Source organism: Gobius niger, assembly GCF_951799975.1.
Source record: "Gobius niger genome assembly, chromosome: 13".
NCBI lineage: Eukaryota > Metazoa > Chordata > Actinopteri > Gobiiformes > Gobiidae > Gobius > Gobius niger.
This window is the reverse complement of record NC_136864.1, coordinates 2,372,008-2,659,780: the sequence shown is the minus strand read 5'-3', so window position 1 is coordinate 2,659,780 and position 287,773 is coordinate 2,372,008. Positions and strand designations below refer to the sequence as shown.

Sequence of the window (287,773 nt, the reverse complement as noted above, 5' to 3'; positions counted from 1 at the left end):
CTGGTCGTCCGTTTTGCTCAAATAGAAATAAAGGCCTGTCTCTAATTGTGGCCTGGTCCGAGATGCCCTTGAGTAAATAAAGGCCCCGGACTATATTAGAGCATTTACGGTAATACCCCCCCTTTAACATATTTAACATTACTCTCCCACCATTTCTTCTTCCCTGATGGCACAGGCATATTCCATGATGACAATGCCAGGATTCTTCAGGCTCACGTTGAGAAAGAGTGGATCAGGGAGCGTGAGATGGATCGGCTGCTACAGAGGCCAGATCTGAACCTCATTGAGACTCTTTGAGCTGGAGAAGGATTTCCTCAGGCAGTTTTATGACACAACCCTCAGAAGGGGTGAGTCACCTCTGTAAATAATAAAAGCAGAAAGGCTCAAAACAATGAGAGCGAAAGTGAAACGATCTGAGCCAAGTTTACAAAAACATATGCAGTTACGAAAACACGGACGTGAAGAGACTTGTTACTCTGAGGTTACAGGAGACTTCGCTGTCGTCTCTGACCCATCCTTCAGCAAACTGCGCAGAACTACAAACTGGCTGCTCTCCCGGTTAATGCTCTGTTTTTAACCAGTTAAAACATGTACATTAGGATCCCGTCTGCAGCCAGGACTCCCCTCTTGGGCCTAAGCCGGGACTAAACCAGGTCTAAGCCAGACCCACTTGTGCACACACCATCTGTCTGAGGACAAAGCGGCGTTTGGCCCAGAGCCCAAAGCGCCCCGGAGGATTGTGGGAAACAGTGGGAAACAGTGCTTAACGTGCGTGACCTTTGACCCATGAGACGGCGCGGTAAATCTGAGGTTCAGGGCGCACTCTGAAAAGGAAACTGAACTGTTTCTTACTCACATACAAGATCAATGCCAGAGAGTGAGAGGACCTGCAGCTGCTCAGAGACGACTTCCTGTCCCTGTGTTATTCCTCTGGGGGGTGAGCCCAGTGTTAGAGAGTGAGAGGACCTGCAGCTGCTCAGAGACGACTTCCTGTCTCTGTGTTATTCCTCTGGGGGGTGAGCCCAGTGTTAGAGAGTGAGAGGACCTGCAGCTGCTCAGAGACGACTTCCTGTCTCTGTGTTATTCCTCTGGGGGGTGAGCCCAGTGTTAGAGAGTGAGAGGACCTGCAGCTGTTCAGAGACGACTTCCTGTCCCTGTGTTATTCCTCTGGGGGGTGAGCCCAGTGTTAGAGAGTGAGAGGACCTGCAGCTGCTCAGAGACGACTTCCTGTCCCTGTGTTATTCCTCTGGGGGGTGAGCCCAGTGTTAGAGAGTGAGAGGACCTGCAGCTGCTCAGAGACGACTTCCTGTCCCTGTGTTATTCCTCTGGGGGGGTGAGCCCAGTGTTAGAGAGTGAGAGGACCTGCAGCTGTTCAGAGACGACTTCCTGTCCCTGTGTTAGAGAGTGAGAGGACCTGCAGCTGTTCAGAGACGACTTCCTGTCCCTGTGTATTCCTCTGGGGGGTGAGCCCAGTGTTAGAGAGTGAGAGGACCTGCAGCTGCTCAGAGACGACTTCCTGTCCCTGTGTTATTCCTCTGGGGAGTGAGCCCAGTGTTAGAGAGTGAGAGGACCTGCAGCTGTCCAGAGACGACTTCCTGTCCCTGTGTTATTCCTCTGGGGAGTGAGCACACTGTTAGAGAGTGAGAGGACCTGCAGCTGCTCAGAGACGACTTCCTGTCTCTGTGTTGTTCCTCTGGGGGGTGAGCCCAGTGTTAGAGTGAGAGGACCTGCAGCTGTTCGAAGACGACTTCCTGTCTCTGTGTTATTCCTCTGGGGGGTGAGCCCAGTGTTAGAGTGAGAGGACCTGCACGCTTATATTTGGTCCATAGCGGTGCACTGTTAGCATGAATGCAAAGACAAGGCAATGATGTTTGAGTCCTTCATCTGGGAAATACTTTTGAACTAGAGACGACCTGCGACTGATCTCCTCTGCTCAAACATGTGACTAAACCAGGACCTTTTCATCAGGAGCGAGAAGGACAGAAACATGGAGTCACAGAGATGTTCTCTGGTAAAATCTTCAGAGGAACGTCGTCATCATCATCATATGTGATTAAATATGGATTCAGTCCCTCAGTGAAAGACTCTGTGAATGTTTCTGTGAGGAGCTGTGTGTTTTGGGGTCAGTGAAGGTCAACGCTTTTGTGCCAAAGTCCAACTTCACTCGGACTCTCTGCAGCTTCTCCACTGAGAGAGGTTTATGTGAGTCTGAGGGAGAAAAGGCTGAGTATTCATTATCTAAGAAGCGTGTGCACCAGCCTCTCTGCACAGTCTGCTCTCCGCTCTGAACAAACCCACTCACTCCCACAGCCCAGTCCTGATTCTCCCCGACCTCCACGTCCCAGCTGTGAGTCCCGGAGACAAACCTCTCAGGTCCATCTGCACAATAACATCCCAGTCTCTCAGAGTTCTGTGGGACCTCCTGTCTCTCTCCGAGTCTCACTGAGCTCAGATCTTCAGACAGGACCAGTCGAGCTCCCACAGTGTTTGGATCCAGAAGGGCAGAACTGCACCAGGCTCTTCATGTTCCTCCAGATGTTGAAGCCCAGGTTGCCAAGACGTTTGGCCTGGTCTATCAGAGCTCCTGGTCCCATCTCCTCCATCTTTCGTCAAAGATGCCAATGATCTAGACCAGGAATACGGTGGCCCAGCGGTTAGCGCTCGTGCCTCATAGCTAAAAGAACTTGGGTTCGATTCCCACCTGGACGCAGCCTTTCTGTGTGGAGTTTGCATGTTCTCCCCGTGTCTGCGTAGGTTTGTGGTAAAAACATGTAGGTGAATCCTCCAGCCAGGTGTTTCTGACCTCACTGTTCTGAGCTCACTGCTCCTACAGGTCACTCAGATGGTCACTCAGAGGATGGGTCAAATGCAGAGAACGCATTTCTCTACAGAGATGAATAAAGAATAACTTTACTTAATGAATTTATTTTGTTGATGATGAACTTCATCCCCTCCTGGAACCGCCACCTTAACGTGGTGGAGGGTTTGAGCGCCCGAATGATCCTGGCTCTGTTGTCGGGGCTTCGTGCCCATGGTAGGGTCTCCCATAGCAAACAGGTCCGAGGTGACGGGTCAGACAAAGAGCGGGTCAGAAGCCCCTTATGAGAGACCAACAGGCCCGGTTAATCGTGAGGCCGTCCTTCTGTGGACCCACCACCTGCAGGAGGAGCCATAGGGGCTGGTGCAATGAGATTTGGGCAGCTCCAACAGCTGCCCCCACGACCCGGAAACGGACAAGTGGAAGAAGATGGATGGATGGATGGGCTTCATGATAACGAGACGAGACGAGCTAAACTAAAACAGGACGACGTGATGCTGGACAAAAATGTTTGTAAATGGTCTTTCAGATGTTTGATGGTGGCTCAGTGGTTAGTGTCGGCCTGGCTCCACAACCCGTCCCCGGTGCAGCTCTATCTAAACTTTAAGTCACTTTTTGAATGTAAAATTGTCTCATGACCATGTTTGTGAAAAGCCTTATACAAATAAAGCTCTCCTTCTCCTTCTCCTTCTCCTTCTCCTTCTTCTTCTTCTTCTTCTTCTTCTTCTTCTTCTTCTTCTTCTTCTTCTTCTTCTTCTTCTCCTTCTTCTTCTCCTTCTTCTTCTTCTTCTTCTCCTTCTCCTTCTTCTCCTTCTTCTTCTTCTTCTTCTCCTTCTTCTCCTTCTTCTTCTTCTTCTTCTTCTCCTTCTTCTTCTTCTTCTTCTTCTTCTACTTCTTCTTCTCCTTCTCCTTCTTCTTCTTCTCCTTCTTCTCCTTCTTCTCCTCCTCCTCCTCCTCCTCCTCCTCCTCCTCCTCCTCCTCCTCCTCCTCATACCAGCAGTACCGAAACCTTAAACACCCAGGAGCTCCCAGCCTCGTCTGAAGTTCTGAAGTGTAAGTTTATCCTGTGATTTGACAGTTTATGCTGTGATTCTCGTATCTCATCCCACTCACCAGAGGAAGTCATTTCGGAGTCATTTCCCCGACACCCCCGGGCCTGAGTCGGCAGTTCTGCGCAGTTCTTCATCTGTGTATCATTGTCTCTGAGGACTTACATCTCCAGCACTTTAGAAAAGCACTCAGGCCGTGACCAATGGGGAGAGAGCGATCACTACGTTTGCATCGATCGCTCTGAGGCTCGGAGCCAGTGGAGCCAGAGGAACCAGAGGAACCAGCGCCTCACGCACCTCACGGACACGGTCAGAGGAACCTCTTTAATGCTGTGCTCCACGGTGATCATTCACTCATTATACGGATTCCTGTGTTTGCTTTGGGGAGTGATTGAAGTGCACTGAGAGGAAGCATCATGTGTGTGGTGAGTAAACATCAGGGCTGGGCTACTTTGTTTTCTCGATGCCAGGACTTTAACGATGCTCTTTCTGATGCCGACTCTGAAATATGTGTCGACTCGAACCAGAAATAGAACAATAATATGTGGAAGATCTGCAAATGGCGAGGAATGAGAGAAAAATGGGGGAAAATTGGGAGAAATTGTGTAAAAGGGTCAAACGTTTGGGAAAATCTTCATTAAAAAGGAGGGAAACAACTGGGAAAACCTAAAAAATCTGGATCTAAAGATTTTTCGATGTCTGCTTTCGAGTACCTAAACTTTTTTCCGATGCCAAATTGGTGTTGTTTACCCAGCCCGAGCAAACATTAAACCACTAAAATATGTTAATACTACTATTTCTACTGCGACTACTAATTATGTCTTGTATTTTCTTTAGGAGGAAATGAAAACCATTGGGGTGAGTCCAGTGAATTCCACATCTTCAGTCCGCCGCGAGCAACAGAGGTTAAAGGGACTGTACGGAGTTTAAAAATGTTAAAATGAAGTATTTTCCTCCCCGTACATGTCCCGGCCATGTCTGTGTAGGGTGAGCTCAGGCCTGTTCACCACAACTGCCTCTAAAATCCTCCACTGTCACTCAGAAAGTTGTTACTTAGGGTCTGAAGAGCCGTCATGCACGAGCTTAAAGGAATAGGCCACCGTTTTTACACACTGAGATATGTTTTTACCTTAGCTTTGACGAGTTCTTTAGGACCTGTCTGATCTTCCCCCGTGCCTTCAGTCACGTAAACACAGCGCAGACGGCGTTAGCATTTAGCCTCTCCCTCTCTCCTCTATAGCTCCAAAACTGGTCAAGATAGAAGCTACCGAGCTCTTCCACGTGTTCCCTATTTAAATATGGTTACGTGAACTGTGGCATCCGCACAGTAAAGTGAAGATTACTGCGCGGATTTCAAACTACTCCTGGTATTATTACGCCTTACAATATAGTCCCCCTTTTATTCACTTAGAAAATCCACATTGTTTAATTTTGTGTAATTATACTTATACTATACTAATTATACTATACTGTAGTGTAACACTTCACGTAACCATATTTAAATAGGGAAAACGTGGAAGAGCTTGGTAGCTTCTATCCTGACCTGTTTTGGAGCTATAGAGGAGAGAGGGAGAGGCTAAATGCTAACACCGTCTGCGCTGTGTTTACGTGACTGAAGGCACGGGTGAAGATCAGACAGGTCCTAAAGAACTCGTCAAAGCTCAGGTAAGAACATATCTCAGTATGTAAAAACGGTGGCCTATTCCTTTAATATAGAAGCTGCAGTTACACGTATGACCTGAGGTGGCAGTAGTGAGCCAAACGTTTTTTTTAGTAGTCCTGGTCATCTGAAAGACTTGCAAACGACGACAAAGAAGGTGATTTAATTTGACATAACATGACATGAAAACAGCTTCTAAAATCCACAGTACAGACGAGATGTTGAGGTGTAACGTCATTTTATTAACGTTAGACCTCGACATCTCGGTCTCTTTTCCCACCTCTGTCAAATCTAGAATATTTGAAGTCAATTCCAGCACAAACTAAAGTCTCCTTTGCTCTCTGATGAGACTCCTCCCCTCCTCCTCCGTGTTGACCTCTGACCCTGTGACCTCCTGCAGGCGGTGGAGATGACTCTGGGGCTCCTGGACCTTTCCCTGGCTCTGATCCTGCAGCGGGTCCCCATTCCGTTCTGGAAGGTCATGCCGATCGTCATCATCACCGCGGTGCCGGTCAGAATCACACCTGTGCATTCACTTTAGGAGACTCTGCAGCCGAACCAGCCCCTTCGCCCCCGCCCCTGGTGCCCCCCCCCCCCGGTGGCGCCCCGGCCTAATTATTGCACTGACTTAATGTTTTTCCATAGATTTATTTGTGTTTTCCTCACGTGGCGTTGTGTTGCAGACGGCGTGTGTGGGACTGTTCCTGATCATCGGCGGCCGGAGCCCTGGATACACCTGTGTGAGTCATGACCCAGTCCTTTTATAGCGACTTCGTCAAGGTCACGCCATTTTGTCGTGCCAGTTGTGCACTCAGATTTTCCCGCAATGCATTATCCAATCCAATTTAACAGGTGAGTACACCGTGTGGGATTTCCTAAATTTCTGCCTAAATTTGTCACTAAATGGGGTCTGATCTTCATTAAAGTCACAGGAATGAATAAACAGTGTCTGTTTAACCCTTTAGCTCCCGCCTGAAGCGAGCACATTTTCTCCAGTTTGGCTTTACCCCCAATCCAAAAGCTTCTGGAAAAAAGCTGTGAAAATAGCGACGGAACGGAGACGAAAACAATGATGGAAATGTGACAAAAAATGCAGGAAAAAATGACAAAAATGTGACAAAAAAAGTGGCAAAAATGTCACAAGAAATTGACAAAAAAAGAGAAAAAAATGAAAAAAAATGTGACAAAAAAATGAAAAAAAAATGTGACAAAAATGTGATAAAAAATTGACAAAAAACGAAAAAAAAATGAAAAAAAAATGAAAAAAATGTGACAAAAAAATTACAAAAATGTGACAAAAAATGACAAAAAGTTGATTAAAAAATGGACGAAAAATGACAGAAATTTGACAAAAAAATGACAAAAATGTGATATTTTTTTTTTTTTTATTTAATTTTTTTTTTTAATGTGACAAAAAAATTACAAAAAATTGACAAAAATGTGACAAAAAAATGACAAAAAAGTTGATAAAAAATGGACGAAAAATGACAGAAATTTGACAAAAAAAATACAAAAATGTGATTAAAAAAAATTTAAATGAAAAAAAAAAGAAAAAATTTGACAAAAAAATGACAAAAATGTGATAAAAATTTGACACAACATGACAAAAATGTGACAAAAAAATGACAAAAAGTTGATAATAAATGGACGAAAAATGACAGAAATGTGACAAAAAAATTACAAAACTGTGATAAAAATTGGACAAAAAAATGACAAAAATTGGACAAAAAATGACTAAAAAAAAGACAAAAATGGGATGAAAAAATTTACGAAAAAATGACAAAATGTGACAAAATGTGACAGCAAAGTTACAAAAATGAGTTGAATACCCAACAAAAAAATTATGCAAAAAAAATCTGAGTTCTTCTCTTGCTGACATCCCATTGTCCAGGCCCTGAGGAAACACCGTGATGCTCCTGCTCCAGACTTCACCCTGAGGGTTTAGATGCTGTAACATTTGTCCTCCACACGTGACGTTGTGTGTTCCACGCTCTCCTGTGAACGTTTACGTGTTATGGCCAATTAAAATATGATCAAATGTAAGTGTGTGGGTGGTTTTAGTTTAAGCAGACACTGTTTAATCATCCTTATGAATTCAATCAAGATCAGACCACATTTTATGACCCATTTAGGCAGAAATGTGAGAAATTCCCCCCGGCGCACTCAGGGTGAAGAGTGAGCAGTGACGGCCATTAGATGGGTCGATATTAGGGATGGGCCGAGATCTCGCAAGATCAAATTGCCACAAGTGGAAAGTAATGTGGTGATATTTTTTTTCTTCTTTTGCTTTTTTATAGGCTGCAATTTAGATTTCGTTTATTTGGTTTATTTGGCTGGGACAGCGGCCAAATAATTTCCATCTGTCGTCCCCCATGCGCACTCTGAAACTCACTCTCATTCATCCTGGCCTATTGTACAAGGCAATTCAAAGTGCTTCACAGTTAAAGCAGCATGAAATATAAGACAAACAAATACAATGAATAAAAACATCAACATAAAAATGTATCAAGTACAGTAAAAGGCAAGAGTGTAGATAAAACACTTTCAGTCATACGCACGGGCAAAAAGAACCGTTTTCAGCCTGGATTCGAACATTGTCAGAGTTGAGGCCTGTCTCACATCCTCGTGAAGACTGTTCCGGATTTTAGCTGCATTTTAGTGATAGGAGAAACCGGAGTGCCCGGAGGAAACCTAGGCAGACACAGGGAGAACGTGCAAACTCCACAGAAAGGCCCCGTCCAGGTGGGAATCGAACCCGGACCTTCCAGCTGTGAAGGACGAGTGCTAACCACTGTGCCACCGCGCCGCCCATAGATATCGATCTGCTTCCTGTAAACTGCTTATAGGACTCAAGGGAATGTTTAGGCAGTAGTTCTTCAACAAATCAATGTGCACAATATACTGATGGCACTTAAAAAAGAATTCACGTGATGATCCACATGAACTAAAGTCTGAAGCTGCGTTTTACCGAGTCCGGGAGGATCTGTCGTCTATTTTACGACTGTACACGAGCTTCGACCGCCCCGGAAGGAACAAAACAACACATATGGCACTCACGCCCACACGGACAGAGAGGAAAGGCCTCTCCCTCTGGAGGATGACCGCGGTCAGACTAAGATCTCACTGTTTAATGAGCGTCACTGCTTATACTAAACCCCATCCTTATTACTTTGTAGATTCTGTTATGAACAAAACAATACAATGGCTCCAAACAAAGGAAACATGAGAACAAAATATTATTTCTTTTTGCAAATGGTGTCAGAATCTGAACCCCGAGCCCCCTGTACCCCTGCTGTGGGCCACGCTCGGGCCTGTGACGCCGCTCTCTCGTAGGTGCGGCTCAACACGGTGCTCCATTTGGCGGTGGTGCTGCTGAACGTGGCGGCCTTCGGGTTCCTGGTCCAGTTCGTTCCCTTCAGACTGACCGAGTTCCAGGTTCAGGACGGGTCCACGGTCTACATCGAGCACTACTCCATGGTAACGCTCCAGAGGCCTTTCCATCAAGCAGCAGACACTAGACACTGCACCTACATTTACAAACGTGTAGGGCTTTCAAATGATGTAGAGACAGACAGTAGCACAAGGGGGCGTGGCCTAGCCGAGGGGGAAGAACACCCCCTCGTGGGAATCACAATTTTTTACTGTCTTTTGCTGCTTAACCTCTTATCTCCCGCCTGAACCGAGAGGATCTTTTTCCTCACGTCATCAGATTTTTTGGGTATTCAACTCTTTTTTTTTTTTTTTACTTTTTGGTCTTTTTTTGGTCGTTTTTTGTCACATTTGTGTAATTTTTTTGTAATTTTTTGTCATATTTATGTCATTTTTTCATCCATTTTGTATCAAATTTTGGTCTTTTTTTGTCATTTTTTGTCACATTTTTGTCATTTTTTTTGTCAAATTTTTATCACATTTTTGTAATTTTTTTGTCACATTTGTGTAATTTTTTTGTCACATTTGTGTCATCTTTTGTCACATTTTTTATCAAATTTTGGTCCTTTTTTTGGTCCTTTTTGTCACATTTTTGTAATTTTTTTGGTCACATTTTTTTATTTTTTTGTCATTTTTTTATTTTTTTCGTCAATTCTTTTGTCAATTTCTTGTGACATTTTTGTGACATTTTTGCCACTTTTTCATCAATTTTTCGTCACTTTTTTGTCACATTTGTGTGATTTTTTTGTAATTTTTTGTCATATTTGTGTCATTTTTTCATCCATTTTTTTAAATTAAATTTTGGTCTTTTTTTTGTCATTTTTTGTCACATTTTTGTCACATTTTTGTCATTTTTTGTCACATTTGTGTAATTTTTTTGTCCAATTTTTATCACATTTTTGTCATTTTTTTGTCACATTTGTGTCATCTTTTGTCACATTTTTTATCAAATTTTGGTCCTTTTTTTGGTCCTTTTTGTCACATTTTTGTAATTTTTTTGGTCACATTTTTTTATTTTTTTGTCATTTTTTTATTTTTTTCGTCAATTCTTTTGTCAATTTCTTGTGACATTTTTGTGACATTTTTGTGACATTTTAGCCACTTTTTCATCAATTTTTCGTCACTTTTTTGTCACATTTGTGTGATTTTTTTGTAATTTTTTGTCATATTTGTGTCATTTTTTCATCCATTTTTTTAAATTAAATTTTGGTCTTTTTTTTGTCATTTTTTGTCACATTTTTGTCACATTTTTGTCATTTTTTGTCACATTTGTGTAATTTTTTTGTCCAATTTTTATCACATTTTTGTCATTTTTTTGTCACATTTGTGTCATCTTTTGTCACATTTTTTATCAAATTTTGGTCCTTTTTTTGGTCCTTTTTTGTCACATTTTTGTAATTTTTTTGGTCACATTTTTGTATTTTTTTGTCACATTTTTTTTATTTTTTTCGTCAATTCTTTTGTCAATTTCTTGTGACATTTTTGTGACATTTTTGCCACTTTTTCATCAATTTTTCGTCACTTTTTTGTCAATGTTTTCTCACTTTTTTGTCACATTTCCATCATTGTTTTCGTCTCAGTTTTGTTGCTATTTTCACAGCTTTTTTTCCAGAAGCTTTTGGACTGGGGTAAAGCCAAACTGGATAAAATGTGCTCGGTTCAGGTGTGAGTTAAGGGGTTAACAGACCATAATAAATAACGGAGGATGCTAGCATGATGGCGCTAACATTCGCTTCATGCTACATACGCTAACGCTAGCTACGAGTAGAGGTGGGTAGTCAAAGATCTTTAATAAAACTCTAGATATTAGGCCTGGGACGATACACTTTAGTCACGATCCGATCCCAATACTTCGGTGATACAGTCATTGTGATCAGTGATATGTTTATAATGTTAATATTAGCATTAGTTTCCTACTTTAAAACAATACGTACATTTTTAAAAGTATATATATATACAGTTCTGTTACAGCTATACATATATACTGTATACAGTTCTGTTTGTTTCGTGGCTCCTGATTGGTTCTTCTGTTTGTTTTGCGGCTCCTGATTGGTCCTTCTGTTTGTTTCGCAGCTCCTGATTGGTTCTTCTGTTTGTTTCGCAGCTCCTGATTGGTTCTTCTGTTTGTTTCGCAGCTCCTGATTGGTTCTTCTGTTTGTTTCGTGGCTCCTGATTGGTCCCTCTGTTTGTTTTCGCAGCTCCTGATTGGTTCTTCTGCTTGTTTTGCGGCTCCTGATTGTTCCTTCTGCTTGTTTCGTGGCTCCTGATTGGTCCTTCTGTTTGTTTCGCAGCTCCTGATTGGTTCTTCTGTTTGTTTCGCGGCTCCTGATTGGTTCCTCTGTTTGTTTCGTGGCTCCTGATTGGTCCCTCTGTTTGTTTCGTGGCTCCTGATTGGTTCCTCTGTTTGTTTCGTGGCTCCTGATTGGTCCTTCTGTTTGTTTCGCAGATCCTGATTGGTCCTTCTGTTTGTTTTGCAGCTCCTGATTGGTCCCTCTGTTTGTTTCGCGGCTCCTGATTGGTTCTTATTTTTTTCGTGGCTCCTGATTGGTCCCTCTGTTTGTTTCGTGGCTCCTGATTGGTTCCTCTGTTTGTTTCGTGGCTCCTGATTGGTCCTTCTGTTTGTTTCGCAGATCCTGATTGGTCCTTCTGTTTGTTTTGCAGCTCCTGATTGGAGCGGCTCCTGATTGGTCCCTCTGTTTGTTTCGTGGCTCCTGATTGGTTCCTCTGTTTGTTTCGTGGCTCCTGATTGGTCCTTCTGTTTGTTTCGCAGATCCTGATTGGTCCTTCTGTTTGTTTCGCAGCTCCTGATTGGTCCTTCTGTTTGTTTCGCGGCTCCTGATTGGTCCCTCTGTTTGTTTCGCGGCTCCTGATTGGTCCCTCTGTTTGTTTCGCGGCTCCTGATTGGTTCTTATTTTTTTCGTGGCTCCTGATTGGTCCTTCTGTTTGTTTCGCGGCTCCTGATTGGTCCCTCTGTTTGTTTCGCAGCTCCTGATTGGTCCTTCTGTTTGTTTCGCAGCTCCTGATTGGTCCTTCTGTTTGTTTCGTGGCTCCTGATTGGTCCTTCTGTTTGTTTCGCAGCCCCTGATTGGTCCTTCTGTTTGTTTCGCGGCTCCTGATTGGTCCCTCTGTTTGTTTCGTGGCTCCTGATTGGTCCCTCTGTTTGTTTCGTGGCTCCTGATTGGTTCTTCTGTTTGTTTCGTGGCTCCTGATTGGTCCCTCTGTTTGTTTCGCAGCTCCTGATTGGTTCTTCTGTTTGTTTCGCGGCTCCTGATTGGTTCTTTTGTTTGTTTTGCGGCTCCTGATTGGTCCTTCTGTTTGTTTCGCAGCTCCTGATTGGTCCTTCTGTTTGTTTCGCGGCTCCTGATTGGTCCCTCTGTTTGTTTCGTGGCTCCTGATTGGTCCCTCTGTTTGTTTCGCGGCTCCTGATTGGTCCTTCTGTTTGTTTCGCAGCTCCTGATTGGTCCTTCTGTTTGTTTCGCGGCTCCTGATTGGTTCTTCTGTTTCTTTCGCAGCTCCTGATTGGTCCCTCTGTTTGTTTCGTGGTTCCTGATTGGTCCTTCTGTTTGTTTTGCGGCTCCTGATTGGTCCTTCTGTTTGTTTCACGGCTCCTGATTGGTTCTTGTTTGTTTCGCGGCTCCTGATTGGTCCTTCTGATTGTTTCGCGGCTCCTGATTGGTTCTTCTGTTTGTTTCACGGCTCCTGATTGGTCCTTCTGTTTGTTTCGCGGCTCCTGATTGGTCCTTTTGTTTGTTTCGTGGCTCCTGATTGTTTTTTTTTTTTTTGTTTCGCGGCTCCTGATTGGTCCTTCTGTTTGTTTCGTGGCTCCTGATTGGTTCTTATTTGTTTTGCGGCTCCTGATTGGTTCTTCTGTTTGTTTCGTGGCTCCTGATTGGTCCCTCTGTTTGTTTCGCAGCTCCTGATTGGTCCTTATTTGTTTTGCTGCTCCTGATTGGTCCCTCTGTTTGTTTCGCAGCTCCTGATTGGTCCTCCTGTTTGTTTCGCGGCTCCTGATTGGTCCTTCTGTTTGTTTCGTGGCTCCTGATTGGTCCCTCTGTTTGTTTCGTGGCTCCTGATTGGTCCTTCTGTTTGTTTCGCGGCTCCTGATTGGTCCTTCTGTTTGTTTTGCAGCTCCTGATTGGTCCCTCTGTTTGTTTCGTGGCTCCTGATTGGTCCCTCTGTTTGTTTCGTGGCTCCTGATTGGTTCTTCTGTTTGTTTCGCGGCTCCTGATTGGTTCTTTTGTTTGTTTTGCGGCTCCTGATTGGTCCTTCTGTTTGTTTCGCAGCTCCTGATTGGTCCTTCTGTTTGTTTCGCGGCTCCTGATTGGTCCCTCTGTTTGTTTCGTGGCTCCTGATTGGTTCTTCTGTTTCTTTCGCAGCTCCTGATTGGTCCCTCTGTTTGTTTCGTGGTTCCTGATTGGTCCTTCTGTTTGTTTTGCGGCTCCTGATTGGTCCTTCTGTTTGTTTCGCAGCTCCTGATTGGTCCTTCTGTTTGTTTCGCGGCTCCTGATTGGTCCCTCTGTTTGTTTCGTGGCTCCTGATTGGTCCTTCTGTTTCTTTCGCAGCTCCTGATTGGTCCTTCTGCTTGTTTCGCGGCTCCTGATTGGTCCTTCAGTTTGTTTCGTGGCTCCTGATTGGTCCTTCTGTTTGTTTCGCGGCTCCTGATTGGTCCTTCTGTTTGTTTCGCGGCTCCTGATTGGTTCTTCTGTTTGTTTCGTGGCTCCTGATTGGTCCTTCTGCTTGTTTCGCGGCTCCTGATTGGTTCTTCTGTTTCTTTCGCAGCTCCTGATTGGTCCTTCTGTTTGTTTCGCGGCTCCTGATTGGTCCTTCTGTTTGTTTTGCGGCTCCTGATTGGTTCTTCTGTTTCTTTCGCAGCTCCTGATTGGTCCTTCTGTTTCTTTCGCAGCTCCTGATTGGTTCTTCTGTTTGTTTCGTGGCTCCTGATTGGTCCTTCTGTTTGTTTCGCGGCTCCTGATTGGTTCTTCTGTTTGTTTCGTGGCTCCTGATTGGTTCTTATTTTTTTTCCGCGGCTCCTGATTGGTCCTTCTGTTTGTTTCGCGGCTCCTGATTGGTTGTTATTTTTTTTCCGCGGCTCCTGATTGGTCCTTCTGTTTGTTTCGCAGCTCCTGATTGGCGGACTCCTGATTGTGCTCATTGTGTCGCTGCTCTTGGAGGTGGTCCTAAGCTTGCTCCTCCTTCTGATTGGCTCGTGCGTGATGCTTGACGACGCCCCACACGTAAGAAGAAATTTGGCTGCTAGAAATTGGTTCTCAGATGGTCTCACAGATCGAGCCCAGGCGGCCGTTGCTGAGGGCGACCAGTCTGAACTTGCATGGCTTAGCAAGGGTGTGACCCAAGGGTCAGTTTTAGGACCACTTTTATTCACAATTTACATTAACTCGATTGGTGATAACCTAAAGCAAAGCTCATTTATATGCAGACCATTCTGCACTGTCGCCCTCTGCTGCACATGCAACTCAGAATATACGACATGACTTCAATTTGGTTCAACAAAATTTTACTGAGTTGAAAATGTTGTTCTCGAGAAAACATTCGGTTCCGTCACAGAATGTATCAATCTCTGTTTTCCACTCAGCAATTCGATTCATCACAGGAGACAGGACCCACCACTGTGATCTTTAAGCTAAAGTGGGATGACAGTTTTTAGCAGCACTGTCTGCTGTTTAATTACAAAGCTCTTTGTGTCCTGCCTGATGTTAAATTTAAAGGATCTGTATCTGCTATTTTAGCCATTCCAAAGTAACATATAGGTATTTATATGATATATTGTACCTCTACCACTATGGAGCACTCATTATTGTGATAAATATAATTATTTTATGGAGGTATTTTTCAAACCCGGAAGACACAACGCTTGGATTCAGTTAACTCCGCCCCCTCTCTCTGAGTTGCTGCAGACGATGCAACTTTAGCAGTAAAAGAAATATAAATATCACAGCAATAAGTGAAGTTACTTCACAATGCAGTTATAAGGAGTTGACATCTGCTACACAGCTTCATAAATGGCTAACACACACGCTAACACACACGCTAACACACACGCTAACACACACGCTAACACACACGCTAATACACACACTAACACACATGCTAACACACACGCTAACACACACGCTAACACACTTGCTAACACACGCGCTAACAAACGCTATCACACATGCTAACACACACGCTAACACACGCGCTAACACACACGCTAACACACATGCTAACACACAAGCTAGTACACACGCTAACACACATGCTAACACACAAGCTAGTACACACGCTAGCACACGAGTTAGTACACACACTAACACACATGCTAACACACAAGCTAGTACACACGCTAACACACATGCTACACGTGTTTTGATTGACTCACCACCGCTCTGGCCGCTCCAGCATCGTTGGTCATAAAAGTGAATCCACTTTGGTTCTGGTGAAACAAACATCCATCAGAGACGTCACAGAAAAACATTATTTTGGTGAAAGTCGCCGAATCCCAGAGAGAAAAAAACCCTCTGGCGAGTGGCCTCTTCTTTAGGAAGGTTCAATAAAGTACTCGTAGCCAAACACGCTTTTTTGCTACAATATCGTTAAGGTAAGAAAAAGTAGGTTAGAAAGAGCTCCTTCTTCACAACTTTCAGGTCAAACATGAATCTGTTCAGACGCTCAGGGGTGCGTTTGTTTTCTCCACAGGGGCAGCGCGCTGGTTGTCCATGTGGTGCGGTTCACTAAACTAAGGTCTAGCTGTTATATCATTGACGGTATAACAGAAATAATGAAAAAGCTGTTTTACAAATTTAAATCAGGCCGTCAGACATTACATTACAGACGTGGAGCTCTTCAGTTCCTTTCTGACGTCAGAAGGGAACAACTCAGTGTTTTTCCAGGAGAGCAGGATTCAGGAGGATTGCTGAGAACTTTGTGAATGAAGCCAAAAAACACTTGGGGGTGTTTTTGATAAGGAAATAGCAAAACAACATGGTTAAAAGCTTCTGCCTGTTTTTTGATTTGACCAGTGTAATAAGACATGATCGTTTAAAATGCACCAGATTGCACTAAATTATTTATCTTCAATTAAAATGTCCTCCTCCGTTATTTTCCATTTTTAGAAAGAGAGGAAGCTTCTGAACCATAACTTCATAATCTAAACATCTACACAATCTCAGTCTGTGACATTAAATTGAGAAGTTGATTGTTTTTTTTCTGCACAGACTCAAGTGCCTGAATGCAGCGCGACCACTGAACCTCTGTGTGTGGAAATGACGCAGGACTCTGCTCCGGACCAGACCAAACCAGGACTAAACCAGGACTTTGCTCTGGACATAAAGAGCTCACAGACGTCCGTGCAGATAAACCATGACTAAACGAAAGCCTAGACCAGGACCAAACCGGGACCAAACCAGGACCAAACCAGGACTTAAACCAGGACTAAATCCGGATCAGAAAAGGGAAGAGAAGCCAAAGCTCACTGCCTGACCCAAAAGAAATAAAGGTCACACTTTCTAAGCCTATACATGAGTAAAGTCGCATGCGTTTGGACAATTTACTTGAATGAAGGAGCAACTTCTGTTTATGATGCAGATCATTATTTAACTTGAATAAACATTTCTCAAAACGGACCTTGTTGTCTATTATTCCATCAATGTATAACTTATTGAACCTCCAGCTTTAACCCCTTAACTCCCACGTGAACCGAGCACGTTCTAGTCCCCCAGATTTAAAGGCTTCTTAAAAAAAACTACAACATAGCAACAAAAACAAGACTATGCAACAAAACAACATAAAAAAGTGACAAAAAGCAACAGAAGAGCGAGAAAAATGGGGCAAAAAAGTGATGAAAAAAGTGGCGAAAATTGGACAAAAACACAATAAAAAAGCCACAAAACAGTAACAAAAAAGCGATGGAAAAAAATGTCAAAAAAGTTACACTGGCCTTTTAGATTTGGCTAAAGCTGAACTGGAGATGTGAATGTGCTTGGTTAAAGTGGTTCAGAGGTTGACACTGAACAGATGCTGTAGATGATGCGATACCCCGATGTGACCGGCAGAGGGCATGAGCACGCTTATAATGGGACTAAAGGGAATATGCTTAGACGTAAAAAAGAAAGAAAAAAAAGAAGGAAAAAAAGGGATAATATTGTTTTATTTTATTTTTTACTAAAGTTTATAATTATATCTGCATGCCATTGTCTCAATAAAGCCATTCACAATAATGAATATCTGTAGAAATATATCGATATCTACAAAAAATTAAAATAAAAGGCAGTTCAAAGTGCTTCACAGTTGCATAAAATGACAAGAAAACAGAGAAATAATAAAACATCAACATAAAAATCAATCAATTACAGTAAAATATACTTTCAGTGTCATAATCACAAGTAAAATAACTGTTTTCAGCCTGGATTTAAACACTGTCAGAGTTCAGGCCTGTATCACATCCTCATGAAACTGTTCCAGATTTTAGCCTTAGCCTCAGCATGTTTAGTCCTGACTCTGGGTACCACCAGGAAACCCCTCCCTAGAAAAAAATGGTTAGCTGTAAGTATTGTTAGCTGTTAGCTTGGATTTGTTGACGAAAGCATTTATTAATTTATTTATCGTTTTTATATCTTAGTCATATTTTTTTTTTTTTTTTGTATGTAGCCATGTGTATGTTTAATTATCATTTCTTTAAAAAACTAAAAAAAAAAACTTTTTTCTCTCAGACCCACGAAGAAGAGCAGATGCGGAAGTAAACAAAGCCCGTCGGGGACAGCAGGTGCCGCGTGTGTTTTAAGCTTGATATTTGCTTATTTTAGCCCGTGTTATTAAAAGTTGGAAAGTGTCGAGCATTTGGCAAGTTTTAGTTTATTAATCCCTTTCTATTAAGATGTGTTTTGTGTGTAGAAAGTAAAATATAATGTAGATTCTGCCAAGGACATAGCACTGGTCGAGGTATTTTTTTCTTAATGGTTACAATAAAGTTACATGACAGGGGTATTATTACAGGGGGTAAAAGACAAAAACAGCACTTATATTAATTTAAAGCATCAAGAGTCTTACAGCTTTGGGGCTTGATGAGTGATGAAGCAAAATGTACATTTATTAATATGAAAGAAAGAAATGATCGCTCTAATCGTGGAAGGTTATTTATCATCACTGCATCCGTCCTTGGTCTTTGGTGCTCGTTTCTAATACAGATTTTTCTTTGTTTTTTAGATCCTCAAAGTTAAAAACGATGATCCAGGTCTAAACCAAGATCAGAGTCGGACCGAGGATGGATAAACTGCGCAGAGTCCTGGTCTACGTGGCCAAAGACCGGTCCAGTCCTCAGAAAGTCCCCTTCCTCCAGGTCAGAAAGCAGAGGGACCATGAGGGTTTGGGTATTTCACAATCCGCTGATAAAAGGCTGATGTCTCCGGAACCGAAAGTGATAGAGACGAGGCTAAAAGGGAAGTAATGACAAAAATATAAAGTAAAAGTATATATCTATGTTCTCCGTGTTGCAGAGTGTCCTGGGGCTGCTGGAGGCGGCAGACGACGAGCTGAAAGTGAACTTCAAGTTGGAGCAAAACCGCTTCGTTCTGTTCAGAGACTCGACGAACCAAGTCCCACTGAGGGTAAGAACCGGGGCTGCACCGGGACCGGCCCAGGTCTAAACCCCGTCTGTGTCGTCCCCAGAGGCCGTCCTTCTGTCCCATCAAGCACCTGTCCGCTCCGGAGGCTGCTGCCATCCCACTGGACGTCAGAGAGAGGGGGGTGGACGTGGGCGTGGCCATCCTTCTGCAGACGTCCAATCAGAGGCTGCTCCTGACGCGGCGAGCCAAACACCTGAGGATCTTCCCCAACGTCTGGGTCCCGCCAGGTCCGAGTCCAGGGTTTAGATTTCGATCTGGTTCAGACCTGGTTTAATCTTTGTTTTCTCTTTGAACAGGCGGCCATATTGAACCCGATGAGACGGTGAGTTCTGCTCTGTCTAACAAATAACAGGTGAAAACATAGACTTTGTTTTTAGGTTTTAACCAAACTCTCCCTTTACTTTTCGCGCCGGGTTTCCCACACATGTCAATGCACAAATGTTGTCTTGTTTGGTATCTGTGTCACACACGGAATCACCACGACAACACTCTGCACATCTGTAATCCAAATACGGTAATTTCCTCTGTGGAAGATGCAGAGTGGGCGCTCACACCATGTAAGGATCTTTGACAGGTGGAGCTTTCGCTTCATCAAAGTGCAGTGAGTTTAGAAAAGTTTAGCTGAAAGAAACCGTGTCGTGATGTGGATCTGACTCTGCAGCTCAGGAGGTAAAAACGTCCTTTCTCTCTTTTATCTCTGCTTAAGTGGAAATTCTGCTCAAAACACGAAGTTACAGGCGACGCTGCTGCTCCTGTGGAGCCTCTGCTGTTTTCGGTCTTTTTCCTGAATGATACTTTTAATACACGTTACTTTTATTGAATTAAAATAACATAGGTATCGAAAAAAGTACCGTTAAGGCACCGGAACCGAAAAGCAGGTATCGTAAAAGTACTTGGTATCGAAAAAAAAACGAACGGTGCCCATCCCTACTCCAGAGTATAAGTCGCACCTGCCTGGTCACGGAGGCGTAACTGCACCGTTGACGAGCCTCTCCCGGCGGCGCGTTGTTCAAGCTCCCATGACAAAACTCAGTCCTCCAGCTGTGGCTCACTCTAAACTGTACAGTTTTTGAAATGTTCAGTGGTACAGGAAGTAAAGTTAGAGCTTTATTTGTCATTGTCCAAATGGAGAGATTACATTTGGAGCAGCAGACACTGGTGCACAAGCCTAGAGCGCCCTCTAGTGACTGTCAGTGTGAAAATAACTAACATGTGAAGTTACAGTATATACTTTTGATAAATAAGTTGGGATTTTTCAATAATTCCTTGTTTTTATTGCGTTTTTGTTGCTCTTTCTCTTCTCTCTTTTTTATCGCCTGTTTTGTTGCTTTTTTTGTCACTTTTTTAATGTGTTTTCATCCTCATTTACATCTCACTTCTGTGGCTATTTGGACACTTTTTTCCAAGAGGCTAATTGTCGTGTGAATAGACAATTAGCCTCTCCCCCTGGACTAACTCTGGACTAATCCTGGTATGCTTCTGCTGCAGGTGCTGGAGGCTGGACTCCGCGAGCTGAAGGAGGAAACTGGACTCTCTCTGGACCCAGACCGTGTTGACACCAGGGTCCTGGGACTGTGGGAGGTACGGGATCCATAGGTCCTCGTTTGGGCTCCGTAGATCCTCGTTTTGGGCTCCGTAGATCCTCATTTGGGCTCCGTTTCAGTGTTTTTAAGTCATGGTTTGTCGTGTTGCAGTCGGTGTTTCCCGCCAGGCTGAGCAGAGGACTTCCACAGAGACATCACATCGTGGTCTACGTCCTCCTGAAGACCGGCCTCAGCCACAGCCAGCTCCAGGTACCAGAGAGAGGAATCCAGACCCAGAGCGCGGAGTCCGGACCCAGGGCGCGGGGTCCGGACCCAGAGCGCGGAGTCCGGACCTAGGGCTCGGAGTCCGGACCCAGAGCGCGGAGTCCGGACCCAGGGCTCGGAGTCCGGACCCAGAGCGCGGAGTCCGGACCCAGGGCGCGGAGTCCGGACCCAGAGCGAGGAGTCCGGACCCAGAGCGAGGAGTCCGGACCCAGGGCGCGGAGTCCGGACCCAGGGCGCGGAGTCCGGACCCAGAGCGCGGAGTCCGGACCCAGGGCGCGGAGTCCGGACCCAGGGCGCGGAGTCCGGACCCAGGGCGCGGAGTCCGGACCCAGAGCGCGGAGTCCGGACCCAGGGCGCGGAGTCCGGACCGGGCCCAGACCAGTTCTGATCCGTGTGTCCTTCTCTCCTGCAGAACGACCTGAGACCTTCTGCTCTGGAGGTCAGTGCCTGTTTGTGGGCGGAGCCACGTCTGGTCCAAGCCGCTCTGTCCCGAGAGGAGGACGAGCTCTCGGAGTCAGTCAGGTACGACTTATTCAGTCCGGGTTATGAATTATTACTTCTTTCCGCTCCTCATTCATGTGTTTCATGCTGTTTAAGTCACGGTAACAGAATTTGAAGTTCGATATACATATTACGATGTATATTATTGAAAACCTCTAAAGGTTAAAAATAACAGAAACGCTTTGAAGCTTAAAATATCCCACTTTATGTCCACCTGAAATCCTCGATGAAGCCTTTGTTATCACATGGTTAAAGCTGATGAACGCAGTGATTCCTTTTGGTTTAATTCCCGTCCTCCTGCAGAGCGTTCGAGGTCTCACCGGACGGTTCTCTGAGCGACGTCACGATCCCGGTCTCCGTCTTTACCAACTCGGCTCCGGAGTCTGGGCCAGATCTGGAGCGGATCAGCACCGGGACCAAGTGGGCCCTGGGACTGTGGCTCCAGACCCTGCAGGACCCGCTGAGCCAGGACTGAACCAGGACTGAGCCAGGACTGACCCAGGACTGAGCCAGGACTGAGCCAGGACTGGGCCAGGACTGAACCAGGACTGAGCCAGGACTGAGCCAGGACTGAACCAGGAGTCTCATCAGTGAGAGCGTTTACATTCGCTCGAGTTTCTCGGTTATTATCAGGATTTGTTCATATTCCGGTTTTGTCTTTGATTATACAAGTGCAGTTTCCTGATTATAGAAACCTGAAAAAAGACGTTTTCTGGTAATAGTGACTGAGATTCAACAGCATTTACGTGGATGTTATTCCTGGTTATAAACAACTTCCAACTCTTGAGCAAAGTAAAGGCTCTTAGAGTCGGTGCTTCTGCTGCCCCCTACTGTGGACACACGATATCGCTCTCACTCTGAGACTGAAGTGGAATTATGCTGCACTACAACAGACATACTACAATCATTGTGTGTCTCCTTAGGACGACAATAAAGGAACTCTGACGAACTGTAGTGTTTGTTTGTGATCGTAATCGATGAAGATAACTGAGAAGTAATAAAGAGTAAATACGTTTTACTTCTACTCCCTTTCGAGCAAATCTGTATCTGTCAATCTAATCTGTCAAGGGCTGCAACTAACGATTATTTTGTAATCGATTAATCGACTATTTTTACGAATAATCGATTAGTCGCTTGGCTATGAATGGTGTAGGAAAATTTTATTTTTTCTATTTTTTCATCACATAAAGCTAAAGTGGATCCGCTTGAGGACGTGTTGATGGAGTAAATGTAAAGTAAATGTTTGTTGGAGGCTCTTGGTGCTATTTCTGCTTCTGATCGGATGAGACACAAACAGATATTCATGAAAATTACAATGCACAAAGTGAACTACATACACAAAACAAAACAAAGTAGGTTTTCATCAAAAATACTACAGTTTCATGTAATTTTTGCTCTATTTGAGTCTTTGTGAACCAGAAAACGATTAATCGATTACTTAAATAGTTGTCAACTATTTCAATAATCGATTAGCCGTAGATTAATTAGTTGTTTCAGGCCTACTGTCAATCAAGAAGAGCTTAAAGAACTCCATGTGACCTCAGACGAGGGAAAGTCCGGGTTTAAGATCCCGCTGGATCATTTGACTAACAAACTCCGGCCTTCACGCCGTTTTCCCCTGAGTGACTGCGGAGCCGCACATTTACCATGTTCTCCACTTACAAGTTTCATAAAACACAAACATTTATTTGATTCTGGGTGTTTCTATTGGGAACCTGTGTTGTAGATTTCAACTCCTTATAACTGCATCATAAAGTAACATCACTTTTTACTGTGTATTCAAATTTGTACTACTGCAAAAGTTGTATGAGCGGAGAGAGGGGGCGGAGTTAACTGAATCTCAGCGTTGTGGTTTGAAAAATACTTATATTTATCACAAAAATGAGTGCTCCATAGTGGTAGAGGTACAATATATCCAATATATCATGAATACCTATAGTTTACTTTTGGCTAAATAGCAGATACAGATCCTTTAAATCCAGCTCCAGTTTCACATCGTTAGAAATAAATCAGTCGTGGGTACATTTTGGACAGGTTTTATTGACATCAGCACAAACACAGATGAATGTACAGTTTTTTACACGTTCAGACCCATTACATTGTTATTATTCTGACTGTATTTACATCGGCGCGGCACGGTTCGGCTTCGTTACATGAGGGGTTAGCGGGATTTGAGTTTCGGCTTTTTTTTTCTTCTTTTTTTTTCTTTTTTTCCCGACACAACATGCGACAAACACGACTTCTTTACAGCTCCGGAAAGTTCAGGAAGTCCGAGTAAAAACTAAAAAAACAAACAAACAAGCCCCTGGAATGAAAACTCTTTAAATATTCTGCTATAGTTTTTTGCGTTGATACATTAGCGATCGTTTTTTACGTGACTATGTGGTGAAGCTTTGCCAGTGAAACATGGAGATTATATTATTTTAAGTTTGGGTTAAAGCTGCAAAAAAGGGGGATTTTCTAAAAGTGACTTTGATTAGAGATTTTAAAAGTCGCGTGACCTAACGTTTTCTAAAAAGCTTTCACTGGTTCAAAAAGGCGGCGGCAAATAGTTACAGAGCTCAGGATTGTGTCGTCAAAACCGCCAAGATCTCATGTCACGATACGTCGCGATATCGGGTGATGCGATATTGATTTCACCAGGAAGGGGGAACCTATTGTACATGTTTTTAGTGGTAGGAGTACCCGTGGGAGACTTACGCAGACACGGGGAGAACATGCAAACTCCGCACAGAAAAGCCCCGTCCGGGTGGGAATCGAACCCGGGAGTCTTGTTTTGCTGAAAAACAAATTACCGTGATTTCCGGACTATTGAGTTCACCTGAATATAAGTCGCACCCACATAGTTTATGTAGAAAATAAAAGTACATATCTATATGGGCCGAGAGAACGGTTTGGAGTGATATGGAGAGTTTGGTCTGTTCTTTATGCTATAGTTATTTCACTGTTTAGTCCATTGTTTATGCTCCGTGTAGCTAAACCATCATTGTGCTACGTTAGCATTACATTAGCATTACCGTACGCCACGGTGGGCAATTCATTTTCATACGGGGCCACAAGTCGCAGAGCCAGACCAACAATAACTCAAACTTATATCGGGATATAAGTTTAATATATGGGGAGTGTCACGCCGGGTCCATAAACAAACGCTCCAAAATAAAAAATGTTTTGATTGACTCCAATAAATGAATAATAATGAGCCCGACAGGACGGTTGCCTCATAAAAACGACTCACACTTATTGCACTTTACAAGCCTGTGTCACAAGTCACATTGTAGTCACTATTTACTCACTCCACACTCCATGGTAGTAAGCTATTGTAGCCACAACTGCCCAGGGGCAGACTGTCCATTTCACACTTGCAAGTCACATAATGTGTTGTTTATATCCTGATTTCTTATTGTCAGTGCCCTCTGCTGGACGCCTGTGGAATTCTTTCCTTTTATTCTTATTCAATCTGCCCCCTAGTGGCTGGAGTGAGCATTCTGGTAATTTAAAAAATAAAATCATAACGCCGCACAGGAATGGGCTAGAGCAGTGGTTCTCAACCTGTGGGTCGGGACCCCCATAGGGGTTGCGAGACAAATTTGGGGGGTCGCCAGATCATTTAGATAAAATATACATATTTTCATTAGCATATAATCTAATGTTTTATTGTAGCATGTGTTTGCTATTGTACCAGAGGGCCATTATTTGTTCGTAGTTTCATAAATTTTATTTCAGCCATTTGTTTTTTTTCCTTGTTTTTTAAGAAGTATGTAGGCAAATGTTCCTATTTCTCACGGTGTGACCCGGGCGGGGGTCACGAACCCCTTTACCTGTTATAATGGGGGCCACGGCTCCAAAAGGTTGAGAACCATTGGGCTAGAGACGTACTTTTTTTTTACATACTTATGTATTTATGCCTTACAAGTTGTGAATCATCTCGCGGGCCAGATGTGACCCGCATTAGGCATTTTTTGGCTGGTGCGTCTTATACTCCGGAGCGACGTATAGTCTGGAAACTACGGTGTAAAAATATCTTCATTTTACCTGGAGAAATGGTGAGATTTATTAGATGTAAAACCGTTTTTGTGGCCTTTTACCTGTTGTTGTTTCAGCAGGAGATTCAGATAAACTTGTGTTTTTGCTGTTTTATCAGTGGAACTCTCAACTGTGTGAACGTAGTGCGAGTAAAGGAGGGAAATATATCGTCTGCTAGAAAATATCGGAATCATTTACACACAATTTGACGACTTCAGTTCTACATTATGTAACTTTTCTAACATTTTCGCTGTTGAATTCTCCTGATCTTTCTTCACGGAGAGACAGATCAGTGTAAAAGGTCTAGTTATTCTAAAATCAAAGTGCACACAGTCACAGTGTCGCCCTGTCCCATTAACGCCGTTCCTCTCATGCGTAGCTCACGCGGGGCCGTCCGACACACAGAGGGCAAAAGTGCACTGGTTTAAAAGCGGGAATATTACGCTGAATTGATCTAAATCGGCTCGTTGGAAGTTTCTCGTGGGGGGATTTTTGAAGGATCGGTCGAGCGAACATCGTATCATGGCGGAAAGTCTTTTCTGTTTAAAGCGTAATACTCCCACTTCGAGGAAAATAAGGTGTCAAAGTAAAAAAGTGTGCGTCCCGGGTGATTTCATGCATCACGTCTCGTCATTCGAACATTGCAACTTTTTTTTTTCTTTTCTTTTTTTTAACCGAGACCGAACTCCACGAGAAAACGGCCACGCGTCACGAGTTTTACAGCGTTTACACTCAAAAAGAGATGACCACGTCCACAAGAAAACCCGACAGTTTTTAGGTCAGGGAGGGGCCGGGGGGGGGGTATGTGTGTCCTCTGCGTTTGGGTTTTTCCATCGATGAAAGGGAAACCAGACGAAAGGGGAACCGGAGACACGCGGAGAACATGCAAAGGCCCCCCCGCGCACGCACACACGGCCCGGGGGAATCGAACCAGAGACCGATCCAAAAACGAGGGACAAGCGAACGGGGGGGGGAGGTGCAAGCCTTTGGAATGATGTAAAAGTCTGAGTTTCGCCTGAAGTTTTGTTGTGGGCGGAGCAGAGGCCTCTACAGCTTATGTACAACAGGGCTAATTATATTTTCATACTTTAACACATCTTTCCCCGTTTACCTGCTGAGATTTAACCATTTTTTTTGGACCTTGGGCTAAAAACTTGTACGATTTCTGAATCATTCCCAAATGTTTTATGGGTGGGACGTTTCATTTTCACACCCAACTCACAGAAAGCACCCGGGAACAGGTCAATCCAGGGAGTAGCAGTTTGCCGTAAGTCAAATTTAATGTAATTCTAGTGTGCAGATATTGTTAAATCCCCAAACGCTATATTTATTCATGAGAAAGATTTGTAACTGTTCCATTAACTAGAGGAATGAGGGGAAAGTTTGATATTTCATTTCTCCTTATGTGCTTTGGGATGTTGGGTGTTCTTCCCCTGGGATGTTTGGTGCTGTACCCCGGGATATTGGGCAAAGCATCCCTGGGATATTGTGTGTAATATCCGGAGATGTTGGGCGTGATACCCCTGGGATATTGGCTGTAGTACCCCTGGGATATTGGCTGTAGGGGTACTACAGCCCTGGGATATTAGTGTACTATCCCGGGATGGTGGTGAAGTATCCTGGGGTGTTGGACGTGATAACTCCGGGGATATTGACATAGTACCCTGGGGATATTTACCATAGTACCCTTGGGTATTGGCCATTATTCCCCTGGGGTGTTGACCATAGTACCCCAAGGATCTTGACCATAGTACCCCGGGGATATTAACATAGTACCCTGAGGATATTTACCATAGTACCCTTGGGTATTGGCCATTATTCCCCTGGGGTGTTGACCATTGTACCCCAAGGATATTGACCATAGTACCCCGGGGATATTAACATAGTACCCTGAGGATATTTACCATAGTACCCTTGGGTATTGGCCATTATTCCCCTGGGGTGTTGACCATAGTACCCCAAGGATCTTGACCATAGTACCCCAGGCATATTCAACATAGCACCCCGGGGATATTGGCCATAGTACCCCAGGATGCTATGATATTAGCCATAGTATCCTTGGATGTTGGCCATTATTCCCTTGGGGTGTTGACCATAGTACCCCAAGGATATTGACATAGTACTCCGGGGATATTTACCATAGTACCCTTGGATATTGGCCATTATTCCCCTGGGGTGTTGACCATAGTACTCCAAGGATATTGACCACAGTACCCCAGGCATATTCAACACAGCACCCCGGGGGTATTGGCCATAGTACCCCAGGACACAATGATATTGGCCATAGTATCCTTGGATGTCGGCCATTATTCCCTTGGGGGTGTTGACCATAGTATCCCTGGGAAATTGGGCGAAGTATCTCAGGGATCTTGGGCATGATAACCCTGGGGTGTTGGATCGTAGTGCTTCAGGGATATTTAGTGAAGTATCCCGGGGATATTGACCATAGAATCTGGGATGTGGGGCGTTATTATCCTGGGATGTTGGTGTAGTATCCCGGGATGTTGGGCAAAGTATCCCGGGGACATTAAGTGTAGTATCCCAGGGTGTTGACCATAGTACTCCAAGGATATTAGGCGAAGTATCTTGGGTATGTTGGGCGAAGTATCCCGGGGATATTGACCGATGTTGGGCATAGTTTCTGGGATGTGGGGTTAAATATCCTGGGGCGTTGGCTGTCGTACCCCGGGGATGTTGGGCATAGTTTCTGGGATGTGGGGTTAACTATCCTGGGGCGTTGGCTGTCGTACCCCGGGGATGTTGGGCGAAGAATCCCGGGATGTTGGGCATAGTTTCTGGGATGTGGGGTTAACTATCCTGGGGCGTTGGCTGTCGTACCCCGGGGATGTTGGGCGAAGTATCCCGGGGATGTTGGCCGATGTTGGGCATAGTTTCTGGGATGTGGGGTTAACTATCCTGGGGCGTTGGCTGTCGTACCCTGGGGATGTTGGGCGAAGTATCCCGGGGATGTTGGCCGATGTTGGGCATAGTTTCTGGGATGTGGGGTTAGATATCCTGGGGCGTTGGCTGTCGTACCCCGGGGATGTTGGGCGAAGTATCCCGGGGATGCTGACCGATGTAGGGCATAGTTTCTGGGATGTTAGCCGTATGAACCCCGGGGATGTTGGGCGCAGAACCCCGGGGTGTCGGTGCTCAGAAGTGGCTGAGGCCGTGCCACTTGGAGATCTGGCGGCGCGGGTTCCGGCAGACCTCGCTCCAGTGCTCCGCGGCCGACGCGCAGGGGCTCGACAGGCCCAGCTCCAGCCGCCCCAGGACCTGGTTCTTGGTGGTGCGGTCGAAATCCAGGACCAGCAGCTCCAGGCGGATCTCGGGCAGCAGGTCCGGGGGGATGTCGTAGATGAAGGACTCGTTGAACACGGGGTTCAGGGTGCTCTTCTTCACGTGGGTCTTCTTCTTGGCGATGCGTTTGCGGCCGTAGTACACGTTCACTTTCACGTACGGGTCTGAAACGGACACAATCATACGTGAGCTGATTTACACCGGGTTTAGTCGTGCATTTAGAACTAAATTTACAAGTTATTTCCCCCCGCAGCCTTTGTAATCATGAGGAGGAAAAAAAGGACATTTCATGAGGATTTCAGCAGAATCAGAGCAGGTCAGTTCACGATCTTTTCCAAACTTCTGTCATAATGCTAAACTCTGTGTTAGCCGCTAATGCAAAAGTTTGACTGTGCTAGCCGCTAACTGTTGCTGCGTCTGCTGCTTCGATCCCTACACGTGTTTGTGGTGAGGCGTGTGTCGGAGGTGAGGCGTGTGCTGGAGGTGAGGCGTGTGTCGGAGGTGAGGCGTGTGTCGCAGGTGAGGCGTGTGTCGGAGGTGAGGCGTGTGTCGCAGGTGAGGCGTTACAGTCCTAGCATTACGTTTACTCACTGGCTGTGAGACTGGGGTCCATGTTGGGCAGATGTCGGGCCTTCAGGACGACCACGCTGAGGCGATGAGAGACAGGCTGGTAACACAGGGAGGCCAGCAGCTCCCCACACGAGTCGCTCTGAGGAGAACACACAAAAACACTCTCAAGGCCAGACTCGAGTTCAGATACTGTTCCATGATCAAATTAGTGACCGCCTCCATTTTTATATCCTCACCACAAACTGATGTAATTTCAGCAATAATGTGACCACTTGTTCCTGGCGGTTGTTTTCCACAGGTTTAATGTGAGTGGAATGTGAACCACAGGGACTGCAGTGTTTACAGCAGAGTGAGACCTCACTGTGACAATAGAGCGTCTCTGCTCCTGTTTACTGCTGCAGACTCAGAGCTCACACCAACTGCTCACAAGTCACTGAAGGAGTCATTAAAGGAGTCATTAAAGGAGTCACGGAGTCGTCTGGACCAGTTTAGGACTGTTTACCTCATCAGCTCATTATTCATTTGTGCCAAAACATTTATGACGAGTTTAAGTAGGGTTGTGCCGATGGACGATATCATCGTCCATCGTGATGGATGAGCAACATCACGATGGAGAGCCACCATCGTGATGCCACGCCCCCTCCTGTACTTGCACTGTAAATTAAATTAAATCACGAATATAACTAATATGCGCGCTAGTTTCAGTGGCCTGCCAGAAGCCATGATGTGTTAGCCGCAATTATTAAAGTAAAGACGCAGCGCTGCTCTGTTTCTGACGCGCGGAGCTCTCTCTCTCTCTCTCTCTCTGCACCTCAGAGTTTAACAGCGCGTGGTTTTGCTTCGCTTCGTACGGAAACTTAAACCGTTTTAAAATGATGAGATGGCTCAGACATCGGAGCTAGCATGGGCACGCATGGGTTTGGATTATTCTCACGAAGGACTAAGAGAGGAGAGAGAGAGGAGAAAAAGAGGCGGTGCAGGAGGTATGAGGTTACGAGCTCACGGACCGGGCGGCGCGTGGAGCGGCTTCAAAAACGTGAGCTACGACGCAAACGTGTAAATATTGTCCCGTTCACCCACTGTTTCTTAAACATTAAAATTGAGCAAATGCAAATAATAAGCTCTGATTTACATTTGTATTAGTGTGATAAGAGCCTTGGTATTGAGGAGGAGTTGACGCTCTGAATAAGTCGTTCTCCTCTCAGACTTTACGCACGAGTTTTAACACATTTCTGTTGCAAAATTCGTGTTCCATGACTGTGTTCAGATCAGGTTTAGTTTAGATCCATTTATCCTGCATTCTCACATTATCTTAACATACATAGTAATATGCAGCATATATAGGCTATGTAAATGTCTTTAAAAAATGCTTATAATGAGAAATGGACGATATCATCGTCCATCACGATGGTTCACTGTAAACATCGTCAACGGCCAATTAAGGGAACATCGCCCAACCCTAGTTTAAAGGTGTTATAAAGGTCATGAGTCGGATATGTGTATTTAAAGCCACACTACTGGACATTCCAATTTATATTACTCAATAAAAAGTAACCAAAACGTGACAACAACACATGGAAACACAACCAGGAAAGGTCTTTGATCAGTGATGTCGGTCTTTCAGATGAGGCGTTACTCTGGCCTGCAGGCTGGAAGAACTTTTCAGATTTGGGGGTTAAGAGGTTAACGTGTGCCCTGCTCTCACCTGTGGGCTCCTCTTGGTGATGTCCTGGGTCAAATGCACGCGCCCGGTGCTGGGGTCCACCCCCCGCAGCGGCACCAGCGCCTCGCCGATGACGTCGTCGCGGGCGAAGCGGTCGAAGCTGAGCACCAGGAAGTGCAGCGTGAGCTCGGGCAGCGCGCTGTAGGCCACGCCGTAGAAGCTGAAGGTCTCGTCGAACACCGGGTCCAGCGTGCGGCGCATGACCCGGGTCTTCACGCGGTGCTTCTTCTCCGGGAGGATGGTCATCTTCACGTACGGGTCGGCGCTGTCCTGGTTGAGCGCCGGAAGCCCCCGCGCCCCCACCACCGTCACCACCAGAGCCTTCTTGGGGAAGTTGTAGTCCACCGTGAGACTGAGGGTCCCCAGGGCCACGTCCTGGTCCGAGCCCGGGTCCGAGCTGCTCTCTGGGCTGGACTCGGACGAGTACTCGGCCCGGACCGGGAGAGAGCTGGGGGCGGGGCCTGAGGGCTGGGCCAGGTGACCCATCTGCAGCTGTCCGTCAACTGCAGGAGACAGAGCGGAGTTATGTTCAGTTCAATAACAATAACATACCTGTAGCCCTGAGTCATGATCCCTGTCATGTTGTGCTGAATGTGTGAGTGGCGCCTCGTACCGTCCAGCAGGCTGTGGTCGGCGTCCCGCACCAGCCCCCTGCGCTCAGTCTCTCGCCTCACGCTGCGGACGATGCGTTTGCTGCCTCCTCCGGACTCCGGGAAAACACTGACGCGTTTGCTGCCGCTCAGAGACTCGGGGTAAATGCTGATCCCCTTCAGCATGTGGATGAACCTGCAGGAGCCGCACCACAGGGGGCAGCGGTGAGTCAGAGGTCAGGGGTTCATATTCATATTCAGTCATGCATGTTGAAGTAATCCTGCTTATTCAGACTGTTGATTCCACATGATGATGTCATGACTGGGGCTGGGCACCGTTAAATGATACCAGTCTAAAAAAGGGACAGGTACTACTGGTATAATAAAAGTATCGAAAGCAGAATCTTTACATTCAAGTTTTGATGCTGTTGGTTATCAGAATTTTAAAGAAAAAAAAATGAAACACAAGTTGAAAAGAATAGGGGGGATTTTTTATCTTATTTTTGAAGTGGGAAAAATAAGGGGAACAAATGGGAAAAAATATTAAAAAAATAAATAGGGTAAAACACACAGAAAAAGCGGGAAGAAGTGAACAATTTGGGGAAAATTTGGAACATTTTGGGGAAAAAAAAGTGTTGAAATAGATTTTTAAAATATTATTAACCTCTGAACCGAGAGGATATTTTTCCTCACGTCATCAGACTTTTTTTTCATAATTTTTTTGTTGGATATTCATCTAATTTTTGTAACTTTTTTGTCATTTTTCATCACATTTTTGTAATATTTTTGTCACATTTTTGTCATTTTTTTGTCACTTTTTGGTCCCATTTTTGTAATTTTTTTGTCAATTTTTTGTCATATTTTTGTCATTTTTCTGTCATTGTTTTCGTCTCAGTTTTGTTGCTATTTTCACAGCTTTGTTCCAGAAGCTTTTGGACTGGTGTAAAGCCAAACTGGAGAAAACGTGCTCGGTTCAGGTGGGAGTTAATTATTGTTCAATTATTGTTAAAATGTTTCAAAATTTTGGGAAAAGGAATAAATATGGAAAATGTCGGGGGGGAAAAAAACCTAGAAGAATTTGGAAAATGTTTTTTCTGCCCTTTTTGTCATTGAAGGAAGTTTCTTCACCTCAAATTAAAAAAAAATGCAAAAGAAACTAAATGGAAAAATGTATAATGAATGAATTATTTTTCTGTTTTCTGGTTTTATATGACAAATATTTCAGCATAGGTATCGGAAAAAGTATCATTCAGGTATCGTTATCGAAATACCGGTAACAGTACCCAGCCCTAGTCATGACGTGACTTTCCTCAGTGGTTTCACATTTCAAACAGCTTCATTTTGGCGCTCAAATTGCCTTCAAAACAACCCATTTTTGTAGCTTTCAACTATTCCTGTTAGCCTTACGCTTAAGCTTTAATGAGACGCCCCCTGCTGGTGACAAAAGTGTTTTGTATGGACAGAAATTAGCTTTCCTACATGTACATTATTTTAACCTCTTTTTCTCCAGTTCGCTTTACCCAAATCTTAAAGCTTCTTGACCTGAGTTTACAGCACACTGCAGTACTGGCACTCACCTGTAGGGCGGGTCCTCTGCGTCGCAGTATCGATCTGCGTGAAGTTTGTACCTCGACGAACAGTATCTGCGCTGGCAGAACGACCAGAGCAAAACCAGGACTAGAACCACCAGGACCAGGAGACCAGCGCCCAGGAACCCGGCCAGGACCGGAGACATACCTGAGGACAGAGACCAGAGAGAGACCGGGTCAGAACCTAAACCAGGACCTAAACCAGGACCGGAGTCACACCTGAGGACAGAGACCAGAGAGAGACCGGGTCAGAACCTAAACCAGGACCTAAACCAGGACCTAAACCAGGACCGGCGACATGCCTGAGGACAGAGACCAGAGAGAGACCGGGTCAGAACCTAAACCAGGACCTAAACTAGGACCAGAGTCACACCTGAGGACAGAGACCAGAGAGAGACCGGGTCAGAACCTAAACCAGGACCGGCGACATGCCTGAGGACAGAGACCAGAGAGAGACCGGGTCAGAACCTAAACCAGGACCTAAACCAGGACCGGGGTCACACCTGAGGACAGAGACCAGAGAGAGACCGGGTCAGACCCTAAACCAGGACCTAAACCAGGACCGGCGACATGCCTGAGGACAGAGACCAGAGAGAGACCGAGTCAGAACCTAAACCAGGACCGTCGACATGCCTGAGGACAGAGACCAGAGAGAGACCGGGTCAGAACCTAAACCAGGACCGGAGACATGCCTGAGGACAGAGACCAGAGAGAGACCGAGTCAGAACCTAAACCAGGACCGGCGACATGCCTGAGGACAGAGACCAGAGAGAGACCGAGTCAGAACCTAAACCAGGACCGGCGACATGCCTGAGGACAGAGACCAGAGAGAGACCGGGTCAGAACCTAAACCAGGACCGGCGACATGCCTGAGGACAGAGACCAGAGAGAGACCGAGTCAGAACCTAAACCAGGACCGTCGACATGCCTGAGGACAGAGACCAGAGAGAGACCGAGTCAGAACCTAAACCAGGACCGGCGACATGCCTGAGGACAGAGACCAGAGAGAGACCGAGTCAGAACCTAAACCAGGACCGGCGACATGCCTGAGGACAGAGACCAGAGAGAGACCGGGTCAGAACCTAAACCAGGACCGGCGACATGCCTGAGGACAGAGACCAGAGAGAGACCGGGTCAGAACCTAAACCAGGACCTAAACCAGGACCAGGGTCACACCTGAGGACAGAGACCAGAGAGAGACCGGGTCAGAACCTAAACCAGGACCTAAACCAGGACCAGGGTCACACCTGAGGACAGAGACCAGAGAGAGACCGGGTCAGAACCTAAACCAGGACTGGGACATGCCTGAGGACAGAGACCAGAGAGAGACCGAGTCAGAACCTAAACCAGGACCGGGGTCACACCTGAGGACAGAGACCAGAGAGAGATTGGATCAGAACCTAAACTAGAACCTAAACCAGAGCCTAAACCAGAACCTAAACCAGACCCTAAATCAGGAACATGCCTGATTTAGGGTCAGAGACAGAGATCAGCAATAGCTTTAAATAATTAAAAATAGTTATTTAGTCCCATTTCAATTTAACCACATTTCTCTTTTATATCGTAAATTTCAGGCCATACTGTCCTGTTGAATTGTCTCCACCCAATTTTTCATCGAGCGATAGAAAATAGAAGTAGAATCCAAATTAGTGCAATTTATTTTGGGCGTGGTCCCTCTTTCACTTGGACATCAAACGTGCATACTGCTAATACTGATTAATTAGAACAATCCGGGTGTGTGAGAGTGATTGTGACAGTTTTCATTTTGTTTAAAAGGAAAAATCAGCTGTAATTTGAGCATTTTTCCACACAGTACTTTCTTCTTGAAGCATGAATGAGACCCTGACGCCGGGCTCATAAACCCCTCCCTCCTGTGGCCGCAGCAAACCAAATGACACCATTCTGCCGGCGTGCATCTTTTGTTTGACTCATTGTTTCTCGCAGACGAACTCGAGCAGAATCATCAGCGGAGACGGATGAACGGGGGCTTTGTGCGGGACATGACGTCAGCCCTTCCCCGCCCTGAGACCTCCTCATCCCCGGGCTCGGACAGCGACGTTCCCCTCTGTCTGCACTTTTATTCTCGCACGCAGGATGAGAGAGGAAGCGGCCGGTGTTCAGCGAGGACGCTCTGGCGCTCAGGAGGCCGCAGAGATCCGCCCAGCCGGTAAAGCCGGGCAGATGGAACGGCAGCTGCGAGGAGCCGATCAATACGACTCAAATGCAGAGAAGCAGCGTCACAGAAATATATTTAGATCCATTTCAAAACATCTCTGGCTGGAAGGTGGATTAACAAAGCTAGAGTTTGGCCTGTTTGGACAGTTACTCAATCTTAGCCAAAATAAATATAATAAGGTTAGGGTTTTAGATCAGTATTGGAAATAATATGGGACTTCTTTAATGTAAGGCATTTCGTCCAGGGCGGGGCTAAGTCAAACACTACTGCCTCAATAAAACAGAAGTAGAATAAACAGGGTCCAGATTCTCCTGGTATACTGAACATTGCAATTACAGTAAAATGCTGTCATTCATAAAGAATTCTGTGAAATGTTTGTGTGTTACAGTAAGTTACTGTAAGAAATGCAGTAGCGACTTTAGCTACTGTGAATTGTACAATACTGTCTCGGTGGTAAACAGTTTGCCAGACAGTTTTGTAAAAAGTTACTGTAAAAATGACAGAACTGGGAGACACTGCAGCAGGGGTAGGTAACGGGGTAGCGGGGGCCAAATCCGGCCCTCCAGCACAGAACCTCTGGCCCTCAAGATGATTTTGAGAAACATTATTGCACAAATCAGAGAGTACTTTTAACATTATTAGAGTTAAATGGGAGAAAAAAAGGTAGAAATACTGTCAATACTGCTGATCAGCTGCTTTTAGAGGTTCCTCGCTCCAAATATGTGACTAAAGGGGACAGGGCTTTCTCTGTTGCAGCTCCAAAACTGTGGAATGAACTGCCTCTCCACATCAGAGCTGCACAGACACTTGAATATTTTACATCGTTGCTTAAGACACATTTTTATGCAAAAGCTTTTAACACTGTCTAGCAAATACCTGGCCAAATCTAAGCTGTTAGTGCTTTGCTGTTTTGTATATTGTGTTTTGTTTCTTATTAATATGTATATATATTTTTTTTCTGTACTGTAGACCTTTTGTGAAGCACTTTGGTCAACAGCAGTTGTTTTAAATGTCCTATATAAATAAATTTGATTTGATTTTGATACACCCAGTTAGGTCATATATTATGTACAACACTGGCATTTGAAAGAAGTGCACTGGAAAAAGAATAATCGTTTTAAGGAAGAAATGACATAAATCTACTTGAATTAAGAGATTAAATCTAAGGTTTGAGTAGATTTGGTCTGGTTTTAGATGAGATAAAACCTCTAGTAGTCGTTATTCTCTTCATTCAGATAATTGTGTGTCATTTCACGTGTTCCATTGCTGCTATAGCATTTGTATCTTGGATTAGTTCAAGCTGACTCAAATTCAACATAGCAGCCATTTCAAGTCATTTATCTCATTTAAGATGGTCATGTTTCCAGTGTTGTGCTTTACTTTGGGCTAATAATCAGCAGCTTTGGCCCTCGGTCTATTTAAAATAAAGAAATCGGTCCTCCCCCAGGAAAACTTGCCTACCCCTGTATTATAGTATTTTACTGTAAGAATTACAGTGACAAATGGACAGTAAACAAATGCAGTAAATTACAGTATACGTTTGTTAAGTGGTGACATCACAGCTCTACTTCCGGGTTTGCAGATGTGCGAAAAACAACAAAAAACTCTTTAAAACCACAGTCAATATTTCTGAAACTCAACAGGGAGTTACTGAACAGACTTATTTATCAGGCCCATGAGCCAAACATGCTGAACCTACTGCTGTAAAAGTCATATTTACCAAAATCACTACATCCGGGATAGCGGAGATTAATGCTAACGGCGCAGCAGCTAAGCTAACCCCAGAAGTAGTGAATTAGTCAATAATTTTTTTGCAGTAGGTGCGGCTTTTTTGGCTAATCAGTCTGAGAAATAAGTAGGTCCAGTAACTCTCTGCTGAGTTTCAGAAATATTGATGGTTGTTTCTAAGAGTTTTTAGTTATTTTCTCGCATATTTGCCGGTCTGCTCGGACCCGGAAGTCGTGACGTCACACTTAAAAAATTTATTAGTGTAATTCATATTATAATAGTAATACTTTAACAGTAACTTACTGTAGTTCACATTACAGCATCACTAATGTAGAAAAACTTTACAGTGTTACTTTAATAGATACAGATAGAAGCGGGCGTGGCCTCACCGAGGGGGAAGGAAGAATGTTTTGGGAAACACAATTTTTCACTCTGTTTAGCCATTTTCTGGCGGAATATAAACTTATTTATCACACATTAATGAAGCCAAGTCTAAATCGGGTCCATGTGGATGTTTATTCACACAGATTGTTCAGTAGTTTGTGTTTAATCTGCATAATGAGGCATGTGCTTTAGGTTTGGCCATATTTTTACAGGCGTCGTCGTTTTTATTGACTTGCTGTGGTATCGGACGGGTACTCGGTATCACGACTCACACAAAACCTCCAAACCCAAAAATCAGATAGAAAAAAACACTAAATAAAACTAGCCCACATTCAGAATCCATATTTTACATTTTGTCACAACAAACTTACAAAAAAACCTGTAAACTGTAGCATGTAATATGGTAAATGTTACATAGTCTCAATTTATATAGCACCTTTCCAACCAAGGAGGGTGAAGTGTCTTGCCCAAGGACACAGCGGAGCTTCTGATGATGAGACGAGCCGCTCTACCACATTTAAACTCCTAAAATGTGTTTGGGTTTGTTTTTAATCCCAAAGAAAAAAAGCTTTGGGAAAGTAAATTTACTTGACGACTTTAAACGTCACCGTCAATGCAAATCTCGCTTTTTGTACGATTAACTTGGCAACACTGGAATAAGGGGGACATTATCCAAAGAGGCGGAACGGGATCCTGAATGTCTGTGCTCAGCAGTTGCTACGACGAAGAGAGGAACTGTTTGACTCTGTGAAACCAAAACATTCTTTCCCTGAGCCTCACTTTAACCACTTGGACAAGTAAACTGTTTTTTTTAGTTTAGTTTATTTTTGAGCAGTTTATATCCTTTATATCCTAACATTCACATTCAGAGAGCAAAGATTTAGGCGACAAAAGCTTCATCTGTTTGTCTCCTGCACCTTGTTCTTTAGAATTATTTTTGCTTTTCTGTATTTTCTGCCACTTTATTTGAAAACAATTTTCACATGATTTCTTGTTCTGTTTCACACAATTCATGATTGAGAATAAATTCAACTTTTTCGCTCAAACAGCTCTTCACAGTCGACTGAAGTGCATGTCAATTTAGTCGACTTAACATTCATAAAACTTATTATAATCATATTTAATCGCGAGCTTCTCCCACATGAACAAAGCTCAGACCTGTCTCTCGGAGAATTTAAATGATCTTTCACACTGTCAGTGGAAGTTCGGATGATTTTAGTCTCTGCTTTTTACTTTAATTTAGTCGTATTTTAGTCTATGAAAATATCTGTACATTTTAGTCACAGTTTTAGTCTCATAAAAAACTTTGAATTTAGTTTTAGTCACAAAAATATTACTTGGACTAAAATTATGACTAAATATTTTAGTTGACGAAATTAACACTGCTCACAGTACTCACAGTATTCACAGTACTCACAGTAGAATCAGAATAGTTTTTACTGCCATTGTTTGAGAACAGGTCCACAAACTAGGATTTTTTCTCGGTGAAGACGTGCAACGTTAAACATAAAAACATATAACACAGCGTTAAGATAATAATAAGCAACAGTAGGGCTATAGGGCCATGAAAAAAAGAATATTAAAATAAATAAAATAAAAAAGTAAGAAGCAAAATATGGTAAGCCGACAACAATGGACATAGAACAACAACGGGAAAGCACTCACAGTATTCACAGTATTCAAGCAACATTTTCTTCGTCTTCAAGTATTTTTTTTAATTGTCCGGGTCACCGCCTTCCACTCAAAGCAACTCCAGCCTGAGCAAACATCCTGGCTACTCTGGTTCGACTCTGAGGAAAAGCTTCAAAACAGCTTTTCTGGATTACAACGACAAATCTACTTTTTGACATTTAATAGACATCAGGCAAAATGTCATCCTCAGTTTCCCATTCACAAAATATCACTGAAAGAAAAGAAAACACTCGTGATCACCTTCTATGATCGAGCAACATAATAATCTCCATAACCAGGTGCCGCCTCTGCATCAGGCACCTGTTATATAGGAGGATATGAAGTGAATTTTCCATAGGCACACACACAACACTAGGATACCTGTCGATGAATCATCTTCATCAGCACAAAAATAACAAACCTCACCTCTATAGTGATGATAATGGCAGTCAATGGTAAGTATAAAAAACATCTCCACTTGGACAGAATGCAGCGAATTCAGTCACAGCATCTTTAAATGTCTTGAAAGCACCTGGAATAAATATCATCATTAATCATAACAGCCAGTTTTACCATTAAACCCGAAAATGGCCAAACCACCAAGGTACAAACGACATTTTGTTGCTAAATTGCTAAAGGGTGTCATGTTGTTTAGCTGTTTAACCACCCTCTGTTGGACAAAATGCCAAGAACGTCACCCCTAACCTTAAATCTAACCTTAGCCAGTCCAAGAATATATTAAACTCGTGTCAAATAACACCGTCAACCCAAAAATCACAAAGCTGACTAAGACAGCAGCAATGATGTCAACGTCCCTACATCATCATTCCCACACGGACGAAATGCCGAGAATTTAACGAGTGTCCTCTTTCTAAAGCAAACCTCAGCCCTTTTCACCGAGACAAAACACATTAATATCAGTTAAATGACCACAAATCACCGATATACGCCAACAAATCCGCGTGAAGCGTCCCGGTAAATGAGCAAATCCCCCCCGGTACGAAACGCCGAGTATTTACTCAGCGGTGTCTCTCACCGTACGAGGCCCTGCTCAGCTCCGTCATGTCCGCCATTTTGTGGGTGAGACGGCGACACGGACGACGGGACGAAAATCACACGTTACTTCACTTCCATAAAGAGCGAGGGCTGTCCGGGGGGGAGAGTCCGCCGAAAGGAGCGAGGCCACGGGGCGGTGTGGAGCGTGCGGACAGGGGAGGGGGGCACGGTGTCGGCGCGGCTCTCCGGGGCTCGGTCGGTGTGAGCGGTGTCGGTGATGGAGAATGGGAGGATACAGGGAGCATGCGCAGAGAGGCCCAGGACAAAGGCGAGCACAGATGGGGGAGTGCGGAGAGAGGGATCACTCTGAGGGGGCACGCGGAGACTGACGGGGAGGGGCCTATTTCTGCGGAGCGTAACGTAAACTTTAACCGCTACGCCCCCGCCTTAACCGAGGAAAATAGCACCAAAAATGAGAAGGAAAAGCGATGAAAACAAGTGACGAAAACGTGACAAAAAAGCGATGAAAAAGTGACGTAAACGTGACAAAAAAGCGATGAAAAGTGACGTAAACGTGACAAAAAAGCGATGAAAAAGTGACGTAAACGTGACAAAAAAGCGATGAAAAAGTGACGTAAACGTGACAAAAAAGCGATGAAAAAGTGACGTAAACGTGACAAAAAAGCGATGAAAAAGTGACGTAAACATGACAAATGAGCGATGAAAAAGTGACGTAAACGTGACAAAAAAAACGATTAAAAAGTGACGTAAACGTGACAAAAAGCGATGAAAAGTGACGAAAACATGACAAAAAAGCGATGAAAAAGTGACGTAAACGTGACAAAAAAAACGATTAAAAAAGTGACGTAAACGTGACAAACAAAAGTGATGAAAAAGTGACGTAAACGTGACAAAAAAGCGTTGAAAAAGTGACGTAAACGTGACAAAAAAAGCGATGAAATGTGGCGTAAACGTGACAAAAAAAGCGATGAAAAAGTGACGTAAACGTGACAAAAAAACCATGAAAAGTGACGTAAACGTGACAAAAAAACGATGAAAAGTAACGTAAACGTGACAAAAAAGCGATGAAAAGTGACGTAAACGTGACAAAAAAGCGATGAAAAGTGACGTAAACGTGACACACAAAAGCGATAAAACCTAACAAAAAAGGGAAAAAAATGTGCAGAAAAAGTGATGACAATGCAAGGAAAAAAGTTACACTTGGATGAGTTTTGAAGGTCTTAGCTTTGAAATTAGGCATTACACGAAGATGTTTCCTTGCATTGTCGCTGTGTTGTCGCTACTTTTTTTTTCTTGCCACATTTTTCTTGCGTTTTTGTTTTGTTTTTGCTTTTTCATCACTTTTTGTTGTCTATTGATGCTTTTTTTTGCTGCATTTCTATAATTTCCTCTTTTATATAATGTTTGTTGTCACCATTTTTTGCTTCTAGATTTGGGTAAAGTCGAACTGCAGAAAATGCACTTGGTTAAGGCGGTGGTTAAGAGGTTAAAACATGTCGTTCTTTGTAAACTTTGTCAGAGTGAGACATCTCTGTGAGAGCGCAGGCAACAATTACGTCACGCCAAAACAACGCCAAACCAGCGCACACACACACAGACAACCTTGTACTGCTATCTTAGTGAGGACACTCAAAGACATAATGTATTTCCCAGGCCCTAACCCTGAACCCTAAGCCCTAACCCTTACCATAATCCTAACCCTGACCCTAAAACCACATCTTGACCCTCAAACAGTCCTTCAAAGAAGTGAGGACCACCAAAAATGTCCTCACTTTCCAAAAATGTAATTCCTGCTTGGGGCCCCTGGTACCCTTGCTAAGCCACTGGGTCTTTTATCTCCCCCTGTCTCTGTCTCTGGCCAGTAAACTACTGTTGCAACTTCGCTGCCTCCGGGTCAGAGTCACCAATACTCACTAATGGAATCACAAAGAAGAAGCTAACAAGCTAGCTGCGGACTAGCGCCGCTTAAACAGTATTTACAGCCAAGTCTGCGTGACAAAAATGTCTTTTCTGTCAGTGTAGTATTTACTGTTACTCTGTACATGATATTTTGTGTATTCCAGGCTGAGACATAACCGCACCCTGAGAGGCAGACTTTCTTTTTATGTAAATCTGGTTTGAATTTCAAATGACTTTCCAAATGAAGACCCAAACCTGAGACCAGACCGAGCACTTGGATCAAGCCAGAGCCGCAGGTAAGAGCTGACCCTTGAGTCCTGGTTTAGACCTGGTTTAGACCCGGTCCAGTCTGGTTTGGACCCGGTTCAGTCTGGTTTAGACCCGGTTTAGTCTGGTTTAGACCCGGTCCAGTCTGGTTTAGACCCGGTTCAGTCTGTTTAGACCTGATTCAGTGTGGTTTAGACCTGGTTCAGTCTGGTTTAGACCTGATTCAGTCTGGTTTAGACCCGGTCCAGTCTGGTTTAGACCCGGTTCAGTCTGGTTTAGACCTGATTCAGTCTGGTTTAGACCTGATTCAGTCTGGTTTAGACCTGGTCTAGTCTGGTTTAGACCTGGTTCAGTCTGGTTTAGACCTGATTCAGTGTGGTTTAGACCTGGTTCAGTCTGGTTTAGACCTGATTCAGTCTGGTTTAGACCTGGTCTAGTCTGGTTTAGACCCGGTTCAGTCTGGTTTAGACCTGATTCAGTCTGGTTTAGACCTGGTCTAGTCTGGTTTAGACCTGGTTCAGTCTGGTTTAGACATAGTTTTTATGGGGGAATAAGTTACTGTTAATGCATATTTGACTTTCTGGTGAGCCAGAGCTTGTCTAATTAACATGGCCCCTTCAAAGCCAATACAAACATCAATACAAATGTTTACATTTCTTCATGAAAACCCTGAGAATGTTTGTGAAATCCTGTGAAGAGGCAAGATTTTAAAAAACACAACATAAAGTCCTCTACATTTGGACAGAATTTCTTCTCTGTCAGAGCTGCAGGATGTGGAGCTCTTCAAACTTAACAAAACTGGGGAAAAATTCACAAAATCTTAAATATAATTGTGTTAACTATGTTTTGTCTCATATGTACTTTGCATAATTGTTTGGAAATGTAATGGAGTAAAAATAAAGTGCTCAACACAAGCTCAAGTGCCTTGGAACGAACTTGTACATAGTGTTTCAGAGAATTATAAGAACAAATCCATCACTCAGTATCTTGAATTATTTGTGTAGCATTGATCGCTATTCATGTATTCATTATTTGATCTACTCACAGGTTTAATGAATATTCAAAGTGTGAAAAAAGTGTTTTCCTGTTGCTTTGCAGACTTGTGCGTGACATGTCCGCTCCTCTGCTGCTGCTGCTGCTCGCGGTCAGATCAGGTAAAGTCGCGCTCCACAACATCCTGACAAGAAAAACACGACTTTAACGACAAAAGATGTTCACATACACTTCATAAAAAGACACATTTGCATTTTTTCTCTCACTGTCTGACATGAAACCAGAATGAACTTTTACTTTTTTGGGTCAATTAGAATTTTACTAATAATTTCTATTTGCTAAATACCAGAAGAATGAGAGAGAACATTTTCTACACAGTTTTATATTAGTGTTTTACAAAACCAAAATATTTCATTAATATTTGGTGGCATTGCCTTTAAACTGTATATTTTGGGTCAAACGTTTTGGATTTCCTTCCACAAACATCTCACAAGAGTCGGATGAGTTTTGGTCCATCCCTCCAAACAGAACTGGTGTAACTGAGACACATTTGAAGGCCGCCTTGTGTGCCTATCCTTTTTCAGCTCTGCCCACACATTTAAACTGGACTGAGATCAGGACTTTGTGACGACCATCAGTCACTTTGTAACAGTTTGGCTTTGGGTCATTGCCCATTTGAAGAAACATCTGGACCGAGCTTTAACTTCCTGCTCTTGAGATGTTGCTCCAAAATGTTCACATATTGTTCTTTCTTTATGATGTCGTCTATTTAAACTGGAAAGCGCATATTCAATATATACATTAAAAAGTAGCAAAAAGTGTATCTGTATTAAGCAAGGCAAAGCATTTACAAACGCTTTATTTTTCTCTTCTCTCGCCTTACTTGACATATTGTGCTGAAATTTGGGGTAATAATTATAAAACCACTTTACAACCAATATTCATCCTTCAAAAAAGACCAATAAGAACAATTTATAACGCTGGTTACCGAGACTTCAAGACATGATAACTTTTAAAACTGCTCAATTAATGTACAAAGCTAAAAACAAGCAACTACCTCTAAAAATTCAGCAGTTGATTTCTGAAAGAGAAGGAAAATATAATTGAAGGGGCTTGGATCACTTTAAAATTGCCCATGCCCGGACATCCAGAAAAAGTTACTGTGTGTCCGTTTGTGGTCCTAAAATATGGAAATATCAATACAAAGAATGGATATTCTCTAAGTATGTATCGGAAGAAAATCTCTGACTTTTCATGTTCAGCTGTTGTGTTGTAAACCTGATGTTGATTGGTAATATTCACACTGTATATGACAACTTGATTTAGATCACAGTGCTCAAATTATTGTTTTAAGGAAGCCTAAAAAGTAAATAGAACAAGAGACTTGCAGTACTTAATAGGGGTGGGACTAAATAAGTGTTTAATTCCCCCCACTCCTTTTCGGACAGCCTCATTTAAAATGTGCAAAAGGTAAAACAAAATTTTGTAAGTTTGTACTAAGACGTAAATGTATTGAGCTGCACATCTGAAATTGAGCTCACAACTGCCACAATCATGGCAGGTTGTATTTTGAGTTTGTATGAGTTTATGTTTTTATTTAGTGAAGTGCACCAGCCCCTCCCACAGTAAAAACAGCCCCACAGCACGATGCTGCCCCCCTGTATTTCACAGTGGTGGTGATGATGTTCTCATGGTCATTATGGACAAGCAGACACAGGATCTGTCTCCAAACATTAGAGTCTTTCTCCTTGTGTTTGTTTTGGAGTCAGAGCTTCTTCCTGGCAGAGTTCCCTCTCAGGACTTGTTTCACTCTGGAAAATGACAAACTCTTACCAGGTTCAGCATCTTCTCCAGGTCTTTTGCATTTGTTCTTGGGTTGATCTTCACATTTCAGACACAGAACCCGCCTTCTTTCTGATCTGTGTGATGGCTGGACTTTAACCAATGAACCTGAACCTTCAAGTGTCTGGAAATCACTCCTTCCAAAGACATGACATCATCATCTCAGGGCTTTCCCAAATTATTTAAAGGTATCTAAGTGTATGTAAAGTTCTTACTTTAAAGTAAGAAAAACATCTCTCATTCTGCTGGCATTTAACAAATAGAAATATTATTTATGAAATGAAAATGGACCAAAAAAGGGAAAAGTTTATTCTGGTTTCATGTCAGACACTGAGAAAAAAAATGCAAATGTGTCTTTTTTTAAAGTGCAGCCATGTAAACGTCTGGTTCCCGCTGTATTTACATGTCCGTACATTCAAATAAAGTGCGTCGGGTGAGGTTTAGTGACAGGCTCCACAAGCTTTTAATAAATAAACAATGTCTCCACCTCGGATCCTTGATTTGATCAGTGAATAATTAATTATTCTATGTTTGATCCTGTTTTACAATTTGTGAAACGTGTTATAGTGTTTTTAGCTGCTTATAATGTCTTGCTCCTTGTGATTAACATCGCAACCGGAAGTTATTTATGGACTCAGTGGAATGTGGAACGAAGTCGCATAAACCCCTGTTATCTGAAGCAACAGGTCACTTCCATGGCTTCCTTTAACCCTCATTTTGACCCGCTGGTATGGTCCGGGCATTTGGATGCAAGGTGACACAAGGGGGCGCCCTTCCAACTTTCTCAGAGTGAGACTTTAGGTCAGACACCATGAGTGACAATAACATGACGCTAAATACAGTGAGCTCTTTGTTTCCAGTAAAAAGGCTGAGGCCTCATTGCTCTTCAGTCACAGACTGAGAAGTGAAGAAGGAAGTCATGGAGCTTCAGAACTTCAGACTTCTGCTGCCTTTAAGAGTCATATCATATTCTCAAACTCAAATCTGTTGTAAAAACATAATATATGGAAAATTATTATTACAATTACAAAAAGAAAAATATTTGAAAATCATGTATCTAATAAAAAATAAAAAATAAAAAAATGTACTCTCATTCTAAAAAAGAAAACCCAAACAAACCCTAACCATTTGTATCTGCTGTAAAGTCATGTTTGTCGTGTGAGTCATGGTGGGTCATGGTGGACCATGACAGATGTGGACCATGACAGATGTGGACAGGACTGTGGAAGATCTACTTTCACTTTGGAGAAAATAGTTACTATAGAAACTGTTGAAGAAATGAACCTCATGAGCTTCTTCTGTAACATCTGTCCACATCAGTCCTGCTGCACCACAACTCAGAGGAACCAGGACAAACATGACCAACAGCCGATACAAATGACCTGTTTTTTTTTTTTTGAATGAGAGTAAATAAAAAAACTTTTTTTTTGATTAGATACATGATTTTCAACTATTTTTCTTTTTGTAATTGTAATAATAATTGTCCATATATTATGTTTTTACTACATATTTCAGTTTTAGAATATGATATGACTCTTACCTGCAGCAGAAGTCTGAAGTTCTGTCTAAAGCAGAAGCTCCATGACTTCCTTCTTCACTTCTCAGTCTGTGCCTGAAGAGCAATGAGGCCTCAGCCTTTTTACTGCAAACAAAGAGCTCACTGTATTTAGCCTCATGTTACTGTCACTCATGTGTCTGACCTAAAGTCTCACTCTGAAGAAAGTCAACTCACATTTACACTGAGAAGGTTGGAAGGGCGCCCCCTTGTGTCACCTTGCATCAATGCCCGGAACATGACAATGGGTCAAAATGACCTAACCTCAGTGTGGTAGATGTTACTTCCATCTATACTTTAGTATGGGGCCTGGCTCCTTTCACTTGTGTGGTGATGGAGCGTTTAATTCAGGTCCAGGATTCGACATCATTTGTAGGAACAGGCTCTGAGCTAAATGCATTTCTATGATTCCTATGTTCAATAAGTGAAACACCTTATGTCCAGCAGAATGTCTGACCGTGGGCAAAAAGGTCATCGCGGTTTTCCCGGAGAACATCGCGTATTACCACCCCGAGCCGCCGCAGAACAAGCTGCGCATCACCGCCCTGCACGCTGTCACTGTGGTCACCCTGGATCCGGCACCGAAGGACATCAATTCTAAGCACCAGCTGGAGGCCGGACAGGTCTGGGAGGTCGACGTCGACTCCGTCATGGAGCTGGACAAGACCAACGAGACCGGGAAGATCACGACGGTCACCAGCGACAAGGACATCGCCGTGGAGATCCTCAGCCTCAGAAACCACAGCCTCCAAACCGCGGTGCTCCTCCCCGAGCTGAGCCTGAAGTACCAGGTCCCGCAGATCCCCAACACAGGAGGACCCGCGCTTTACGGTTTGGAATGGGAATTTTTTGGTACAATATTGGGTTCATCTACAATGGGGATTAATCTGGGGGGAAATCTGGAGAAAAAGAAGAGGAGCCAAATGGGGCAAAAACTTGGGAATGATTTGGGGGGAAATGTAGCCTGAGAATCCCCAGGCTGCTGTGTGCGCTCGAATCATTTCCAACTGCACAACAGCCTGGACACAAATCACAGAACGAGGAGGGGCGGAAAGACGATGACGCGCTATTCGACTTACGGAAGCTTGTAGTTTGTTTACGGATAGAAAAAAATAAAAGTTTATTTATGGATCCAACATGACAGCAGCAGAGGCGACGCCATCTTTTGTCTCTTTTTCATACAGTCCTTAAATTTGAAGAGTTTAGCGGTGCTACGCTAGTGCTAGGCTAGTGCATGTCTATGGTAACTAGTAGCCTGCATTAAAAACAGTCTGACCCAAACAGTGCACCTGAGGCACATCACTTACAACCCCAGACTACCCATAGAAATGTAATTTTTTGAAATATATCCATTTTAAAAGAACTTACATTTGAGCAGCATCAGCTTCCTGGTTGTAGCTACGCCACGGCGGAGTGATCTGCTCAGTTACCGGATCTACATTAGTTTGTTTACCTGCGGCCGCATCACTACACGTGGAATTCACAAAGGAGCTTTCCACAAATCAGATATGGCAACGTTTGGAGGACGAGCCCATGATTTTGAAGAGGGTTTTAACCCCTTAACTCCCACCTGAACCGAGCACATTTTCTCCAGTTTGGCTTTACCCCAATCCAAAAGCTTCTGGAAAAAAGCTGTGAAAATAGCAACAAAACTGAGACGAAAACAATGATGGAAATGTGACAAAAAAGTGAGAAAACATCGACAAAAAGTGATGAAAAATTTATGAAAAATGGCAAAAATGTCACAAAAAATGGACCCAAAAAATGACCAAAAAAATGACAAATATGTGACAAGAAATGATAAAAATGTGATAAAAAATTGACGGAAAAAAATGACAAAAATGTGGGGGGAAAAATGGACAAAAAAATGACAAAAAAGTTACAAAAATTAGTTGAATACCCAACAAAAAAAAGGATGGAAAAAAAATCTGATGACGTGAGGAAAAAGATCCTCTCGGTTCAGGCGGGAGTTCAGAGGTTAATGCAGGCTACTAGTTACCATAGACATGCACTAGCCTAGCACTAGCCTAGCACTAGCCTAAACTCTTCAAACATAAGGACATGCATGAATTAAAAAAAATAATAGTCTTCAGAAATCAACAACACTCGTTTGTAATCTAAGACGATCAGTGTGTGCTTTCAATAATCTTTATTTCGCCTACTCAAACTCACCAACCAGGAGTTACTTTCTCCACCACAGGTACCACCATGACGACCGCCGTGACGGAGCGGAGCCCCTTCAAACTCATCATCGCCAGCGCTGAGAACAACACCATCACTCTGCCCGACGGCGGCTCCGTGGATCTCGATGCTAACCAGGTGATACAGCACTGGGTCTACCAAAACATGGTTGGGGGTATGGTGACCGGGACCAGGCCGTTCCTGGTGCTCTTCGCTCACTCCTGCGCCATGCTGTCGGACTGCACGTGTGGGGCGCTGTACACGCCGCTGCGCCCGTACAACGACACCCAACTAACGTTCATCGCCCCGCCGGCGTTAAGCAGCAGCGCCGCGGCACAAACCCACCTCCTGAAGCTCTCGGGCAGCGATCCGCTTACAGGTTTGTTTTCGTTTACATACATTATTTTTGTCTATTCCATGAAGCATTAATCCAGAATCCATGTTAGGGTAACACTTTACTACTACTACATTACGGGCCGGTAAGTCTGTGGTAATTGCAGTGGTACACCTCTCAGAGACCTCTTGGAGACCTCTCAGAGACCTCTCGGAGACCTCTCGGAGACCTCTCAGAGACCTCTCACAGACCTCTCACAGACCTCTCAGAGACCTCTCGGAGACCTCTCACAGACCTCTCAGAGACCTCTCAGAGACCTCTCACAGATCTCTCGGAGACCTCTTCCCAAACAGTACCTAGAGGAAGCGCTCTTTTCTTGGGCATTATTGTTTCAGTGTGTGTCTGCGATAATACTGGTTTGATATTTGAGGCTGCGTCTGTTTTGATTTGAGTAGAGCAGTAACAGCGACACCTCTGGATTCAAACAGCAGATTAATCGTGAGTTGCTTTTCTTCTTCTACGGAGCATAAACCCTGATTCTTCTGGACAGGCGGGAGTTTTGAGGAGAGCGGGCCTGTGATGCTGCACCGGCCTGGGCTGCTCATGAACCTGATTCCCGAGGAAGACTTCGGTTCGTGTTTCGCTGTTAACGCAGTGCCGGGCGCCGCGGAGAACTGGGCGGTCGTCGTAGCGCCGGCGGATTCGACTGACGACGTGCAGAACGGGGACGGTCCTGCAGGGGGCACCTGGGACCTCGTACCGGGAACTGACAACAAGTACAAATACGCCCAAATTCCACTCATTAACTCAACAAACATCTTCTGGCACAAGTCTGCGCTGATGGCCGTGTATTCCCTGGGGAAGAACGTCCAGGACAGAGACATTTGGTTTGGAAACCCAGCCCCTCGCCTCAGCAAACACCCAGGTAAAACCAGGACTGAACCAGGACTGAGCCAGGACTAAACCAGGACTGAACCAGGACTGAACCGGGTAAAACCAGGACTGAACCAGGACTGAACCAGGACTGAACCCGGACTGAACCAGGTAAAACCAGGACTGAACCAGGACTGAACCAAGTAAAACCAGGACTGAACCATGACTGAACCAGGACTGAACCAGGACTAAACCAGGACTAAACCAGGACTGAACCAGGACTGAACCAAGTAAAGCCAGGACTGAACCAGGACTGAACCGGGTAAAACCAGGACTGAACCAGGACTAAACCAAGTAAAGCCAGGACTGAACCGAGTAAAAACTAGGACTGAATCAGGTAAAACCAGGACTGAACCAGGACTGAAGCAGGACTGAACCAGGACTAAACCAGGACTAAACCAGGACTGAACTGGGTAAAACCAGGACTGACTCAGGTAAAACCAGGACTAAACCAAGTAAAACCAGGACTGAACCGAGTAAAACTAGGACTGAACCTCGACTGAACCGGGCAAAACCAGGACTGAACCTGGACTGAACCAGGTAAAACCAGGACTGAACCAAGCAAAATCAGGACTGAAGTAAGTCTGAACCAGGTATAACCAGGACTGAACCGAGTAAAACCAGGAGTGAACTGAGTAAAACCAGGACTGAATCAGGTAAAACCAGGACTGAAGCAGGTAAAACCAGGACTGAACTAAGACTGAACCAGGTAAAACCAGGACTGAATCAGGTAAAACCAGGACTGAACCAAGTAAAACCAGGACTGAATCAGGTAAAACCAGGACTGAACCAAGTAAAACCAGGACTGAATCAGGTAAAACCAGGACTGAACCAAGTAAAACCAGGACTGAATCAGGTAAAACCATGACTGAACCGGGAAAAAACAGGACTGAAGCAGGTAAAACCAGGACTGAACTAAGTAAAACCAGGACTGAACTAAGACTGAACCAGGTAAAACCAGGACTAAACCAGGACTGAACCAGGACTGAACCGGGTAAAACCAGGACTGAATCAGGACTAAACCAGGACTAAACCAGGACTAAACTGGGTAAAACCAGGACTGAACCAAGTAAAACCAGGACAGAACCGGGTAAAACCAGGACTAAACCAAGTAAAACCAGGACTGAACCGAGTATAACCAGGACTGAACCAGGTAAAACCAGGACTGAACCAAGTAAAACCAGGACTGAACCAAGTAAAACCAGGACAGAACCGGGTAAAACCAGGACTGAACCAAGTAAAACCAGGACTGAACCGAGTATAACCAGGACTGAACCAGGTAAAACCAGGACTGAACCAAGTAAAACCAGGACTGAAACAGGTAAAACCAGGACTGAACCGAGTAAAACCAGGACTGAAACAGGTAAAACCAGGACTGAATCAGGTAAAACCAGGACTGAATCAGGACTGAACCAGGTAAAACCAGGACTGAACCAAGTAAAACTAGGACTAAACCAGGTAAAACCAGGACTGAATCAGGTAAAACCAGGACTGAATCAGGTAAAACCAGGACTGAACCAAGTAAAACCAGGACTGAAACAGGTAAAACCAGGACTGAACCGAGTAAAACCAGGACAGAAACAGGTAAAACCAGGACTGAACCAAGTAAAACCAGGACTGAACCGAGTAAAACCAGGACTGAACCAGGTAAAACCAGGACTGAACTGAGTAAAACCATGACTGAACCTGGACTGAACCAGGTAAAACCAGGACTGAACTGAGTAAAACCATGACTGAACCTGGACTGAACCAGGTAAAACCAGGACTGAACCAAGTAAAATCAGGACGGAAGCAGGTAAAACCAGGACTGAAGTAAGACTGAACCAGGTAAAACCAGGACTGAACTGGGTATAACCAGGACTGAACCGGGTAAAACCAGGACTGAACCGAGTAAAACCAAAACTGAACCAGGTGAAACCAGGACTGAACCGAGTAAAACCAGGACTGAACCAGGTAAAACCATGACTGAACCGGGAAAAACCAGGACTGAAGCAGGTAAAACCAGGACTGAACTAAGACTGAACCAGATAAAAACAGGACTAAACCAGGGCTAAACCAGGACTAAACCAGGGCTAAACCAGGACTAAACCAGGACTAAACCAGGACTGAACCAGGATTAAACTAGGAGTAAACCAGGGCTAAACCATGACTGAACCAGGTAAAACCAGGACAGAACAGGGACTGAACCGGGATTGAACTAGGTAAAACCAGGACTAAACCAGGACTGAACCAGGGCTGAACTGTGCGCAGACCGCCGCGGCTGTCTGCTGGAGCCGGAGATCACCAAGTTGCTTCCTGAGGAGAGGTCCTGGCAGGAGTCCATCCAGGCCTGCCGGAGCCAGAACATGGACCTCGTCAGCCTCTCGGACCAGATCCTCCAAGAGCAGATCTACAACTGGACCCTGAGCCTCAACCTGAACCTGACGGAGCTGTGGATGGGGCTGCGCAAGAGCTCCTACTCCGGCCACTGGTAGGCGCTGTTTCATATTGCGTCTTTTATGAAGCTTTGCAGTAACTCCGACATTTCCCACACTTATCCATTCACAAATACTGGCATGTTTGGTATCCACGTGTAACAAGAAAGACGACAGAGATGACGCAATACTAAGTAACTTTTTTTACCTTAATAAATCCTTTCCGTCGTCCCTCTCGAGGTAATACAAGTGTTTATGGGATGATTGGGGGGTGTTTCATCTCCCCCTGGTGTCTCTGGCCAGAAAACCGCAACTTGCAGCTTCTCTACCTCCGGATCGGTCAAAGTGATATTTTTGCCGACTAAAATTGGACTAAAACTAAATTAAAAGTTTCTCATGAGACTAAAACTATGACTAAAATGTCCAGATATTTTAGTCGACTAAAATAAGACTAAATAAAAATGAAAAGGAGAGACTAAAATCATCCAAACTTCTATTGAGCGTCTGAAAAAGCCTCATATCATGTAAATTCACTGTCACATGAACAGGTCTGAGCTTTATTCATATTTATTTGTGGAAACAGCTCCATGAAGTCGAGGACCACGATTAAATATGATTATAATGAATATTATAAATATAAGTCGAAGTTTTTTTTGACTAAATCTTGACTAAAATTAAATTACATTTTAGTCAAAAGACGAAGACTAAAACTAAAATAAAACATGTTGTCAAAATGAACACTGGTCACCAATAAACACTAATGGAATCACGAAGAGGAAGCTAACAGGCTAACGAGCAAAGCTAACTGCGGGCTAACGTCACTTTAAACAGTACTTACAGCCAGTTTGAGTGTAAAAAATGATCTTCATTGTGTAACTGGATGAACAATATCCCTCTGTCCCTTTGTCTTTTCTGTCAGCGTAGTATTTACTCTCACGGACAATGAATGAGTAAAAAAAGCAACATGCTACGATTACTTAGTTACTTAGTTCTGCTTTAACTCAATCGTCCAGCTCTACTGACAACAACATATTCCAGGAGTACAGCTGAGGGTCGCTTTAATGACAGAGTGGCTGTCCTCGACTGCAGCTCCCATAAAGCTCCTCCTGAGGTCCTACATACACAGAAAATACTTTCTCGATCTCTTGCTAAGCTTTATCCTTTCATCACGGAGTAAAAACACTCTTGAGCTTCACCACAGCCACATGAGCTGCACTGACTTTTATATCCCACCATTCAGGACAAAACAACAACGTGCAGCTCTGATGATGATGCTTTGTCGTGTTTGGGCAGGTACTGGATCAGCGAGGCGCCTCTGCTCCACGTGGACTGGTCCCAGGGCTCTCCGGGAGGACGGGACCAGGGGGAGTGCGGCCGGATCAACCTGAAGGACCACAACGACCCGGGCTGGATCCACCACCACTGCTGCACAACGGCCAAGGCTGTGTGCTACAAGCCCCCCAAACTACTGACCCTCTGAACCAGGCCAGGACCAGGCCAGAGCCAGGTCTAAACCAGGCCAGGACCAGGTCTAAACCAGGCCAGGACCAGGCCAGAGCCAGGTCTAAACCAGGCCAGAGCCAGGTCTAAACCAGGCCAGGACCAGGTCTAAACCAGGTCAGGCCAGGTCTAAACCAGGTCAGGCCAGGTCTTAACCAGGCCAGGACCAGGTCTAAACCAGGCCAGGGCCAGGTCTAAACCAGGCCAGGGCCAGGTCTAAACCGGGCCAGGTCTAAACCAGGCCAGGGCCAGGTCTAAACCAGGTCAGAGCCAGGTCTAAACCAGGCCAGAGCAAGGTCTAAACCAGGCCAGGGCCAGGTCTAAACCAGGCCAGAACCAGGTCTAAACTAGTATTTAGTATTTATTAATTTAGTAGTATAAACAATAATTTGACTGTAGTTCGTTTGTGCTGACAGAGAAGATGCAGAACTTTGTCCAGTTTTTGTTTCATGTGGATATAATAATAACGATAATAATTATAATAATAATAGGTCCAGTAATACCACAGATATTAACCATAAACCAAGACTTTATTATGAAATGGAGACGTAATCCACAAATGTAATAATAACTGTGTGCTGTGACAATAAAACATTCCAAACTAAGTGATCGTCTCTGTCGTCTGTTAAAGGTTCCTCAGAGGAAACAGAAAGTCCCTCCGGAGCCTACAGTACTTTCTAGCATTATACAGTACTTTGGGGTGCAGTGCCATGCTGTATGTCCAAAATAAAAGTATAGTCCAACCTTAGCTCATAAATGGCCGTAACTAAAACATTTGCAAAGATGTATAATTAAAAAAACATGGGATTTCTTTACAATTTAAGCTTGGATTTAATCAATAATATTAAATTGGGCGACCTCTGAGCAAATTAACCGCTGAATCTTCCTCAGACTGACTTTGACAACAATAATGATTATTGTTTGACTTTTATTGCATGATTACAATTTTGAGGAGCATCCATCCCATTCTAAGGAGTTTTAACACACTGGAAGCCCTTTGTTTGTAGCTCATCTGTCTGTGTCTCAGTTAATGAGTCACGTTTTCCATCTTAAGTTTTTGCAAAACAAATGAGACCAAGCCCTGTTCAAACTCAGGCTTAAGACAAAAAAAATACATGTCCCAAGTTCATTCAGACAGGCAAAGACAGGCAAATGTCTTTATCCACCAAGTCATGCACAACAAAACTGCAAACTTTAGCTTTACAAAGACAGGTGAAAAATGTATATCGTTCAAAAGTTCATTTATTTCTGTAATTCAACTTAAAATGTGAAACTAATATATGACATAGACTCATTACATGCAAAGTGACATTTTAATGTGGGTTTTACAAGCTGAGCCAGAATCAAATAGAGGCTACACACATGTCAATCTGCATGTAATGAGTCTTCGATCAGTTTTGTAGGTCTTAGCTTTCAAATTAGGCGTTACTCTGACCATAGGCTGTAACCTCTCAGATTTGGGTACAGCTGAACTGGAAAAATGCCTTTGGTTAAAGCAGTACCAAGTAACTCTTCCCCCTAGAGGCCATAAGCGCAATTGCAGGTGTCGTAGCAAGTTACGATTTTTTAACTTATTAATTGTCTTGGAGAGTAAATACTACGCTGACAGAAAAGGCGAAGGGACAGAGGGATACTGTGCATCCAATTATACAATAGAAATTTTTTTTTTCACTCAAACTTGGCTGTAAATACTGTTTAAAGTGACGTTAGCCCGCAGTTAGCTTTGCCCGTTAGCATGTTAGCTTCTTCTTCGTGATTCCATTAGTGTGTATTGCTTTCTCCGCACCGGTGGCAGTCAAGTTGCAAACATGGTTTTCTGGCCAGAGACACCAGGGGGAGATGAAAGACCCTCCAATCATCCCATAAACACTTGTATGACCCCCACAGGGACTACGGAAAGGATTTATTAAGGTAAATAAGTTACTTAGTACTGCTTTAAGGCGGGGGTTAAGAGGGTAAAACACTTTTCTTTCTTTTTTTCACTTTAAAATATTGTTTGAACGATTTGTATTCATTTATTTACTTCCGGGAATGATTAATTTAGCTTATAATAGTGATTACATTAGAAAAATTAAACATATCTAGACTCCCGACACTTTGCGACTAACATGAACGACGTACGGCAGCGTAAAGCGTCCCCGCAGAGCTGTCATGTGTTGAACCTAAACTGATAAAAACTACAGCGGTAAGAACATTTAATCACCGTAAAATATAAACTTATGACGTAATACCGGAGCGGACCTTACGTTTTAGCCGCTGACTGAGTGTAGCAGAAAAAGGTTGTTCCTAAACCGAGTTAGAGCGATGTTTGTACCCGTTAGCTTAGCCGCGATGCTAACCCAGCTCCAGGTCTAACGTTAGCTTAATGCGAATGTTCAACTTTCAATGTACATTGACTACTTTACGAAACTTCTGCTGTAAATTAATATAATAATGAATATGAAGGTAAATGTATTACATGGTCGCTGTCATTTCATGTTTTCATATTAACCTCTTACCACCCGCCTAAACCAAATGCATTCTGTCCTCTTAGGTTATTATATAGGCCTGTGTAGCACCTCATTTGAAAGCTAAGACCCACAAAACCGATCTTTTTCTTCGCGTTGTTGCTGTGTTGTGTCACCTTTTTCTATGTTTTATTTTATTTTTTTACTTTTGGTCACATTTTTGATGAATTTTTGTCGAATTTTTGTCACATTTTTGTTGAATTTTTGTCACATTTTGGTTGAGTTTTTGTCACATTTTTGATGAATTTTTGTTGAATTTTTGTGACTTTTTGGTTGAGTTTTTGTCACATTTTTGATGAATTTTTGTTGAATTTTTGTCACATTTTTGTCGAATTTTTGTCACATTTTTGTTGAATTTTTGTCACATTTTTGTTGAATTTTTGTCGAATTTTTGTCACATTTTTGTTGAATTTTTGTCACATTTTGGTTGAGTTTTTGTCACATTTTTGATGAATTTTTGTTGAATTTTTGTGACTTTTTGGTTGAGTTTTTGTCACATTTTTGATGAATTTTTGTTGAATTTTTGTCACATTTTTGTCGAATTTTTGTCACATTTTTGTTGAATTTTTGTCACATTTTTGTTGAATTTTTGTCACTTTTTTGATGAATTTTTGTTGAATTTTTGTCACATTTTGGTTGAGTTTTTGTCACATTTTGGTTGAGTTTTTGTCACATTTTTGATGAATTTTTGTTGAATTTTTGTGACTTTTTGGTTGAGTTTTTGTCACATTTTTGATGAATTGTTGTTGAATTTTTGTCACATTTTTGTCGAATTTTTGTCACATTTTTGTTGAATTTTTGTCACATTTTTGTTGCGTTTACATCCATGTTTTCTTCTCATTTTTGTGGCTGTTTTGGTGCTTTTTTCCCAAGAAGCTTTTCGATTAGGGTAAAGCAAAACTGGAGAAAATGGGATCCGTTCAGGTGAAGGTTAAGAGGTTTTAACCTCTTTCACATTTTATGTGAAAAAATGTCGAAATTTTTAGCAACAAAATCTAGGAATGAGACACCTTTGAATTCATGATTTTACTTCCAGTTGCACACATTTGTTTTTGGATCCTGTTTAGTTTAGGAATGAAGTAGTTATTAACGCAAACATTTGTTATAAAATAATCAGAATTTTAGAAAAATGGTCCTTGAAGTTACAATTTCCCATAGAATGAACTGTGATTCAGTGCAATAATTAACTCCTTAACTCCCACCTGAACCGAGCACATTTTCTCCAGTTTGGCTTTACCCAAATCTAAAAGCGTCTTGAAAAAAGTGGCAAAAATGTGACAAAAGAGCGTCTAAAACGTGATGGAAAAGCGACAAAAACAACATGACAAAACGTGACCGAAAAACAAAAAAATATATAAATAGAAACAAAAAAAACGACAACAACGTGACAAAAAGTTTCCATCAGTTTTCTTTCAAATGAGGAATTGCACTGTTGCTCTCCAGTCGAGAAGCTTTTAGATTTGAGTAAAGCTGAACTGGAGTTGCACTGGGTTAAAGTGGGGGTGAATGAGTTAACCCCTTAACTCCCACCTGAACCGAGCACATTTTCTCCAGTTTGGCTTTACCCCAGTCCAAAAGCTTCTGGAAAAAAGGTGTGAATATAGTGACAAAACTGAGACGAAAACAATGATGAAGATGTCACAAAAAAGTCACAAGAAATTGACAAATGTGACAAAGAAATGACAAAAATGTGATAAAAAATTTGACAAGAAAATTACAAAAAAAATGACAAAAAATGACAAAAAAAATGACAAAAAAAGTTACAAAAATGTGACAAAAAAGACAAAAATGTGATACAAATTTGACAAGAAAATTACAAAAATTTGACGAAAAAATGACAAAAAATTGATACAAATTTGACAAGAAAATTACAAAAAATTGACGAAAAAATGACAAAAGTTACAAAAATGAGTTGAATCCCAACAAAAAAATTATGGAAAAAAAAATCTGATGACGTGAGGAAAAAGATCTCTGTTCAGGCGGGAGTTAAGTGGTTAAAAACATGATCTTCCTAAATGTTATTTGATTTGTTTTCATGGTCACTGGTCCCGGTCTCTCTGTCGCAGATGGAGAAATACACTCTGTCTCGCTCCGAGGAGCAGCCGAGCGTTTGTCCGTTCACGTCTCTGCCCAAAGACACGCCCCAGATCCGGGTCAAAGACGGGAGCAAGATCCGGAACCTTCTGCGCTTCGCCCTGAGCCGCATGGACCCCAAGACCGAGTCCAAGACCGGGTCGAGACCTGGTCCGGGATCTCAACGAGGACCTGAGTAAGTCTCATGTCCTGGTCTTCAGCGACTGGGGCTGCACGGTTTATCTCCAAAGTACAGATATTTGCAATATTAGGGGAGTTATATTGATCAGAGGTGGTTGATGATGTGAACACAAGGGGGGGGCTGTTGCATATTCTTTCAGTTATTAAACCAAAAAGATGAGAAGCTAAATTTATGGAGAATATCATCAGAAGAAGCTCAACATTAATGAAGCACGAAAGGGATGAAGAGCTTTTGGAAAACCCTATATTTGACGATGAAATGAAAGAATGAAGCTTGTTATTTAAAATGTTAAAGCTGATTATTGATGATCTCCGCAGAGAACAAGGACCGGACCAGAACAGTCCGGACCAGACGGAGTCCCGGGTCGGTCCAGAGGCCGGGGCTGGTCCCGAGAGCCGCTGTGTGGTGTTCACTGCCCTGGGAAAAGCCGCCTCTAAAGCCATCACCTGCGCAGAGATCGTCAAGAGGAGAGTCCCGGGACTGCACCAGGTACTGGGCTCAGGACCGGGTCTACACCTGGTTTAGGACCTGGATCAGGACCAGGGCAGGGCTTAATTCGATCCCTCGTTTTGGGGAGCAACAAAAATGTGCTGGAAAAGCGACAACAACAACAAAAATCAACAAAAAAAACACTTTATTCCTCCTTTATGTCTGTTCTAACCCTCGTTTTGCCCCGGCTTATTCCACATTTATTCCTGTTTTATCTTGTTTTCTTCTTCCTTCCTCCTTTATCTTCTTCTTCCCTCCGTTATCTTCTTCTTCTCTCCGTTGCAGGTGACCCAGTTGTCCCACAGCTCGATCCTGGACTCCTGGGACCCTCTGGACCCGGGTCTCGGTCTGGACTCTCTCACCGTGACCCGGAAGTCGCCGTGTATCTGGATCCTTCTCTCCGCCGCGCCGCTGGACAGGTGCGCGCTGGGATACCAGACCCCCGGGCGCCACGACGACCTGTGGGCCAATCAGGAGCTGGGGGGCGTGGCCACGGCGGCGCACAAACCGGGAAGCAGAAAGCGGAGAGGGGGCGGGGCCAGGCCACACAGAGATTCCAGAGCTCAGGCGAAATGACGGCCGGACTGAGGTCTGGACCGGACTCTGCAGCGCGAACGATATATCGATCTTTTGATGTATCGTGATATCTGTGAGGTCCTGCATATTAATGAGGCTGCTGTGTCACTGTGCTTCTGTCTGTGTGTTATTCCTATGGAGAGTTAGCCGTGTCTCTGAACCGACAAAAAACATGACGTCAACAAGGACAAAAAGCAGCAACAAAAACTTAAAAGGGTCAAAAATACGACTAAAAAGTGACAAAGCTAGAAAAAATCTTAGCTTTCAAATGAGGCGTCACACTGGCCTATGGGCTGCAAGAAGCTTTCAGATTTTGGGTAAATCTGAAATGAAGAAGTTTGGTTAAAGTTTGGGTTTAGAGGTTAAAATAAATATAGATTCAAACTGTGGCAGAAACTAGCAGCGGTTGGATAAAAACAACTTTAAAAGTTTGACTCAGAATGTAAATATTTCACTGGAGGAGACTTTGTTTTTTTGTTTGTTTCCAAAGTTTATTTAGATCAATTTTCAAAATAAACAGTTGAATTTAACTTTGACAAAAAAGTTGTTTATTTTTTGCTGTTACAGGCGAAAGATTTGTTTGCTCAACTTCGAAAGTTCTGCACTCAAATAAGATAAGATAAGATGATACTTTATTGATCTCACAGATGGAGAAATTGCATTCGATGAGAGAGCATCCGGCAGCAGCACCCATTCAGTGCGCACCACTCTTTTTCCACTCTTTTTTTTTTCTTTGGTGAAAGGTCGTTGTGTCGCGGCCGCCATCTTCACTGTTTTGGTCACAGGAGGAGCACTGGTTGATGATCAGGTTGTGTCCACGGTGATGTAGAAGTTCCTGTCCTCGGCCGGGTCCATGATCTCGTTGTCCTTCAGCCACTCCACCCGCATGACCTTGGAGGATGGAGAAACTGTAGCTCTGTCTCCTCTGATCATCTGAAACGGTGCACCGCCTCCTGGGCTTGTCCCCGTCTCAGAGCGTGGTGTCCTGCACTGGTCAGCTCCACCTCCTCCTTCCCTCCTTAGGGCGGCACGGTAGTGCAGCGGTTAGTGCTCTCGCTTCACAGCTAGAAGGTCCGGGTTCCCACCTGGACGGGCCTTTCTGTGTGGAGTTTGCATGTTCTCCCCGTGTCTGCGTAGGTTTCCCCTACCACTAAAAACATGCACAATAGGCCAGGATGAATGATGTGTGTGAGTGAAGGTGGTGGTCAGAGGGTCCGTTGGCGCAGACGTGTGTAGTCGCGAAAGCGCCTCTGACAGTCTCCCCCAGGGGAAACTGAAGCTACAAACGTAGTTTACACCACCGAGTGTGGAGTGAATGTACAATTGTCTCATGCAAAGCGCTTTGTGACTATATGTCTGTGAAAGGCGCTGTATAAATAAAGATCTTCTTCTTCTTCTTCTTCTTCTTCTTCTTCTTCCTCTTCCTCTTCCTCTTCCTCTTCCTCTTCCTCTTCCTCTTCCTCCTCCTCCTCCTGCACAGCTCCCTCCACAGTCTATCACCACCTCCTCGTTGGTCCCTTTTGTTGTTTCCTGTAGCTCCTCTTGTGACGCCTCCTCCGTGCTGCAGGTGTGGGGGCTCTTGGTGCCTCTTCACTGTTCAATATATATAAATATAAACCAAGATATTTTAATCCTTTTTTGGTTACATTAACCGGCGATAGCTTGATGAGCTTATGAGTAACTTTCTTATCTATTAAAAAAAAAAAACTGGCAGTTTTTGGTTCCCTCCTCAGGTAACTGTGGGCCTTTCCGAAACCATTCCCTCCTTCCTCCCCCTACACCCTTCCACTCAGGCCTCAGTGAGGGACCTCCAGAGGTTCACTCAACAGAGAAATTTGAGCTGTGACTTTCAGACTCACTCGCCCTCACGAACTGCACAGCCCATAATGTGGCAAAAATCACAAGTTCAACTGATCATACTTTTAAATAAACAAAAGGTTCTTATGAGTTTACAAAGTAATTCGTATCCAAATATGTCGTATTTACATGATATAATTTAGCTTCTTCAAACTCACAAGTGAGAACTTTTCCTCTCCCAATAAAATATTAAGTCTCACTGTCACTTTCTTTGTCATTAATAAATGTCTATATGACGATAAAGTTTTTAAAATGAACACTGAGATGCTCCTAAGTAAACGCGGAACTGAAGTTGTTTGGTGTGTTGCTCGTGGGACGGCTCTCAGTGTAACACACACCTGTTAAGTGTGGTGTCGATGCAGACTCACTGAGAAGGAGCTTTCCCCCCCCTCACTGAGGGGTCCGTTTCAGACAGAACTCCACTCCGCGGGCACGAGCAGACTGAGTGTTAGGGAGGAGGGAGCGGTTTCGGTAAGGCCCAGTGTCTTTTGTGCCTCCTCATCCACAGAGCACCACCACAGCACCCCCTGGTGGCGACACGTGGCTCCAACACAAACTGATCATTTGAATCGCTCTCTGGTGTGAGTCCTCATGTGTATTTTCAGAACACCATTTCGTGGAAAACTCTTTCCACAAACGTCACACCTGAACGGTTTCTCTCCCGTGTGAGTCGCCATGTGTGCTTTGAGGATATTACTGCGAGAAAAACTTATTGCACAGACAGAACACCTGAATGGTTTCTCTCCTGTGTGAGACCTTGTGTGTCTCTTCAGGTCACTCCTCAGTGCAAATGCACTGGCACAGTCTGAACACCTGAATGGTTTCTCTCCAGTGTGACACCGTATGTGTCTCGTGAGGTCACTCCTCAGTGCAAACGCACTCGAACAATCGGAACATCCAAAGGGCTTCTCTCCTGTGTGAGTCTGTACGTGCCTCTTTAAATTGAAACGAGTTGAAAATCCTTTCCCACAGTGAGAGCATCTGTGTGGTTTCTCTGAACCTCCATCTTCACTCTCATCGTTCCCATGAGCCGCCTCCTGCAGCTGCTCAGTGTGTGTTTGTGGAGTGAGACTTTCAGCTGAAGGAGTCCAGTCTGCAGAGTCGTCAGTGTCAGAGGAATTCTCTGCTTCTGCTCCGTCCTCTCTGTTCTCCTCTTTCACTGGTTCATGAAGCAGAGACTCGTCTTCCTCACTCTTACCAATGACAATGACTTGGATCGACTCCTGTTTGATTTGAATCTCCTTTGGTTCCTCTTTAATCTGGACCGGACTGGGAGCAGGACTCTGAACACCTGCAGAGACACACACACATAAACCTGTGATCACCAAACAGCAAGTCTTTAAAGCAAAAAAAAAAAACTGAGAAAGACAAAGATAAAACACATGTCTTTTCTTACCTCCACAGTCTGGGTCCTCTTTGATCCTTCTGTAAAAGAACTAGAAGTTCAATGACTCCGCCCAGGAAATCAAAACATTATAGTTTGTATATTGATGACAACAAATTCGTGTAATAATAATAATAATGGGGGAAAACAAATCAGGGAAAAGTTATCATTACGACATACCGTAAAGCAAGGAAGAGGAGTGAAGTGCGCATGCGCCATGTACGAACTAAACAAAATGAAACGTTAAAAGAAAAACAGCTCGAGATGATGAGATGAAACAGTTCGTCAGCGGTTCAGACGGAGCTGGTCCCGGTCTGTGCGGAGTCCGTGTGTGATAAAGTCCCTGATAAAGACCCAAAGGCCTCGTGTTGTTGTGGACAGTCCTCTGTATCTGAGAGAGTCCTGTCCTGGCTCTAAACTCACCTGTTTTCCTCCTCCTCGGGCTCCCACAGCTCCTGCTCCTCCTTCAGCTTCACTTCTGACATGTTTCACTGCGCTCTGTCCGCTTTAAGGCGAAAAGAGTGTCTCACTTCTGTTCAGAGCTAACGCTAACACAGCAGCACAACACAGCGCTCACTTCCGGGTCTGGGGACGTTGTTTTTATTTTATTGCAATGAACAAATACAATAAGTCAGTAGCAAAATATATATATTTAAAAAGCAAAAACAGTTAGGGGCATTTTAAAAATCATTAAAGTAAATCTGAGCGAAAACTTTGAAGAATATTTTATAATTTTTTGTTTTGTTTAACCTCTGAACGGATCCCATTTTCTTCAGTTTGGCTTTACCCTAATCAAAAAGCTTCTTGGGGAAAAAAGCACCAAAACAGCCACAAAAATGAGAAGAAAACAAGGATGAAAACGCAACAAAAATGTGACAAAAACTCAACCAAAAAGTGACAAAAATTCAACAAAAATGTGACAAAAATTCAACAAAAATTAATCAAAAATTCAACAAAAATGTGACACAAATTAATCAAAAATTCAACAAAAATGTGACAAAAATTCAACAAAAATTCAACCAAAAAGTGACAAAAACTCAACCAAAAAGTGACAAAAATTCAACAAAAATGTGACAAAAATTCAACAAAAATTAATCAAAAATTCAACAAAAATGTGACAAAAATTCAACAAAAATTCAACCAAAAAGTGACAAAAACTCAACCAAAAAGTGACAAAAATTCAACAAAAATGTGACAAAAATTCAACAAAAATTACTCAAAAATTCAATAAAAATGTGACAAAAATTCAACCAAAGAGTGACAAAAATTAATCAAAAATTCTACAAAAATGTGACAAAAATTAATCAAAAATTCAACAAAAATGTGACAAAAATTAATCAAAAATTCAATAAAAATGTGACAAAAATTCAACCAAAGAGTGACAAAAATTAATCAAAAATTAAACCAAAAAGTGACAAAAATTTAACAAAAATGTGACAAAAACTCAACAAATAATAAATAAAAACTCAACAAAAATGTGACCAAAATTGAACAAAAAAAAACATTAAAAAAAGGTGACACAACACAGCAAACAGATCAGTTTTGTGGGTCTTAGCTTTCAAATGAGGTGTTACGCAGGCCTATATAATAGCCTAAGAGGACAGACGGCATTTGGTTTAGGCGGGTGGTAAGAGGTTAAGCTCATTCTTCCAGTGGGTTACAGTGGGCTTAGTTTTAAAGACGCGTCATTTGTGGGGAAAAAATTCCCCAATATTAATCATTATTCTTCAATATTAATACTCTTCACATTTATCCCAAATTTGACTTTATTTCTTGTTAAAGTAGCAAATTTCATCCTCTTGGACTGAAGCCTCTCTGAAAGTCTGAATAGGTCTCGGTCAAGAGGATTTTGAGAAATATAGTTATTATGCAAAATAGAGATCAAATACCTGATCATGATCCCCTACTTCAGCCTCCTGGGCAATCACTCAGCGTTTCCCGGCCGTGCTACGACCCTCCTCCACCCCTTTCTCCGTCCAGCCTCTCCCCCGGGTCTCCTCTTCTCCCACCACCAGTGTCCAGGCTCCGGGCAGAGGCGTAGCTTGCCACTAGGCAAGGTTGCTTGTCCTGCCAAACTACATGCTTTTCATAGATATTTCAAAGACATAAAGTCTGGGAGCCGAATGATCTCAACGATTTCCCAGTGGGCATGATTGACAGACGACATCAACCAATCAGAGCAATGCTAGATACGTCGCAGCAACAAGCGGCAGGAAGCCTTTCCAAAAACGTCCTTATTTACGGGGAACGCTTCCGACGCTGTTTCTTGCTCCGGTTTTAGGGATTGCAATTTTTTTTTATGATTTAAAACAGAGAAAAGAGCAGAAGAAAACATTGTATCACTCGCCGCGCCGCCATCTCTATTGTTTTGGTAGAGTGTGGTGACGGCTTCCGCGTCTTGGGGGAATGAAGTCCCGCCTCTCGGTGCGTGATTGGACCGATGTGGGTGAAATCGTGAAATGATCGGCTGTCTGGCAGGCCAGGCAATAGGCAAGGCAGGCAGCTGCCTGGGGCCCCCAAGCCAGCAGGGGCCCCCAGAGGGCCAACAGATTTGACAGAAACGACCAAGAGAATACAGTCACTGCAGCAACAGAACGGCGACAAAAAAAACACGACAGAAAAGTTGGATGAAGCTGAACTGGAGAAAATGCGCTCGGTTGAGGCGAGGTTAGAGATTAAAGATGTGTTGTTATATTTGGGATTATTATTTGGTTTCAGTTTGGGGGAAATAACAAATATCCTGTTTTCCCATAATGGAATAGAGGTTAATGAGCTCCTGTGTTGGTGGTGACAGGAGCAGCTGGTGCCGCCCTGATCCTCTGATCCTCAACAGATTAGCCTCAACTTTCCTCCCTCTGTGTCTCCTCAGCGTCTCCTCAGCGTCTCCTCAGCGTCTCCATGGCCGCTCACTCGCTGCTCCTCCTCCTCCTCCTCCTGGTCGTGGCCTCGGTCCGGTCGCAGGTTCGCGTCCCGGTGCCCGTGGTGTGGATGGTGCCTGACAGCGCGGACTCGGGGCGGGACGACTGGACTCTGGCCCTGGTCCCGGCTCTGACTCTGGCCCTGGAGGATCTGAAGGAGCAGCCGGAGCTCCTGAGGAACCACGAGCTGCAGCTGCACAGCGTGAACACCCGGGTAACTGTGCCAGATGCCCTCCCGGCCTCCTGTGGGGGGGGTTTATCACTTTCATCTTCAGCTCAAACTATATCTGCTTTATCTATAGCAGCAGTTTTAACCTCTTACCCCGCCTTAACCGAGCACATTCTCTCCAGCTTTACCCAAATCCATCAAGTTTACAGCCTATAGGCCAGTGCAACGCCTCCTCATTTGAAAGCTAAGACCTACAAAACTCATTCATGTCGGGGTTAAGAGGTCAATAATAATATAAAATAACCAGTTTTACAAATGTATATTGATTGAAATGCTTGACCAGTATCGATATAACCCCAAAAGTATCGGTATCGCATCGATTCCAAAAAATGAAGTATCGCTCATCACAAGCTTCTGGAACACAAGCCTCTAACTTTTTACTGCAGTAAAACGTTTATCAGCTGATTTTCATATCTGGATTATTCCAGAAGGACATTTAACCTCTTAACTCCCGCCTGAACCGAGAGGACCTTTTTCCTCATGTCATCAGATTATTTTTTCCATCATTTTTTTTTGTTGGGTATTCAACTCATTTTTGTAACATTTTTTTGTCATTTTTTGTCAAATTTTCGTCATTTTTTTGTCAATTTTTTATCACATTTTTGTCATTATTTTGTCATTTTTTGTCAATTTTTAGTTTTTTTTTGGTCAAATTTTTTATCACATTTTGTCATTTTTTTGTGACATTTTAGTCTTTTTTTTGACATTTTTGTCATTTTTTTTGACATTTTTGTCATTTTTTTGACATTTTTTGTCAATTTCTTGTGATATTTTTGTGACATTGTTGCCACTTTTTCATCAATTTTTTATCACATTTTTTTTCATTATTTTGTCATCTTTGGTCAATTTTTTGTCTTTTTTTTTTCGTCAATTTTTTGATCAAATTTTTGTCATTTTAATGTCACATTTTGTCACATTTTATCACATTTTTGTCATTTTTTTGTCACATTTTTGTTATTTTTCCGTCAATTTTTTGTCAATTTCTTGTGACATTTTTGTGACATTTTTGCCTCTTTTTCATCCATTTTTCATCACATTTTTGTCACATTTTTGCCAATGTTTTCTCACTTTTTTGTCACATTTCCATCATGGTTTTCTTCTCAGTTTTGTTGCTATTTTCACAGCTTTTTTCCAGAAGCTTTTGGATTGGGGTAAAGCCAAACTGGAGAAAATGTGCTCGGTTCAGGTGGGAGTTAAGGGGTTAAGTAACTTGTTTACCTTAATAAATCCTTCCCGTAGTCCCTGTGGGGGTGATACAAGTGTTAATGGGAGGATTGGAGGGTCTTTTATATCCCCCTGGTGTCTCTGGACAGAAAACCACAATTGCAACTTGACTGACACAATACACACTAATAGTATCACGAAGAAGAAGAAGCTAACAGGCTAACGGGCAAAGCTAACTGTGGGCTAGCACCACTTACACAGTATTTACAGCCAAGTTTGAGTGAAGAAATGATCTCCATTGTGATGAACAACATCCCTCTAGTATTTACTCTCACGGACGATTAATGAGTAAAAAACACAACATGCTACGACACCTGCTGTGGCGCTTACGGCCTCTAGTAGTAGTAGTAGTAGTAGTAGTAGTAGTAGTAGTAGTAGTAGTATTAGTAGTAGTAGTAGTAGTAGTAGTAGCAGTTTAAAAAAGGTTTAATCTGCGTTTTAGATCCTTTTCCTTCTGATGTTTCAGTGTGACGTGTCTCGGACGCTGCAGTCTCTGTTTGAGCTGAAGTGGGCGGGGCCTGGGCCTGCGCTGATCCTGGGAGGGGCGTGTCCTTCGGTGACATCACTCCTCTCCCCCGCGCTGCCGGCTCTAGACCTGGTCCAGGTACGAACCGGGCTTAGACTGAACCCAGGTAAGAGGTTTTAACTCGCTCCGCTCTGACTCGTCACAGGTGTCGTTCTTGGCCCCGCCCTCTCCGCGCTCTCACAGGAAGTGGTCCGGTCACACGGTCAGCACGGTGCCGCCTGATTGGGCGTTGACCCGGGCGCTGGTGACGCTGCTGCAGACCCTGGACTGGAGCAGGGTCGGGCTGGTCTCGGAGCGGACCTTCGGGATCTCTCAGGTCTGGACTGGGTTACTCTGAGTTTACAAACCCCCGTGTCAGGGCAGTGTTCTCCCACCCTCCATTACATGATGCTTGTTATAGAGAAGCTGTAAAAAAAAAAAGTTTTAGCTGAAAATATTGATATTTAGGACTCGCTCAACTCTATTGACGTTTTTTCCTCTCAAAAGTCACATGGCGCCAATAAAAGATTCAGACATTTTTATTACTTTCAATTAAATCAAAACAAGCTCAACTATATATGGTCTAAAAGTACTACAGTTTTGGTGTCAGGTGGTAAAACCGATGTAAATATTGGAAAATATGATTTTAGTATAAAAGTCTTCATTTGTTTTAAAAGAAAATGTTTACCCATGCTAACAAATGCTAACGCTAATGCAAGGGTCCACATAAAAGCCAATTTAATTTGAAATGAGTTGCTAATGTCAGGTGGTGAAACTGCAAAAAATACCAAATAACCATCTAAAAACTATAGGGATGCACCGATCCAACACTGGTATTAGTTATCAGAGTCAAAACTAGAAAGAAAAAAATCAGATATTGGTTTAAATCATCCGATACTGAACCGATAACCGATAATTTTGGGCTGACACCGAGCGCTCCGTCCCTGGTCCTCCATTACATGATGCTTGTTATAGAGAAGCTGTAAAAAAAAAGGTTTTAGCTGAAAATATTGATATTTAGGATTATATATATATGGACTAAAAAAAAATTCTTGTAACAAGAAAGAAAAACTTTTTGAATCTTCTTCAGTTTTAGACAAAGAATATTTTTTCTTATTTTAAGAAAAACTAAGATCAAAACAACTCTTAATGTAAGAACTGATTCTCACAGAGAGAAAATACATTCCATTCTTTATAGTGGGCGGCTCGGTGGCACAGCGGTTAGAGCCTCAACTTCACAGCTAGAAGGTCCCGGGTTCGATTCCCACCAGGACGGGGCCTTTCTGTGTGGAGCATGTTCTCCCTGTGTCTACCACTAAAAACATGTACAATAGGTGAATCCTCCAGCAGGTGATTCTGACCATCAGCCTGGCTCCACATCATGGAGACGGGTCTCCGGGCAATACTTTCCTTAAATATTAGTATTTATTAAGAACATTTTGCTTAAATGTTCTAAATTTAATCCACAAATTTTTCACTAAATAAGAATGTTTTCCTTAAATTATTCAATTTTCTGAGGACATTTTGCTTAATTCTAGTTATTTATTTGCTTAAGTTTAGTGTTTCTTTCTTGTTTTATGATGAGAAAAATATTCTAGAAATAAGAATTCTTAGCAAGAAAAAAAAGCTGTTTCCTTAAAACAAAACAAAATGTCTTATTTTAAGATTTTTTCCCTTGTTTTTAGGAGGGCACTTTTTGCAGTGCAGGATCATTCGATTATTTATATTTATTATATTTATTATAACAATAAATGGCATTGAGCAAGTTCTAAATATTCTTTAAATTAGCTAGTGTTTTGGCTACTGCATCTTTATATGACCCATCATCAAATGCAGGGTTGGAGGAACTTGTTTTTTTTACATAGTACGCTCCTGTCCTCAGACCCTCCGAGACCTCTCACTGCAGCTGGACCAGGCGCAGGTCCAGGTCCTGTCCTCTGTCAGGTTCTCAGACGACGCCTGCCCCGCCCTGCGACAGCTCAAGGTACTCAAGGTTTCCTCCGTTAACTTCGTAAACTTCAAACCCGCACAACAAGTCCTGAGCAGGATCTAGACCTGAACCTGAGCTGATCTTCTGCTCCAGGACAAGGACGTTCGGATCTTCATCGCTCTGTTTGAGGAAGACTCTGCCTCCGAGCTCTTCTGCTGCGTGAGTTCCTCAAACACCTTCAGCTAAAAATCACAGCTACACTTTGAGCTCAGTTTCCTGTGGTTTCCTGTGGCAGGCCTACAGACTGAACCTGTTCGGGCCCCGGGTCCAGTGGCTGCTGCTTGGGGCCCGCGGCGGCTGGACTCTGGGCTGGACTCAGTCTCACTGCTCCACTCAGAGTCTCCTGACCGCGGCCGAGGGGTCCATCCGCCTCCAGGTCCAGGGTCTGAGGCTGAACCAGGGGCCGGGAGTCTCCGGGAGGGTCAGTCCCAGCGTTTGTTCATCCGTTCTTCAGTGTCTGTTTATTTTAGGTCACGGTTTGACTTAACCTCTTACCACCCGGCTAAACCGAACGCATGCTGCCCTCTTTGGCTACAGGCCTGTGTAACACTTCATTTGAAAGCTAAGACCAACTAAATTGATGTTTCTCCTCGTGTTGTTGCTGTGTTGTCTCACCTTTTTATGTTTTTTTAAATTTTTGTCACATTTTTGTTGAGTTTTTCTCACATTTTTTTATAAATTTTTAGTCACTTGTTGATTGACTTTTTGTCACATCTTTGTCACATTTTTTTTTCAAATTTTAATCGCATTTTTGTTGAGTTTTTGTAACTTTTTTCGTTGACTTTTTGTCACATTATTTTCAAATTTTTGTCATATTTTTGTTGAATTTTTGACACTTTTTGGTTTAATTTTTGTCACATTTTTGTCACATTATTTTCACATTTTTGCCACATTTTTGTTGAGTTTTTCTCACTTGTTTTTAATTTTTACTTTTGGTCACTTGTTGATTGACTTTTTGTCACATCTTTGTCACATTTTTTTTTCAAATCTTTGTCGCATTTTGGTTGATTTTTTGTCATATTTTGTTGATTTTTTGTCATATTTTGTTGATTTTTTGTCATATTTTGTTGATTTTTTGTCATTTTTTTGTTGAATTTTTGTCACTTTTTTGTTAAGTTTTTGTCACATTTTTTTCAAGTTTTTGTCACATTTTTTTCAAATTTTTGTTGCATTTTTGTTGAGTTTTTGTCACATTTTTTTCAAATTTTTGTCGCATTTTTGTTGAGTTTTGGTCAAATATTTGTTCCGTTTTTGTCCTTTTTTTGATGCGTTTACATCCTTGTTTTCGTTCAGGTGGGAGTTAAGAGGTTAACCACCCCCAAAATTCCCCCCCAAAAAACACACATATTTTTCAATTTTTTGTCACATTTTTGTTGAGTTTTTCTCACATTTTTTTTTTACATTTTTGGTCACTTGTTGGTTGAGTTTTTCTCACATTTTTGTTGAATATTTGTCAAATATTTGTTCAGTTTTTGTCATTTTTTGTTGTGTTTACATCCTTGTTTTCTTCTCACTTTTTGTGGCTGTTTTGGTGCTTTTTCCCCAAGAATCTTTTTGATTAGGGTAAAGCCAAACTGGAGAAAATGGGATCCGTTCAGGTGGGAGTTAAGAGGTTAACCACCCCCAAAACCCCCCAAAGAGTCACAGAAATGCTAAAAAAAAAACTCACCTGCAAGTTCATGAAATTGACACCAATGCTTTATTATTCGGTGCACAAAAAATGTTTACAACTGCTAGAAAAAAACCCGGTATAGTCGTATCCCACTAATAAAACTTGCTTTGTCTTTTCCTTTACGTCAGACAGATGCTCAACAGAAAGTTCCTGGTGTTCCTGAGTTTCTCCTGACGTGTCTCTTGTGTCCAGACTGCAGAGGAGTACGAGCAGCTGTACCTCCGCCGTCTCTCCCCCTCCGGCCCGAAGGGGGCGCCGCTGCACGGGTTCGTGTACGACGCCGTGTGGCTCGCGGCCCTCGCCCTCGGCCGAGTCCTGGAGGAGGAGCCTCGTGAAGTCCCTCAGAGTCCAGACCTCAGCTCGGACGGACTCCTGCAGGCGCTGAAGGCCACGCGCTTCACCGGCGTCACCGTGAGCAAAACCAGGACCAGACCAGGACCAGACCAGGACTGAAACAGGACCAGACCAGGACCAGACCAGGACTGAACCAGGACCAGACCAGGACTGAACCAGGACCAGACCAGGACCAGACCAGGACTGAAACAGGATCAGACCAGACCTCAGCTCTGACGGACTCCTGCAGGCGCTGAAGGCCACGCGCTTCACCGGCGTCACGGTGAGGAAAACCAGGACCAGACCAGGACCAGACCAGGACCAGACCAAGACCAGGACCAGACCAGGACCAGACCAGGACCAGACCAGGACTAGACCAAGACCAGACCAGGACTAGACCAAGACCAGGACCAGACCAGGACCAGACCAGGACCAGACCAGGACTAGACCAAGACCAGGACCAGACCAGGACCAGACCAGGACAAGACCAGGACTGAAACAGGACCAGACCAGGACCAGACCAGGACCAGACCAGGACTGAACCAGGACCAGACCAGGACCAGACCAGGACTAGACCAAGACCAGGACCAGACCAGGACCAGACCAGGACCAGACCAGGACCAGACCAGGACCAGACCAGGACTGAACCAGGACCAGACCAGGGCCAGACCAGGACCAGACCAGGACCAGACCAGGGCTGAACCAGGACTGAACCAGGACCAGACCAGGACCAGACCAGGACCAGACCAGGACCAGACCAGGACCAGACCAGGACCAGACCAGGACCAGACCAGGACTGAACCAGGACCAGACCAGGGCCAGACCAGGACCAGACCAGGACCAGACCAGGACTGAACCAGGACTGAACCAGGACCAGACCAGGACCAGACCAGGACCAGACCAGGACCAGACCAGGACCAGACCAGGACCAGACCAGGACTGAACCAGGACCAGACCAGGACTAGACCAAGACCAGGACCAGACCAGGACCAGACCAGGACCAGACCAGGACTGAACCAGGACCAGACCAGGGCCAGACCAGGACCAGACCAGGACCAGACCAGGACTGAACCAGGACTGAACCAGGACCAGACCAGGACCAGACCAGGACCAGACCAGGACCAGACCAGGACCAGACCAGGACCAGACCAGGACCAGACCAGGACTGAACCAGGACTGAACCAGGACCAGACCAGGACCAGACCAGGACCAGACCAGGACTGAACCAGGACCAGACCAGGACCAGACCAGGACCAGACCAGGACTGAACCAGGACTGAACCAGGGCCAGACCAGGACTGAACTAGGACCAGACCAGGACTGAACCAGGACCAGATCTTTCATTGTTTGCAATAACAGGGCCTTTAACATGACCAGGACTAAAGCCGGTCTGTGTCTCAGGGCCCGGTGAGGTTCCGCGGGGCCGAGCGAGCGGCCACGCTCGAGCTGATCCAGTTACAAGGTTCTCTCTGCAGTTTTAACTCTGAAAATGTCTGTTTCTTCTTCTTCTTATTGATTATAATCCCTCAGGCAGCAGCAGAGTGTTGGTCGGGGAGTTCCACACCGGTGATGGGAATCTGACCCTCGACCTGCACCTGCTCAAGTTCAAAGGTCAGACTTTACCTCACTTAACCTCAGCACAGCCCCGTTATTACAAAGCTCTGTCTGCAGGAGGCCGTCCCCCCCGAGACCGGACCGCGGTGAGGTCGCAGCTGCGTCACGTGACTCTGACGCTGTACGTCGTCACGGCAACCGCATCCTGCCTCACCGCCGTCTCCAGCCTCAGCCTGCTCGGCCTCAGCCTCGTCGCTCGCGCTCGAAGGTACCAGAGAGTGCCGGAAATTCTGAAAAATGTGACAAAAATGACAAAAAATGGACAAAAAATGAACAAAAAAACAAAAAAAAATTGACAAAAAAATTAAAAAAAATTACAAAAAATTACCAAAGATTTGACAAAAATGTGACAACAAATTGACAAAAAATTGACAAAAAATTACAAAAAAGACAAAAAATTGACAAAAAATTACCAAAAAATTGACAAAAAATCACCAAAAAATCACCCAAAAATTGACTAAAAATTGACAAAAAATTGACAAAAAATTGACAAAAAAGTACAAAAAATTGACAAAAAATGACAGAAAATTGACAAAAAAAGACAAAAAATTACCAAAATATTACCAAAAAATGACAATAAAATTGACTAAAATGTGACAAAAAATTGACAAAAAATTACAAAAAAATTACTAAAAATGTGACAAAAAAATTACCAAAAAATGGACTAAAATATGACAAAAAATAGACAAAAAATTACAAAAAAATTACTAAAAAAATTGACTAAAATGTGACAAAAAATTACAAAAAATAAACAAAAATGGACAAAAAATGACAAAAAATACAAAAAGTTGACAAAAAATTACTTACATTTACCTTTGTCTATCTCTGAACCCTCCCGCCCCCCTAAACCGGGCGGCGTTTTGGTCATGTGACTCACAATAAAAGGTTTCTTCTCCCGTTCGATTATGGCGTATGAGTGTTTTACTCTGGTGCTTGTGGGGTTCAGGCGGAGGCTCTGGAGGTGTGTGTCCCAGGAGGAGCTGCTCTCCGTGGGGGTGCTCCTCTGCTGCGCCTCGGTCCTGGTTTCCGGTCTAGACCAGGTCTCTGTCCCGGACCAGACTCGGACCGCGCTCTGCTCCGTAAGTTCACCACATCCCGATAAAGAAACAGTATCGAAAACCAAGTATTGTTAAACCCCGTAACTCCCACCTGAACCGAGCACATTTTCTCCAGTTTGGCTTTACCCCAATCCAAAAGCTTCTGGAAAAAAGGTGTGAAAATAACGAAAGAACTGAGACGAAAACAATGATGAAGATGTGACAAAAAAATTACGAAAAAATGTGACAAAAAATGACAAAAAAATTTACACAAAATGACAAAAAAAATGACAAAAAAATACGAACAAATTGACAAAACAATAATCAAAAAATGACAAAATATTTGACAAAATATTTGACAAAAATTGACAAAAAAATGACAAAAAAATATAAAAAATTGACAAAAAATGACAAAAAACTGACATAAAAATTACAAAAAACAAAAACAAAAAAAATGACAAAAAAATTACCAAAAAAATTACCAAAAAATGACAAAAGATTGATAAAAAATTGATAAAAAATGACAAAATATTGACAAAAAATTGACAAAAAAATTATCAAAAATGACAAAAATTGACAAAAAATTAATTTAAAAAAATGACAAAAATTGACAAAAAATTAATTAAAAAAAATGACAAAAAATTGACAAAGAAATGACACAAAATTTAACAACATTTAACAAGATTTAACAAAAAAAGGACAAAAAAGGACAAAAAATTGACAAAAAAATTAACAAAAAATGATTAAAAAGAATTGACAAAAACGTGACAAAAAATTACAAAATTGACAAAAAAGTTACAAAAAGATGGAATAAAATCTGATGACGTGAGGGAAAAAGATCCATTTAGATGAGTTTTGTAGATCTCAGCTTTCAAATGAGGTGTTACACTGGCCTACAGGATTTGGGTAAAGCTGAACTGGAGAAAATGCTCTCGGTTCAGGTGGGAGTTAAGAGGTTAAAGGGGGGAAATGAACGGCACCCAGCCCCACAGTGTCCTGGTTTATTCCTGTGTTCTGTTCCAGGTCCAGGTCTGGACTCTGAGTGTCGGTCACTCTCTGCTGTTCTCGGGGTTCTTCACTGAGGCCTGGACCCTCTACTCCCACATCCACCGCCTCCCCAAGGTGCTCCCTCTACTCCCACATCCACCGCCTCCCCAAGGTGCTCCCTCTACTCCCGCATCCACCGCCTCCCCAAGGTGCTCCCTCTACTCCCACATCCACCGCCTCCCCAAGGTGCTCCCTCTACTCCCACATCCACCGCCTCCCCAAGGTGCTCCCTCTACTCCCGCATCCACCGCCTCCCCAAGGTGCTCCCTCTACTCCCACATCCACCGCCTCCCCAAGGTGCTCCCTCTGCTCCCACATCCACCGCCTCCCCAAGGTGCTCCGTCTACTCCCACATCCACCGCCTCCCCAAGGTGCTCCCTCTACTCCCACATCCACCGCCTCCCCAAGGTGCTCCCTCTACTCCCACATCCACCGCCTCCCCAAGGTGCTCCCTCTACTCCCACATCCACCGCCTCCCCATGGTGCTCCCTCTACTCCCACATCCACCGCCTCCCCATGGTGCTCCCTCTACTCCCACATCCACCGCCTCCCCAAGGTGCTCCCTCTACTCCCACATCCACCGCCTCCCCAAGGTGCTCCCTCTACTCCCACATCCACCGCCTCCCCAAGGTGCTCCCTCTACTCCCGTATCCACCGCCTCCCCAAGGTGCCCCCTCTACTCCCACATCCACCGCCTCCCCAAGGTGCTCCCTCTACTCCCACATCCACCGCCTCCCCATGGTGCTCCCTCTACTCCCACATCCACTGCCTCCCAGGGTGCTCCCTCTACTCCCACATCCACCGCCTCCCCAAGGTGCTCCCTCTACTCCCACATCCACCGCCTCCCCAAGGTGCTCCCTCTACTCCCGTATCCACCGCCTCCCCAAGGTGCCCCCTCTACTCCCACATCCACCGCCTCCCCGAGGTGCTCCCTCTACTCCAGGGGCGGACTGGCCATATGTCCATTCTGGAAGAGCACAGAAGGGCCACTGGCTCGGGGGTCACCAGTCCGGCCTCAACCGAGCTTTACCCAAATCTAAAAGCTAAAAAGAAAAGCATCAAAAAGCGAGAAACAGAGGATGAAAACATGAGAAAAACACGGACAAAAAAACACGACAAAAAATGAAAATGAATGAAATGAAAAATTCAACAAAAATTAGACAAAAAGCTCAACCAAAGAGTGACAAAAACTCAACAAAAATTTAGCAAAAACTCAACTAAAATGTGACTAAAATTCAACAAAAATTCAACCAAAATGTGACAAAAATGTGATAAAAATGTGACAAAAATGTGATAAAAATGTAACAAAAACTCAACAACAAAAAAATTACAAAAACTCAACAAAAAAGTGACAAAAATGTGACAAAAATGTGATAAAAAAATTACAAAAACTCAACCAAAGAGTGACAAAAATTCAACAAAAATGTGACAAAAACTCAACAAAAATTTAGCAAAAATTCAACTAAAATGTGACTAAAATGTGACAAAAACTCAACAAAAAAATTACAAAAACTCAACCAAAGAGTGACAAAAACCCAACAAAAATTTAGCAAAAACTCAACTAAAATGTGACAAAAATGTGACAAAAACTCAACAAAAATGTGACAAAAACTCAACAAAAATTTAGCAAAAACTCAACTAAAATGTGACAAAAATGTGACAAAAACTCAACAAAAATGTGACAAAAATTCAACAAAAATGTGACAAAAATGTGACAAAAATGTGACAAAAATTCAACAAAAAAATTACAAAAACTCAACTAAAATGTGACAAAAATGTGACAAAAACTCAACAAAAATGTGACAAAAATTCAACAAAAATGTGACAAAAAACAAAACAAAAAAACATACAAACGGTGACACAACGCAGCAACAGCGCGAGGAAAAAGGTCAGTTTTGTGGGTCTTAGCTTTCAATGAGCCAAAAGAGGACAGAATGCATTTGGTTGAGGCGGGTGGTTACAGGTTAAAATATATATTTGTGGAAGTGTCACAATTACGCTAATTTGGGCCAGGCTGGTCCGAGTCCAGGGCTGTTTTTCAGTCCCAGTCCGTCCCTGCTCGACTCCCACATCCACCGCCTCCCCCATGTGCCCGTGAATGAGTGTTGACGGTGGTGTTTCTCTCCCTCAGAGTCACCTGCAGACGCCCGGCCGTCTGCTCCTCTGGCTCTTGGCTCTGGATGTGTTCGTTTTATCCTCCTGGACGGCGCTGGACCCTCTCGTGCGGGTGGAGGCTGTGGACCCGCCGCAGGTCAGTGTTTCCTCTGGATCTGTGATAAACCTGGTCTCGGATCCAGGACGTTTCGATGTGTGGCGTTGACGGACATTTGGTGTTTCCAGCCCGATCGCTCTGGTGAGGACGTGTTGGTGCAGTGGGTCACTCCTCGCTGCAGCTGTGGGTACTCGGAGCTCTGGGTCACTGCGGTCTGTGGGTACAAGGGCCCTCTGCTGGTGAGACACACACACTACAGCCTGATCGTATCCAGGACTCACCCTCTGTCCCGTCTGAGGCCTGGGTCTGATCCAGGACTCACCCTCTGTCCACTCTTAGGGCCTGGGTCTGATCCAGGACTCACCCTCTGTCCACTCTTAGGGCCTGGGTCTGATCCAGGACTCACCCTTTGTCCACTCTTAGGGCCTGGGTCTGATCCAGGACTCACCCTCTGTCCACTCTTAGGGCCTGGGTCTGATCCAGGACTCACCCTCTGTCCACTCTGAGGCCTGGGTCTGATCCAGGACTGACCCTCTGTCGACTCTTAGGGCCTGGGTCTGATCCAGGACTCACCCTCTGTCCACTCTTAGGGCCTGGGTCTGATCCAGGACTCACCCTCTGTCCCGTCTGAGGCCTGGGTCTGATCCAGGACTGACCCTCTGTCCACTCTTAGGGCCTGGGTCTGATCCAGGACTCACCCTCTGTCCCGTCTGAGGCCTGGGTCTGATCCAGGACTGACCCTCTGTCCCGTCTCAGGTCTGGGTCTGATCCAGGACTCACCCTCTGTCCACTCTTAGGGCCTGGGTCTGATCCAGGACTGACCCTCTGTCCCGTCTGAGGCCTGGGTCTGATCCCGGACTCACCCTCTGTCCGCTCTTAGGGTCTGGGTCTGATCCAGGACTCACCTCTGTCCGCTCTTAGGGCCTGGGTCTGATCCAGGACTCACCCTCTGTCCGCTCTTAGGGTCTGGGTCTGATCCAGGACTGACCCTCTGTCCGCTCTCAGGGCCTGGGTCTGATCCAGGACTGACCCTCTGTCCCATCTGAGGCCTGGGTCTGATCCAGGACTGACCCTCTGTCCGCTCTTAGGGCCTGGTCTGATCCAGGACTGACCCTCTGTCCGCTCTTAGGACCTGGGTCTGATCCAGGACTGACCCTCTGTCCCGTCTGAGGCCTGGGTCTGATCCAGGACTGACCCTCTGTCCGCTCTCAGGGCCTGGGTCTGATCCAGGACTGACCCTCTGTCCGCTCTTAGGGCCTGGGTCTGATCCAGGACTCACCCTCTGTCCGCTCTTAGGGCCTGGGTCTGATCCAGGACTCACCCTCTGTCCTCTCTTAGGGCCTGGGTCTGATCCAGGACTGACCCTCTGTCCTCTCTTAGGGCCTGGGTCTGATCCAGGACTCACCCTCTGTCCGCTCTCAGGGTCTGGGTCTGATCCAGGACTCACCCTCTGTCCGCTCTTAGGGCCTGGGTCTGATCCAGGACTCACCCTCTGTCCACTCTTAGGGCCTGGGTCTGATCCAGGACTCACCCTCTGTCCCGTCTGAGCCCTGGGTCTGATCCAGGACTCACCCTCTGTCCACTCTTAGAGCCTGGGTCTGATCCAGGACTCACCCTCTGTCCACTCTTAGGGCCTGGTCTGATCCAGGACTCACCCTCTGTCCACTCTTAGGGCCTGGGTCTGATCCAGGACTCACCCTCTGTCCCGTCTGAGGTCTGGGTCTGATCCAGGACTGACCCTCTGTCCGCTCTTAGGGCCTGGGTCTGATCCAGGACTCACCCTCTGTCCCGTCTGAGGCCTGGGTCTGATCCAGGACTCACCCTCTGTCCGCTCTCAGGGCCTGGGTCTGTTCGTGGTCTGGAGTCTCGGTCCGAGCGCCGGTCTGGTCGGGGTCTGTCTGAAGTCCGGACTCTCGGCCCTGAGTGTGTTCAGCGCTCTCGGGGTCCTGGCCTACACTTCCCATGATGCTTTGCTGCGCTTCAGCCTGATCAGCGGCTTCGTTCTGAGCGGAGGCCTCGCGGTGCTGGCCTCGGCGTTCGGACCCAAGGTGAGATAAATGCCGGTTAGCTCTCACTAAAAAACATGTACAATAGGTTCCCCTCAGTGGGACGTTTAACCTCTTAACTCCCACCTGAACGGATCCCATTTTCTCCAGTTTGGCTTTACCCCAATCAAAAAGCTTCATGGGACAAAAGCACCAAAACAGCCACAAAAAATTAGAAGAAAACAAGGATGTAAACGCAACAAAAATGTGAGAAAAAATCAACAAAAAAATGTGACAAAAAATCGTCAAAAATGTGACAAAAAATCGTCAAAAATGTGAAAAAAATTTCAACAAAAATTCAACAAAAATTCAACAAAAACTCAACAAAAATGTGGCAAAAATTCAACAAAAAAGTGACAAAAAATGTAAAAAAAAATGTGACAAAAATTCAACAAAAATGTGACAAAAAATCAACAAAAAAGTGACAAAAAATGTAAAAAAAAAAATGTGACAAAAATTCAACAAAAATGTGACAAAAATTCAACAAAAAAGTGACAAAAAAATTTAAAAAAAAATGTGACAAAAATGTGAAAAAAAATTCAACAAAAATTCAACAAAAATTCAACAAAAATTCAACAAAAATTCAACAAAAATGTGACAAAAATTCAACAAAAATGTGACAAAAACTCAACAAAAATGTGACAAAAATTCAACAAAAATGTGACAAAAAATCAACAAAAAAGTGACAAAAAATGTAAAAAAAAAATGTGACAAAAATTCAACAAAAATGTGACAAAAATTCAACAAAAAAGTGACAAAAAAATTTAAAAAAAAATGTGACAAAAATGTGAAAAAAAATTCAACAAAAATTCAACAAAAATTCAACAAAAATTTAACAAAAATTCAACAAAAATTCAACAAAAATTCAACAAAAATGTGACAAAAATTCAACAAAAATGTGACAAAAACTCAACAAAAAATGACAAAAATTCAACAAAAAAAATGACAAAAATTCAACAAAAAATGACAAAAACTCAACACAAAAATGTGACAAAAATTCAACAAAAATGTGACAAAAATTCAACAAAAAAGTGACAAAAAATCAACAAAAAAGTGACAAAAAATTCAACAAAAATTCAACAAAAATTCAACAAAAATGTGACAAAAATTCAACAAAAATGTGACAAAAACTCAACAAAAAATGACAAAAATTCAACAAAAAAAATGACAAAAATTCAACAAAAAAATGACAAAAATTCAACAAATATGTGACAAAAATTCAACAAAAATGTGACAAAAACTCAACAAAAAATGACAAAAATTCAACAAATATGTGACAAAAATTCAACAAAAATGTGGCAAAAATTCAACAAAAAAATGACAAAAAGTCAACAAAAAGTGACAAAAACTCAACACAAAAATGTGACAAAAACTCAACAAAAATGTGACAAAAACTCAACAAAAATGTGACAAAAACTCAAAAAAATGTGACAAAAATTCAACAAAAAATGACAAAAATTCAACAAAAAAATGACAAAAACTCAACACAAAAATGTGACAAAAACTCAACAAAAAATGACAAAAATTCAACAAAAATGTGACAAAAAATGTAAAAAAAAATGTGACAAAAATTCAACAAAAATGTGACAAAAAATCAACAAAAAAGTGACAAAAAATGTAAAAAAAAAAATGTGACAAAAATTCAACAAAAATGTGACAAAAATTCAACAAAAAAGTGACAAAAAAATTTAAAAAAAAATGTGACAAAAATGTGAAAAAAAATTCAACAAAAATTCAACAAAAATTCAACAAAAATTCAACAAAAATTCAACAAAAATGTGACAAAAATTCAACAAAAATGTGACAAAAACTCAACAAAAATGTGACAAAAATTCAACAAAAATGTGACAAAAAATCAACAAAAAAGTGACAAAAAATGTAAAAAAAAAATGTGACAAAAATTCAACAAAAATGTGACAAAAATTCAACAAAAAAGTGACAAAAAAATTTAAAAAAATATGTGACAAAAATGTGAAAAAAAATTCAACAAAAATTCAACAAAAATTCAACAAAAATTCAACAAAAATTCAACAAAAATTCAACAAAAATGTGACAAAAATTCAACAAAAATGTGACAAAAACTCAACAAAAATGTGACAAAAATTCAACAAAAATGTGACAAAAAATCAACAAAAAAGTGACAAAAAATGTAAAAAAAAAATGTGACAAAAATTCAACAAAAATGTGACAAAAATTCAACAAAAAAGTGACAAAAAAATTTAAAAAAAAATGTGACAAAAATGTGAAAAAAAATTCAACAAAAATTCAACAAAAATTCAACAAAAATTCAACAAAAATTTAACAAAAATTCAACAAAAATTCAACAAAAATTCAACAAAAATGTGACAAAAATTCAACAAAAATGTGACAAAAACTCAACAAAAAATGACAAAAATTCAACAAAAAAAATGACAAAAATTCAACAAAAAATGACAAAAACTCAACACAAAAATGTGACAAAAATTCAACAAAAATGTGACAAAAATTCAACAAAAAAGTGACAAAAAATCAACAAAAAAGTGACAAAAAATTCAACAAAAATTCAACAAAAATTCAACAAAAATGTGACAAAAATTCAACAAAAATGTGACAAAAACTCAACAAAAAATGACAAAAATTCAACAAAAAAAATGACAAAAATTCAACAAAAAAATGACAAAAATTCAACAAAAAAATGACAAAAATTCAACAAAAATGTGACAAAAACTCAACAAAAAATGACAAAAATTCAACAAATATGTGACAAAAATTCAACAAAAATGTGGCAAAAATTCAACAAAAAAATGACAAAAAGTCAACAAAAAGTGACAAAAACTCAACACAAAAATGTGACAAAAACTCAACAAAAATGTGACAAAAACTCAACAAAAATGTGACAAAAACTCAAAAAAATGTGACAAAAATTCAACAAAAAATGACAAAAATTCAACAAAAAAATGACAAAAACTCAACACAAAAATGTGACAAAAACTCAACAAAAAATGACAAAAATTCAACAAAAATGTGACAAAAACTCAACAAAAATTCAACAAAAATTCAACAAAAATTCAACGAAAATGGAAAACTGTTTTATTCATATTTATTGTTTTACACTCATATATCGGTTGAGGTCATTTGTATTGTTTTGGTGTTATTAATTTTATTGTGTGTGCAGCACTTTGGAAACGTTTTGTTGTTTAAATGGAATATAAATAAAGTGGATTGGATTGAAAAAAAAAAAGAAAGAAAGAAAAAACATACAAAAGGTGACACAACACAGCAACAACTCGAGGAAAAAGATCCGTTTTGTGGGTCTTAGCTTTCAAATGAGGTGTTTTACAGGCCTATATAATGGCCAAAGAGGACAGAATGCATTTGGTTCAGGCGGGTGGTACGAGGTTAAGGATCAGGAGCTAGTGTTAGGACATAGACGCAGCCTGTGTTTGTAGTTTCACTAACGCCGCCGTGTTTGTAGTTCTTTGTGCCGCAGACAGAGGGCGTCGACCTGAAGTGGCCCGTACAGACTGAGGAGGAGGAGGAGGAGGAGCAGGAGCAGAGGCGTCTGAACCGACAGCTCAGAATGAGGAGTCTGCACCTGGAGCAGGAGCTGGACCACCTCCGCAGAGAGCTCTTCACCCCCCCGACGCCACGCGGAGGACGACCAGTGTGGACTCACGAGGCCCAGGTCTACAGCGAGGAGGGCGGAGCAGAGGAGGAGGAGGACGTCAACGACCCCGAGCAGTGAGTCTGACGAGGAGGAGCTGAGGAGCAGACGAGGAGCAGAGGAACCACTCTAACCCCCCTGCGCTCTGTTTGCAGCGTCCACCGGAGAGTCTCGATGCAGCTGCCGATCCTCCATCACTCGTACCTGCCGGCGGTGGGAGGAGTCAGCCCCAGCTCCACCCACTCCTCCCTCCACTGACCCCGCCCACAGCCGCCCCGGGGCAGAGCGACGAGCCGTGGCTGTTCTTCTGCCTCGGCTGAACAGACTCTCGGAGAAATGGACTTTTGTTATGTTTACATTCTTTGTTTAACCCCTTAACTCCCGCCTGAACCGAGCACATTTTCCCCAGTTTGGCTTTACCCCAATCCAAAAGCTTCTGGGAAAAAGCTGTGAAAATAGCAACAAAACTGAGACGAAAACAAGGATGGAAATGTGACAAAAAAGTGAGAAAACATTGGCAAAAAAGTGACGAAAAAGTGACAAAAATTTGATGAAAAAATTACGAAAAAATAACAAAAAACAGACAAAAAATTACAAAAAAAATTACAAAAATGTGATAAAAAATTGACGAAAAAAATACAAAAATATGACAAAAAATGTCAAAAATGTGAAAAAAAATGACAAAAAAATGACAAAAATGTGACAAAAAAAATTACAAAAAATGACAAAAAATTGACGAAAAATTGACGAAAAAATTACAAAAAATTGACAAAAAATGACAAAAAAATGTCAAAAAATGACCAAAAAAATGACACAAAATGACAAAAAAAATTACAAAAATGTGACAAAAATGTGATGAAAATGAGTTGAATACCCCAAAAAAAAATGTGATGACGTGAGGAAAAAGATCCTCTCGGTTCAGGCGGGAGTTAAGAGGTTCAGAAGAGGCAAAAATGAGGAAGGCAGAGAAGCAAGAGACAAGAATCTGCAAAAAAAATATAGAAAGGTACAGTTTCTGAAGCCGTGGCCAAATCCAGCCTGAATCATTGAATTTTGAACCTCACAAATCAAGGTGAAATTTGACCAATGTTCTCACTAATAAATATCTTGTGCAAAAACAAATCAATCAACAAAATAAAACCCTAAGTTTAACCTCTTAACTCCCGCCTGAACCGAGAGGATCTTTTTCCTCACGTCATCCGATTTTTTTTTTTCCATCATTTTTTTTGTTGGGTATTCAACTAATTTTTGTCACTTTTTAGTCATTTTTTTGTCAATTTTTTATCAAATTTTTGTCTTTTTTTTGTCATTTTTTGGTCACATTTCTGTCATTTTTTTGTCAAATTTGTATCACATTTTTGTCGAATTTTGTCGAATTTTTGTAATTTTTTTGTGTCATTTTTTGTCACATTTTTGTCATTTTTTGGTCAATATTTTGTCGATTTCTTGTGACATTTTTGCCACTTTTTCATCAATTTTTCGTCACTTTTTTGTCAATGTTTTCTCACTTTTTTGTCACATTTCCATCATTGTTTTCGTCTCAGTTTTGTCACTATTTCCACAGCTTTTTTCCAGAAGCTTTTGGATTGGGGTAAAGCCAAACTGGAGAAAATGTGCTCGGTTCAGGTGGGAGTTAAGGGGTTAAACCCTGGCCTGATGCAAAATTCAAAATCAGAACCAAAACTAAAACGTCCTGAGCTTTGAACAGGAAAAAATGTTTTATTCAAAAACCAAACGCAATGTTGAAAATAAACCCTTTGTAACAAAACAAAACCTACATTTAAACTTGATCTGATCCATTTTTTAGACTTTTTCTGTCAAGCATAAATTGACAGAAAACGTGCAAAACATTTTTTTCTCATATTTCCATCAGTAATTTTCCACTTGATATTTCTATATTTATCTTTTTCCATTTTCACTGCAGAGTCTCGCCTTAAAACACTCCTCGTGTCAAAGCCAAATGTACAAATGTAACACTGTGAAGCAATGAACTGTTTTGTTATTATTATTTTTTATTACTTTTTGTGGTTAAAGTTGCACGTTTTAAGTTAATATTTGTGCATATTTGGCCTTGTAGTTTTTTGTAGTAGAGGCTCCATCAGTGAAAACCTTCCAAACAGTTTTTTTTTTTGCATAAAAAGTTGCATAATGTTCCTTTAATGGACACATTGACCACAAACAGTTGATTGTTAAAAGACTGTAAGAGTAAAGACGATGATCCATGAGCTTTGTCTTTTTATAAGAAATAAATATTTCATTTCATTTCATTTTATTTATTTATTTCATTCAAAAGTGATGTTCACAATCACAATAAAACCGCCAAGCCAACACAGTATGAATGAAACGGAGCAGAGGAGAAGAACAAGTCTTATAATATCTGCCCCTTTTGTTACTTCACACTTTACACTTCACATTGTTGTGGTATGTCTACATACATATATTTACAGTCTTATGTATATACATATGTATATTCACAGTATTAACAGATGTTTTATATTCTATATTCAGTTTTTCAATATATAAAATACAGAACCTTCGTATTCTTGAATGTTTACAAATGGTCAAAAAGAAACAAACCGTCATATTCATGTTTGTTCAAATCAAATATCCCACATTATTCATGTCCAAGTACTTCATACTTTTTTAACATTGTGGCTTTTATGTGTTTTTTAAACTCCAGGAGAGTTTCTGACTTTTTCACTTCTTTCTGGAGTTTATTCCATAAACTGATTCCTGTCACTGTAACAGTTCGTTCCATTGCTTTAGAGTTGAACCTGGGCTTGTTAAAGATATCTGTTCCTTTCAGATTATACTGACTTTCTCTTTTCTCAAACATTTCTTGGATGTTCACTGGCAATATATAAATATCCAAAAGGAAAATCCACAATATTGTTTCCGTTCAATATTAGTGACAAATAGAGCATTACACATAGAGAAGGTTTTCACAGTCATCATCTGGACTGGGCTGGAGTTGAGGATGTACAACAGGCCAATTTTTTTAATTGTAGAAAAACCGAGGGCCGAAGCCGCCCGTTTTAGGCCAAAGTAAAGCACTACACTGGATAAAAATACCATCTTAAATGAGATAAATGACTTAAAATTGCTTGAATAAAGAAAGGTTCTTTATGTTGAATTTGAGTCTGTTTGGACTAATCTAAGATAAAGATACAAATGCTGATGCCAATGGAACAAGCATAAAACCCTTTGAAATAAGACAAATTAACTTTTACTTTTAAAAAGATTTGTTTTTCACTTGAAATTATACAATATAATCTGTTAAGAGAATAATGACTTGTTCCATTGGTGATAAGATGTTTTATCTGATCTAAGGCCAGACCAAATCTACTCAAACTTTAGATTCAATCTCTTAATTCAAGTAGGTTTCTGTCATTTCTTTCCAGTGCACTTTCTACAAATGCCAGAGTTCTGCATGATATGACCATATTGGGTGTATTGACAGTATTTCTCCCATTTAACCTTAAAAATGTTAAAGTACTTTCTGATTTGTGCCATAATGTTTCTCAAAATCACCTTGAGGGCCAGAGCTTCTGTGCTGGAGGGCCGGATTTGGCCCCCGGGCCTGACGTTGCCTACCCCTGATGTACAAGCTTTAATCCTACCTTGTTTTTGGTAATAATTAAACATCCTTCAAATGATCTGATATAGTGAGTACAGTTCAAGTTCATCATCATTTTGGGGTTCACTTTGGTGTAAAGCGTTCCCTCTAACCTTGACTTCTGAGATTCCAGACGTCCAGAAGAAGAAGAAGAAGTCCTGGTGATGACACGGTTTAAAGGTCCTGAGTGCAGACCCTGTGTCCCGCGGTGGGATCCTGTGAGGGACCAGGTCAGGGTTCAGAGGCCCCAGAATGAGCCTGACGTGTGAGTTGTGTAACCCGGGTCCCGTGCGTCACAGTTCACTGTCCTCTGTCCAGCAGAACAACAGAGGCCTCAGGTCTGCGGGAGCGTGAGGCGTCGCTGAGGCGTCACTGAGGCGTCACTGAGGCGTCACTGAGGCGTCACTGAGGCGCGAGGAGGGGACGGGTTCACACGGGCCCCACAGGCACCGACCAGAGCCCCATCAGGTCTGAACCGGGACTCAGATACCTCTGAACTCCCGCCTGAACCGAGAGCATTTTCTCCAGTTCAGCTTTACCCAAATCCTGTAGGCCAGAGTAACGCCTCATTTGAAAGCTAAGACCTACAAAACTAAATTGATCTTTTTCCTCACATTATCAGATTATTTTTCATTACTTTTTTGTTGGGCAGTCATCTCATTATTGTCAAATTTTCCTGACTTTTGTGTCAGTTTTTAGTCAATTTTTTCGATTTTGTTTGGTCATTTTTTGGTCAAATTCTCATCACTTTTTTGTCAATTTTTTCTTAATTTTTTGTCAATTTTTTGTCAAATTTTTGTCACTTTTTCGTCACTTTTTTTGACTTTTTTGGTCATTTTTTCGTCAAATTATTCTCACTTTTTTGTCCATTTTTTCGTCAATTTTTCGTCAATTTTTCTTACTTTTTGTCAAATTTTTGTCCATTTTTTATCACTTTTCCGTCAAATTATAAAAAAAATTTGGTCAAATTCTCATCACTTTTTTGTCAATTTTTTCTTAATTTTTTGTCAATTTTTTGTCAAATTTTTGTCAAATTTTTGTCACTTTTTCGTCACTTTTTTTTGACTTTTTTGGTCATTTTGTCGTCAAATTATTCACATTTTTTCGTCAAATTTTTCTCACTTTTTTGTCCATTTTTTCTCCATTTTTTGTCACTTTTCCGTCAAATTATTCGAATTTTTTCGTCAAATTCTCAACACTTTTTTGTCATTTTTTTCTTAATTTTTCGTCAATTTTTTGTCAATTTTTTGTCACTTTTTCGTCAATTTTTTTTTACTTTTTGGGTCATTTTTTCGTCAAATTATTCTCACTTTTTTGTCCATTTTTTATCACTTTTCCGTCAAATTATTCACATTTTTTTGTCAAATTCTCATCACTTTTTTGTCAATTTTTTCCTCCATTTTTCATCCAAATTTTTCTCACTTTTTTGTCAAATTTTTGTCCATTTTTTGTCACTTTTTCGTCAGTTTTTTCTCACTTTTTCCACATTTTCATCCTTGTTTTCGTCTCAGTTTTGTCGCTATTTTCACACCTTTTTTCCAGAAGCTTTTGGATTGGGGTAAAGCTGGAGAAAAAGTGCTCGGTTCAGGGCTCCAAGAAACGAGCAGAAAAGTCTTTAAAAATACATTTATTTCAACATTCAGGAAACATTCTCACATTTAGACCGAGCGAACACAGAGCGGCTCTAACCAAATCTAAATGTAGAACTGGATCATCTTCAGTCGACAGATGATGAAAGCGGTTTGAGAAGTGTCTCTGAGTGAAACTCCTCAGATCCTGCTTCACTTCCCGTCAGACATCATTCAAACAGAATTAACTCTGTGCTTTCCCTCCGTCTGACCCGACACACCTGCGGAGAAAAGCCTCTCGGTTTGCCGACCCGACCCCGCACACTTTAAAAAAAACAGCTGCTTTCACTCTATCGGGAGCACGTCATGAGACCACGAGTTCACTTTTGAGATCACTCATGGAAACGAGGAGCAGAAACTTTACTTTTCATTTCATTTTATTTATTCTTTTTTCAAGGTAATGCAACCTAAAATAAAGCAACAATCCAACAAAAAACAAACAAACAATACATTCCATGAAAAGAAGAACAGGAGTTGGATGAAGAAAAAAAATCTTATTAACTCCAACCCCATTCTTGAAGAAAAACTTACAAACTAGATGGCCTAACCGATGTAAAAAACAACAACAACAAAAAACAACAACAATTACATATACACATACATACACATACACATATACACACATATACATACATATACATACATTTACACACATATACACACAATACACACATATACATACATTTACACACGCAAAAACCAGATGTAATCAACTTTCGATTTCAACTTTTTATTTTTTTATTTTTCTATTTTTATTATTATTATTACTATTATTATTAATGATTGTTTGCTAAAACAACAGTGATGCAATGGTGACAACAGCGGCAATGGAAACAACGACAAGGCCACCAGACCACACAACGCACACCCACACACGCACACAGGCAGGCATGCACGGGCACACACAGCACACACACAGCACACACACACACACAGCACACACACAGCACACACACAAAAGGAAGAAGAGGAGGATGTATGGATGTATATGTGATGAGCCCTATGCTGTGTATTGCATTAAAAAAACAAGGTTTAAGTGGGCATCTGTCGAAAGATGTTTACCCTCTCACAGCTGCCCAGCACCTGCTTGTCCTACATTTGTGATTGACTGTGTGATGCCCTAAAATAGGTGGTGTGTTTAAAAAAAGAGACAGGAGTTAGCAGAAGTCCAGAGGTGCTACGCCCCAGACATTCCCCCACTCCTGCTTACCCTATACTGAGGAGGATGTGTATATTCGTGATGAGCCCTATGCTGTATGGTGTGTTAAAAAAGCGAGGTTTGTGTGGGCAGATGTTGAGAGATGTATGACCTCCCACAGCTGCCCAGCGCCTGCTTACCCTGCACTAAATAATCTTTAATGATTTTATTATTATTGTTTTTTTTCCTCTTTATTACTTTTTTAAAAATTATACTTTTGTTTCATATACTGTAAGCATACCCGTATGCACCCATACACACACACCCATACGCATGCATAGGTACACGCCACACAACCAGACAGTCCCGCCACCGCCCCCATCACCACATAAAGAGGGGGTATTCTGCTTAGCACCAGTCTATATCACACTACAATGATGCCGAAACCTTCTGTTGGTCTGTAAATGCAGTAAAATAGAATAACTGCCTTGTATAGAGTTCGGGAATGTCCACAGTTACCATGGAGATCCGCCATCTTTGCAGCTGTTAGCATACATTTCGATAGACTAACATTAGCTAAAAACACTATAAAAAGTGGAGAAAAAACCAGTGGAACAGCTCCGTTAGCTGCTGAGATACCGCTGGTAAAAACATCTAACTCACTGTGGTGTCCAAGTGTTTTAACGTGAACAATAACTCCAGTATTTTAACTTCTAAAATCTACATTAGTTTACAATTGCTGCTAATCCCATAATGCTTAGCGATATGACGTCACATTCCCGAACTCTATGAAACTTCTCTCTCAAAATGGCTGTAGTGAATGTCTTGAAATAGGCCTCTGTCTCTTTAACCTCTTAACTCCCGCCTGAACCGAGAGGATCTTTTTCCTCACGTCATCCGATTTTTTTTCCATCATTTTTTTGTTGGGTATTCAACTCTTTTTTGTAACTTTTGTCATTTTTTTGGTCATTTTTTCATCCATTTATCACATTTTTGTCATTTTTTTGTTGCCGTCAATTTTTTATAAAATTTTTGTCATTTTTTGTCGAATTTTTTATCACATTTTTGTCATTTTTTTGTCACATTTTGTCACATTTTTGTCATTTTTTTTGGTCACATTTTTGTCATTTTTGCCACTTTTTCATCAAATTTCCATCACTTTTTTGTCACATTTCCATCATTGTTTTCGTCTCAGTTTTGTTGCTATTTTCACACCTTTTTTTCCAGAAGCTTTTGGATTGGGGTAAAGCCAAACTGGAGAAAATGTGCTCGGTTCAGGCGGGAGTTAAGAGGTTAAGAACCTCTGAGCCTTTCCGACACGCCCCCTCCACACGCTGTCTGTGGCATCAGTGGGGAGGGGGTTCTGCTGAGGGGCAGTGGTTGGTTACTCGGCTGGTGACGAAAGCTCGGAGGCGTCTCCAGGAGGTGGGGGCGTTCCTAGGAGGACTCAGGCAAAGCTATCCCTAAAATGGCCGCCATCAGAGTTTTTACAGATTACTCAAAAATACGTGAATGTGCCAAGGCAACACTTCAGGCATGTTTTTAATGAGGGAATGACATAATAACATGATGGAAAGCTTGAAAAAGTCCATTTAAGTGGAGCAGCTTCACCTGACGCTGAGAAGCCGCTCTTTTATTTTAGTTTGACGCTCCTTCATGTTCACGACTTTCATCACGTGTGCATGGATGAACGATCATATCTCGATATTCATGCCAGATGTATCGATATTAATACGATATGACTATAGGTCAGGTGAAAAGCAAGCATTTTTCAGAAAAATAAAAACATAATAATAATAAAGAGTGCAGTTTTATTGATAAAAATCTACCGTAAATGCTCTAATATAGGCCGGGGCCTTTATTTACTCAAGGGCATCTGGGACCAGGCCTTTATTGGAACCAGGCCACAATTAGAGACAGGCCTTTATTTCTATTTGAGCAAAACGGACGACCAGGAAAATGAAGAAAAACGAGATTTGTGTCCATTTGCACCTAAAATATCAGGTTCATTTATTAATGAACATTTCAAACCCTCTCCCAGACGCCTTTTATTTTGTCGGGACAACAGGAAGTGTTTCGTTGCTGTTAGCGGAGCTTTGACATCAGTGTCACTGCAGGTTTCTGTTTCGTTTTTACCGCGGACCGGATTATTTGTTGTTATCTTGTGTAAAGGCGAGTTTAGACGGAGCGTTTGTGTTTGTGATCGATCATGAGACCGACCCGAGAGAAGACGAGACGCTCGCGCTGATGGGAGGAGTTATTTTGAGGCGTGGGACTGACCTGCACACGGAGCAGCTGGACGTGCTTTGAAGACGCGATGGAGACTTTATTAAAACCCTGGAGGGTCACACAACAGTTACCCTGTTTCCAAATATCGTCACTGGAGGTTTGAAAAGTGGCTAAATCTGTGTCAAAGTTACGCTGGGATCAGCTCCTCCGCAGCGTCTCCATCGGCCCGGGTTCAGTTTGTTACTTCCAGCACGTGAGTTTTCATTTACACCAGTATGAGACAAATTCCTAACATGGGGAATATTTCTACTGCTATAGTTTCTAATAAAAGCCCCGGCCTGTTTTAGAGACCGGCTTTAATTTGCCTCCGCCAGCCGCAAACCGGCCTCTGTCAGAAACCCGGCCTCTGTCGGAGACCCGGCCCCTGTCAGAGACCCGGCCTCTGTCAGAGACCCGGCCTCTGTCAGAGACCCGGCCCCTAATGGAATACAGGCCAGTATTAGAGAATTTACGTATATTGTTTATGTGTTGAATGTTCATATTTCGATATCGATGTGATACGATATATCTTTCGTAGCGGTGATTAAAGTCATACAGAAGCGATGGACCAGGTGACGTCTAAACAAAACACGCTAATGACACATTTACCGAACCCGTGGGTTTCGGGTCGACCCGCGCATCACTAACAGACACTGGAGGTCAGGAGGGTGGAGCGTCTTGCCCAAGGACACAAAGACCGAGTGCATCTTCAGGAGCCGGGATTCGAACCCACGACCTTCAGATCATGAGATTTTACAGTTATGGATCGGCCTTAGAACCTTCGATCTCAAACCCCCACGAAGCAAAAAGCCCGGTGATGCTGAGGTGCTCTCTCCAGAAGAGCCTAAAGTCTGTGAAGGACCTCCACAAGGGGCTGATGGGGACGGGCTGTGGTTCCCCCGGTGTCTCTGGGTCCTCAGGGGTACCTAGCCGGTGGTGCGCAGGCTGTGGTTCCCCCGGTGTCTCCGGGTCCTCAGGAGTACCTAGCCGGTGGTGCGCAGGCTGTGGTACCCCCGGTGTTTCTGGGCTCTCAGGAGGGGGGTCTGGGTGTGCGCCTCCCGGTGGAAGACTCTGGACCTGCTGCAGCCGTAAACCACACAGTTGAGGAGGCCCTGAGAGCCGGCGGTGAGAACCTGGAGGGAAACACCGGCTTAGAACCAAAACTGGACCCGGGCAGTGTCTGAACGTCCACAATACTCCATATACTAATACTTATACTTATACTTATACTTATACTATACTATACTATACTAAATCCTTCATCTGTGCAGCCACCACACTTTTCCAATTCTTTCCACAGACGTGTATCTGGGATCAGGGCTGATTCTTAATTTCAGATGAAAAAACCAAAGTCACTTCCTTTAATGCTGGCCCTGGACCAACAGCATCAAAACTTTTTTCCTGCACCTACTTTCAATTAAAGTAAAGGAACTAAAGGAACAAGGCGTCATTAACTGGAGGAGAATCTAAAGAGCAACGGCTGCTTGAATCAGGTTTGAAGAAAATCCTTGATGAAACAGGAACATTTAAGCATATAAATATATTAAGATATCAAACTTTCCAGATTTGATTGGCTGTGAGCAAAGACTGTCCTGCTTTTGAAGAGAATACAAAAAGCAGAATGAGTGACTACAATCTAATATAGGTTTGTTAAACTTCTGTAATAATGTATTTCTGCGAAAAACACCGACCATGAGACAGTTTAATATTTATGGGTAAATATCAGTCAGATCAGTTTTGTTTAACATGGATTTGACATGAACATCGATCAACCAGCTCAAGCTAAAGGTCCGAGATAACGGCTTTTCATCATAAAAACTTATATTTAAGTGTTTTATTCATGAAAAATATGTAGCAGCTGATAGAGTCAGAGTCAGTACCTGTGCGATGAGGAGGGCGGCTCCGGTCGGGCCCTGAGCGGCCGAGGGCAGGAAGAGTCTGAGCGAGGCCAGGAGCGCCGCTGCAGAGACAGACACATCATGGTTTTAAGTCACGGGAAACAGGTGGAGACATTTACCTTTTATAGTGAAATGAAGTTGGTTTTGTTCTTCAGTACATTTGTGAAAAGAGACATTTGTACATGATTAGATTCAGACAAACATGCTCCAAGTAAAGAGAAGAAGAAAAGGCCGAAGCTCTTTTTATTCTTTGGCGGTTCAGACGAACAGACGAACTGGGTCTACGGTATTTTATTTTGAATGGAAACAATAAAGCTGCTTTTCCACATACAGGCACATGTCGGCCGAGTGGCTCTTTCACTCGCTTTGTGGAGCTTTTCCATAACAAAGGCCAAAACCAAACCGGTCTAACCAGATATAGGTTTTGGGACCGACCTCTGATTGGCAACGAGAGAGTGGACAGTCCTCACTATTGACACCAGGTCATAGGATTTAATATTTTACATCATACCGCTGAGCTAAAAGGCCAATATTAGCATTTAGCCGCTGTTAGCGCAGCTTTAGCTGATGTTAGCATAACATGTGCATAGATACAGACGGCATCTCGTCATAGAAGGGGGCGTGGCTTCGCCGAGGGGGAAAATAGAATCTTTAGAGAAACACAATTTTTCCCTCTTTTAGGCCTTTTTCTGATGGAATATGAACTTATTTATCACATACAAATAAAGTCAAGTGTAAATCGGGTCCTTATGGATATTTTCTCACAGCAGATTGTTGAGTAGAAGCGAAAAAACGGCAGTTGTAGCTCGCGCTAGCTAACCGTTAGCATTAGCCCGATAGATACAGACGGCATCTCTGGAATCGCCCATATATGGTCATGTTTGAAAACAGTTAAGGGGGAAAACAATTTGGAGAAAAATCTAAACTTTCTCTAATTATTCAAAAACTACTTTAACAGACGCTGAATTATAAATATAGTTTCTACTAAATAAAGATACAAAGACATGGGGAGGAGCAAAGTGGTTCAACAGCCCATAAATACATAAATAACAGAGAATGCTAACTTGATGCTACATGTTAGCATCGGGCTAATGCTAACGGTTAGCTAGCGCTTGCTACAACTTCCGTTTTTTCACTTCTGCTGTGAGAAAATATCCATATGGGCCCGATTTACACCTGACTTTATTTGTATGTGATAAATAAGTTCATATTCCACCAGAAAATGGCTAAAAAGAGGGAAAATTGTGTTTCTCTAAAGATTCTATTTTCCCCCTTGGCGAAGCCACGCCCCCTTCTATGACGAGATGCCGTCTGTATCTATGCCAGAATGTAGCATCAAGCTAGCATTCTCCGTTTTTTATGTATTTATGGGCTGTTGAACCACTTTGTTCCTCCCCATGTCTTTTTATCTTTATTTAGTAGAAACTATATTCATAATTCAGCTTTTGTTAAAGTAGTTTTGAGTAATTAGAGAAAGTTTAGATTTTTCTCCAAATTGTTTTCCCCCTTAACTCTTTTCAAACATGACCATATATGGGCGATTCCAGAGATGCCGTCTGTATCTATGTAGCTTATCTTCAAAGTTGTATTCAGCCGTTTGTTTTCTGTTTTAATACAGCTTGGCTCCTCTGAATGATTCCATAATCTGGAATATATGTTTATATCGTCGCGTCTCGACTATTGTAACTCGCTCTATTGTGGGCGGGACAAATCCTCACTCAACCGCCTACAATAAGTCCAGAACGCTGCTGCACGTTTACTGACAGGGACGAGGCGGCGGGAACATATCACTCCTGTGCTGGCCTCCCTCCACTGGCTGCCCGTCAGCTATAGAATTGACTTTAAGATCTTGTTGCTTGTGTTGAAATGTCTTCATGGATCTGCTCCTGAGTCTCTCTCTGAGCTCTTGTCTGTTTATGCCCCAGTCAGATCAGTAAGGTCTGCGAACCGGCTGTCTTTGAACGTGCCCAGATCCCGTTTAAAGACGCGAGGAGATCGGGCGTTTAGTGTGGCTGCTCCCAAACTCTGGAACAGTCTCCCCCTAAACGTCAGAGCTGCTCCAACCATAGAAACCTTTAAGACTGCCCTTAAAACACATCTGTTTGCGTTGGCGTTCAATTCAAGCTGAGCTGTATTATAACTCTATTGTGTGTGCTTCTCTTGTTGTTTCGTACTGTTATTTTATATTGTGTACCTGTATGTGAAGCACTTTGGGCACCTGGTGTTGTTGTAAACGTGCTATACAAATAAAGTTGACATTGACATAACTCCCACCAGAGGGCAGTGTGTCCACATTTGTTCTCATCGCGGCTCTAGAAACCTTTAATGGGTGAGTGCGCGGGGTCGAGTCTATACATGCACGTAGATAATGGCGTGCGCGGTCGGGTAAAAGCCAGTTTATCGATGGCTCCTCTCTGTCATTATTGGGGAACAGCGCCCCCTGGTGGCCGTGTATCAGCCTCATATATGATTCAGCGAGTCTAGAACCCACGTTAGCGTTAGCGACAGCAGCAGTGGATTCGCTGCTGAAAGAACCGTGGACACTTGGCTCACAGTTCCTCGTGACCCACCTGGGCCCCAGCAGAAGCAGAAGACGGCGGGGTACAGCACCATCCTGCGGTCCATGTCCCTGAGGAGCGCCCTCTGCTGGCTGCCCACGTACCCTCCGCAGGACACGGCGCGCCGGAGCATTCTGCGGGATCCGCCCAGCAGCCCCTGACAGAGACAGCGGGTCAGTCCTGGGCCGGACGAGGCTCCGGGTCAGTGCGGGTCCTTACCGTCATGGCGGTCAGCGTGATCAGGAAGCCGCAGAGGAACGCGGAGCTGCAGAAACCGTGGAGCAGACGGCAGGTTCTGAGCGGCGGCGTCACGAACACGGCGCCGGCGTCCAGCAGCAGACACCTGGCCCACAGATACACATGTTTACACCTGACCCACAGATACACGTTTACACCTGACCCACAGTTACACATGTTTACACCTGACCCACAGATACACACGTTTACACCTGACCCACAGATACACATGTTTACACCTGACCCACAGATACACATGTTTACACCTGACCCACAGATACATGTTTACACCTGACCCACAGATACACATGTTCACACCTGACCCACAGATACACATGTTTACACCTGACCCACAGATACACATGTTTACACCTGACCCACAGTTACACATGTTCACACCTGACCCACAGATACACATGTTTAAACCTGGCCCACAGATACAAATGTTTACACCTGACCCACAAATGCACATGTTTACACCTGACCCACAGTTACACATGTTTACACCTGACCCACAGTTACACATGTTTACACCTGACCCACAGATACACACGTTTACACCTGACCCACAGATACACATGTTTACACCTGACCCACAGATACACATGTTTACACCTGACCCACAGATACACATGTTTACACCTGACCCACAGATACACATGTTTACACCTGACCCACAGATACACATGTTTACACCTGACCCACAGATACACACGTTTACACCTGACCCACGTTTACACCTGACCCACAGATACACATGTTTACACCTGACCCACAGATACACACGTTTACACCTGACCCATGTTTCCACCTGACCCACAGATACACATGTTTACACCTGACCCACAGATACACATGTTTACACCTGACCCACAGATACACATGTTTACACCTGACCCACAGACACACGTTTACACCTGACCCACAGATACACATGTTTACACCTGACCCACAGATACACATGTTTACACCTGACCCACAGATACACATGTTTACACCTGACCCACAGTTACACACGTTTACACCTGACCCACACATACACATGTTTACACCTGACCCACAGATACACATGTTTACACCTGACCCACAGATACACATGTTTACACCTGACCCACAGATACACATGTTTACACCTGACCCACAGATACACATGTTTACACCTGACCCACAGATACACATGTTTACACCTGACCCACAGATACACATGTTCACACCTGACCCACAGATACACATGTTTACACCTGACCCACAGATACACATGTTTACACCTGACCCACAGATACACATGTTTACACCTGACCCACAGATACACATGTTAACACCTGACCCACAGATACACATGTTTACACCTGACCCACAGATACACATGTTTACACCTGACCCACAGATACACATGTTTACACCTGACCCACAGATACACATGTTTACACCTGACCCACAGATACACATGTTTACACCTGACCCACAGATACACATGTTTACACCTGACCCACAGTTACACATGTTCACACCTGACCCACAGATACACCTGACCCACAGATACACATGTTTACACCTGACCCACAGATACACATGTTTACACCTGACCCACAGTTACACACGTTTACACCTGACCCACAGATACACACGTTTACACCTGACCCACAGACACATGTTTACACCTGACCCACAGATACACATGTTTACACCTGACCCACAGATACACATGTTTACACCTGACCCACAGACACATGTTTACACCTGACCCACAGATACACACGTTTACACCTGACCCACAGATACACACGTTTACACCTGACCCACAGACACATGTTTACACCTGACCCACAGATACACATGTTTACACCTGACCCACAGACACACATGTTTACACCTGACCCACAGATACACATGTTTACACCTGACCCAACGAGTTACACACGTTTACACCTGACACACAGATACACATGTTTACACCTGACCCACAGATACACATGTTTACACCTGACCCACAGATACACATGTTTACACCTGACCCACAGATACACATGTTTACACCTGACCCACAGATACACATGTTTACACCTGACCCACAGTTACACATGTTCACACCTGACCCACAGATACACCTGACCCACAGATACACATGTTTACACCTGACCCACAGATACACATGTTTACACCTGACCCACAGATACACGTTTACACCTGACCCACAGATACACACGTTTACACCTGACCCACAGATACACATGTTTACACCTGACCCACAGTTACACATGTTTACACCTGACCCACAGATACATGTTTACACCTGACCCACAGATACACATGTTTACACCTGACCCACAGATACACATGTTAACATCTGTATCTGACCCAGCGCCCTCGGGGGTCTCACCTGTACGGCTGAGTGGAGTTGTCCTGACAGTGTCCCAGCTCTGACAGGACGAACACGGGGGTCATCAGGAGGACCGGCAGTGCCCTGTGAACGTGGTGTTCAGTTTTATATCAGCCTGAGGGGGCGTGGTGTTAGTCTGAGGGGCGTGGTGTTAGTCTGAGGGGGCGTGGTGTTAGTCTGAGGGGCGTGGTGTTAGTCTGAGGGGGCGTGTGTCTGTCTGAGGGGGCGTGGTGTTAGTCTGAGGGTGCGGGGTGTCAGCCTGAGGGGGCGTGGTGTTAGTCTGAGGGGGCGTGGTGTTAGTCTGAGGGGCGTGGTGTTAGTCTGAGGGGGCGTGGTGTTAGTCTGAGGGGCGTGGTGTTAGTCTGAGGGGGCGTGTGTCTGTCTGAGGGGGCGTGGTGTTAGTCTGAGGGTGCGGGGTGTCAGCCTGAGGAGGCGTGGTGTTAGTCTGAGGGGGCGTGGTGTTAGCCTGAGGGGGCGTGGTGTTAGTCTGAGGGGGCGTGGTGTTAGTCTGAGGGGGCGTGGTGTTAGTCTGAGGGGGCGTGGTGTTAGCCTGAGGGGGCGTGGTGTTAGTCTGAGGGGGCGTGGTGTTAGTCTGAGGGGGCGTGGTGTCAGCCTGAGGGGGCGTGGTGTTAGCCTGAGGGGGCGTGGTGTTTGTCTGAGGGGGCGTGGTGTTAGTCTGAGGGGGCGTGGTGTTAGTCTGAGGGGGCGTGGTGTTAGTCTGAGGGGGCGTGGTGTTAGCCTGAGGGGGCGTTGTGTTAGTCTGAGGGGGCGTGGTGTTAGTCTGAGGGGGCGTGGTGTTTGTCTGAGGGGGCGGGGTGTTAGTCTGAGGGGGCGTGGTGTTAGTCTGAGGGGGCGTGGTGTTAGTCTGAGGGGGCGTGGTGTTAGTCTGAGGGGGCGTGGTGTTAGTCTGAGGGGGCGTGGTGTTAGTCTGAGGGGCGTGGTGTTAGTCTGAGGGGGCGTGGTGTTAGTCTGAGGGGGCGTGGTGTTAGCCTGAGGGGGCGTGTGTTAGTCTGAGGGGGCGTGGTGTTAGTCTGAGGGGCGTGGTGTTAGTCTGAGGGGGCGTGGTGTCAGTTTGAGGGGGCGTTGTGTTAGTCTGAGGGGCGTGGTGTTTGTCTGAGGGGGCGTGGTGTTAGTTTAAGGGGGCGTGGTGTTAGCCTGAGGGGCGTGGTGTCAGTCTGAGGGGCGTGGTGTTAGTCTGAGGGGGCGTGGTGTTAGTCTGAGGGGCGTGGTGTTAGTCTGAGGAGGCGTGGTGTTAGTCTGAGGGGCGTGGTGTTAGTCTGAGGGGCGTGGTGTTAGTCTGAGGGGGCGTGGTGTTAGTCTGAGGGGCGTGGTGTTAGTCTGAGGAGGCGTGGTGTTAGTCTGAGGGGCGTGGTGTTAGCCTGAGGGGCGTGGTGTTAGTCTGAGGGGGCGTGGTGTTAGTCTGAGGGGCGTGGTGTTAGCCTGAGGGGCGTGGTGTCAGTCTGAGGGGCGTGGTGTTAGTCTGAGGGGGCGTGGTGTTAGTCTGAGGGGCGTGGTGTTAGTCTGAGGAGGCGTGGTGTTAGTCTGAGGGGGCGTGGTGTTAGTCTGAGGGGCGTGGTGTTAGCCTGAGGGGCGTGGTGTCAGTCTGAGGGGCGTGGTGTTAGTCTGAGGGGGCGTGGTGTTAGTCTGAGGGGCGTGGTGTTAGTCTGAGGAGGCGTGGTGTTAGTCTGAGGGGGCGTGGTGTTAGTCTGAGGGGCGTGGTGTTAGTCTGAGGGGGCGTGGTGTTAGTCTGAGGGGCGTGGTGTTAGTATGAGGGGGCGTGGTGTCAGCCTGAGGGGGTGGTGTTAGTCTGAGGGGGCGTGGTGTTAGTCTGAGGGGCGTGGTGTTAGCCTGAGGGGGCGGGGTGTTAGCCTGAGGGGGCGTGGTGTTAGTATGAGGGGGCGTGGTGTCAGTCTGAGGGGCGTGGTGTTAGTCTGAGGAGGCGTGGTGTTAGTCTGAGGGGGCGTGGTGTTAGTCTGAGGGGGCGTGGTGTCAGTCTGAGGGGCGTGGTGTTAGTCTGAGGGGGCGTGGTGTTAGTCTGAGGGGGCGTGGTGTCAGTCTGAGGGGCGTGGTGTTAGTCTGAGGAGGCGTGGTGTTAGTCTGAGGAGGCGTGGTGTTAGTCTGAGGGGGCGTGGTGTTAGTCTGAGGGGCGTGGTGTTAGCCTGAGGGGGCGTGGTGTTAGCCTGAGGGGGCGTGGTGTTAGTCTGAGGAGGCGTGGTGATAGTCTGAGGGGGCGTGGTGTTAGTCTGAGGGGCGTGGTGTTAGTCTGAGGGGGCGTGGTGGTAGTCTGAGGGGGCATGGTGTTAGTCTGAGGGGCGTGGTGTTAGTCTGAGGGGGCGTGGTGTTAGTCTGAGGGGGCGTGGTGTCAGCCTGAGGGGGCGTGGTGTCAGTCTAAGGGGGGGGCGTGGTGTCAGTCCGAGGGGGCGTGGTGTTAGTCTGAGGGGCGTGGTGTTAGCCTGAGGGGTGTGGTGTTAGCCTGAGGGGCGTGGTGTCAGTCTGAGGGGGCGTGGTGTCAGTCTGAGGGGGCGTGGTGTTAGTCTGAGGGGGCGGGGTGTCAGCCTGAGGGGGCGGGGTGTTTGTGTTCACTCACCCGGAGAGAAAAGCCGTCATCTTCCCCGCGGTGCTCACTCTGTTGGAGAACTGCACACACACATCACACACATTATACAGCACCTACCGAAGCCACAGCCGCCCCGATGTTACTACATCCCGAGTTTCCGTCAGAATTACAGAGTTCCAGTTGAAACTTCCAGGTCGGAGCTCGGAAATTGAAAGTGTGCGTTTTTTCACTGGTTTGCAACAAGGCTGTGCGCTTTCTCCTATTGTATTCATTCATTAACCCCTTAACTCCCACCTGAACCGAGCACATTTTCTCCAGTTTGGCTTTACCCCAATCCAAAAGCTTCTGGAAAAAAGCTGTGAAAATAGCAACAAAACTGAGACGGAAAAAAAATATGGAAATGTGACAAAAAAGTGAGAAAATATTGACAAAAAAGTGACGGAAAATTGATGAAAAAGTGGCAAAAATGTCACAAGAAATTGACAAAAAATGTACGAAAAATGACAAAAATGTGACAAAATGTTACAAAAAAAATAAAAATGATAAAAATTTGACAAAAAATTACAAAAAACTGACAAAAAGACGAAAAGATGACAAAAATGTGATAATAAAAAATGACAAAAATTTGATTAAAAAAACTACAAAAACATGACAAATTTGTGACAAAAAATGACAAAAATGTGAAAAAAATATTGACGAAAAAATTACGAAATTTGACAAAAATGTGACAAAAAAATTACAAAAAATTGACGAAAAAATGACAAATTTGTGACAAAAAAATATGAAAAAAATGGACAAAAAAAAGACAAAAAATGACAAAAAAAAGAGAAAAATGTGATAAAAATGACAAAATTTGACAAAATGTAAAAAAATAAATAAAATAAATAAATATATGATAAAATATATATGACAAAAAAATTACAAAAAAATGACTAAAAAAGACCAAAAAAATGACAAAAATTTGATTAAAAAATGGACCAAAAAATGACAAAATTGACAAAACAAAAAACTAAAATATGATAAAAATCTGACAAGAAAATGACAAAAAAATGACAAAAATTTGATTAAAAAAAAAAGACATAAAAATTACGAAAAAGTTACAAAAATGAGTTGAATACCCAACAAAAAAAATCTAAATGACGTGAGGAAAAAGATCCTCTCGGTTCAGGCGGGAGTTGAGAGGTTAAACAAATGTTTGTCAGAGTTCTTTTTATCTTTAACTCTGCAGACGACACGGTGATAGTTTCGGTCATACCTGTCCCGTGTACCCCGTGTGTTTGGTCATACCTGTCCCGTGTACCCCGTGTGTTTGGTCATACCTGTCCCGTGTACCCCGTGATGCAGCAGGTGAAAGTTTCTCTGATGGAGCTGAACAGATTCCAGACAAAGTTCAGCGTGAACAGGAACGACCACAAGTACAAGACCTGCAACGAGACAGAACCAGGACTAAACCAGGACTGAACCAGGACTAAACCAGGACTAAACCAGGACTAAACCAGGACTAAACCAGGACTAAACCAGGACTAAACCAGGACTAAACAAGGACTAAACCAGGACTGAACCAGGACTAAACCAGGACTAAACCAGGACTAAACCAGGACTAAACCAGGACTAAACCAGGACTAAACCAGGACTAAACCAGGACTGAACCAGGACTAAACCAGGACTGAACCAGGACTAAACCAGGACTAAACCAGGACTAAACCAGGACTAAACCAGGACTAAACCAGGACTAAACCAGGACTAAACAAGGACTAAACCAGGACTGAACCAGGACTAAACCAGGACTAAACCAGGTCTAACCCAGGACTAAACCAGGACTAAACCAGGACTAAACCAGGACTAAACAAGGACTAAACCAGGACTGAACCAGGACTAAACCAGGACTAAACCAGGTCTAACCCAGGACTAAACCAGGACTAAACCAGGGCTAAACCAGGGCTAAACCAGGACTAAACCAGGGCTAAACCAGGACTAAACCAGGGCTAAACCAGGACTAAACCAGGACTAAACCAGGACTAAACCAGGACTAAACCAGGACTAAACCAGGACTAAACCAGGACTAAACCAGGACTAAACCAGGACTGAACCAGGACTAAACCAGGACTAAACCAGGACTGAACCAGGACTAAACCAGGACTAAACCAGGGCCAAACCAGGGCCGAACCAGGGCTGAACCAGGACTAAACCAGGGCTAAACCAGGGCTGAACCAGGGCTAAACCAGGGCTAAACCAGGACTAAACCAGGACTAAACCAGGACTAAACCAGGACTAAACCAGGGCTAAACCAGGGCTGAACCAGGGCTAAACCAGGACTAAACCAGGGCTAAACCAGGGCTACACCAGGACTAAACCAGGACTAAACCAGGACTAAACCAGGGCTAAACCAGGGCTAAACCAGGACTAAACCAGGGCTGAACCAGGACTAAATCAGGGCTAAACCAGGGCTAAACCAGGGCTGAACCAGGACTAAACCAGGGCTAAACCAGGGCTAAACCAGGCCTAAACCAGGGCTGAACCAGGACTAAACCAGGACTAAACCAGGGCTGAACCAGGACTAAACCAGGGTTAAACCAGGACTAAACCAGGGCTGAACCAGGGCTGAACCAGGACTAAACCAGGGCTAAACCAGGGCTGAACCAGGACTAAACCAGGGCTAAACCAGGACTAAACCAGGGCTAAACCAGGACTAAACCAGGGCTAAACCAGGACTAAACCAGGGCTAAACCAGGTCTAAACCAGGACTGAACCAGGACAGAACCAGGGCTAAACCAGGACTAAACCAGGGTTAAACCAGGACTAAACCAGGACTGAACCAGGACTAAACCAGGGCTAAACCAGGGCTAAACCAGGACTAAACCAGGGTTAAACCAGGACTAAACCAGGGCTAAACCAGGGCTAAACCAGGGCTGAACCAGGACTGAACCAGGGCTGAACCAGGGCTAAACCAGGGCTGAACCAGGGCTAAACCAGGGTTAAACCAGGACTAAACCAGGGCTAAACCTGGGCTAAACCAGGGCTGAACCAGGGCTAAACCAGGGTTAAACCAGGACTAAACCAGGACTAAACCAGGACTAAACCAGGGCTAAACCAGGGCTGAACCAGGGCTAAACCAGGACTAAACCAGGGCAGAACCAGGGTTAAACCAGGGCTGAACCAGGACTAAATCAGGGCTAAACCAGGGCTAAACCAGGGCTGAACCAGGACTAAACCAGGGCTAAACCAGGGCTAAACCAGGCCTAAACCAGGGCTGAACCAGGACTAAACCAGGACTAAACCAGGGCTGAACCAGGACTAAACCAGGGTTAAACCAGGACTAAACCAGGGCTGAACCAGGGCTGAACCAGGACTAAACCAGGGCTAAACCAGGGCTGAACCAGGACTAAACCAGGGCTAAACCAGGACTAAACCAGGGCTAAACCAGGACTAAACCAGGGCTAAACCAGGACTAAACCAGGGCTAAACCAGGTCTAAACCAGGACTGAACCAGGACAGAACCAGGGCTAAACCAGGACTAAACCAGGGTTAAACCAGGACTAAACCAGGACTGAACCAGGACTAAACCAGGGCTAAACCAGGGCTAAACCAGGACTAAACCAGGACTAAACCAGGGTTAAACCAGGACTAAACCAGGACTAAACCAGGACTGAACCAGGACTAAACCAGGGTTAAACCAGGACTAAACCAGGGCTAAACCAGGGCTAAACCAGGGCTGAACCAGGACTGAACCAGGGCTGAACCAGGGCTAAACCAGGGCTGAACCAGGGCTAAACCAGGGTTAAACCAGGACTAAACCAGGGCTAAACCTGGGCTAAACCAGGGCTGAACCAGGGCTAAACCAGGGCTAAACCAGGACTAAACCAGGGCTAAACCAGGACTAAACCAGGACTAAACCAGGGCTAAACCTGGGCTAAACCAGGACTAAACCAGGACTAAACCAGGACTAAACCAGGGCTAAACCAGGGCTGAACCAGGGCTAAACCAGGACTAAACCAGGGCAGAACCAGGGTTAAACCAGGGCTGAACCAGGACTAAACCAGGGCTAAACCAGGACTGAACCAGGACTGAACCAGGACTGAACCAGGACTAAACCAGGGTTGAACCAGGGTTAAACCAGGGCTGAACCAGGACTAAACCAGGGCTAAACCAGGACTGAACCAGGACTGAACCAGGACTAAACCAGGACTAAACCAGGGTTGAACCAGGGTTAAACCAGGGCTGAACCAGGACTAAACCAGGGCTAAACCAGGACTGAACCAGGACTAAACCAGGACTAAACCAGGACTAAACCAGGGCAGAACCAGGGTTAAACCAGGGCTGAACCAGGACTAAACCAGGGCTAAACCAGGACTGAACCAGGACTGAACCAGGACTGAACCAGGACTAAACCAGGGTTGAACCAGGGCTGAACCAGGGCTGAACCAGGGCTAAACCAGGACTGAACCAGGACTAAACCAGGGCTAAACCAGGGCTAAACCAGGACTAAACCAGGGTTAAACCAGGACTAAACCAGGACTAAACCAGGGCTGAACCAGGGCTAAACCAGGGCAGAACCAGGGAAGAACCAGGGCTGAACCAGGGCAGAACCAGGACTAAACCAGGGTTAAACCAGGACTAAACCAGGGCTAAACCAGGGCTGAACCAGGGCTAAACCAGGGCTAAACCAGGGCTAAACCAGGGCTGAACCAGGGCAGAACCAGGGAAGAACCAGGGCTGAACCAGGGCTAAACCAGGGCAGAACCAGGGCAGAACCAGGGAAGAACCAGGGCTGAACCAGGGTTAAACCAGGGCTAAACCAGGGCTGAACCAGGACTAAACCAGGGCTAAACCAGGACTAAACCAGGGTTAAACCAGGGCTGAACCAGGACTAAACCAGCACTAAACCAGGGCTAAACCAGGGCTAAACCAGGGCTAAACCAGGACTAAACCAGGGCTAAACCAGGGCTGAACCAGGGAAGAACCAGGGAAGAACCAGGGCTGAACCAGGACTAAACCAGGACTAAACCAGGGCTAAACCAGGGCTGAACCAGGGAAGAACCAGGGCTAAACCAGGGCTGAACCAGGACTAAACCAGGACTAAACCAGGGCTAAACCAGGACTAAACCAGGGTTAAACCAGGGCTGAACCAGGACTAAACCAGGGCTGAACCAGGACTAAACCAGCACTAAACCAGGACTAAACCAGAACTAAACCAGCACTAAACCAGGACTAAACCAGGACTAAACCAGGGTTAAACCAGGGCTGAACCAGGACTAAACCAGGGTTGAACCAGGACTAAACCAGCACTAAACCAGGACTAAACCAGGGCTAAACCAGGGCTAAACCAGGGCTAAACCAGGGCTAAACCAGGACTAAACCAGGGCTAAACCAGGGCTAAACCAGGACTAAACCAGGGCTAAACCAGGACTAAACCAGGGTTAAACCAGGACTAAACCAGGACTAAACCAGGGCTAATCCAGGGTTAAACCAGGACTAAACCAGGGCTGAACCAGGACTAAACCAGGGCTGAACCAGGACTAAACCAGGGTTAAACCAGGACTAAACCAGGACTAAACCAGGGTTAAACCAGGACTAAACCAGGGCTGAACCAGGACTAAACCAGGGCTGAACCAGGACTAAACCAGCACTAAACCAGGACTAAACCAGGGCTAAACCAGGGCTAAACCAGGGCTAAACCAGGGCTAAACCAGGGCTGAACCAGGGCTGAACCAGGGCTGAACCAGGGCTGAACCAGGGCTGAACCAGGGCTAAACCAGGACTAAACCAGGGCTAAACCAGGACTAAACCAGGGCTAAACCAGGGCTAAACCAGGGTTAAACCAGGACTAAACCAGGGCTAAACCAGGGCTAAACCAGGGCTAAACCAGGGCTGAACCAGGGCTAAACCAGGGCTGAACCAGGGCTGAACCAGGGCTGAACCAGGACTGAACCAGGGCTGAACCAGGGCTAAACCAGGGCTAAACCAGGGCTGAACCAGGGCTAAACCAGGCTAAACCAGGGCTGAACCAGGGCTGAACCAGGGCTGAACCAGGGCTAAACCAGGGCTGAACCAGGGCTGAACCAGGGCTGAACCAGGGCTAAACCAGGGCTGAACCAGGGCTGAACCAGGACTAAACCAGGACTAAACCAGGACTAAACCAGGACTGAACCAGGACTAAACCAGGGCTAAACCAGGGCTGAACCAGGACTAAACCAGGACTAAACCAGGACTAAACCAGGACTAAACCAGGGCTGAACCAGGACTAAACCAGGACTAAACCAGGGCTAAACCAGGGCTGAACCAGGGCTGAACCAGGGCTGAACCAGGGCTGAACCAGGGCTGAACCAGGGCTGAACCAGGGCTGAACCAGGACTAAACCAGGGCTGAACCAGGACTAAACCAGGGCTGAACCAGGACTAAACCAGGGCTAAACCAGGGCTGAACCAGGACTAAACCAGGACTAAACCAGGACTAAACCAGGACTAAACCAGGGCTGAACCAGGACTAAACCAGGACTAAACCAGGACTAAACCAGGGCTGAACCAGGACTAAACCAGGGCTAAACCAGGACTAAACCAGGACTAAACCAGGGTTAAACCAGGGCTGAACCAGGACTAAACCAGGGCTAAACCAGGGCTGAACCAGGGCTGAACCAGGACTAAACCAGGACTAAACCAGGACTAAACCAGGGTTAAACCAGGGCTGAACCAGGGCTGAACCAGGACTAAACCAGGACTAAACCAGGACTAAACCAGGGTTAAACCAGGGCTGAACCAGGACTAAACCAGGGCTAAACCAGGGCTGAACCAGGGCTAAACCAGGACTAAACCAGGACTAAACCAGGACTAAACCAGGGCTAAACCAGGGCTAAACCAGGGCTAAACCAGGGCTGAACCAGGGCTAAACCAGGGCTAAACCAGGGCTGAACCAGGGCTAAACCAGGGCTAAACCAGGGCTGAACCAGGGCTAAACCAGGGCTAAACCAGGACTGAACCAGGGCAAAACCAGGGCTGAACCAGGACTAAACCAGGGCTAAACCAGGGCTAAACCAGGGCTAAACCAGGGTTAAACCAGGGCTGAACCAGGGTTAAACCAGGACTAAACCAGGGCTGAACCAGGGCTAAACCAGGGCTGAACCAGGGCAAAACCAGGGCTGAACCAGGGTTAAACCAGGGCTGAACCAGGGCTGAACCAGGGCTGAACCAGGGCTGAACCAGGACTAAACCAGGACTAAACCAGGACTGAACCAGGGCTAAACCAGGACTAAACCAGGACTAAACCAGGACTGAACCAGGTCTACAGGTCTGACCTTTGTCCTGTTTCCTGTCGTCACGTTCCGGAGCGAGTTAAAGACGCTTCGTTGGGTCAGAACAAAACAAGTGGGTCAGGACTGTCTCCTCTCGTTTAGTCCGACCCCAGACCCACATGGTCCTGGTTTAGACCCGGCTTAGACCTGGTTTTGCAGCATTTCTTCTGAATGAGGAACAGCGCGCGGTGGAAAAACCAGCAGAAGTAACTTTTATTGTGGAAAAACTTCTGTAAAAGCCCAACTTCCTGTTAACACGTTTTAGAGCTACAGAATATTTATCCGTCATTTATAAACGGTAAACTTTACTGAGCTTCTTTTTCCAAGACGTTTATTAAAGGGACTATACAGAGTTTAAACATGTAAAAATCAAGACCTGTTCACCACAACAGCCTCTAAAATCCTGCACTGTCCCTCAAGAAGGTGTTACTTTGGGTCAGAAATGGCGTCATGCACCAGCTTAATATAGAAGCTGCAGTTACACGTATGACCTGAGGTGGCAGCAGTGAGTATAAAATGGCGAACTTGCATCTAGCCCCTTTAAAAACTATTATTGTTCATTAACCCCTTAACTCCCACCTGAACCGAGCACATTTTCTCCAGTTTGGCTTTACCCCAGTCCAAAAGCTTCTGGAAAAAAGGTGGGCAAAGAGCAACAGAACTGAGACGAAAATGTGACAAAAATGTGACAAAAAAGTGAGAAATATTTGCCTAAAAATTGAGAAGAATTTGACAAAAAAATGTGAATAATTTTTGACGAAAAAGTGATGAAAAAGTGGCAAAAAATTGACCAAAAAAAAAAAAAAAAAAGGACTAAAAAGTGACAAAAAAAGTCACGAAAATTTGACAAAAATGAGACGACTGCCCAACAAAAAAAGTCTTAGCTTTCAAATGAGGTTTTACACTGGCCTTTAGGATTTGGGTAAAGCTGAACTGGGGAAAATGCTCTCGGTTTAGGCGGCAGCTAACCTCTTAACTCCCACCTGAACCGAGCACATTTTCTCCAGCTTTACCCCAGTCCAAAAGCTTCTGGAAAAAAGGTGGGCAAAGAGCAACAGAACTGAGACGAAAATGTGACAAAAATGTGACAAAAAAGTGAGAAATATTTGCCTAAAAATTGAGAAGAATTTGACAAAAAAATGTGAATAATTTTTGACGAAAAAGTGATGAAAAAGTGGCAAAAAATTGACCCAAAAAAAAAAAAAAAAAGGACTAAAAAGTGACAAAAAAAGTCACGAAAATTTGACAAAAATGAGACGACTGCCCAACAAAAAAAGTCTTAGCTTTCAAATGAGGTTTTACACTGGCCTTTAGGATTTGGGTAAAGCTGAACTGGGGAAAATGCTCTCGGTTTAGGCGGCAGCTAACCTCTTAACTCCCACCTGAACCGAGCACATTTTCTCCAGCTTTACCCCAATCCAAAAGCTTCTGGAAAAAAGGTGGGCAAAGAGCAACAAAACTGAGACGAAAACAATGACGAAAATTTGACAAAAAAGTGAGAAAAATTTGCCTAAAAATTGAGAAGAAATTGACAAAAAAGTGATAAGAATTTGACAAAAAAAATTGAATAATTTTTGACCAAAAAGTGACGAAAAAAATCTAAAAAAAATGGACTAAAAAGTGACAAAAAAAGTCACGAAAATTTGACAAAAATGAGACGACTGCCCAACAAAAAAAGTCTTAGCTTTCAAATGAGGTTTTACACTGGCCTACAGGATTTGGGTAAAGCTGAACTGGAGAAAATGCTCTCGGTTCAGGCGGGAGTTAAGAGGTTAAAACGCTGGAAGGGCAGCCTAGAATCTCACATCATCGATACAAGATGGCGCCGAAGCACCGGTTACCTGTTCGACGGAGCTGAGGCGAGAGCAGAGGTCGTTGAAGAGGGCGGCCCCCAGGAGCCAGCACAGGGACAGGAGCAGGTCCGAGGAGCTGAGCCACAGCAGAGGGTACAGCTGAGGAGAGACCGGGTTAAGTCTAAGTCTAGGTTCATAAGAGTCGTGAAGGTCCAGGAACCGACCTCTGGAGCCGTGCGGAGTCTCTGGGACATCACGCTGACGATGACGGAGCTGGATCCCAGGAAACTGCAAACAAGCAAACAAACAAACAAACAAACAAACAAACAAACACAGGGGGGTCAACAGCAAACACCAGGGCTTGTGAGCAGAGCCGTGGGAAGATGTTTTAGTTAGGGGGCGCTGAGGGACAAAATTTACCCCCAAAATACTTTTTCTGTGCATAAATCCTATTGATTAACCTCTTAACTCCCGCCTGAACCGAGAGCATTTTCTCCAGTTCAGCTTTACCCAAATCCTGTAGGCCAGTGAAACGCCTCATTTGAAAGACCTACAAAACTAAACTGATCTTTTTCCTCACATCAGATTTTTTTCCATCACTTTTTTTGTTGGGCAGTCGTCTCATTTTTGTCAAATTTTCGTGACTTTTTTGTCACTTTTTCGCCAAATTATTCACATTTTTTGGTCAATTTCTTATCACTTTTTCATCATTTTTTTTCGTCAATTTTTCGTCAATTTTTTTTCACTTTTTTCTCAAATCTTTGTCCATTTTTTGTAAATTTTTCGTCACTTTTTCGTCAATGTTTTCTCACTTTTCACATTTTCATCCTTGTTTTCGTCTCAGTTTTGTTGCTATTATTGGAGAAAATGTGCTCGGTTCAGGCGGGAGTTAAGGGGTTAAATATTGCCTGCAGTTCACAAACTATCCACCAGGGGGTGCTGCAGCGCCCTCAGCACCCTGGGTTCCCACGGCCTTGCTTGTTAGATACGATAAGTGATAAATAAAGTTCAGACCTGAGAGACGCCGTGACGAGCTGGATCCACCGCACCGTCACAAACACCTGGAGGTGAAACACAAACAAACAGGACTGAAGTTAAACAGAGCCAGACTTAAAGGGAAGTTTCAGGAGGTTTGACAAAGTGCCCTTTATCAATTTATGCAGTTCTTATATTTGAAGAGTTAAGTCGTGCTAGGCTAGTAAAGGAACGAAAATGAAAAGAGAGAGAGAGAGAGAGAAATAAAGGAGGGAAGATAAAGGAAGGGAGAAAGGGAGAGGGAGGGAGGAAGGAAAGAAAGGAGTAAAGAAGGAAAGAATTAAAGAAAGAAAGAAAGAAAGGAAAAAAGGAAGGAGAAAGAAGGAAGGAAAGAAAGAAAGAAGGAAGAAAAGAAAGCAAGGAAATAAAGAAAGGAAAGAAGGAAAGAAAGATGGAAAGAAAGAAAGAAAGAAAGGGAAAGAAGGAAGGACAAAGAAAGAAGGAAAAAAAGATGGAAGGAAAGAAGGAAAGAAAGCGAGGAAATAAAGAAAGAAAGAAGGAAGGAAAGAAGGAAAGAATTAAAGAAAGATGGATGGAAGGAAGGAAGGAAGAAGGAAGGAAATAAAGATGGAAGCAAGGAAATAAAGAAAGGAAAGAAGGAAAGAAAGATGGAAAGAAAGAAAGAAGGAAGTAAAGAAAGATGGAAGCAAGGAAGGAAAGAAGGAAAGAATTAAAGAAAGAAGGAAAGAAAGAAAGAAAGAAAGAAAGAAAGAAAGAAAGAAAGAAAGAAAGAAAGAAAGAAAGAAAGAAAGAAAGAAAGAAAGAAAGAAAGAAAGAAAGAAAGAAAGAAAGAAAGAAAGAAAGAAAGAAAGAAAGAAAGAAAGAAAGAAAAGAAGGAAGGAGAAAGAAGGAAAGAATTAAAGAAAGAAAGAAGGAAAGAAGGATGCAAGGAAGGAAGGAAGGAGGAAGGAAAGAAGGAGGGAAAGAAAGAAGGAAGGAAGGAAAGCAAGGAAATAAAGACAGGAAAGAAGGAAGGAGAAAGAAATAAAGAAAGAAGGAAATAAAGATGGAAGCAAGGAAGGAAAGAATTAAAGAAAGAAAAGAAAGAAAAGAAAGAAAAGAAAGAAAGGAGGAAAGAAAGAAAGAAAGAAAGAAAGAAGTAAAGAAGGAAAGAATTAAAGAAAGAAGGAAGGAAGGCAAGAAAGATGGATGGAAGCAAGGAAGGAAGGAAGGAAGGAGGGAGGGAAAGCAAGAAAGAAAGAAAGAAAGAAAGAAGGGGAAAGGGAAAGAAGGACGGAAGGAAGAAAGGGAAAGAAGGAAGGAGAAAGAAGGAAGGAAGGAAAGACGGAAGCAAGGAAGGAAGGAAGGAGGAAGATGGAAAGAAAGACAAAAAGAAAGAAAGAAAGAAGGAAGGAAGGAAAGAAAGAAATAAAGAAAGGGAAAGAAGGAAGGAGAAAGAAGGAAGGAGGAAGATGGAAAGAAAGACAGAAAGAAAGAAAGAAAGAAAGAAAGTTAGAAAGAAAGAAAGGAAGGAAGGGAAGGAAGGGAGGAAAGAAAGAAAGACAGAAAAGGGAAAGAAGGAAGGAGAAAGAAAGAAGGAAATAAAGATGGAAGCAAGGAAGAAAGGGAGAGAAGGAAGGAAAGGAAAGAAAGACACAAAGAGGGAAAGGTTAACACAGACATTTCTATGGTTAGTCCGGTGCTGTAAGTGATTTGCCTCAGATGCACTGGGCTCGGGTCAGACTGTTTTCAATGCAGGCTACTAGTTACCATAGACATGCACTAGCCTAGCACTAGCCTAGCACTAGCCTAGCACCGCAAAAGACTGCATGAAGTAAAAAAGGAAAATATCTCCAGAAATCAACAACACTCTGGACATCTGGGGAACGAGGCCTGTGTCTAAATCCTGAAATATCCCTTTAATGTCTGTTCTCGATAAGGCTGTGAAAAGTAAAAGTCGGTGAGTATCACTTTAAGAAGTTTCTGGACACCTGCTGCATGAAACTTCCCTTCGGGACGGTGATAAAGTGAACTATCACGGCATTTGCATCATATTGAAGGTTCCGCACTTGAGTTACCTCAGAACAATGGAAGAGTCCGTTCACATCGGCCCGAACAAAAGACTCGGGACAGAAAAGAAGATGTGAAATGATGAACTGAAAAAAGCTCCAAATTTCCCCCAAAAAACAGATGCCTTTTTCAAACGATATCCCTGACGAATAAACCCGAGCTCGAGCCAGGGCTAAAGCAGAACTAAAGCAGGTTCACGGCAGGTTCTCACTTCCCCAAAACTCAGGTTCCCCCCCCAAACACCAAACACCACCTTTTTTTTATAAATTAACTTGCGAATTATGAGACTAAGGTGGGATGATGTTGGACAAAAATGGATGTCTCAATATTATATCTCGATAACGATGAGGAAGCGATATTTTTGCAAAACATCAGAAATATGCAAATGTGCTGCAAACATCTTAACCCCTTAACTCCCGCCTGAACCGAGCACATTTTCTCCAGTTTGGCTTTACCCCCAGTCCAAAAGCTTCTGGGAAAAAGGTGTGAAAATAGAGACAGAGCTGAGATGAAAACAATGATGAAGATGTGACAAAAAAGTGAGAAAACATTGGCAAAAAAGTGACGAAAAATTGGCAAAAATGTCACAAGAAATTGACAAAAAATTGACACAAACATTTCAAAAATGTGACAAAAAATGACCAAAAAAATAATTTAAAAAAAATTGATAAAAAATTGACAAAAAATTTGACAAAAAATTTGACAAAAAATTACGAAAATGTGACAAAAATTTGATAAAAAATTGACGAAAAAATTACAAAAATTTTACAAAAAGTTTGACAAAAAATTTGACAAAAAATTACAAAAAAATTACAAAAATGTGACAAAAAATTACAAAAATTTGAAAAAAAATTTCAAAAATGAGTTGAATATCCAACAAAAAAATGATGAAAAAAAAATCTGATGACGTGAGGAAAAAGATCCTCTCGGTTCAGGCGGGAGTTAAGAGGTTAAAGCAATTTTTTTCCCTCTCTTTTCTTTTTTTTTTCCTTATTAGTTTGCAATTTATCCCACGTATTTTTCCATATTTTTCCTCGATTTTTATTTCATTTCATTTGTTTGCCATTTATTATCCCCTAGGGAGGCTAATAAAGGAAGAACATTAAAAAAGAGAGAGTGAGAGAGAGAGAGGGAGGGGAGGGGGGGGGGGAATAAAGAGAAAAAGAGAAAAGGAAGGAAATAAAGAAAGAGTGAAATAAGGAAAGAAAGAAAGTAAAAAAAAGACAGGAAATAAGGAAGGAAAAAGAGAAATAAATATTAATATTATCATTTTCCCCGCATTTTGTCCCATTTGTTTCCCATTTGTTCCCCACAATTTTCTCAATTTTTATGCATTTTCCCCCCATTTCTTCCAATGTTTTCATTTTCTTCCCTTATTGTTTCCACTCATTTCTTGACATTCGAGATAAACTCGATGATGTAAATTTGCATCTGTTCCAAACAGCGATTTCGATATTATCTTGTAGACGATAAACCACCTGTAACTCAAAAGAAACATATACATTCTCTTCATTCAAGCACTTTTTAAGCCTTTTATCAAAGTTAAGAAATACTTGTTTTCCCCTTTTATGTTTGGGCTAAAAGAGCAAAACACTTCAACGTTGTGCCTTTTTAGATTCGCAGACTTATTACACACTTATTTACACATAATGCAAAAAACATCACTTTCCTTTAGCGTCAGTTTGCGTAAACTTAAACCCACCTGTGTCCAGTCTTGCGCTGCGCTCGTGTTACGCATCGAGCTGCTGTTGCTGATGATGACGTCGTCCCACATTGTATCCTGCACGTGCACAAAACACAAAAACTGACTTAGATGAACAAAATGAACAAAAAAGTGTCAAATATTCGTCTCGATGATTGAATCCCGGCCAAAGCGCACTGCAGAAGTGATGCTGCACGCGCCGGGTTTTGTTTGTGCCGCAGCTCCGCCCCCTGAGGACCGAACCAGAGAAACAAACTTAGACTGTAAAAAATAATCTATCCACTAAACATAAACTACTTTTGTTGTATGTATTTATTTTTAAGGAAGACTAAGAACATACACATTTATTATTATTGTTATTATTTATTATTATTATTTTTATTATTAGGCTCGGGACTCGGATATTATTATTATTATTTTTTATTAGAAATATACACAACATTGATGTAATGCCAATAAAAAAGTATAAATAAAGTATAAATATAATAAATAAATAAAATCTGCAGCGGGCGTTATCATTGTGGCGCCGGTGCAGCAGGTGGCGGTGATGAGCGGAGTCTCCTCGTGCACTTCCGCCGAAACAGAAGCACTTCCGGCCCGTGTCCTCATGAATGACAGTCCTTCACACTCACGTTCTGACTCTGTTTTACGGACTTTAAACGCCGGTTTATGACTGAAATGCGGGAATAGACGCACCGGAGACCGAATTCTGCTTTTGTGAAGAAGATCCGCGCCTTTACCGCGGAAATAGTCAGGTAAAGTGTTGAATATGTAGCATGTTAGCGGTTAGCATCGTTAGCACAGAGCGGCTAACAGGGAAGTTAGAGTGTTATGAGCTCGTGCAGGTGTTGTTGTGAAAGCGCATTTGCCTAAAGATACACATGAATAAACCACACATTATTATTTAACGCGTTGCTGTAAAACCTGTGTCTCCACTGATAAAAAGCATGTCAAGAAAACATGTCAACACTCTAAAATACAGTTTTTAAACATGTTAGGAATACACAGACTCATGATGCTGCAAAAATGTACTTGGAGGCAATGGTGATTCCTCAGATTAATAATTACTGTATTTCTTGTTGGTCACAGACGAGTGAGACAACAATAAAACCTCTAAAATCTCTATATAATCAAGCAGTTCAAGTACTAGACAAAAAGCCACTGAGATCCATCATTGTCTGATCCAGCATGTTAAACTTTGATCATTTAATTGTGTACTCCAATATGCGATTAGTTTTTAAAATGAATAATTCTGCGCCTCCACCACTGAATACATTTGTCCAGCTCTGCTCTGAACAGACGACCAGGAGCTCCAGGTATACGAGTCGCAATGACTGCAGAGTAAGGCCTAAACGTAGCTCAGCCTTTGCACAGACGTCCTTCATCAAAGAATGGAAAAAACTCCCACAGAGTCTGAAGTTTTTCTTAGACCTGAAGGATTTCACTCGCAAAACAAAGCTGTTGGAAAACCAGTCGTGTCAGCACCGATCACTGTGAATGTAAATATGAACTTTAGTGATGTTTTATTGTAGTCATTTTAGCAGGATTTTATGTGAAATACATTTTTCATATTGTACATTTTGGAACTCGCCTGCTCAGGGACTACTATCAGACTATTGACTATGTTTTTTGCACATTGTCCCTGTTTAAATAAAAATAAATAAATAAATAAGGAGTGCGTTAGTTATTAGTGTTGTGTTTCATGTTAACAAACAAACACCTGTGCCTTTGTTGTTCTGCAGAGACTGTTTGGAGACTCCTGTTTCAGACTCTGGTTAAACTGTTAAATACTTGTTTGTTGCAGGATGTTGTCGCTGCTGAAGCTTCGGCCCACGGTGACGTCACTGTTCACAGGTTTGTGCAGAGCCTCTGTTTACGTGTTAAAAAGGTCTTCAAAAGTCTTAAACTTGACTTGTCCAACTCTGCAGATACCCTGATTATATATAAGTAATAGTTAACCTCTTAACCTCCACCTGAACCGTGCGCATTTTCTCCAGTGTGGCTTTACCCAAATCTAAAAAACAAAAACCAGGAAGAAAACACACAAAAGACACAAAAACAACAATCAAAAAAGTGACTAAAACACGACTTCAAAGTGACACAAAAGGGAGGAAGAAAGCAGCTAAAAGGGACAAAGTTTAGGGTCGTTCACGGTTACAGGCTGTGAGCTCCAGTCGAGAAGCTGTTAGGTTTGGGTAAAGCCGAACTGGAGATAATGCGCTTGGTTAAAGGCGGGAGGTTAAGAGGTTAACCTCTTTAACCGAGCGCATTTTGTCCAGTTCGGCTTTACCCAAATTTAAAAGCTGTGACTGGAGCTCACAGCCGGCAGGCCAGAGTAGCGGCTCATTTGAAAGCTAAGGCCTAACGGATTGTAACTTTTTGACACGATGTCGCTGCTGTTTTGTCGCATATTTTGAGTGTTTCAGTTTGGGATGCACCGATACGAGTACAAGGCATTTTCTTCAACACACTTTTTGAAGTGAATAGATTAAAGACTGACTTTTTCAGGTTTGTAATTAGTTAATTTAATCATTGACATTTCCTTGAGTAAAGTCAATTCAATATTATTTTATATTTTTTTTATGCAGTGCTAAATTTGTAAATGAGTATTTTCAGGAACACTTTTGGTCTGATGTGATGGATTGGGGGAACAGGCCAAAACATTTGCAGGAACACTCTCATTAGACGCCATTATATCAGATTTTTCATCAGATTTTTTTTTTTTTTCATCAGATCCTTTACCCTGAAAAAAATTGAATTGGGGGAATGTGTTCACTGTTTTTATGTCCCTGTCCATCACAGACACAACAGCTCATGTCCTAGAGCTCCTCAATGCTTGTGCTTTATTCATTTATATATTTGTATTTAACAATAGTATTGAGATGTTACTTATTACTGCAGATAAATGGTCTATTTTCTGCTTTACTTCAGCTCCGTGTGGATTTTCTCCTGTGTTTATAGTAACTTATCCAGTAGCTTTAGCATTTTTATTGTTTTGCTGCAGCTCATTTTGTCTCAAAACATGCTGTATCTCTAAATTTTGGATTTTCGGAGGGCCTTTTAGTCGCTGGGTTTGTTTTACAGATGAATAAGCCCCTGGGCAGAAAACGGCGTCAGAATCGCCAGAAGTGTTAGCCGCGAGTTAGCGTCTAGTTTAGCAACATTAGCAACATTAGCCTGCATCTTGTAAACACTGCAGACACTGCAGCACTAACAACATTTAGCTCTGGTTAAATCCAGCTCAGACTCTGGTTTAGGGAGTGTCGTCTGTAATAAAGTCAGCTCTATGTGGATTATTGGATTTACACTAAACTATTCTCCAGTTTGTTGATATTTTCTCTCCTCAGTGGAGCTGCTCCTGTAGGAGCGCCGGACACACGTCAGGTGGTATCGGTTTCTGGTATCAGGGTCTCATGAGTACAAGCATGTGGTACAAGTATCGGTGCATCCCTGGCTCTTTTGCGACTTTGTTGCTTTTAGACTTCGCAACGTTCATTGTGTCTACTTGTGTTCTAGTATCACTTTTTAGGTTTGTTTTGTCAGACACTAAGGTTAGAGATGTTAAAGATCTTTTACCTTTACATGTTTCAGCGCCATCTGCAGGCCGTCATCAGAATACTTCTGATACTTCTGATGTGCCCAGTTATGGTGGAGGTTAAGGAGTTTCATGGTTATGGAAGCAGCCATTACATCAGTGTTTAAGTCTTTACCCTCCTCTCTCTCTCTCTCTCTCTCTCTCTGCCTCAGTTTGCCGCCAGGCCTTGGTCCCGCCTCCCGTCTCCCGGACGATGGCGACGCTGAACCAGATGCACCGCGCGGGGAAGCCCAAAAAGGCCCCCCCCTCTCTGGGCCCCACCTTCGGGCGCCCGCAGCTCAAAGCCGTGGTGCTCAAGACCATGATCCGCAAACCCAAGAAGCCCAACTCCGCCAACCGCAAGTGCGCGCGGGTGCGTCTGTCCACCGGGAAGGAGGCGGTGGCGTTCATCCCGGGCGAGGGCCACAACCTGCAGGAGCACAACGTGGTGCTGGTGCAGGGCGGGCGCACGCAGGACCTGCCCGGGGTGTGGCTCACCGTGGTGCGCGGGAAGTACGACTGCGCTCACGTGGTCAAGAAGAAGCAGTAGAGGCTCTGGAACCTGTGGAACCGAGGCCAGGCTGGTTCAGGCTCCGAGATGAAATCAGGACTCATTTACACCGAGGATGTCGTGTCCACGCTCTGTTTCATTTACCTTCTAGTTCATGCTGTGACCCGAGCACACGTCCAGTTTGGCTTTACCCAAATCTTAAAGCTTCTTGAATAATTAGACGAGAACAAGGATGAAAATATAATAAAAGAGTGAAAAAAGCGCAATGAAAAGGTTGCTACAACACGGAGAAGGATTAGTTTAGATGAGTTTTATTGGTCTTAGCTTTCAAATTAGGGGTTACACTGGCCTATAGGCAGTTGGCTTTTAAATTTGGGTAAAGCTAAACTGGAGAACGTGAGCTCGGTCCAGGTTAACATCTTGAACCAGCACATTTTCCCCAAATCTACTTTTCTGTCGCCTGTTTTGTTGTGTTTTTGTTGTGTTTTTGTTGCTTTTATAGAGAATTAAAATCATCGACTGGACTGGGTTTTGGTAAAGTTGAGGACGTTTCGCTCATAGTCACAGAAGCTTCTTCTTAGCTCTTCAGGTCAGAAAAGACACTATTACCGTATTTTCCGGACTATAAGCTGCACTTTTTTTCATAGTTTGACGGTGGGTGTGACTTAAACTCAGGTATATCAAAATATATCATTTCACATTTGTTATTTTCATACTGAGAGCCGCTAGAGGGCGCTCTAGGCTTTTGTACCAGTATCTGCTGCTCCTGCACCACTGAAGATTTAAAATAAAAAAAAAATCAAGCAGCAGAAAAAAAGTGTGGGGTGAGAGAGAAACTTGTGAGGGTGAAAAGCAGAGGCTGATCTTTCTGCAGTGAAGAAAAGAATGAAAGCTCTGACCACAGCAGAGGAACAAGTTCACATGTGGGAGCTTGAACAACGTGCTGCCGGGAGAGGCTCGTCAATGATGCAGTTTCACCTCCAGGTCCAGGGAGTTGTCAAGGCTGGTGCGACTTAGACTCCGGAGCGACGTGTAGTCTGGAAAATTTTGTAAATTACTTTATTGATTTATTTGACAGGGACATTGCAAGTCAACATAGTACAAAACAAGCTTGTTACTGATGAGATGCAAAAAGAGTTTATAGCTTGTGCTAATTTTCAACTCCAGTCCCTGGTTGGGCCTTTTACACAAAATTAACATTTTCAATTTTATCTTAAACACTTGCCTATATACACTGTATAAATCATTTACACACACAAACTCAGTGCTATTTACAAATGGGTACAATTCTGTTTCGATTTCAGCCAAGACTTAACTGGAGCAGTGAATATTTAAACTCAGTCATGGTTTTAAGTTCAGTGGGTCATGAGTTCCATAACTTTGCACTTTTATAATAAATAAAATACATATTATGTAAAGGCTCTGACCAAATGCAGTCTTGCGCTGAGCAGTGTTAATTTCGTCGACTAAAATATTTAGTCTTAATTTTAGTCAAAGTGATATTATTGACGACTAAAACTAAATTAAAAGTTTCTCATGAGACTAAAACTGTGACTAAAATGTCCAGATATTTTCGTCGACTAAAATAAGACTAAATAAAAATGAAAAGGAGAGACTAAAATCATCCAAACTTCTATTGAGCGTCTGAAAGAGCCTCAGATCATGTAAATCCTCTGTTAAAGGATCAGCTCTGAGCTTTGTTCATGTGGAGCAGCTCCATGAAGCAGAGGAACAACATTAAATATGATTATAATGAATATTATCAACGCAAAGTCGACTAAATTAGTCTGAAATTTAGTCGACTAAATTTACTTGCAATTTTAGTCGACTAAAACTAGACTAAAATTGAAAAGATTTTTTTGACTAAATTAAATTACATTTTAGTCAAAAGACTAAAACTAAAATAAAATATGTTGTCAAAATTAACACTGGTTGCTGTTTTGTCTCTGTACAAATGAGTGGCTCAGGTGCAAGATTCTTGAGACATTTGAAAGTTAAATACGGTGTACGGTGCCCAAAGTGGAGCAGATCATAGTAATGGTGTATTTTCTGACTTCTAGAGCTAAGAAGAAGCTTCTGTGACACGAGCGAAGCGTCCTCCACTTTACCAAAACCCAGTCCAGTCGATGATTTAGCTTTTCTACGATGGATACTCCCTGGATGAATGAGAGCCTTCACAAACTTGCGTTTTTGCTGATTTTTGTTGCTTTTTCATCCTCGTTTTCACTATTTTGACTCTTATTTTCTAGAAGCTTTCAGATTTGGTTAAATGACTTAATCTGTCTCCTGTTAACCAGAAAAACACTCGACTTTAAGGCATCAATGACATGATCTCGAAGCTGAATAAACTGTTGACCCTGAGGATCACCTGAAGAAGCCAAAGTGGGACACGAACCACAGTTTGAGAACCACTGCTCTAGTGAATCCCTGTACATGTGTTTAATAAAATATTTATAATTATAGACCTGGCAGTGATGACCTTTTTGTAAGTATTGACCTTATTCCACTAATGGGAAACTGGGAACACAAAATTGTTGAAGAAAATTTCTAAAATGAGAAGTAAGATGTGTTTATGATATTTCAGTGTCATAAAGGTAAAAATATATATTTGGATGAAACTGCACGCACGTGCACAGATAGAGCCCAGGTGGTGCTCAAGCACCTGCCCCTCTGCCCTGTGCCCTGTAAGTGCCCTTCTCAAGACCGGTTTTTTCTCCCCAATATTAACTATTATTTATTTTATTGTTCTTAGATATTTGCCCTATTAAGCCAACATGTGCTGAAAATACAGTTATAATGTTCAACAACATTCCTCCTTTGCCTCTGAGCCGCGGCGGCGCTGACGCTCCTGATCAATAAAGAGCAGCTGTGCTGTCCCCGCGTTTCCCCCTGTTTGAGAAGATGGTACAGCCCAGCTCTGTGAGACCCGGGAGTAAAGTAAACTGAGTAAATTCGGTAACTTTCTGAACGAGCCAGCGCGACATGACTGGATTATTAAGGGGAAAGGAAACGAAAGGGCCGTCAGGGCGAGACTGTCAGCGCTGCGCGTGTTGAGACCGTCCGGATAAAGTCAGCGGTAAGAAGTCAGTAACCTTTGCGTTTCTGTTTTGTCGCTATAAAATGTTCTGAAAATGAGCTGTATTATTCAGACTAAGTCAGGGCTGAGCGTAGACCAGGGTCAGAGCAGTGTGAGCTGAGGAGAGAGAAGGTGAGGAGGCGCCTGCGTTCTGGACACTGTGCCTCTGTGTGAGGAGCACAGGCACATGAACAGCCCAGGATTATTGTTATTTAACATATTTTTGACATGGACAAAAATATCCATGTCATGATATTGACAACCAGATGTTTTAAGGGTAGGCTATAGTACCTTTGCATCATTAATTTGTATTTGTGCTGCTAGACTTAAAGCCACACCGTGTATTATGTCAGTGCCCTCTGCTGGACACGTGTGGAACTCTATCCTTTTTTTTGAATGTAATGCCCCCTAGTGGCTAGAATGAGCATTCTGGTTATTCTTTAAACATTCATAACTCCGCACAGGAATGGGCTAGAGACTTACTGGAATTTATGCTCTACATGGCAGGGGCCGGATTAAATCATCTCGCGGGCCGGATCAGGTCCGCGGGCCGTATGTTTGACACCCCTGGTCTATGTAGTTTACTATTAGGTCCACATAGTTGGACATTTTATGTTGCTGTGTTAATCAATGGTCTGTTAGTTGAAAAACAAAAATCACTTTTTTGTCTTTTTTTTTTTTTGGGGGGGGGGGTGCCCTTTTGTCTTGGTTGAGCACCTGCCCCTCAAAATGTCTGTGCACGCCACTGCACACTGTCTTCATTCATCCAGCCAATAAAATACCCATCGAAGAGGAACAACGGTGTGGTCATTCTGTTGAAATCTGTCATTTGAGTTGACAATTTAGAAAATCTGAGAAAAATATCATTTGCATAACAATTTGGAACATACTTTTTAGATTCACTTCCTTATTGGACCGGATGTGACATGCGCCGCGTTCCAGTTGGAGTCGGAAAATCTCACGTCTCAGTTGTCCAGGTCAGAAACGTCCACAGATGTTTCAACTCACAGCGTCATAACAGAGCCAAACGACATGAACACATGACTCCTGTTCTGTCTTCACATGGACTGGCACCACCTTATTTATCTGTACTGTTGTCCTGCTGAGCTGCAGAGCCTCGGGCCAGTGTTTGCTCGTCCGTCAAAGAATGAAAACGGAAGAGAAGTTGTCTGGGATTAAGCAGGTTTATTTGACGTGCACAGATACAGAAGGTACAACAGGACAAGGATATCTTCATAGATTAGATGACCTCTTATCTAGAAGGAACAACTCACTGAATATAGGTCACTGTATGCAATGGTCAAATGTCCATGAAGCAGACTGACATGAGAGGAATAGACAGTTAATGGTCCAGATTTCTAAAACAGGCCCAAACTGTGGAACTCCCTCACAGGCTACTTCAACTGAGAGCTTCAAAACTGTTAAAGACATTAGGCTTTTAACACAAGATGAGCTTATATTGTTTTTTTATATTTTTACTGTTCACTGTTTTAATCTTGTTTTATATATTGTTGTGTTTATGCTGGTTTTCTTCAACGAAAACCAGTATTTATTGTTTCCTGCTCACCCCAGCGCTTTGGGGCAGTTATGACTAGTCTTTTTTTTTTGCTTTATAAATAACTTGGGGCCCAAATTCATGGATTCTGTGTTGCATCTGGAAGCTCTGGCTCCAGTGGTAACAAATTTTGGGGATAAGTTCGATGATCAACTGAAATTCGACAAACAGGTGGATACTGTTTTGAAGGCGAGCATTTTCCAGCTCCGTCTTCTGGCCAAAGTGAAACCTTTCCTTGGCTAAAATGACTTAGAGAAGCTTTATTATCTCCCTCGCTCAAACCGTTGGTGCACACGAACAATTGTACCAGAAACGAAGTGACCGGATGAACGGCGTACAGGCTGATGTTTGGGTGATCTCCTCGGCTGCCTGTGGATCTGGCCTTTGGATATCAGCTGCACGACAACAAACCTCAGCCTTATTCTCAGTACATACAGGATCTGAAGCAAAGATTTGAAGAAAACTATCAAATTGCTTCCAGAAATGCTGCTAAAATGCAGACAGGAACAAGGTTTGTTTTGACTTGAAGTTGGGGATAGAGTCCTAGCATGTAACGAGTGCATTCTGTGCAGTCTGTTCAGTGACGCCCGAGAACAAAGATGGATCCACACTCTGCACAGGGTGGTTTCCTTCCAGTGGCAGAACCATCTGTGGAGGCCATTCCTGTGCCCGAACCCCGGTTAACTCACAGCAATGCCAAACAAAGCACTACTCAGCTGATGAATCCGTTGGGGAAGATCATCTGATGGTTGAACATTCTGTTAATGATAATTCGAACTCTGCGTGTGTTGCCCTCCAGTGACACAGATATAGTTCCAGTTCTAGGCCACTTGCCTGTCATTGAACTAGCAAACTTACCTGATCCCGTGGAAGAAAACTTACCTGCTCCCGTGGAAGAAAACTTACCTGCTCCTGTGGACGAAAACTTACCTGCTCCCGTGGAAGAAAACTTACCTGATCCTGTGGAAGGAAACTTACCTGATCCTGTGGAAGAAAACTATTCTGATCCTGTGAAAGAAAACTTACCTGCTCCTGTGGAAGAAAACTTACCTGCTCCTGTGGAAGGAAACTTACCTGATCCTGTGAAGGAAACTTACCTGATCCTGTAGAAGAAAAATTACCTGCTCCTGTGGAAGAAAACTTATCTGCTCCTGTGGAAGAAAACTTACCTGCTCCCATCGACGAAAACTTACCTGCTCCTGTGGAAGCAAACTTACCTGCTCCCATCGACGAAAACTTACCTGATCATGTGAAAGAAAACTTACCTGCTCCTGTGGAAGAAAACTTACCTGCTCCTGTGGAAGAAAACCTACCTGATCCTGTGGTAGAAAACTTACCTGATCCTGTGGAAGAAAATTTACCTGATCCTGTGGTAGAAAACTTACCTGATCCTGTGGAAGAAAATTTACCTGATCCTGTGGAAGAAAACTTACCTGATCCTGTGGAAGGAAACTTACCTGATCATGTGAAAGAAAACTTACCTGATCATGTGAAAGAAAACTTACCTGCTCCTGTGGAAGGAAACTTACCTGATCCTGTGGAAGAAAACTTACCTGCTCCTGTGGAAGAAAACTTACCTGATCCTGTGGAAGAAAACGTACCTGCTCCTGTGGAAGGAAACTTACCTGATCCTGTGGAAGAAAACTTACCTGCTCCTGTGGAAGAAAACTTACCTGATCCTGTGGAAGAAAACTTACCTGCTCCTGTGGAAGGAAACTTACCTGATCCTGTGGAAGAAAACTTACCTGCTCCTGTGGAAGAAAACTTACCTGATCCTGTGGAAGAAAACGTACCTGCTCCTGTGGAAGGAAACTTACCTGATCCTGTGGAAGAAAACTTACCTGCTCCTGTGGAAGAAAACTTACCTGATCCTGTGGAAGAAAACGTACCTGATCCTGTGGAAGGAAACTTACCTGATCCTGTGGAAGAAAACTTATCTGCTCCTGTGGAAGAAAACTTACCTGCTCCTGTGGAAGAAAACTTACCTGCTCCTGTGGAAGAAAACTTATCTGCTCCCGTGGACGAAAACTTACCTGCTCCCGTGGAAGAAAACTTACCTGCTCCTGTGGAAGGAAACTTACCTGCTCCTGTGGAAGAAAACTTACCTGCTCATGTGGAAGAAAATGTATCTGCTCCTGTGGAAGGAAACTTACCTGATCCTGTAGAAGGAATCTTACCTGCTCCTGTGGAAGGAAACTTACCTGCTCCTGTGGAAGAAAACGTATCTGCTCCTGTGGAAGAAAACTTACCTGCTCCTGTGGAAGAAAACTTACCTGATCCTGTGGAAGGAAACTTACCTGCTCCTGTGGAAGAAAACGTATCTGCTCCTGTGGAAGAAAACTTACCTGCTCCTGTGGAAGAAAACTTACCTGATCCTGTGGAAGAAAACTTACCTGATCCTGTGGAAGAAAACTTACCTGCTCCTGTGGAAGAAAACTTACCTGATCCTGTGGAAGGAAACTTACCTGATCCTGTTAAAGGAAACTTACCTGATCCTGTGGAAGAAAACTTACCTGCTCCTGTGGAAGAAAACTTACCTGCTCCTGTGGAAGAAAACTTACCTGCTCCCATCGACGAAAACTTACCTGCTCCTGTGGAAGCAAACTTACCTGCTCCCATCGACGAAAACTTACCTGATCCTGTGGAAGAAAACTTACCTGATCCTGTGGAAGAAAACTTACCTGCTCCTGTGGATGGAAACTTACCTGATCCTGTGGAAGAAAACTTACCTGATCCTGTGGTAGAAAACTTACCTGATCCTGTGGAAGGAAACTTACCTGCTCCTGTAGAAGGAAACTTACCTGCTCCTGTGGAAGGAAACTTACCTGATCCTGTGGAAGAAAACTTACCTGATCCTGTGAAGGAAACTTATCTGATCCTGTGAAGGAAACTTACCTGATCCTGTGGAAGGAAACTTACCTGATCCTGTGGAAGGAAACTTACCTGATCCTGTGGAAGAAAACTTACCTGCTCCTGTGGAAGAAAACTTACCTGCTCCTGTGGAAGAAAACTTACCTGATCCTGTGAAGGAAACTTACCTGATCCTGTGAAGGAAACTTACCTGATCCTGTGGAAGGAAACTTACCTGCTTCTGTGGAAGGAAACTTACCTGATCCTGTGGAAGAAAACTTACCTGATCCTGTGGAAGAAAACTTACCTGATCCTGTGGTAGAAAACTTACCTGATCCTGTGGAAGGTAACTTACCTGCTCCTGTGGAAGAAAACTTACCTGATCCTGTGGAAGGAAACTTACCTGCTCCTGTGGTAGAAAACTTACCTGATCCTGTGGAAGGAAACTTACCTGATCCTGTAGAAGAAAACTTGTCTGATCCTGTGGAAGGAAACTTACCTGATCCTGTGGTAGAAAACTTACCTGATCCTGTGGAAGAAATCTTACCTGATCCTGTGGAAGAAAACTTACCTGATCCTGTGGAAGAAAACTTACCTGACAACTTACCTGAACACTCACCCGTTCCTGCGAGTCCTTTGCTCCTCGAAGTTGCTCTCGATTATTACATTCCTGGAGAAAATTAAGATCCTGAAAAAATCTAGCTGAACCACTAAATCTTGAATGTTTACCTAACTTACCTGAAGCGGATCCCACTATATAACGTTCAACTCATCACCGATCACCTTCCAAAAGATTTGGGTACGCTTCTTTGGGAATCCTTTAAAATCCATCATGCAAAGATTAAAGGGGGGGAGGGTCTAACCAGGGTTAAAATCCCCAAATATGGCCCAGTATTGTTATTGTTCTTAATTATATAAGCTGCCTTGACTCCACCCTCCTCAGTTGTGTGGGAGAGGAGCAAAGGCACAGGAGCTGCAGGTCAGTCTCCAAACAGATAGTTGCCACCACTTGTGGGAACTTGAACCAGACCATTGATCTGTTGCTGGGGACCTGATATTCTGTGTGTGCTTGACATTCTCGTGAACTGGTGAGTTTGTTGTTTTTATTCACAAGGCTGCCCTCTTATTTATCTTGTCTTTTAAAAGTGAAGTAGAGTCTGCGTAGTCTTCGTTCTAACGACACCTCGCCAGATGTTGTGGCTAAAGTGCGACTGAACTGGGAAAGACTGTTTTCAGTTATTTGGCCTCATTTACATGGAACCTCCTGCAGAAGGACTTCAAAATCACGGAGCATATTTCTTTGGACAGTTTCAAGTCTCTTGTGATGTCAGTCCAGTCCAGATCATCTGTGTGTGAATGTTTTAACTAATTTTGTGTATGTTTTTAAATGTATGGAAACCAAGTGTTGCTGCCCATCTTGGTCAGGCCTCTGTTGTCAAAGAGATCTAAGCTCTCAATGGGACTAACATGGTTAAATAAAGGCTCAATTAAAAAAAATATAAAGTTGGAATATGAAGCTTTTCATTTTATGTTGCTCTGTTAGCCTCAATGCTAAATGTGGAGCTAGTGCTAACAAGGGGTTTTATGTATTCCTCAATGTCTACTGACATGTTTTTTTGTGTATTTTTAAGAATGCTAACATGCTAATGATTAGCATCCTAACATGCTAAATGCTAACATGGGTTAAAATGACAAGAAATTCATCATGATGGATTTCGTAGCCTTATAGGACGTCCCCTTTGTGTCAACTTCAATGCCCATGGTCTGGTAGGAGGCTTCCCAGCCTGTCCGTCTTTTCCTCCCACCTCCTCAACCTGAGCGTTCCCAAAACTCACGTCGAACAATTCGGACCATTGACACATTTGGACGTTTCCTTCTGCTTCCACAACCCAAAAGGACAATTCGCGCTCCCACATTGTTGCCCATGAACGTTGGTTGGGATGGACTATTGTTTTTTTTTTCTTTTGGAATTTTCTTTTTCTTCAACCAAATAATCAGTTCAACCCATTAGACTGATGTTGACTTGAATTGTGCACTTTATTGAATACCGGTACTTTGTATTACTGCAGTTTTGTTAATATTGCGTTTATTTTCATTTTTCACTTACTTATTATTCAATATATTTTCACTTTAAATGTATATCATTGTTCCCTTGTCTTTATTTACTGCCCTGCCCTCCAGCAGCCAATGTTAGTTTTATGATATTTGTCCACTAGTCTCTATATTTCCTTTAGTTATAACAACTCTATACCCTTGTATTAATCAAATATAATTGTAAAACAGGTGTGGGGGTTTTACAACCTCTATCGTAAAACTAATCTGACACAATGATTGGATGGGAGGTTAGATAAGGACAGTTCCTGTCAAACATTCACCTGGCTCCGCCCGTCTTGCCTTTGTATAGCATCAAATCTTTCAGCTGATGGGCTCGGGTCGAGTCTCAGCGCCTCAGACCCTGTGCAGAGACAGAACGTTGTGCAGAAGGAAGACTCTTCTCTCCACAGCCTCACTTCTTCTTCTCTCCGGGACCAGTCGCCATCATGGAGAAGGGGGAGAGACCGAACTGGGACAACCCTTTGCAGTTCTTCATGGCCTGCGTGTCGTTCGTGGTGGGAGTGGGAAACGTGTGGCGCTTCCCGTACCTGTGCCAGATGCACGGAGGAGGTGAGTGCTGCGTCTGCAACATCAGAACAACAGAACTGAGGCCTCTCTGACCGTCGTCTGTGCAGGGGCCTTCCTGATCCCCTACCTGCTGATGCTGTTCCTGGAGGGGATGCCTCTCTTCTACCTGGAGCTGGCCATCGGGCAGAAGATGCGCCTGGGCTGCATCGGAGCCTGGTCCTCCATCAGCCCGTACCTGGGGGGAGTGGGTGAGTCAGCTCCTCCATACAATAAGAAAATGAAGCTAATCGTGCTGTAATGAGACTCATGAAAATACTGATCACATTGTAGATCATACAGGTTAATACTGAACTGTTTTAAACCTGCCTGACCACCTTTAAATGGATGTAACTCACTGTTCTGATCTGGGGCTGTACTCGGTCAGGTCTAGGTTCCTGAATGACCTGGTGGGTTTCTTTTCTGGGTGGAAACTGCAGTTTTGCGTAAGACCTGAGGTGGCAGTAGTGAGTATAACAATGACAACTTGCATCTAGTCCCTTTTTAAAAGGGCAAAAAGGTGTTAAACCCCGCCCTTGTGGGGCGAGCGGACCGGCTCCGATCCTCCACAGAGCCTGTCAATCATAGGTCACTTTTTATTTCTAATATACAAAAACCAGCGTGGTTAAAAATATGACCCAGCCCTGCTTTGTCACACGGTCATAGTGATTTTTATTTAAAAAAGAAACTCTTTGGAGCCAGACTTTTAAGCAGTTTAAACGTTTCTTAGCTTTTTAGAAAACAGCTAAGAATGCTGTTTGTCTCTTGGGGTCGCCCTTGGCCACCAGGGGGTGGTATTACAGCAATGTCCGCTCCATGAAGACCAAAGAGAAGCAATTTCAAATGGATCCTTCAGTTATAGGTTGGTGAAACGCTAACTCTCCTGTCCCTGATGCCAGGCATTGCCAGTGTGCTCATCTCCCTCTACTTCTGCCTCTACTACAACATCCTCAACAGCTGGAGCTTCTGGTACCTCTTCCACTCGTTTCAGGTGAGCAGCCCCAGTGTGCACACTCCGGGCCGAGGGGACATTTTCCTCCTGGAAATGATCCAGAAGGTCCAGATTCTTAATGGGCTCTATGCAAATGAGCGTCACATGACGCAGAGTGGATCCTCATGAGTTCCTTCCTTTATTTCCCAATGTTAGCAAGATCTCGTCAGAATAAATAAACAGCTCAAGATTACAGGCAGGGAGGTTCTGGTGGACAGTCACAGCCGCTCAAAAAGTAGTCTGTCTGTCTTTAGTATAAATACCTTTTCGTTGTTTAGTTTATGTTTGGTTGTTTTGATAACCGCTGTTAGCTCTGAGATAAAAAATAAAATAAAAAAAAGAGCAGACATTGCCAGCCATCAGTATCTCTCTGTCCGTGATATTTTCTCGAACTATTCATTGATTTGTGCCAGACATCGCTGATCCTTACTGGGAAAACAGCGGGAGAAGAAGGCGATCGCACAGAGGCACTTGTGACTCACCTGCACAGAGCCCATCCCCAACTCCAAGTGTATAAGTAAAAACATAAGTGTCTTTCACCCCGTGCTGTGTCCAGGCGGTCCTGCCCTGGTCCACCTGTCCGCTCTCAGCCAATGGGACGCAGCCGCTGGAGGAGTGCACCGTGGCCACGCCCACGCAGTACTTCTTCTACAGGGAGACTCTGAACATCTCCCCCAACATCGAGTACAACGGGGGGGTGCACACGGGACTAGCGCTGTGCCTGACGCTGGCCTGGTGCATGACCTTCCTGTTCATCGTCAAAGGAATCAAGTCGAGCGGCAAAGTACGTTTATCTCCCAGCGTCACATTCATCTCCTGAACACAACGCACAGTAAATAAAAACAATAAGATGAGTCAGCAGAAACTCTGAGGGCAGAATGTGCTCTTGCCTTCTTAACCGATCAGGTCCTATAGATCAGAACCTGCTGATCTGTTTGTCTGTTGCAGGTCATGTACGTCACAGCGACCTTCCCTTACGTCGTGCTGATCATCTACCTGATCCGTGGCCTGACTCTGCACGGAGCCACCAACGGCATCATCTACTTGTTTACACCAAAGGTACGGGTGAAGCTGGTCGACCTGATTGTTCCTCTGTGCTCTCCTGGCTTAGATAGAGGAGCTGGATAAGTTCTCCTCTCTGTGCTCTCCTGGATTAGATGGAGGAGCTGCATAACTTCTCCTCTCTGTGCTCTCCTGGTTTAGATGGAGGAGCTGGCTAACTTCTCCTCTCTGTGCTCTCCTGGATTAGATGGAGGAGCTGGATAACCTTTCTGTGCTCTCCTGGTTTAGATGGAGGAGCTGGCTAACTTCTCCTCTCTGTGCTCTCCTGGTTTAGATGGAGGAGCTGGCTAACCCTATCACTTGGGTAAACGCGGCCACACAGATCTTCATGTCGTTGGCCGTGGGCTTCGGTCCCCTCATCGCCTTCGGCTCTTACAACCAACCCAACTACAACGTGGAGCGGCACGCCGTCGTGGTGCCACTAATCAACAGCTTCACATCCATCTTCGCCAGCGCCGTGACCTTCGCCATCTACGGCTTCAAGGCCACCCTCCAGTACGAGAACTGCCTGGACAGGTCAGATCATAGTAAAACGGTTTGTCCACAGTCCTCTTCCTATAGGTGACCCCATCTCCAACACCGCCCCTCCTCCCCCATGCACAGCTCACCTCCTTATTCAAGGCAGGCCCTCCCTCCACCAGTTGGGGTCGTGGGGCGTCTCACCGCGAACTCCAACATGGGGCGCCTCATCACGGGGAACGGGGCATCCTCCAGCACAGGTGTTTCGACTCGTGTCACGCCAACCGCCTCCTCTGCTTCAACAGCGATACGCCTTCTCGACTGACAGTCACGGCCGTTGCAGCCATGGTGGTTGACAGCGGGTCTTGTCCTCCTGCCTCAGGCACCCCTGATCTCCGTCTCTTCCCTCGTTCCAATGCCGTGGACCAGAACCCCGCCTCTCACTTTCAACTGTGAGGAACAGTTCTAGTTAAGGCCCCAAGTGACAGACCAAGAAAAATCTGAGATACGCAGAGGCTCAAAATGGTGAGAACTCTTCCCTAACATATTTGTATCTTCCTCAATGTTTTTAGGGTGCGTCTTCTGCTCATCAACGCCTTCAGTCTGGCTGAAGACCTCGTCTCCCTGGAGAACGTGCTTGAGTGGGTGGAGAAGCTGAACTCCTCGTTTCCTTTGGAGTTTGCAGAGATCGCTGACAAAGTGGAGACCTGTGATCTCAACAAAGAGCTGGACACGGTGAGCTGTGGGTGAACACTCATGAGGAGACCAGGATGAAAGAACGTCAGGGAAGAGCGCGTGTGCTTTGCTGTTGAAAGTGTCTGACCTGGTGCTGTTGTGTCCAGGCGGTGGAGGGCACAGGTCTGGCCTACATCGTTTACAGCGAGGCCATCACCAACATGCCCCTGCCACAGCTCTGGTCTGTGCTCTACTTCTTCATGCTGCTGTTGATGGGCATGGGCACCATGATCGGCAACGTGACGGCCATCACCACCCCCCTGAGGGACTTCAAGGTCTTCTCCAACGTGAGAGAAGAGCTGCTCAACGGTACAGACGCGACTGCCCATGGGACACAAAGTTTGTGAGCGGCTGGCGGAGGGTCCGTTGGTGCAGATTTGTGCAGCCGCCCTGCCCGGGGCCTTTATGTGGAGGTTGCATGTTTTTCTGTGTCTGTAGGTTTCCTCCGGATGTTCCGGTTTCCCCGACCACAAAAACAGGATGGAAGTAGCAGATTATCCACTTGCTGGTAGGACTGCTCCTGATTGGTGAACCCTAACCCTGCCGTGTGTGTTCCAGGGCTTGTGTGCGTCTTCTGCCTCCTGCTCGGGCTGGGCTTCACCACTCCGTCAGGAAACTACTGGTTCTCCATATTCAACGACTACGGCTGCACCTTCTCCGTGTTCTTCGTGGTGCTTTTTGAGCTCATCGCTGTCAATTACATCTACGGCCTCAAGAGGTGCGTCCTGCTCAAAGGCATCAGTCCATTCTGTTTCTCACAGAACACTTAACACAAGGACGTGTTTAGGGCATTACATGACAATAATGCACTTCTAAAAAAACCAATAGAAAAGATACAGGAGGATTTGCAGACCTAAAATTGATCCTTGAGGGACACCTTGCGTTTAGTGAAGATAGGTTGACTTACTGTTGTTTATTTGCATGCATTGTTTTCTATCTGATAGGTCAAAATGTATCCATTCAACGGTTTGATTGCTCTCACAAAAACACAGACAGCCGTTTCAGTGGAGTGAAAAGATCGAAATCCGAATTGCATAGGGAGCAGTCTCGGATTAGAATCAATAAGCGAATAGAGTTAGCGACCAACTTTTTTGCTATTTTTGAGAAGATAGGTGTGGACTAACTGTCCACCGGTGATTTTAATCTTCGCTCTGAACGCAGGTTTTTGGTCCAGACAGCAAGACTTACATTAACCAATGTGCCCTCATACCCCTTGTGTTGCCTTCGCGGGTCATTTTGACCCGCTGTCATGTTCCAGGCATTTGGATGCAAGGTGACACTAGGGGGCGCCTTCCAACCTTCTCAGTGTAAATGTGAGTTGACTTTCTTCAGAGTGAGACTTAATATTTGAAAATCATGTATCATGTGATGTGTCGCCATGGCGACGTGAAAACAAGAAGTGACCTCCCTCTCTCCTGGTGCAGCTGAATTGTTTGCTTTTTTCAGTGAATTGTTTGCCTTTTTCTGCTAACCACGTTGTTTTTCTGGATACTTTTGTACGTCTTTATCGTGTTTTTGTGGAGGTTTGGTGGATTTGTTTACTTTGAGAGTCCAAAATGGTCCTGAAGAAAGCAGCTTTTTGAAGGTAAACAAACTGCTAGCTTATCAGCTAAACCCATTTGAGATCTACAAACATCTTCTTCTGAGACACTGAACAGTGAAGAGGCACCAAGAGCCCCCACACCTGCAGCACGGAGGAGGCGTCACAAGAGGAGCTACAGGAAACAACAAAAGGGACCAACGAGGAGATGGTGAAAGACTGTGGAGGGAGCTGTGCAGGAGGAAGAGGAAGGACGAGGTGGAGCTGACCAGTGCAGGACACCACGCTCTGAGACGGGGACAAGCCCAGGAGGCGGTGCACCGTTTCAGATGATCAGAGGAGACAGAGGGCAGCTACAGTTTCTCCATCCTCCAAGGTCATGCGGGGGGAGTGGCTGAAGGACAACGAGATCATGGACCCGGCCGAGGACAGGAACTTCTACATCACCGTGGACACAACCTGATCATCAAGCAGGCGCGTCTGTCCCACACGGCCAAATACACCTGTGTGGCCAAGAACATCGTGGCCAAGCGCAAGAGCTCCACCGCCGTGGTCATCGTCTACGGATTTCCCATCAACCAGTGCTCCTCCTGTGACCAAAACAGTGAAGATGGCGGCCGCGACACAACCATCTTTCACCAAAGAAAAAAAAAAAGAGTGGGAAAAGAGTGGTGCCACTGAATGGTGCTGCTGCCGGATGCTCTCTCATCGAATGCAATTTCTCCATCTGTGAGATCAATAAAGTGTCATCTTATCTTATCTTAATCAAATTGTTTTTTATTTACTCTCATTCAAAAAACAAAAAAACAAACAAAAAAACTAACCATTTGTATCTGCTGTAAAGTCATGTTTGTCCCAGTTCCTCTGAGTCGTGGTGGGTCCTGGTGGACCATGACAGATGTGGACAGGACTGTGGTAGATCTACTTTTACTTTGGAGAAAATAGTTACTATAGTAACTGTTGAAGAAATGAACCTCATGAGCTCCTTCTGTAACATCTGTCCACATCAGTCCTGCTGCACCACGACTCAGAGGAACTGGGTCAAACATGACCTACAGCAGAAACAAATGACCTGGGTTTGTTTGGATTTTTTGATTAGATACATTTTCAAATATTTTTCTTTTTGTAATTGTAATAATAATTTTCCATATATTATGTTTTTACAACATATTTGAGTTTCAGAATATGATATGACTCTTACCTGCAGCAGAAGTGTGAAGTTCTGTCTAAAGCAGAAGCTCCATGACTTCCTTCTTCACTTCTCCGTCTGTGACTGAAGAGCAATGAGGCCTCAGCCTTTTTACTGCAAACAAAGAGCTCACTGTATTTAGCCTCATGTTACTGTCACTCATGGTGTCTGACCTAAAGTCTAGCTCTGAAGAAAGTCAACTCACATTTACGCTGAGAAGGTTGGAAGGGCGCCCCCTTGTGTCACCTTGCATCCAAATGCCCGGGACATGACAGCAGGTCAAAATGACCCACGAAGGCAACACAAGGGATATTATAGTTACTTTACATGAAGGCGTAGGATGAGAAGGGCTTTGGTTAAGTTTTCTGAGGTGTTGGTTTATGAGCTGCTTTTCCAAATGACAGGTTTTGTAAAGACGTTGAGGACATGCTGGGCCATGAGCCGAACTGGTACTGGAAGATCATGTGGGGAGGAGTCAGCCCCCTCCTCCTGTTGGCTGTGCTCATATTCTACATCGTCAACTACATCCAGGGCGGCACCCCCACCTACCAGGCCTGGAGCAAGGAGCTGGTGAGGCTGGCACACAGCGGGGCATCTACAGCGGCTCTGGACATGTTTGTAACGGTGCTGTGCTTTTCCTCAGGGTCGGTCGGTGATCACAGAGTATCCCGTCTTTGGACAAGCCATGATCGGACTGTTGATAGTGTCGTCTGTCATGTGTGTACCAGTGACTGCTCTGTACGTTTACTGTACGAGGAGACGGCCTGGAGGCACAAGGAGAACATAGACCCACCACCAACCCCACCAGAGGGGCCCTTTGGGGCAGGAGGACTCGCTCAGAGACATTATAAATGTATCCTACACCTTCATGTTCGGGAGACTCCAGAGGCACCAGCAGCTTCAAATACCTGTATGCTGCTTTGTAGCAGCTGTTCTCTTAATCTGATGTGTTTGTCTGGCTGAAACCGTCCTCATTGTGCCTTTATCTGCACAAACCCGTGTGTGTCTGAATCATCCACAAATCTCTTAACAGAACCATGATTACGCTTAATCATCGTACTGTTAAGAGCGGACAGCACGGTAGCACAGCGGTTAGCGCTCTCGCTTCACAGCTAGAAGGTCCAGGGTTCGATTCCCACCTGGACGGGGCCTTTCTGTGTGGAGTTTGCATGTTCTCCCTGTGTCTGCGTAGGTTTCCTCCGGGTACTCCGGTTTCCCCTACCACTAAAAACATGTACAATAGGCCAGGATGAATGATGTTTGTGAGTGAATGTATGGTGGCAGACGTGTGCAGTCGTGACAGCGCTTCTGTCAGTCGCCCCCGGGGGAAACTGAAGCTACAAACGTAGTTTACCACCATCAAGTATGGAGTGAATTGTCTCATGTAAAGCACTTTGTGACTATGTCTGTGAAAGGCGCTGTATAAATAAAGATCTCCTTCTTTTTAATCTGTCATGAAATATCAAACTATATTCAACTATTTCACGCTTTTCATCAGCAGAGAGATCCTTTTTCTTTCCCATATTGCTTGAAAATGACGTTCACAGATGTTTAACCATTTCAGGGAAAAGGACCTTATGAAGCTCATGGAGGAAATGCCAAGAGCCTTTTTGTTAGAAATAGAAATTTAGTGTTGAAAAGAAAGAAAAACCGATACATTAAAAACATTTCCAAACTTTGGACCTGTTTTGTAGATGCGCATTTCTGACCTCATCATCTGAACGTCCCAAGGGCCTGGGTGGGATTCTCTGGAAAGGCTCTCGAGTGGTTCAGATCCTACCTTGAGGACCAAATTTACTCTGTTGCCGTGGAAAACCGTGTCTCAGACCAAACAGCCTTGGGGTTCCGCAGGGGTCGATTCTGGGGCCCCTCTTGTTCAATCTGTACATGCTTCCATTAAGTCAATTAATATGCAGCAGCAACATGTCCCATCACAAATACGCAGATGATACTCAGGTCTACTGTATGTTTCACTGACAGCGGGGGAACATGGGCCTGTAGATTCACTCTGTCACTGCATCGAACAGATTGTTGTGTGGATGCAAAATAACATCCTGCAAGTATGTAAGGGATAATGTATAGATATTGTATATTGTATATGGGGAAAATAAGCACCGACAGGGCGAACCGGAGGGTCTTGTTTCGCCCTGAAGCTTAATAAACGGCCATTTGCCAACTGAACACACACAACATAAACTTCATACACTTTTGTGAAGGCCCAAAGGTTTTTTTTAATGATTTCCGCAGCAAATAGTTCCCAAAAGTTTGCGTTGAAAGTCGGACTCCTGTTAACTTCACAAGCGATTCCCCCGACTTCTCTCTTATGCACGAGGACAGAGACAGTGTCCTCGACTACGATATGAAAGACCTGCATTACAAGCACCAACTCCGTTGCCATTGGCAGAGGTCATTATTTTTTTCAGAGGTCCTTTATCAGAAAATAATGACCGGTAGAATGTTGGAAAACCCTTTTCAAGTCAATGGAGCTTCTACTTTGTGAAGAGCCGTATAATAAATACAGATAAAACTGAGATCATTGTCTTTGGCCCACAAAAACACAGAGAGGTTGTCATTGGTCATCTTGAAATCGAGGGGTATCATGGACTCAGACCTGATTTTTAACAGTCATGCGAACGCTGCTGCTCGAGTCCTGACAAGAACCAGGAAACACAACCATATTAGTCGAGTGCTCCGGTCTCTGCACTGGCTTCCTGTTGCTCAGAGAATAGACTTTAAAACAGCTCTGCTTGTTACAAGTCTCTTCATGTTCGGGCACCAAAGTACATCTTTGACATGTCACAGCCGTAAGAACCACCTCGGGCCCTGAGAACTTCAGGGAGGGGTCTCCTGGTGGGTCCCAGAGTCACCACTAAACACAGTGAGGCTGCGTTTCAGTTTCATGCAGCAAAAGTCTGGAACAGCCTCGTGAGGACATGAGACAGGCCTCAACTTATTTACCTCTGCCTATGGGAATTGATTGCATGTTTACTCATTTGACCATAAATGTATATACAGTATATACTGTATATATATATATACCGGTATATATATTTTATATGTAATAATCTTGATTGTTTTGTTTTTATTGTGTGTTTGGTGTTGCTGTGAGGCACATTGAGTTATTTATATGAAATGTGCCGCATAGATAAACTTGCCTGAACCTGTAGTGAACTGAGAGGAGGTTCGATCAGGATCAGGACATTCACCTGGCCCCGCCCGTCTCACTCTTATACAGCATTATATATTTCCCCTGAACTCCAGTGCCTCAGACCCTGTGCACAGACTTGGGAACGTTGTGCAGGAGGAAGACTCTTCTCTCCACATCCTCACTTCTTCTTCTCTCCGGGACCAGCCGCCATCATGGAGAAGGGGGAGAGACCGAACTGGGACAACCCTGTGCAGTTCTTCATGGCCTGCGTGACGTACGTGGTGGGACTGGGAAACGTGTGGCGCTTCCCGTACCTGTGCCAGATGCACGGAGGAGGTGAGTGCTGCGTCTGCAACATCAGAACAGCAGAACTGAGGCCTCTCTGACCATCGTCTGTGCAGGGGCCTTCCTGATCCCCTACCTGCTGATGCTGTTCCTGGAGGGGATGCCTCTCTTCTACCTGGAGCTGGCCATCGGGCAGAAGATGCGCCTGGGCTGCATCGGAGCCTGGTCCTCCATCAGCCCGTACCTGGGGGGAGTGGGTGAGTCACCTCCTCCATAAAATAAGAAAATGAAGCTAATCGTGCTGTAATGAGACTTATGGAAATACTGATCACATTGTAGATCATACAGGTTAATACTGAACCGTTTTAAACCTGCCTGACCACCTTTAAATGGATGTAACTCACTGTTCTGATCTGGGGCTGTACTCGGTCAGGTCTAGGTTCCTGAATGACCTGGTGGGTTTCTTTTCTGGGTGGAAACTGCAGTTTTGCGTCAGACCTGAGGTGGCAGTAGTGAGTATAACAATGACAACTTGCATCTAGTCCCTTTTTAAAAGGGCAAAAAGGTGTTAAACCCCGCCCTCGTGGGGCGAGCGGACCGGCTCCGAGCCTCCACAGAGCTGTCAATCATAAATCACTTTTTATTTCTAATATACAAACACCATACAAACATCTAATATACAAACACCATACAAACACCAGTGTGGTTAAAAATATGACCCAGCCCTGGGCCGCTCCATGAAGACCAAAGAGAAGCAATTTCAAATGGATCCTTCAGTTATAGGTCGGTGAAACGCTAACTCTCCTGTCCCTGATGCCAGGCATTGCCAGTGTGCTCATCTCCCTCTACTTCTGCCTCTACTACAACATCCTCAACAGCTGGAGCTTCTGGTACCTCTACTCCTCTTTTCAGGTGAGCAGTCCCAGTGTGTACACTCCGGGCCGAGGGGACATTTTCCTCCTGGAAATGATCCAGAAAGTCCAGATTCTTAATGGGCTCTGTGCAAACGAGTGTCACATGACGCAGAGTGGATCCTCATGACGTCCTCCCTTTATTTCCTAATGTTAGCAGGATCTCGTCAGAATAAATAAACAGCTCAAGATTACAGGCAGGGAGGTTCTGGTGGACAGTCACAGCCGCTCAAAAAGTAGTCGGTCTGTCTTTAGTATAAATACTTTTTAGTTGTTTAGTTTATGTGGGGTTGTTTTGATAACCGCTGTTAGCTCTGAGATAAAAAAAAAAAAAAAGAGCAGACATTGCCAGCCATCAGTATCTCTCTGTCCGTGGTATTTTCTCGAACTATTCGTTGATTTGTGCCAGACATTGTTTTGGATTTTAAAGTTTAACTAACAACGCTATCTGCAAAAATTATATCCCAATAGTTGAGATAATCAGAAGAAATAAGTCCACAACTTTATAAAAATGATTCAAAAAACAAAAAACTCCCAGTCAGGAATATCCAAATGTGAGAAAGGATCCTTCATTTGCGATCTCCAGTTAATTTATTAATTTATTTAAGTTTATTTGAATAGGGACAAGTATGTCACATAAACTCATGTTACTACATTTGAGCCAAAGCTAATTCTCAATGTCCGTCCCCAGTTGGGCCTTTACAAAAAAATTAAACAACACATAGTTAAAACACATATAATAATACAGCACAACACTATGTAAACACAGCAGACGGTCAGTGGTCACATTTCTGACCTCTGATTAAAAAGGCTTTGAGTTTGTGTTTGAAAAGAACCCAGTTTGACGCCCCCTTCAGGTCAGTGGGTAAACAGTTCCAGGCTTTAGTGCCTTGTGCAGAGAAAGCTGATTGTCCAAATGAAGTGTTACGTTTCGGGATCTGATAGTTCCCGTTCTGAGCTCCTCTAGTCCTTGAACCCACAGCCCTGAGTGGAACTATACACTCACTCAAGACCTGTGGGGCTCGCTGGTTCGAACATTTATGCATCAGCTTCCATTCCATTTCTTCCATTCCATTCACACCAATACAGACAGTGGCAAATCCAGAACAGAAGTTTATATACCCCGTATGATGACCAACAAGTGTGCAAATCTGTCACATCAATCGGCACAAGTTAAATCATTTTGACACATTTCTGACCCACGTGCAGCACTCTAACAACACCAACTTTTAATTAATGTTCTTTCTGCTGTCAATATATCAGCTTAATGAGCCATGAGAGTTACGCTTCTGTGTGCCCTCTTCGGGATCTCAGTGCCCTTTCCCCCTCCCCACCTGTGTGCTGTCAAATTGACAAATGAAATGTGATTCCCCTCCGTTAACATACATGGTGAGAACATGGCGCAGGCTTGTTATACTTGGCCTGATGCCCACTACGGCGCACTTCTTGTGTCAGACTACTTCAGATTTAGGCTCCTTCCGAAACCATCAGATTGCTAAGAGCTCTTACGCCAAACCGGATGTGCGTCAGTGTCCGCCATGACAAGAAGCTTCCGAATTGGTCTTTCAGTTTGGAAGTAGTTAGGAAAAGGAGCCTTGATGCTAACTATCATAGCCACTTTAGCATAGAGACCTCTGATGCTAACTATCATAGCCACTTTAGCATAGGGACCTCTGATGCTAACTATCATAGCCACTTTAGCATAGGGACCTCTGGTGCTAACTATCATAGCCACTTTAGCATAGGGACCTCTGATGCTAACTATCATAGCCACTTTAGCATGGGGACCTCTGATGCTAACTATCATGGCCACTTTAGCATAGGGACCTCTGATGCTAACTATCATAGCCACTTTAGCATAGGGACCTCTGATGCTAACTATCATAGCCACTTTAGCATGGGGACCTCTGATGCTAACTATCATAGCCACTTTAGCATAGGGACCTCTGATGCTAACTATCATGGCCACTTTAGCATAGGGACGTTTGGTGCTAACTATCATAGCCACTTTAGCATAGGGACCTCTGATGCTAACTGTCATGGCCACTTTAGCATAGGGACGTTTGGTGCTAACTATCATAGCCACTTTAGCATAGGGACCTCTGATGCTAACTATCATAGCCACTTTAGCATAGGGACCTCTGATGCTAACTATCATAGCCACTTTAGCATAGGGACCTCTGGTGCTAACTATCATGGCCACTTTAGCATAGGGACCTCTGGTGCTAACTATCATAGCCACTTTAGCATAGGGACCTCTGATGCTAACTATCATAGCCACTTTAGCATAGGGACCTCTGGTGTAACTAACCGGTGATTAGGAGCTATGTGCCATCCCACAAGCCACTGCGCCAAACCCCCCCACCCCCCTTGCCCCCACCCTCGAGTGATTCATGCGCAACCACTGTTGATTGACAGGAGCACATTTAATAATAAAAATAATAATAATTAAAAAGTAAGATTCTGCACAAGCAAAACTTTATAAAAGTGATAAATCCATGTTGTCGTCCCCACAGCTCAGTCACATGTCAGTGTTAAAGAGGAAACTCAGGAAACAGATTAAATTCTTTGTTTGGACACTATGTTGTTGTTGGACACTAGGGGGCGACATGCACTTTTGTTTGGCCTGCACTCCACCAATAACTTTAAAGAAGAAGAAAAACAGCTGTAGGTGATGTCACTTCCCTTTCCCCTGTTTAAGGACGGACGGATTGTGCAAATGCTGCTGAAGCTCTAGTTCCCTAACTGCACAGATCTAACAGTCGACCCATGAAAGGTTAAGGAGTTAGTTGCTCGTGTTAGTGCTTAGAGGCTACGATTTGATGGTTTCAGACGCAGCCGTAGTGTTTTCTGTTGGCGCCTACTGCCCAGCTGCACTGCTCCTCCTCTCGGACCCACCCCTCTACTTTACAATTGGTCCAAGTAAGCACACCCAGATTTCATCCCCACATGCTTTTTTAGCAGCCAGCTCTCTCTCTCTCTCCCTTCAGGATCCTTATGCATTTAGACGTTATTTTATGATTGGGTTATAGATTTATAATTGATTATCATACGTGATCATATAATATTGATCTCTTGAACGTTAGTTAGATCATACTTTTTACATGATAATTCCTTTATTGCCTAACCCCATTATTTCATACCAGATGTTTTCAACTACATCAAATAATTACTAATCAGGAAGGCCAATTATTCCCCTACAACATCGCTGATCCTTACTGGGAAAACAGCGGGAGAAGAAGGCGATCGCACAAAGTCACGTGTCGCTCACCTGCACAGAGCCCATCCCCAACTCCAAGTGTATAAGTAAAAACATAAGTGTCTTTCACCCCGTGCTGTGTCCAGGCGGTCCTGCCCTGGTCCACCTGTCCGCTCTCAGCCAATGGGACGCAGCCGCTGGAGGAGTGCACCCTGGCCACGCCCACGCAGTACTTCTTCTACAGGGAGACTCTGAACATCTCCCCCAACATCGAGTACAACGGGGGGGTGCACACGGGACTAGCCCTGTGCCTGACGCTGGCCTGGTGCATGACCTTTCTGTTCATCGTCAAAGGAATCAAGTCGAGCGGCAAAGTACGTTTATCTCCCGGCGTCACATTCATCTCCTGAACACAACACACAGTAAATAATAACTGCAAATAACATGAGTCAGCAGAAAACTCTGAGGACAGAATGTGCTCTTGGCTCATGGGAATGGAACTACACCATACGTGCTCTGTCCCTTCTTACCTCCGTTGGTCTTTACGGCCAACTGTAAGAAAACTGCACAGGAGCTTGAGGTTTTTTTTAGTTTAACCCATAGACATAATAAATAATAGACTCCGTCTCCTCACTCCTCCCCGTTCACCCTAATGACTAGGGGTGTAACGGGACGCTAAAATTGTGTTCGGTTTGGTTCACAGTTTTGGAGGGCTCGGTTCGGTTAATTTTCGGTACAAATAAATGAGAACTAACAAAAATTTTCTTTTGCATTGCAAATTCTTGCATAAAATAAATAAAAGCGACCTATTTGGGTGATATTTTAAATAAATTGTAAATACTGTAAGTAAGTGATACAGTAAGCCACTCATAGCTTGTTGACCACATCAGTTTGAGCTTTTTCATAAAGTGCTGGTATAACTTTTTGGCTGAAGTGCGGACGTGATGGGATATTGTAGCGAGGCTCAAGACTTTTAATCAAATACTTAAAGCCAGCGCCTTCAACAACTGAATATGGGCGCAAATCCATAGCGATGAATAGACCTATACCATGCGTGATGGCTTTTGCCTGATCCGAACTACTCGACAGGGGTTGTTTGATGCCGACGTAAGCAGTGTTTGCACAAGGCTGCTTTTCTTCAGTAGACGTGGTTTTCACACTCGGATGATGCCGTTTTAAGTGCGTTAACATGTTTGATGTGTTGCTGCTGCAAACCCGATCTCCGTGGAACAATGTCGGCAACAACTTTGGATTTATCCACTCGTCTGTCCCCGTCATGAGTTTTAACCGGAAAGTGTTCCCAAACAGGAGATGTAGTGATGTGGAGGGTCTTCAAGCTCTGGCTTCTCTTTCGCTGTTGCCATGATGCCGTTTCTCTCGGCTACTCATCCATGTACTCGTGCAGCTTCAATGTACGTCACTCAATAGCGTCCGTGCGGAAACTCGCGTAGGAACTTTGTTCCGCGGCGCTTAATATGACGCTAATAATAAATTTACATTATTTAATGAAAATAATACACCGAAACGGTACGCAAGTGGACCGAACCGAACAGGCCGAACCGAAACGGTTCAATACATCCCCGTGAACCGTTACACCCCTACTAATGAGCATGTTCGAAAGGGAATAGACTCCTCCCACTCTGCTCTGACCGAGCATGTTCCTGAAAGTTTACCTAACTTTGCAAGGGAAGTGCAGATGTTGCTGACACTTCTTGAAGGTCAGTGTTGCTTTTGAAGTTCAGTTCATGGTCAACAGTTGTCCCTAAGTATTTGTATTCCTCCACTCTCTCAATCATCTGGCCATCTAAATGCAATGGCAGATGGTCATCGGCGGAACAGCTGAAGTAGATGACCTTCTCTTTGGTCTTGGACAGGTTCTATGTCCATGATGATCAGCTAATGGAGTTATCTGTTACTTCAGTGTGAGTGTAAAGTAAAAATGGACAAATGGTTCAGTAACGTAAAGCTGCTGAATCTTAAGTTGAGTCCAATGAGACCGATATAACGTAAACAAACTGTAGACATAAACCATTCATGTAAGTGAATCACGTCTCCGTCCTTCATCCTGTGTTGATTTCTCTTTCTTAAGACTTCAGATTGGTGCAAACCTTTTATATTTCAGGTCCCAGTGAATCCCTGCTGCTCTGTTTGTCTGTTGCAGGTCATGTACGTCACAGCGACCTTCCCTTACGTCGTGCTGATCATCTACCTGATCCGTGGCCTGACTCTGCACGGAGCCACCAACGGCATCATCTACTTGTTTACACCAAAGGTACGGGTGAAGCTGGTCGACCTGATTGTTCCTCTCTGCTCTCCTGGCTTAGATAGCGGAGCTGCATAACTTCTCTCTGTGCTCTCCTGGTTTAGATGGAGGAGCTGGATAACTTCTCCTCTCTGTGCTCTCCTGGTTTAGATGGAGGAGCTGGATAACTTCTCCTCTCTGTGCTCTCCTGGTTTAGATGGAGGAGCTGGATAACTTCTCCTCTCTGTGCTCTCCTGGTTTAGATGGAGGAGCTGGATAACTTCTCCTCTCTCTGCTCTCCTGGTTTAGATGGAGGAGCTGGCTAACCCTATCACTTGGGTAAACGCGGCCACACAGATCTTCATGTCGTTGGCCGTGGGCTTCGGTCCCCTCATCGCCTTCGGCTCTTACAACCAACCCAACTACAACGTGGAGCGGCACGCCGTCGTGGTGCCACTAATCAACAGCTTCACATCCATCTTCGCCAGTGCCGTGACCTTCGCCATCTACGGCTTCAAGGCCACCCTCCACTACGAGAACTGCCTGGACAGGTCAGATCATAGTAAAACGGTTTGTCCACAGTCCTCTTCCTATAGGTGACCCCATCTCCAACACCGCCCCTCCTCCCCCATGCACAGCTCACCTCCTTATTCAAGGCAGGCCCTCCCTCCACCAGCTGGGGTCGTGGGGCGTCTCACCGCGAACTCCAACATGGGGCGCCTCATCACGGGGAACGGGGCATCTCACTGCTCCTTCCAGCATGGGTGTTTCGACTCGTGTCACGCCAACCGCCTCCTCTGCTTCAACGGCGATATGCCTTCTAGACTGACAGTCACGACTGTTGCAGCCGTGGTGGTTGACAGCGGGTCTTGTCCTGATCTCACCCCTGATTTCCGTCTCTTCCCTCGTTCCAATGCCGTGGACCAGAACCCCGCCTCTCACTTTCAACTGTGAGGAACAGTTAGTTAAGGCCCAAAGTGACAGACCAAGAAAAATCTGAGATACGCAGAGGCTCAAGATGGTGAGAACTCTTTCCTAACATATTTGTATCTTCCTCAATGTTTTTAGGGTGCGTCTTCTGCTCATCAACACCTTCAGTCTGGCTGAAGACCTCGTGTCCCAGGAGAACGTGCTTGAGTGGGTGGAGAAGCTGAACTCCTCGTTTCCTTTGGAGTTTGCAGAGATCGCTGACAAAGTGGAGACCTGTGATCTCAACAAAGAGCTCGACACGGTGAGGTGTGGGTGAACTCATAAGCAGGCGTGAGGAGACCGGGGGGGCTAATCTGGTGAAAGTGTCTGACCTGGTGCTGTTGTGTCCAGGCGGTGGAGGGCACAGGTCTGGCCTACATCGTGTACAGCGAGGCCATCACCAACATGCCCCTGCCACAGCTCTGGTCTGTGCTCTACTTCTTCATGCTGCTGTTGGTGGGCATGGGCACCATGATCGGCAACGTGACGGCCATCACCACCCCCCTGAGGGACCTCAAGGTCTTCGCCAACGTGAGAGAAGAGCTGCTCAACGGTACAGATGGGGTCTGCATAGTGGGCACTGGTTCGTTATTTATGACATGAGTGCAGCCCTGGACGGAGTTTTTTCTGTGGAGTTTTCATGTTTTTCTGTGTTTGTAGGTTTCCTCCACTCCACAAAACAGGATGGAAGTAGCAGGTTATCCACTTGCTGGTAGGACTGCTCCTGATTGCTGAACCCTAACCCTGCCGTGTGTGTTCCAGGGCTTGTGTGCGTCTTCTGCCTCCTGCTCGGGCTGGGCTTCACCACTCCGTCAGGAAACTACTGGTTCTCCATATTCAACGACTACAGCTGCACCTTCTCCGTGTTCTTCGTGGTGCTTTTTGAGCTCATCGCTGTCAATTACATCTACGGCCTCAAGAGGTGCGTCCTGCTCAACAGCATCAGTCCATTCTGTTTCTCACAGAACACTTAACACAAGGACGTGTTTATGACATTACATGACAATAATGCACTTCTGAAAACCAATAGAAAAGATACAGGAGGATTTGCAGACCTAGAATTGATCCTTGAGGGACACCTTGCCTTTAGTGAAGATAGGTTGACTTGTTGTTCTTTATTGCATGCATTGTTTTCTATCTGATAGGTAAGACTGTATCCATTCAACGGTTTGATTGCTAAGGTAAAATGTTGTGATTCACAGTGTCAAACGCACGCTTCAAGTCAATGAAAACAGCCGTAACACAACAGTTTTTGTCTAAATAAGACTTCACCGTCTCACAAAAACACAGACAGCCGTTTCAGTGGAGTGAAAAGGTCGAAATCCGAATTGCATCGGGAGCAGACCCGGATTAGAATCATCTGTCCACCGGTGATTTTAATCTTTGTTCTCTCAGACCGCAGGTGTTTGGTCCAGGCAGCAAGACTTACATAAACCAATGTGCCCTCATACTATAGTTACTGCACATGAAGGCGTAGGATGAAAAGGGCTTCGGTTAAGTTTTCTGAGGTGTTGGTTTATGAGCTGCCTTTCCGGTTTCAGGTTTTGTAAAGACATTGAGGACATGCTGGGCCATGAGCCGAACTGGTACTGGAAGATCATGTGGGGAGGAGTCAGCCCCCTCCTCCTGTTGGCTGTGCTCATATTCTACATCGTCAGCTACATCCAGGGCGGCACCCCCACCTACCAGGCCTGGAACAAGGAGCTGGTGAGGCTGGCACACAGCGGGGCATCTCCAGCGGCTCTGTACATGTTTGTAACGGTGCTGTGCTTTTCCTCAGGGTCGGTCGGAGCTCACGGAGTATCCACTCTTTGGACAAGCCATGATCGGACTGTTGATAGTGTCGTCTGTCATGTGTGTACCAGCGACTGCTCTGTACGTTTACTGTACGAGGAGACGGCCTGGAGGCACAAGGAGAACATAGACCCACCACCAACCCCACCAGAGGGGCCCTTTGGGGCAGGAGGACTCGCTCAAAGACATTATAAATGTATCCTACACCTTCATGTTCGGGAGACTCCAGAGAACCAGCAGCTTCAAATACCTGTATGCTGCTTTGTAGCAGCTGTTCTCTTAATCTGATGTGTTTGTCTGGCTGAAACCGTCCTCATTGTGCCTTTATCTGCACAAACCCGTGTGTGTCTGAATCATCCACAAATCTCTTAACAGAACGATGATTACGCTTAATCATCGTACTGTTAAGAGGGGGCGGTATGGTAGCACAGCGGTTAGCGCTCTCGCTTCACAGCTAGAAGGTCCAGGGTTCGATTCCCACCTGGACGGGGCTTTCTGTGTGGAGTTTGCATGATCTCCCCGTGTCTGCGTAGGTTTCCTCCAGGTACTCCGGTTTCCCCTACCACTAAAAACATGTACAATAGGCCAGGATGAATGATGTTTGTGAGTGAATGTATGGTGGCAGACGTGTGCAGTCGCGACAGCGCTTCTGTCAGTCGCCCCCGGGGGAAACTGAAGCTACAAACGTAGTTACCACCACCAAGTATGGAGTGAATTGTCTCATGTAAAGCACTTTGTGACTATATCTGTGAAAGGCGCTGTATAAATAAAGATCTTCTTCTTTTTAATCTTTCATGAAATATCAAAGGTTTTCATACCAAGGCATTCAACTATTTCACGCTTTTCATCAGCAGAGAGATCCTTTTTCTTTCCCATATTGCTTGAAAATGACGTTCACAGACGTTTAACCATTTCAGGGAAAAAGGACCTTATGAAGCTCATGGAGGAAATGCCAAGAGCCTTTTTGTTAGAAATAGAAATTTAGTGTCGAAAAGAAAGAAAAACTGAGACATTAAAAGCATTTCCAAAGTCTGGATCCATTTTGTAGATGCACATTTCTGACCTCATCATCTGAACGTCCCAAGGGCCTGTGTGGGAATCTCTGGAAAGGCTCTCGAGTGGTTCAGATCCTACCTTGAGGACCAAATTCACTATGTCGCCATGGGAAACCGTGTCTCAGACCAAACAGCCTTGGGGTTCCGCAGGGGTCGATTCTGGGGCCCCTCTTGTTCAATCTGTACATGCTTCCATTAAGTTAATTACTATGCAGTAACAGCGTGTCCCATCACAAATACGCAGATGATACTCAGGTCTCACTGACATCGGGTGAACATGGGCCGGTAGATACACTCTGTCACTGCATCAAACAGATTATTGTGTGGATGCAAAATAACATCCTCCAGGTATGTAAGGGATAATGTATAGAACGCTGGTCATTATGGGGAAATGGAGTCAATGGAGCTTCTACTTTGTGAAGAGCCGTATAATAAATACAGATAAAACTGAGATCATTGTCTTTGGCCCACAAAAACACAGAGAGGTTGTCATTGGTCATCTTGAAATCTAGGGGTATCACGGACTCAGACCTGAATTTTAACAGTCGTGCGAACGCTGCTGCTCGAGTCCTGACAAGAACCAGGAAACACGACCATATTAGTCGAGTGCTCCGGTCTCTGCACTGGCTTCCTGTTGCTCAGAGAATAGACTTTAAAACAGCTCTGCTTGTTACAAGTCTCTTCATGTTCGGGCACCAAAGTACATCTCTGACATGGCACAGCCGTAAGAACCACCTCGGGCCCTGAGAACTTCAGGGAGGGGCCTCCTGGTGGGTCCCAGAGTCACCACTAAACACAGTGAGGCTGCGTTTCAGTTTCATGCAGCAAAAGTCTGGAACAGCCTCAGTGAGGACATGAGACAGGCCTCAACTTATTTACCTCTGCCTATGGGAATTGACTGCATGTTTACTCATATGACCATAAATGTGTATACAGTATATACTGTATATATATATACCGGTATATATATTTTATATGTATTTCTCTTGAGTGATTTGTTTTTATTGTGTGTTTGGTGTTGCTGTGAAGCACATTGAGTTATTGATATGAAATGTGCCGCATAGATAAACTTGCCTGAACCTGTAGTGAGCTGAGAGGAGGTTAGATCAGGATAGGTCCAGTTAAACATTCACCTGGCCCCGCCCGTCTCACTCTTATACAGCATTATATATTTCAGTGTCATGATAAACTCCAGCGCCTCAGACCCTGCGCACAGACTTGGGAACGTTGTGCAGGAGGAAGACTCTTCTCTCCACATCCTCGCTTCTTCTTCTCTCCGGGACCAGCCGCCATCATGGAGAAGGGGGAGAGACCGAACTGGGACAACCCTGTGCAGTTCTTCATGGCCTGCGTGTCGTTCGTGGTGGGACTGGGAAACGTGTGGCGCTTCCCGTACCTGTGCCAGATGCACGGAGGAGGTGAGTGCTGCGCCTGCAACGTCCGAGCAACGTCCGAGCAAACACTGGCTGCATCTTAAAGACTCTTCTTCTTTTCAAGGCTTTAACATTTCTACATTTGAGTTTTGTAATCTCCCAAATCTTTTGTTCAAGCATCAGTATTTCCGTCTTCTTTATCCAAACAATGCTGTCTTAATATCTCTGCACATGAAAGTGAATCTCCAGTGCAAACCGACACAGGTGTGGCCTGAGGGGTCTCTGCCTGAATAATAACCACTGTCTCAGTCGAGTCTCGCCCAGAGTGAAGTTGTCGTCTGTACAGGGGGCTTCCTGATCCCCTACCTGCTGATGCTGTTCCTGGAGGGGATGCCTCTCTTCTACCTGGAGCTGGCCATCGGGCAGAAGATGCGCCTGGGCAGCATCGGAGCCTGGTCCTCCATCAGCCCGTACCTGGGGGGAGTGGGTGAGTCACCTCTTCCGTAAAATACAAAAATAAAGCTAATCGTTCTGTAATTTACTGAGGTCCGGACCGTCCGGCTGCTGTTCCGCCCTCCTCTAAGTTCTTTAATCAGTGACTCAGACTGATTAATATACTTTGCTCTATCAGATAGTGCATTACCCTCACTCATTCTGTTGCTCTAGACAGTCAGCATTAGTATTTGCCTACCATTCACTGTGCTGCATTATAGCCTTAAAATTCTGTTTATTTTGTATTCTATCCTGGGAAAGATCAGTCATGAGCACTTCGTCTTAAGAGCACTCGCACTAAGGCACCGTCATCACATAGTTCCTTAACCCCTTAACTCCCACCGGAACCGAGCACATTTTCTCCAGTTCGGCTTTACCCCAATCCAAAAGCTTCTGGAACAAAGGTGTGAAAATAACAACAAAACTGAGACGAAAACAATGATGAAGATGTGACAAAAATGTGACAAAAAATGACAAAAAAAATGACAAAAAGTTGCAAAAATGAGTTGACTATCCAACAAAAAAATGATGGGAAAAAAATCTGATGACGTGAGGAAAAAGATCCTTTCAGTTCAGGCGGGAGTTAAGAGGTTAAAGGGGCAAAAAAATCATAGATCACTTTTTATTTCTAATATACAAACACCAGCGTGGTTAAAAACATGACCCAGCCCTGCTTTGTCACACGGTCATATCGATTTTTATTTTAAAAAAATAAACTCTTTGGAACCAGGCTTTTAAGCAGTTGGCCACCAGGGGGTGGTAATACAGCAATGTCAGCTCCCCGCCTTGAGGACCAAAGAGAAAGCATTGAAACACTAACATAACTCTCCTGTCCCTGATGCCAGGCGTGGCCAGTGTGCTCATCTCCATCTACACCTGCCTCTACTACAACATCATCAACAGCTGGAGCTTCTGGTACCTCTTCCACTCTTTTCAGGTGAGCAGCCCCAGTGTGCACACTCCGGGCCGAGGGGACATTTTCCTCCTGGAAATGATCCAGAAGGTCCAGATTCTTAATGGGCTCTTGTGCAAACGAGCATCACATGACGCAGAGTGGATCCTCATGAGGTCCTCCCTCTATTTCCCAATGTGAGCAGGATCTCATCAGAATAAAAGAACAGCTCAAGATTACAGGCAGGGAGTTCCTGGTGGACAGTCACAGCATCATGCTAAACAGGGGCGCCGCCAGATCACCTATAAACGGCTAATTTAAATGTACTTACATTAACATGTAACTTTCAGTAAGGGGTGGGGGTGGTTCCTACTCTAGAATTTTTTCAACAGACTAGCAGGTTAGTATGGTTCAAGTTGTCCATCCATCCATCCATTTTCTTCCACTTGTCCGTTGCCGGGTCGTGGGGGCAGCTGTTGGAGTTGCCCAAATCCCACTGCACCAGCCCCTTATGGCTCCTCCTGCAGGTGGTGGGTCCACAGAAGGACGGCCTCATGGTTCTAACCGGGCCTGTTGGTCTCTCATAAGGGGCTTCTGACCCGCTCTTTGTCTGACCCGTCACCTAGGACCTGTTTGCCATGAGAGACCCTACCAGGGGCACGAAGCCCCGACAATATAGCCCCAGGATCATTCGGGCGCTCAAACCCCTCCACCACGTTAAGGTGGCGGTTCCTGGAGGGTGGTTCAAGTTGTGTATTTTAATTTTCATAAAATGTTATTGTGTGGCTACATATCTATATCTATATGTCTATGTCTAAAATATATACTGTATATATATATATATATTTATATATATCTTCCTCACCCTCCGCGGGCGGTCTCTTCTTCCTCCTGCTCGGGTCCTCTACCACTGATGCCTTCACCCTCCAGGTTTTCTCCAGCTGTTCTCTGAGCCCCTGGTGTTTCTCTAGTTTCTCGTGTTCCTTTTCCTGATGTTGAAGTCTTGGTATTGCTATGTCGACCACAACGGCTCCTCTGCTCTTTGTCACCACCACAATGTCCGGTTGGTTCATTACCATTCTGTCCGTCTGTATCTGGAATTCCCGCAGGATGTTGGCTCGGTCATTCTCCACCACCTTTGGAGGTGTTTCTCACTTTGACCTTGGGGTTTCCAGCCCATACTCTGCACAGATGTTCCTGTACACTATAGCAGCCACTTGGTTATGGCGCTCCATGTAAGCTTTCCCTGCAGCATCTTACATGTTCTCCCCGTGTCTGCTTTGGTTTCCTCCAGGTACTCTGGTTACCGCGTACAGTCTAAGCTTTATTTGTGACACTCATGTTTTATTTAGCTTTTGTAACAGCGACTGAAAAAGGCGACTGCGAACAGTGTGTCTTGAGTCGAGTCTCCGGTCTCTGCACTGGCTTCAGTCACTCAGGGAATGGACTTTAACCTCTTAACTCCCACCTGAACATGTTTTCTCCAAATTCTCCAAATCTAAAAGCTTCTTCAAAACAGAGGCAAAAAACGAGAAGAAAATGAGGATGTAAACGCAACAAAAAAAGCTAAAAAGTGACCCAAAAAAGCGACAAAAACGACAAAAACTCGACAAAAAAGTGACAAAAATCCAGCAGAAAAAATGACAAAAATCCAGCAAAAAAAAAAGATAAAAATCCAGCAAAAAAAAGATACAAATCCAGCAAAAAAAAGATACAAATCCAGCAAAAAAATACAAAAATCCAGCAAAAAAATGACAAAAATCCAGCAAAAAAATGACAAAAATCCAGCAAAAAAAAGATAAAAATCCAGCAAAAAAAAGATAAAAATCCAGCAAAAAAAGACAAAAATCCAGCAAAAAAAAGATAAAAATCCAGCAAAAAAAAGACTAAAATCCAGCAAAAAAAAGACAAAAATCCAGCAAAAAAAAAGATAAAAATCCAGCAAAAAAAGACAAAAATCCAGCAAAAAACAAAACAAAAATCCAGCAAAAAAAAGACTAAAATCCAGCAAAAAAAATGACAAAAATCCAGCAAAAAAATGACAAAAATCCAGCAAAAAAGTAATTAATAAAAGTGACAAAAACACATAAGTGAAATAAAAAGTGACGACAATGGCATAGAGGAGAGAATGGATTTGGTTTTGGCGCTGGTAAGAGGTTAAAACAGCTCTGCTTGTTACAAGTCTTTTCATGGTTTAGCACCAAAGTCCATCTCTGACATGTTACAGCCGTGTGAACCATCTCGGGCCCTGAGAACTTCAGGGAGGGGCCTCCTGGTGGTTCCAGAGTCTATAACAAACACGCTGAGGCTAAAGCTAAAATCTGGATCAGTCTCATGAGGATGTGAGACAGGCCTCAACTCTGACAATGTTCAAATCCGGGCTGAAGACGGTTCTTTTTGCCCATGGATATAACTGAAAGTATTTTATCTGTCTCTTGCCTTTTACCGTAATTGATTCATTTTTATGTTGATGTTTTTTTTAAATCTGTTTTCTTCTGCTAAGAACCTGTGGCCCTCAGGATGTTTTTTATGATTTTGAAGATGATATTATGACACAAATGAGAGATCAAATGCCTGTGAACCCTCTATAAAATCTTCAAACAGAACCTGAATGATACTTTTTTCGATACCTATACTAAAATATTTGTCGTTGAGAAACAGAAAACGGAACAATAATGTTTGGAACAATGGCCAGAAATGTGTGAAAAATGGGGAATAATATGGGGGGAAATGTGGCTCAAAATGAGGAAAAATTGTGTGAAGAAATGGCACAAAAATAAATGGGGAAATCTAGAAAATATTGTAATAAAAAAATGGGGAAAACAACCAAGTCACTTCCTTTAATGCTGACCCTTGACCAACAACATCAAAACAGTATTTTTCCCCCCGGTAACTACATTTAGATGCCAGTAGAAGCTAAACTTTTTCCCGATACCAGACTAGTATCGTTTAATGATCGCCCTAATCGTGCACATACAACGCTGGCATTTGTAGAACATGGTGCTAAAATTGGCAGGTCCGGCCCTTGGTCTTTTTACAATGAAGAAAATCAGCCCTGCACCAAGCAAACCTGCCTCCCCCTGGTCTACAGTATCTGCTGAAAAGTGTCATGATCTTCATGAGCCCTTGTCAGCCCTGGGCCCTTAGTATCGTCCTCACCTTCCACCCCTTTCACAGTGCCCTAGATGCTACAAATAGGAGCAAAAAGTTGACTGGAGGAAAGTGATATGAAATAAAAATTAAAATAGCATCAAGACTTTGAACGAGCGGCTCAAATAATGGTCGGCTTGTCTTTGTAGATAGTTTTTGTGGCGTTGTTTTGATACTCGCTGTTAGCTCTGAGATGATCTCTCTGTCCGTGATGTTTCCTCGAGCTATTCATTGATTTGTGCCAGACATCGCTTTCCTTTATTATAAGAGAGTGGATTAAAAATAATAAGTGTCTTTCCCCCCGTGCTGTGTCCAGGCGGTCCTGCCCTGGTCCACCTGTCCGCTCTCAGCCAATGGGACGCAGCCGCTGGAGGAGTGCACGGTGGCCACGCCCACGCAGTACTTCTTCTACAGGGAGACTCTGAACATCTCCCCCAACATCGAGTACAACGGGGGGGTGCACACGGGACTAGCGCTGTGCCTGACGCTGGCCTGGTGCATGACCTTCCTGTTCATCGTCAAAGGAATCAAGTCGAGCGGCAAAGTACGTTTATCTCCCGGCGTCACATTCACCACATATTTTTTAACTTTTTGGGTACCTTTTTGACTTGTAACGTGTGTAAAGTGCAATGCTTTCTGATGGAAAACTAGCTTTAGCTGCTGCCCCTGTATGGAGGAACTACAGCAGTGTCAGCCTGTGGCGTCGTTGTCATGGAGCTCCACAGTCCCGCCCCTCGCAGTCCTGTTGCTCCGGAAGCAAAAAATCCCCGTCTACACGACCGTCGATTTTCCAAAAATTCAAATATTAAGAGTTTAACGTCACCAGAAAAGCTAATCAGCTGTGTAGCAATTTGTGACCATAAAATGTTTCATTTCAATCCAAAAAGAAGACGACATGTTGAAGAAAAGGCAAAGGTACAAGGCTGTGACATCATTCACTTCCTGACTATAGAAACTCCGTATCCCAAGAACCATTGCCACATCGCGCCCGCTGGTCAAGGCAACCAGGTTTTCAGCAAACACGGCCAGTTTCTGTTACTTTGCAGACAAAAATTCTATATTATTTCACTGTTAAACAATCTGAATCCTGCTAATGTGAATAAAAATGATCGGTGGTTCGAACATTTTTTGATCCATCTGACGTTTTTCTTACTCTCAGTGTTAGATATGGATAAAACGTCAACTATCTGCCTGCATTATGTTTTAATACATTGTTTATAATATGTCGTCTACATTACAGTAAATAAACACGTGTGGGAACGTGAAGCTCCACCAATCAAAAGCCTCGTAGTCGATCATGGGACTCCCGAGCATCCTGGGTAATGTAGTTCTAGGACAAAGGCTCGCAGTTAAACTCTGACTTTGCGGTCGCTTTAGAACCACAGAGCTGGATTCAGCCCGAGCCGACGGAGTTACGGAGTTACAGACTTTATTCCAAATCAATACGGTCTCAAAGCAAGGGGGGTTTTACTTCCGGACCGGAGAGGAGGCGGGACTGTGGAGAGGAGGCGGGACTGTGGAGAGGAGGCGGGACTGTGGAGAGGAGGCGGGACTGTGGAGAGGAGGCGGGACTGTGGAGCTCTATACAGCAGTGCAACCAGCGGCCATTGGTTGAACCCCTCCCCTTGCTCGGCTATCACTATGCATCTAAAGTCCGTTTCTCGGTAAATCCCCGGATGAGAACTTGCTCCGTCCGTTTTGCCGAGGATGCATCATACCTGGGCAGGCTGTGAGGCGTGTGCAGGGCGGGGCAGGTGACGTGTGAGAGCAGCAGTAGCATTGGCTGTCAGCGTTCCTCCTGCCGCCTCTCTCTCCTCCTCGTCCTCCTGTAGTTCGCCTTTCATTTCCAGCACGACGATGGCGCTTCAACTGCGCTTTGTAAAAAGCGCCAAGGCCGTAAATCAGAACTGATCTTTTGATAGAAATATTGAACCTTTTTTTAATATTTAGGGCCGTCTCCAAAACACTTTGGGCCAGATCTTGTGACTGGCGCAGTCCGTGCGCAACTCGAAACCCAGTGTGGTACACGCGCGATCTTGCATGTTAGGCTAAAGGCTGCGCCGCGAGGGAGAGGGCGTTATTTAGGAAAAAGAGGCCGACTGAGGCGTGGTTCATTAAAAGCAGCACTCATCTATGGCAACCTTCACATTATGTTCCTCTCTACATCGCGCTGCCTTGTCTTATCCTCAACTTCAAATTGAAAACAAAAGTGAAATTGCCTTGAAAAGTCTGTTTGAGCGTCGGTTACGCACAGGCTTACTGCTGATACTGTAGATCAACGCGCCGCACACCCCTAACACCAAAACAACAGCTTTCCATAAATAAACCACACATGCCTCAAATGCCACAACACAAGGTCTGATCTGAGTTTTAAGGAGACATTTCCATCGTGTGTCAGTCTTTACCTCCTGATGATGCTCCTTGTGTAGCCACAGCTCAGTCCAAAAGAAAGAAGCGCATTTTACAGGGTGCAGAGCAACTTTTTTTCCCAATTCAGCCGCTCCAAGAATCCTGCAGCTGTAGCGCAAATGTTCCAATACGCTACAGTTTTCTTGCAACTGCTGCATAACTCTGTAACTCCTCTGCAGCCGATATGACAGTTTCTGATCAACTAAATCCTGTACATTTCATAACTTTGTGCATTCGTCTGCTCTACAGCCTGCGCCATGAACCACAAGATCTGGCCCTTTGTGTTGTTGTCACTGATTTAGCTCAAATGTTGCATTTAATATATTTTCCTACTGGCGGCCAATTTGGCCAATGGAAATTATACACTGCTCACAAAAACTTAGGGCACACTCAAAAAACACAATGTAACTCCAAGTCAGTCAAATGTCTGGGATATCAGACTGTCCAGTTAGGAAGCCACGCTTATTGTGAATCAATTTCACTTGGTGTTGTGGAAATGAAACAGACACAGGTGGAAATGAGAGGCAATTAGCAAGATCACTCCAAAAGAGGAATGGTTTTGCAGGTGGTGACCACAGACCATTTCCCTGTCTTCATCCTTTGTACCGTATTTTTGGAACACTTTTGCATTTGTCCAGTGTTCTCACCACTAGAGGTATCATGAGGAGCATCTACAACCCACAGAAGCTGCTCAGGGAGTGATGCTCATCCAAAATGTCACGTCCATTCGTGCTGTGGCAAGAAGGTTTGCTGTGTCTCCCAGCGCAGTGTCCAGAGCATGGAGGAGATACCAGGAGACAGGCCAGTACCCCAGGAGACCTGGGGGGGGGGGCGACCGAGGTCAACAACCCAGCAGCAGGACCGCTATCTGCTCATTTGTGCACGGAGAAACAGGAGAAGCACTGCCCGAGCCCTACAAAGTGACCTCCAGAGGGCCACAAATGTGCATGTTGGTCCTCAAACGGTCAGAAACCGACTCAGTGAGGGGGGTATGAGGGCCTGATGTCCACAAGTGGGGCCGGTGCTTACTGCCCAACACCGTGCAGCCCGATTGGCATTTGCCCGAGAACACAGCGATTGGCAGATTGGCCAATGGTGCCCTGTGCTCTTCACGGATGAGAGCAGGTTCACCCTGAGCACATGTGACAGACGTGACAGAGTCTGGAGACGCCCTGGAGAACGTTCTGCTGCTGCAACATCATCCAGCATGACCGGTTTGGTGGTGGGTCAGTGATGGTCTGGGGAGGCATTTCATTGGAGGCCGCACAGCCCTCCATGTGCGAGCCAGAGGTTCCCTGACTGGCATTGGGGACCGGGATGAGATCCTCAGACCTATTGTAAGACCATATGCTGGTGCTGTGGGCCCTGGGTTCCTTCTGATGCCTGATAATGCCAGGCCACATGTGGCAAGAGTGTGTCAGCAGTTCCTGCATGATGAAGGTATTGATGTTCTGGACTGGCCTGCCCGTTCCCCAGACTTAGATCCAATAGAGCACATCTGGGACATCATGTCTCGGTCCATCCATCAACGCCACGTCGCACCACAGACTGTCCAGGAGCTGACTGATGCTTTCTAATCCGAAAAATCTAATTGATTGACATTTAGGATGTGTTTTTTGAGTGTGCCCTAAGTTTTTGTGAGCAGTGTATTTAGCGGCCATTTGCTTTTCAAATACACCCTGATAAAGACATTAATTAAGAAAGAAGAAGAAAGATTGAAGATTGAAGTTTCTCTGCTGTAGCCACTCCTCCAGTTTGAGGGTCACTGTCCCGAGCGGCACCACTGATGCCTTCACTCTCCAGCTCTTCTCTGAGCCCCCGGTGTTTCTCTTGTTCCTCGTGTTCCTTCTTCCTGACGTTGCCTTCCCTTGGTTTTGTAACGTCAACCACCAAATGTCTCTCCAGCTTTGATGGGTCTGCTCTACAACCTCGCGAATACTTTCACTTCAATTCTTTTTCAATTCAGAAAAGTTGTGGTTTAGTCTTTTTGTTGACTTTAGGAATAACTAGGAGACCCCTGAAAGACAAGAAGGACCAAGTCTTTCATTCTGACTGGTGTCTGTTGGAGCTGCCTGTGTCCATGATGATGATCAGATAATGGACTTTTCTGTTACTTCAGTGTGAGCGTAAAGTAAAAATGGACAAATGGTTCAGTAACGTAAAGCTGCTGCTGGATGTTCAGTCAAGTTGAGTCCAATGAGACCAAACACATTCATGTAACTCATCACGTCGCCGTCCTTCAGCCCGTGTTGCTTTCTTTGAGACTTCAGATTGGTGCAAACCTTAGATCAGATCAGGTCGTAGTGAACCTGCTGATCTGTTTGTCTGTTTCAGGTGGTTTACTTCACAGCGACCTTCCCTTACGTCGTGCTGACCATCTACCTGATCCGCGCCCTGACTCTGCACGGAGCCACCAACGGCATCATCTACTTGTTTACACCAAAGGTACGGTTGAAGCTGGTCTACCTGATTGTTCCTCTCTGCTCTCCTGGTTTAGATAGAGGAGCTGGATAACTTCTCCTCTCTGTGCTCTCCTGGTTTAGATGGAGGAGCTGGATAACTTCTCCTCTCTGTGCTCTCCTGGTTTAGATGGAGGAGCTGGCTAACCCTAGCGCCTGGATCAACGCGGCCACTCAGATCTTCTTCTCGTTAGCCCTGGGCTTTGGCTCCCTCATCGCCTTTTCCTCCTACAACAAACACAACTACAACTTCGAGCGGCAGGCCGTCGTGGTGACACTTATCAACAGCTTCACATCCATCTTCGCCAGCGCCGTGACCTTCGCCATCTACGGCTTCAAGGCCACCTTCAACTACGAGAACTGCCTGGACAGGTCAGATGGGAAATGATGACCTTTAAGTGGCTGCAATTGTTTTTCTGTTTTCCTTTGTATTGTGAGCCCAGATGTACATTGTATTAGAAAAAGAAGCTTTGAAGAATTGCCATAAATTGCCACGCACCTGTTCCCGGTGCGTGTTGGTCTCCGCCAGGGCTGCTCTTTGTGTACATTGTATTAGAAAAATACTTCAATTCTTCAAAGCTTCAAAAAGAAGCTTTGAAGAATTGCCATAAATTGCCACGCACCTGTTCCCGGTGCGTGTTGGTCTCCGCCAGGGCTGCTCTTTGTCACCGGTTCTGTTCATTACTTTTATGGACAGAATTTCTAGGCGCAGCCAGGGGCCGGAGGGCGTCCGGTTTGGGAGCTTCAGGATCTCATCTCTGCTGTTTGCGGATGATGTTGTTCTGTTGGACCTTCAGCTGCCCTGGGGCGGTTTGCAGCCGAGTGTGTCGCGGCCGGGATGAGGATCAGCTCCCACAAGACCTCGTGGGAGACCCAGGACACGGTGGTGGGACTATGTCTCCGAGCTGGCCTGGTGTCGCCTCGGGGTCAGAACAGCTGGAGGAGGTGTGTGTGGATCGGGAAGTTTGGGCATCTCTGCTGAGACTGCTGCCCCCGCGACCCGGCCCCGGATAAAGCGGAAGAAAATGGATGGATGGATAAATACTGTCTAATGATGAACATTTAAGCTGTTTTTATATATATATATATTTCAAAACCAACTTATTATTTTGTATATTGTACTTGCACCGTGATGCTCCAAACCACGGGTCCTGCACCGTGAACTGAACCGGGAGAACTGAACCCCTAATATTTATTCATTAAAATTCCACTGTCTCTCGACTACAGCGACTACAGCATGTGCAGGGGGGGCTTCAAGTAAAGTGGGAACCACTGGTCACTCAGTGCGGGTCTACAGCTATAGTGAGTGACGGGTTGTAGGGACTTGGGTGGACATTTTGTTGCAATAACTCATAATCTCAGAACCTCACATGTGGACATTAGAGGAGGCCCGGCCGTAGTACATAAATAACGGACAATGAATTTTACCAACGGGCCTTGAGTGTGAGGACTTTCTTATGCATGTATCTTTAAAATTATAAAGTCTGTTCTTTTAGCTGTAAGTGAGAGTAACTGTATGGTTTACAAAGCTATAAAACTAGGTATGCGACCAACTTGCTGCCTTGTGTTGACCATTTGTTGACCTAAGGAACAAAGGAGCTAAGGAGACACCTTTTGGGGAAATTTCAGTCGTAAACTTGTTGTAAAGCAGGATGCCCATTTGTTATCTGTTTGGTAAAGAAATGGTTTGATGTAGACCTTAGATCAACCCCTTTAGTATAAAAGCGGGGTCTTCTGTTTTACTTGCAGACTCTCCTGTGACTCTCTGCGACTGTCATGCTGTCAACTTGTGCTAATAAAGACTCTGAGAACTACGTTGCTTTTAGCATTTTTCTTAGCATTTTTGTTAGCCACAACATCCACAATTTGGTGCATTGGCCGGGAAGCACACCAAATTGAAATCTTTTTTGAGAAGATCCACGACGATTTGTTCCTGGCCTGACGAGTCGATATCCTGGGGAGTCTCCATAGAGCTTTTCGACCTTCATTCAGAAAGAGTGCACTCTCCTAAATAGGTAAAAGCAGAAACCTTTTTAATAGAATATCTGCATATTGGATTAATCTAAATTATTTTTTGAATGATTGGCCGCGCTCTATGTTTGTGTTTTGTGTTTGTGTTTGTTTTTGTTTGTTTATTTATGGAAACAGTATATTTTAAAGGAAATAAGTTATATGCGCAGTGAAATAAGTGATGTGTTGAAATAAGGATCCAGAGGGCATATGAAATGCTGCTCATGTTAAGTTATGGTAGGCCTACAGGTGTTTTGATTGTGTTAAGATGTTTTTTACGCTTTTTCATTAAAAATAAAGTAGATGTTTTTTACGCTTTTTCATTAAAAATAAAGTAGACTTTCTCGTTTTTTACGCTTTTTCGTCAAAATAAAGTAGATGTTTTTTACGCTTTTTCATTAAAAATAAAGTAGACATTTTTAAAAAATGTTGTTAGGGTCTTTCTCTCACACGAACTGGACATTACAGACAACCACACTATTTCCTTTAAATTTTGTGGGCATTCATTTTTTTTGTCGCGCTTTTTTTGGTAAAACAAGGTAGACATTTCACGTTTTTTACGCTTTTTTAGTAAAAAAAGTAGACAAACACTTTTTTACGCTTTTTAGGAAAAAAAAGTAGCCATTTCACGTTTTTTACGCTTTTTTCGTAAAAATAAAGTAGACACTTAGAAAATCCGACGTTATGACGGTACTTTAATTTATATTTAGTGAACTAAACTATTATATTTTATATTATGTGGGGAAATAGGTTTGCCTGCAATAATAACCAGATAGTATAAACTTGTTTTATATGTTTTTGGGATAAAATTAAGAAAATGATAAAACTACTTAAGAATACAAATTGAAAAATAATAAAAAATAAAGTAAAAAAGGATAAAGTAAATTACACTAAGCTTATGTTATGTTTTTTTTTTGAAAAGAGAAGATAGTAAACCCTTATAACAAGTATGGTGACCGGTATGAAAAACCTTTTGTGTGCTTATAACTCTTAGTGTTGTTTTTAGTTATGTTATATTGTGCATGTGCGCTATAATGTCTAAAGCTAAAACATAACTAAAGCATTGCTAAAAACAGCAGTTTTTTTTTTTTTTTTTTTTTTTTTTTATCTTAGTGCTGTAATGCAAAAACGATGATGATATACCTTAGGAAGGTGGTGATAAGAGTTGGACTGGAGATTTGTTTGCAGAGACTGTGGTGTAATGATATTGGGATAGTTGAAAAAATGCTGTGATGCTTTGTGTTTTGTCACACTGTTAACTTCTTACACATTGAGCTCTCTCTTGAGTTTGTGGTAAAACTTAGATCTTAGGTAATAGGAATAGTACAGTAAGGTAGTTTTGTGGATAATTGTATTTTATAGTTGAAAAATAACTGCTATTCTATCTGTAATGTTCAAAATATATTTTGAATATTTATGAATGGATTATATTGGTGCAGATTTGTTACGAATCATTTATATTATTGGTGATGGTATTGTTTGTATAAAGTAGGAATGCTTAGTGTACCCCTTGTTAAACTGTAAAAAAAAAAAAAAAAAAAAAAAAAAAGGGGAGTGTGAGGGGATGCCCCAGGACTGTTGTAACATGATCCCGAACCTCCCAAACTTTTTATGGCCCCAATCCTCTCCCTAGATTGTTCTTTACTTTCTTCCACTGTGAGAATGATAAGGTGATAGATAAGATATGATGAGTGACCTTTTCGAAGAACTGTGTTTATTGGGTGGTTATATGACTCATGATTTTTTGTCTCCGCTTGAATGGTATTGTTGGGATTAATCTCGGATAAAATAAAGTATAGATATAGGAAGTAAAATCTAAATGTTATGCTTTGTTCTTGGATCTAATGAAACCTTAGCCCTACTTGAGATTTATCTAATGTTGACTTGTTGTAGAGCTGACTATGGTTTTTGGACATCTGATTGCATCAAAATGTTTCATTTGGATTTCTTTGATATTGCTTGTCTAACTGACAAATAAAACAATGTTTATTATTTGGCTTAGGGAAATGGTGATGTATATTATTCTAATCATACATAAAAACAGCTTTGGTTTTTCATTTTGGTTATGATATTTTAGCAGACGATTCAGATAAAGTTGCGATTTTTGCTGTGGAATGTTTAATAGTTTGGATTTGGAAGTAGTTTGGTTGGTGTGTGTAATGTAGCTATGAAGGAATTTGATTAACAATTTCTGCCGTAAATCCTTGATGAAGCTCTGGATGGGACATTACTATAGTAATTATTGAATGGTTGGCTTTTGGCATCAGTTTTACAAGAATGGCTGCCATGTTTGTCATGCCAATAATGTTATGTCCTGCTGAGAGTTTTTTTTTTTTGGGTAGTTCTGTTTAGATGTGCTGGTTGTCTTGATGGGTGTGTATGCGTTGAGATCATGTGCAATTGGCCCCTGTTAGTCATTGATATGTTTGCATGTATGTTGACGTGTAGGAAATGTAGGAAATGTAGGAATGTAGGAAATGTAGGAATGTAGGAATGTAGGAAACAGAAGGAAAACTGGTGTGTTTACTGTTTTTGCAAAAATCGTGATTAAATTCATAATTTGTGATAATTATATAGACATTCAATCATTATTTAGGATAAATAGATTTTAATTTTATACGCTTCTGATAATGCTAAAATATTCACAATCATCACATTGTGCTAAGGCGCAAGCTTTAGAGAATTGACAAATAGATTACATAGTATGTGACCATGCATGTTTTACAGTTTAAATGGATGCAAGTTTAAGGATTTGGTCAATTAGTGGATAATCTGTAGTAGTAATTTTGACATGTTGGGTGTATGGAATGTTACAAGGCAATGTAGTTTGTATGATTTAGCATTTGAGAAGGTGTAGGCCACACCATGCTCAGCGGCTCAACTTTTTAAAGCCACTATTTTTGTTTTGCCCAGGTGTGACCGGTAGTCTCATTTTCGCTTTTCTTTTGTTTTGGGTTTAGTTGTGGGATTTTTTGGCCATTAGTTTGGACGTGGAATCTGATTCTACGGCTGCATAGCAGTTGGCCGGTGAACACGTCTTTTTGTTGTTTTTGGCTGGCGCATCTGGGCTATTTATTTGTTACTTTGCTTGGTCTCCTTAGTTTAATGGATTTTTATTTTTAAAATTTTTAAAGAGACCTCTAAAATGAAAAATTAAACCTCTGCCTCATGTATTGGCATATGATTAGTGGACTTATATAGATACTGCCTTGTAGCTTTCATGCATCTGATAAATGTTTTGTGTATTAATTTCTGCTTTATTTTTTGCATCCAGTAACTGTCTGACACGTACTGCACAAAAGAATCGGGATTGAAAGAAAACCAACGGCATTTGTGACGAGTACTGCAAAATAAGCCACAACAATGTCCCAATTTATTACACTGAGTCAAGTAGAGGAGTTTTGGTGTAATAAGGTCCGTGAAGAGGAAGCTGAACCCAGCAAAGCCAAGGCCAATGTGTCCATCATTCAAGATTTGCTTAAAAAATATGTCTCAATGCGTATAATTGATGGTGGAAAAGATGCACTTGCACCTACAGAGGAACAGTGGAAGAAGATTATGGATTATCATAAAGCAAAGATTCTACATTATAAAACACATTCTAATTTGACTCTTTTTGGAAGAAAAACGAACTGTCCTAAAATTCAAGAACATGAAAATAAAAACTTATTGGCCAAGAAAATGCAACGATGGACAAAAGAAATGAAGGAGAAACAAGACCTGAGAGATCTGTCCTCCATTCTAGTGCTTCAACCAGCTGAAAAAACAGTGACATTTAAAGAAAAAGAACAGTTTCCTGGAGAAACCTCAAAGTCCACGAAAGGCATTTATCCTGTGTTGGGTGACCGTAAAGGACATGATTATAACACACGTTCCCAGGCAAAGCTACATCAAGAAACTAATTACAGTGATTCTGATGAGAGGGAAGAGGAAAGTGAGGAAGATAGATCAGTGCTTTCATCTAAGGAGATGCCTGATAAAGGATGGAATAAACAGCAATTAGACGAGTTGCGTAATCACCTGAAATTAACTGTTAGAGAAGCTAAAGAATCACAAAACCTTGATGACATTCCTTTGGTGACCAGCATGTTGCATTATCCATCATTTTCAGATGATTTGATCTCCTTAGACAATGAACCTCTTAAAAAGCAACGCTTACTTAACAAGCCTCCTCCATATCAGAGAGCTCCTGCTTCAGCTCCTGCGTCCTATGAGCCCTTTTCTACCACAGTTGCAGCAGCTGAGGCAACACCAATGACGCCTCAAATGACTCATAAGGTGATGGGAGGATCACTGGCATTAACACCAATGTGCCCATCCTCCAACATAACTGATACATTGCAGGAGAAATTAGAACTTCTTCAAGATCAAGTATCGGCTCTGACTTCTATTGTGGAAACTGAGAGGAACTTAAAAAAACTGGACGTTCTTATAAAAGAAAAGGAATCAAGAGTCCAAAATTCTACAGCAAATAGAATGAAAACAAGGGATAAAGATGCAGAAAACAGGGGAACTAATAAATACCCAAAAGATCCAGTCATTAGGAAAATACAGTTTGAAGAACCCTTTGATGTCAGAGGTTCTTTTACTGGAATTGTTGATGCTGAAGAGTTTAATGAAGCATTTATTAACGGAGTCATCGACCCTCATTATGATGAAAGGCAAGAGCAACAAAAACTAAGCACTGCAGGTGTCTTCCCACTGAGGACGACAGAAGATCGACGAATGGTGTATCAGCCATTCACCCTAAAGGACTGGAGTGCTCTGATGCTCTCACTACCCAAGCTGACTAAGGGAGGTATACCCTGGTTGAGAGCCCTTCTGAAACAAACGGCCGGAGACAAGCTGTGCTGGGGAGATATACAAGCTGCCTTAACTAAAGCAGCAGATGAGACGGTGGCGTTTAATATCAAAACTGCCATAGAACAAAAGTTGAATATACAGCTGCGTAAGCAAGTTGCTATCCACATATTCCGTGCAACATTTGAAGAGGAATTGAAGACAAGATACCCGTGCATCTTGACTGATGAACTAATGTCCCTGCAGATGAAAGCTGATGAAGACTATTATAGCTATAAACAACGTGCTAAAATTCTGTATCATGATGCCACCGGTGAACCAATGCAAACAGGTACTGGGATGACAGTCATGTTCTATTCAGCTCTAGTTAAGGGCATGCCAAAAGCTGTACAAGATGCCCTCAGTGAAGTGATGGGACTGTATACTAAAACTGAAGAAGATTTTGATGCATACTGTAATCATCATGTTACCAAATGGCTCAAGAATAAGAATGAGACAGATGATAAGAAACAAGAGATTGAACTAGCCACCATGAAACTGCAACTGCAAAAGCTCCAAACAGAGTTCAAAGACAAAAAGAAGGAAAAAGTCACTAAAGTGATGACTGTACAGCAAGATTGTGAAGAAGATATGCCAATAACCAACAATCAATTGGTGTCTGCAATTAAGATGATAATGCAACCACAGCAATCACAACCGCAATCTCCACCTAGAGGATTGGTTCCAAATCAACAATTTCAACCTGCACCAGTACCAGCTGCCCCAGTGGTGATATATAATACTGCCCCCACTACTAATATCGGTCGAGGAAGGGGCCGAGGAAGAGGGGGTCAAGTAAGACAATTTGGAAGAGGAAGAGGAAATAACATGTCTGGTGATCCCAACCATTGTTTCAATTGTGGAGGATTTGGACACTGGAGTAAACAATGTCCAACTGCTTTTCAAGGACAACAAAGATTTAACTCGCAGCAAGGACTTAATTCGCAGCAAGGATTTAATTCGCAGCAAGGATTCAGCCCACGGCAACCATTTGTTCAACAACAACCAATGATGCAGGCTCCTGGTGGGCAATCTATGATGCAACAACAGACGAGTGTACCTTCTATTCCAGCATACAACTCTAGAGTCATGAAAATTGGAAACAACAATCAAGATGAAAGAGATACCTATGGATGTTTCAATGAGTGTGAAGAATACTGATGGGGCCCACAGCCAGACCTTTCGCTGAAGTCCTGGAAAAGCGAACCAATGGTGGTCTTATCAATAAATGGACAGAAGATTCAATTTTTGGTGGATTCGGGAGCCACAGTGTCTTGTATCCGTGAAGAATTTCCACTGACATCTAAAACTATGTCCATTTCAGGCTGTGTTGGAAAACCTGAAGTTAAGAACTTTACTGAACCATTGACAGTAAAACTGAACAATCAGACTGTGAAACATGAATTTCTATCTCTACCAAGTTGTGATGTCTCTATATGTGGACGAGATCTAATGTGTAAACTTTCTTTGTCATTGATATTTTGTCCTGATGGCCACAAGATACTCGGCAAATATGAAACTATTGAAATGTTGCGAAGTGTGGAGATGAAGAACACCACAAGAATTGTATATCTTTCACCAGATGCAGTGCAAGATCTTAAAGCCAAAACAACAATATACTGGGCCCAAGTTCTCACAGATCCAGAAAAGGGAAACACAGCATCAGCATTGTGGCAATGCTACAAAATATGGGCTAAGTCGCTATTTCCACTCAGAGAACCTCTTGATCCTCTACACACGACCCTTCATTGTACTATTCTTGATGATGATACATATGATGAGTTATGGAAAGAAGTAGATGGCCAAACATTTAGAATCACATATTCCTACTTGTATTTAGGCCCTCAGGGAATGGCAATCGCAGCTACTCTACCAGAAGAACTTCGACCTTATTATGTTGGATATGAAGAAAGTATCCCTCATGTATCATTGGCCATATCAAAGCATCACACACAAAAACAACTTGGCCCAATGGTGAAGCTTGCCTCCACTCTGCAATATGACGCCACAGAAAAAGAAGGAATTTTCTATAACGCAGAACATCAAATGTTTAGAATTGTTTTACCGCAACATTCAGAGGACATCACAAGAACATCAAAACAGACCAGACATCGAAATTCTGAAAACCATCCAGACACGGAGAGATACCTCGCACAAGTACCAGCAAACATCTGGATGACACACCCAAATGATGTGGGCCAAACAAAACACACAATCAAGGTTGAATTAACCACAAGCAAACCAATAAATTATCCTCAATACCCACTGAAAGAAGATCAAGTGGCAGGCATTCAAGAAACAATTAATGGATTGTTGGAGTCTGGAGTAATACATGAAACGGTGTCAGAATACAACACACCACTTTTCCCTGTGAAAAAGTCTGATCTACTGAATTGGAGGATGGTTCAAGACTTTCGGCCTCTCAATGAAATCACAGCTGGGGAATCGTATCCAGTTCCAGACCCCTACATTGCACTAAATAACTTGTCACCTGAACACAAGTTCTATACAGTGATAGATCTTGCCAATGCCTTTTTCACTATCAACATTGAACCAACATCTCGCCAATATTTTGCGTTTACGCATCAAAATAAACAGTATGAGTACAGAAGAATGCCCATGGGGTGGAAACATTCGCCTGGATACTTTAACCACTTTCTGCGACAAGATCTTGCTGATTTGTGCCTGCCTGAAACATGTACATTAATTTCATACGTCGATGATCTTCTGATTGCAGGTCCTACATCTCAGGATGTGCTCAAAGCCACTGTGCAACTTCTTACACATCTGTCAGCCAAAGGCTACAAAGTAAAGAAGCAAAAAATGCAGGTTGCAAGAAGAACTGTTCATTTTCTCGGACGAGAAATATCAAATGGTGCCCAAGGTGTGACAGATAGCAACAAGGATGCTATCCTACAGACGCCAAAACCATGCACAGTGCGCCAAATGCTCAGTTTCCTTGGACTTTGTAATTACTCAAGAGAGTATGTCCCAGCATTCACTCAGCTCACGGCTCCACTCAGAGAAATAATCAAACCACATGGAATGCACAAACCCTCGGCTGTGTTGTTGTGGACTCCAGAAGCTGAAGAAGCTTTCACCAGAACTAAGCAGGCTATTTGTTCAGCATGTGCTCTGTGTGCACCTGATTACACCACCCCTTTTCATCTAGATGTGGTGGAAAAACAATCATTTGTTCAAGCTGTCTTATATCAGAAACATCAAGGCAGCAGAAGAGTTCTGAAACATTATTCTTGTAAACTTGATAGTCATGATCAAGCTCAACCGGGGTGTGCAAGATATTTGGCAGCATTAACAAGGACAATAGAGAAAACCTCTCACATAGTGCAAAATCATCCATTGGTGGTACATACACATCATGGCATACTGGCCTATTTGAACTCTCATTTGTTCATCACCACAGCTAAAAGATCAAGTAACATCTCCAACACCTTGAGACAGCCCCATATTACCTTTGAAGGAGGCACCATTAACATGGCTTCGAATATGGAAGTTGAAGGACTCCCACATGTTTGTGAAGAACGAGTCAAGACTGAACTATATGTGAGAGCAGATTTGCAGACTACGCCACTGACAAATCCAGATATGATTCTATTCTGTGATGGTTGCTCTTACAGAGCAAAAGAGGGGCACACCATTTCTTCATATGCTGTGGTTCAACAAACATCATGTACGCAGTATGAAGTGTTGGAAGCTCAGCAACTGATCCATGGATCAGCCCAGCTAGCTGAATTAACAGCTGTCCTATGTGCCTTACGACTTTCTGAGGGCCGCTCAGTCAATATCTACACAGATTCAGCATATGCTTACAAGACTGTCACACTATCTATTGCTGGCTGGATTAGAAATGGCTTTAAACTTGTGGATGGATCTCCAATTAAGCATGAATCAACAATCAGAAAACTCATTGAGGCTGTCCAACTGCCATTCAGATTAGCCATCATGAAGTGTAAAGCACACACAAAAGGTCAAGATTCTGTGTCTCAAGGGAATTACGCGGCAGATAAAGCTGCTAAAATGGCTGCTAATTACAAGGAGAAAGCCATGCCTCTCAGAACTGTTGAAGACCCTGAGGATGAATCTTCACATATCATCGATTCTACCTATGTGAAAGAAATCCAAGAAGCAGCTAATGCATATGAACAAAGTGTTTGGAAACAAAGGGGAGCTGTGAAAGATGCTGAAGGAATTTGGAGAAATCATGAAGGAAAAATTGTTGCTCCCGTTCCTTTACTTCAAATGCTTTTTGAGGAATACCACACTCCAACACATCGAAGCTATGAGGCCCTTCTGAAGCATATTGATCTATGGTGGCATCCGTATATGAAGTCGATTATACAGTATTGGATAGACGATTGTCACATCTGCCAAACTATGCACCCAAAAAAGGCCTGTAAACCTCCTCCTGGAACATTCGTTCTTCCAAACAAACCTTTTGAAAAGATTGTTATGGACTTCACTGATATGGGCCCTGATAAGCGGGTGCGAGGCTTTCGCTATTTGCTGGTTATAGTCTGTGAATATACAAAATGGGTTGAAGCGTTTTTTTGTAAAACAGAGACAGCTAAAGAAGTGGTTAAACATTTAGTTACTGAAGTTTTTCCGAGATTTGGTATCCCTCTCATGATCAGATCGGATAATGGTACTCACTTCACAGCCAAGATAGTCCGTGATGTGTTAAAAGCCCTTAACATCAAACAGCGTTTTGGAACAATTTATCATGCACCAAGCCAAGGTCTTTGTGAGCGCATGAATGCTACTATCAAAAGAAAGCTTGCAAAGGTGTGGCATACTACCAAACTTGACTGGGTCACGGCACTTCCTTTGGTCTTGATGGATATTAGAAATAGTGTAAATAGGACGACGTCATATTCTCCTCATTTACTACTAACTGGCAGAGAAATGCACAAGCCCATTGGTTTATTCAATGATGATTCTCCATTTACTGAATGGGACAACCAACACCATGCTTATGTGAAAATGCTCCAGAAAATAGTTTCCCAGTTACATAAATGTAGACAAAGAACACATGATCCACAAACCACTCCTGATCCTGATGTGGATGTTTCACCCGGTTCCTGGGTGTATGTTAAATTACACAGACGTGACTCCTGGACTACACCCTATCAAACTGGACCTTATCAAATCATTCAATCAACCGGGAGATCTGTGCAGGTCCAGCGGGGAACGTCGAAGGTGTGGTACCACCTGTCTCACTGCTTCAAGTGCCCGGTCGACCCGACTCAGCGCAGTCTAACCGAAATCCAGGCAGACATCGCGGCAGCAGCCCAGGATTCATTCTCTGACCCATCGGCTGATGGAGGAGATTTGCCAGCATTACCCACCTCTGGGGCTCCAGAGGGGGAGGAAAGAGAACAAACGGGGGAAGTATAGACCCTTTACCAGTACCCCCATTTCTGTTACATTATTTGTATTTACATTGTTTGCTATTCTTTTTGTTCTAGTTTGGTGGTATATTCTGCACCCTGAAAATGTTGAACATGACCTCGGACAGCCTGCTAATGGAACGACATACCATTGCAACGTGATCAATGCAACTGGCTGTGAAGAAACCAAGCAGTGGATCGCAGCCAATCACACAGGTATGATACAACGAGCACTGAAAAGAGCAAAAAGAGAAGTACAAACTAAACTCACTAAATTCTGTTATGAGGGACGAACTTGTAACATAGTATTTGACGCATGTGACATAATAGACTGTACCCAGGCTGTGTCAGCAATTGATCATACTGATTATGTACAATATAGTTGTAAGGACACTTGTTTATATTGGGATGGAAAACGTTATCTTATGGACTGTACTGGAGTTTTAGCAAATACCATGAATGTTCCCTTCTGCGGAGCTGACCACATGTATGAGTGGGATTTATTTTCTGGTGAACCAAAGAAAGAGGAAAGATTTAGATTAACAAAAAACCATGACTTCCCTAAAGTAAGAGAAAGAAATCAACCATTAGCAGCTACAACTAATTGTATACAGTTGAGTCAGGGTAAATCTACTTCACAACAATGCAATCCGCTGTTATTATCTATTAAGAATCCCAAATCTACTGATTCTGGAATTTATTCTATAGGATCTGTGTCAGACCCTGATGTTGGTAACTCAGCAACTGCTGAAGGATATATTCAAATAACTGTTTTAAAATCGGCTGCACACGTTTCAAAACAGGCCATGAGCTCCTTAAATGAAGTAATAGAGATTGAGACTGGGCATAATATGAATGAAAACTCATGGTTAAAGTGGGTACAGTACACAGCCCACACTATGATTAAAGAGGACTGTGTTGCTTGTTCAGCAGCTAGACCACGACTAACTACTGTACCTGCCCCATATGCTAATGACATGGACCAATTTTGCATGCTTAAAATATTTACTCAAAAGACTTTTAGCAAAACTGATGTTTGTTATCATCTCCATTCTACTTTACCTGTGGCGACATCTAAGGATGTACCTTTATATTGGACTTTGGGACTTAGTGGCTATACATGTTACCTTAAAGATACGCTCCTTCATGAAGATACCCAAATGACTTCGACTCTTGAGAATTTTCCTGATAATTTTTGTAATCAGACAATAACTTCTGATAACTTTAATGATTTTCCCCTTTTATTGAGACAGTCTGTTGCTCGTGCAGATGTTTGGTGGCTCTGTTCAGACTTTCAGCTCTATGCTTTTCTGCCACAATCATGGACAGGTTTCTGTACACCCATTATGCTTACTGTTCCTTTTACTATAGTTCCAGTTGCGTCAGTAGTTGCCCTAAAGGAACTACAAATACCTTCACATCCCTATTCCAAAAGTTTTCATGTCCATAAGAGATCATTGTACTACCCATCGAAAACTAAACCCCTTGGTTCATTTAGTAAAGATGTTTATCTTAGTGCGGTTAATACACCTAAGGGGGTCCCTGATGAATTTAAAGCTCAAAATGAAGTTCTGGCTGGATTTGGCTCCATATTATTTTCCTGGGTAACATCTAATAAAAATGTTGCTTGGTTGAACTATATTTATTTTAATCAACAACGCTTTATTAATTTCACAATTGATGCTTTAGAAGGCGTTGCAGAGCAATTAGGCCCAACATCACTGATGGCTTGGCAAAATCGTCTTGCTCTGGATATGTTATTAGCCAAAGAAGGAGGTGTATGCAGTATGTTTGGCTTAGAATGCTGTACATATATCCCAAACAACACCTCTCCTGATGGCAGTGTTTCTCAAGCCCTTTATAAACTCAAAGCCCTATCTGCAGAACTTGCTGAAAATTCTGGTGTTTCTGACAACTCCTGGTCTGCATGGCTCCATAGACTACTTGGTCCTTGGACAGCAATCATAGTCTCGGTTATTACCACTATACTTTTCATTGTTGGTGCTCTCATTGCCATTGGATGCTGCATTGTTCCTTGTGTCCGTGCTCTAGTGGAACGTCTAATTATTACAGCCCTTGCGCGTCAGCCTCCATCTTCACGAGTATTATTGATTCAGACAACTCAGCCCTTACCTCTCGACTGTACAGACTACTCTTGACTTAGACCAAACTAAGGATACTGACACAGATTAAAGATAAAAGCTTATTTTTTAAAAGTTGTGCTTTCAGTAAGTGCTCTTTGTCTCATCCTAGCTGTCCGAGTGTCTTTTTGATTATGTGTTTGAAAATTGTATAAAAATACCAAAAATATGTTTTCTTTTGTTTTTTCTAACTTGTTTAAAACTTTTGTTAAATGGCTTATATTGATGTATTTTGTGAACACATGTGTGTAATGTGTTCAAACGGGGGAATTGAGGACTTTCTTATGCATGTATCTTTAAAATTATAAAGTCTGTTCTTTTAGCTGTAAGTGAGAGTAACTGTATGGTTTACAAAGCTATAAAACTAGGTATGCGACCAACTTGCTGCCTTGTGTTGACCATTTGTTGACCTAAGGAACAAAGGAGCTAAGGAGACACCTTTTGGGGAAATTTCAGTCGTAAACTTGTTGTAAAGCAGGATGCCCATTTGTTATCTGTTTGGTAAAGAAATGGTTTGATGTAGACCTTAGATCAACCCCTTTAGTATAAAAGCGGGGTCTTCTGTTTTACTTGCAGACTCTCCTGTGACTCTCTGCGACTGTCATGCTGTCAACTTGTGCTAATAAAGACTCTGAGAACTACGTTGCTTTTAGCATTTTTCTTAGCATTTTTGTTAGCCACAACATCCACAAGTGCACCATGCTGCGCAGGTGCTGTAATCAGGGCAAGCCTATACAGGTGTGAGTCTACATGGCTGGTGGCATTGTCTGGGGCTGAATTGGGTGCTGCTGGTCCACTCGTGCTGCTGGTCCACTCGTGCTGCCAGCATGAATGGTTGGAAGGAGTGTAGAGAACCCCATCAAGGTGCTGCTGGTCCACTCGAGGCCATATGCTGGAGCTTCACTATAAATGTCACCGAGTGTAGAGAGTCCCACAGCAACACAAATGCTTATTGCCAAGGCATGGATGACATTTTCAGTACTGTTTTCTGTAACGGAAGCTCATAAGTAAAGGTTTGTGTTTTCTTTGGTGTTGCAGCAACCACTGCTGCAACACCAAATTGTATCTTTCCCATTGGTCCTTTGTTTTTAGGGTGCGTCTTCTGCTCAGCAACACCTTCAGTCTGGCTGAAGACCTCGTCTCCCAGGAGAACGTGCTTGAGTGGGTGGAGAAGCTGAACTCCTCGTTTCCTTTGGAGTTTGCAGAGATCGCTGACAAAGTGGAGACCTGTGATCTTAACAAAGAGCTCGATACGGTGAGCTGTGGTGAACTCATAAGCAGGCGTGAGGAGACCGGGGGGGCTAATCTGGTGAAAGTGTCTGACCCGGTGCTGTTGTGTCCAGGCAGTGGAGGGCACAGGTCTGGCCTACATCGTTTACAGCGAGGCCATCAACAACATGCCCCTGTCACAGCTCTGGTCTGTGCTCTACTTCTTCATGCTGCTGATGGTGGGCATGGGCAGCATGATCGGCAACGTGACGGCCATCACCACCCCCCTGAGGGACTTAGAGGTCTTCTCTAACGTGAGAGAAGAGCTGCTCAACGGTACAGACGCGACTGCCCATGGGACACAACGGGGTCTTTCTGTCAAAATGCACAAACACTAAGGCAGGGAAAATGCTAAGTTTGTGAGTGGTTGGCGGAGAATCCGTTGGCACAGATGTGTCCAGCAGCACTTCTCAGTTCAATCCTCACATGGGGCCTTTCTGTGGAGTTTGCATGCTTTCCCTGTGTCAGTAGGTTTCCTCCGGGTGCTCAGGTCTTTTATGACCTGAATAGCTTGAAGAAGCTTATGTGACAGAAGCAAAATGTCTTCAACTTTACCAAACCCAGTCCAGTCGATGATTTAACACATCCATCCATCCATCCATTTTCTTCCGCTTTATCCGGGGGCCGGGTCGCGGGGGCAGCAGTCTCAGCAGAGATGCCCAAACTTCCCGGTCCACACACACCTCCTCCAGCTGTTCTGACCCCGAGGCGACACCAGGCCAGCTCGGAGACATGGTCCCACCAGCGTGTCCTGGGTCTCCCACGAGGCCTTGACCCACTGGGACATGCCTGGAACACCTCCCGCGGGAGGCGACCAGGAGGCATCCGGAACAGATGCCCGAGCCACCTCAGCTGCTCCTTTCGACGTGGAGGAGCAGCGACTCTACTCCGAGCTCCTCCCGGGTAACTGAGCTCCTCACCCGATCTCGGAGGGTGCGCCCAGCCACCCTGCGAAGGAAACTCATTTCGGCCGCTTGTATTCGCGATCTTGTCCTTTCGGTCATGACCCAAATCTCATGACCATAGGTGAGGGTGGGAACGTAGATCGATCGGTAAATCGAGAGCTTTGCCCCGACTCAGCTCCTTCTTCACCACGACAGACCGATACAGCGACCGCATCACTGCCGACGCCGCACCGATCCGTCTGTCGATCTCACGCTCCATCCGTCCCTCACTGAGAACAAGACCCCGAGATACTTGAACTCCTCCACTTGAGGTAAGGACTCCCCACCGACCTGTAGAGGGGAAACCATCTGATCCTCATCCCGGCCGCTACACACTCGGCTGCAAACCGCCCCAGAGCAGCTGAAGGTCCTGGTTCGTTGAAGCCAACAGAACAACATCATCCGCAAACAGCTGAGATGAGATCCTGAGGCTCCCAAACCGGACACCCTCCGGCCCCTGGCTGCGCCTAGAAATTCTGTCCATAAAAGTAATGAACAGAACCGGTGACAAAGGGCGCCCCTGCCAATCCAGGGGCGCTGTCCCCAACCGCCACGCAATGTTGCAGAGACGTGTCAGCCAAGACAGTCCTACAACATCCAGAGGAGATCAGGAGATCCTCGAAGTACTCCTTCCACCGCCCGACAACATCCCCAGTCGAGGTGGGAGGTGGGAGTTGAAGACCCCACTGACAGAGGGATCTGCCTGGCGTTCCCAACAGACCCTCACAACACGCTTGGGCCTGCCAGGTCTGACCGGCTTCCTCCCCTGCCAGCGGATCCAGCTCACCACCAGGTGGTGATCAGTTGACAGCTCAGCCCCTCTCTTCACCCGAGTGTCCGAGACATGCGGCCGGAGATCAGACGACACAACTACAAAGTCGATCATCGACCTCCTGCCTAGGGTGTCCTGGTGCCACGTGCACTTGTGGACACCCTTGTTCTCGAACATGGTGTTCGTTATGGACAAACTGTGACTAGCACAGAAGTCCAATAACTGAACACCACTCGGGTTCAGATTGCACCAATGTTGGGCCCATAAGCTAAGACAACAAAGGCGTAGGGACGCGACCCTCTCGTCCACCGGGGTGAACTCCAACACGTGGCGGCTGAGCTGGGGGGATATGAGCAAACCCACCCCAGCCCGCCGCCTCTCCCCGCGGGCAACTCCAGAAAAATGGAGAGTCCAGCCTCTCTCCAGGAGTTGGGATCCGGAACCCAAGCTGTGCGTGGAGGTGAGCCCGACTATATCTAGCCGGTATCTCTCAACCTCCCGCACCAGCTCAGGCTCCGCCCCCCCAGTGAAGTGACGTTCCATGTCCTGAACGCCAGAAGCTGCGAATACGGACCAGGTCGTCGAGGCACCTGCCTCTGACCCGTCACCTCGGACCTGTTTGCCATGGGAGACCCGACCAGGGGCGTAAAGCCCCAGACAACATAGCTCCTCGGATCATTCGGGCACTCAAACAACCCACCACGTTAAGGTAGCAGCTCACGGAATTGTGATTTAACCCTTTTTCTACTATCCAGGTACTCCAGTTTCTCCGACCCCTAAAAACAGGATGGACATAGCAGGCCATGGACTTGCTGGCAGGACTGCTCCTGATTGGTGAACCCTAACCCTGCCGTGTGTGTTCCAGGGCTTGTGTGCGTCTTCTGCCTCCTGCTCGGGCTGGGCTTCACCACTCCGTCAGGAAACTACTGGTTCACCATATTCAACGACTACGGCTGCAACTTCTCCGTGTTCTTCGTGGTGTTTTTTGAGCTCATCGCTGTCAGTTACATCTACGGCCTCAAGAGGTGCGTCCTGTTCAACAGCATCAGTCCATTCTGTTTCTCACAGAACACTTAACACAAGGACGTGTTTATGACATTACATGACAATAATACACTTCTGAAAACCAATAGAAAAGATACAGGAGGATTTGTGCAACACATCAACAGTTTTCTTTTCACACTTCAGAGAAAAGACTCTTTGAATTGTTTGAACAATGTGCTGTCAAACAAGTCATGTCAAATAAATCCACATTGATTTATTCAATGGACAACATTATCAGTCTGCTCTCCTGCTCCTCGTTCTCAAATTCTATCATAAAGTTTGTCTCGGCCCCCCCTGACTGAGCTTCAGACGCTCCATGAGGAAAGTGGCCTCAGCATTAGAGTGGACTAACTGTCCACTTTGTTCTCTCAGACCGCAGGTGTTTGGTCCAGGCAGCATTACTACATAAACTGTGTCCTCATACAGCAGTTACTGCAGAGTTACTGCAGAGGTCCTGTATGAGAACATGAAGGCGTAGGATGAGAAGGGCTTTGATTTGAAGTTTTCTGAGGTGTTGGTTTATGAGCTGCTTTTCCAAATGACAGGTTTTGTAAAGACGTTGAGGACATGCTGGGCCATCCGCCGAACTGGTACTGGAGGATCATGTTGGGAGGAGTCAGCCCCCTCCTCCTGTTGGCTGTGCTCATATTCTACATCGTCAACTACATCCAGGGCGGCACCCCCACCTACCAGGCCTGGAGCAAGGAGCTGGTGAGGCTGGCACACAGCGGGGCATCTCCAGCGGCTCTGTACATGTTTGTAACGGTGCTGTGCTTTTCCTCAGGGTCGGTCGGTGATCACAGAGTATCCACTCTTTGGACAAGCCATGATCGGACTGTTGATAGTGTCGTCTATCATGTGTGTACCAGTGACTGCTCTGTACGTTTACTGTACGAGGAGACGGCCTGGAGGCACAGGGAGAACATAGACCCACCACCAACCCCACCAGAGGGGCCCTTTGGGGCAGGAGGACTCGCTCAGAGACATTAAACCTAAATCAAACCTACCATCCAACCCAACAGATCCCCACCCAGCCCAATATAATGTACTATACCCTACATATAATACCCTCTCAAACACAGCTCTGCAGACCCACTGAAATCATGATTGAGAAAGGAAAACTCGAGACTTTAAAGTGGAGTGGATTAGGATATTTACTGGGAGAAAAGTGCAGAGTATAAACACAGTTTCACACTGAAATAATGATAGACATGGATTTATATCATAGTATGTAAAATGAGGTACGTACGTAAAGATTCGATTGGCTTAAAGTCCAACATTCCTAAGAACGGTATGGAAATCTCAGAGGGGCTGATCGAGACCAGCTTGTGTCCATAGAAGGAAAGGCCCTTTCCCCAAGAGAAAGCATGCGAGACCACACCGTTAACAGTTTCAGGATAAACATACATGTTGAGGCCCTAAGCACTCTTTGACGCCAAAGTCAATGCACTTGGAATGCTTGCATGTACAATACCTTACATGTACATTCATATGATTGTCGGGGCCATAGGATGGAAGAACAGTCTTTGACGTCAAAGCCACTGCAATTGGAATGCTTTCATCTATAATATAATTTAAACATAGTAATGTTAAAATTATGATTTCACCCACCAACAAAACTATACCCACACATAAACTAAAACATGCAGGAGCGCTGCTTGGATATCTATTGGATATATTCTGAAATCCTGCTCATAGGATGTACTGCATCAGCTGACTGAGATCCAGCCCCTATGGGTCATGTGACCACTTAACCTCTTAGCTCCCGCCTGAACCGAGAGGATCTTTTTCCTCACGTCATCAGATTTTTTTCCCATCATTTGTTTGTTGGGTATTCAACTCATTTTTGTGACTTTTTTGTCATTTTATTGTCACATTTTTGTCATTTTTTGGACAATTTCTTGGACATTTTTTGGACAATTTCTTGGACATTTTTTTAGTAATTTTTTTGTCAAATTTTGATCACATTTTTGTAAAAATTTTTGTCATTTTTTTGTCCAATTTTTGTCATTTTTTCATCAGTTTTTGTCAATTTCTTGTGACGTTTTTGCCACTTTTTCATACATTTTTCATCACTTTTGTGTCACATTTCCATCATTGTTTTGTTGCTATTTTCACACCTTTTTTCCAGAAGCTTTTGGACTGGGGTAAAGCCAAACTGGAGAAAATGTGCCCGGTTCAGGCGGGAGTTAAGGGGTTAAACATTAAACTAAATTAAATTAAACAGTCATTGGCTACTCTAACCACCTCCTAACTGTGGGCCACATAAAAACAACAGTCTTACCTTTAGAAGAGCCATTTACTCAGACTGGGGCTGGTGTTTCTCATCAGCAAGGAGCACGGCTTTGTTTTTTTTTACATTTACATATCTGTGTATTTTAAATCTTCTATTGACAACATTGTGGAGGCCAATCACGCGCCTGTGGTACAAGATGAACACTTTGGAGATGAATGTTCTTCCTAAAGTGTTGTATTTGTTTCAAACCCTGTAAGGTTTCTCTCATATCTGAATAAACACTTTACCAACTACCTTTGAACTACACAGCTCAGATCCAGGATGTTTCATTTTGTGAAAGATTATGCCCCCTTGTGGAAAAACATGGGAGAACACTTGTTGAACCTGACCTTCCCAGTTACCTGCACTCGACTGAATCCACTATTGTTAAGAACATGATTGCGATTTGGCACCAAGTAAAGAAATATTGCGGGGTTTCAACTATTCGTGACCTGTATGACTTCAAATCCGGGAAGTTACTATTGTTTGAGGAAATTGTTTAACCCCTTAACTCCCACCTGAACCGAGCACATTTTCTCCAGTTTGGCTTTACTCCAATCCAAAAGCTTCTGGGGAAAAAGCTGTGAAAATAGCAACAAAACTGAGACGAAAACAATGATGGAAATGTGACAAAGAAGTGACGAAAAATTGATGAAAAAGTGGCAAAAATGTCACAAAAATGTCACAAGAAAATGACCAAAAAATGACCAAAATGTTACAAAAAAATTACAAAAAAGGGAAAAAAATGTGACAAAAAAGGGAAAAAAATGTGACAAAAAATGACAAAAATGTGATAAAAATTTGACAAAAAAATTACAAACAATTGACGAAAAATTACCAAAAAATGACAACAAAATGACGAAAAATGTACAAAAAGTTGACAAAAAATGACAAAAATGTGACCAAAAAAAAATAATAATGATAAAAAACTGATGAAAAAATGTGAAAAAAAAAATTACTAAAATGAACAAAAAAATTACAAAAATTTGACACAAAATTTACCAAAAAGTGCAAAAAATTACAAAAAAGTGCAAAAAATATGACAAAAAAAAGACAAAAATGTGATAAAAAATGTGACAAAAAAATGACAAAAAAATGACAAAAAATGACAAAAATGTGATAAAAAAAAATGGAGGAAAAAATGACCAAAAACTTACAAAAATGAATTGAATACCCAACAAAAAAATGATGGAAAAAAAAGAGCTGTTTTTGCCTTTTTTCAAGGAGTTTTTAGATCTGGAGAAAGCCAAAAAGGAGAAAATGTGCTTGGTTCGGATGGGGAGATTAATGCCTTCAACTAAACTAAAACCACAATCTTTAATAGTTTAAACTAAGACGACAATATGAACCTTTTGCAAAGACTTAAAAGCGTTTCTCTCTGTGTTTGCGCATATGTGAACATCCCAGGGACCTGAAATGAACTGTGGGGAGTTTCAGGACAGTTCCAGTTAAACATTCACCTGGCCCCGCCCGTCCCACTCTTATAGAGCATTATATATTTCCCCTTAAGGGCTCGGTCTCATGATGAACTCCAGCGCCTCGGACCCTGCGCACAGACTCGGGAACGTTGTGCAGGAGGAAGACTCTTCTCTCCACAGCCTCGCTTCTTCTTCTCTCCGGGACCAGTCGCCATCATGGAGAAGGGGGAGAGACCGAACTGGGACAACCCTGTGCAGTTCTTCATGGCCTGCGTGACGTACGTGGTGGGACTGGGAAACGTGTGGCGCTTCCCGTACCTGTGCCAGATGCACGGAGGAGGTGAGTGCTGCGTCTGCCACATCAGAGCAGCAGAACTGAGGCCTCTCTGACCGTCGTCTGTGCAGGGGCCTTCCTGATCCCCTACCTGCTGATGCTGTTCCTGGAGGGGATGCCTCTCTTCTACCTGGAGCTGGCCATCGGTCAGAAGATGCGCCTGGGCAGCATCGGAGCCTGGACCGCCATCAGCCCGTACCTGGGGGGCCTGGGTGAGTCACCTCCTCCATACAAAAAGAAAATGAAGCTAATCATGCTGTAATGAGACTTATGGAAATACTGGTTGCATTGTTGCTAATACAGGTTAATGCTGCGCTGTTTTAAACCTGCCTGACCACCTTTAACCTCTTAACTCCCGCCTGAACCGAGAGGATCTTTTTCCGCACGTCATCACATTTTTTTTCCATCATTTTTTTGTTGGGTATTCAACTCTTTTTTGTAACTTTGTAGTCATTTTTGTATCACATTTTTGTCATTTTTTTGGTAATTTTTTGTCAAATTTGTGTAATTTTTTTGTCAAATTTTTATCACATTTTTGTCATTTTTTCATAATTTTCGTCATTTTTCTGTTGATTTTTTTCAATTTTTTTGTCGATTTTTTGTCATTTTTTCGTCAACTTTTTGTCAATTTCTTGTGACATTTTTGCCGCTTTTTCAAAAAAGTGACAGAAAATTGACGAAAAAATGACACAAATGTGACAAAAATTAGTTGAATACCCAAAAAAAGATTATGAAAAAAAAATCTGATGAGGCGGGAGTTAAGAGGTTAGTGTCATGTACCAGACCATAGGTAGAGCAGATACTTACTGCTGTAAACCAGCTGCACTTGGACTAAAGGCTCTGAGTTTAGTCGACAGTTTGTCTAAATACAGGTTAAATAACACTGGGGACAGAACACCCCCCTGTTGGACCCCATTGCTCACTGGCCAGATACACTGGTCCCCCATTTAGTTTGCTGTGAGTATCAGTATACTAAAAAACACACAACATAACCGGGTACACCTTTTTGAGCTAATTTCAAGATCCTTTATTTTTTATCCTTGTTATGTTGACGATTTTTGCCAGACGCTTTTAGATTTGGGTAAAGTCAAACTGGAGAAAATGTCCTCGTTTCAGGCGGGGATTAAGATGTTAGTGAAGCTCTGACATCCAGCTGCAGGTGTGTGTGTGTGGTCTACAAAGAAATAATAATAAAACGATAATTACTACAATTGCCCTAATAAACATAACACAACAAAGGGTCTCTAAATAATAATGCTAGCAGGACACTAGCATACTAGCATTAGCATTCTACTTAGTTCCACAAACTAAGAGAACACTGCACCCAAGAACACAAATAAACATCTATACACGACCCACACATTAACAAACACATGTAAATTGTCCACAGAGCTAAGGCTTATCTTACTCGTGGTCAAAAACGCACACGGCTTCAGCCACTGCATCTGAGCCTCGTGTGGAACTGAACTAAAGTAAAGCTGAGGCTGTGGCGTGGCCTACCTGGAAAGTGCGTTTACCGCTAGTTGCCACAAGGGGGCATTAAAACCCATCTGTCTTTCCAACAGGTCCCGTGATCCTTGTTAAATGTTTGTCCAACAGTTTATCTTAAGAAAGTGATATCAGTAGAAACTCTGCAAAGCAGAGGGTCTTTTTGGAGGACAGGTCTGGACCGTGTCCCTGTTTTACTGAAGTGGAGGCAGAGAGAGAGGGAAACCGCACATTTATGATGGCAGTTCATGGGTCACCGGCCATGCGCACCTGTTTAGTGGCTTACTCCCCCCTCACTCAAGAAATGTCCTCATTTCTCCAAAATAGGATAAACACTCCACCATATGAACAAAAAAAAACGAAAAATGTATTAACCTGTTACCTGCTACCTCCGGGTTAGGGTTAACATTTTTTTATATCCAACTCTCAAAGCGTATTGACTGGATAATTTACAGCCTATATGCCAGTGTGATACCTCATTTGAAAGCCAAGACTTTCTAGTTTATTTGCCGTTCTTAACCCTCAGGGTTAACTACCCCTAACCCGAGCTCCCTGATCGGGCGGCAGGAAACAGGTTAATAATACATGCATAAACAAACACAGCACACTATGAGGGGCGAGGGAAGCCATCTGAGTCTGCGGCATCCTGTCCTCCAGCGAGAGGACGCACAGGCTGCATCGAGACACGCTGGGAGTCATTGGCCTCCCGGCACCAGCGAGACACGCAGGGAACATCAGGCCTCCCGGCACCAGCGAGACACGCAGGGAACACCAGGCCTCCCGGCAAATGGCGACAGGACACCCCAACAGGCACAACCACATCAACACTGGCTCCCGAAGGACGGCACTGGATTCGGGCTTCCCCAACACGCCTGGCGCCAAAGGGGACTGGACATCTGGCACCCCGACGTCGGCCCTAGTCGGCGCTGATCAATCAGGCGCCCGTCTGCAGCACACACTCCCCCAGACAGTCGTCCATGTCCCGGCCAAGGCCAGCCCAAAGTCCGGTCGTCCAGTGGCAATCAGAACAGCCATGCTCCCCTCAAACACACGTCCAAACTATGCGGGGAAGAACCGCACCCCGACATCCACCACGACACCACAGGCGTCTCCGCGTGACAATGTCCGTCCAAACTGCTGCCACCACCGGACAGGGCGGCGACGCCAGCACCGCTGCCACCAATGTAACAGACCGATGTGAGGTGTAGAATAAGGCAAAGCAGAGGGTCTTTTTGGAGGACAGGTCTGGACCGTGTCCCTGTTTTACTGAAGTGGAGGCAGAGAGAGAGAGAAAGCCGGAACCCGCACATTCATCACCGCCCATGCGCACCTGTTTAGTGGCTTACAGTAGCAAAAAACTGGATCGATGCATCTCTAGTTAAAATGATGTATTTTTTTCCCCCTAAATGTTCTAGCAATGTCCTAATGTGTAGAATGAGCCCAGACATTTGAAATGGATCCTTCAGGTCCTTGAAACTCTAACTCTCCTGTCGCTGGTTCCAGGCATGGCCAGTGTGCTCATCTCCATCTACACCTGCCTCTACTACAACATCATCAACGGCTGGAGCTTCTGGTACCTCTTCCACTCGTTTCAGGTGAGCGACCCCAGTGATCACACCCCGGGCCGAGGGGACATTTTCCTCCAGACCAGACTCTTAAAGGAACAGTCCACCGTTTTTCCATACTGAGTTATGTTCATACCTGACCTTAGACGAGTCGATGCGTAGCTGTCAAATAGACCAAAGACGTGGTTGGCATTTAGACTCTCCCACTTTTCTGCATTTTATCTGCATAGAAAACAATTTTGTGCAACTAGACTTGGATCGTGGAACTTCTAACTTCACACCCGTTTGGAGCCATGGAGAGGCTAAAAGCTAACAACGCCTTTCTATTAGCGTAACTGAGCGCACGCACAAAGACCACAGAGGTACACATCAACTCCTCTAAGCTCAGGTAAGAACATCTCAGTCTGGAGAAACATCGGCCTGTTCCTTTAATGGGCTCGAGGCACACGAGTGTCAAGACATCGCTGATCCACATAAGTGTCTTTCCCCCCGTGCTGTGTCCAGGCGGTCCTGCCCTGGTCCACCTGTCCGCTCTCAGCCAATGGGACGCAGCCGCTGGAGGAGTGCACCGTGGCCACGCCCACGCAGTACTTCTTCTACAGGGAGACTCTGAACATCTCCCCCAACATCGAGTACAACGGGGGGGTGCACACGGGACAAGCGCTGTGCCTGACGCTGGCCTGGTGCATGACCTTCCTGTTCATCGTCAAAGGAATCGAGTCGAGCGGCAAAGTACGTTTATCTCCCGGCGTCACATTCATCTCCTGAACACAACGCACAGTAAATAAAAACAATAAGATGAGTCAGAAGAAACTCTGAGGACAGAATGTGCTCTTGGCTTCTTAACCGATCAGGTCCTATAGATCAGAACCTGCTGATCTGTTTGTCTGTTTCAGGTGGTTTACTTCACAGCGACCTTCCCTTACGTCGTGCTGATCATCTACCTGATCCGTGGCCTGACTCTGCACGGAGCCACCAACGGCATCATCTACTTGTTTACACCAAAGGTACGGGTGAAGCAGGTCTACCTGATTGTCCCTCTGTGCTCTCCTGGTTTAGATGGAGGAGCTGAAAACTTCTCCTCTCTGTGCTCTCCTGGTTTAGATGGAGGAGCTGGCTAACCCTAGCGCCTGGATCAACGCGGCCACACAGATCTTCTACTCGCTGGGCTTGGGCTTTGGCTCCCTCATCGCCTTCTCCTCCTACAACCAATACAACTACAACTTCGAGCGGCAGGCCGTCGTGGTGTCACTTATCAACAGCTTCACATCCATCTTCGCCAGCATCGTGACCTTCGCCATCTACGGCTTCAAAGCAACCTTCAACTACGAGAACTGCCTGGACAGGTCAGATCATGGATCTATGATACAGTTCGATCGTCTGCAAAAAACACAGCCGTGGGAACCCAGGGTGCTAAGAGCGCTGCAGCACCCCCTGGTGGATAGTTTACGCAGTGTAAGTAGTAAAAGTGTTTTTGAGGTCAGTCTTATTCCTTAGCGCCCCCTAACCAGTCTACCTAATCTACTTTAATGCAACCCTCGGCAGGAGGTCGATGATCGACTTTGTAGTTGTGTCGTCTGACCTCCGGCCGCGTGTCTCGGACACTCGGGTGAAGAGAGGGGCGGAGCTGTCAACCGATCACCACCTGGTGGTGAGCTGGATCCGCTGGCAGGGGAGGAAGCCGGTCAGACCTGGCAGGCCCAAGCGTGTTGTGAGGGTCTGCTGGAAACGTCTGGCGGATCCCTCTGTCAGTGGGGTCTTCAACTCCCACATCCGGAAGAGCTTCACCCAGATTCCGAGGGAAGCTGGGAACATGGAGTCCGAGTGGACCCTGTTCTCCTCCTCCATTGTCGATGCGGCTGCTCGTAGTTGTGGCCGTAAGGTCTCTGGTGCCTGTCGCGGCGGCAATCCCCAAACCCGGTGGTGGCGCCCGGAAGTAAGGGCTGCCGTCAAGCTGAAGAAGGAGTCCTACCTGGCCTTGTTGGCTTGTGGGACTCCTGAGGCAGCTGAGAGGTACCGGCAGGCCAAGCGTGATGCAGCTCGTGTGGTCACAGAGGCAAAAACTCGTGTCTGGGAGGAGTTCGGGGAGGCCATGGAGGAGGACGATCGGTCGGCCTCGAGGAGATTCTGGCAAACCATCCGGCGCCTCAGGAGGGGAAAGCAGTGCTTCACCAACACTGTTTACAGTGCGGGTGGGGAGCTGCTGACCTCGACTGGGGATGTCGTCGGGCGGTGGAAGGAGTACTTCGAGGACCTCCTCAATCCCGTCGTCACGTCTTCCGAGGGGGAAGCAGAGGCTGGGGACTCGGAGGTGGGCTCGCCCATCACCGGGGCTGAAGTCACCGAGGTGGTGAGAAAGCTCCTCGGCGGCTCCGGGGGTGGATGAGATTCGCCCTGAGTACCTTAAGTCTCTGGATGTTGTAGGACTTTCTTGGCTGACACGTCTCTGCAACATCGCATGGGGTCCGGGGCCCTCTGCTAAGGGCTGTCCGTTCCCTGTATGAGCAGCAGGAGCTTGGTTCGCATTGCCGGTCAGACCTGTTCCCGGTGCGTGTTGGTCTCCGCTAGGGCTGCCCTTTGTCACCGGTTCTGTTCATTACTTTTATGGACAGAATTTCTAGGCGCAGCCAGGGGCCGGAGGGTGTCCGGTTTGGGAGCCTCAGGATCTCATCTCTGCTGTTTGCGGATGATGTTGTTCTGATGGCATCAACAAATCAGGACCTTCAGCTGCTCTGGGGCGTTTTGCAGCTGAGTGTGTAGCGGCCGGGATGAGGATCAGCACCTCCAAATCCGAGGCCATGGTTCTCCACCAGAAAAAGGTGGCTTCCCCTCTTCAGGTCGGTGGGGAGTCCTTACCTCAAGTGGAGGAGTTCAAGTATCTCGGGGTCTTGTTCACGAGTGAGGGACGGATGGAGCGTGAGATCGATAGACGGATCGGTGCGGCGTCAGCAGTGATGCGGTCGCTGTATCGGTCTGTCGTGGTGAAGAGGGAGCTGAGTCGGGGCAAAGCTCTCGATTTACCGATCGATCTACGTTCCCGCCCTCACCTATGGTCATGAGATTTGGGTCATGACCGAAAGGACAAGATCGCGAATACAAGCGGCCGAAATGAGTTTCCTTCGCAGGGTGTATGGGCGCACCCTTCGAGATCGGGTGAGGAGCTCAGTTACCCGGGAGGAGCTCGGAGTAGAGTCGCTGCTCCTTCACGTCGAAAGGAGCAGCTGAGGTGGCTCGGGCATCTGTTCCGGATGCCTCCTGGTCGCCTCCCGCGGGAGGTGTTCCAGGCATGTCCTAGTGGGACAAGGCCTCGTGGAAGGCCCAGGACACGCTGGTGGGACTATGTCTCCGAGCTGGCCTGGTGTCGCCTCGGGGTCAGAACAGCTGGAGGAGGTGTGTGTGGATCGGGAAGTTTGGGCATCTCTGCTGAGACTGCTGCCCCCGCGACCCGGCCCCGGATAAAGCGGAAGAAAATGGATGGATGGATGGATGGTATTGAATACAGTTGAGTTTGTTTGATAGAAATGTCTTTATATTTTGTGGCTCGAGTGAGAGGCGGAGCTGTATCTAGCTAAGCTAACTGTTAGCATATTTAAATCTTTTAAAACAGAAGGACTTTTTGGCTGGGCTTATTGGGATCCTTTCAATAAAACATAAAAAACAACTAAAACAATCATGTGTCGACGTCATGGGATTTTTAATACAATTCTAGATTGGACGTGGCCATAGACATTGGAGCAAATGGCCATTCTGGCGGCCATCTTGTGACTGACCCAGTGCACTGAAATCAAACGGAAACACCACTTCTTTATCTATTTTGATTGATCATTGTGACTGACCTTATGTCAGATCTGGCAAGAAAACAACAGTCATGAATTCCATCGAATAAAAGTTTAAATTCTGTCTTTGGTCAGGACATCATTTCATTGAGAACACACAGTAAATATTATAGGCCATGATATTTCTATCACAAACAATGAAAGAGGAAACCACTGAATTAAAAATACTGGTTCTACTCTGGACCAAACTCATTCTTACCTTTAACATATTTGTATCTTCCTCATTGCTTCTTTGTTTTTAGGGTGCGTCTTCTGCTCATCAACACCTTCAGTCTGGCTGAAGACCTCGTCTCCCAGGAGAACGTGCTTGAGTGGGTGGAGAAGCTGAACTCCTCGTTTCCTTTGGAGTTTGCAGAGATCGCTGACAAAGTGGAGACCTGTGATCTCAACAAAGAGCTGGACACGGTGAGCTGTGGCGTGAGGAGACTGGGGGGGCTAATCTGGTGAAAGTGTCTGACCTGGTGCTGTTGTGTCCAGGCGGTGGAGGGCACAGGTCTGGCCTACATCGTGTACAGCGAGGCCATCACCAACATGCCCCTGTCACAGATCTGGTCTGTGCTCTACTTCTTCATGCTGCTGTTGGTGGGCATGGGCACCATGATCGGCAACGTGACGGGCATCACCACCCCCCTGAGGGACTTCAAGGTCTTCTCCCACCTGAGTGAAGAGCTGCTCAACGGTACAGACGCGACTACCCATGGGACACAAAGTTTGTGAGCGGTTGGCGGAGGGTCCGTTGGTGCAGATTTGTGCAGCCGCCCTGCCTGAGGCCTTTCTGTGGAGTTGCAGCATGTTTTTCTGTGTCTGTAGGTTTCCCCGACCACAAAAACAGGATGAAAGTAACAGATTATCCACTTGCTGGCAGGACTGCTCCTGATTGGTGAACCCTAACCCTGCCGTGTGTGTTCCAGGGCTTGTGTGCGTCTTCTGCCTCCTGCTCGGGCTGGGCTTCACCACTCCGTCAGGAAACTACTGGTTCTCCATCTTCAACGACTACGGCTGCACCATCTCCCTGTTCTTCGTGGTGCTTTTTGAGCTCATCGCTGTCAGTTACATCTACGGCCTCAAGAGGTGCGTCCTGCTCAACAGCATCAGTCCATTCTGTTTCTCACAGAACACTTAACATAAGGACGTGTTTATGACATTAAATGACAATAATGCACTTCTGAAAACCAATAGAAAAGATACAGGAGGATTTGCTTTTCACACTTCAGAGAAAAGACTCTTTGAACTGTTTGAACAATGTGCTGTCAAACAAGTCATGTCAAATAAATCCACATTGATTTATTCAATGGACAGCACTGTCAGTCTGCTCTCCTGCTCCTCATTCTCAAATTCATAAAGTTTGTCTCGGCCCACCCTGAGTGAGCTTCAGACGCTCCATGAGGAAAACGGCCTCAGCATCAGAGTGGACTAACTGTCCACTTTGTTCTCTCAGACCGCAGGTGTTTGGTCCAGGCAGCATTACTACATAAACTGTGTCCTCATACAGCAGTTACTGCAGAGGTTGGATGTACTGAGTACATGAAGGCGTAGGATGAGAAGGGCTTTGGTTAAGTTTTCTGAGATGTTGGTTTATGAGCTGCTTTTCCAAATGACAGGTTTTGTAAAGACGTTGAGGACATGCTGGGGCATGAGCCGAGCTGGTACTGGAAGATCATGTTGGGAGGAGTCAGCCCCCTCCTCCTGTTCGCTGTGCTCATATTCTACATCGTCAACTACATCCAGGGCGGCACCCCCACCTACCAGGCCTGGAGCAAGGAGCTGGTGAGGCTGGCACACAGCGGGGCATCTACAGCGCCTCTGGACATGTTTGTAACGGTGCTGTGCTTTTCCTCAGGGTCGGTCGGTGATCACAGAGTATCCCGTCTTTGGACAAGCCATGATCGGACTGTTGATAGTGTCGTCTGTCATGTGTGTACCAGTGACTGCTCTGTACGTTTACTGTACGAGGAGACGGCCTGGAGGCACAGGGAGAACATAGACCCACCACCAACCCCACCAGAGGAGGCAGGAGGACTCGCTCAAAGACATTATAAATGTATATCCTGGTAAAAACGTACGTCCAACGCAGCAGATCCCCACCCAGCCCAATATAATGTGCTATACCGTATACATAATATACTAAACCCACTCAAACACAGCTCTGCAGACCCACCAACAAAACTACACTGCATTCCAAATTATTATGCAAATTGGATTTTTGTGTCAAAAAGGTAAAAAAAAACAAACAATAATAATGAAACTCATGGATGTTGTCGTGTCTTGGGGCTCTATGAATCACTGACATTAATCTCAGAGACCTGGGATGATTAGTTTTCAGGTTAAGAAAAGTATGTTCCACTTCATTATGCAGGTCATCATTTTCAAGCAATATGGTAAAGAAAAAGGGTCTGTCTGCTGATGAAAAGCGTGAAATAGTTGAATGCCTTGGTCTAGGTATGAAAACCTTCGATATTTCATGAAAGATGAAGCGTAATCATCATACAGATAAGAGATTTGTGGATGATTCAGAGCACACTCCGGTTTGTGCAGATAATGGCACAATATGGACAGTTTCTGCCACACAAACACATCAGATTAAGAGAACAGATGCTGCAAAGCAGCATACAGGTATTTGAAGCTGCTGGTGCCTCTGGAGTCTCCCGAACATCAAGGTGTCGGACCCTCCAGAGGCTGCAGTTGTGCATAAAACCTCCATCCAGCCTCCCCTAAACTGTTCATTGAAGCTGATGAACAGAAACGGCTGCAGTCATGTTGGTGAATGGCCACAATGTCCCAACTAGGCTGCGACGTCAACAAGGAGGTGGCGGAGTCAGAGTCATGGTGAGAGAGCTGGTCGGTCCCTTTAGGCCCTTTTAGGATCCCTGAAGGTGTGAAAATGACCTTTGAAAAATATGTGGAGTTTCTGACTGACCACTGTCTTCTATGCTACAAAAAGAAGAGCCGTGCTTTCCTGAACAAAATAATCCTCTTCATCATGACAACGCACCATGTCCTGCTGTAAAGAAAACCTCTGCATCACTGACTGCTATGGGCATAAAAGGAGAGAAACTCATGATGTGGACCCCCTCCTTCCCTGACTTCAACCCTGCTGAGAACCTTTGGAGCCTCAACAAAAAATACTTCTCTGGGGTTGGGAGGCAGTTTTCATCCAAACAGCAGCTCTGGGAGGCTATTCTAACATCCTGCAAAGAAATCCAAGTAGAAACTCACAAGTTTAATGGATTTAAGAATTTTGAAGCTGCTCTCACACAAGGGTTCCTATGGTAAAATATAACTTGACCTGTTAATATTTTTTTGATTGAAATATCTTCTGATTTCAGTAAGTATGACCTCCTATTGTGACGAATACAACAAATGACCATTTTCAGTTAATTACAAGCTTTAAAATGTATTGAAACGATGAGTTGCATAGTAATTTGGAACAGTAGATTTTGAGGTTTTTACTATATTTATTTTTGAAAAAAATACTGTTATCACTGGGAGATTTTTTTTCCACCACATTTAAATGATCCTCGACCAGGTAAAGACTTGAAAATTATGCTGACTCTCATTTGAGTTGACAAATTAGAAAATCTTAGAAAAATGTCATTTGCATAATAATTTGGAACGCAGTGTATAGCCACACATGTATTTACTTCTGCAGTCGACTGTATCGTAAAGACACCATTGTTGCTACTTTCTGCACAAACTGAGAAGAGCCAGATCCATCATGAGCACCTTCTGCAGAAGGACAATGCAGAACATCCTGACCCCTGATCACTGTGAGGTACTGAGCCACTGCAGCCATTTCTGTTCATGAACATTTAAATAACAGTTTAGACCGGATAGAAGTATATGCACAACTGCAGCCTCTGGAGGGTCCCACACCTTGATGTTCGTGAGACTCTAGAGGCACCAGCAGCTTCAAATACCTGTCTGCTGCTTTGTAGAAGCTGTTCTATTCATCTGATGTATTTGTCTGGCTGAAACCATCCTCATTGTGCCTTTATCTGCACAAACCTGTGTGTCTCTGAATCATCCACAAATCTCTTATCTGTATGATGATTACGCTTCATCTTTCATGAAATATCGAAGGTTTTCATACCTAGACCAAGGCATTCAACTATTTCACGCTTTTCATCAGCAGAGAGATCCTTTTTCTTTCCCATATTGCTTGAAAATGATGATCTGCTTAATAAAGTGGAACGTCCTTTTTCAGTAGTTTTTCCCTTAACTGGACTTAACCTGAAAACTCATCCCAGGTCTCTGAGATTAATGTCAGTGATTCAAAGAGCCCCGAGACACAAAACCATCCATGAGTTTCATTGAATCTTTTTTTTCTTCTTTTTTTTTAACCTTCATGGCACTGAAATACAATTTGCATAATAATTATCAAAGTGCTTTTTTTTTTCATTCCAAACTAGTGGAAAATAAGTTCCTGACAGTGGATGTAACAAGTGTAGCTGCAAGTTTTTAATCATATGTCACTTTTATGCAGGATTATAATGTAAATCAACATAAAAGTATATTATGAAATACATCTGTGTTATTGTAGGATCTGTATCTGCTATTTTAGCCATTCCAAAGTTAAGTATAGGCATTTATATGATATATTGTACTTCTACAACTATGGAGTCCTATTTTTGTGATAAATATAAGTATTTTCTGGAGGTATTTTTCAAACCCGGAAGACATAACGCTTCGATTCAGTTAACTCCGCCCCCTCTCTCCGCAACCGTAATATAAATAAACAGCAATAAGTGAAGTTACTTCACGATGCAGTTTTACGGAGTTGACATCTGCAACACATCTTCATAAATGGCTAACACACACGCTAACACACACGCTAACACACAAGCTAATACACACGCAAACACACACGCTAACACACACGCTAACACACATGCTAATACACACGCTAACACACACGCTAACACACACGCTAGCACACACGCTAACACACACGCTAACACACACGCTAACACACACGCTAATACACACGCTAACACACACGCTAATACACACGCTAACACACATGCTAACACACACGCTAATACACACGCTAACACACACGCTAACACACATGCTAACACACACGCTAATACACACGCTAACACACACGCTAACACACACGCTAACACACACGCTAACACACATGCTCAAACACACGCTAATACACACGCTAACACACACGCTAACACACATGCTAATACACACGCTAACACACATGCTAACACACACGCTAATACACACGCTAACACACATGCTAACACACATGCTAACACACACGCTAATACACACGCTAATACACATGCTAACACACACGCTAACACACATGCTAACACACACGCTAACACACATGCTAACACACACGCTAACACACACGCTAACACACATGCTAACACACACGCTAATACACACGCTAATACACACGCTAACACACACGCTAACACACATGCTAACACACACGCTAACACACATGCTAACACACACGCTAACACACACGCTAACACACACGCTAATACACACGCTAATACACACGCTAACACACATGCTAACACATATGCTAACACACACGCTAACACACACGCTAATACACACGCTAACACACATGCTAACACACATGCTAACACACACGCTAATACACACGCTAATACACATGCTAACACACACGCTAACACACATGCTAACACACACGCTAACACACATGCTAACACACACGCTAACACACACGCTAACACACACGCTAATACACACGCTAACACACACGCTAACACACACGCTAACACACATGCTAACACACACGCTAACACACACGCTAACACACACGCTAATACACACGCTAATACACACGCTAACACACACGCTAACACACACGCTAACACACATGCTAACACTCATGCTAACACACATGCTAACACACATGCTAACACACACGCTAATACACACGCTAACACACACGCTAACACACATGCTAACACACACGCTAACACACATGCTGTCACACACGCTAATACACACGCTAACACACACACGCTAACACACATGCTAACACACACGCTAATACACACGCTAACACACACGCTAACACACACGCTAACACACACGCTAACACACGCTAATGTGGCACTAGGTGTTTTACTTTTTAGATTAAAATAGTTGCCCCCCATTAGAAACTCTTTTAGATACTGTTAGAGGTTTAGATACTGTTTATAATTGTCTCCTTTTTGCAATGTTAAGGTTGTACTGTGTTTTATGTGACATGCAATACCTGGGTAAACCAGCAGAGGGCGCTTGGTGCGTTTCGTATCAGTAGCTGGCGCTGTAGAAGAAGTTCTGCCAGTGCGTGATATGAGAGGAACAGAGGCAGCTCCGTAGTAATAACAGTTGTACATGTTTTGCAGGTAAGCTGGTTGGAATAACGCACACATAAACAGTAGTAGTCTCTCCTGCACCTTTTAGATTAAGTTTTGTTTAGTTAGGAAGTGTTTTGTAAACTTTATTTTGTTTAAGACGAGTACCAGACCAAGTTAGCATTTCTAAGATGGCGGACGTTGGTCAAATGGTTACCGCGGTGACCAAGCAAAATACCATTTAATACTGTGCGGGTTTGGGTTCGCGAAATAAGTGCTCGGATATGCGTACAAGTACTGTGCTAGGGCCAATTTGTGTGGTAGGGATTTCCAGATTATTTTTTGTGTGTTTTGTTGCCACCATAAGCACATCAGTTATGTGTACGGCTAAGCTACTAGTGAACGTGTGCTGAGGCAGGAAAATGGAGTCACACAGTACAGTAGGTCAAGGTTCAAGTCCTAAAGGTAATATAATGGTACAGTAGAACGGTAATGACAAAAGATACATACATGAATAAATAAGTGATTAAAGACATGATTGAAAGGTAGTTAAAAACAGGTTAAATTTTTTTTTGAATATTGTAAAATTGTTCAACTCCAGACTTTGAGTATTGTTTTGTAAGAAGTCCTGCCAGTACGTGATGTGAGAAGAACAGAGGCAGCTCCGTAGTAATAACATTTGTACATGTTTTGCAGCTTGTGCCACCTGAAATAAATATGTTGCACCAAGAAGGAGTTGGCCCATCTATCAAAAGTGTAACACTACCACACACGCTAACACACACGCTAACACACACGCTAACACACACGCTAACACACACGCTAACACACACACGCTAACACACATGCTAACACACATGCTAACACACATGCTAACACACACGCTAACACACGCTAACACACATGCTAACACACATGCTAACACACACGCTAACGCACATGCTAACATATATGCTAACACACATGCTAACACACACGCTAACACACATGCTAGCACACATGCTAACACACACGCTAACACACATGCTAGCACACATGCTAACACACACGCTAACACACATGCTAACACACATGCTAGCACACATGCTAACACACACGCTAACACACATGCTAACACACACACTAGCACACATGCTAACACACATGCTAACACACACGCTAACACACACACTATCACACATGCTAACACACATGCTAACACACACGCTAATACACATGCTAACACACATGCTAACACACACGCTAACACACATGCTAAAACACAAGCTAACACACATGCTAACACACATGCTAGCACACACGCTAATACACATACTAACACACATGCTAACACACACGCTAACACACATGCTAAAACACAAGCTAACACACATGCTAACACACACGCTAACACACACGCTAACACACATGCTAACACACACGCTAACACACACGCTAGCACACATGCTAACACACACGCTAACACACACGCTAATACACATGCTAACACACACGCTAACACACATGCTAAAACACAAGCTAACACACACGCTAACACACACTATAACACACATGCTAACACACACGCTAATACACACACTAACACACACGCTAACACACATGCTAACACACACGCTAATACACACGCTAATACACACGCTAACAAACACGCTAACACACATGCTAAAACACAAGCTAACACACATGCTAATACACACGCTAACACACACGCTAATGCACACGCTAATACACACGCTAACAAACACGCTAACACACACTATAACACACGCTAACACACACGCTAACACACATGCTAAAACACAAGCTAACACACATGCTAACACACACGCTAATACACACGCTAACAAACACGCTAACACACATGCTAAAACACAAGCTAACACACATGCTAACACACACGCTAACACACATGCTAAAACACAAGCTAACACACATGCTAACACGCACGCTAACACACGCGCTAACACACGAGCTAACACGTGTTCTAACTCACCGCTCTGGTCCATCAGGTGTTTACATTATGGGTGAAACAAACATCCACAGTCACAGAAAAACACTATTTTGGTGAAAGTCGCCGAATCCCAGAGAAAAAAAAAACGTTCTGTCGAGTGGCCTCTTCTTTAGGAAGATTAATTAAAGTCCTCGTAGACAAGCGCGCTTCTGTTTCTCCGTGACATTATCGTTAGGTAGGAAAAAAGAACAGGCGTGTCCAGAGTAGGTTAGAAAGAGCTCCATCTTCACAGCTGCAGCACAGACATGAATCTGTTCAGACGTTTGTTTTGGCCCCAGCTGACCTGGAAGCACCTCAGGCACATCCTTTTTTTTCTTTTTTTTTTCTCTTTGTTTCTCTCTTGCGACAAAAATAATGAAAAAGCTGTTATACAAATTAAAATCAGCAGGTCAGTCGTTCACCAGCAGAGGGCGCAGCAGCTGCTCAGAGCAGGATTCAGGAGGATTGTTAGAACTGCGTGAATGAAGCCACAAACCACTCTGGGGGTGTTTTTGATAAGGAAATTGCAAAACAACATGGTTAAAAGCTCTAAAAAGTCGATTTTGCATGATATAGGACCTTTAAGGAGAGTATTCACCCTCACCTATGGTCATGTGATCAGGGTAATGACCGAAAGGACTGCCTCCACGACCCTGCCCCAGATGAAGCGGAAGAAAATGGATAGATGGATGGATTACTAACACAAAATCAATCTCAAAGCTGCAAAACGCTGCTTGTTTTATGAAAATCCGACGCATATTTACGTCAAAAACCTGCTCTAAAGATGACGGAATAAGTTGTGGCTGAATTCAATCGATGCACGTGCGGCTGCAAAGGAGAATTTCATGACCCGACCCACGGGCAGCCACAAGGACCGTGGTGGAACCCGGAACCCGAGCATCGTCTACCTTCCCAGGGCCTGAGCTGGATCCTCGCTCGCGGCCTCCTCAGGAGACGGGCTTATGTGCGTTATGCATAAATTATGCATACGTTCGGCTGTTGTTGGGCATAAGTTCTGGACTCGCCCAAAACTGAAATAACACATAGAAAGTTCAGCGTTTGCGAGCGTTTGGCACACGCTGGCGAGATGGTGAAGGTGTGACAGCCCCATAACCGCTGTACTACCTCGCTCAAAAACATGTTTTGTTTGTTTTGAACTGGGGCCAACAAAATGTTCTAAACCTGTGATGGACTGAGATAAACTCTATCGTAGTCAGCGTTAGTCTGTCCTTCATTGAGGAAAATCAAACATTCACCTGGCCCCGCCCACGCACACCTCATTTATTACAGCATCTGCTCCTTCACTTGTATCGGCTTATCTTATGAGAGCTTGTGTCTGCGCCGAACCGGAGCGCCTCAGACCCGGAGACCTCAGACCCAGAGCGCCTCAGACCCGGAGACCTCAGACCCAGAGACCTCAGACCCTGAGACCTCAGACCCAGAGCGGCTCAGACCCGGAGACCTCAGACCCGGAGACCTCAGACCCAGAGACCTCAGACCCAGAGACCTCAGACCCGGAGACCTCAGACCCAGAGACCTCAGACCCGGAGACCTCAGACCCGGAGACCTCAGACCCAGAGACCTCAGACCCAGAGCGCCTCAGACCCGGAGACCTCAGACCCGGAGACCTCAGACCCAGAGACCTCAGACCCAGAGACCTCAGACCCGGAGACCTCAGACCCAGAGACCTCAGACCCAGAGTGCCTCAGACCCGGAGACCTCAGACCCAGAGCGCCTCAGACCCTGAGACCTCAGACCCTGAGACCTCAGACCCGGAGACCTCAGACCCGGAGACCTCAGACCCGGAGACCTCAGACCCAGAGCGCCTCAGACCCGGAGACCTCAGACCCGGAGACCTCAGACCCGGAGACCTCAGACCCAGAGCGCCTCAGACCCGGAGCGCCTCAGACCCGGAGACCTCAGACCCGGAGACCTCAGACCCAGAGACCTCAGACCCGGAGACCTCAGACCCGGAGCAGAGAGTTCATAACGTGTGCTGGAGGAAGACTCTTCACTCTCACTTCTTCTCTCCGGGACCAGTCGCCATGATGGAGAAGGGGGAGAGACCGAACTGGGACAACCCTGTGCAGTTCTTCATGGCCTGCGTGACGTACGTGGTGGGACTGGGAAACGTGTGGCGCTTCCCGTACCTGTGCCAGATGCACGGAGGAGGTGAGTGCTGCGTCTGCCACATCAGAACTGAGGCCTCTCTGACCGTCGTCTGTGCAGGGGCCTTCCTGATCCCCTACCTGCTGATGCTGTTCCTGGAGGGGATGCCTCTCTTCTACCTGGAGCTGGCCATCGGGCAGAAGATGCGCCTGGGCAGCATCGGAGCCTGGACCGCCATCAGCCCATACCTGGGGGGAGTGGGTGAGTCACCTCCTCCAAAAAATAAGAAAATGAAGCTAATCGTTCTGTAATGAGACTCATGAAAATACTGGTTGCATTGTTGCTAATACAGGTTAATACTGCGCTGTTTTAAACCTGCCTGACCACCTTTAACCTCTTAACTCGCGCCTGAACCGAGAGGATCTTTTTCCGCACGTCATCACATTTTTTTTCCATCATTTTTTGTTGGGTATTCAACTCTTTTTTGTAACTTTTTAGTCATTTTTATATCACATTTTTGTCATTTTTTTGGGTAATTTTTTGTCAAATTTGTGTAATTTTTTATCAAATTTTTATCAATTTTTTTTCATTTTTTTGTCACATTTTTTTTTCTTTTTTTCATCATTTCTTAAATCAAATTTTTGTCATTTTTTTGTTGATTTTTAGCAAATTTTTTGTCGATTTTTTGTCATTTTTTCGTCAACTTTTTGTCAATTTCTTGTCACATTTTTGCCGCTTTTTCAAAAAAGTGACAGAAAATTGACGAAAAAATGACACAAATGTGACAAAAATTAGTTGAATACCCAAAAAAATATTATGAAAAAAATATCTGAGGCGGGAGTTAAAAGGTTAGTGTCATGTACCAGACCATAGGCAGAGCAGATACTGCGGAGCTGCTGTAAACCAGCTGCACTTGGACTAAAGGCTCTGAGTTTAGTAGTTTGTCTAAATACAGGTTAAATAACACTGGGGACAGAACACCCCCCTGTTGGACCCCATTGCTCACTGGCCAGATACACTGGTCCCCCATTTAGTTTGCTTTGAGTACCAGTATACTAAAAAACACACAACATAACTGGGTACACCTTTTTGAGCTAATTTCAAGATCCTCTATTTTTTATTCTTGTTATGTTGACGATTTTTGCCAGACGCTTTTAGATTTGGGGAAAGTCAAACTGGAGAAAATGTCCTCGTTTCAGGCGGGGATTAAGATGTTAGTGAAGCTCTGACATCCAGCTGCAGGTATGTGTGTGTGGTCTACAAAGAAATAATAATAAAACGATAATTACTACAATTGCCATAATAAACATAACACAACAAAGGGTCTCTAAATAATAATGTTAGCAGGACACTAGCATTAGCATTCTACTTAGTTCCACAAACTAAGAGAACACTGCACCCAAGAACACAAATAAACATCTATACACGACCCACACATTGACAAACACATGTAAATTGTCCACAGAGCTAAGGCTTATCTTACTCGTGGTCAAAAACGCACACGGCTTCAGCCACTGCATCTGAGCCTCGTGTGGAACTGAACTAAAGTAAAGCTGAGGCTGTGGCGTGGCCTACCTGGAAAGTGTGTTTACTGCTAGTTGCCACAAGGGGGCATTAAAACCCTTCTTAAAACCCTTCTGTCTTTCCAACAGGTCCCGTGATCCTTGTTAAATGTTTATCCAACAGTTAATCAATATATATAACTGATAATTGATCCGTAATAAAAAGAGTCAATTCAATTTTTCAGAGGGTCTTGACCGTGTCCTTGTTTTACTGAAGTGGAGGCAGAGAGAGAGGGAAACCGCACATTTATGATGGCAGTTCATGGGTCACCGGCCATGCGCACCTGTTTAGTGGCTTACTCCCCCCTCACTCAAGAAATGTCCTCATTTCTCCAAAATAGGATAAACACTCCACCATATGAACAAAAAAACCCGAAAAAAACGAAAAATGTATTAACCTGTTACCTCCGGGTTAGGGTTAACATTTTTTTATATCAAACTCTCAAAGCGTATTGTAGCGGCCAGAATGCCTGCCTGACCTCTAGGAGTCACTGTGGCTGATTCCTCCTCATGCTTCTTGCCCTGGCCCTATTTAAGCCTGGTAATTAGTGGTGCCAGGTGTTGCAAAGTGAGGAGGAACAGTCTTTTGAACGTGCTGAGCTCATGTAAATAAAGGAACATATTACAAGATTACTGTGCTCCCTTTTTGATTGGAACACGCGTCTGAGAGCCTTCAAAACTTTGCATCCTAGTGGTTTGTGTGGCACAAGGCCACACGGCCTCTACACGTATTGACTGGATAATTTACAGCCTATATACCAGTGTGATACCTCATTTGAAAGCCAAGACTTTCTAGTTTATTTGCCGTTCTTAACTACCCCTAACCGGGTGACAGGTGACAGGTTGATAATACATGCATAAACAAACACAGCACACTATGAGGGGCGAGGGAAGCCATCTGAGTCCGCGGCATCCTGTCCTCCAGCGAGAGGACGCACAGGCTGCATCGAGACACGCAGGGAACATCAGGCCTCCCGGCACCAGCGGAACACGCAGGGAACATCAGGCCTCCACATGGCGACAGGACACCCCAACAGGCACCACCACATCAACACTGGCTCCCGAAGGACGGCACTGGATTCGGGCTTCCCCAACACACCTGGCGCCAAAGGGGACTGGACATCTGGCACCCCGACGTCGGCCCTGGTCGGCGCTGATCAATCAGGCGCCCGTCTGCAGCACACACTCCCCCAGACAGTCGTCCATGTCCCGGCCAAGGCCAGCCCAAAGTCCGGTCGTCCAGTGGCAATCAGAACAGCCATGCTCCCCTCAAACACACGTCCAAACTATGCGGGGGAGAACCGCACCCCGACATCCACCACGACACCTACGTACCTTGTGGTGTTCGGGCTAGCGAGTAGTCTAGCCCATGCGCACTGTTTTACTGAAGTGGAGGCAGAGAGAAAGCCGGAACCCGCACATTTATCACCGCCCATGCGCACCTGTTTAGTGGCTTACAGTAGCAAAAAACTGGATCGATGCATCTCTAGTTAAAATGATGTATTTTTCTCCCCCTACATGTTCTAGCAATGTCCTAATGTGTAGAATGAGCCCAGACCTTTCACATGGGTCCTTCAGGTCCTTGAAACGCTAACTCTCCTGTCGCTGGTTCCAGGCATGGCCAGTGTGCTCATCTCCATCTACACCTGCCTCTACTACAACATCATCAACGGCTGGAGCTTCTGGTACCTCTTCCACTCTTTTCAGGTGAGCGACCCCAGCGAGCACACCCCGGGCCAAGGGGACATTTTCCTCCTGGAAATGATCCAGAATGTCCAGACTCTTAAAGGAACAGTCCACTGTTTTTCCATACTGAGTTATGTTCGTACCTGAGCTTAGACGAGTCGATGCGTAGCTGTCAAATAGACCAAAGATGTGGTTAGCATTTAGACTCTCCCACTTTTCTGCATTTTATCTGCATAGAAAACAATTTTGTGCAACTAGACTTGGATCGTGGAACTTCTAACTTCACACCCGTTTGGAGCCATGGAGAGGCTAAAAGCTAACAACGCCTTTCTATTAGCGTAACTGAGCGCAGGCACAAAGACCACAGAGGTACACATCAACTCCTCTAAGCTCAGGTAAGAACATCTCAGTCTGGAGAAACATCGGCCTGTTCCTTTAATGGGCTCGAGGCACACGAGTGTCAAGACATCGCTGATCCACATAAATGTCTTTCACCCCGTGCTGTGTCCAGGCGGTCCTGCCCTGGTCCACCTGTCCGCTCTCAGCCAATGGGACGCAGCCGCTGGAGGAGTGCACCGTGGCCACGCCCACGCAGTACTTCTTCTACAGGGAGACTCTGAACATCTCCCCCAACATCGAGTACAACGGGGGGGTGCACACGGGACAAGCCCTGTGCCTGACGCTGGCCTGGTGCATGACCTTCCTGTTCATCGTCAAAGGAATCGAGTCGAGCGGCAAAGTATGTTTATCTCCCGGCGTCACATTCATCTCCTGAACACAACACAGTAAATAATAACTGCAAATAAGATGAGTCAGAAGAAACTCTGAGGACAGAATGTGCTCTTGGCTTCTTAACCGCCGTCTCCTCTCAGTTTTATAGATCAGGTCCCAGTGAACCTGCTGATCTGTTAGTCTGTTTCAGGTGGTTTACTTCACAGCGACCTTCCCTTACGTCGTGCTGATCATCTACCTGATCCGTGGCCTGACTCTGCACGGAGCCACCAACGGCATCATCTACTTGTTTACACCAAAGGTACGGGTGAAGCTGGTCGACCTGATTGTCCCTCTGTGCTCTCCTGGTTTAGATAGAGGAGCTGAATAACTTCTCCTCTCTCTGCTCTCCTGGTTTAGATGGAGGAGCTGAATAACTTCTCCTCTCTGTGCTCTCCTGGTTTAGATAGAGGAGCTGAATAACTTCTCCTCTCTGTGCTCTCCTGGTTTAGATGGAGGAGCTGGCTAACCCTAACGCCTGGATCAACGCGGCCACACAGATCTTCTACTCGCTGGGCTTGGGCTTTGGCTCCCTCATCGCCTTCTCCTCCTTCAACCAATACAACTACAACTTTGAGCGGCAGGCCGTCATCATATCAGTCGTCTGCAGCTTCACATCCATCTTCGCCAGCATCGTGACCTTCGCCATCTACGGCTTCAAAGCCACATTCAACTACGAGAACTGCCTGGACAGGTCAGATCATGGATCTATGATACAGTTCGATCGTCTGCAAAAAACACAGCCGTGGGAACCCAGGGTGCTAAGAGCGCTGGGAACGAATGGCAATTCTGGCAGCCATCTTGTGACTGGCCCTCCTAACCCAGTGCACTGAAATCAAACGGGAAACACCACTTTGTTATCTACTTCATGACTCTGATCATTGTGACTGACCTTTTGTCAGATCTGGCAAGAAAACAACAGTCATGAATTCCATCGAATAAAAGTTTAAATTCTGTCTTTGGTCAGGACATCATTTCATTGAGAACACACAGTAAATATTATAGGCCATGATATTTCTATCACAAACAATGAAAGAGGAAACCACTGAATTAAAAATACTGGTTCTACTCTGGACCAAACTCATTCTTACCTTTAACATATTTGTATCTTCCTCATTGGTTCTTTGTTTTTAGGGTGCGTCTTCTGCTCATCAACACCTTCAATCTGGCTGAAGACCTCGTCTCCCTGGAGAACGTGCTCGAGTGGGTGGAGAAGCTGAACTCCTCGTTTCCTTTGGAGTTTGCAGAGATCGCTGACAAAGTGGAGACCTGTGATCTCAACAAAGAGCTGGACACGGTGAGCTGTGGGTGAACTCATAAGCAGGCGTGAGGAGACCGGGGGGGCTAATCTGGTGAAAGTGTCTGACCCGGTGCTGTTGTGTCCAGGCGGTGGAGGGCACAGGTCTGGCCTACATCGTGTACAGCGAGGCCATCACCAACATGCCCCTGCCTCAGCTCTGGTCTGTGCTCTACTTCTTCATGCTGCTGTTGGTGGGCATGGGCAGCATGATCGGCAACGTGACGGCCATCACCACCCCCCTGAGGGACCTCAAGGTCTTCTCCCACCTGAGTGAAGAGCTGCTCAACGGTACAGACGCGACTGCCCATGGGACACAAAGTTTGCGAGTGGTTGGCGGAGGGTCCGTTGGTGCAGATTTGTGCAGCCGCACTTCTCTGCTCAATCCCTGAACGGGGCCTGTGGAGTTTGCATGTTTTTTTGTGTCTGGAGGTTTCCTCCGGATGTTCCGGTTTCCCTGACCACAAAAACAGGATGGAAGTAGCAGGTTATCCACTTGCTGGCAGGACTGCTCCTGATTGGTGAACCCTAACCCTGCCGTGTGTGTTCCAGGGCTTGTGTGCGTCTTCTGCCTCCTGCTCGGGCTGGGCTTCACCACTCCGTCAGGAAACTACTGGTTCTCCATATTCAACGACTACGGCTGCACCTTCTCCCTGTTCTTCGTGGTGTTTTTTGAGCTCATCGCTGTCAGTTACATCTACGGCCTCAAGAGGTGCGTCCTGTTCAAAGGCATCAGTCCATTCTGTTTCTCACAGAACACTTAACATAAGGACGTGTTTATGACATTACATGACAATAATGCACTTCTGAAAACCAAGAGAAAAGATACAGGAGGATTTGCAGACCTAAAATTGATCCTTAAGGGACACCTTGCGTTTAGTGACTAAGACTTACTGTTCTTTATTTGCATGCATTGTTTTCTATCTGATAGGTAAGACTGTATCCATTCAACGGTTTGATTGCTAAGGTTAAATGTTGCCAGTCTAGACAAGAGCTTAAGGTGATTCAGTGTCAAACACACGCTTAAAGTCAATAAAAACAGCCGTAACACAACAGTTTTTGTCTAAATAAGACTTCACCATCTCACAAAAACACAGACAGCCGTTTCAGTGGAGTGAAGAGATCGAAATCCGAATTGCACAGGGAGCAGACCCGGATTAGAATCATTAAGATGTTCGATAATAGAGTTAGCGAACAACTTAGGTGATATGTGTGGACTAACTGTCCACCGGTGATTTTAATCTTTGTTCTCTCAGACCGCAGGTGTTTGGTCCAGGCAGCAAGACTTACATAACACACATTTACACAGTAGTTACTGCAGAAGCTGGATGTACTGAGTACATGAAGGCGTAGGATTAGAAGGGCTTTGATTTGAAGTTTTCTAAGGTGTTGGTTTATGAGCTGCTTTTCCAAATGACAGGTTTTATAAAGACATTGAAGACATGCTGGGGCATGAGCCGAGCTGGTACTGGAAGATCATGTTGGGAGGAGTCAGCCCCCTCCTCCTGTTGGCTGTGCTCATATTCTACATCGTGAGCTACATCCAGGGCGGCACCCCCACCTACCAGGCCTGGAACAAGGAGCTGGTGAGGCTGGCACACAGCGGGGCATCTACAGCGGCTCTGTACATGTTTGTAACGGTGCTGTGCTTTTCCTCAGGGTCGGTCGGTGATCACAGAGTATCCCGTCTTTGGACAAGCCATGATCGGACTGTTGATAGTGTCGTCTGTCATGTGTGTACCAGTGACTGCTCTGTACGTTTACTGTACGAGGAGACGGCCTGGAGGCACAGGGAGAACATAGACCCACCACCAACCCCACCAGAGGGGCCCTTTGGGGCAGGAGGACTCGCTCAAAGACATGTCAAACCTACCATCCAACCCAGCAGATCCCCACCCAGCCCAATATAATATACTATACCCTACATATAATATACTAAACCCACTCAAACACAGCTCTGCAGACCCACCAACAAAACTATACCCACACATGTATTTACCTCTGCAGTCGACTGTATCGTAAAGACACCATTGTTGCTTCTTTCTGCACAAACTGAGAAGAACCAGATCCATCATGAGCACCTTCTGCAAAAGGACAATGCAGAACATCCTGACCCCTGATCACTGTGAGGTACTGAGCCACTGCAGCCATTTCTGTTCATGAACATTTAAATAACAGTTTAACTGCTTTGTAGCAGCTGTTCTATTCATCTGATGTGTTTGTCTGGCAGAAACCATCCTCATTGTGCCTTTATCTGCACAAACCTGTGTGTCTCTTATCAGTTCGATGATTACAGATCCCACCTCCTGAAAGTGCACACTGTCGTTGTGTCCTTGGGCAAGACACTTCACCCACATTGCCCCCAGTGTCTGCGTACATTGGTGTATGAATGAGAGTATGAATGGGTGAGTGGATCCTTGCTGTAAAGCGCTTTGAGTGCCTAATGTAGGTGGAAAAGCGCTATATAAGTTGAGACCATTTACCATTTACCATTTACACTTAATCTTTCATGAAATATCGAAGGTTTTCATACCTAGTCCAAGACATTCATCTATTTCACGCTTTTCATCAGCAGAGAGATCCTTTTTCTTTCCCTTATTGCTTGAAAATGATTATCTGCTTAATAATATGGAACGTCCTTTTTCAGTAGTTTTTCCCTTAACTGGGCTTAACCTGAAAACTAATCATCCCAGGTCTCTGAGACTAATGTCAGTGATTCAAAGAGCCTGAGACACAAAACCATCCACGAGTTTCATTGAATTTTTTGTTTTTTTTACCTTAATGGCACTGAAATACAATTTGCATAATAATTCGCAAAGTGCTTTTTTTTCATTCCAAACTAGTGGAAAATAAGTTCCTGACAGTGGATGTAACAAGTGTAGCTGCAAGTTTTTAATCATATGTCACTTTTATGCAGGATTATAATGTAAATCAACATAAAAGTATATTATGAAATACATTTTAAAGGATCTGTGTCTGCTATTTTAGCCATTCCAAAGTTAAGTAAAGGCATTTATATGATATATTGTGCCTCTACCACTATGGAGCACTCAGTTTTGTGATAAATATAAGTATTTTCTGGAGGTATTTTTCAAACCCGGAAGACACAACGCTTCGATTCAGTTAACTCCGCCCCCTCTCTCCGCATATACTTTACCGTAATATAAAAAAACAGCAATAAGTGAAGTTTCTTCACGATGCAGTTATAAGGAGTTGACATCTGCAACACAGCTTCATAAATGGCTAACACACACGCTAACACACACGCTAACACACATGCTAACACACGCTAACACACACGCTAACACACATGCTAACACACACGCTAACACACACGCTAACACACATGCTAACACACGCTAACACACACGCTAACACACATGCTAACACACGCTAACACACACGCTAACACACATGCTAACACACACGCTAACACACACGCTAACACACATGCTAACACACGCTAACACACACGCTAACACACACGCTAACACACATGCTAACACACGCTAACACACACGCTAACACACATGCTAACACACGCTAACACACACTAACACACACGCTAACACACACGCTAACACACACGCTAACACACACGCTAACACACACGCTAATACACACGCTAACACACATGCTAACACACGCTAACACACATGCTAACACACGCTAACACACACTAACACACACGCTAACACACATGCTAACACACACTAACACACACGCTAACACACATGCTAACACACACTAACACACACGCTAACACACACGCTAACACACACGCTAACACACACGCTAACACACACGCTAATACACACGCTAACACACATGCTAACGCACGCTAACACACACGCTAATACACACGCTAACACACATACTAACACACAAGCTAACACACAAGCTAACACACATACTAACACACGCTAACACACATGCTAATACACATGCTAACACACACGCTAATACACATGCTAACACACAAGCTAACACACGCTAACACACACGCTAACACACACACCAACACACACGCTAATACACATGCTAACACACAAGCTAACACACACTAACACACACGCTAACACACACACCAACACACACGCTAATACACATGCTAACACACAAGCTAAAACACGCTAACACAGACACTAACACACATGCTCATACACACACTGACACACACGCTGACACACACGCTAACACACACGCTAACACACATGCTAACACACACGCTAATACACATGCTAACACACAAGCTAACACACGCTAACACACACGCTAACACACACACCAACACACACGCTAATACACATGCTAACACACAAGCTAACACACGCTAACACAGACACTAACACACACACCAACACACACGCTAACACACACGCTAACACACACACCAACACACACGCTAACACACATGCTAACACACATGCTAACACACAAGCTAACACACAAGCTAACACAGTATACGCCCAAAACTGAAATAACACAGTTCGGCGTGTGTGAGCGTTTGGCACACGCTGGCCAGATGGTGAAGGTGTGACAGCCCCATAACCGCTGTACTACCTCGCTCAAAAACATGTTTTGTTTGTTTTGAACTGGGGCCAACAAAATGTTCTAAACCTGTGATGGACTGAGATAAACTCTATCGTAGTCAGCGTTAGTCTGTCCTTCATTGAGGAAAATCAAACATTCACCTGGCCCCGCCCACGCACACCTCATTTATTACAGCATCTGCTCCTTCACTTGTATCGGCTTATCTTATGAGAGCTTGTGTCTGCGCCGAACCGGAGCGCCTCAGACCCGGAGCGCCTCAGACCCGGAGACCTCAGACCCAGAGCGCCTCAGACCCGGAGCGCCTCAGACCCGGAGACCTCAGACCCAGAGCGCCTCAGACCCGGAGACCTCAGACCCAGAGCGCCTCAGACCCGGAGACCTCAGACCCAGAGCGGCTCAGACCCGGAGACCTCAGACCCAGAGCGCCTCAGACCCAGAGCGGCTCAGACCCGGAGACCTCAGACCCGGAGACCTCAGACCCAGAGCGGCTCAGACCCGGAGCGCCTCAGATCCGGAGACCTCAGACCCAGAGCGCCTCAGATCCGGAGACCTCAGACCCGGAGACCTCAGACCCGGAGACCTCAGACCCAGAGCGCCTCAGACCCGGAGACCTCAGACCCGGAGACCTCAGACCCGGAGACCTCAGACCCGGAGACCTCAGACCCAGAGCGCCTCAGACCCGGAGACCTCAGACCCGGAGCTCCTCAGACCCGGAGACCTCAGACCCAGAGCGCCTCAGACCCGGAGCGCCTCAGACCCGGAGACCTCAGACCCAGAGCGCCTCAGACCCGGAGACCTCAGACCCAGAGCGCCTCAGACCCGGAGATCTCAGACCCAGAGACCTCAGACCCGGAGACCTCAGACCCAGAGCGCCTCAGACCCGGAGCAGAGAGTTCATAACGTGTGCTGGAGGAAGACTCTTCACTCTCACTTCTTCTCTCCGGGACCAGTCGCCATGATGGAGAAGGGGGAGAGACCGAACTGGGACAACCCTGTGCAGTTCTTCATGGCCTGCGTGACGTACGTGGTGGGAGTGGGAAACGTGTGGCGCTTCCCGTACCTGTGCCAGATGCACGGAGGAGGTGAGTGCTGCGTCTGCCACATCAGAACAGCAGAACTGAGGCCTCTCTGACCGTCGTCTGTACAGGGGCCTTCCTGATCCCCTACCTCCTGATGCTGTTCCTGGAGGGGATGCCTCTCTTCTACCTGGAGCTGGCCATTGGGCAGAAGATGCGCCTGGGCTGCATCGGAGCCTGGTCCTCCATCAGCCCGTACCTGGGGGGACTGGGTGAGTCACCTCCTCCATACAATAAGAAAATGGAGCTAATCGTGCTGTAATGAGACTTATGGAAATACTGATCACATTGTAGATAATGAGGGACCTGAAACCGAGCACATTTTCTCCAGTTTGGCTTTACCCAAATCCAAAAGCTTTTTGAAAACGGTCAAACAAGCAACAAAAATGAGACGAAAACATTTTTGTTTTACTTCAAAGTGAGCGTAGGGCTTTGATGTGGATGTGCTGTTCCATTTGTCCTCCACACATGACTCTTCAACTTTGGGTCCATCAGCTCCAGTCGTGCTGTGGAGCATCCAAGAGCTCTTTCGCAGACCTAAGTTGAATAGTTTAGGAGGAACACACAATGTCATGTGCTTCTTGCTTGGGGCCCCTTATCCTATATGGCACTGTGGTAGGGCTGTGCAATTAATCGAAATTTGATTACGATTTCGATTATTACACTAAACGATTACAAAATTAGCATAATCGATTTTATTTATTTTTTTCAATTTTTTTGGATTTTTTTTTTTCATTTAGTTTCTTCTGGCAAAGCAGACCTGCATTATTTCATGGCGCTGGGATTATTTTCCCTTCACATTTCACGTGTCATGGCTCGTGCTTTTGCCTGACATAAAAACAAATGGCGCTGTGTGATGATGTCATCAGGCTGCGCTGCTCAGTTTACTTGTGCAGGTGTGAGGGCCGGCCAGCAGGGGGCAGGTGTGAAACAGAGACCTCTCCTTAATCGAGGCGAACTTTAAATCATTTGTACTTTTATGACTGTTCAGAAAACAGAAAATATTCAGCATCGTTTTAAAAATATATATATATACATAAATAAAAAATACTTTTTTTAAAGGCAACAAATAATCGTTTGAATAATCATGATTTCAATTATGACAAAAATAATCGTGATTACTATTTTTTCAATAATCGAGCAGCCCTACACTGTGGATCCTTCAGTTTTAGGTTCTTGAAACGCTAACTCTCCTGTCCCTGACGCCAGGCGTTGCCACTGTGCTCATCTCCCTCTACCTGTGCCTCTACTTCAACGTCATCAACAGCTGGAGCTTCTGGTACCTCTTCCACTCTTTTCAGGTGAGCAGCCCCAGTGTGCAATAAAAAAATAAATCCTCAATGAACACAGACATTGTCAGCCATCAGTGTCTCTGTCTGTGATGTTTTCTTCAACTATTTGTTGTTTTGTGCCAGACATCGCGGATCCTTATTGGGAAAATAGCAAGAGAGGAGAAGGACCGTGACCTCCAGAGGTCGCACTTCAAGTACATGATGAAAAAAATAAAGTGCACTCACAGAAATGTCTTTCACCCCGTGCTGTGTCCAGGCGGTCCTGCCCTGGTCCACCTGTCCGCTCTCAGCCAATGGGACGCAGCCACTGGAGGAGTGCACCGTGGCCACGCCCACGCAGTACTTCTTCTACAGGGAGACTCTGAACATCTCCCCCAACATCGAGTACAACGGGGGGGTGCACAGGGGACTAGCGCTGTGCCTGACGCTGGCCTGGTGCATGACCTTCCTGTTCATCGTCAAAGGAATCAAGTCGAGCGGCAAAGTACGTTTATCTCCCAGCGTCACATTCATCTCCTGAACACACAGTAAATAATAACTGCAAATAAGATGAGTCAGAAGAAACTCTGAGGACAGAATGTGCTCTTGGCTTCTTAACCGCCGTCTCCTCTCAGTTTTATAGATCAGGTCCCAGTGAACCTGCTGATTTGTTTGTCTGTTTCAGGTGGTTTACTTCACAGCGACCTTCCCTTACATCGTGCTGACCATCTACCTGATCCGTGGCCTGACTCTGCACGGAGCCACCAACGGCATCATCTACTTGTTTACACCAAAGGTACGGGTGAAGCTGGTCGACCTGATTGTTCCTCTGTGCTCTCCTGGTTTTGATAGAGGAGCTGGATAACTTCTCCTCTCTGTGCTCTCCTGGTTTTGATAGAGGAGCTGGATAACTTCTCCTCTCTGTGCTCTCCTGGCTTAGATAGAGGAGCTGAATAACTTCTCCTCTCTGTGCTCTCCTGGTTTAGATGGAGGAGCTGAATAACTTCTCCTCTCTGTGCTCTCCTGGTTTAGATGGAGGAGCTGGCTAACCCAAACGCCTGGATCAACGCGGCCACACAGATCTTCTACTCGTTAGCCCTGGGCTTTGGCTCCCTCATCGCCTTCTCCTCCTACAACCAATACAACTACAACTTCGAGCGGCACGCCGTCATGGTGACACTAATCAACAGCTTCACATCCATCTTCGCCAGCATCGTGACCTTCGCCATCTACGGCTTCAAAGCCACCCTCAACTACGAGAACTGCCTGGACAGGTCAGATCATGGATCTATGATACAGTTCGATCGTCTGCAAAAAACACAGCCGTGGGAACCCAGGGTGCTAAGAGCGCTGCAGCACCCCCTGGTGGATAGTTTACGCAGTGTAGTAGTAAAAGTGTTTTTGAGGTCAGTCTTATTCCTTAGCGCCCCCTAACCAGTCTACATGGAGTCCGAGTGGACCCTGTTCTCCTCCTCCATTGTCGATGCGGCTGCTCGCAGTTGTGGCCGTAAGGTCTCTGGTGCCTGTCGCGGCGGCAATCCCCGAACCCGGTGGTGGCGCCCAGAAGTAAGGGATGCCGTCAAGCTGAAGAAGGAGTCCTACCTGGCCTTGTTGGCTTGTGGGACTCCGGAGGCAGCTGAGAGGTACCGGCAGGCCAAGTGTGCTGCAGCTCGTGCGGTCACAGAGGCAAAAACTCGTGTCTGGGAGGAGTTCGGAGAAGCCATGGAGGAAGACTATCGGTCGGCCTCGAAGAAATTCTGGCAAACCATCCGACGCCTCAGGAGGGGGAAGCAGTGCTTCACCAACACTGTTTACAGTGCGGGTGGGGGGCTGCTGACCTCGACTGGGGATGTCGTCGGGCGGTGGAAGGAGTACTTCGAGGACCTCCTCAACCCCGTCGTCAAGTCTTCCGATGAAGAAGCAGAGGCTGGGGACTCGGAGGTGGGCTCGCCCATCACCGGGGCTGAAGTCACCGAGGTGCTCGAGGGTGCATGGGAGTTCGCCCAACCAGTCCACATGTGTTTTGTGGATCTGGAGAAGGCGTTCGACCGCGTCCCTTGTGGTGCCCTGTGGGGGGTGCTCCGGGAGTATGGGGTCCGGGGCCCTCTGCTAAGGGCTGTCCGTTCCCTGTATGAGCAGCAGGAGCTTGGTTCGCATTGCCGGCAGTAAGTCAGACCTGTTCCCGGTGCGTGTTGGTCTCCGCCAGGGCTGCCCTTTGTCACCGGTTCTGTTCATTACTTTTATGGACAGAATTTCTAGGCGCAGCCAGGGGCCGGAGGGTGTCCGGTTTGGGAGCCTCAGGATCTCATCTCTGCTGTTTGCAGATGATGTTGTTCTGTTGGCTTCAACAAATCAGGACCTTCAGCTGCTCTGGGGCGGTTTGCAGCCGAGTGTGTAGCGGCCGGGATGAGGATCAGCACCTCCAAATCTGAGGCCATGGTTCTCCTTCCCCTCTACAGGTCGGTGGGGAGTCCTTACCTCAAGTGGAGGAGTTCAAGTGTCTCGGGGTCTTGTTCTCAGTGAGGGACGGATGGAGCGTGAGATCGACAGACGGATCAGTGCGGCGTCAGCAGTGATGCGGTCGCTGTATCGGTCTGTCGTGGTGAAGAGGGAGCTGAGTCGGAGGGCAAAGCTCTCGATTTACCGATCGATCTACGTTCCCACCCTCACCTATGGTCATGAGATTTGGGTCATGACCGAAAGGACAAGATCGCGAATACAAGCGGCCGAAATGAGTTTCCTTCGCAGGGTGTCTGGGCGCACCCTGCGAGATCGGGTGAGGAGCTCAGTTACCCGGGAGGAGCTCGGAGTAGAGTCGCTGCTCCTTCACGTCGAAAGGAGCAGCTGAGGTGGCTCGGGCATCTGTTCCGGATGCCTCCTGGTCGCCTCCCGCGGGAGGTGTTCCAGGCATGTCCTAGTGGGACAAGGCCTCGTGGAAGACCCAGGACACGGTGGTGGGACTATGTCTCCGAGCTGGCCTGGTGTCGCCTCGGGGTCAGAACAGCTGGAGGAGGTGTGTGTGGGTCGGGAAGTTTGGGCATCTCTGCTGAGACGCTGCCCCCGCGACCCGGCCCAGGATAAAGCGGAAGAAAATGAATGGATGGATGGATGGTATTGAATACAGTTGAGTTTGTTCGATAGAAATGTCTTTATATTTTGTGGCTCGAGTGAGAGGCGGAGCTGTATCTAGCTAAGCTAACTGTTAGCATATTTTAAATCTTTTAAAAACAGAAGGACTTTTTGGCTGGGCTTATCGGGATCCTTTCAATAAAACATAAAAAACAACTAAAACAATCATGTGTCAACGTTAAGGATTTTTAATCCAATTCTAGATTGGACGTGGCCATAGACATTGGAACGAATGGCCATTTTGGCGGCCATCTTGTGACTGACCCAGTGCACTGAAATCAAACGGGAAACACCACTTCTTTATCTATTTTGATTGATCATTGTGACTGACCTTATGTCAGATCTGGCAAGAAAACAACAGTCATGAATTCCATCGAATAAAAGTTTAAATTCTGTCTTTGGTCAGGACATCATTTCATTGAGAACACACAGTAAATATTATAGGCCGTGATATTTCTATCACAAACAATGAAAGAGGAAACCACTGAATTAAAAATATTGGTTCTAATCTGGACCAAACTCATTCTTACCTTTAACATATTTGTATCTTCCTCATTGGTTCTTTGTTTTTAGGGTGCGTCTTCTGCTCATCAACACCTTCAGTCTGGCTGAAGACCTCGTCTCCCTGGAGAACGTGCTTGAGTGGGTGGAGAAGCTGAACTCCTCGTTTCCTTTGGAGTTTGCAGAGATCGCTGACAAAGTGGAGACCTGTGATCTCAACAAAGAGCTGGACACGGTGAGCTGTGGATGAACTCATAAGCAGGCGTGAGGAGACCGGGGGGGCTAATCTGGTGAAAGTGTCTGACCCGGTGCTGTTGTGTCCAGGCGGTGGAGGGCACAGGTCTGGCCTACATCGTTTACAGCGAGGCCATCACCAACATGCCCCTGCCACAGCTCTGGTCTGTGCTCTTCTTCTTCATGCTGCTGTTGATGGGCATGGGCACCATGATCGGCAGCGTGACGGCCATCACCACCCCCCTGAGGGACCTCAAGGTCTTCTCCAACGTGAGAGAAGAGCTGCTCAACGGTACAGACGCGACTGCCCATGGGACACAAAGTTTGTGAGCGGTTGGCGGAGGGTTCGTTGGTGCAGATTTGTGCAGCCGCCCTGCCCGGGGCCTTTCTGTGGACTTTGCATGTTTTTTTGTGTCTGTAGGTTTCCTCCGGATGTTCCGGTTTCCCCGACTATCCACTTGCTGGCAGGACTGCTCCTGATTGGTGAACCCTAACCCTGCCGTGTGTGTTCCAGGGCTTGTGTGCGTCTTCTGCCTCCTGCTCGGGCTGGGCTTCACCACTCCGTCAGGAAACTACTGGTTCTCCATATTCAACGACTACGGCTGCAGCTTCTCCCTGTTCTTCGTGGTGTTTTTTGAGCTCATCGCTGTCAGTTACATCTACGGCCTCAAGAGGTGCGTCCTGCTCAACCGTATCAGTCCATTCTGCTTCTCACAAAACACTTAACATAAGGACGTGTTTATGACATTACATGACAATAATGCACTTCTGAAAACCAAGAGAAAAGATACATTTCACCCTTCAGAGAAAAGACTCTTTGAACTGTTTGAACAATGTGCTGTCAAACAAGTCATGTCAAATAAATCCACATTGATTTATCCAATGGACAACACTGTCAGTCTGCTCTCAGGCTCCTCGTTCTCAAATTCTATCATAAAGTTTGTCTCGGCCCACCCTGCTTAAGACGCTCCATGAGGAAAACGGCCTCAGCATCAGAGTGGACTAACTGTCCACTTTGTTCTCTCAGACCGCAGGTGTTTGGTCCAGGCAGCATTACTACATAAACTGTGTCCTCATACAGCAGTTACTGCAGAGTTACTGCAGAGGTCCTGTATGAGTACATGAAGGCGTAGGATGAGAAGGGCTTTGGTTAAGTTTTCTGAGATGTTGGTTTATGAGCTGCTTTTCCAAATGACAGGTTTTATAAAGACGTTGAGGACATGCTGGGCCATGAGCCGAACTGGTACTGGAAGATCATGTTGGGAGGAGTCAGCCCCCTCCTCCTGTTCGCTGTGCTCATATTCTGCATCGTCAACTACATCCAGGGCGGCACCCCCACCTACCAGGCCTGGAGCAAGGAGCTGGTGAGGCTGGCACACAGCGGGGCATCTCCAGCGCCTCTGTACATGTTTGTAACGGTGCTGTGCTTTTCCTCAGGGTCGGTCGGTGATCACAGAGTATCCCGTCTTTGGACAAGCCATGATCGGACTGTTGATAGTGTCGTCTATCATGTGTGTACCAGTGACTGCTCTGTACGTTTACTGTACGAGGAGACGGCCTGGAGGCACAGGGAGAACATAGACCCACCACCAACCCCACCAGAGGGGCCCTTTGGGGCAGGGGGACTCGCTCAGAGACAGTATAAATGTCTGTCCTGGTAAAACCTAGATTCAAGATTCAACATTTTTAATTTGTCAAACCATGTGAATGGGAGTTCAGCTTCCCGATGGCCTTGTGTATGAAACTGTTCTTCAGTCGACTGGAACTGACCCGTAGATTCCGCCGAGAGTCGCCTCCTGAAGTGACGGTGTGAATGGGGCGTAGGGTCCCCTTTGTGGGTGAGACTGGTGGAGTACATGTCCTTTGTAGAGGGTAGAGGGGCTCCTCAGATCTTCTCTGCTGCTCTCACGATGTGCTGGAGGCGCCTTCGGCAGGAGGCAGTGCTGGCGCCACAGTGATGGAGCTGGTCAGGGTGCTCTCTATAGTCCCTGTGTAGAAGAACCTCACAGTGATGGAGCTGGTCAGGATGCTCTCTATAGTCCCTCTGTAGAAGAACCGCACAGTGATGGAGCTGGTCAGGGTACTCTCTATAGTCCCTCTGTAGAAGAACCGCACAGTGATGGAGCTGGTCAGGGTGCTCTCTATAGTCCCTCTGTAGAAGAACCTCACAGTGATGGAGCTGGTCAGGATGCTCTCTATAGTCCCTCTGTAGAAGAACCTCACAGATGGAGCTGGTCAGGGTGCTCTCTATAGTCCCTCTGTAGAAGAACCTCACATTGATGGTCAGGATGCTCTCTATAGTCCCTCTGTAGAAGAACCGCACAGTGATGGAGCTGGTCAGGATGCTCTCTATAGTCCCTCTGTAGAAGAACCGCACAGTGATGGAGCTGGTCAGGGTGCTCTATAGTCCCTCTGTAGAAGAACCGCACAGTGATGGAGCTGGTCAGGATGCTCTCTATAGTCCCTCTGTAGAAGAATCCCCACCCAGCCCAATATAATATACTATACCCTATATATAATATACAAAACCCACTCAAACACAGCTCTGCAGACCAACAAACCATACCCACACATGTATTTACCTCTGCAGTCGACTGTATCGTAAAGACACCATTGTTGCTGCTTTCTGCACAAACTGAGAAGAGCCAGATCCATCATGAGCACCTTCTGCAGAACATCCTGACCAGCTGCATCACTGTGAGGTACAGGGCTGTAGGAACCTCGGCACAGAGTGAGAGATCATCGGTAATACAAGTGAGCACGTTGTTTGTGAAGGCTCTCATTCATCCAGGGAGTTTCCATCGTAGAAAAGGTGAAATCAACAACTCTAAGTTACTTTCCTAAAATAAAAGGACATTGCAGAACTCGGTCATTAAATGTCAGCTTCATTTTCACAACAATAAAAGAATAAAAGGATCAAAACAAGCAGGGAAAAGCTGTTTTTTTATTCCAATATCAACATGAAAGTACGTTAATACAAATAAAAATACATTTTAAGGGAAGTATTCAGTAACATGTATTCTCCACAACATTCTCAACATGTTTTGTATATTAGATTTGTAAACACTGTAAATGTAAAACTGTACTACTCCGCATTCAGAATGATTATGCAAATTATGTTTTTGTCTGATCATCATTTAACGGCGGAGGATAAAATGAATGTGGTTGAAAAAAACCTCCCAATCATATAAAATAGTTATAGTTGTAAAGAACTGAAAATGGTCATTTGTTGAATTTGCAGCATTAGGAGGTCATATATACTGAAATCAAAAGCTATTTCAATCAAAAACATCTTGTGACAAAGTGGGTTTGTCCCCATTATGTATTTTGGTTACTTTGCTTTATTTGTCTCATTTGCAATATACACCAGCCAACAATAACCCTCAGATTCATGTATAGGTTAATAATTATATCACATTGTCCATTTAAAACTTTGTTTATTCATTTACTCAGACATTTACCTGTTTCACCTGGTGAGAAAGGAAGGGGCATGGTCTGTGTCGGCCATTTTAAAATCTTGGGCTGGACCATGTGGCGGGGGGAAACCGGTTAAACTTTGCTTTGTGTTTCCTTTTGTGTATGATTTTGATTTGTATCTTTGTAGTTTTGAACACTTATCATTTTGTCACTAAACTTGTTCATTTTATGTACAAGGATCACTTGCCAGATAAAGTTATTGTTGGAACTCAATGAACTAATGGTACTAACCTATGGGAGGTCCTTTCCCATGAGGGGAAGTATAAAACCTGACTGCGTCTAGTCACTGGGGGCCATTTTGTATGTGACATCTGTGTGTCAGAGAAGTTCCTTTTGCGTGACAATAAATGTCTGGTGAGAACTCTACCTTTGTTAAGTCTGCCTGCCCATTTTGACCCCTCGTGGCCGGCTTCCTCACACATCTCAACAGGTAAAGCTATATTTTACCATAGGACCTTCTTTGAGCAGCTTCAAAATTCTTAAATCCTTTAAACTTGTGAGTTTCTGGACAGTTTCTGCTTGGATTTGTTTGCAGGATGTTAGAATAGCCTCCCAGAGCTGCTGTTTGGATGAAAACTGCCTCCCACCCTCATAGAAGTTTCGCTTGAGGCTCCGGTTCTCAATAGGGTTGAGGTCAGGGGCGGAGGGGGTCCACATCATGAGCTTCTCTCCTTTGATGCAGAGGTTTTCTTTACAGCAGGACACGGTGCGTTGTCAGGCATGAAGATGATTTTCGGGGAAAACACGGCTCTTCTTTTTGTACCACAGAAGAAAGTGAATTGAAAAACTTTTTTCTTTTACCTTTATGAAACTGAAATACAATTTGCAGAATCATTTGGAATGCAAAAGTTTTATAAGGTGTGAGTAAATTGAATAAAATTGGGAGCTCCTACTCTTTTTACTTTTTTACTGTTGCTTCATTCTTCATTCATACCCCCCTTCTTTAACCATGCGCATTTTCTCCCCAGTTTCTCCGGCTTTACCTAAAGTCAACAGTGTAATGCCTCATTTGAAAGCTAGGACCTACAAAGCTGACTCTAACTTGTTTGTCACGTTGTTGTAAACCCTGTGTATTTTTTTTACATGTTGTTGTTTGTTCATTGCTTTTTAGTCACTTTTTTGTCGCTCTTTTGGAGGGTTTTTTGCCATTCTCATCACTTTTTTCGTTGCTTTTCTGTTGTGTTTTCGTCACGTTTTCTGCACTTTTTTATGGAGGACCGTGGCTGCCAAAACAATAAATATATCTATAAATAAATATAAAAATATTTAAATCTATAAATCAATAAAGATCAAATTTGCAAAGAAATGCATACATTTATTATAATACATGCTTATTTATAATTTATAATAATACGTGTGTATTTATTCATGTATTTTTTTATTTATGCATTTATTTCTATATTTATTTATTTATCTATCTATTTTTGTATTAATTTATTCATGTATTTATGCATTTATTTGTGTATTTCTCTTAATGTGTGCAAATCATGGGGTGGGTCTGGATGCCGCTGCTGTAAGGTAATAAAATAAAGATCAAATTTGCAAAGAAATGCATGCATTTATTATAATAAGTTAATTTATTTATTTATGTAGTGATTTATTTATGTGTTTTTTCTTATTATTTAAACGCAATAAAAATGCGACAAAAATTAATCCAAAAAATGACAAAATTTTGAAAATAAAAACAACATAAAGTGACACGACACAGCAACAACGCGAGGAAAAAAATAAGTTTTGCGGGTCTTAGCTTTCAAATGAGCTGGTACACAGGCCTATAGTAGGGCTGAAACAACTAATTGATTAATCGACAACTAATCGATTTCTAAAAAAGTTGTCAACTATTTCAGTAATCGATTAATCGTTTTCTAGCAAACACAGATTAAAATAGAGCAAAAAACCCATGACAATTATGTATTTTGGATGAAAACCTACTTTGTTTTTAAAGTGAGGGTCTGTAGTGTTTTGTACATTATACATTTCATAAATATCTGTCTGTGTCGTCCAATCAGAAATCAGAATTAGCACAAAGAGCCTCCTACAAACGTTTACTTTAAGTTTATTCCATCAACATGTCCTCAAGCGGTGTCACTTTAGCTTCTGTGATAAAAAAAGATGAAGAAATACAATTTCCATGCCCCTTTCACAGCCAAGCGATTAATCGATTAATCGTAAAAATAATCGGTAGATTAATCGATTACCAAAATAATCGTTAGTTGCAGCCCTAGCCTATAGCCATAGAGGACAGCATGCATTCAGTTTCTACAGGTGGTAAGAGGTTAATGTATGCAAATCATGGGGCGGGTCTTGAGGCCGCTGCTGTGAGGTCATTGGTTAATCTTTCTCCATGCACACAGATAGTAGAGATAACTATCTGTGCCACTGTCAGACTGAAGCAGAGCTCATGTTTGTCAGTGTCTGTGCTGGAAAAGGCGTCTGAAATCAGTCTGTGCTTAGGTTAACCAATGAGCTTACAGCAGCGGCCTCAAGACCCGCCCCCTGATTTGCATAGATTAAGAGAAATACACAAATAAATACAGAAATACATGAATAAAAAAATGAATACAAAATACAGAAATAGATACAGAAATAAATAAATTAATACAAAATAAATAAATAGATACAGAAATAAATACATTAATACATAATAAGTAAATACAGAAATAAATAAAAAAATACATGAATAAATACAAAATAAATAAAGAAATATATTAATACAGAAAGAAATAAACAGATACATAAATAAATAAATGAATACAAAATTAATAATACAGAAATTTAAAAAAAATACATAAATAAATAAATAAAAAATATATAAAAAAAATAAATGCACTTATAATAAATGCATGCATTTCTTTGCAAATTTGATCTTTATTTTATTTTATTTTTTATATATTTTTATTTATAGATATATTTATTGTTTTGGCAGCCACGGTCCTCCATACTTTTTTGTTGTGTTTTTAACAATCAATTCAATTCAACTTTATTCCGGACTCGTAGTCCATTCAAAATGAAATAAAAAACAAGACAAACAATTAAAATGGCATTTTAAAAAGACAATCATGCCAATGCCTCCACAAGTCAGATTGATAACGTGTCGCACTGTATTTTATATTTGTGAGGTACAATATTATTTCATTTTCAGACACATAAAGCTGTACATCAAAGTTCGCAGTACGGCCTGTACATGTTCACTCTGGCATTGACAAACATTTCTGAGGCACTTGACCATCTCGGCTTCTTCAAAAGCTCACGCAGAGCATCGTTATCGGCTCCTGCAGCTGCACATGCTTTCTTATACTGAGTCCAGAGATGAGCCGTGTACAAGGGAGTACAGTACGCTTTCAGTCAGCTTTACTGTCTCTGCACAACAGCCAAAATTCCGCGCCAGAGTATTAGCCTGGGCAGACAACACTCTGCATTGTCTATAGATATCATCATCATCATCATCGCCATCATCATCATCATCATCATCATCATCATCGTCAGACATGTCCTCAGTGATGATGTGCCCGAGGTACAACATGTAATACATCATTACACAAATAAAAGTTGGGAAAAGTCATGTTCTTGTCTTCCTTGGTTTTACAAATCGTAACTCTTCAAACTGTTATACTTAACCCCTTAACTCCGACCTGAACCGAGCACATTTTCTCCAGTTTGGCTTTACCCCAGTCCAAAAGCTTCTGGAAAAATGACAAAAAAGTGACAAAAAAGTGAGAAAACATGGGCAAAAAGGTGACAAAAAATTGATGAAAAAGTGGCAAAAATGTCACAATAATGTCACAAGAAATTGACAAGAAATTGACGGAAAAATGACCAAAATGTGACAAAAAATGACCAAAATGTGACCAAAAAATGACAAAAATTGGATGAAAAAATTACGAAAAAATAACAAAAATTGTGATAAAAACTGACAAAAAAATGACAAAAATTTGATAAAAAATTTGACAAAAAATGACAAAGAAATTACAAAAAATTGATAAAAAAAATTACGAAAAAATTACCAAAATGTGACACAAAAAAATTACAAAAATGTGACAAAAATGAGTTGAAACCCTCCCCAAAAAAATGATGAAAAAAAAAATCTGATGACGTGAGGAAAAAGATCCTCTCGGTTCAGGCGGGAGTTAAGAGGTTCATGTCATGTTCCAGACCATAGGTAGAGCAGATACTGAGGAGCAGCTGTAAACCAGCTGTACTTGGACTAAAGGCTTTGAGTTTAGTCGACAGTTTGTCTAAATACAGGTTAAATAACACTGGGGACAGAACACCCCCCTGTTGGACCCCATTGCTCACTGGCCAGATACACTTTTCCCCCATTTAATTTGCACTGTTCGCTGTAAGTACCAATATGCTAAAAAAAAACATAACTGGGTATACCTTTTTGAAAGTCAAACTGGAGAAGAGGTTAGATGGACCAATATATAAGAATTACAAAGAACTACAGTGTGATAGGCCTAAAGGTTTGTATCTACGTCCCGGGTCTTTTCTGTGTTTCTAGAAACAGAAATAGGTTAGAGGAGTCGTCTGAGTCAAACATTCACCTGGCCCTGCCCACACATTTCTTATTATTTTATTATAGCATCATAAATATCATGTTACTGCTGTGTATGTGGAGCAAAGACACAGAGCTACAGTGTCAAGCTCCTCAGACCCACAGACTTCACAACAGTGCTGGAGAAAGACTCTCAGACCTCGCTCCTTTTTCTCTCCGGGACTATAGCGCCGCGGACGCCGTCATGGGGACCAGACCCAACTGGGACAACCCGGTGCAGTTCTTCATGGCCTGCGTTTCGTACGTGGTGGGACTTGGCAGCGTGTGGCGCTTCCCGTACCTGTGCCAGATGCACGGAGGAGGTGAGCGCTGCGTGGTCATCAGCATGCCTTCATTTTGTGTTTTCTTCTTCTTGTTGTTGTTGTTTCATTCTGGTCTTGAGTGAAGTGTATCAGTATCAGTAACATTGTAAACAGTCTATAGTTTAAAATGGAGTCAGTGCGGCGAAGAATCCTATTGTGGTAAATTGTGGTGAATACTGGACCTGGTTTATGGCTAATATCGCAGTAATGGCTGGACCTATATTCACATGAAACAAAAACTGTCACAGAGTCGAGCATCTTCTCTCTCAGAACATATGAACTAAGGTCACGTGAAGGGGCACGGTTCATCTGGTTGGTTGGTTGGTCGGGTCGTCTGGTTGGTTGGTTAGTCAGGTCGTCTGGTTGGTTGGTTGGTCGGGTCGTCTGGTTGGTTAGTCAGGTCGTCTGGTTGGTTGGTTGGTCGGGTCGTCTGGTTGGTTGGTTGGTTGGTCGGGTCGTCTGGTTGGTTGGTTAGTCGGGTCGTCTGGTTGGTTGGTTGGTCGGGTCGTCTGGTTGGTTAGTCAGGTCGTCTGGTTGGTTGGTTGGTCGGGTCGTCTGGTTGGTTGGTTGGTTGGTCGGGTCGTCTGGTTGGTTGGTCGGTCGGTCTAATTGGTTGGTTGGTTGGTCGGTCGGGTCGTCTGGTTGGTTGGTTAGTCGGGTCGTCTGGTTGGTTGGTTAGTCGGGTCGTCTGGTTGGTTGGTCGGTCGGTCTAGTTGGTTGGTTGGTTGGTCGGGTCGTCTGGTTGGTTGGTCGGGTCGTCTGGTTGGTTGGTTAGTCGGGTCGTCTGGTTGGTTGGTTGGTCGGGTCGTCTGGTTGGTTGGTTGGTTGGTCGGGTCGTCTGGTTGGTTGGTTGGTCGGGTCGTCTGGTTGGTCGGTCGGGTCGTCTGGTTGGTCGGTCGGGTCATCTGGTTGGTTGGTTGGTTGGTTGGTCGGGTCGTCTGGTTGGTTGGTCGGGTCGTCTGGTTGGTCGGTCGGGTCGTCTGGTTGGTTGGTTGGTTGGTCGGGTCGTCTGGTTGGTCGGTCGGGTCGTCTGGTTGGTCGGTCGGGTCGTCTGGTTGGTTGGTTGGTTGGTCGGGTCGTCTGGTTGGTCGGTCGGGTCGTCTGGTTGGTTGGTTAGTCGGGTCGTCTGGTTGGTTGGTCGGGTCGTCTGGTTGGTTGGTTGGTTGGTCGGGTCGTCTGGTTGGTTGGTTGGTTAGTCGGGTCGTCTGGTTGGTTGGTTAGTCGGGTCGTCTGGTTGGTCGGTCGGGTCGTCTGGTTGGTCGGTCGGGTCATCTGGTTGGTTGGTTGGTTGGTTGGTCGGGTCGTCTGGTTGGTTGGTCGGGTCGTCTGGTTGGTCGGTCGGGTCGTCTGGTTGGTTGGTTGGTTGGTCGGGTCGTCTGGTTGGTCGGTCGGGTCGTCTGGTTGGTTGGTTAGTCGGGTCGTCTGGTTGGTTGGTCGGTCGGGTCGTCTGGTTGGTCGGTCGGGTCGTCTGGTTGGTTGGTTGGTTGGTCGGGTCGTCTGGTTGGTTGGTTGGTTGGTCGGGTCGTCTGGTTGGTTGGTTGGTTGGTTGGTGGTTGGTCGGGTCGTCTGGTTGGTCGGTCGGGTCGTCTGGTTGGTTGGTTAGTCGGGTCGTCTGGTTGGTTGGTTGGTTGGTTGGTTGGTTGGTCGGGTCGTCTGGTTGGTTGGTTAGTCAGGTCGTCTGGTTGGTTGGTCGGTCGGGTCGTCTGGTTGGTTGGTCGGTCGGTCGGTCTAATTGGTTGGTTGGTTGGTTGGTTGGTCGGTCGGTCTAGTTGGTTGGTTGGCTTGGTTTAGATTAGTTGGTTGAAAATATTACCTATTTACCTGGATAAGTCATAACAATCATCATCATTTTGTTTCAGCAAAGCAACAAATTACTGCTAAATAATTAACAAGTTTGTTTTATGTTAATGTTTAAGCGACTGACAGGAAGTGACAAAGTTAAAGGTACAGTTTGACTCATGACATAACATGGTCGGCGCGGCAACACTTCCTGTCAGTGTCCAATCAGGAAGTGAAACTATAAACAGTAAAAAAAGATAACCCATATATAAACATACATAATAAGGAAACCTGAGTACAATCTTAATCTTAAATGTTTGTGAAGGCTCTCAGTCGTCCAGGGAGAATCTATTGTAGAGAAGCTAAATCATCGACTGGACCGGGTTTTGGCAAGAAGAAGCTTCGGAAGCAAAACGTCCTCAACAATGTTTTTGTTTGGGTACTGAAATAGCATCGTTCAGGTGTTGATATAACCAAGATTTGTTAAAAAAAAAAAAAAGATCGATAACAATCAGGGACATTTTCTATTTGAAGAGGCCTTTCCAAAATGGTTTCTCCCATTGGTTATCGACTCCTGCTCCACTAGACTGTTACGAGGCTAAGCTCAGCGATGTTCATTTGTTCATTCATAAACGTATAAAGTTCTTTTAACCAGTCGGGATCAGAGTTGTTTTCCTTCATCTGTGTGTGGTGTGATAAGGCTGAAAGCTGTGAGACTTGATTATATCAGGTGCAAAGTGTGATTCAACGATGGCTAATCTGTAACACCTTTATGGGATGTGTGAGTGTTGTTTTCCTTTGGTCGTAAGGAAAAAAACAACGTAAGATAAGATACAGGTCGCTTTGTTGATCCGCAAAGGAAATTCAGTTCTTCGGCTTCCATTAGTCACTCATAACAAGAACGAGATTAGAGAAGTCGTAAAAAATAACTTTGAAGACGATCTATAAATAGGAGAGTGCAATTAATGAATAGAACTGTGTATTCAGTATTAGTAATGCTACCCCCAGTTTGCTCGTCCACACACGGAGGCTACCCACGATGCACCGAGGGAACATAGGTCAGACCCAGGCTAAAGGGTCAGTCTAAGGTTCCCAGATACAGTGGGGCAAAAAAGTATTTAGTCAGCCACCAATTGTGCAGGTTCTCCCACTTAAAATAATGACAGAGTAATTTTCATCACAGGTTCACTTCAACTGTGAGAGGCAGAATGTGAAGAAAAAAATCCAGGAATTCGCATTGTAGGATTTTTAAAGAATTTATTTGTAAATGATGGTGGAAAATAAGTATTCGGTCACTTCAAACAAGGAAGATCTCTGGCTCTCACAGACCTGTAACTTCTTCTTTAGCTCCACTCGTTACCTGTATTAATGGCACCTGTTTGAACTGGTTATCTGTATAAAAGACAACTGTCCACAGCCTCAAACAGTCAGACTCCAAACTCCACTATGGACACCAGGAAAAGAATTGTAGACCTGCACCAGACTGGGAAGAGTGAATCTACAATAGGCAAGCAGCTTGGTGTGACAAAAATCAACTGTGGGAGCAATTATCAGAAAATGGAAGACATACAATAAACAGATCAATGACGTTTTAAAATCGGGTTTTTATCATCTTCGTCTTTTATCCAAAGTTTAGTCGTTTTTATCTTTTAATCTTTTTGAGCAAGTCGTGCACGCTTTTATTTCAAGTTGTCTGGACGACTGCAACGCACTTTACTCGGGCATCGGCCATAAAGCACTTTCCCGCTTGCAGTTAGTCCAGAACTCCGCGGCACGACTTTTAACAGGGACCAAAAAACGTGAACATATCACCCCTATCCTTGCGTCTTTGCACTGGCTCCCTGTTCATTTTAGAATTGATTTTAAAATGTTGTTCTCTGAATGGACTGGCCCCGCAGTATATCACAGACCTCATCCAAATTTACCGCCCCCCCCCACGCGCTTTGAGGTCCGAGGGCCAGCTCCAACTCGTGGTTCCGAAGACGAACCGCAAAACCAGAGGGGACAGAGCGTTCTAAGCTGTGGAACGCTCTGCCCCTTCACGTCCTTACGGCCCCCACCCTGGAGTGTTTTAAATCTCGTCTTAAGACTCACTTTTATTCTCCGGCTTTTAGCACCGCGTAAGTTGTGTGGTCCCCTGTGTCTTTTTATTTATTTTTTATTGAGTTTTATTCTTATTTATTCTTTTAATGTGTTTTTATTGATATTTATTCTTTTAAATTGTTTTGTGCATATTTATTGTTGGTAGAGCTCATTTGTATTGTTTTGGTTTTATTGATTTTTTTGCATGTGCAGCACTTTGGAAACGCTTTGTTGTTTAAATGTGCTATATAAATAAAGTGGATTGGATTGGATACAAGACCACTGATAATCTCCCTCGATCTGGGGCTCCACGCAAGATCTCATCAAAATGATCATGAGAACGGTGAGCAAAAATCCCAGAACCACACGGGGGGACCTGGTGAACACATTCTGTCTCTCACAGTTGAAGTGGACCTATGATGAAAATTACAGACCTCTGTCATTATTTTAAGTGGGAGAACTTGCACAATTGGTGGCTGACTAAATACTTTTTTGCCCCACTGTACCAGCGGCTCGGGCACATGTTTTGGCTGAAGTCTTTTGGCGTGGCTGCAGTAGAGTCTCGCCCAGAGTGAAGCTGCGGAGGCCTCTCTTTTCCACCAAGCTGGTGCCGGTGCTGGTTCTGGGCCAGTTCCACTTTCAGAACCGGTTCTTTCGTTTTCCACTGAAAAAACGCTGGCTCTTGGTTCCAAAATCTGGTGCCGGTTGGGAACCAATTAAAAGCTGGACCAAGAAACGAGCACCAGTGATGTCAGTGGCTGGGGGCGTGGCTCTCTCCTCCAACAAACAATCAATATTAGTTAGTTTGTGCTTGTAACTTTCTGGAGAAGCCAAAACAGTCTCTGTGGAGGAAACTGTTGTTTTGCTTTATGCTCTTTTGCTAAAACAAGAGTTAGAAAGAAGAAATCAAAATGTTAACGGCTGCTGTGACTGAAACATAAACTTATTTTTCTGTATTTTATAACCAGAAGTGGCTGTAGTAAGATGTTACTCCATTTTTGATGTTGACTTCCCAAAGCGTTGCTATGACAATAGGCACAGCTCTCATTTTGGTGGAAAAACAAGTCAGTATGGAACCAACCCGGCACCAGAACCAGCTCTGAACCAGCTCTGAGCCAGCCCAGAACCAACACCTTGGTGGAAAAGCCCTATCTGACTGTGGTTTGTGCAGGGGGCTTCCTGATCCCCTACCTGCTGATGCTGTTCCTGGAGGGGATGCCTCTCTTCTACCTGGAGCTGGCCATCGGGCAGAAGATGCGCCTGGGCAGCATCGGAGCCTGGACCGCCATCAGCCCGTACCTGGGGGGAGTGGGTGAGTGACTGGTTGGATAATGAGGGGTGTTTTACTCTGCATCACCGATATTGGTGCTTGAAATGCTAACATACAGAGACTCTTCTGTCCCCGATGCTCAGGCGTTGCCAGTGTGGTCGCCTCTCTCTACCTGATTCTCTACTTCAACATCATCAACAGCTGGAGCTTCTGGTACCTCTTCCACTCTTTTCAGGTGAGCATCCACAGTGTGCACACCCCAGGCAGAGGGTCTGATGTGTGGACAGGGGACAAATGCACCCAGACACCACAGAACTAGCCAAAAAAGGACATTTGGGGCAGTGTGGTACAAGCATGCAGCTCACAACAATAGGGTTTGGGTATGAGCCTCTTTTCCACCACTTTTTTATTCATAAAATATGTGCTCTTGAGTCCAATAACCGTGGTAACTGTGGACCATGACTGGCATCTGTCCATCCATTCTCTTGCACTTTATCCGGGGCCGTGTCATAGCGACTCTATGACCGGGGGAGGCGATCAGGAGGCGATGGAAACAGATGCCGGAACCACCTCAGCTGGCCCCTTTTGACACGAAAGAGCAGTGACTCTACTCCGCGCTCCTCCCGGGTGACTGATATGATATGATCATGTCCTTTCCGTCATTACCCAGATCTCATGACCTTGGGTAAGGGGAGGAACTTTGATCGACTGGTAAATCGAGAGCTTTGCCGCCCGACTCGTCTCACTCTTTACCACAACAGTCTAGCCAGATCTGGACAGTCCTCAGGGACTCCTCTCCCTGAGGGGTGTGATCTCCCTTCTTAAACAGAGGGACCACGTCCCCAGTCTGTCAATCCAAAGGCACTGTCCCAGTTTCAGAGTCGTGTCAGCCAAGGCAGAACCATCCATCCATCTTCTTCCACTTTTCCGTTTCCGGAACGTTTCCACTTTTCAAACCGGGCCTGTTGGTCTCTCATAAGGGGCTTCTGAACCGCTCTTTGTCTGACCCGTCACCTAGGACCTGTTTGCCATGGGAGACCCTACCAGGGTCACGAAGCCCCCAACAATATAGCCCCAAGACCATTCGGACACTCAAACCCCTCCACCACGTTAAGGTGGCGGTTCCAGAAGGGGCCAAGACAGAACCTCAAAACTGAAAACATGTTACCACTGTAGTTACCTCCTCTAAACGTTTTCGAGTTCCAGAGTAAACAACACCCTTAGATAAATATTATTCTGATAATAAATGATTTGTCTCCTGTGTCCAGCCGGTCCTGCCCTGGTCCACCTGTCCGCTCTCACCCAATGGATCACAGCTGCTGGAGGAGTGCATCGTGGCCTCGCCCACGCAGTACTTCTTCTACAGGGAGACTCTGAACATCTCCCCCAACATCGAGTACAACGGAGGGATCCACACGGGACAAGCGCTGTGCCTGACACTGGCCTGGTGCATGACCTTCCTGTTCTTTATCAACGGAGTCAAGTCCACCGGAAAGGTACCACACATCCCTAATTCTTTCTCATCTTTGTTATTCCTACTGCACTTTTCTGGACTGGGTCATTTGCAAATGCCAGTTTCTGCTCTGAGGTCCCACAAGTCTCCTGAAAGTCCCACTCTGCGTAGGCTTCTTTGACAAGCCCCAATTTCTAACCTCTCCTGCACCTGCAAACACATGAGAATCCAGATAGAACTCCTGACTTTTAAACAGTGGGTGACTGGTCCCACTGACTCTTGGTGCCCTGCTGATCTGTTACAGGTGGTTTACATCACATCGACCTTCCCTTACATCGTGCTGACCATCTACCTGATCCGCGGCCTCACTCTGCATGGAGCCACCAACGGCATCATCTACTTATTTACACCAAAGGTACAAAGTAATGCTAATTCTCCTCTCTCTGCTCTCCTGGTTTAGATGGAGGAGTTGCATAACTTCTCTCTCTGCTCTCCTGGTTTAGATAGAGGAGCTGGATAACTTCTCCTCTCTCTGCTCTCCTGGTTTAGATGGAGGAGCTGCATAACCTCTCCTCTCTCTGCTCTCCTGGTTTAGATGGAGGAGCTGGCTAACCCAAACGCCTGGATCAACGCGGCCACACAGATCTTCTTCTCGCTGGGATTGGGCTTTGGCTGCATCATCGCCTTCTCCTCCTACAACCAATACAACTACAACTTCGAGCGGCAGGCCGTCATCATATCAGTCGTCTGCAGCTTCACATCCATCTTCTCCAGCGTCGTGACCTTCGCCATCTACGGCTTCAAGGCCACCCTCAACTACGAGAACTGCCTGGACAGGTCAGAAACTGGGCTTTGCAGCAACTTCATGATGTTTCTTGTAGCTCTCCAGCTCATGCAGCAGCTTCAGATCATTCTGTGGAGCAGATGATGAACCACGTGTGAACCAGGCCTTTCATTGATTGATTGAGTAATTGATTGAGTTAGACCATTGTCACAAACACCTTGAACTGGCCACGAGATGATGGTTCGAGTGGAGTCAGTAGAACCTGGGAACGAAAGACGTAAACGTATCTTTAGACTGTACAATGGCCAAACCATCCATCGAGCTCGATGTTCTCCAGGAGCCTGAATGAGCCAGAAACAGCTGGGACAAGTGCAGAAGCTCAAGATAGTTGTCAGTAAGAGGGAACAGCTGCTGCCAAATGAAATGAACAATGTCGTCTTTTACTGGATTGAGTGTTGATGCAGGGAACTCACTGTTTAGGTGGAATGGTTGATTGAGCTCCTCTGGATGGTCCCATCAGTGTGTCCTTTGCTACTGTGACAGGGTGGTGTAGCTCGGTAGCTTTAGCGATATAAAACTAAAGCGTACAATAAGGTGACTGCGACAACGCCACCAGGTGGTCAGCCGGAAAATTACCATGAACAAAAGAACTACCAATAAGGTCACACAGGTTTGTTGAATAGATGACAGACACTTGTTCCATAGAGAAAATATAATAAGTTGATTTATTTTAGATTCTTTTGGTTGAGACAGTGTTTTTATTTATGGCATTTGCATTTCTGGATTCTTCTCCATCTCAAAACTGGAGTTGCAGAAGGCAAGTTTCGGAGTAAACAAAATTAAACTCCAAGAATAATTCAGAGAAGCAATAACTCAGAGCAACAGTTGGCCCACAGTGTCCCTGGGCTCCGTGTCACGAGTATCGTTTCTGACTTGGCAGGCCTGAGCGAGACGCTTTTAGGTCGAGTCCGGCGAGTCCGAAACTGGACGACAAGTTATGACAAGTTACGGCAGCTACGGCGGCTATGGCAGCCAACCACAGCGCAGGCTTCACATACACCGTGAGGGCATGCACACAGAGGCGGAGCCGGCACACAGAGGCGGAGCCAGCCCACAGAGGCGGAGCCAGCACACAGAGGCGGAACCAGCACACAGAGGCGGAGCCAGCACACAGAGGCGGAACCAGCACTTACAGGGCGCTTTACAGGGACACTGAGACGCACAACCAGGAAAAGTTTAAGTCAGGGAACGAGAGGCTAATCTGACCGGCCATTTATACACAGGGCGCCGCCAACAGGCGGGAGGGAGCACATGAGGCACATTGTAGTCACACCACCCTTTGTTCTTTAAGCGACGCCCTCAGGCGACTGGCGAAAAAGCACCGTTGCACCGTTGTTTGTAAGACACCAACTTCGTCTCGAGCAACGTTGTTAAGCCACTATTGAGCAACTCTTCAAGGCCGGGACAGAAACTATAATTGGTTTAGTTTAACTGATAGAATGTATTTGTAATGATCACTCTATGTGAGTTGTATATTAATGTAACCTAAAGTCTCACTACCCAAGGCGTGTAGAAAAGTCCAGTGATCATTGTTTAATGTAGTGATTAATAGATACATTTGATATGTGTCTGTGTGTGCATGTATCGATATCGGCAGATACTCAAACCCCCAGTATCCCAATCAGAACCAATAAACCTTGATCCGTGTATCTCTGGTTCTTTGTTTTTAGGGTGCGCCTTCTGCTCATCAACACCTTCAGCCTGGAGGAAAACCTCATCTCCCAGGAGAACGTGCTCGAGTGGGTGGAGAAGCTGAACTCCTCGTTTCCTTTGGAGTTTGCAGAGATCGCTGACAAAGTGGAGACCTGTGATCTCAACAAAGAGCTGGACACGGTGAGCTGTGGGTGAACATGAGGAGACCAGGATGAAAGAGCGTATATGTGCTTTGTGTCTAGCCAGTCTGTCTTCTCATGACCCGGTGCTGTTGTGTCCAGGCGGTGGAGGGCACAGGTCTGGCCTACATCGTGTACAGCGAGGCCATCACCAACATGCCCCTGTCGCAGATCTGGTCTGTGCTCTACTTCTTCATGCTGCTGTTGGTGGGCATGGGCAGCATGATCGGCAACGTGACGGCCATCACCACCCCCCTGAGGGACCTCAAGCTCTTCGCCAACGTGAGAGAAGAGCTGCTCAACGGTGACTCTCCGTTACGCTCTCCGCCAGTGTGTGGTCGTGTCGTGGTGTTTGATGACGTTTGTGTTCCAGGCCTGATGTGCGTCTTCTGCTTCCTGCTCGCGCTGGGCTTCACCACTCCCTCGGGGAACTACTGGCTCACCATTTTCAACGACTACGGCTGCAACTTCTCCCTGTTCTTCGTGGTGTTCATGGAGCTCATCGCTGTCAGTTACATCTACGGCCTCAAGAGGTGCGTCCTGTGTGTTCATGTGTTAAACAGCAGTCCGGAGGGCGTGGGATGAGGAGGGGTTAGCCTCATTTCTATTCCCATTTTGGTGCGTTCCATTTGCACCCGGAAGTCGTCATTTCCAACCTCCTCCTGGGAAATTAAATCTGGAGAGGTTGGACGATCCTCATGAGCTCAGACATAGGAAAACAGCATCACGACGCACGGTGTTAGCGGTAAATAAAAATACTCAAACACTCACCTGCTGTCTGTGACTCCGCTCCTGCACTGGAGTTGACCCTATACGGTTAAAAATGGACTGTTTGCTTTGCTGTTCCAATCCAACTTTATTAATAAAGCTCTTTAAAAACAACAACTCTTAGATTCAGCACAAGTAGCCTTAGGTAATATACAAAAAACACAAACTCTCGCTGGACGACCCTCCAAATAGAGCTTTTTCAGTCGGCTTCTTAAGTTAATAACTTTGATTACGAGTCATTAGGGTTGTTAAAGGGGCGGGATCTTGTGGTTTGTAAAGGTTTATGAGCTGCTTTTCCAAATGACAGGTTTTGTAAAGACGTTGAGGACATGCTGGGCCATCCGCCGAACTGGTACTGGAGGATCATGTTGGGAGGTGTCAGCCCCGTCCTCCTGTTGGCTGTGCTCATATTCTACATCATCAGCTACATCCAGGGCGGCACCCCCACCTACCAGGCCTGGAACAAGGAGCTGGTGAGGCTGGCACACAGCGGGGCATCTCCAGCGCCTCTGTACATGTTTGTAACGGTGCTGTGCTTTTCCTCAGGGTCGGTCGGAGCTCACGGAGTATCCGCTCTTTGGACAAGCCATGATCGGACTGTTGATAGTGTCGTCTGTCATGTGTGTACCAGTGACTGCTCTGTACGTTTACTGCAGGAGGAGACGGCCTGGAGGCAAAGAGAGAACATAGACCAACCACCAGCTCCACCAGAGGGGCCCTTTGGGGCAGGAGGACTCGCTCAAAGACATTATAAATGTCTGTCCTGGTTGGTCTACAGGCCGGGGGCCTCATTTATAAAGCTGCTCCTCTGCGCCAAAGGTGGTGTTTATATACACTGCTCACAAAAACTTAGGGCACACTCAAAAAACACAATGTAACTCCAAGTCAGTCAAATTTCTGGGATATCAGACTGTCCAGTTAGGAAGCCACGCTTATTATGAATCAGTTTCACTTGGTGTTGTGGAAATCACTCCAAAAGAGGAATGGTTTTGCAGGTGGTGACCACAGACCATTTCCTTGTCTTCATCCTTTGTACCGTATTTTTGGAACACTTTTGCATTTGTCCAGTGTTCTCACCACTAGAGGTATCATGAGGAGCATCTACAACCCACAGAAGCTGCTCAGGGAGTGATGCTCATCCAAAATGGCACGTCCATTCGTGCTGTGGCAAGAAGGTTTGCTGTGTCTCCCAGCGCAGTGTCCAGAGCATGGAGGAGATACCAGGAGACAGGCCAGTACACCAGGAGACCTGGGGGGGGGGGGCGACCGAGGTCAACAACCCAGCAGCAGGACCGCTATCTGCTCATCTGTGCACGGAGAAACAGGAGAAGCACTGCCCGAGCCCTACAAAATGACCTCCAGAGGGCCACAAATGTGCATGTTGGTCCTCAAACGGTCAGAAACCGACTCCATGAGGGTGGTGTGAGGGCCCGACGTCCACAAGTTGGGCCGGTGCTTACTGCCCAACACCGTGCAGCCCGATTGGCATTTGCCCGAGAACACAGCGATTGGCAGATTGGCCAATGGTGCCCTGTGCTCTTCACGGATGAGAGCAGGTTCACCCTGAGCACATGTGCCAGATGTGACAGAGTCTGGAGATGCCCTGGAGAACGTTCTGCTGCTGCAACATCATCCAGCATGACCGGTTTGGTGGTGGCTCAGTGATGGTCTGGGGAGGCATTTCATTGGGTGCCGCACAGCCCTCCATGTGCGAGCCAGAAGTTCCCTGACTGGCATTGGGGACCGGGATGAGATCCTCAGACCTATTGTAAGACCATATGCTGGTGCTGTGGCCCTGGGTTCCTTCTGATGCCTGATAATGCCAGGCCACATGTTGGCGAGAGTGTGTCAGCAGTTCCTGCATGATGAAGGTATTGATGTTCTGGACTGGCCTGCCCGTTCCCCAGACTTAAATCCAATAGAGCACATCTGGGACATCATGTCTCGGTCCATCCATCAACGCCACGTCGCACCACAGACTGTCCAGGAGCTGACTGATGCTCTAATCCAGGTCTGGGAGGAGATCCCTCAGGAGGACATCCGTGGTCTCATCAGGAGCATGCCCAGGCGTTGTAGGGAGTGCATTCAGGCACGTGGAGGCCACACACACTACTGAGGATGATACAGACTCGTTTTGAGGAATTTCTACAGAATCTGGATCAACCAGTGACCGGATTTGTCACTTTGATTTTGACTATAATTTTGGATCCAGACCTCCAGGGGCTGAGAATTTGATTTCCATTTATCATTCTTATGTTATTTTGTTCTCAACACATTGCCCTACACTATGAATAAAGATTTTCATCCAAAAAATCGAACTGATTGACATCCAGGATGTGTTTTTTGAGTGTGCCCTAAGTTTTTGTGAGCAGTGTATATATATATATATATATATATATATATATAAACATTGTGCTCCTCCACGCAAACCAAACCGCTGCCGTGCGAGGTCCTTACGTTTCAGAAACACTGCAGAGAGACGGGAGAGCAGCGACATGACGTGTCTGAGGAAGTCATGTTCGGCTTTTCAAATGGGTTTAGGTCCAAAGCCCGGGTCACACCCGGACACTGACCTCACCTCCCCCTCTGTCTCATCAGCCCCTCCCTCTCAGCCCCTCCCTCTCATCAGCCCCTCCCTCTCAGCCCCTCCCTCTCATCAGCCCCTCCCTCTCAGCCCCTCCCTCTCTGTCCCTCCCTCTCATCAGCCCCTCCCTCTCAGCCCCGCCCTCTCATCAGCCCCTCCCTCTCATCAGCCCCTCCCTCTCAGCCCCTCCCTCTCAGCCCCTCCCTCTCTCATTGGCATAATGGATATACAATAATGTTTTACAAGGAATACATTCACTCATTCTTCCTCCTCCAGGCTGACAGGAAGCTGAACTCTCTCCTTCCCCGGCCCTCCCTCTGTTTCCACCTGCAGTCACTAACAAATACTGTAAACATTGTGTACATATGTAGAGTTTTATTCTTCTATATACAGTTTGCATCAAGGGTGTGAGAGTCGCATAGTTTCGAGTCTCTGTATGTTTTTGTGTGAATAAATTAACAATGAAGCTTCTCTGTCTTTAATGTCTTTTTATTCTTTTTAGCAACAACTCTGATTAAGCAGCAGCTCCAGACACGAAATCAAGTCTTTTAGCAACATTGTAAGGTGTCGTCAGAGGGATTATTGCTGAGAAAGAACCACAAACTATAAACCCGGGAGCTCAGGAGGAAACGAGGAAGTGTTTTTTTCATGCCGTAGCTTCATAAAGTGATTAAAGACTCCAGTTCCATTTACTTGCATACAGTATTTAGGCCAATTATATTTCCACCAATATAGACGGGATGTGGCACAGATTTTTAAACAGGCAATTCTCCCCAAAACATCTATTCCAGTCCTGGAAAACCATCACATAAATCAAAGCATTAATTAAGGACAGAAAAATTTAAAAAACATGAAAATCGAGCATTAAAATTAAGCATTTCTTATCCATATTCAATTCATTGTGGTCCAATCATAGGTTGACTGGATTTTTTGGGTCCAAAATACTCAAGTAAAATATAATTCAACAAAAATTTCAACAAAACACTCTTTTTGGAAAATTTGGCTCATTATTTTCAATTTTACGGTCAGAAATTACCAAAAAATACTCCACAAATGAGAAAATCTTCTTGTAAACAAACTTATTGGCAATTCCAGTTCTGTTCCCTTAAAGGAACAGGCCACCGTTTTTACATACTGAACTATGTTCTTACCTTAGCTTTGACGAGTTCTTTAGGACCTGTCTGATCTTCACCCAATATTCACTTTACTGCGCAGTAATCTTCACTTTACTGAGCGGATTTCAAACTACTATTATTACGCCTTACAATATAGTTCCCCCTTTTATCCGCTTAGAAAATCCACATTGTTTAGTTTTGTGTAATTATACTTTGTAGTGGAACACTTCACGTAACCATATTTAAATAGGGAAAACGTGGAAGAGCTTGGTAGCTTCTATCTTGACCTGTTTTGGAGCTATAGAGGAGAGAGGGAGAGGCTAAATGCTAACGCCGTCTGCGCTGTGTTTACGTGACTGAAGGTGAAGATCAGACAGGTCCTAAAGAACTCGTCAAAGCTAAGGTAAGAACATATCTCAGTATGTAAAAACGGTGGCCTGTTCCCTTAATCCCAATGACTATTCTCTTCAAAATGAGACATTTCCCAAAAAAATCCATTGATATTTGTGCTGGCAGTGCTCAGTGCAGGCCAGAAGCGCATGTTAGCCACATGTTAGCCACATGTTAGCCACATGTTAGCCACATGTTAGCCACATGTTAGCCGCATGTTAGCCACATGTTAGCCACATGTTAGCCACATGTTAGCCACATGTTAGCCACATGTTAGCCGCATGTTAGCCACATGTTAGTCACATGTTAGCCACATGTTAGCCACCTGTTAGCCACATTAGCATTTAGGCTGAAACTTGTTGATTTCCCAGGTGACAGTGGTGCGTCTGTGTAGAGGTTCATAGTCCAGATCAACAGTGAATGAAGACGTGTAAAAGCTCTTTTCTGAGTAAACAAGGCGGCCATTTTGTTTCGGGGGAAGGTGTGACTGACGCACCTTTGTGCACTGAGATAAATACTTCATTTTGCTTTGATTTAGTCAATTTTTGGGGGGTTTGTTGTTGCTGTTTCACTTTGTTTGACACATTTGTGAAAATATTTTTGCTTATATAACATTTGGCACTTTGGAGAGGTTTGTGCACAATGCTAATGAGATAGAGCACCAAAATTTTTAAAAGTTTACAAATCCAACATACTTTGACCTAGACTTCTGAAATTTTGCACACATGCTGATCACCAGTAAGGTCACAACTGTACTCAGTTTGGAGTGTGTGCTATGAAGTATATTTTCAGGAAAGACATTTCAGTTTATGTGTAATTTTCGATATATAAAAAAGCTATATTTTCATTGATTTTATAACTAAAGAATCTTTTTACATGTTTTTGTCGCAATGTCCTTCTAAATGTACAGAGAAGCTTCTTCTCCTGATTCCTCTGATGGTTCACATCAGCAATTTGGACAAAGTGTGTTGTTTTAACAGTAATTTTAATATGGGGAGGGGACTGTTTAATTTAGCCAGGCGAGAGGACATCAAAATAGGTGGTCCTTAACAGGTTGACAACATTGTAAGGTGTCGTCAGAGGGATTGTTGCTGAGAAAGAACCACAAACAATAAACCCGGGAGCTCAGGAGGAAACGAGGATGTGTTTTTTTCATGCTGTAACACCATAAAGTGATTAAAGCAGATCCAGGTAACGGTAGCTTTAACTATGGTTTCTTTGTGACTCAGCGCCGTAAATCCCACCTTTGAGCGTCTCCCGTTAACTTTATGGACGACACGGGCAGCCTTCTGATGTATTTATTTACACACTGATAAAGTACATGATAGTCCAAAGATCCCAATATTTACCCTGGGTTTATCTAAGTCCAACGCCGCACGAGTGTCTGATAAAAGTAGTGTCAGCAGAAAGATAATGAGGCAGAAAGGGCACAGGCGGAAGGTGAGTTTATTTGTAGAGCACAGTTCAGACACGAGTGCTTCACAGTTGCATAAAATTACAAGAAAACAGATCAAATCAATCCATAAAACGTCAAAAAAAAAATCAATGAATTACAGTAAAAAGCAAAGAGTGCAGATCAAATACTGTAAGTGTCATATGCGCAAGTAAAAGCCTGGATTTAAACTGTGTCAGAGCTCAGGCCTCAGGAGACAGTTCCAGATCTAAAACAGGGGTGCACAAAGTGGGGCCCGCAGGCCAAAGTTGGCCCGCCGAAACAATTCTGTTGGCCCGCCAGAGAGTGACCTAGTTTTGCGTCACATATGGTTAATACTAACTATGTTCCATCCATTAACTCCCGCCTGAACCGAGAGCATTTTCTCCAGTTCAGCTTTACCCGAATCCTGTAGGCCAGTGTAACGCCTCATTTGAAAGCTAAGATCTACAAAACTCATCTAAATGGATCTTTTTCCTCACGTCATCAGATTTTTTTTCCATCATAATTTTTTTTTGGGGGGGGGGTTTCAACTCATTTTTGTAACTCTTTTTGGTCATTTTTTTGTCACATTTTTGTCACATTTTTTGTCACTTTTTATCAAAGTTTTCTCACTTTTTTGTCACATCTTCATCATAGTTTTTGTCTCACGTTTTTTCCATCATTTTTTGGGGGGGTTTCAACTTTTTTGTAAATTTTTTGTCACTTTTTGTCACATTTGTCCTTTTGTTGTCAAGTTTTTGTAGCAACCTGTAGCTCAACTGTTTATGGAAACAGTGGAGTCGCTTTGGACCCACGAACTGAAACTTTTATGTTTGACTTTACTAATCCAGACAAATATGCTAAAAACATGTACAATAGATCCCCCTCTGGGGCCAGGACTCCCCTGAAAAAGATTCTTAATCTCAGTGGGACTATCCTGGTTAAATAAAGGTCAATAAATAAATAGTAGCGTAGTGGTCAACGCTCTCGCTTCACAGCTAGAAGGTCCCGGGTTCGATTCCCACCAGGACGGGGCCTTTCTGTGTGGAGTTTGCATGTTCTCCCGTGTCTGCGTAGGTTTCCTCCGGGTACTCCGGTTTCCCCTACCACTAAAAACATGTACAACAGGTGAATCCTCCTGCCAGGTGATTCTGACCATCAGCCTGGCTCCACATCATGGAGACGGGTCCCCGGGCGCGGCACTGCCGTCGACCACTGCTCCTGACGGGTCGCCCCAGCGGCATCGAAGGATGGGTTAAATGCAGAGGACACATTTCCCTACGGGGACAATAAAGTATAAATACAAAGTGCAGGCTCATTTTATATATGTCTGAAAATAATGACCAGTGACTTAACCGTTTTCAATAGAAATGAAAGCTCATATGTTATTAACAGTAACCGAGCTGCTCACTCTCCTCTACAAACATTTATCAAAAGTTTTCGTGAAAAACGTTGAAACTAAAATCCATCTCATTCATTCAGCGTTTATCTGATTCAGCTGTGTTAATGCGTTGCTATGGCGATGCCCACAGCAGAGCCTGTTAGCGCCCACCAGCCAATCAGAATCGAGTATTCACCCAGACCACGGTATAAACCAGGGGGAGGCGAGTTTTCTTGTCGGAGGCTGATTTTCTTCATTGTAAACAAACCGAGGGCCGAAGCCGCTGATTATTCGCCCAAAGTAAAGCACAACACTGGAAACATGACCATCATGAGATCAATGACTTAAAATGGCTTGAGTTAAAGTTCTTCTATGTTGAATTTGAGTGGGTTTGAACTAATCCAAGATACAAATGCTACAGCGCCGATGGAACAAGAATAAAACCCACTTGAAATGAGACAATTGTTTTTCACTTGAAATGACACAAAATTATCTGAATGAAGAGAATAACTAAGACTAGAGGTTTTATCTCATCTGAAACCAGACCAAATCTACTCAAACCTTAGATTTAATCTCTTAATTCAAGTAGATTCATGTCATTTCTTCCTTAAAACGACTATTCTTTTTCCAGTGCAGTTCCTTCAAATGCCAGTGTTGTACATCATATATGATTGGGTGTATTGACCGTATTTCTACCTTTGTTTCTCCCATTTAACTCTAATAATGTTAAAAGTACTCTGTGATTTGTGTGATAATGTTTCTCAAAATCATCTTGAGGGCCAGAGGTTCTGTGCCGACATTTCGTCTTGTTTTTTTGGAGATGAATCAATCAACACTCAATCAATCAGGCGAGAACGGAAATGAAAACTTTGAATAACACTTTTTATTTAATAACGTTTGCAAAAAGTCTATGGGGAAACTGCCCAGGATGAAAAGACGTTCCATTTACAGACGGGACATGTTCCTCCAAACCCTCGTCCCGCCACCGCTGAGAGACGACAGCAATATATTTGTTTGGATCATGTGCAGTGATGTTAAAGTGATGGTTTTGACTTCACAGCTGCCTCAGATAAAGCCTCGTATCATTGTGTAAGACAGTGGGTCAAAGGTCACACTCCTCTTCATCAGTGTTTTGGTTTAGAACATGCTAAAGGACTGGGGCTTCATGTCCGAGTTTTACGCCTATGGGGAGTTCAAATTCAGACTTTTAATGACGGAAAACATGAAGAATGGCAGATAACGACTTACAACCCTTTATTTATTTATTTATTAAGGTAAACAAGTTACACAGCGTTGCTTTAAATGGAAAACATCTGTTGTAAGTCATAAATATCATTTTATTTCAGTGAAGCAGCAACTTTTACCTCTTACCACCCACCTTAACCGAGTGTATTTTAGGAAATGTTCGGGAAAATCCACTGCTACCATGGAGACTAGACCAGAATAGACTAACAATAGCTAAAAACAGAATAGATTCGGGTAAAGTCGACCTGGAGAAAACGTGCTCGGTCCAGGTTCAGGCGGGAGAGGTTAATGAAAAGCTGCTGACAGGAAGTGACATAGATTAAAGTTCCAGAGCAGACTCACTTCCTATTGCTGGGTTGCAAGTTCTAGAATATGATGATGTCATCGGACCCAGCGGGGGGGCAGGAGCCAGTTTTTCCTATTAACAACATTACACTTTCACAAGTCGTAGCTAAAAAGAAAATGTATGGATTAGAAAAATTATCATTAATATCACTCACTGGGTCCATGATCTCTTTGTACAAGACCAAAAATGTCCTCAAGAACAAAATCATTTTTCATCTATATAATAGCATAGGCCTTTAGAACGCTGTGATGTCACCTGCAAACCAGCAATTGACATAACATGGTCGGCACGGCAACGGTTGGTTTCCTCTACCCTATGTCACTTCCTGTCAGGGTCCAATAAGGAAGTGGAAGTAAAACATCAAGAAGAACGGTCAAACTAAAGAAAGCTGGGCCAAGCAAAGTCTTAACCTCTTAACTCCCGCCTGAACCGAGAGGATCTTTTTCTTCACGTCATCAGATTTTTTTTCCATCATTTTTTTGTGGGTATTCAACTCATTTTTGTAACTTTTTTGGTCATTTTTTGTCAAATTTTTGTCATGTTTTTGTCCAATTTTTGTCATTTTTTGTCCAATTTTTATAAAATTTTTATAAAATTTTTATCACATTTCTGTCACCTTTTCGTCATTTTTTAAATCAATTTTTTTTGTCATTTTTTGTCAAATTTTTTTTGGTCATTTTTTTGTAAATTTTTTGGTCATTTTTTCATCAATTTTTCGTCACTTTTTTGTCCCATTTTTGTCATTTTTTTGACAATTTTTTGTCAATTTCTTGTGACATTTCTGTCATTTTTTTGGTCAAATTTTTATCACATTTTTGTCACATTTTTTGTCACATTTTGGTAATTTTTTCGACATTTTTTGTCAATTTCTTGTGACATTTTTGTGACATTTTTGCCACTTTTTCATCGATTTTTTGTCACATTTTTGTCACATTTTTGTAACTTTTTTTTGTCATTTTTTCGTCAATTTTTTATCACATTTTTTGTCATTTTTTGGTCAATTTCTTGTGAGATTGTTGTGACATTTTTGCCACTTTTTCATCAATTTTTCGTCACATTTTTGTAATTTTTTGTCAAATTTCTTTGTCATATTTTGTCACATTTTTGTCATTTTTTTGTCACATTTTGGTCATTTTTTCGACATTTTTTGGTCAATTTCTTGTGACATTTTTGCCACTTTTTCATCAATTTTTCGTCACTTTTTTGTCACATTTCCATCATTGTTTTCGTCTCAGTTTTGTTGCTATTTTCTCACCTTTTTTCCAGAAGCTTTTGGATTGGGGTAAAGCCAAACTGGAGGAAATGTGCTCGGTTCAGGTGGGAGTTAAGGGGTTAAATATAATTATGTTTTAGAAAAAAGTCTGTCTAATATGTGTCGGTTCAAAAAGATAGAAAGTCCATGAGAGCGAGGAACTCCTGGAGCCACTTCCTCGCGGCTTCAGGAAGGAGCAGGCTGTAATTCGTCCATTCTTTATGTTCTTGGTCAGAGTCGGGGCTGAATAAGGTGAGTACCGGTTGCACAGTGATGGGAGGGTCAGTGACGCTCGTGATTGTCATCGTCTTTGAGGAGGCGCTCCGAGGTTAGAGCGAGGCGTCGGGCAGAACCTCGTCGTGATCCGCCTCCACCAGGGGCTCCTCTGAGTCCGTCTCACTGCCCTGCTCCTCTGAGTCGCCGCCCTGCTGCCCCGGCGGCCGCCCTCCGGCCCTCTGCTGGCCCACGGACAGGCTGCCGGAGGAACACGTCTCCTCTGTGCCTGGAGGAAAACACATTTTATTATTGGCCAATGGGGATACGCACAGCCGATATTATTGACCGATATTATTGGATAATTTTCCGACTGCCTGGTCTATAATCCTGTGTGTGAAGCTTTTAACCCCTTAACTTAATTACATTTTCTCCAGTTTGGCTTTTTCCCCAGTCCAAAAGCTTCTGGAAAAAAGCTGTGAAAATATCAACAAAACTGAGACGAAAACAATGATGGAAATGTGACAAAAAAGTGACGAAAAAGTCACAAAAATGTCACACGTAATTGACAAAAAATTGAAGAAAAAATGACGAAAATGTGACAAAAAATTTATAAAAAAATTGAAGAAAAAATGACAAAGATTTGACAAAAAAATTACAAAAAAATTACAAAAATGTGATAAAAAAATGACAAAAATGTGACAAAAAAATTACAAAAATGTGACAAAAAAATGACAAAAAATTGAAGAAAAAATGACAAAGATTTGACTAAAAAATTACAACAAAAATTACAAAAATGTGATAAAGATTTGCCAAAAAATTGTCAAAAATGTGTCAAAAAATGACAAAATGTGACAAAAAAATTGACAAAAAAAATGTGACAAAATGTGACAAAGAAGTTACAAAAATGAGTTAAATACCCAACCAAAAAATGATGGAAAAAAAAACCTGACGACGTGAGGACAAAGATCCTCTCGGTTCAGGCGGGAGTTAAGAGGTTAAACTGTAAACCTCGTCAGTGACAGCAGGGGGCGCTTTATTAGAGCCATGAAGCTGATTTATTAAAAACATCCCTGTTTAGTCGGTACGAGAGATGCACCGTGCCAGGTTTTCTGCAATTTTTCCACATTAACCAACACCATTTAACATTTCATAAAGCAGTACTACGTAACTCTTACCCCGAGAGGCCATAAGCGCCACTGCAGGTGTCGTAGCATGTTGTGTTTTTTACTTATTAATTGTCCGTGAGAGTAAACACTACGCTGACAGAAAAGACAAAGGGACAGAGGGATATTGAGATCATTCATTTCACTCAAACTTGGCTGTAAATACTGTTTAAGTGGCGCTAGCCCAAAGTTAGCTTTGCCTGTTAGCCTGTTAGCTTCATGATTCCATTAGTGTGTATTGGTGACTCCGACCCATAAGCAGTTGCGATAGTGGTGGGAGATGGAAGACCCCCCAATCATCCCATTAACACTTGTATCACCCCCAGAGAGGATTTATTAAGGTAAACACGTGACTTAGTTCTGCTTTTCTGAGTGAAAAAGCGCATGTTCCTCTTTTCTTCAGTGTCAGATCAATACAGTGTTAGTTTCTCTTGGATCACGGCTCTCCCGGTGGCACTGACCTGACCACAGAGACGTGTCTTCACTGGAGGAGTTGAGGAAGTCGTCTAAGGCCTGCTGGTCCGACGTGTTGGTGACCGTGATGTGGTCCAGCTCACACGCGCTCGCCGCCGTCGCCGCTTCTACAACACACAAGCGGAAAAATAACCGATAATTTAACCGATAACCGATAATTCCGCATGTCCCGATACCGTTAAAATTATGTATGTATATTTGCACTTTATTTTGTGACAAGAACTCACTGTAACAGTTCTGCCCAAAATGTATTAACTCTACCAAGCAAAATACAACTGTATAAATATAAATCAAATAATGAGTTTTACTTTGGGTTTGAGTCTCCACCTTTTTCTAAAGCTCTGGGTTTTTACAGTTCCATCATCTGAGCAGGTCTATCTCTGCTCATCTGTGTCACATCTTATAAAAAAAAAAAAGAGGAAGAATATTACTACTACTACTTCCTTCCTAGTATTTTTCATTTTGTGGACGTCATACTAATGAATTCTTGTTTACAATCCTGGAATATAGACAGTATTACAGTATTTCACTGAGTTTAGAGGCGTCTCTGACATGAGAGAAGTGATGCCAAATCTGTGACAGATTCAAGTTTGACTAATAATCTGATACTACAGCACAAAAACAAGAGGCTCATTTATGCATTTGTGCCTCGTGTGGCAGCGCGGCTCATTTCATCAAAGTAAAACTCCTCTCGTTCATAGCGCTTCAGTCTCGGGGGTGTCGTGTTTATTTGATTGAGAAATACGAAGATAATACATGAGTTTAGGCCCCGCTCTGTTCCAGTAACTCACGTGAGCGGGTCAGAGGTTCACATTTCCTCGTCTTTTTCTCATTTTGTTGCGGTGCTAATGTTGAAGTGACTTCGATGTAAAAAGTCTAAAAACTCTTCCTTCACGGAGAGCGCCTGCACAGCTGTTTCTCTGGAATACTCGTTGTGTTTTTCAGCTAAAGCAGTGCAGAAGTCGGCCGTGGAGAGCGTTTATCTGCTGCTGTAAATGTGCTGTCCTGAGTCTGCAGCAGCTCCGGGCTGCAGGACGAGCGGGGCTGAGAGAGAAAGGCAGCGAGCTGGAGCCGCAGATTCAATGTAATTTGAGCTTAGAATTATCAGGCCTAATTATCGGCTGATTTTTTTTTATCGGCTTTATCGGGGATGGCGCCAAAATGCCGATAACTATCGGCGGCCGATATTATCGTGCATCCCTACTGCACAGTCTATTTTAAGGTATATTACAGCAACAGTAAATCGTTGCTAAATCATAACTGACTTAAAGAGGGGGTATTCTGCTTTTGTCAGTCCCACAGCACCAGTCTATATCACACTACAATGATGACAAACCTTCTGTTGGTCTGTAAATGCAGTAAATTAGAATAACTGCCTTGTATAAAATGTCTCTCTCAAAATGGCTGTAATGAATGTCTTGAAATAGGCCTCTGTCTCTTTAAGAACCTCTGAGCCTTTAGACACGCCCCTCCACACGCTGTCTGTGGCATCAGTGGGGAGGGGGTTCTGCTGAGGAGCAGTGGTTGGTTACTCGGCTGGTGACGAAAGCTCGGAGGCGTCTCCAGGAGGTGGGGGCGTTCCTAGGAGGACTCAGGCAAACCTATCCCTAAAATGGCCGCCATCAGAGTTTTTACAGATTACTCAGAAATACGTGAATGTGCCAAGGCAACACTTCAGGCATGTTTTTAATGAGGGAGTGACAGAATAACATGATGGAAAGCTTGAAAAAGTCCATTTTGCATAATACCCCCCCTTTAATAAATAAGGGCTTCGTCTGTTGCCCCCTGACCAACACTGGGTTTGCATTTTTGGAGTTTGAGACACCTGCTCTACAGCGTCCAGGGCCGGCGTCGCTGACTCACCTCTGTGCGTGAGGAACCCAGAGCTCAGGTACTTCTCCACGTCCTGGTGGAAGGCCTGCTCGTACTCCTTCTGCTTGGCCTTCAGCTTCTGCTGCACCAGCTGCTCCATGTGGGACACTTTCTGAGTGTGCTCCGCGTTCAGCTCCACTGCAGACACACAGACTCACTCAGAACCAGCTCAGGACCGGCTCAGGACCGGCTCAGGACCGGCTCAGGACCGGCTCAGAACCGGCTCAGAACCGGCTCAGAACCGGCTCAGGACCGGCTCAGAACCGGCTCAGAACCGGCTCAGAACCGGCTCAGAACCGGCTCAGAACCGGCTCAGAACCGGCTCAGAACCGGCTCAGAACCGGCTCAGGACCGGCTCAGAACCGGCTCAGGACCGACTCAGAACCGGCTCAGAACCGGCTCAGAACCGGCTCAGAGCCGGCTCAGAACCAGCTCTTCACAACCTTTTTGTCATTTTTTAAATCATTTTTTGTCAATTTTTTAAGTCATTTTTTTGTCAATTTTTTTGTCATTTTTTTGTCATTTTTTGTCATTTTTGTCAATTTTTACGTCATTTTTTGTCATTTTTTAATCATTTTTTGTCATTTTTTAATGAAATTTTGGTCAATTTTTTTGTCATTATTAGTAATTTTTTGTTGTTTTTTTGTCATTTTTTGTCAAATGTTTTCATAATTTTCTGTCATTTTTTAAATCATTTTTTTGTCATTTTTTAATCATTTTTTTGTCATTTTTTGTCATTTTTAAAATCATTTTTTTTGTCAATTTTTTTGTCATTTTTAATCATTTTTTGTCATTTTTTAATGAAGTTTTGGTCAATTTTTTTGTCATTATTAGTAATTTTTTGTTGTTTTTTTGTCATTTTTTGTCTTTTTTTGTCAAATGTTTTCATAATTTTCTGTCATTTTTTAAATCATTTTTTGTCATTTTTTTGTCATTTTTTAATCATTTTTTTGTCATTTTTTGACATTTTTTAAATCATTTTTTTTGTCAATTTTTTTGTCATTTTTAATCATTTTTTGAAATTTTGTAATCATTTTTTTGAAATTTTTTAATCAAATTTTTTTCATTTTTTTTGGTCATTTGTAGTAATTTTTTAATCCAATTTTTTTGTCGAATTTTTTGTCATTTTTTGGTCGTTTTTTTGTCAATTTTTTTGTAATTTTTTTAATCATTTTTTAGTCAATTTTTTGTGTGTCATTTTTTGAAATGTTTGTCCAATTTTTTGTCATTTAAAAAAAAAAATGTAATTTTTTAATCAGATTTTTAGTCATTTTTTGTCCATTTTTGGTCATTTTTTAATCATTTTTTGGTCGTTTTTTGTCTTTTTTGTAATTTTTTGAATTTTTTGTAATTTTTTGAATTTTTTGTAATATTTTTAGTCTTTTTTTTGTCATTTTTTGTCTTTTTTGTAATTTTTTTAATTTTTTAATTTGTTTGTAATTATTTTGTCTTTTTTTGTCATTTTTTTGGTCATTTTTTGTCATTTTTTTTGTCAATGTTTTAGTCTTTTTTTGTCATTTTTTGTCATTTTTTAATGAAATTTTGGTCAATTTTTTTGTCATTATTAGTAATTTTTTGTTGTTTTTTTGTCATTTTTTGTCTTTTTTTGTCAAATGTTTTCATAATTTTCTGTCATTTTTTAAATCATTTTTTGTCATTTTTTTGTCATTTTTTAATCATTTTTTTGTCATTTTTTGACATTTTTTAAATCATTTTTTTTGTCAATTTTTTTGTCATTTTTAATCATTTTTTGTCATTTTTTAATAATTTTTTAGAAATTTTTTAATCATTTTTTTGAAATTTTTTAATCAAATTTTTTTCAATTTTTTTTGGTCATTTGTAGTAATTTTTTAATCCAATTTTTTTGTCGAATTTTTAGTCATTTTTGGGTCGTTTTTTGGTCAATTTTTTTGTAATTTTTTTAATCATTTTTAGTCAATTTTTTGTGTTTTTGTGTTCCATTTTTGAAATGTTTGTCCAATTTTTTGTCATTTAAAAAAAAAAAATGTAATTTTTTAATCAGATTTTTAGTCATTTTTTGTCCATTTTTGGTCATTTTTTAATCATTTTTTGGTCGTTTTTTGTCTTTTTTGTAATTTATTTTGAATTTTTTGTAATTTTTTGAATTTTTTGTAATATTTTTAGTCTTTTTTTTGTCATTTTTTGTCTTTTTTGTAATTTTTTGTTAATTTTTTAATTTGTTTGTAATTTTTTTGTCTTTTTTTGTCATTTTTTTGGTCATTTTTTGTCATTTTTTTTGTCAATGTTTTAGTCTTTTTTTGTCATTTTTGTCATTTTTGTCATTTTTTGTCATTTTTAGGTCATTTTTTGTCATTTTTTTGTTCTTTTTTGTCACATTTTTGTCAAAGTTTTCTCACTTTTTTGTCACATTTCCATCATCGTTTTCGTCTCAGTTCTGTCGCTATTTTCCCCTCTTTTCCAGAAGCTTTTGGATTGGGGTAAAGCCAAAGCTCTTCACAGGAATCTCCCACAAACAAAGACTTCCACACTGAAGCTGAGTGAACGTTCCTTACCTTCAAACGAATGGAGCTCCTTCCTGTCAAAGCACAAACATGGTCATTGGAGAGATCGTGAGCGTGTGTTTGATTCTGAAGCAGACTGTGGTGATACCTCTTCTTCTTCCTGTGGGCCTCCAGCTCCTTCAGATGCTGCTGCTTCACCGTCTGCTGCTCGCACTGACAGCAGAGCGTCTCCAGGTAAACCATCCTGCTCTCCATCTCCTCGAAGTCGCCCTCCAACTCCGCTGCACACACACACACGGTCAGCAAACCCCCCCTCCCAGTCACTGTGACCTGTCTGAACATCATCCTGGACCCTCTGAGTGTTACTGTGAGAGACATACCCAGGCTGGTGGTGATGGTGTCCAGCTGAGGGGGGGCAGACCCTGCAGCTGCTCATTTTTTAAATCTTTTTTTTTCACTTTTTTAATCATTTTTTTTGTCATTTAAAAAAAAAGTCAGTTCTTTGTCAAATTTTTTGTGATTTTTTGTCATTTTTTAATCTTTTTTTTGGTAATTTTTCCATCATTTTTTAGTCATTTTTTCCCCTTTTTTTCCCTTTTTTAATCTTTTTTTTTCACTTTTTTGTCAAATTTTTTGTCATTTTTTGACAAATATTTTGTTATTTTTTTGTTTTGTTTTTTTCACCCTTTTGTCATTTTTTGTCATTTTTTGTCTTTTTTTTTTTCATTTTTTTTTCATTTTTTTAATAATTTTTTGTCAAACTTTTTGTCATTTTTTTGGTCATTTTTTTGTCATTTTTTTTTTGTCATTTTTAAATCATTTTTTTGGTAATTTTTTTGTCACATTTTTTGTCATTTTTTTAATCTTTTTTTTCACTTTTTAAATATTTTTTTAAATATTTTTTCTTTTTTTTTTGTCTTTTTTAATCATTTTTTTTGTCATTTAAAAAAAAAAAGTAACTTCTTTGTCAAATTTTTTTGTCATTTTTTGTCATTTTTTAATCATTTTTTTGGTAATTTTTCCATCATTTTTTTAGTCATTTTTAAATCTTTTTTTGTCATTTTTTTGTCAATTTTTTTTGTCAATTTTTTTGTCATTTTTTTGTCTTTTTTTTTCAAATTTTTTTGTCATTTTTTTGTCATTTTTTAATAATTTTTTGTCAATTTTTTTTGTCAAACTTTTTGTCATTTTTTTTGTCTTTTTTTAGTCCTTTTTTTCACTTTTTTAATCATTTATTTTAGTTTTTTTTTTAGTCATTTTTTTGTCATTTTTTTTGTCATTTTTAACCTTTTTTTGTCATTTTTTGTAAATTTTTTGTCAATTTTTTGTCATTTTTTGTCAAATATTTTGTTATTTTTTTTGTTTTGTTTTTTCACTTTTTTGTCATTTTTAGTCATTTTTTTGTCATTTTTTTGTCAAGAATTTGTTAAATGTTTGTCATTTTTTAATCTTTTTTTTTGTCATTTGTTTGTCAAATTTTGGTCGAATTTTTTGTCATTTTTTGTCACATTTTTCGTCACTTTTTTTGTCAAAGTTTTCTCACTCTTTTGTCACATCATCATCATTGTTTTTCGACCTGTCTGAACATCATCCTGGACCCTCTGAGTGTTACTGTGAGAGACGTACCCAGGCTGGTGGTGATGGTGTCCAGCTCCCGGATGAGGGGGGGCAGACCCTGCAGCTGCTCCTCCAGCTGGGTCAGCGCGCCCCTGCGTTTGTCCCACACGGCCGACAGCATCACGATGTCCCCGTCCACCAGCTGAGGACGACACACAGAGGAACGTGAGGAACGGGGACAGGACGGCAGGTCTGGACAGGAAGCCTCCCTCACCTGAGCCGCCTGAGCGCTGTCCTTGGTCCGTCTGTGCAGTTGGTACCAGCTCTCCTCGTACCTGCAGCCGGGGTCAGAGCGGGAGTTTAGTTAAAGTCCGGAGAAGAGGAGGAGGAGCATGTTCTTGTACCTGTGGAGGATGTTCAGGCCCGCGCTGAAGTGAAGCAGCCGATCCTCCGACCTGAAGAGGATCAACACCGAGGTCAGAGTTCACACAAACGGAGACACGTGAAAGAGGAGTCGGACTTTACCTCGGTTTACGTAAAGCTTTAGGCTCTTTCGACTTGTCCCCGAGACTCTTGAACCTGAGGTGAGAGAGAAGCGAAGATGAATAATGTTAATCTCTTAAGTCCCGCCTGAACCGTGAGCATTTTCTCCAGGTCAGCTTTAAATCCTGTAGGCCAGTGTCACACCTCATTTGAAAGCTAAGATCTACAAAACTCATCTAAATGGATCTTTTTCCTCACATCATCACATTTTTTTCCATCTTTTTTTGGGGGGGGGGGGGGGGGGGGTTTCAACTCATTATGTAACTTTTTTGTCATTTTTTTGGTCAAATTTTTTGTCTTTTTTTTGTCATTTTTTTGTCCTTTTTCACTTTTTTAATCATTTTTTTTAGTCATTTTTTTGACTTTTTTGACATTTTTTTGTCTTTTTTGGTCATTTTTTTTGTCAAATTTTTTGTCATTTTTTAATTATTTTTTTGTCATTTTTTTGTCACATTTTTGTCATTTTTTGTCATTTTTTGTCATTTTTTTCACTTTTTTAATCATTTTTTGTCAAATATTTTGTCATTTTTTAATCTTTTTTTGGTCCAATTTTTGTCCAATTTTTTGTCATTTTTTGTCACTTTTTTGTGTCTTTTTTTAATCATTTTTTTGTCATTTAAAAAAAAAAGTCACTTTTTTGTCCATTTTTTGTCTTGTCTTTGGTCATTTTTTGTTATTTTTAGTCATTTTTTAGTCAATTTTTTTGTAATTTTTAAATCATTTTTTTTGTCCTTTTTTCACTTTTTAAATCATTTTTGTAGTCATTTTTTGAATTTTTTTTGTCTTTGTCTTTTTTAATCATTTTTTTTGGTCAAATTTTGTGTCAATTTTTAGTCAAATTTTTTTGTCATTTTTTTGTCAATTTTTTTGTCATTTTTAAATATTTTGTTATTTTTTTGTTTTGTTTTTTCACTTTTTTGTCATTTTTTGTTATTTTTTTGTCAATATTTTGTTAAATGTTTGTCATTTTTTAATCTTTTTTTTGTCATTTGTTTGTCAAATTTTGGTCGAATTTTTTGTCATTTTTTTGTTCTTTTTTGTCACATTTTTCGTCACTTTTTTGTCAAAGTTTTCTGAGTTTTTTGTAACATCTTCATCATTGTTTTCGTCTCAGTTTTGTTGCTATTTTCACACCTTTTCTCCAGAAGCTTTTGGACTGGGGTAAAGCCAAACTGGAGAAAATGTGCTCGGTTCAGGCGGGAGTTAAGGGGTTAAGAGAGGTATTGATCGTGTCTAAGGAGAGGAGAAGATGCAATGTCCACAGTGTCCACCAGAGGTCCTCCTGGAGCGCGCGCGGACCACATGACAGTCAGCTGAGCGCGCAGGAATAAAAGAATTCAACGTAAAACGCGCTTCACGAGCCTTTCCAAACTCTCGATCTGCTCTGGTTCTTCTGCATCAGCTCCACAGAGACAGAAACAGCCCTGAGGAACTCACGCAGCAGAGAGACGATCATAAACACGGAACTGACCCAGTGCTGAAGTCCTGCTGCACGGACTGAAGCCGCTCCTTCAGATGCTCGAACATGGCGGAGCCTCCGGAACAGAGCCGAGCCGAGCCGAACCGGGCCGGGCGCGAGGAGGAGAGGAGACTCACGGAGAGAGAGAGAGAGAGAGAGGGGTCCCGGAGCAAAACAAACCGACCTGACGGACTGCGGCAGATTCGGGATCACGTGGCCTGAGGTATGAGGTGAGCTCTGGCGCCCTCCTCTGACACGGGGTGCGCATTACAGGAGACAAGAGGAGATTAACCGCTTAACCCCCGCCTGAACCGAGCGCTTTTTCTCCAGTTTTGGTGAAGCCGAATCTGAAGCTTCTTGAAAAAAGTGAAAAAGTGACAAAAAATCAACAAAAAATTGACAAAAAAAATCAACAAAAAAGTGACAAAAATTCAAGAAAAAAGTGACAAAAAAATCCACAAAAAAGTGACAAAAAATCAACAAAAAAGTGACAAAAAATCAACAAAAAAGTGACAAAAAAGCGACAAAAAAGTGACAAAAAAGCAACAAAAAAGCAACAAAAAGTGACAAAAAAGCAACAAAAAGTGACAAAAAAGTGACAAAAAATCCACAAAAAAGTGACAAAAAAGTGACAAAAAATTCAAGAAAAAAGTGATAAAAAAAATCCACAAAAAATCAACTAAAAAGTGACAAAAAAGCGACAAAAAAAGTGAAAAAAAATCAACAAAAAATGACGAAAAATCAACAAAAAAGTGACAAAAAAGTGACAAAAAATTCAAGAAAAAAGTGATTAAAAAAAATCCACAAAAAATCAACTAAAAAGTGACAAAAAAGTGACAAAAAAAGTGACAAAAAATCCACAAAAAAATGACAAAAAGTGACAAAAAATTCACAAAAAAGTGACAAAAAAATGAACAAAAAGCGACAAAAAAATCCACAAAAAATCCACAAAAAATCCACAAAAAAGCAACAAAAAAGTGACAAAAATCCACAAAAAATTCACAAAAAATCCACAAAAAAGCGACAAAAAAGCGACAAAAAAGTGACAAAAATTCAACAAAAAATCCACAAAAAATCCACAAAAAATCCACAAAGAAATCCACAAAAAAAGCGACAAAAAAGTGACAAAAAAAAGACCAAAAAAATAAAAAAAAAAGACTAAAAAATCAACAAAAAAGTGACAAAAAAGCGACAAAAAAGTGACAAAAAAGCGACAAAAAAATGACAAAAAAAATCAACAAAAAAGCGACAATCAACGAAAAAAATTAAGAAGAAAAAAAAGACATTTTCATTACAGTTGATCCAATTAAAATTGGACTAAAATGTCTTAAGCCCCGCCCTGAAAGACTCCAGGTTTGTGGAGCCCTCAGAGACTGTAGAATTAAGCGGGAGGGAGCTCCACAATATAGCTCCACTGCTTTAATTTCCCTCTCTCCCAATGCTCACTGTTCGAGCTGCAGAACATCCAGAACCAGGAAGTACGACCATATTAGTCCAGTGCTCCGGTCTCTGCACTGACTTGATACATTTTATGTGGATGTTTTGATCGATTTGATCTGTTTTCTTGCAATTTTGTGCAACTGTGAAGCACTTTGAATCGCCTTATAAACAAATAAACTTGCCTGGCCTAATTTTGCTAAATGTGTTTGGGCATTTTGCTATTATCTATTACTTATCTATTTTAATTGCTTTTTTAATTGCTTGATTGTGTTTTCGTCACCTTTTTTGTCACCTTTTTGCTCCATCCTGGTTTTCGCCACTATTTTAATGCTGCACGAGGCTATTTAAAATGCACAGCCCGCAGAGGCACGTGACGCCCTCCGGGATACGGCATCCCCGGCTGTCACGTGACCCGGCTCTCTCTGCCCTCGCGCTGGTCCTGATGCAGGTGCACATCCTGTCCATCCCGTCCCCGTGCCCCCCTCGCTCGCCGCACGAGCGCAGGTAGGTGTCCCCCCCGTCGGGTTCGCGCGCTGGAGGAAGGACGGGGACACGGCGGGTAAAACGGGTACACGGGCTCCGACGTCCCCGGATGGAGCCGTTATCTGCGGGTAGAGCTTAGCCTTAGCTTCCCCTCTCCCTGCTAGCTCTCCATTGTGCGCTTTCTGACCGCCCCGCCGCGAGGTAAATATAAATGTGTTTATGCTAGCTCTGTTTCTGCGTTAGCTCTGTCTCTGCGCTAGCTTAGCCTCAGCCTAACGGTTATTAACGGTTATTAACGGCAGGTTCTGGGTTATTTCTGACGTCAATCTCTCCGCCGCCGCTTCCTTTGGGCTCATTATGTTAAAATAAAAGCAACACCTTCTTTTTTTAAGCCACCTCACCTGCATCTCCTGCGTTATTCACGAGTTTATTAGAGCTGCTCTGATGGAAAATGACATTATTTGATTTTCAGGGTGACACTGAAGGCACGTTTTCTTTTTTTTTTCCAATTTTGTCGCATTAACTCTCACCTGGAAACTAAAAAAAAATCCCTTGTCTTCTCAATGACATGATTAAATTATTGCACAATGTTACTCCAGAGATTTATATCAGGAATTGTAATTTAGAATTTCTGTCATTGTGGCGACGATATCTCTACATAACCGGTGTTTAACCTCTTAACTCCCGCCTGAACCGAGAGGATCTTTTTCCTCACGTCATCAGATATTTTTCCCAGATTTTTTTTGTATCTTTTTAGTCATTTTTTTGGTCAAATTTTTATCCCATTTTTGTCATTTTTTGTCACATTTGTGTAATTTTTTTGGTCATTTTTTGTCACATTTTTTCATACATTTTTTATCAAATTTTTGTCTTTTTTTTGTCATTTTTTGTCATGTTTTTGTAATTTTTTTGATCAATTTTTTATCACATTTGTGTCATTTTTTTGTCAATTTTTTTAATCAAATTTTGGTATTTAAAAAAAAAAAATGTCACACGTTTGTATTTTTTGTCACATTTTTGTCATTTTTTTGTCACATTTTTATCACATTTTTGTCATTTTTTTGGTCACATTTTTGTCATTTTTTTGTCAATTTTTTAATCAAATTTTGGTATTTAAAAAAAAAAAATTGTCACACGTTTGTATTTTTTGTCATTTTTTTGGTCAAATTTTTATCACATTTTTGTCATTTTTTGTGTGACATTTTTGTTGTTTTTTCATCCATTTTTTATCAAATTTTGGTATTTTTTTGACATTTTTTGTCACATTTTTGTTATTTTTTGTCATTTTTGTTTTTTGTCACATTTTTCGTAATTTTTTTGTCAATTTCTTGTGACATTTTTGTGACATTTTTGCCACTTTTTCATCAATTTTTCATCACTTTTTTGTCAATGTTTTCTCACTATTTTGTCACATTTCCATCATTGTTTTCGTCTCAGTTTTGTTGCTATTTTCACAGCTTTTTTCCTGAAGCTTTTGGATTGGGGTGAAGCCAAACTGGAGAAAATGTGCTCGGTTCAGGTGGGAGTTAAGGGGTTAATTTGTAAATTTGTATTTTCAGGATCACTTTTGATCTGATGTGATGGATTCGGGGAACAGGCCAAAACACTATTATATCAGAAGATCAGATTTTTTCCAGATCCTCTTAAATATTTCCCGGATCCGTTGCCCTGAAAAACTGAAAAGGGGATCAAGTTAAGCATTGTACACAAGCAGCACCTACAGACTTAACATTTTCCTTTCTTAATAATAACTTTGAAGGGTTTTTCAGAGGGATTTTTTCAATGACTAGTTCCTAGCCTGATTTATTGGGACTTATTTGACAAAAAATTTCACTAATTAACAGTTTATTATTAATCTAAAGATCCAAAATCCATCTGAAAGAATATTTATAGAACCGTACATTTAAACCTGGTTCAATTTGCTTTTTACATTTTGTCACTGAAATTATTTGTGAATGTGACGCCATATTGCAAAGCATCATGGGATTAGCAGCAGTTATAAACAATGTGTCAGTGATCTACAGCAGAAGTTTTATATTGATATCCCTACATTTCCCTGTTCTCCTGCAGCGTCTCGCCTTAAGATCTTCATGAACGACCGAATGTTTATCCTGAATCCTGTCTCTTGCAGGTCTGGAGCGTTCGTCCTGCAGCGAGTCCGGCGTCCACACAGGAAACATGAGCGCAGAGCGGCCCAAGCGCGTCCGCATCAAGAAGAAATATGTGAGTCCTTGTAGTCGCTGTGCAGACAGTTCCTTCCTGATTATTGAGCACCAAAATACAAGGGAATTTGTTCTCTTAAAATCGCCTGTCAGGGCTCAAGACTAACTTTTATTTTAGTAGCGCTGGCGCTACCAACTTTTTCATTTGGTCGCACAGACTCGAGACACAATATCAAAATTCACCATTTTAATAAATTAAAACAAGGACAGTTATAAACATGTTCGAAATAACTTATAATTGATCCTAACAATGATTAAAATAGTGTTAAAACTTTTTAAAATAATAGTGATTTTATATAGTTTTATTATATATATTTTTTGCATTGTTCTGCTTTAATTTTGTGTTTTCAATCCATTATTATTCATCTTCCTTGACAATTGCTTGTCTCTTTCTTTCCAAATCTGCAATATCACTGTCACTTGCAGGATATTCACTTATAAAATTATGTATTACTGCCAATTAAGACCGTGTTAATCACAGGCAAAAAGTACCTGTTTTAGCCTAAAGACTAAATAAAATACAGGAGCTCAATTTGCTGTGGCTGAGGGAGGGCGGGCCATAACAGCAGCTGTTAGCTCTCCGTTAGCTTTACGTTAGCTCTCCGTTAGCTTTACATTTGCGCTCTGAAACAAGCTTTTTCTGACCGCGAGGAGATCAGAGCGAGCTCAGGTAGGAACATAAACCGCTAAACTCTTTCTGCTCCTGTCTCCTCCTCTGGTGCGCGTGCTTCTCTCAGACCTGCGCTCGTGAGCTCGCCGCTCGGCTGCAGCGCTACCGCCCCAAAAGGCGAACATAAAAGTGAAAATAGATACTTCTTTGGGGAATAAACTGTCGGAAAGTGCGTATTGGCAGAAAGTAATAGAAGGTTAATTCATGTCGGGACACGTGGCTTCTGTTGCTGTCTGTATTTCACCTGTCCCTCGGACAAACAGGGAGAGCAGGGCACTTGCCCGGTCAAAACGTTTAGCGTAAACTACCAGCTGACTTCTTCAATAATAGTGGAAGCTTGGGTGGTGCGTGCGTGCGTGTTTGTGCAGTGTGTGTGTGTTCTCACAGAAGTGCTCTGGAGACGCTGTTTATAACGTTATTTGCAGCACTCCTCATAAAGCCTATTAGACTTTCTTTCTTTTTTTTGCTCGCACAGGTGCTACCACTTATTTTTTTTACTCGCACATTCTCTAAAAATAGTCGCATATGCGAGCATTTTGGTCGCAGTCTAGAACCCTGCCTGTAATGTTCCTGTAGGCTACTGGCCTATCACTCTGCGTTTGTGCTGCACTTCAATATGGACATGAAACAGAAGAAAACTATGACTCTAATGCTTTACACCAGGGGTAGGCAACATCAGGCCTGTGGGCCAAATCCGGCCCTCCAGCGCAGCACCTCTGGCCCTCAAGATGATTTTGAGAAACATTATTACAGAAATCAGAGAGTACTTTTAACGTTATTAGAGTTAAATGGGAGAAAAAAGGTAGAAATACTGTCTATACACCCAATTAGGTCATGTATTATGTAGTTATTCCCTTTTTTATTCTTGTTCCATTGGCGCTGTAGCATTTCTATCTAGCGATTCAAATTCAACATAGAAGAACTTTAATTCAGGCAATTTTAAGTCATTTATCTCATTTAAGACGGTCAGTTTTCCAGTGTTGTGCTTTACTTTGGGCTAATAATCAGCGGCTTCGGCCCTCGATCTATTTCCAATAAATCTGCCCCTCCGCCAAGAAAACTTGCCTACCCCTGCTTTACACGCTATTGAATCATTTTATCAGGGCAGAATTGCCTCGTGCCCAAAGATTTGGGCAGCCCAGGGCGGGCGCTCGAGCCCAGGAGCGCCCGTGGGATCGGCGTGTGGTACATGAATCCCAAATGACAACATGAGCCAGGCGATGCTCTCGTTCAACTGGCGCCCCCTGCTGCTCGCTGCTGCTCAAAGACACAGCGACGTGACTTTTCTCAAAGTGATTCGCTCGGTGACACAGCTCCCAGGCACTGCTGGAGCTGCTCACGCCGTATCCAACCTGGAAGTTATTTTTTAATTATTATCCCTAAAGCTGCCAGCAGGAGGAGCCGCAGTCAAGATTTTTTCCTTTTTTTAAAAATTGTATTTCATTGTTACTATATAATTCTTACAGAGACATATTTTCAAATTATAAAATGTAAAATAAACGTAATGTAAAAAGCTGAGGCTCCCACAATAAGGTTTTAAAGTGTATTTTTCTGCTCCTTTTGCATGACACGTCCACTTTAAATGGACTTTTTCAAGCTTTCCATCATGTTATTATGTCACTCCCTCATTAAAAACATGGCTGAAGTGTTGCCTTGGCACATTCACGTATTTCTGAGTAATCTGTACAAACTCTGATGGCGGCCATTTTAGGGATAGGTTTGCCTGAGTCCTCCTAGGAACGCCCCCACCTCCTGGAGACGCCTCCGAGCTTTCGTCACCAGCCGAGTAACCAACCACTGCTCCTCAGCAGAACCCCCTCCCCACTGATGCCACAGACAGCGTGTGGAGGGGGCGTGTCTGAAAGGCTCAGAGGTTCTTAAAGAGACAGAGGCCTATTTCAAGACATTCACTACAGCCATTTTGAGAGAGACATTTTATACAAGGCAGTTATTCTAATTTACTGCATTTACAGACCAACAGAAGGTTTGTCATCATTGTAGTGTGATATAGACTGGTGCTATGTGATTGAAAAAAGCAGAATACCCCCTCTTTAAGTATTCTGGCTATAAAGTGTCATTAAAAGCGTTGAACTGGTCTTACTTATGTTTTTGCCCTGCTACAGTTTGGGCTAAAGCCTGAGAGCCTCCTCATGGTCACATCTTGAGTGAGTGATGTTTTCTCTGCAGGACATCAGTGAGGGGATGCCGTGGGGCGAGGAGCGGCTGGTGCGTAAGGTCCTCTTCCTGTCCCTCCGGGAGTTCAAAGACACGCAGCGCTCTCTGCAGCAGCGCTCGCGCACACACGCTCCGAGCGGCTGCATCAGAAGCGCCGTCCCGCCAAAGACCAGGCCTCCCGCCGCCGCCCCGAGGAACCCCAGGCCGAGCGCTGTGAGCCAGCCCGCCCCGCGAAAGAAGAAGCAGCCTGCAGCCCAGACCAAGAAGAGCGTGAAGGCGGCGCCCGGCAGAACGCTTCGCTCACACAAAGCTCAGGACCCGCCCAAACGGACCAGATCCTCCCCCACGACCGCGCCCCCGAGCGCCAAAGCTGGCCCCGCCCGGACCGCCCTCGCCACCAGAAGGCCTCCCTCCACCTCCAGAGCCGCCCCCGCCAGGACTCACCGCGGACCCAGACCCGCCGTCACCCCGACCAGGGCCGGCCTCGACCACGGCAGAGCTGAGGCGGCCGCCAAGACCGCCGTGAGCCGCAGCGGCCCCAAGAGCCACTCGGTGAAGATCAGAGCGAGCGCCGACAACACGCACAAGCCGGCAGGTGGGTCCATACTGAGGCGGGGGAGGGACGAGGACCAGGGCGAGGCCGACACGAGGGCGGCAACTATTACTGCAGGACGGCAACTATTACTGCAGGCGGCAACTATTACTGCAGGGCGCCAACTATTACTGCAGGGGGCGGCACAGGGCGGGACGGGGCGGCACAGGGCGGCACGGGGCTACAGCGGCTTCACAGCTTCAAGAGCCCGGGTTCTTATTATCCAAATTGTTGTCTCGACGATGTGCAAAATTGGGATATCGAATGTTTAATAATTTGTACAATTCGAGCCCCCAAACATGTTTTTATTTTTTCCACCACAGTTTCTTCTGACTTTGTGGCGTTGTCCTTGTGGGCTACCGTAGCCGCCCCCTCCCCTGCGTTCCACAGTGAAAACAACATGGCAGCGTGGAGCCATTACAGAGATGATGAATCTAATGATATGAATGAAGTCACTTGAGTCGCTCATATTTGTGAGGAAACGGCTCAGGACAAGTTGTAGCACTGCCTTGCTAGCTAGCTAACTTTTACTAGCGACACTGTGAAGAAAACCACGATACAAACGCGGTTAATAATATCACTCTCACATGTTTTCTTCAGATCTCACATGAGTCTCAGGACAAACTCCTCTCCCTATTAAAAAAATATTTACATTTTTTTTTTTTCATTTTTGTAAATATCTCCCACCCCTACAGTGTCGTGCTTTGAGAAACTTGGTAACACAGGCTTGTGAAGACATTATTACTATTATTAAAAATACTTCATTTTCATGTCATGTCTTTTTAACCTCTTAACTCCCGCCTGAACCGAGAGGATCTTTTTCCTCACGTCAGATTTTTTTTCTATAATTTTTTTGTTGGGTATTCAACTCATTTTTGTAACTTTGTAATTTTTTTGTCATTTTTTGTCACATTTTCTCACATTTTGTCATTTTTTCGTCAATTTTATCACATTTTTGTCACATTTTTTGGCATTTGTTTTGTAATTTTTTGGTCATTTTTGTCACTTTTATTTTATTTTTTTGGTCAATTTTTTAATACAATTTTTGTCATTTTTTGTTACATTTTGGTCATTTTTTTGTCACATTTTCTCACATTTTTGTCATTTTTTTGTCAATTTTTATCACATTTTTTGGCATTTGTTTTGTAATTTTTTGTAAATTTTTGGTAATTTTTGTCACATTTTTTTCATTTTTTCGTCAATTTTTTAATCAAATTTTTGTCATTTTTTGTTACATTTTGGTCATTTTTTCGTCAATTTTTATCACATTTTTGTCACATTTTTTGGCATTTGTTTTGTAATTTTTTGGTCATTTTTGTCACTTTTTATTTATTTTTTTGGTCAATTTTTTAATCAAATTTTTGTCATTTTTTTGTCACATTTTCTCACATTTTGGTCATTTTTTGGTCATTTTTTGGTCACATTTTTGCCACTTTTTCATCCATTTTTCATCACTTTTTTGTCAATGTTTTCTCACTTTTTTGTCCCATTTCCATCATTGTTTTCATCTCCGTTTTGTTGCTATTTTCACACCTTTTTTCCAGAAGCTTTTGGACTGGGGTAAAGCCAAACTGGAGAAAATGCTCTCGGTTCAGGCGGGAGTTAAGGGGTTAACAATCCATTAGTTGTCGATTAATGGATGAGTCGCTTCAGCTCGACCCGACACTAATATGACAGGGCTCGTAAAGGAATACATTGGGTGATTATGTAACGGGACAGGAGACGCAGGGAGGGCTCGTTTTAAAGCTCTAACGCTCCTCTTTCCAACAGCAGGTTTTAATCACATTTTGTTTTGGAGATAATCGCTAAAGTCGGTGGCGAGTTTAACAAAAATCAGAATAAATCGGTCGGGCCCTGTCTATAAATAACTTAAATAAACGATATAGGGGACTGTGGAGAGTAAAGTCTGGCACATACTAATTATTGAGTAGAAATTAGTGACGACAAAACCACCCTGGTGTGAAACTGACTCTCGGAGACTCTGATCCTGTTTCAGGCGGCGCCGTCGTGAAGTGTGAGCGGAGCAGCTGGAAACTTCGCCTCAAGACAAGCTGTGGCCTCCCCCTGGCCAGCGCCGAGCAGGAGGACAGCAGGTACGAGCATCACTCACAGATACTGACATGTTTGGTATCCACGTGTAGCACGAAAGGCTGTGACCGAGATGATCCATGTTCATGTCAGTATCTACATGACCAGCTTCACACTCAAGTCTCTCCTGTTTGATGTTTTTCCTGCTGTAGCGTCGGGCCTTGACCCTCCAGTGGGCGGGGCCTTGACCCTGCAGTGGGCGGGGCCTTAACCCTGCAGTGGGCGGGTCCTTTAGCTCCACATTTGCGTCACGTTTTGGTTTTGTGTCGCCAGGCCGAAGGTGCAGGCTCAGAGGAAGTTCGCCCAGTCTCCGCCCAACTCCCCCGGACTCCCAGTGTGCACCAGGATCACCATGGTAACCAGCCTAACGAGACGCCGGCCCAAGACTGAGGACTTCCTGTCTTTTCTTTGCCTGAGAGGTAACTACGCCGCAAAGACACGGGTCCTTTTAACTTTAAAGCGAGACACGGGCAGGATGGTTTCTTCAGTTGACCTGTCGCAAAAGCCCCGCCCCTTTGCAAATCAGGGTACATTAGATTTTCTTTGCACATTAATACAGGTTTACCAGACACGTCCTGCCTGTCTCGCTCCTCGCTTTTCCTCTCTCTGCCACGTGACACAGACATAGCAGTAATAAAGTACATTAGAATAAATATCTAAAGACGGTGACGCTCCGCAGGTTCCGCAGCGATTCCCAGGACCATGACCTTCCTGTCCAACGGACGAGGGAAGGACGGTGTCTGTGCGTCTGACGGACACAAGGACCGAGGTGAGACACGCTTCATCCACCACGGCCTCTTCGCTTGGAAACATAACAGTTCTGCCGACAACAAGATCTGTGCTTCATAAAGACTCGTTCAGCTACATTCATTTACATTTACTTTGAGTAAAAATGACTTGCAATCCAAATAATCTTCTCTGCAGTTCCTCATCCAAACGGCTTCATCAGCAACTATAATGTTCCAGCTCACGCGCAGACTGTATAAAAACCACAGTGAGGGGTTAGCTTGTCTAAGTCCAGACCCTCTATTACAGGGGTAGGCAACGTCAGGCCCGCGGGCACAATCCGGCCCTCCAGCACAAAAACTCTGGCCCTCAAGATGATTTTGAGAAACATTATTATGCAAATAAGAGATCAAATTCCTTTCACAGTACTCTATAAATGCAAGAAATAGTGTCAGTATTTTAAAAATGCCCAGGGAAAATATCCCACTTGGTCCTACAGTATGTAACGCAAAACAGTGATTCTCAACTGGTGGGTCGGGACCCAAAAGTGGGTCGCGGAACCTTCTTCAGGGGGTCACAAGTCCATGGGAGATCCTTTTTTTTTTTTAGCGCTTGTAGTCCTGTACCTGTTCCCTCTCTTCTCCTGTCCGGGGAGCCGAGCGTCTCCGTCCTGCTGCCGGTCTCACTGCTTTGCTCTCGAAGCTCTTCATTAGGAAGGGCCAGATATCCGTGATCAGTAAATCCACTTCATTTTGCCTCGTTCATTCGTCAGTGAGCTCCCAGTGGTCTTTACCTAGTCTGCGTATGAGCTGGAAATGTAAGTGTTGTTGACAAAGCCTTTTGGATGAAGAGGCGAAACGTCCTACACTTCAAAGATGGACAACTCCTGTACGACTGAGAGCCTGCACAGACAGTCCACATAATCACAGTGATGTAAATACCACTTCAGTCCAGAGGGAGAGAAAGTGATCACACACATCAGGACATTTTTAATGATCTGACGTCGCTGTCGGAGGCGTCTGGAGCTGAGCTGAGTGAACAGGAGGAACATCTGAGATCAGGGTGAATATGTGAATCTAAAACCGTCCCGTGTAAAGCGCTTCGTTACCAAATCTGTGTGTAACATGTAAAGGCTAGGCGGTTGGCTGCGAAAGCTAGAATGCACAGAAGATGGTTCGTCACGGAGCCTGGGTTGTGAATGAATATACCGGAGTCATAGATTTCAGTTTTAGTGTCTGTATTCATCAAGCACATGACAGAACAACATGAGTACAGGAACACAAAAATTGTTTAGGACAGTTCGTGGGCGGAGCAACGCGCTGCCAACGAATGGGAGGGGAAAAGAAACCCCAAATAAAAGGGAAAAGGAAAAAAAACCCGTCCCGATATGTCCCACGGCCGGAAAAGAGTTTGAGTTGAGCGATAATCCAGTTAGGGCAGAGTTCAAACGTATCGGATGGATGTGGGTTTTGCTTATCCTACCATGTATAGGTCCGAGGGTTCGTAGCTCGCCATCTCGTTAGGAGTCCTCGAGTTGGGACCATCGAGAGTTCAAGAGATCATGGATGGGCTTAGTTGGTCCCATACAAAAAAACCTGACCCACAAGGCCAAAAACACATGTTAAGTAACCTAGTTACTAAAGTAACCAACAAAATAAAGTAAATCAATATCAATCAATAAATAAATCAATATGCATAAACATACATGCTGAATGCAAATGCATATTACACTCAGCATGTGCAATGATGTTACACCACAATTTGAATTGTATGTGAAAGTTGTGTTCAGAATCAAAACATAACTCAAATCAACATTGAGAAAAATAATAAACAAAGTGCACCTTTAAATTCAGCGGTCGAATAATCCAAACACAAATGCAGAGTTTGGTATTCGAAATAGTATTGCGCAATATTCAGGAAGGGATCTACGTTGCTACGTTAAAATCAATGGGCTTCAATGGCCACCAAACATGTAACCATTTCAGCGGTAGTCACGAAAGTGACAAAAAACGCTCAAAACAGCAATATTTCTTTAGATTAGCAAACAAGCTAATCGTTTAAATCAATGCCTACAATTCGGCTTTCACGATAGAACAGAAAAACAATTTACCTTTGAGTTTAGAATGTTTAGCGCGGAGTCTCCAGGCGCGGCCCGACGTCTAAACACAGCGGAACCAGACAGGGGCTCTGGTTGGGGAACGGCAGCAACTATAGTCAAAGTAACGCTTCCGTGAGCAATCACACGGCAAAACGAGACATGATATAGGTTGAGAAGCGGATGGCAAAAGACTTACCTAGGATTCAGAACTTGAATCACTAAGCTTGGAGCGTGTCGTTCATTTGTTTAAGGACGCCGAAAGATCATGCCACAGCCACAGTGGAGACGGAGAGGAAGTGAACCCGCGTGACCCGTAACTTTTAGGAAGTTGGAAGTTTGGGGTGGCGCAGGAAGTGGACCCGCAAAAATAAAAGGCTCTACTAAATGCGGGTTACATGTGAAAGGCAAATAAAGCCCTTTCCTTCCTTACACCCATGTCCGCAGACACAGGAGGCAAGGTGGGTAAAGTGTCTGACTGTGTTCACCTAACTCGTATGTTTGTGTTAATGTGTGTGAACAGTGCAGGGAGGGGCCCTCAGAGCCATGTCGAACGGCCCCTGCGCTCACGTCTATGGAACCCGCCAGCAGAGGGCCCAGAGGACGGACTGGACAGATCCAGGACAGTGGCCCCTCAAGGTTTGTGAATCTGCATTCAGGGATAGAGACATGGGGTAAAGCCAAACTGGAGAAAATGTGCTCGGTTCAGGCGGGAGTTAAGGGGTTAAGTAGTTGTAGATGCAGAAGTCAGACATTATTTTTCTCATATAGCATCAAAGCAAATGATTGTTATTGTGAGGCCAATCAAAATCCCTGAAGTCGCTTGTGTTCCTCCAGCAGGACGCCGTGCTGAGCCCGTGTGCTCGGCCCGCTTCACTGTTCGAGCCTGAAGATCGATCTTTCACCAGGCACATCTTTCAAGTGAGAAGCAACAGAGTCGTCCAAGACCAGCCTCACCGCTGCTCAGACTGTTTGAACACAGCCCTGGTGCACCTCCACCGAGCTCCCACCAGGTCACCAGCACTGCCTCCCAAAACACCCGACCCCAACGCGGCCCCTCCCACAGCGCCGCCTCGCAGATTACCTCAACGGGCCATCGCTCTGAAGCAACGATCGGCGGCTCCTCTCCACAAGAAACCACAAAGACCTGCCGCTCTTCCTCACAGAACTCCACAGAGGTCCACGGTGCTCCCTCACAAAGCGCCTGAGCGGACTCAAGCCAAGAAACCACCGCAAAGGTCTGCAGGTTTACTCCACAGAGCCACGGGCAGGTCTGCAGCTCAGAGGACAGTTAAAACACTACCTCAGAGAGCGCCGCCGCGGGCCAAGGCTCCGCCCCTCAGAACAGGTGACAGGTCTACAGCTCCGCCCCTCAGAACAGGCGACAGGTCTACAGCTCCGCCCCTCAGAACAGGTGAAAGATCTACAGCTTCATCCCTCAGAACAGGTGAAAGATCTACAGCTTCATCCCTCAGAACAGGTGAGAGATCTACAGCTCCGCCCCTCAGAACAGGTGAAAGATCTACAGCTTCTTCCCTCAGAACAGGTGAAAGATCTACAGCTTCATCCCTCAGAACAGGTGAAAGATCTACAGCTCCGCCCCTCAGAACAGGTGAAAGATCTACAGCTTCATCCCTCAGAACAGGTGAAAGATCCACATCCAACAGAGCCGCCGCAAAGTCTGCAGCCAAATCCTGCCGAACAGCTGTGAAGTCCAACACCTCCTCCCATAGAACATCTGTAAAGTCCGCAGCCAAGTCCCACAGAACAGCTGTCAGGTCCGCAGCCACGTCCCACAGAACAGCTGAAAGATCTAAAGCTCAGAGAGCGCCGCAGAAGTCCAGAGATCTCCACCAGAAGACGTCACAGAGGTCCACAGCCCCGGCTCACAGGAACGCTGAGAGATCTGCAGGTTCAGCCCAGAGACCGGCCGAGGTCTCGCTGAGGAGCCCCGGGGAGCAGAGGTTCTCCAGGAGAAAGAGAGGTCTTCCCCCGGACAGCAGCAGCTCCGGCCTCAAACCGTCCCGGAGCCTTCACTGAGGCCTCACTGCGCCCTCTCTGCTCCGTTTCCATTGGACATGTTTTATTTATTTTGAGAGGCTCTGGTGGAGGTGAACGAGTCTGTGTTAGTGATTTTTGTAAAATGAGTTTTGTAATTTGTTGTTTGTCTTTATTAAATTATGTTGAGCCTGTTTTGCTGAGACACTGACCTTCTCAGGAGCTTTGACTTTATTTGCAAAACACACAAATAATAAAAGGTTCTTTTGTACGTCACACAGTAAGTGGTTTGTGAGGGAGTGTTTTTGCACCTTGTTCGGCCCCGTCCACTTCTGCCTCTTTTTGCTTTGTCCTGACACATCCTTAGTCCTGACACTTCCTTTATCCTGACACTTCCTTAGTCCTGGCACTTCCTTTGTCCTGGCACTTCCTTTGTCCTGACACTTCCTTTGTCCTGACACTTCCTTAGTCCTGACACTTCCTTAGTCCTGACACTTCCTTTGTCCTGACACTTCCTTAGTCCTGACACTTCCTTTGTCCTGACACTTCCTTTGTCCTGACACTTCCTTAATCCTGACACTTCCTTTGTCCTGACACTTCCTTTGTCCTGACACTTCCTTAATCCTGACACTTCCTTAGTCCTGACACTTCCTTAATCCTGACACTTCCTTAATCCTGACACTTCCTTTGTCCTGGCACTTCCTTAGTCCTGACACTTCCTTTGTCCTGACACTTCCTTTGTCCTGACACTTCCTTTGTCCTGGCACTTCCTTTGTCCTGACACTTCCTTTGTCCTGACACTTCCTTTGTCCTGACACTTCCTTTGTCCTGACACTTCCCTTGTCCTGACACTTCCTTTGTCCTGACACTTCCTTTGTCCTGACACTTCCTTAATCCTGACACTTCCTTAATCCTGGCACTTCCTTTGTCCTGACACTTCCTTAATCCTGGCACTTCCTTCGTCCTGGCACTTCCTTTGTCCTGGCACTTCCTTTGTCCTGACACTTCCTTTGTCCTGACACTTCCTTTGTCCTGACACTTCCTTAATCCTGACACTTCCTTAATCCTGGCACTTCCTTTGCCCTGACACTTCCTTTGTCCTGACACTTCCTTAATCCTGACACTTCCTTAGTCCTGACACTTCCTTTGTCCTGACACTTCCTTAATCCTGACACTTCCTTTGTCCTGGCACTTCCTTTGTCCTGGCACTTCCTTTGTCCTGACACTTCCTTTGTCCTGACACTTCCTTAATCCTGACACTTCCTTTGTCCTGACACTTCCTTAATCCTGACACTTCCTTTGTCCTGACACTTCCTTTGTCCTGGCACTTCCTTTGTCCTGACACTTCCTTTGTCCTGACACTTCCTTAGTCCTGGCACTTCCTTTGTCCTGACACTTCGTCCTGGCACTTCCTTTGTCCTGGCACTTCCTTTGTCCTGACACTTCCTTCGTCCTGACACTTCCTTTGTCCTGACACTTCCTTCGTCCTGACACTTCCTTAATCCTGACACTTCCTTTGTCCTGGCACTTCCTTTGTCCTGGCACTTCCTTTGTCCTGGCACTTCCTTTGTCCTGACACTTCCTTTGTCCTGACACTTCCCTTGTCCTGACACTTCCTTCGTCCTGACACTTCCTTTGTCCTGACACTTCCTTTGTCCTGACACTTCCTTTGTCCTGACACTTCCTTAGTCCTGACACTTCCTTAATCCTGACACTTCCTTTGTCCTGACACTTCCTTAGTCCTGACACTTCCTTAATCCTGACACTTCCTTTGTCCTGACACTTCCTTTGTCCTGACACTTCCTTTGTCCTGACACTTCCTTAGTCCTGACACTTCCTTAATCCTGACACTTCCTTTGTCTTGACACTTCCTTTGTCTTGACACTTCCTTTGTCCTGACACTTCCTTTGTCCTGACACTTCCTTAATCCTGACACTTCCTTTGTCCTGACACTTCCTTTGTCCTGACACTTCCTTAATCCTGACACTTCCTTTGTCCTGACACTTCCTTAATCCTGACACTTCCTTTGTCCTGACACTTCCTTTGTCCTGGCACTTCCTTAGTCCTTGCACTTCCTTTATCCTGACACTTCCTTAGTCCTGACACTTCCTTAGTCCTGGCACTTCCTTAGTCCTGACACTTCCTTTGTCCTGACACTTCCTTAGTCCTGGCACTTCCTTTGTCTTGACACTTCCTTTGTCCTGGCACTTCCTTTGTCCTGACACTTCCTTAATCCTGACACTTCCTTTGTCCTGACACTTCCTTAATCCTGACACTTCCTTTGTCCTGGCACTTCCTTAATCCTGACACTTCCTTTGTCCTGACACTTCCTTTGTCCTGGCACTTCCTTTGTCCTGACACTTCCTTAGTCCTGACACTTCCTTAATCCTGACACTTCCTTTGTCCTGACACTTCCTTAGTCCTGACACTTCCTTAGTCCTGACACTTCCTTAATCCTGACACTTCCTTTGTCCTGGCACTTCCTTAGTCCTGACACTTCCTTAGTCCTGACACTTCCTTAGTCCTGACACTTCCTTAATCCTGACACTTCCTTTGTCTTGACACTTCCTTTGTCTTGACACTTCCTTTGTCCTGACACTTCCTTTGTCCTGACACTTCCTTAATCCTGACACTTCCTTAATCCTGACACTTCCTTTGTCCTGACACTTCCTTAATCCTGACACTTCCTTTGTCCTGACACTTCCTTTGTCCTGGCACTTCCTTAGTCCTGACACTTCCTTAGTCCTGACACTTCCTTAGTCCTGGCACTTCCTTAGTCCTGACACTTCCTTTGTCCTGACACTTCCTTAGTCCTGACACTTCCTTTGTCCTGACACTTCCTTTGTCCTGACACTTCCTTAGTCTTGGCACTTCCTTTGTCTTGACACTTCCTTTGTCCTGACACTTCCTTTGTCCTGGCACTTCCTTTGTCCTGACACTTCCTTTGTCCTGACACTTCCTTAATCCTGACACTTCCTTTGTCCTGACACTTCCTTAGTCCTGGCACTTCCTTTGTCTTGACACTTCCTTTGTCCTGACACTTCCTTAGTCCTGGCACTTCCTTAGTCCTGACACTTCCTTTGTCCTGACACTTCCTTAGTCCTGGCACTTCCTTTGTCTTGACACTTCCTTTGTCCTGACACTTCCTTAGTCCTGACACTTCCTTTTGTCCTGGCACTTCCTTTGTCCTGACACTTCCTTTGTCCTGACACTTCCTTAATCCTGACACTTCCTTTGTCCTGACACTTCCTTAATCCTGACACTTCCTTTGTCCTGACACTTCCTTAATCCTGACACTTCCTTTGTCCTGGCACTTCCTTAATCCTGACACTTCCTTTGTCCTGACACTTCCTTAATCCTGACACTTCCTTTGTCTTGACACTTCCTTTGTCCTGGCACTTCCTTTGTCCTGACACTTCCTTAATCCTGACACTTCCTTTGTCCTGACACTTCCTTAATCCTGACACTTCCTTTGTCCTGACACTTCCTTTGTCCTGGCACTTCCTTTGTCCTGACACTTCCTTAATCCTGACACTTCCTTTGTCCTGACACTTCCTTTGTCCTGGCACTTCCTTTGTCCTGGCACTTCCTTAATCCTGGCACTTCCTTTTGTCCTGACACTTCCTTTGTCCTGACACTTCCTTAGTCCTGACACTTCCTTTGTCCTGGCACTTCCTTTGTCCTGACACTTCCTTTTGTCCTGACACTTCCTTTGTCCTGACACTTCCTTAGTCCTGACACTTCCTTTTGTCCTGACACTTCCTTTGTCCTGACACTTCCTTTGTCCTGACACTTCCTTAGTCCTGACACTTCCTTTGTCCTGACACTTCCTTTTGTCCTGACACTTCCTTTGTCCTGACACTTCCTTTGTCCTGACACTTCCTTTGTCCTGACACTTCCTTTGTCCTGACACTTCCTTTGTCCTGACACTTCCTTTGTCCTGACACTTCCTTTGTCCTGGCACTTCCTTTGTCCTGACACTTCCTTTGTCCTGACACTTCCTTAGTCCTGACACTTCCTTTGTCCTGACACTTCCTTTGTCCTGACACTTCCTTAGTCCTGACACTTCCTTTGTCCTGACACTTCCTTTGTCCTGACACTTCCTTTTGTCCTGACACTTCCTTTGTCCTGGCACTTCCTTTGTCCTGACACTTCCTTTGTCCTGACACTTCCTTTTGTCCTGACACTTCCTTTGTCCTGGCACTTCCTTTGTCCTGACACTTCCTTTGTCCTGACACTTCCTTAGTCCTGACACTTCCTTTGTCCTGACACTTCCTTTGTCCTGACACTTCCTTAGTCCTGACACTTCCTTTGTCCTGACACTTCCTTTGTCCTGACACTTCCTTTTGTCCTGACACTTCCTTTGTCCTGGCACTTCCTTTGTCCTGACACTTCCTTTGTCCTGACACTTCCTTAGTCCTGACACTTCCTTTGTCCTGACACTTCCTTTGTCCTGGCACTTCCTTTGTCCTGACACTTCCTTTGTCCTGACACTTCCTTAGTCCTGACACTTCCTTTGTCCTGACACTTCCTTTTGTCCTGACACTTCCTTAGTCCTGACACTTCCTTTGTCCTGACACTTCCTTTGTCCTGGCACTTCCTTTGTCCTGACACTTCCTTTGTCCTGACACTTCCTTAGTCCTGACACTTCCTTTGTCCTGGCACTTCCTTTGTCCTGACACTTCCTTTGTCCTGACACTTCCTTAGTCCTGACACTTCCTTTGTCCTGACACTTCCTTTGTCCTGACACTTCCTTTGTCCTGACACTTCCGGTCGAGCTCGAAGCCCGTTTAAACGGAGAACGAAAAAATAATAATTCTGAAGAACAAGACGATGTACTTATAGATCAAAATGAAGCTTCTGCCCAGGGCCGGGTTTAAGTAAAATTGGCCCCGGGGCTTAAGTTTTTTCATGGCCCCCCATATCCTGTCTGTCAGGTTTCTCTCTCTCTCTACAATGAAAAGATTTTTATTTGAAGATGCAGAAAAAACAGTTCCATGGCCCTCGTGGATGAACCTTTGCTACTGCCAGACTGGTGGGGGGGACACATTTAAAAGGGGGGTGTGGGGGGTCGTCCCACAGAGATCTTTATTTTTATTTACATGATGCAATTTGGTGCTTTTTCATGCATTTTAACAGATCAATAGATACATAGTTTTTCCCAGTTTCAACTCAACTCAATGGTGCAAACCTTGTTTAGACCTGGTTTAGTCCTGGTTTAGTCCTGGTTTAGTCCTGGTTTAGTCCTGGTTTAGTCCTGGTTTAGTCCTGGTTTAGACCTGGTTTAGTCCTGGTTTAGTCCTGGTCTAGTCCTGGTTTAGTCCTGGTCTAGTCCTGGTTTAGTCCTGGTTTAGTCCTGGTTTAGTCCTGGTTTAGTCCTGGTTTAGACCTGGTTTAGTCCTGGTTTAGTCCTGGTCTAGTCCTGGTTTAGTCCTGGTTTAGTCCTGGTTTAGTCCTGGTTTAGACCTGGTTTAGTCCTGGTTTAGTCCTGGTCTAGTCCTGGTTTAGTCCTGGTTTAGTCCTGGTTTAGTCCTGGTCTAGTCCTGGTTTAGTCCTGGTTTAGTCCTGGTTTAGTCTCGGGTACACAGTCATCTGATGAAGCCTTACATGTGAGGAGGGGAGGAGGGGAGGGGGGGAGAAGAGAGACTCTCTCCTTTTCTCCTTTTCTTGGCCCCTGTAAGCTCTGCATAAACCCGGCCTTGCATCTGCTGCTTGGATATTTACTCTCAGTTAAAAAAGTAACTATTATTTCTACTCAAGTAAGAATACGGATATGAGAAGTAAAACGTATCACATGGTAAAACTACTCTAAGAAGAACAAGTTCTTTAAAAAGTGACTTAACGTGTACAGTAAATACTGTTAGAACGAGTTCCACAGGTTTTAGTTATGACGTTTAGTTTTTTTTTTTTAGATAAATGTTGTGTTTTCTGTTCTGTGTCCATGAGTTGCGCACTGATCGTCAGAGTTTTCCTTTAAACTCTAAAGTTCAGCCCAAAGTGACGGGTTTTTCCAGGCAGCGCCAGGTGCGCTGATGAGCCACGCCCTCCCCCCCGGAAACTCTCTCGCTCGGGCCGAACATGGCGCTGCTGATGCGCGTGCTGCTGTGGGCCTCCTGCGCGCGCTCTCTCTGGGGCCACGTGCACCGCCTGCCGCTCTCCCATCACGCCCCTGAACCGCTGGTCCCCCCGGAGACGTTCAGACCCGTCCCCCACAAGAGCCCACTTCCACCCGGGCTGGCCGCCCTGCTCCTCCCGGCCGCGCAGCAGCGGCCCCGGCCCGCGCAGCCCTCTCCCCCCGGGCCGGTGGACCTGTGGTGCGGCCTGCGGCAGGTCAGCGTGCGTGTGGACCGTCTGCGCCTCCGGCACTGGAGCAGCCCCGGCCTGTTCCGCCTCAGCCGCTGCGGGGTCAGCGCGGCCTCCCCCCGGTATCTGTACTTCCACCGCGGCCTGGGCGAGTGCGGAGGGACGGCTCAGGTAACCGGCCACGCGCTTCTCTCATGCTGCCTCCACGTGCTTTGTGTTTTTAGGGCTGCAAAATTAATTTAATTAATTTATATTTCAAAAGTGACTTAACAACAAAAAGTGCTGTGTTAATGTCGTTTGAATGAAAAGGAGCAGAGTGATCTCAGTATCAAATCACTTTACATCAGTTCTGTTATTTAGTCTTTTCATACTGTATATCAGGGGGAGGCAAGTGTGTGTCGAGGCCGATATTCATACTCCCCAAATCACCAAGAGCCGAACCATTGATGCCCAAAGTAAAGAACCATTTACTGCAAAAGCCAATGTTGTGCATTATATATGACGTAATGGGATGAAAGACAGTGTTTTCCACGTGTATAACAGTAGGTATTAAAACTTTTGAAAAATTTAATGTGAGATTAAACTTGCCAAAGAAAAAACTGGAAGAAAAAAAAGTTTTCAGATCTGCAGATGTTGCATATGAAAAGACAAATATATATTAGGATTTGTATTTAATTTTTGCATACAATTGCTAATGGGAAACACTAAAATGTAGCATATGACCTTTTATGATGGTTCGATGTTCCAACACTTCTGGGATAAAATTACACTTTTTTTTCTTGAAAAACACAAACTCCAGGCGATTTTTTTTAATCCCGTAGTAAAATGTTGTATTTACATCAAACTGTTTTTACGCAATAACCACCAAAGCAAAAAGTGGCTCATCTTCCCCCACTCTCTCTCGGACTTTAACAGGTATTTGAGCACTAATTTGTGTAATAATATTGATCAAGTTCATCTTGGGGGCCAGAGGTTCTGTGCTGGAGGGCCGGATTTGGCCCCCGGGCCTGATGTTATCAATGGTGCGGCGCTTTAACTCACACCCAGATAGACCTAGATCTAGATAGATAGATAGATGGATAGATCTGTCTGTCTGTCTGTCTGTCTGTCTGTCTGTCTGTCTGTCTGTCTGTCTGTCTGTCTGTCTGTCTGTCTGTCTGTCTGTCTGTCTGTCTGTCTGTCTGTCTGTCTGTCTGTCTGTCTGTCTGTCTGTTTTATTTATCTCTGCTGTGATGTATATATAGATCGATCGATCTGGATCTATATATACATCACAGAAGAGATAAAGTCACAAAGAAATCCTCATATGATAATAATGAATATTATTATTAATTTTCGTCGACTAAAACTAGACTAAAATTGAATTATTTTTTTTTAACTAAATCTCGACTAAAATTAAATTACATTTTAGTCAAAACTAAGACTAAAACTAAAATAAATTATGTTGTCAAAATTAACACTGAGTAACTGTTTAGAGTACAACTTTATTATTATTATTATTATTATTATTATTATTATACATTTGTCCAATGAAACTGCGTAGGTCAGAGGTTGGGACAGTCCCGACTCTTGACCGACATGTTTTGGAGGTTTGGGGAAACCGGAGGAACCGACACATGATTTACTCACTGTGGGAAGTAACTCTTTTTTTACTTTTACTTTGCAATATCACTCAAGTAGAAGTAAGAAGTACTGAATGATATAACTACTCGAATGAAAGAGTTTGTTTAAAAAGTTACTGAAGTACTTGAGTAAATGTAACTACCCGCCTCTATGACCGATGTAAACCAGGGCTTTTGGAAGTACTCGCAGTACTCCAGTTGTACTTTTTGACTCGAGTAAATCCACCCTCCTCTGGTGTTTGGTGACCTGTCGATGTTCCAGGTGGTGGGAGGGCAGCTGGTGTACTCGTACTCCCTGACCTACACCGCTCCTCGCCGCGGCTTCGTGCTCCGAGCTCCTCCCCTGAACATGCGCCTCAGCTGCCACTACAACAGGTACTCCCTCAGTATGACACATCCATGGTACTCCTGAGGTCCGGGTCCGTCTTTAATCCTCCTGAGGTCCGGGTCCGTCTTTAATCCTCCTGGTCCGTCCTCAGGTTCCATTACTCGTACAGAGTCGGGTTCCAGCCGCAGGCCCCGCCCTCGCTCTTCCTGAAGAGCATCCGGAGCCAGACCAGCTTCAGCCTCAGCGTCTGCAACAGTGAGTCCACCATACACTTTTTACCGATACTTTACCAAGACTTTACATCAGTCTCTATGATCAAACTGAAGCATATTTCTGTTTGTCAGAATACACACACTTTCCGTAAAGGTTAAAGTTCTTTGGATAACTTGATTCCAAAGTTCTCTACATTTTTTTCTCCAGTTTTTCCCTGGAGGAGACGGAAAAAGGTCAAGGCGCTGAATTATGTGATTGTAGCATTTTCCTATTAGAATAAAATGGGCCGTTCTGGGGCGGACTGGGACTGAAAAACAGCCCTGGACTCTGACCAGCCTGGCCCAAATTAGCGTAATTGTGACACTTCCACAAATACATGTTTTAACCTCTTACCTCCCGCCTAAACCAAATGCGTTCTGTCCTCTTTTGGCTGTGTAACACCTCATTTGAAAGCTAAGACCCACAAAACTGACCTTTTTCCTCGCGCTGTTGCTGTGTTGTCACCTTTTGTATAGGGATGCACAGATACCGATACCAGTATTGGGTATCGGGCCGATACCACAGGCTTGTACTCATACTCGTACTCATTCATGAGGTCCCGATACCAGAAACGATACCATTTGACCTACGAGGCGCAGCTACGAGGCGCAGCTACGAGGCGCAGCTCTCAGCTGAGGAGAGAAGAAGCAACAAACTGGAGAATAGTTTAGTGTAAATACAATAATCCACATAGAGCTGACTTTATTACAGACTGCGCTCTCTAAACCAGAGTCTGAGCTGGATTTAACCAGAGCTAATGTTGTTAGCTGCGAGTTAGCAACGTTAGCATGTATGTTGTAAACACTGCAGCACTAGCAGTTTTGGCCATTCTGACGCCGTTTTATGCCCAGGGGTTTATTCATCTGAAAAACTAACCCAGCGACTAAAAAGTCCTCAGAAAATCCAAATTAAAGACATACAGCATGTTTATATTGAGGGAAAATGAGCTGCAGCAGAACAAGGAAAACGCTGTAGCTACTCGCTAAGTTACTACAAACACACGAGAAAATCTACAGGAGCTGAAGTAAAGACGAAAAGAGACCATTTAAGAAACATCTCAATACTATTGTTACATAAAAACACATAAATGAATAAAGCTCAGGCATTGGGAGCTTTAGGACATGGACTTTTCTGTCTATGATGGACAGAGACATAAAAATAAAAAATTATATTTAATGAAAATAAACAAAATAAATGGCATCAGCACAATTCTAATATAACTGCTCTTAAAAGTGTCGCCGACTTTACTTAAGGAAATGTAAATGAGTAAATTAACTAATTACAAACTAATCTGCTGTGAAAGAAGTAAGAACGTTGAAGAAAATGCCTTGTACTCGTATCGGTATTCGGTATCGGCGAGTACTTAAATCAAAGTACTCGTATCGGTTTTAGAAAAAGTGGTATCGGTGCCTCCCTACTTTTGTATTTTTTTTTTTTTTGTGTGTGACATTTTTGTAGAATTTTTGTAGAATTTCTGTCACATTTTTGGTGTTTTTTTCCCAAGAATCTTTTTGATTAGGGTAAAGCCAAACTGGAGAAAATGGGATCCGTTCAGGTGGGAGTTACCGCGCCCGCCTTAACACTAACAAGTGCATTTTCCCCAGTTCAGCTTTTTATTATTGTTTTTTTGATCGGCATCATCAGCAAAAAGAGCGGGAAAGGCGGTCGTGGAAACGGAAGCAAAATCATTAATATAAATAATAAATAATAATGGTCCCAAAATTGAACCTTGTGGCACACCATACTCCACGGAATTCCTTTTAGATTCATGTTTTTTATACTGGGCTTTACCCAAATCTAAAAGCTTCTCGACTGGAGAGCAACAATGTAACGCCTCATTTGAAAGCTAAGACCTACAAAAGTGATGGAAAGTTTTCGTCACGTCGCCACATTTTTGTCATATTTTTGTTGTTTTTTAAAATTATTTTCTCTATCATTTTTTGTCCATGTTTTTCTCATTTTTTCATCCTCTTCTTCTCGCTATTTTGATGCCTTTCTTTTTAGCTTTTAGATTTGGATACAAAAGAATCAAAATCAGGCTTTATTGTTTACGAAAATACGCTAAATTCTCCGTAAAGTTTAGTGTTTTCCTTCTAAAGTTCCTCTTCTCCAGAACCCCCTTGTGTGTGTGGCAGGTCAGTGGGAGGTGCTGCCCCCGGAGCACAGCTTCCTCCTGGGGGAGCCGGTTTACTTCGTAGCCCAGACCGGGGCCCTGTCGGCCGGGGAGAGGCTCTACGTGGACGCCTGTCACGTGACCAGCTCCCCGGACCCCGGCAGCTCCTCCAGGCTGGACATCATCGCCAACTTTGGGTGAGCGGCTCTTTTTCATTTGGGATTGTTCGTTCGTTCGTTATTTAATTTTGAACATGTGAGCAACACAACACCTTTACAACATTTTAAACGTAAAGGCTGTTACAAATCAAAAAGACAAAAGCAAACTTGCCAGTTCCCTTGAAAAGCCAAATTCAAATGCACATGTCCAAAAAGGAGTGAAGAGAAGTTTAACTTATTTAACCCCACCCCCTATTTCAAAAACAGATTGATTACATCAGTTTCCTGTTCGTACATAGTTACTCAAAACTCAAAAGAAAAACGCTAAGTAGCAACAGTAACAAAGCACATACATGAGATGAATCACTTATCTGTAAGTTCTGTTGTCTCATATTTCAAAAAGATGTTTTCTTTATATTTCCTCTTAAACTGATTCATGCTTGAGCACAGTTTTCGATCTGAGCTTAAATCATTCCATAATTTGGCACCAGTAATGGAAACACAAACACTTGTCATAGTTGATTTGAACGTTTGTGTTGTAAATTTATGGTCATCAGCTGATCCTGAGGCTGTACACAGTTTGTTGTGTGAGAAAATGCGTTTGTATGTTGTTTGGTAGAGTATTCTGCTGTACTCTGAACATTATTTGGGCTGTTTGATAATCTACAAGGTCAGTGAGTTTAATGACTTTTGATTCCAAGAACAATATGTTGGTTTGATCAAGATAACCAGATTTGTTGATAATTCTCACGGCTCTTTTTTGTAGACGAGTTAGTGAAATCAGTGAACTTTTGTAATTATTTCCCAAATCTCAGCACAATAGCTTAGATAGGGTAATACCAGTGAACAATACAATATATGAAGTGATTTATGATCTAAAAGGTACTTTGACTTCTGCATTATAGAAATGTTTCTTGATATCTTGTTCCCAATATGTTCTATATGACCTTTCCATCAAATTTCATCAATTATTACTCCAAGAAATTTGATTTTTTTTTTTCACAATTTCAATAACTGATCCATTTATTTGCAATTGTGCCTCTGATTGTGATGTGAGGTCGACTTTTATGTTTTTTTCTAAAGCTGGTGCCGATATCTTTGGCCGATTTTTAAAAATGTCTGATCTATAATCCTGTGTGTGAAGCTTCTAAACTGTAAAATGAGTCAGTGTTGAAATGTGACCGCAGGGGGCGCTTTATTATAGGGCTGGTTTATTCAGGACATTCATGTTTAGTAGAGACTTCAGAGGGAGTTTGGAAGACAAGAATCAGCAGAATAACAATGAGGGCAAGTCTCCATCTCTTTCTGGAAGGATAACACGAGTCTCCAGGTAGTCTCAGTGAAAACAAACAGGTTACGTTCCAGCAGAGTCTCCGCATGGTCTCCGAGACGTCTGCAAGGTCTCAAGCAGTTGTGTTGCGAACATTATTTACGTTATACGTTTCTGTGACGTCCCTGCAATGTCTCCAAGACCAGTCAGAGACCAAGGCGATCTCAGAGACTCCATATATATACAGTAACTACCTGGAGACATCTCCATGAGCAGCAGCGACTCTAGTCTCCAGCTAGTCTCCAGGCCGGTGAGTTAGGCCCTTTACTCAAACCTCCATGTGAAGGTTAATGGTGGAGCCCCTCTTCAGTCTCATGACCTAAACATCTCTGAAGATCTTAATAAACCTCCAAAGGGCAGTGTGGGACAGACCAGAACCTCTCAGCTCTGGGAGACTTTTGTGAAGAAAGAACGAAAATGTTTTAAACTAGAATTGAAAGAGTCTTAACTGCCTAGAAAAGCCTTTAACCCCTTAACTCCCACCGGAACCGAGCACATTTTCTCCAGTTTGGCTTTACCCCAATCCAAAAGCTTCTGGAAAAAAGGTGTGAAAATAGCGACAACTCTGAGACGAAAACAATGATGGAAATGTCACAGAAATGTCACAAGAAATTGACAAAAATGTGACGAAAAAATGACAAAAATGTGACAAAAATTTGATAAAAATTTGACGAAAAAATGACAAAAATGTGACAAAAATTTGATTAAAATTTGACCAAAAAATGACAAAAATGTGACAAAAATGTGATAAAAATTTGACGAAAAAATGACAAAAATGTGATAAAAATGTGATAAAAATTTGACGAAAAAATTGGCAAAAAATGTGATAAAAATTTGACAAAAAAATGACAAAAATGTGACAAAAATGTGATAAAAATTTGACGAAAAAATGACAAAAATGTGATAAAAATTTGACCAAAAAAATGACAAAAATGTGATAAAAATTTGACGAAAAAATCACAAAAATTTGATAAAAATTTGACAAAAAAATGACAAAAATGTGACAAAAATGTGATAAAAATTTGACGAAAAAATGACAAAAATGTGATAAAAATTTGACCAAAAAAATGACAAAAATGTGATAAAAATTTGACGAAAAAATCACAAAAATGTGATAAAAAAAGGACAAAAAAATGACAAAAATGTGATAAAAATTTGACAAAAAAAATGACAAAAATGTGACAAATGTGATAAAAATTTGACGAAAAAATGACAAATTGATAAAAATTTGACAAAAAAATGACAAATGTGATAAAAAAAATGACAAAAAATGACAAAAGTGATAAAAATTTGACAAAAAAATGACAAAAAATGACAAAAATGTGACAAAAAATTGGCAAAAAATGGACCAAAAAATTGACAAAAAATGAATTGAATACCCGACAAAAAAATTATGGAAAAAAAAATCTGATAACGTGAGAAAAAAAGATCTCTCGGTTCAGGCGGGAGTTAAGAGGTTAAAACTGTGATACTTCCATATCGGGGCCTCCTTTTCTCTGGGCTTTACTTCCTTCTGTTATCTTGAATTCCTTTTGGAGCTCACTTCATCCTCATCTCCCTTCCCTCTGCTGCGTGTCTCTCCGCAGCTGCATGGTGGACAGCGCCCGGGCCGACAGCAGCTCGCACTTCCACGGGCGAGCGTCCCGTGAGCTGCGTTTCTCCGTGGACTCGCTGCTCTTCAGCCCCGAGCCGCAGGTCAGTGTTTCAGTTCTTCTCATGTCGAGGAGGAACCGCCTGACGCTGCTCTCCCGCTCAGATGATGTTCCTGCACTGCTCCATGTCTGTGGGCCTCCAGCCGACGCCGTCCTCCAAGAGCTGCACCTACGACAAGGCGGCGGGCAGGTGGGCGGAGCTAACGAGACGCGGACTGTGAAGAAACCGGATAAAGTTTAGTCTCTGTGTCTGCACATGTGCCTGTGTTTAAAGTGTCTTTAGCCGCTGCCGTCTCCCACACAGGAAATGACCATATTTGGATTACAGCGGCACAGCCAGGCTGGAAAAACTATAAAATTTTGTACTATTCCAAAATATTCAACACTTTTCCAACACTTAAAAAAAAAAAAAGGAAAAAAAAGAAAAAATCATAAAAATTAAAATTCACCAAAAAAACATTTCAAAACTTTCCAATTTTTTTTGAATTTTTTTTAAAAACAATGTAAATACTCAAAATTAAAAAGAAAGAAAAATTCACAAAAAATAATTTCACCAAATTTTTTTTTCTAAACTTTTAAAAAAAAAAACTTTTCAAAGCTTCTCCCCAAAATATCAAACATTTTCAAAACTATAAATACAAATTCTGTACTATTCCAAAATTTTCAACATTTTTCCAACACTTAAAAAAAAAAAAAAAATCAAACATTAAAAAAAAGAAATAGCTATAAATTCATTTCACAAAAAATGAAAAAAAAAAATCTAAACTTTCCCATAATTTTCTAAGTCTTTTCCAAAAACCTTTAAAACTTTTAAAAACATTTTCAAAACTACAAAAATTTCCAAACTTTCTAAACTTTCCAATTTTTTGGGGGGAAAATGTTCTAAAAACATGAAAAAAAATGAAAAGCTTTTCCCAAAAAAATATAATTTTCAAGAAAATAAATACAAATTACTGTACTATTCCATTTTTTTTCAACACTTAAAAAAAATTAAATACTCAAAAATTAGAAAGAAAAAAAGAAAGAGAAAGAAAGAAAAATTCACAAAAAATAATTTCACAAAAAAGAAAATTCTAAACTTTCCAAAACTTTTTGGAAAAATTTCCCAAAATTTTGAAAGCCTTTTCTAAAAACTTAAAAAAAAACTTTTCAAAGCTTCTCCCCAAAATATCAAATATTTTCAAAACTATAAATACAAATTCTGTCCTATTCCAAAATTTTCAACACTTTTCCAACACTTAAAAAAATAATAATAATTGCTAAAAATTAATTTCACAAAAAAATCTCTAAGTCTTTTCCAAAAACTTTAAAAACTTTCAAAAAAATACATACAAATTCTGTACTATTCCAATTTTTTTCAACACTTAAAAAAATTAAATACTCAAAAATTAAAAAAGAAAAATTCCCCAAAAAAATTTCACAAAAAAAAAAAAATTCTAGACTTTCCCAACATTTTCTAAGTCTTTTCCAAAAACCTTTTAAAAACTTTTCAAAACATTTTTAAAACTCCAAAAATTTCCAAACTTTTCCACAAAGGAAATGACCATATTTGGATTACACAGCCATGTCGGAGTCACTTTCCGATAAACTTAGACGCAACAAAACATCAAGTGTCAAAATGTTAAACTTCCCAGTGATTGTGTCTGAGGTGTCGTTGTGCAGGTGGCTGGAGCTGGAGGCCTCCCCGTCCGTGTGCTCCTGCTGTGAGGCCGTCTGTGTGGACCCCGACCGCGGTGAGAACATTCAGCTCAGCCTTTTACAAACCTGCGGATGAGAAGAGCTGCTCGTTTGAAACAGTCTCTCCCGGAGAAGATCCTGCAGCTCGGGCTCATTTGTTTCCACCTTTGTCTGCAGCCGACAGCACCACAGTGAGCAGCACAGCCTGGAACATGGCTCAGCCCCCAGAACATCTGCACCAGGACGTGTCTCCGAGGAGTAGAGGACCAGGCCTGACACAGGAACTTCAGCACCACCAGGATGTGTCTCTGAAGAGAGGAGGACCAGGCCTGACACAGGAGCATCTGCACCATGATGTGTCTATGAAGAGAGGAGGACCAGGCCTGACACAGGAGCATCTGCACCACGATGTGTCTCTGAAGAGAGGAGGACCAGGTCTGACACAGGAGCATCTGCACCATGATGTGTCTCTGAAGAGAGGAGGACCAGGTCTGACACAGGAGCATCTGCACCACGATGTGTCTCTGAAGAGAGGAGGACCAGGTCTGACACAGGAGCATCTGCACCATGATGTGTCTCTGAAGAGAGGAGGACCAGGTCTGACACAGGAGCATCTGCACCATGATGTGTCTCTGAAGAGAGGAGAACCAGGCCTGACACAGGAGCTTCAGCACCATGATGTGTCTCTGAAGAGAGGAGGACCAGGCCTGACACAGGAGCATCTGCACCATGATGTGTCTCTGAAGAGAGGAGAACCAGGCCTGACACAGGAGCTTCAGCACCATGATGTGTCTCTGAAGAGAGGAGGACCAGGCCTGACACAGGAGCATCTTCACCATGATGATGTGTCTCTGAAGAGAGGAGGACCAAGTCTGACACAGGAGCATCTGCACCATGATGTGTCTCTGAAGAGAGGAGGACCAGGCCTGACCGAGGAGCATCAGCACCATGATGATGTGTCTCTGAAGAGAGGAGGACCAGGCCTGACCGAGGAGCATCAGCACCATGATGTGTCTCTGAAGAGAGGAGGACCAGGCCTGACTGAGGAGCATCAGCACCATGATGATGTGTCTCTGAAGAGAGGAGGACCAGGCCTGACACAGGAGCATCTTCACCATGATGATGTGTCTCTGAAGAGAGGAGGACCAAGTCTGTCTGTGGACCTACTTCAGGGGCAAAGAGCTCTGAGAGGAGGAGGACCAAACCTCACAGAGGAGCCACTTCAGGACGATTTGTCTCTGACGAGGGGAGACCTGGGCCTGACAGAGGAGCATCTGCACCATGATGATGTGTCTATGAAGAGAGGAGGACCAGGCCTGACACAGGAGCATCAGCACCATGATGATGTGTCTCTGAAGAGAGGAGGACCAGGCCTGACCGAGGAGCATCTGCACCAGGACGTGTCTATGAAGAGAGGAGGACCAGGCCTGACACAGGAGCATCTGCACCATGATGACGTGTCTCTGAAGAGTAGAGGACCAGGTCTGTCTGTGGACCTACTTCAGGAGCAAGGATCTCTGAGAGAAGGAGAACCAGGTCTAACAGAAGAGCCTCTGCACTATGATGACGTGTCTCTGAGAGAAGGAGAACCAGACCTGACAGAGGACCTACAGCACCATGATGACATGTTTCTGAAGAGAGGAGAACAAGACCTGACACAGGAGCAGCTGCATCATGACAACATGTTCCTGACAAGGGGAAAACCAGACCTGTCTTTGGACCTACTTCAGGGGCCAAGATCTCTGAGAGGAGGAGGACCAAACCTGACAGAGGAGCCACTTCAGGACGATTTGTCTCTGACGAGGGGAGACCTGGGCCTGACAGAGGAACTTCTGCACCATCATGACGTATCACTGAAGAGTAGAGGACCAGGTCTGTCTGTGGACCTACTTCAGGGGCAAGGCTCTCTGAGAGGAGGACCAAACCTGACAGAGGAGCCACTTCAGGACGATTTGTCTTTGGAAAGAGGACAAGACCTGACGGAGGAGCTTCTGCACCACGATGGCGTGTCCCTGAACACGGAAGGACCAGGTAAAGGTGGGTAATATATCATCTCCAACTGGGGCGTCCAAACCTTTGTCATTGAGGGCCACAGTGCTGTAAGAAGGTTCTCCTGTTCCTCAGACCTTTAGTCAGGCTTGGAACCTCGGGCACCTCTGGTCTATATTGTCAAAACCAAAATGGTTTCCAAAAATGGGGTAGAAATGGGGAAAGTGTTTCGAAAGTTCCTTTAACCTCTTAACTCCCGCCTGAACCGAGAGCATTTTCTCCAGTTCAGCTTTACCCAAATCCTGTAGGCCAGTGTAACACCTCATTTGAAAGCTAAGACCTACAAAACTCGTCTGAATGGATCTTTATCCTCACGTCATCAGATTTTTTTCCATCTTTTTTGGGGGGTTTTCAACTCATTTTCTAGCTCAAATTAGTCATTTTTTCTCACATTTTTATCGCATTTGTCACATTTTTTGTCTTTTTTTAATCATTTTTTGTCTTTTTTTAGTCATTTTTTGTGATTTTTTTGTGATTTTTTTTGTCAAATTTTTATCACATTTTTTGTCTTTTTTTAATCAATTTTTTGTCACATTTTTTGTCCATTTTTCATCTTTTTTTCTCACATTTTTCTCACATTCGTCCCATTTTTTGTCACATTTTTTGTCACATTTTTTGTCTTTTTAATCTTTTTTTTTGTCTTTTTTTGTCCATTTTTTGTGATTTTTTTTGGTCAAATTTTTATCACATTTTTGTCACATTTTTTGTCTTTTTTTAATCAATTTTTCGTCACTTTTTTGTCACATCTTCATCATTGTTTTCATCTCAGTTTTGTTGCTATTTTCACAGCTTTTTTCCAGAAGCTTTTGGATTGGGGTAAAGCCAAACTGGAGAAAATGTGCTCGGTTCAGGTGGGAGTTAAGGGGTAACTTATGTGTGTTATATCCCCCTGGTCGCCTCATTTGAAAGCTAAGACCTACAAAACTAAATTTGATATTTTTCCTCACATCAGATTTTTTTTCATCACTTTTTTGTTGGGCAGTTGTCTCATTTTTGTCAAATTTTCGTGACTTTTTTTGTCACTTTTTCATCCAATTTTTCGAATTATTTTTTTTTTGTCCATTTTTTTTGTCACTTTTTTCTCATTTGTTCGTCAAATTATTCACATATTTTTGTCAAATTTTTAAAACTTTTTTTGTTAATTTTTTGTCACTTTTTCGTCCATTTTTTCCTCGATTTTTCGTCAAATTTTTCTCACTTTTTTCTCACTTTTTTCTCAATTTTTTGTTATTTTTTTGTCCATTTTTTCTCAATTTTTTGTCAAATTATTCAATTTTTTTTTGTCAAATTCTTATAACCTTTTCGTCCATTTTTTCTCCATTTTTTGTCAATTTTTTCCTCAATTTTTCATCAAATTATTCACATTTTTCGTCACTTTTTTCTCAATTTTTTGTAATTTTTCTCACTTTTGTCACTTTTTCGTCAAATTATTCGCATTGTTTTTTGTCATATTCTTATAACTTTTTTGTCAATTTTTTGTCACTTTTTCGTCCCATTTTTTCTCAATTTTTTGTAAAATTTTTGTCATTTTTTGGTACATTTTTTGTCACTTTTTGTCACTTTTTTCACATTTTCCTCCTTGTTTTCGTCTGTTTTGTTGCTATTTCCACACCTTTTTCCAGAAGCTTTTGGATTGGGGTAAAGCTGGAGAAAACGTGCTCAGTTCAGGTGGGAGTTAAGGGGTTAAACATGTTTCTTTCTGTCCTTATCTTCCAGGCTCAGGACCAGGCCTGACGGAGGAGCTGCTTCAGGATGACCGGTCTCTGACGAGGGGGGGCGCGGACGAGCACTGGGCCCAAAGCCGAGGAGACACGCCCGGGAACGACCACGGCGAGGAGCCACGGCCCCCCCACAGCAGCCCCCCCCTCACTAACCCGCCGTCTGCTCAGAACCAGAGCTCGACCGCGGCCGGACTGGGCAGCTGACTGACCGCCGGCCTCTTCGGGGTCATGGTCTTTGTGAAGATGTGCAGATCCAGGACTTTAGGGGGAACATGATGAGCTCTCGATGAAACTTTGGTGAAAGTATTAATTAAAGTACCTGGACTCTGGATCTGCAGGTGTTACTATAGCAGGACACTGAGCAGCTGAAAGGTTTGATGCAGCACTTCCTGAAGCACATTTGTCAAATAAAGAAAATTCTATTGTGATTCAGTGATTTTATTTTTAGAATGTGAGCCGTATTTAAATCAGTAACCCCTTAACTCCCATTTTCTCCAGTTTGGCTTTACCCCAATCCAAAAGCTTCTGGAAAAAGGTGGGAAAATA

General features: G+C 43.9%; 16 protein-coding genes across 16 annotated transcripts; 13 read left to right on the top strand and 3 right to left on the bottom strand.

Moving 5' to 3' along the window:
* Nucleotides 1-4,709: 4,709 nt before the first annotated feature.
* Nucleotides 4,710-16,351, top strand: LOC306973094 (uncharacterized protein). The gene is made up of 6 exons (XM_079569909.1): nt 4,710-4,725; nt 5,928-6,038; nt 6,211-6,267; nt 8,861-9,004; nt 14,077-14,190; nt 16,174-16,351. The coding sequence occupies exons 1-6, from the start codon at nt 4,711-4,713 to the stop codon at nt 16,324-16,326; spliced, it is 594 nt and encodes a 197-aa protein (XP_079426035.1). The 5' UTR covers nt 4,710; the 3' UTR covers nt 16,327-16,351.
* A 1,327-nt stretch (nt 16,352-17,678) lies between these two features.
* Nucleotides 17,679-21,468, top strand: nudt17 (nudix (nucleoside diphosphate linked moiety X)-type motif 17). The gene is made up of 9 exons (XM_079569886.1): nt 17,679-17,720; nt 18,161-18,293; nt 18,451-18,561; nt 18,623-18,806; nt 18,876-18,901; nt 20,068-20,160; nt 20,274-20,372; nt 20,800-20,909; nt 21,192-21,468. Exons 2-9 carry the CDS (start codon nt 18,219-18,221, stop codon nt 21,361-21,363), a joined length of 870 nt encoding a protein of 289 aa, XP_079426012.1. The 5' UTR covers nt 17,679-17,720; nt 18,161-18,218; the 3' UTR covers nt 21,364-21,468.
* A 6,307-nt stretch (nt 21,469-27,775) lies between these two features.
* Nucleotides 27,776-39,935, bottom strand: LOC306973021 (synaptotagmin-11-like). The gene is made up of 6 exons (XM_079569819.1): nt 39,679-39,935; nt 32,672-32,831; nt 31,118-31,290; nt 30,487-31,007; nt 28,803-28,920; nt 27,776-28,375 (listed from the first exon to the last, which is right to left on the bottom strand). The coding sequence occupies exons 1-6, from the start codon at nt 39,713-39,715 to the stop codon at nt 28,065-28,067; spliced, it is 1,320 nt and encodes a 439-aa protein (XP_079425945.1). The 5' UTR covers nt 39,716-39,935; the 3' UTR covers nt 27,776-28,064.
* Nucleotides 39,936-55,684: 15,749 nt separating this feature from the next.
* Nucleotides 55,685-59,478, top strand: rpp25l (ribonuclease P/MRP 25 subunit-like). Its single transcript, XM_079569906.1, has 4 exons — nt 55,685-55,762; nt 58,151-58,353; nt 58,677-58,848; nt 59,134-59,478. The coding sequence occupies exons 2-4, from the start codon at nt 58,151-58,153 to the stop codon at nt 59,422-59,424; spliced, it is 666 nt and encodes a 221-aa protein (XP_079426032.1). The 5' UTR covers nt 55,685-55,762; the 3' UTR covers nt 59,425-59,478.
* A 6,085-nt stretch (nt 59,479-65,563) lies between these two features.
* LOC306972844 (gamma-aminobutyric acid type B receptor subunit 2-like) lies at nt 65,564-83,449 on the top strand (the record flags this gene model as incomplete). The annotated part of the gene is made up of 17 exons (XM_079569551.1): nt 65,564-65,797; nt 67,503-67,640; nt 67,708-67,878; nt 69,424-69,525; nt 69,625-69,690; nt 69,767-69,952; nt 71,396-71,614; nt 72,937-72,997; nt 73,066-73,146; nt 73,207-73,357; nt 74,096-74,228; nt 75,210-75,308; nt 77,365-77,484; nt 77,574-77,684; nt 79,284-79,493; nt 82,945-83,210; nt 83,289-83,449. The coding sequence occupies 17 exons, from the start codon at nt 65,564-65,566 to the stop codon at nt 83,389-83,391; spliced, it is 2,451 nt and encodes an 816-aa protein (XP_079425677.1). The 3' UTR covers nt 83,392-83,449.
* A 9,221-nt stretch (nt 83,450-92,670) lies between these two features.
* Nucleotides 92,671-115,398, bottom strand: tmem116 (transmembrane protein 116). The gene is made up of 11 exons (XM_079569615.1): nt 115,239-115,398; nt 111,506-111,552; nt 110,716-110,779; nt 110,540-110,650; nt 102,733-102,837; nt 101,444-101,493; nt 98,857-98,940; nt 96,459-96,582; nt 96,252-96,396; nt 93,664-93,743; nt 92,671-92,916 (listed from the first exon to the last, which is right to left on the bottom strand). The coding sequence occupies exons 1-11, from the start codon at nt 115,308-115,310 to the stop codon at nt 92,767-92,769; spliced, it is 1,032 nt and encodes a 343-aa protein (XP_079425741.1). The 5' UTR covers nt 115,311-115,398; the 3' UTR covers nt 92,671-92,766.
* Nucleotides 115,399-115,820: 422 nt separating this feature from the next.
* Nucleotides 115,821-119,366, top strand: mrps12 (mitochondrial ribosomal protein S12). Its single transcript, XM_079569927.1, has 3 exons — nt 115,821-115,993; nt 117,043-117,092; nt 118,986-119,366. The coding sequence occupies exons 2-3, from the start codon at nt 117,044-117,046 to the stop codon at nt 119,360-119,362; spliced, it is 426 nt and encodes a 141-aa protein (XP_079426053.1). The 5' UTR covers nt 115,821-115,993; nt 117,043; the 3' UTR covers nt 119,363-119,366.
* A 9,978-nt stretch (nt 119,367-129,344) lies between these two features.
* On the top strand, nt 129,345-136,225 carry LOC306972747 (sodium- and chloride-dependent transporter XTRP3-like; the record flags this gene model as incomplete). Its single annotated transcript, XM_079569453.1, has 11 exons — nt 129,345-129,468; nt 129,534-129,674; nt 130,362-130,453; nt 131,010-131,237; nt 131,402-131,512; nt 131,790-132,031; nt 132,547-132,709; nt 132,817-133,018; nt 133,268-133,427; nt 135,843-136,008; nt 136,082-136,225. The coding sequence occupies 11 exons, from the start codon at nt 129,345-129,347 to the stop codon at nt 136,223-136,225; spliced, it is 1,773 nt and encodes a 590-aa protein (XP_079425579.1).
* A 2,573-nt stretch (nt 136,226-138,798) lies between these two features.
* Nucleotides 138,799-148,116, top strand: LOC306972746 (sodium- and chloride-dependent transporter XTRP3-like; the record flags this gene model as incomplete). Its single annotated transcript, XM_079569452.1, has 11 exons — nt 138,799-138,922; nt 138,988-139,128; nt 139,692-139,783; nt 143,128-143,355; nt 145,143-145,253; nt 145,533-145,774; nt 146,292-146,454; nt 146,544-146,745; nt 146,955-147,114; nt 147,734-147,899; nt 147,973-148,116. 11 exons carry the CDS (start codon nt 138,799-138,801, stop codon nt 148,114-148,116), a joined length of 1,773 nt encoding a protein of 590 aa, XP_079425578.1.
* Nucleotides 148,117-150,335: 2,219 nt separating this feature from the next.
* Nucleotides 150,336-179,171, top strand: LOC306972745 (sodium- and chloride-dependent transporter XTRP3-like; the record flags this gene model as incomplete). Its single annotated transcript, XM_079569451.1, has 11 exons — nt 150,336-150,459; nt 150,761-150,901; nt 151,752-151,843; nt 155,265-155,492; nt 159,692-159,802; nt 159,947-160,188; nt 175,307-175,469; nt 175,558-175,759; nt 178,065-178,224; nt 178,789-178,954; nt 179,028-179,171. The coding sequence occupies 11 exons, from the start codon at nt 150,336-150,338 to the stop codon at nt 179,169-179,171; spliced, it is 1,773 nt and encodes a 590-aa protein (XP_079425577.1).
* A 2,981-nt stretch (nt 179,172-182,152) lies between these two features.
* Nucleotides 182,153-191,143, top strand: LOC306972744 (sodium- and chloride-dependent transporter XTRP3-like; the record flags this gene model as incomplete). The annotated part of the gene is made up of 11 exons (XM_079569450.1): nt 182,153-182,276; nt 182,342-182,482; nt 185,262-185,353; nt 185,828-186,055; nt 186,220-186,330; nt 186,428-186,669; nt 189,402-189,564; nt 189,637-189,838; nt 190,071-190,230; nt 190,761-190,926; nt 191,000-191,143. 11 exons carry the CDS (start codon nt 182,153-182,155, stop codon nt 191,141-191,143), a joined length of 1,773 nt encoding a protein of 590 aa, XP_079425576.1.
* Nucleotides 191,144-199,535: 8,392 nt separating this feature from the next.
* Nucleotides 199,536-206,715, top strand: LOC306972743 (sodium- and chloride-dependent transporter XTRP3-like; the record flags this gene model as incomplete). The annotated part of the gene is made up of 11 exons (XM_079569449.1): nt 199,536-199,659; nt 199,717-199,857; nt 202,774-202,865; nt 203,356-203,583; nt 203,767-203,877; nt 204,068-204,309; nt 204,750-204,912; nt 205,002-205,203; nt 205,465-205,624; nt 206,333-206,498; nt 206,572-206,715. The coding sequence occupies 11 exons, from the start codon at nt 199,536-199,538 to the stop codon at nt 206,713-206,715; spliced, it is 1,773 nt and encodes a 590-aa protein (XP_079425575.1).
* Nucleotides 206,716-210,424: 3,709 nt separating this feature from the next.
* On the top strand, nt 210,425-217,258 carry LOC306972742 (sodium- and chloride-dependent transporter XTRP3-like; the record flags this gene model as incomplete). Its single annotated transcript, XM_079569448.1, has 11 exons — nt 210,425-210,548; nt 210,614-210,754; nt 211,752-211,843; nt 212,091-212,318; nt 212,499-212,609; nt 212,846-213,087; nt 215,516-215,678; nt 215,768-215,969; nt 216,192-216,351; nt 216,876-217,041; nt 217,115-217,258. 11 exons carry the CDS (start codon nt 210,425-210,427, stop codon nt 217,256-217,258), a joined length of 1,773 nt encoding a protein of 590 aa, XP_079425574.1.
* Nucleotides 217,259-223,893: 6,635 nt separating this feature from the next.
* Nucleotides 223,894-234,729, top strand: LOC306972741 (sodium- and chloride-dependent transporter XTRP3-like; the record flags this gene model as incomplete). Its single annotated transcript, XM_079569447.1, has 11 exons — nt 223,894-224,011; nt 229,044-229,184; nt 229,286-229,377; nt 230,411-230,638; nt 230,900-231,010; nt 231,191-231,432; nt 233,110-233,272; nt 233,374-233,575; nt 233,645-233,804; nt 234,347-234,512; nt 234,586-234,729. The coding sequence occupies 11 exons, from the start codon at nt 223,894-223,896 to the stop codon at nt 234,727-234,729; spliced, it is 1,767 nt and encodes a 588-aa protein (XP_079425573.1).
* A 9,366-nt stretch (nt 234,730-244,095) lies between these two features.
* On the bottom strand, nt 244,096-253,851 carry LOC306973124 (dysbindin-A-like; the record flags this gene model as incomplete). The annotated part of the gene is made up of 10 exons (XM_079569946.1): nt 253,546-253,851; nt 252,057-252,110; nt 251,936-251,986; nt 251,806-251,866; nt 251,601-251,733; nt 250,123-250,255; nt 250,026-250,048; nt 247,483-247,629; nt 245,607-245,723; nt 244,096-244,268 (listed from the first exon to the last, which is right to left on the bottom strand). The coding sequence occupies exons 1-10, from the start codon at nt 253,599-253,601 to the stop codon at nt 244,096-244,098; spliced, it is 948 nt and encodes a 315-aa protein (XP_079426072.1). The 5' UTR covers nt 253,602-253,851.
* Nucleotides 253,852-276,291: 22,440 nt separating this feature from the next.
* Nucleotides 276,292-278,853, top strand: LOC306973342 (uncharacterized protein). The gene is made up of 3 exons (XM_079570253.1): nt 276,292-276,322; nt 276,427-276,530; nt 278,663-278,853. Exons 1-3 carry the CDS (start codon nt 276,297-276,299, stop codon nt 278,839-278,841), a joined length of 309 nt encoding a protein of 102 aa, XP_079426379.1. The 5' UTR covers nt 276,292-276,296; the 3' UTR covers nt 278,842-278,853.
* The last annotated feature ends 8,920 nt before the right edge of the window (nt 278,854-287,773 follow it).

Coding starts and splice junctions, on each gene's coding strand:
- LOC306973094 (XM_079569909.1), top strand. Junction 6,268..8,860: donor GGAGCCCTGGATACACCTGT/GTGAGTCATGAC, acceptor GCTCTCTCGTAG/GTGCGGCTCAACACGGTGCT. Junction 14,191..16,173: donor TGCTTGACGACGCCCCACAC/GTAAGAAGAAAT, acceptor TTTTCTGCACAG/ACTCAAGTGCCTGAATGCAG.
- nudt17 (XM_079569886.1), top strand. CDS start 18,219: ATGGATAAACTGCGCAGAGTCCTGGTCTACGTGGCCAAAGACCGGTCC. Junction 20,161..20,273: donor GGGTCCTGGGACTGTGGGAG/GTACGGGATCCA, acceptor GTCGTGTTGCAG/TCGGTGTTTCCCGCCAGGCT. Junction 20,910..21,191: donor GAGCTCTCGGAGTCAGTCAG/GTACGACTTATT, acceptor GTCCTCCTGCAG/AGCGTTCGAGGTCTCACCGG.
- LOC306973021 (XM_079569819.1), bottom strand. CDS start 39,715: ATGGCGGACATGACGGAGCTGAGCAGGGCCTCGTACG. Junction 32,832..39,678: donor GCTGAGCAGGGCCTCGTACG/GTGAGAGACACC, acceptor CTCTGTCCTCAG/GTATGTCTCCGGTCCTGGCC. Junction 28,376..28,802: donor GGACCCCAGTCTCACAGCCA/GTGAGTAAACGT, acceptor TGTCCGTTTCAG/ACCCGTACGTGAAAGTGAAC.
- rpp25l (XM_079569906.1), top strand. CDS start 58,151: ATGGAGAAATACACTCTGTCTCGCTCCGAGGAGCAGCCGAGCGTTTGT. Junction 58,354..58,676: donor GGATCTCAACGAGGACCTGA/GTAAGTCTCATG, acceptor TGATCTCCGCAG/AGAACAAGGACCGGACCAGA. Junction 58,849..59,133: donor GAGTCCCGGGACTGCACCAG/GTACTGGGCTCA, acceptor TCTCCGTTGCAG/GTGACCCAGTTGTCCCACAG.
- tmem116 (XM_079569615.1), bottom strand. CDS start 115,310: ATGTGGGACGACGTCATCATCAGCAACAGCAGCTCGATGCGTAACACG. Junction 111,553..115,238: donor CAGCGCAAGACTGGACACAG/GTGGGTTTAAGT, acceptor TTTCACCTCCAG/GTGTTTGTGACGGTGCGGTG. Junction 96,583..98,856: donor AACTCCACTCAGCCGTACAG/GTGAGACCCCCG, acceptor TCTGTGGGCCAG/GTGTCTGCTGCTGGACGCCG.
- mrps12 (XM_079569927.1), top strand. CDS start 117,044: ATGTTGTCGCTGCTGAAGCTTCGGCCCACGGTGACGTCACTGTTCACA. Junction 117,093..118,985: donor GGTGACGTCACTGTTCACAG/GTTTGTGCAGAG, acceptor TCTCTGCCTCAG/TTTGCCGCCAGGCCTTGGTC.
- LOC306973342 (XM_079570253.1), top strand. CDS start 276,297: ATGCGCCTCAGCTGCCACTACAACAG. Junction 276,323..276,426: donor CTCAGCTGCCACTACAACAG/GTACTCCCTCAG, acceptor GTCCGTCCTCAG/GTTCCATTACTCGTACAGAG. Junction 276,531..278,662: donor CAGCCTCAGCGTCTGCAACA/GTGAGTCCACCA, acceptor TGTGTGTGGCAG/GTCAGTGGGAGGTGCTGCCC.